The 281,709-nt window shown below is 48.0% G+C and overlaps 7 protein-coding genes across 15 annotated transcripts; 5 read left to right on the plus strand and 2 right to left on the minus strand.

Annotated features, from left to right (window-relative positions):
• Window positions 1–13,962: 13,962 nt before the first annotated feature.
• ACTR5 (actin related protein 5) lies at window positions 13,963–26,069 on the minus strand. Its single transcript, XM_072879336.1, has 9 exons — window positions 25,336–26,069; window positions 24,199–24,428; window positions 22,606–22,775; window positions 21,537–21,754; window positions 21,013–21,195; window positions 18,272–18,394; window positions 17,588–17,727; window positions 16,552–16,684; window positions 13,963–15,079 (listed from the first exon to the last, which is right to left on the minus strand). Exons 1-9 carry the CDS (start codon window positions 25,717–25,719, stop codon window positions 14,822–14,824), a joined length of 1,839 nt encoding a protein of 612 aa, XP_072735437.1. The 5' UTR covers window positions 25,720–26,069; the 3' UTR covers window positions 13,963–14,821.
• A 7,233-nt stretch (window positions 26,070–33,302) lies between these two features.
• Window positions 33,303–76,748, plus strand: ARHGAP40 (Rho GTPase activating protein 40). 3 transcript variants are annotated; one of them, XM_072879269.1, is made up of 15 exons: window positions 33,303–33,443; window positions 56,477–56,679; window positions 61,493–61,713; window positions 64,906–64,981; window positions 65,553–65,704; window positions 66,340–66,505; window positions 66,855–66,946; window positions 67,067–67,144; window positions 67,405–67,564; window positions 68,311–68,393; window positions 69,500–69,706; window positions 69,960–70,100; window positions 71,800–71,960; window positions 72,959–73,014; window positions 74,253–76,748. In XM_072879269.1, the coding sequence occupies exons 1-15, from the start codon at window positions 33,379–33,381 to the stop codon at window positions 74,357–74,359; spliced, it is 1,968 nt and encodes a 655-aa protein (XP_072735370.1). In that variant the 5' UTR covers window positions 33,303–33,378; the 3' UTR covers window positions 74,360–76,748. The 3 variants fall into 3 exon arrangements, with proteins under 3 accessions (XP_072735370.1, XP_072735368.1, XP_072735367.1); XM_072879267.1 differs by lacking the exon at window positions 33,303–33,443 and adding an exon at window positions 46,604–47,217 and having other exon boundaries at window positions 65,556–65,704; XM_072879266.1 differs by lacking the exon at window positions 33,303–33,443 and adding an exon at window positions 46,608–47,217.
• Window positions 76,749–85,466: 8,718 nt separating this feature from the next.
• Window positions 85,467–123,391, plus strand: SLC32A1 (solute carrier family 32 member 1). Of its 2 annotated transcripts, none has more exons than XM_072879093.1 (3): window positions 85,467–85,503; window positions 119,615–120,410; window positions 121,256–123,391. In XM_072879093.1, the coding sequence occupies exons 2-3, from the start codon at window positions 120,033–120,035 to the stop codon at window positions 122,441–122,443; spliced, it is 1,566 nt and encodes a 521-aa protein (XP_072735194.1). In that variant the 5' UTR covers window positions 85,467–85,503; window positions 119,615–120,032; the 3' UTR covers window positions 122,444–123,391. The 2 variants fall into 2 exon arrangements, with proteins under 2 accessions (XP_072735194.1, XP_072735193.1); XM_072879092.1 differs by lacking the exon at window positions 85,467–85,503 and adding an exon at window positions 116,601–116,627.
• A 10,382-nt stretch (window positions 123,392–133,773) lies between these two features.
• On the plus strand, window positions 133,774–146,551 carry SGK2 (serum/glucocorticoid regulated kinase 2). Its single transcript, XM_072879113.1, has 14 exons — window positions 133,774–133,957; window positions 137,463–137,532; window positions 138,781–138,838; window positions 139,629–139,678; window positions 140,308–140,365; window positions 140,955–141,038; window positions 141,357–141,488; window positions 142,317–142,429; window positions 142,980–143,016; window positions 143,597–143,683; window positions 145,134–145,229; window positions 145,520–145,675; window positions 146,082–146,171; window positions 146,396–146,551. The coding sequence occupies exons 1-14, from the start codon at window positions 133,774–133,776 to the stop codon at window positions 146,549–146,551; spliced, it is 1,371 nt and encodes a 456-aa protein (XP_072735214.1).
• Window positions 146,552–148,261: 1,710 nt separating this feature from the next.
• Window positions 148,262–159,735, plus strand: IFT52 (intraflagellar transport 52). 2 transcript variants are annotated; one of them, XM_072879051.1, is made up of 13 exons: window positions 148,262–148,597; window positions 149,503–149,590; window positions 149,855–149,984; window positions 150,838–150,913; window positions 151,001–151,072; window positions 151,940–152,066; window positions 154,276–154,362; window positions 155,071–155,139; window positions 155,902–156,056; window positions 157,094–157,181; window positions 158,268–158,376; window positions 158,893–159,038; window positions 159,624–159,735. In XM_072879051.1, exons 1-13 carry the CDS (start codon window positions 148,479–148,481, stop codon window positions 159,669–159,671), a joined length of 1,314 nt encoding a protein of 437 aa, XP_072735152.1. In that variant the 5' UTR covers window positions 148,262–148,478; the 3' UTR covers window positions 159,672–159,735. The 2 variants fall into 2 exon arrangements, with proteins under 2 accessions (XP_072735152.1, XP_072735153.1); XM_072879052.1 differs by lacking the exons at window positions 148,262–148,597; window positions 149,503–149,590; window positions 149,855–149,984; window positions 151,940–152,066 and having other exon boundaries at window positions 150,875–150,913.
• A 2,335-nt stretch (window positions 159,736–162,070) lies between these two features.
• MYBL2 (MYB proto-oncogene like 2) lies at window positions 162,071–182,086 on the plus strand. Of its 4 annotated transcripts, none has more exons than XM_072879048.1 (15): window positions 162,071–162,139; window positions 166,166–166,248; window positions 167,504–167,597; window positions 168,746–168,817; window positions 169,195–169,287; window positions 171,071–171,291; window positions 171,452–171,608; window positions 172,389–172,658; window positions 173,940–174,326; window positions 176,102–176,241; window positions 177,256–177,355; window positions 177,988–178,101; window positions 178,661–178,777; window positions 179,008–179,154; window positions 181,335–182,085. In XM_072879048.1, the coding sequence occupies exons 4-15, from the start codon at window positions 168,761–168,763 to the stop codon at window positions 181,461–181,463; spliced, it is 1,932 nt and encodes a 643-aa protein (XP_072735149.1). In that variant the 5' UTR covers window positions 162,071–162,139; window positions 166,166–166,248; window positions 167,504–167,597; window positions 168,746–168,760; the 3' UTR covers window positions 181,464–182,085. The 4 variants fall into 4 exon arrangements, with proteins under 4 accessions (XP_072735149.1, XP_072735150.1, XP_072735151.1 ...); XM_072879049.1 differs by lacking the exon at window positions 162,071–162,139 and adding an exon at window positions 162,502–162,649; XM_072879050.1 differs by lacking the exon at window positions 162,071–162,139 and having other exon boundaries at window positions 166,094–166,248.
• LOC140659408 (uncharacterized) lies at window positions 162,980–166,647 on the minus strand. Of its 2 annotated transcripts, none has more exons than XM_072879054.1 (2): window positions 166,034–166,647; window positions 162,980–164,156 (listed from the first exon to the last, which is right to left on the minus strand). In XM_072879054.1, exon 2 carries the CDS (start codon window positions 164,108–164,110, stop codon window positions 163,358–163,360), a length of 753 nt encoding a protein of 250 aa, XP_072735155.1. In that variant the 5' UTR covers window positions 164,111–164,156; window positions 166,034–166,647; the 3' UTR covers window positions 162,980–163,357. The 2 variants fall into 2 exon arrangements, with proteins under 2 accessions (XP_072735155.1, XP_072735154.1); XM_072879053.1 differs by having other exon boundaries at window positions 165,485–166,647.
• Window positions 182,087–281,709: the final 99,623 nt, after the last annotated feature.

Raw genomic sequence — 281,709 nt, forward strand, 5'->3', positions numbered from 1 at the left:
AATTTGTGGTGCTTAATCTGAGTAGTCTTAATTTCTTAAGGAGTTACAGTATTTTCATACTCACAAGAGAAATACAACTCTGCAGATTCTCTGCTTCGAGTTCAGGAAGAATTTGGGACTGCTGTCTCCCTGGCTGGCTTACAGCAGGCTGGAGTGTGGACAAGGTGTTCCTTGGTTTGATAAGATGCTTTGGCATCCGTGTTAAGTTATTCCCAAGAGGCACTCGCAGTGGTTAAAGTGGGAGACTTCTGGTCTGCCTTGTGCCAACAGACCTCTACCTCCGGGGTGCCAGCTTGGGATGAAGGCTCTCAAAGAACAGCCAGTGAAGCCTTCAGGTGTGGTGGATTCAGCTAGCCAGCTCTTCCTCAGGAGCCCCTACTCAGCATTGCAGGATGCTAAATAACATAACACAAAATGCTATAGCTAAGCTTCTTTGGTAAGGTCTTAAATTTTCTTGTGATGGTGTTTTAGAGGCATACAAAGGGTGAGGCATCAGTGAAGTCACCAGAAATACAGATTTATATCCAGTAAGGCTCACAGCTGTACTGAGTATTCTCAGTAAAAATCATTTTCTTGGCTGTGCCTTAAATCACACGCCAAGAAATAATTGTGATACGTGGACTACAGCAGTCTGACGTTAAAATATTGGCATCTTGTATCAAGGAGATATTCCTATCGCTGACCATGAAGCAGTGAAAAAAATCTAAATCTGAAATAAAGTAGGAAGAAGTATGGCTTCCAAAAGCAATGAATATTGGTTTAAGTCTGCTCCCATGGATATCAACAGAAGCCTTGTCCCATTATCAGACTGAGCACTTACAAATCCCCTAGTAATGCCCAGTCCTAAAATATCAACTCTGCTGAGGCAAGGGGCAAAATCTTGGTAAGTTTTAAGTGGTAAGTTTTAAGTCCTCAGTCAGGTGTGTGTGTGTATATATATATATATAAACATACATATACCCACAGAGCGTAACAGAAGTTTCAGGTTTGACTTTCTTTAAAAAAAAAATAAAAGTCAGTTTGCAGCTCTCATGAATGCACAGTTATTGAGACTCACTTTGGAAGCCAGGCATTGGCACACCTCCCGGCTTGGTGACATCGTGCCCCGGTACGTGGAGAGACCCCTGGAAGCCGCCTCCCAGAGCCCAGCCCGAAGCTGGGGAGATGTTGCCATGCTCCCCTGGGAATGCGAGAACTGCAGCGTTGAGGTGCACTATTGTCAGCTAAAAGCTGTAGGGAGGGATGTAGAAAAATCCTCTCCTGCTTCTTTTTACTAATTCAAGCAGGCAGCTCTTGTTTCACTTCTTAAGACAAGAACTGAGTTAATGGGTTGCTATAAATTCCTTATTACTGGAAAGCCGGTGCTTTCGCTGTCTCTGCTTGACATAGGCACGTAGTAGTATTGGAAGAGAAAAGCTAGTGTTGTTTCCTTTGGCTCTCGTGTATCTATGGCAAGTGGCACTGTGGCCTGGGGGAGACCCAATTTAGAGATCACCAAGGGCTCTTGGAATACCCTTGGACAGGCATGAGACCCCTGCCCCTGCCTGGAGGGGCTGCAGGAACAGCAGGGCGTCAGCAGAAAGCCCAGAGGAAGACACACCAGCAGCGTGTACCTGCTTGGCCCCAGGCTTGCCCCAGGTCACAGCCCTGTTTGTCCCCTGACCATCTCAGCTGGGTGCTACAGGAAACCTCTGTTTGCTGGGAATCTAAAAATAACCAAAAAGACTCCTGTTCAAGGCTCTAAGTGCTCTAGCATTGCACACAACATAATGAAGTCTCAGCAGCATTAATCCCCCACGAACCCAGCCAACATCCTTCCACCTCTTCTCCACTGAGGGAATCATTCACTTCCCCTCCTTAAAGTCCAGCCAACTGATGCCTTCCACCATGTGCCAAGAAGGCCACCAAATGATATGTGAGTGTCATGAAAAACGCCCATGATCAGACACATCAGTGTAGATCAGCCCAGCGTCCAGAACACAGGGCATCAGTAGCAGAAAAATAACTTGAATAGTTCATTTGTGTCCTCTACAGTGTCCCCCCTCCACATGCATTCATGCAAGATGACAGTCCCTTCCCTCCAGCAGCGGTGGCCAGCATGGGCACTGCCAGGCTGTGGCTCAGTGAGGCCCCAGCAAAGCCGGCAGGACCATAAAGGAAAGTGCTCAGGTCGCTGGCACATCCAACTAAACTCGTTCAACCTGAACGCGCCGTTTCGGCCCAAGCCGTAACATACCCACACCACCGCTAACAGACAGGTCCCTGGCCTCTAGCTCCGCTTGGCACCAAGCCCGTGAGAAACAGGCACTGGTTTCATCAGTACATTCAGCAGCACTGCTGAAGCTGTTGCAATAGAGATATTAATTCTCTACGTGGCCACCAGGCTGTTGTCCACACTGTGACAGACATGTCAAAGCACAAGAGGAGAAAGCAAAGCTACAGAAACTCCATGGCTTTTTTCCTTCCGTTTTATTACCCTTAGCCACCTCCAGCGTTCAGCTCGGTCACACACACCTATGGCAACTGTGTGGGAGGGTTTCTGGGGGTGAAGGTCAACAGCCGCAGGAGCAAGGGAAGCAAGGCATCACACAGGAGATTCCACGTTACATGGTATTTTCAGCTGGCTGGGAGCTAGGGAAACAGTCCACTGTTCTGACGCTGGTGACCCCTGGTGAGATGCTTCCCCTTCCTTCTCCTCTCAGGAGGTCCAGTAAGGAACACTGTCTGAGAATCACCATTAAGCCTTCTCTTAATTCAAGAGCTACAAGAACATTGGCTTAGATCTGTCTGCAGCTTTCTTTCCCGTTGTTTGCTGTCCAGAAACATGTCTTTTCTACCTAGAGTGAGCCTGCATCAAGCAGAGCAGAGGGAGTCCACAGCCACTGCAGGGTTGCTGCAAGCAGCTCTGCTCAGCAGGAGACAGAGGCCACAGACACCTGCCCACCAACAGCACCCAGATCCCACCCGCAGCAGCCACCCGTACCATGAAGTTTAAGCCAAGCAGGGATTTGAGCCAAGGGTTCAGCAGGAGTCAGAGCACTCCTCGTGAGCACCTGGGGTGGGATGGCACTGAGGTTACCCCAGTACAGAAGGAAAAGCCAAAAGTGACAAAGAGGACCAGTACCTGTTTTGGATGAGGCAGCCTGTTTCCTACCTCTCCAACAGCAGCCATCAACAAATGCAAATCAACAGACCCAGAATTTCTGCAATTAAATAAAACCCCTGAAAATAAAATAAAACCCCTGTTGAAAATAAAACCCCTGTGAGATAAAGCTGCGGCTCTCAGCTGGACACCCCCCACACTCGTTTTCCCCATGCTAAACCCCATCCCCCTGAGCTCACCTCCTGCCTACCCACACCTCGCCCGCTAACTGACCCCGCCACCAAGAACTCAACCCCACCAGACCAGCAAACACCCAGCACAGCTGGGCAGAATCACTCTTATTCTGCAAGGATTAGAAATGCTCCCATCAAATGTGCCACGTCATTACTGCAGCAATGTTATAAAGCAAAGTGGAGGTGGTGAATAGTTCATACTGCCTTGTTTAGTGGCAGGTGATTAGTTAAGTTGCAGGTTTTTTTTTTTCTTCTTCTTCTTCATCTTTCCCTCTTCTGTGAAAAATTCAATTTGCCTTAAGGCAGCATTGAGAGCTGATACTGACCTAATCCCTCAGCAGCCCAGACCTGACCTGCTGCAAATTTCCACCTCTATCAAGAGCACAAAACCACATTCCTCTCCCTGACAATACAATGGCCCCTGGATCTGCTTACCTTCAGGTCCTGCTTAAAACCTGAGCTGCAAAACACATTATATAATCGTGAATCAAAAGTCAAACCCATGTGAGCCAGCAGGTGCAAATGCTATAATGCATTTTGCTTGTTTGGCAAGCCCTAAAAAGCATCATTAAACATTTTCTGTAGTTCTTTCTTTAAAGGCTTACAGTTTTTCCTTCTCCTCCCTTCCCTGCTAGGGTCTTAAATCCTTTCTGCTCAGCAAACATTAATTTTCTTTTGTCCTGCCAGTGCTAAAATTGACATCTCTGTTCATTGCTCTTCCTCCCTTCCTGGTACACCTAATTGACCATTATTGCTAATAATGTCAGCAGAGATCTGGGAGGGATACTTAATACCAAAGTACTCCTGGGGAATCAGCTCAGGGAGCAACTACAGGCAGAAATATGCACTTATTTCTTCTTTCAGCCCTGCAGAAACAGATAGCTTGAAGTACACTCTCCTCCCCCTCTATTCAGAAGTTTAAGCAAATAATTTGGAGGTCGTATGCTAGAGCACAAGTTGTTTCAACACCCTCTTGATAACGCCCTGCTCAGCTGTATTCTCCTGAGGGTCAAACACGAGCGTGATAGTGGCCTTTTCCTCCGGAGAGGTGGACAAGTGGGTGTCAGCGTGCAGCTAGGTAGAATAAAAAAGCACAAATGTATTTACATTGCACCAAGAATTGGGGATGGTGGCTAAGAGCTCGGAAGCAAACCAGCGATGTGTGGACAAGGCTACGGCACATCGTATCAGGGGTACAGATGAAGCACGTTCCAGCTGCGTAGCTCTGCTCCTGCCGAAGTCATTAGCGCTGAATTTCCACCAGGAGAAGATAAACGCTCCCAGTCTCGCCGGTGTGACAGCAGAGGATGTGTTGTACAGAAGATAAAGGGATGGGGGATCGTCGCTGGGATTGTGGACCTCGTGGGATTTACCAGGGCGTTGCAGGGACAGGCAACGGTGCCGGCTGCATGGGTTGCTTCACCTGCGGGCAGGGCGGCCGGCACGGAGGATCTCCCTGGTTCGTACAAGTGCAACTTGTAAAGGTGCACTGACGCACCTTTCCAGAGCATCCCCGATGTAGACGGCCACACCGGTGTGCTTGATGCTGACGTGCAGGTACTTGGAGGTGGGCGAAAACGTCTCCGCGCACTCAGCCCCCACGTTTCACAAGCCTTCGCTGAGATGGCACGCACGCACCAGCTACGAGCCACTCCAAAAAGAATACGCCGAGCGGCTGGGCATGACACCAGGGTCATTTCTACTTCTCTACAAATTTTCTGCTTCCCAAAGTGGCTAGTAAACGTAGCTTAGGCAAAAAGGGGAGAGAGTAGTGAAAAACGGAGTGTGTCTTCTGGAGAGCTCTGACAATCAAAGGCTTTTCATTGTGTTTTCCATGGAATGGTGCTGGGAGGAGGAGAAGGGACGCCTTGGGAAAATCCCGCTGCTCGCCCTGCACCTCCTCTGCAGCTGGGGAAGGGGGATGCTGCAGGCATGAAACGAGCTCCCTGGGATTCTCTCTCCACATCTCAGCAAAACATTTTGCATTTTATATCCTGCTTCAATCCTATCTAACAGCTTAAACTTCTTTTTCCAAAAGCTAAATTATTTAAAAAATCTTTCCATTTAGTAATTTGAGGAAACTCTCTTTTCTTTGGGGAAATTATTCTATCTTTACGTTCAGTAAGGAAGAAATTAAACATGATCACATTCATTATGGTTCTTCATTTAATATAAAACTATAATCAAATGGCTTATATGTCTAAACAGTTGTGGCAGCGGTATTAAGAAATTAAGACATTAAAGGCTTGCACTTAAGTTCAAAATGTTTAAATTATATCTCAGAAGAAACTGATGCCACAACCTTTTTTATTTTCAAGTAGAAATATGAAGGAGCAAACCACTTTCAAAATATACATACTTTTGCTTTAATTTCAAGAAAGTCCTTAGGATGCCTATAAAACAAAACTACTTTTTTTTTTCTTTTGCGCCTAGATTTAAGCCACAGTGCCTTCTTTAAAAAGGAAGGGGCAGCCTGGTTGAGCATCTTCTGACAAAGCCCGTGAAGCAAAAATATGCTGAGGACATGAAGTCTGCAAAGCTGGAGCAATGGAAATTGTCACTTCTGGCAGGACTCGACTCACTGGGTTTCTACCAGCTTGGTGGGGACTTCTGGTGTCTGTGGCTCCAAAGAAGTCGGCCTCAGATTTGAGGGCTCATTTCCTGAGCCAGAAAACCCTGGAGCATTTCTGTCTGCATTTCAGGAAAAGACTTCCTTCAATTCAGGAGCTGGAGCTGCTCAAACACCCTTCTAGAAGGAAGAAAAATAGGAAATTGTCGGTATAGCTGCTCAGAACAAGTCGGGGGGCGGGGGGGGGGAGTGTCCTTCTGTGGGAAATACCAAATTGCTATTTTGGGTTCAAAATCAGAATAGCGGGGTTTTAGGGTTTTGTTTTGTTTTCTTAATATCCACTTCTTGCAGAATAGGGACGTTCACATGTGAACCACCTCCCTTCCCGCGTGGCTCTGTGTAGCTCAGTCCTTCTGCTGCCGGCCCATGCAGCGGGGTATTAGAGAGTACTTGGAAGTTAAAGTTCTCTTTGAAATGGTGACCATCTACTTAAACCTTCCCTATAAAGCCTGGAGCTTGAGATAAAACCCCTCTCGATGAGCCCTGCTTCCCAGATTGTAAGGGTGTACTTTGATACCTGATAAAATCCATTGTTCATGACTGCTGGCTCCTGGGATCGAAATGACGACTGCTTATAAAAACTGCCATCCATAGCTCGCTAAATTTGCACTTAAAGACTCATTTCCAATCTCTCTGTAAGGCATACAGCACAACCAGTGCTTATACATATTTCAGATCCCAGCATGTAAAATAGCAAGAGTAGGCTGAAGGTGATATAATATTATAAAGTGCATTTTGAGTTGGGTAAACAAGCTCAAGGGGTTTCTGGCTCCTGGGAATTGTTGTCTTTGCTGCCTTGTGAAAAACAGTATTCACTGGGATTTTTAAAATGCATTCAAGAGAATGGGCTCAGGGGTAGCATAAATATGAATTATCCCTTCCTTTTTTGCATCATTATAAAAGTTGTTTTCATTCAATACCCAGACAAATGGATCTGGGCAGTGAGGGGCAGAAACAAAACCTCCTGTGAACAGGAACTATCACAGTAGGTATGGATGTGTAAGTTTTACAGCACATTGGGAAGTCAAGCCCTGGGGAGCTGGGAAATCATCCTTTCCAGCCCCCGTTCAGCCCCGACGAGAGGGGTCGGTGGAGCGGCCAGCGCACGCCCAGGATGCCGCAGACGGGCCTGAGCAAAGCTCCCCCAGATGACACATGTTGGGCATCTCCCAGCTCTTCCAGGCATGGATCTGCAACCTCCTAGTTCTTCTCTTCCTAGAAAACCACAACAAATTCCCATAAACACCAGATTCTTCTTTGCATCTTCTCCACCTGCTATCAGTGGAGAGCTATCGGCCATGCCTGCTGCTGACATGGGACGCTGCTGTGGCAGAGGAGGGCAGATGCTGGGCTCAAGTCATCAACCTGGGGACAGTCCATCATAGCACATGACTAGTTTGTCTTCCCCATGTGACAGAAAGGTCCATCGCTGCGTGGTGCCACCATGGCAGGGCACCAGCCCTTCTTTCCGGGCTGGAGTGCGCCTGCGGGCAGCTGGGCTCAACTCTTCCTGTTCCCAGGCCAGAGGACACTCCCGGGGCTGAATATCAAAGGCCTGCTGCGAACAATGTCAGCCAAAGTGCATAAACAAAACCTAAAGAGAGGTCACAGCAGTTCCCACAACAAGAAGTTACCAGTGGTTAACAAAGGATAAAAGCAAAAACCCGAGCCCCTGGCCCCCAGTTCCTTCCACCTGCGCCACCCTTGAGCAGGAGGGTGTCCATCACTGGTGAAATCAAAGCTTTCCTCTCCATTGTTTCCTCAGCAGTGAGAACAGCCCATGGCCCTCTGCCACCACAGAGCTGGATGAAAGCAACCCGGGGCCCCCACACGACAGGACCTAGGGCTCTTGGTGCCTTTGTATCCGCCCCGTGGAGTTGCGGTAAAGCCCCTCTCCCAAAGCAGGAGGCAGAGCCAGGCTCGCTGGCCAGACGCGGTGTCCTGCCCCAACGCTTCACCGCTGGAGCATGGCTTGAAGCTGTCACAGCAGCTTCACTGCGGGCTCAGGAGCATCCACAGTGCAGCTCTGGGCATAGCACAGTGCCTCTGAAGCAGATGTTCACAGTCCAGCATGGCATTGCTACTCCAAAATCCACATCCTTGCGGAGCTCTGTAATTTGGATACCTTAACCTGTCCGTTCCAGCCCGTGCAAGAGGGCAGAGTCCTGCAATGGTGATGGATCCCGTGTCAAGACAGACTCCAGGAGCACTGCATTTGCATGCCTCCCTGGCTACGTAGTATTAACCAGCTGTAATTATTTACAGTCTTCTTCCTGCTTTACACACATATCGCTACTGCTCCTATTCTTACACTCCTCCCTCGACATCTCCTGGAGGTCACTACCAGGACCAGGCTGGAGGAACCTTTGATCCAATACAGCTTTATATTTATTAGAGTAAATTAATGACTAAGCCTGGAACAAAACTATTTTGACTTGACAACCTTTATGTTGCTTTTGCTATATGGAGAGTTTGGCCAGATTGCAGCGACTAGTAAAACTTCGAGTGCCAATAGCCCAGGAGCTGCCCTGGTGTCCCTACCTACCTTTGCAAGGACATGAGTCTCCTCTGCTTCATCCACGAGACCAGGAGCTTGCTCCAACGTGACCTCCATCAACAGCAATACTTAGAACAAGGCCCAAGCAGAAAGTAGATATTGAACAAGGAACTAAAAACTGTCTTCACCATTACCAGCAAAAGCAAGGTTTGCCATGCAGGGACTATCTTTCTGGGAGATTTGTATCCTAAATGACACTTTTCATGAGAAATCCACTTAGTATTCCTCTAAAATTCCAGGAGGGTGAAATCCCCCACTCCTTCATCTCATTAAGGATGAAGGAATGCCAGGTATGTGGCAGGAATCTGGGGTGAGAGGAGGAGTGGGGTATATTTTAACCAAGCTGTAGTGTGGAAAAAAAAAAAATATAGTGCTCTAAGGATCAGGGTTTGAAATATATTTCCCAGTGCCAGCCAGGAGCATCATGCTAATGCACATGCTTAACCCAAGGGACATAAAACTAAGTTTAAGGATGACAAAAAAACCCCAACCCTGCCACATTAAAAAATGGGAGGTGCTTTTCCTAATGCTAGACAAGCTATGCAAGGTGTTATGCAAGAAGCTTACTAATAGCTCAAACCCAGTGCTAGCAGATGGCATCTACCTTGTGACAACCCTCCTGATGCGCGGTAAGAATCCGTGGTGGAATCCCAGGGGCACATCATTGTGGATACATCTAAGAAAACAGTTTTGGACCTTTTTAAGGCATTTTGCCTCTGGAGCGCTGACAGGGTATTAGTTTACGCCTTCTAAATCAGGTGGATTTATCCAAGATGAAACACTGGAAGGCAGCTCAAGGTGAGAAGGGTGACAGGGGAGGCCACCCCCAAGGAACAGGGGTCCGTGTGCCCCAGGGGACTTCTGGTCATTCTAGCAGCAACATAAATTATTTCTAAAATTGTGTGGACGAGCCCTGTGAAAGTCCCTGCTAGCCCTCAAAGCAGAGCAGGAAGACCACACCAACAGGACTGTTTCTTATTTGGACGCGGTTGGGCTGCCATTCAGATGCAGAAACAAGTGTCAGCGAGGCAGGCTAGTTTTTCTTATTTATTACCATTCTCCTTTAAAGAGAGTGAGACCATGAAGAACAAAATCTCCACATCAAAGTCTTTAGTGGAAAGATATGACTACCCAAAAACTGTTTGCACAGACTCAAACTTGCCTCCAAGCAAGCCTCAGACAAGGCAGCGAGTCCCCAGCCTCCCATGCTCGTACAGGACAGTTTTCCCACTGGGCATATGGAGCCGTTCAGGAGCATGGAGGATACCCCAGGAAGAGGTGCAGAAACAGGGTGATAGCTCAGAGAGAAGAGGAGGAACATCAGCCTCAGCTGCAGCCAACAGCCCCCCACCCTCCTGAGCATCAGGGCACTTGGAAAAGTGCCTACACAGCAGCCCTGTGTGCCACCTCCATGTGCCACCACGGCAGCTATGAGGCTTTTGGGGCTGCAGGTTGCCATCACCCCTCAAAACTCCTCCCACCCGGAGGTCCACCACGCTCCCTTGCCCTTCATCTAAGGAAGGCACCCAATGCACCGTGGTCTTCCTGCTATCCAATACTTTACCCAATACGTGTTCCCAGGTAGGTCAAACGTGAGGAGCTTAGATGCTTTCCAACGGTTTCTCTCCTCTGGAATCTGGTTGACATAGGTTGGAATAAAGCCACACTTTTTCCTTGCATGTTGTAAAGCTCATTTGTCCAGACAGACCTGCCAAGAGCAGTACACTAAGCTTCCCTTGGGATGAGCATCCTCTTGATGTTAACTGCCTGACTATGGCTACTGGAAGCGCAGGAACCTGGATGCCTTCACAGAATCTCACTGGCAACATACAAGATGCTTTCCCCATCAGCACAGCACATTTATTTCCCGATAGATGAAGAGAGAAGCTGCTTCATACTTCACCTTGGTCTTAAAATAAAGAAAAAGCTAAAAAAAAAAAATACTGTCCTGCCTAAACCCAGGAATTTTAAGAGCATAAAAACTTCTGAGTCAGACCATAAATCCAGCCTGCTTCATATTCTAACTGACAGTGGTCAATAGCAATCACTTAAGAATAAACACATACCTGCATGGAGTGATTCTTACCATACTGTATGCTTCTTCCAGCTTCAGGCAGCGAGTGGCTTGAAGACCTTCCATTTGGCCCATTGTGCATTAAGTATAGATGGACCTATTCTCCACGATTTCATTTGACCTCCCCTCCTTCCCCACAAACCCCTTCCAGCCTTCCCGCCACTCTTACTGTCTTCTACAGTAATTACACACTCTGTGAAACTCCCTGCTAGCACCATTCTCAGGTTAGTTTTGCTGTTATAGATGCCGAGGCACAGAACTGAGGTCAGAGCAAACAGCCATGGCTTGTCGTGAGTAAATAGACATGAAAATGGATCCAGGTTTCCTGAGTCTTGGTGCAGTACTCTCATCACAGTCTCTGCTGCATTAGGAAATGGAAACCAAGCCCACTGCTCAAAAAGAGGAAGAAAAGATCCCTAAGGATGTAAAAAACCCAATAAAATTTAAAATAAAAAACAAACCACCCTTGCAACTGTGGCACTTTGCCACCCTAAGAGGTAGGGCTGGGCTCGTGTGATGAACAAGGTGAGGAAAAGGTGTTTGTCAGCTAAATACAGGAAACCAAGCACCTGAAAAGATGGAGCGAAAGGAGCCTGAAGAACTCTTGGGAAACCATGCCGGGGGTTTGAGACATTTAGTACTGAGAAGTTTTGTTGAAGCTGATGCTCAGGGACCGGCTCGCTATCTGCACAAAGCAGTGGGAGTGAGCAATGGGAATCAGCACAGCTGCTCTGTGCCTGACATATCGAACCGGGGTGGAAATCCCACCATATGACTTTGGGGATAATGTTAAATCCATTACAGCACTCTCCCCTCCCCTGCCCATCCCACACAAGCTTCAAAACTTCTGGTTTATGACTGGCTGCTAGAGGATAATTGCAGGCTGTCTCTGGAGGGATAATCCTAAATTTTAAGTGACAGTTCATGGGCATCTTCTCTTTCTTCTGAAATGCTGTCTTACACAGCACATTAAGTATTTTGGAGATTAGTAACTGGAGCAAAGAGTTCTAATCTTGGTGTCCTAGCAGAGATTTAGCAAAGAACAGTTAGTGTTTGAAGTTGCTATGGCACAGGAAACATAAGAAGCCTTGAAGACCAAAAGCAAGGCTCGTATGCAGCTCAAACGGAAATCTGGGACATTAAACACGTGATCTATGTTTAGTCTCCAGGGCTTCTCACTGACGTGGTGTTTCCACTCGGAGCAGGTCTTAGGGACCCTGCGAAAGGGGGAACCCAGTTTGAGCTCTCTTTTAGATTAAATAGACCAAGCTCACCACGCCTGTTAAATTGCAACTTGTACTTTTGTATTCTTTGACCTGAATTAGGCGATAACTGAATTGTATAATAAGGTTACAGGTTGCTTTTAAGTAATATACTGAGGATCAAATGGGAACCACTTGACCACCTCTGAACTGGCCATTGCACTTTGTCAGCTTGCAGGACACCCGCCAGGGTAAACACACTACAGATTCTGAGGCTGCTTGCACAGCGGCTCACTCAACAGCAGCCCTACGATCGCTTGGCAAAGGCCCTCACAGCACCAGTTCAAGCTTCCTGTCCACAGAATGATTTTGTTTTCAGTAAACGGTTTTCTTGTCATAACAATTCCTCCTGCTGCTCCTCACACGACCAGAAGTCCCATTAAAAAGGAGCCAAGCAGGTGCCTTATTGGCCTGCTCCCCTCTCGGGTGGCATAAGCCAATGCACAGAAGAAACAGTCCAAGCCCCTTCTGGGTTTGGTGAGCCCTGTGCCAATTATATGGAAAACAACAAAATTCTGCACATGGGTATGAGAAAACCTTGCCACAAGTCTCACAATGGTGGAGCTCCACAAGGACTCTGACCAACCCTACTGTCAAAAATAACGCTCTTGCGTCCTCCTGCCCTCAGCACCACGCACTCCTTCCATTTTTCTCCTGCCAGCACCAACCACCACAGCAAATCGTATCAGGGAACTGAACTTAAATGGGTAAAATTAATCCCATTTTGCAACATTCACGCTTTTCATGGTGCTACTCCAAGCAACTGAATGCCCACCAGCACATTCAGAACAGCCTGTGATCAAATGTGATCATTAGTTACTCCAGCTATTGTGGGGATAAAGTAACAAATTAACAGATAATATTTAGGAGATTATAAAATTATGCTTCCATGAAGCTGTTTAAGCAGCTGATCTGGCATCTCTGTACAGAATTAGACAGCTCTGCTTTGAATTAATGCAAGTGAAGTGGTTGGCACCATTTGGCCAAACATTTAAAAGTAATATAACCACCCACTACAGATACCCTTTTAGGCCGTCGTTCTGGAACAGTTTTATGCACACCGTCCTCTTATCTATTTAGCAACCAACTTCAAGTATTGGAACAAATTTCCATATCTTGAGTAGCCACTCTGCCATTAGAGCTAAAGATGCGTCAGAAAGGGGTCAAATAGCAATGGCACTTCACGCTACTCCAGGTCACTGATAGGAACGGAGATCAGAAAAGACACTTGTTGAGGTGTAACTTTGCCATGTTTCAGCACAGCACGTTTTTCCACATTCTTTACCACCCATAGAATTGCCTTAATGGTCCTGAAAATCAGTACACCCCCAGGCAGCTAGGGATAGGATCAATAGTCCAAACTTGAGGTTACCTGAAGGCAGCAAGTTCCCTTCTCCTCCTCCTCCCCCCCGCCCAACAGCCTGTTAGGACCACACCAAAGGTCCACCAAGACCTGTATCCCACCTCAGAGCGACCAGTGCTGGGTGCCGCAGGAACCACATACGAGAGGAGGTCTGTAACAAAACTTCCCTCATACACTTGCCGAGGAATACACGACTGCAGGACCTCTTACACACAGGTGAGACCTCCGTGTTTGATGGCAGATTTTTCTTTTTTAAAATCATAGGTCTGGGTAATACTTTTTGAATCCAGAAGTGTATCACATCCTGTGGCAACAAACTCCTCACTTCAACACCAACAAGCACCTCATGTCCTTTGTTTTGAATCTGCCACATGACAACTTATCTTGATGCTCTTGGGTGGCCCTTGCGGACAGTAAGCCACCACCTCTTCACCTTCTTTATACCAGTTATGGTCTGGATATGTTCCCCAGTCTTACCTTTTCCAGCCTAATGCTTTACAGCTCTTGCCAAACTGATGGAGTCTGCTCAGGTTTCAGTTCAGCATTTAGTATTGATTACTCTTTTGGGAAAGCAATAGCAAGTTGTTCCGTGCGAGAACTGAATCCTCAGTCAAATTTAAGCTGGGGCCTGGCCTGCAAACCTGCATTTTTCAGCAAGGTACAACCAATCAAATACATCCTTATTGCTGTACTCTTTGAAGAGGTCGAATCACTGAAACACGTAAGTCAGTGGTAAAGCAAAAAGTTTGCTTTATTGCTAAACCAACTTTTCATTAAAAAGTCCCATCAGTCAAGAGCTGCCTTGCTCAGCTACCACCCTTGTAAAACCACTTAAGGACTGCACAAGATTTAGCAGTCCTTCTGGACTGCGCTTTATGGAGGGTTCTGTCTTTATAGCTGGACAGTGCTTTATGTGACGAGGTCTCCAGTTTCAACCAAGACATCAATATTACTGACATAAATGAAGTCAAAAAGTACCTGAAATCCCACGGCTTATTCGGCAGTGCTTTAGCAGAAAGTGTGTAGCAGGAAGGAAATCAAAGATGACGCGAGTGCAGGAGGCCGCAGGAGGAAAGGCACAGACCAGCCCCTCTGGCCTCCAGCAGCACCACGCGTCCTGACCAACATGTCCTGACAAACGCTTGCTGCGACGAGCGAGGGGGACACCTGCTGGACTGACTCGCTTGATACAAGCCCAGCTTCTGGATCATGCAATAAAAGCAGTATAAAACCAGCACATTTTAATTAAATTTAAAAAAAAAAAAGCTGTAAAACATATACTCTCAAAAAACCCTGAGTCTTACTATGAAAGTTTGTAAGATGGTATTTTTCTCTGCAACGCACTTCTGTTGTGTCCTCCTTGCTGATGCATACTCCTGTGCCACGCACAAGCAGCACTGAGTGTTGCACGCACTACGACCATTCCAGCTGACGCCCCAGCGTGCCTCGTCCTCCTCGTTCAAGTGACTGGACGAGATGCTTAGTGCTCTCTGAGCAGCCAGCAAGGCTGGCTCCACACACTGCTCATACTGCAACCCAGTAACTCTTCTCTTCTCTGCACTGTTATCTCCATCCGAGGGTCTGTGCCAAAGGCACGGTGCTATGCCTGCTCACCAGGATTGCCTGTGCTGGATGCCAGCACTCTGCTAGGTGCTAATGCCTCTGTTGTCCGTGGGGCCTGCTTTGGAAGGCGAATGGGAACATAGACATTTGAAGCACAGTGTTCCTTGAGGTATTCTCCCCCTTTTTCTTCATAGTCTTTTCTGGTTATCCAGCCTTCCTCACGGGTCATGTGTTCCACCGCCCAATCCCTAGCCCCATACCAGGCATCTAAAACAGGACTGGAAGCAAGGTGAACCTGGATGGAAAGAAAATAGAACAACAACGTCAATTCACCACAGGAGAGAAAAGCCCTTTTTTACCCCAATTACAGTAGTATATGACACAAACCACTGAATTTCAGAAGTTTGTGAGCCGATTATTCAGTGCCTCTGGGGAAGAGTAATGTTAGGAATGGGTTTGAAGTGTGTTTTCACCTTGAGATCAATTTTCCATGAGCCTGCTGTGTTTCTACAGGTTGAGAAAGCACATGGGTGTATCACATTCACAACCAACAGCCCTCACAGCTGGAAGCCAATGCTGGAAGAATTGGTGGTACTGCAAAACAAGTATCAAGGGCTCCAGCAAAAATTCCTCCCTGCTTGAAGTAGCAGGGAGGAACACTGCAGGCTAAGAAATCACTGTAAGTGGGAAAGGACCACACACATGTACTCTTCCCACTGGTGTAGATTCATACTTCCATTTAAACTGTTCCTATTACCGTAGCACGAACTGCTTTCCTGGTTCAGCTATGGACTTGCTAGACTAGACACCGTGTAAATCCCACGTGCGATATCTGTGAAGTGACAGATTTCTGATAGGACCACGCTACAGACCGCATTTTAATGGAAAGAAGGAAGCTCTTATTCAGTTACAAGCAGCGACATTAAAAGCAGAAGAAAACATACTCATTTTCTTCCTATAGACACAAGTTACACACTCAAAACTTAGCAAGCAATATCCTTCCTAAAACTACCAACTATATCCCTGTAACTAAGTTTCTGTCAGTCATACCTGGCTCACAGCTATGTACAATAACTGTACAAAACAAGGGTTGTGGAATCACAAGATTATATTTGCACTGATTTTTTTTCCCTCCCCAGTTCATAACCTGATTTTTCTATTCAAGAAGTTAGTATATTTGAGAAGACAAGGTGGTTTCAGAACAGCAAGGGAGACTCTTGCAAGTCTCCTTACAAAGTGCAAGGCAAACTCTGGGACTTACCCAGCTTGTACTGTGCTTGCTACTAAAAACGTAACAAGGGATCACAGGTTTGTAAGATATTCACTGAATCTCTATTGCTGCTGTCCCAGACAGTCATTACATGTAACAAATTGAACATGTAACTAGTTTTGAAGTTAGCACAGTTTTTCCCAGCAACTACTCCTAACAAAGATGGCTTGTTCCAGATAGTAACTGTCCCAATCCTAAGAAATCAATCTGCAATTTTCCAGCCAAAACTGCTTGTGTGTGCATGGTCCTTTAGCTGAAGCAGGTTTTCCTTTTCCAAGGCATCTACCCTACTCTCTCGAACGTCTTCAGAAAGAGCAACGGTACCTTTGCTTAACCTTCATTTTCTCAGGTCAAAACAGCTGTTTTGAGTGTCTTGTCATAAACCACTCTCCATTCCCATGCGCTAAGTACACCCACTCTGTACCTCTCCCAGCCTGAATTACTTCTGAACATTGATGAATGGACTGTTCACACAACCATCATGTCAATGCACATACCTGAAAAGATGACTGGAACGGCCTCATTTCAAGGAGTTCCTTCTGGACTCTGGCTTTCAGTCCAGGGTACATTGTATTTCCACCAGTGAGAAAAACATTCTGGACAAGAATAGCTTGTTGTTCCTTTGGATACCTACAAGGAACAAAAACCAACTTTAGTCCTTCTCAAGGACATCTCTCCCTATGAATTGAACAGCTAAGGGGTGATATCTTGTCTTCAGGATTCACTTTGAGAAACTTCCTTCACTTCTCTAGCATGAAAACCCGCGTTCATTTCTTTTCTGGAAATTCAGGGGGTGGCAGAAGAAAATCCTTAAAGCACTCTGTGCACCATACCCCACAAATCAACAACTCAGTAGAGCTGAAATTCTTACATTTCAGAAAATGCAATCTTGTATGTTCATACAGTTCAGGGGTGACATTTTGCTAATGCTAAGTTGTCTGGAAATAATTGTCCAGCAAGCATGCCTATATCATAACTTAAAAATGTCACCCCTGATTTTGGTCTCCCAAAAACAGAGCTCATTGTTTCAAGGGATGGATATTTACAAGGGTTTGTTGTTTCCCTCTGTAACAAGTTGGACCAGGGGTCTCCAAAGTGGGGTGCAGGAAAAGGATATTTTTTGTGCCATTAATAAGTAAATAAATAAAATAGTGCTTATTTCACCTTTATCTCATCCTTTTTTAATTTATATTTTTGTGTACATTTTAAAATGTACATAATATACTAGTTCAGTAGTACCTGTATGTAATTTACAAATATACATATACTGGAGGTGTGTGCTCAAAAATGTTTTACTGATGGGGTAATCAATCAAAAAAGTTTGGAGACTGCTGACTTAAGACAAGCAAAGTTACACGTGGTTTTCAGAAGAGGAAGACATGTCTAACCTCAGGAAGACAGCTCAACCCCACCAAAAAGAACTATTCAAACATATTTTCTCCTATTATTGTTAAGTAACCAGTATCACAAAAGCTGATATCAAAACAAGACTAGCTTATTCAAAGTAAGTGCCGAGTAGCTTTGTAAACTCACCTCTCAAGGACATATTGCATGGTTTCTGCTATACCAGCCTGGTCTTCTCCTATCAAGGAGGGCTGGAAGACAATCTCTGGAGCCCTGATTCTTTCAGTGCCAAGGAAAAGCTGGTGGTACTCTGCCAGGTTAAACACGGGCTTTAAAAAGATGAGATTGAAAAGTAGTGAGAAATTATGTTAAAGAATAGTAATATTCTAGAATAAGCAAAGTTTCCAAACAATCCTATATAAAAACCAGACCGTAATGCTCTCACAGAGAAAGGGCCATGCTGTAAAAGGTTCCAAAAAGCCAAGGAAGCCGGACCTTTCCTATACTTTATTCTGTTTGGTGCCGCTCAATCCTAAGGCTCAACCTCACAAGTTGAAAGCTGTGTCCACTGGGATGCAATATTGTGCTATGGATCACACACAAAAAAATTGAGCAGGACTTTCTTTTTTCCCCTAATAACATGGGACTGCTACCACAGGCACTGCCTGCAGAGTGAGCCAAGTGGGTATATTCATGCTTTAAACCACCAGCTAAGATTGCAAGGACTTCTCTCTTAATGTCCTATTCAGATAGTTTAAGCACCTCTTCCAAGAGCAGGCAAAAAATATTTGCATTTGGAGAAATGTTAGCAGACTAGCTGGACAACCAGGAGGCAGCAACCTCTGGCACAAGGTGTACCTATAGAAATCAAACCTGCACTGCAGCAACAGGCTTCTCAACTTCAGGCTGCTCCTCAGCAAATAAAGGTTCAAACTCATTAATACTTTCCACATCCTCCAGTGATTGTTCACTGCCTAATGGATCCAAATCGGGAGTCTGGAAACAGAAAAGGTATATTAAGGTAGGTTAGCTCAGTTGTGCTAAGCACATACATGGCTTCAATTCTGGTGATAGATTTGGAAAATTCAACCAATTCCCTCAAATCTCAACTCTTTAATATGCCTGAAACCAAATATGCTATTCTCCAGCACTGAATACAAAAATAAAAATGGTGAACAACCTAGAAAACAGGAGTTAAGACAGACATTCACTCAAAGTATAAAAATCAAACACTTTTCAATAAATTTATCATGATGCCACCTCAGAAATTAAAGGCCTTAGTCAAGAGGCTGACTGCCAGGATCCTAGCCAGCCATGTCCTAAATATAACAACATAGTAAAACTTATTAAAATAGCTTTTAAAATTGGTTAAAACTTGGTGCACTCCCAGCACCTCCAACTGCTCTATAATTACCATTAAATTCCCTGCCTCGCTTGTGTGGGACTGGAAAACAAATATTTGCTAGCTACAAAGCCACCACACAATTTTTGACAGTTTCAACCGCCTAGCATTTGCACATGGGATACACCAAAAGCCCTTGTATTTTACACAGATGTGAAGGTGCTCCCAAAGCCCCTTCCCAATGAAAAGCATCACTCAAAATCCTAGAGTACGTTACTGTTGTGAAGTAGGAGCAGACTTTTAATTAACTCCTCTACTTTTGTGTTACCTTTGGGATTTTGTTGCTACAGATTCGTTTTTGTTATCTTAAACTTGAAACATTTGTTGCAATGTCTAGCAAGCAATACCAGGATGAGATAAAGCTAGGTCATTTAAACATGCTGAAGTATCTAGCTTAGGTCCACTTAAAAAGCAAGCAATTACTCAAACTGAAGTTTAAGCACTGTTCATTGTTAGAGCAAACAAACGGTAGTCACCTGAAGTTACCTCCAACACTTATGCTTTTTAAAATCCATTTCTTTTTATGTCTTAAACCTAGTAACAGAATGAAACATAGAACTCTGCTGAAGAGTTGGCACAGACCCTAGGACAACATAATTAGCTTTTAGTCTCCTTTATATGGCCACAGAGGGATGGCCTATCTTCACAAACGGTTTCGGTGACAATTGTAGGCGCTCTCACAAAGCAGACCAAACAAAAAGGCTTGCCAATTCATTCCGTGGTCTGAGATTACACCCAGTAAAGAGGAGGAGCATGGGATCCAAAACAGACATGTTGGAACTTAGGCACAACCACTGGGCAAAATTACAAGGAGCTGACAGTCTTTCAATTATCTCTTTCTAGAACATGTTCTTTGGACAGAAGGCAGGAAGTTTCTTTACCACAATGGTAAGCCCATGATCTACCTCAGTTTTTCTCAAAACACAGTCATTGATTCTTACACAAACTTTGCTGTTAAGGATAGGCAAAATATAACCAAGAAGATACCAGCTCACCTGTTAGTTTTGGCTAAGTCTCAAGTTCCATATAAGACACAAGAACTCCTATATCTGGCACCACTCTCCCCCCTACGCTTCAATTTTCTGTTTTTCTCTACCTTTTCCTGAGCAAAGACTGATATAACTAAAAAAGCTCTATCTTATGTGACTTGAAAGGCATTTTCAAGTAAATGCTCGAACAGCCTTAGACCAGCCCTTAGAAGCAGCTGCTATGTGCTGGGCCTGTATTAGTCTGGCAAAGCAGACAAATAAGCTTCCCATCTTCAAGACAACTCCAACAACCACGTGTAGCAATTAATCTTTCATTGTTAAGTAAACAGAATAGAACATGCTGCTTAATTGCACCAAAGAAAGATAGCCAAAATGAAGGCAAAGGGTTAGTTGTTTACCATGAAGTTCTCTACACCTGAAAGGGAAGAACAGAAAGAAAAACAAATACTGTTTTTAACAAAAAGCTTGACAGGTTCTTCTATATCTTTAATACAAGACTAGAGACATTTAAGGATGGTTGTGTTAGGATTATAACCACTTGAGATTCAAGTACTTAAAACTCCATGTCATTTAATTGTCAGACACTGAAAAAAAAAAAATAATAATCAAATCTTTAACATACCAGGCCCACTTATTTCACCAAAATTAATGCAAAAGCAGAGTTAGAGGTTGGTTTAAAGTATGAACATAATGATTATGTTAGCTGCTGCATTTACAATCCTCTAAGCAAGTCAACCTTAAGTAAGGACAGCGGCTGGCACACACTGCCAGGAGTAAGTAAAAAGGGAAGTAGCAGTATCTTCAGTGGTACCTTCTCTGACCCACTAGGGATATTTTCTTTTTCTCCAACTTCTTACAGATGTGCAAGAAACTTTTAAGGAAACTTACTGATTTCATATAACTGTATACTTCAACTACTGTCAGGAAGCCTAGAGATTATGCTTAGAACTATACGGAATCAAACTATAAGGTATGTCCCAGAGCACAGTGCAGAACAGCACAAGAAGGGTTACTGATTTCAGGCATACTCTATAAAATCAAAACTGTCACTTTCTGTAGCTACGCAGGAAAGCTGGAAAAGAGAGAAGCAGTTACCAAATTAACAATGAGTTGCAGTATGTTAAAGGAAAAGCTTAGTTCATTAATAAAAGGGGCACATTTCCAAGCATAGAAACAATTCTCTCTGAGATAAGAAGAGGATTAACTTGGTGAAAACATTATACCTCTGGCTTGCTGTCCACAACATCTACTTCAATATTGACTTCTGCCTGTAGGATTTTCTGCTTTGTCTGTTCAACAGACAGACTCAATTTGTTGATGTAAGACTGAAGTTCCTCTGCAGAGTCCATGTTCAGCTCCACCAAAGCTTTGTGGAATTGATCCATTTGACCATCTTCTAAAAGTTCCTACAGACAGATCAGAGTCAGCTGTGATGAACAATACAGGGTAATCAACTATCAGTCAGCTGTGCATGTACAGACACTTTGCCTTCGTTACTAGATATTACGATATGCATGCTTCAGCAGCATTCAAAATATTTCACAAAAGAAGTATTGTTCAGAACCTGGAAGCATCCTCTGCATCAATAACCTCTCCCTTTTATCTTGCAAGTAACCTTAAAAAGCTCCTATCAGAAAGCACACAGGACAGTAGCTTCTTTACAGTGATGTATGACCTTCTGATAAAGTTCCAAGGGCAGCATGCCCCCCCTCCCAAAAGATGACACAGAAAACTTTGCCTTGATTACCTGTACGTATAGTAATCTGTCCAGCCTCTCTTGGTCAAGTTGCAGCTTCTCTTCTCGACGACGTGCATTGAGTTCTTGAAGTCGACGCAATTGCTGCTGCCGCCTCTCCTGCTTTTCCTCTGATGTCAGAGTGCTTCCCAGCAGTTTGTTAGAGAAAGGCAGCTGCATCTTGTGCATATTGTTCTCGTAGTACTCTGGGGACCGCCACTTCTGTAGCTCTGAATGTTTTGAAAGCAAAATAACTGTTTTGCCAGGCTGAAAACGTTGATTTGTATGTTGTATGCACTCCGTGCTAAGTTCAGACTTAGAAGAAAGAAGGCAACGACAGTCCAGCCTAGGGTTTTGTCACCTCTTGGCAGCTGCCCCCATATTTAGCTACCCCCTCAGAGCACTACCTTCCAGTCACGTTCTTCGTGCACGTGGTTCTTAGCGCTCTGATCTCCAGCATGCAGGAAACACAAAGTACTAAGAAGTGGGAAGTGCATGCTAATGTCTCTTCTCTCTTCCCAATGTAAGGGAGAGTTCTCACACATTTCTAAGGACTCCTGCAGGCTCTTTCATAAGTGACAAATTTAAGAAAAGACTCTTCTTCGGCCACTACTTAAGATGACATTTACCATGGAAATTTTAAAAATTCTTTAACTCACAAAAAGTCATGAGAAGTGTCCTCTGCAATTTTGGAAACCTTAAAGCAGATAAGAAACACAGCCAGATGCAGAAATCATCCTAACCAATATAATGTTTTGTTGGAAGTATAAAGTAACTAATAAAATAAACTCATTTTACATTCTTTTCCTCTGAAATAATCCAAATTTTTATTCACAGATAAATTTGAACTAATACAGATTTTATTTTTGTAATTTAATTTTGTTTCTATCATAATGTTAAATTCAAAACTGTTGTCAAGCATTTCACATGAGGTAGATTACCAGAAAGACAGCTATAAAGAAAGAAAAATAGTAGTAGAGTATTTCTGCCAGAATCCCAGCCAACTTGAGAACAAGGGATACAGAGGACAAAACTAAGTTTGGATGAACACTATCTAGTAGTAAATTACAGCTGTTTTTACCTTCTATATAGTCCTCTGCAATGTAGCTATGCTCATGCAGTATTTCCTCCATGCGACTGAGAGTGATGGCAGCAAAGTGTCCCGGGTATTTCAGCTGAAGAAGGCGTTGGAGATATACGGCTGCTTGACACCCTCCAAGATTAATACGTTTGCAGTTTTTAGCATCCAACCTGAAAACTCAAAGAGACACAACTGAGACTGGAGAGGTCCACAAGTTTAGCATAAACCAGACCTCCTACTTTCCCCACTGTCCTGGTTTCAGGTGGGATAGAGTTAATTTTCTTCCCAGTAGCTAATACAGTGCTGTGTTTTGGATTTAGTATGAGAATAATGTTGATAACACACTGGTGTTTTAGTTGTTGCTAAGTACTGTTCAAACCAGTCAAGGAATTCTCAGCTCCCCATGCTCTGCCAGGTGCACAAGAAGCTGGGAGGGGGCACAGCCAGGACAGTTGACCCAAACTGCCCAAAGGGCTATTCCAGACCATATGGTGTCATGCTCAGTATAGAAACTGGGGGGAGTTGGCCGGGGGGCAGCGATCGCTGCTCAGGGATGGGCTGGGCATTGGGCAGTGGGCGGTGAGCAATTGCACTGTACCTCACTTGTTTTGTACATTCTTTTATCATTATTATTAGTTTCTCTTCCTCTGCTGTCCTATTAAACTGTCTTTAACTCAGCCCACAGGTTTTATTTTTTTTTCCCGATTCTCTCCCCCATCCCACCGAGGGTGGGGGGGAGGGTGAGTGAGCAGCTGTGTGGTGCTTAGTTGACAACTGGGGTTAAACCACAACACCCAGTATTACTTAATTTCTGATATGGTCAAGTATACAGGTGAGTATTCACAGATAAATATTTCAAGAGTCAGTTATCGGAGAATCTAACACATCTGCTTTTCTCAGACCACAAGCACAATCAATGCTTTGTTTTTTGCAGATACTTTCTGAAGGGCTCTGTTCGGCTCTAAAAAAACCCAAACATTAAATAATTTTGGCTACAGCAAGGAAATGTTCTATTTTAAGAAGGGAAGTGATGGTTAGTGGAGCTAAAAGTAGTCCCTTTAACCTTTGTAACATTTCACAGTTGGCCAGGTGTAACCCTCAAAAATTTGAAGCATCTGCCAGATATCATAAAGCTACTTCCTGCACTAAGGATTCAGAAAAAAAGAAAAAAAAAAAAAGAAAAGAAAAGAAAAAAAGAGTAGAGCAATAAAAGCCTCAAGAACTGCAGAAATCTCACAGAGCACTTTCTTTTGTCCCAAAGCTGCTTTTAAAACCTAGCATATGGTTTTTAATGTCTGATCTTACTTGGGGCAGATACCCACTTCTACTTTTGAAAGTATGGATCTATGCATGAATAGTAACTAAAAACACAATACATACAAGGACAGCACTGCTTCTTCCATTCAAAATTCAACAGAACTTAGCAAAATCTGCAGACCTAGTTTTTCTCTTCAGCATAAATTAAGACCTGATCAGACCTCATACTACAGGAGTTGGAACACCGAATGCTAGAGGAACAGGTATTTACAACACTGAAAAATCCGTGACTGACAAAGAGAAGCCGCACCATAGTTAAGACACCAAAGAACTCACCTGCCTTCTAAGACTGGCAAAATGTGCGTACACTGATAACCTGAAGATATTACCAAACCACTGCAGGGCCAATTCTGTCTTCTGTTGTGATAAAAACTGTATAAGCTATCTACGCCATAGGACACTTTCGGCACTTGATAACATTCGAAGAGGAGCTCTGACATCATTTGTCTCGAATACAGAGGATTGCACACTGCTTCTGTCAAAACAATCGGATGATCAACACAACCCTGTAAGAGACAAGAGAAAAGAAAAATAATAAAGGTATGAAGGGAAAATCCAGGGATACTTATCCTTGCTTCTTCTTTTGAACATCAGCAATAACTCCTCCCAAACAGCGATGAGAAAGCACTTTATGTGAAGGCTATTAATCATGTAAGTTAAATTATATCTAGTGTTTAAGGGGGTAAAAGAGAAGTCTTGTCTACAGCAGGGCTTCCAATGTCAATTCAACCAAAGAATAAAGTCCTAAGGATGGAGGAGAATGGCTTTTTAAAAGCATATACGAACTATTAAAAATCTAAGTAACCAAAATCTATGCGATGAGGAGGTGAAGTGTGAGTGGAAACTGGTGGAAGTTCAGTTCAGCACTAGGTAAAGCTTTCAAACTGGTGTTGTCACGCAGGCAAAAGGCTTCATGGTCTGAGGAGCAGCTCTCAACTCAGCTGGGTATAGAAAACAAGCAGTCAACGAGCACTACACAAAACTAATAATGTTTAATGTCCTTCTCAAAAACTGAGCCTGGACGCTGGTTCTCGGCCACAGCCTGACAAGATGCCGCAGTCCAAACCTCTCACCCTGCAGCTGTATCCTCCCGCTTTCGTTTTACCACAAAACTATGAAGAAATTAAGAGAATAGCGCGGTTCAAAAGACTCCCCCGGGGAGCTCCTGGCCCGGCCAGGGTTGCCACAGCAGGCTGCTCAGGGCCCGCCACCCGGGCCGTGAGTGTCTGCGAGGAGGGGGACAACACAACGTCCCCGGACAACCCGGGCGGTGCTGGACCCCCCATTCCCACTGCGCACCCACGTACAGCCGCTCCCTTCACCCGAGCCCCCCACAGGGCCGGGCCTGGTTTCACCGGCGGCTCCAGGGCCTCGCCGCGGCCCGGCCTCCCCCGCCTCCCCGCCCGGCCGCACCTGCGAGGCGACGCCCAGGCGCTGGAAGACGTGGTCGAGGAGCAGCTCCTGCAGCTCCAGCTGGACGGGCACGTTGCGGTCGAAGGGCGAGCGGAGCAGCCAGCGCAGCGGCTCGGGGCTCCCCAGGTCGTTGCCCACCTGCGTCTCGGCACCGGCCCCGCCGCGGGCCCCGCGGCTGCGCGCCGCCAGCGAGCGGAACCGCAGCAGGGGCTCGGCGGGGACGGCGGGGTCGGCGGAGGCCCAGCCTGCCCGCGTCTGGAAGGAGCCGTTGTCGATCACCAGCGGCACCGGCTGCGGCGTCCGCACGGCCGCGCTCGGCTCCAGCACCGGGTCGGGGGCCCAGCGCGCGTCGCGGAAGGCGAACACCCGCGAGGCCGCCGCCATTTTGCGCCCTCCCCGGCTCCCTCCGGCCGGGAACGCGGGCACCCGCACTCGTTCCGGGCCGCAGCGGGGCGAGGGGCAGCGCCGGCTGGTGGCTGCGGCCCTCAGCCGCGACCAGGCCGCGGGCTGGGCGGCCCGTACCCTCCAACTCCGCTTCCACGCAGGGACACCCGCGCCCTCTGCCACTCCGAGTTAAACTTGGACCTAAAACCACCGCCCCAATGTCTGTGGTCTGCCTGGAAGCGAAAACCCGCGGCCCTGGCCTGTGCCGGACCGCCCCGGGAGGTCACGGACAGAGCGTGTGCTCCCTCAAGGCCTCCTCAGCACTCGGCGTGCACCGCTCCCTGCCGAAAAGGGGTGCCGGCCGTGGCTGAGACGTCCTCGCCTTTTCCACGGGCGTCTGCCGGATCCGCGCCCTGCGCCGGAGAGACGGGCACGCAGGGCGGGAGCCGTCCTGGCACGGCGGGCGGGAAGGACAGGCCTGCTCGGCAAGCCGCGCCGCTACCTCAGCTCGGTGAAGGGCCAGTGCGGGCCCCGGGAGGTCCCGGTGACAAGAGTAAGAGGAACGCTTTACCCTTAAAACTGAAGGGATCGCAGCCTCTGGGTTCTGCTCCCTCCGTCACTCCTGTCACCGCATTTGTAGGCAAACCACTAACAGCTTGATTTTCAGAAATGCCACCAACCTGCAACCCCCGCTGTGTGAAACTGCGAATAGTTAGCATCCTTGAAGCTCAGGTCATTAATGGCTCTTCTCACTTGTTTACCCAATGCACAAAGTAGGGATAATAGCTTTCTTTTATCACACGGGGGTGTTATTAACGTGAATTAATAAGAATTTGCAAAGTTCGTTTAGATCTTGGGATTAAAAGGCTCATTTCAAGGGGCTGTTACTGCATAAAAGCAAACACATGCACACAAGCAGGAACGTTAAATGCATGCAATCATTCATAATGTGCACTTACATACCTGCTCTCTTCTAAGGTTTACTGAGAGCACACAAACAATTACTTTAGCCAAACAACCCCCTGTGAGGTAAGCAATAGATAATGTTTTTATTTTCTTGAAGGAGAAACGCACAGTGTGATGAATATCGAGGTAACCAAAGTCACATATCTGTTCCTGCTTTGATCACTACTGAACCCCTTTACTATTAAGCAATACATGTACAGACACATATCCTACGAAACATGCTAGCTTGCCTTTCTTGGAGGGAAGGGAGATAGAAACGCAATTAAACTACAAAGGTTTATTTTCCTAATGGATTAACTAGTAGATGGAAACGGAGAGTAGGCTAAAAATAGAGTCCATGTTAATATGGGACATATTTATGCTTCATGTCAAATAAGAGAGTCTGGGAGAATAAATTTTTAGCTAGTTATTCTCTACACATCTCTGCAGGGTTGATTCTGTTTTATTGATTTCTCAGAAGCAACCTTGGCTGCCCAGTTTCAAAGTGGCTGAAGTGCTCAGTTACCTCTCCTATATCTGAAGGCATAAACATACCTTTAACTATTCTTTTAACATAAGCCTTGAAAGCTGCCTAAGGAAGGAGAATCACATCAGATGTTTTCTCAGATGTTATCCTGTATTTAATCCTTATTACTCCCTGCATACCACAGGGCTGCCCCTTTTGCTACCCATGCTGAGTATATCAGCCATCTTCCTGTGATTAACACAGTGATGCAATGAGGGTTATTAAGAGGTAGTTAGTAAAGCGGAGCAGGCAAGCTGTTCTAAACTTAGCATAACCTAAAGCAAGCAATGAAGTATCCTCTGGTTCCTTTGGTGAATGATCTGACCTTTCCTCTTCTTTTCTTCTGGTTTTGTTTGCCATTTGTAATGCTGTTGATCATAATCATTATCTGGCTACAGCTTCTTCTTAACGAAGGTAAGTTCTGCAGCTGATCAGATAAAATGCTCCTGCATAAAGGCTTTATCTGTTAGCTTCATCTTTAAAGCACTCTGCTAGCTATTTTTGGGCTAATGTCACTTGTCACAGAAAGGAACTAAAGGGTTTTTTAATAATATTGGTAGCATACGGAAAACCAAACTCAAATTATTACGCTTTTCTGTTAAAAATGCTTATAAGAAGACAAGCTGCTGCTGGCTGTTCTTCCTTACCCTGTCCCTTTTTCTCAGAGGCAATTTAATTTAAGAAAGGCAAAGGACAAGTAATTTTTTAAAATTTCTGTTAAAAAATCCCCCAGAAAGCAAACCTAACCTTTTAATTTTATTAGTTCATTAGTTAGCTCATTAGTTAGTTAGGGCATTATAGTTCTCTTACACTTCTTTTTTTTTTGGGGGGGGGGGGGGGGGGGGCGGGATGTTACCGGGGGAGCTGTTAAGGTATTATTTTATCAATGCTGAGGCTGATGATAGAAAATTTTTGAAGGGAGCAGAACATGCATTTTCATTTATTTGTGTAGTTTGCATCTCTTTCTGATCCACCAGTGATTCTTATTTCTAGCATGTCAGTAACTAATAACAGGCTTTGGTTTAGGCTAATAATAGGCTTGTTGATGTACTCAGGAAGATAAAGCCTTGCTAGTTTGCTCTAATCCCAGAGCATAAGCAATCCCAGCTGAGGAATCAATTGTAAGTTCAAAAGCAGCAATTCTGCCTTTGCAGAACAGCTGTAGGAAGGAAAATAAGAACAAAATTTTACTTCAGCAAGCTTTTGCTTCTATTTGGTGCCCTCTGTTCTTACTTAATAACATGGTATCCAGTCCTATAATAGATCCCAGAGGAATAGTGACAATGAGACAATACCCACAGACAGCAGAGGAACAGGAGGTATTCACCACAGCAGAGGCTTGTACTCCTCCCTCCTTTCCTGTCCCACATGTGTGTGCATGCTGAATTTTTTATTTTCAGCTCCTATTTTGCAGGCTTAGCACACAGCTGATGCTCCTAACAGCCTCTGCTTGTTGCAGTAGTAAAGTATGTTCCCTCCACACGCTCAAGTGCACTCTTGCAGGTAACCGTGCATAGCGATTAAAAAGCGCAGGTTTTAAGAGGTTGTGACAATTTTACAAGCTGCCCTGAGCAGCCCAGGCATGGCTTACTGCTGATGCCTGAAGAGCAGAATAAACTATCTACTTCGCTTAGGTAAAGGGGTAGCTGTGCCACACGCTTACGCTTAGGTTGAGTGTCAGCTTTTTGCCTGGACAGAGTAACTCCAGAATATCCTTATGCCTTGAATGAGATTTTCAGGTTCTATCCACTGCATTTACCTTCACAATTTCTGGCCCTATAGTGACTGTTATTAGCACCAGCCCTCCAAGGATTTCCACAAATGCTCTAAGTTCCATTTTAATCAATAAGACTAGACACTTTACTAAATATTTTATATATCAGTGTGTTTACAGGATTAGAACATTAAAGTGTTTCTCAATCACTCTTAAAAGAGAAAAATAAAACAATGCTCTTTTTAATAACTTCCTAACTAATTCAGTCATTTCCACTTATTTTATGTTAGTTTACAGCAGACACAAGTAAAAAAAGTGATGTGTATTTCAGCTCCTCCTTTAGTATAGTTGCTGATTAAGAGCTAATGGGTTAAAATCAAACACTTGAACAGGCCTCTTATTGCCTAGTTAGGTTTGGAAATCCTTTATTTTAGCTGAAAATGATTCAGAAGAACCTTGCCCAGCTCCTTAGATAGAACATGTAAGGCTTGCAGCTAGGGAGAAGAAGTAATGTACAGGTATTTTGTGTTCTTTTTAAATCTCTTTCTAGCAGAGATGCCCAGTACAGCAGAAATAAAGCAAAAATCTTCTGATGAGCCTGATTCGGACTCTAAATTTGAGGAAGAAGCAACAGAGGAAGAAAACCAGAATGACACATCCAGTATAGAAACACAAGAGGAGACACAATCCAGTGGATCTCTGGGAAAACTGAGGCCCAAGCCTGCTTATCTGAGTTCAAAACCAACAAGCCAAAAGCAAAGTCTTCTTGCTGCAATCTCAGCCAGCTGGTGTCAGAGCCAGAAGATAAGACCTTCCCATGTTGAGAAGAGTGATGTCTGTAACATCTTGATGGTGAGTAGCATGACCAGACTACCTCTTTGCGTATCTACTGCTTTTGTGCCTCAGCTCTGATTTTTTTTCACCTTTGCCTGACTCCCCAGCCTCTTGGGTAAGAGAAAGCTGCAAGATTGGTTTCTGCTTGGTTAATGACTAACAAGGTATTTTTTTCTGTCTTCTCTATTGTAGACAAGGTAAAGGTAACACAAAATTGTACAGAATAACTATCGTATACATGTGTATTGTATAAGTATGTGTGTATGTATTTTAAAAGATACATATACTTATATAAAAAGTCCTTGAGAATTGAATTTGAAACAGTGAAAACTGCTACCTATTCCTCTAAGATAAGAAGTGTAGCTCAACTTTATACAGAAAGTCTCCTGGTACATATAGCTGATTTTATGTATTTTTAAAAGCTGCTTTAGATTTCTTACAGTGCAGTATGTGACTAAAAATTAGATGTATTTCACTTGCTCGATAAGAGCTGAAGCCAGAAGTCTCTTTGCAAACACAGCAGTCCCAGTCCTCTTAGGCTTTATAGAAATCCCCAAAGCTATATTTGAAGCAGTGGAAGAGCTTAGTGTCTTGTGTGTCTTCTCTTTCCCTGTGCCTCGACTGTATGTTCCTTTCCAGAAGGGGCTGAGAAGGGAAAGCTGGTCTGTGCCTCCACTATCACTATTCACAGTCCTGTCTACTCATTTACGTTGCTTGGATTTTTGAATTGCAGCAACTGAGGTACTCACCCATGCTTCCTTCCACCAGCTTTGCTGGAGCAGTAACCTTTATTAGGCTGGAATAGCTAAGGACTGGTATCATCTTAAATTGCTGCAGTTGTTTGACTAGCACACCCTGAAGCTGAGCTTTAGCATGGAATCCGTAATATCTCAGGTCAAAGTACTTTTTACCTCATTAACACCACCAAAGCAGTACCAAGTCAGTGTAGTAAGATTTTTTCATTGTTGTTGTTCAAGTGAACATATGTTCACATACACAAGTGAACAGAGCAGTTTGAAGAACTGGGGTTTAAACTTCACCCTTGTAGGACATAATACTCATACTGAAAGGCATGTTAGTTGTGTTGGGTGGGTGAGGGAAGGGAACAAGCACTCATGGTCTCACATCATTTATATCCTACTGAAAATTGAACCTCTTCTTGAAGACATAATTGCCATGACAATTCTCCTCCTCCTTTTCTTCACCAGCTGTTGTGCACCATGCTTTCTTCTCTCACCTGGAACTTTGTCTGCCAGTTGCTCCAGATCTCTAATGTCCTGAGGATTCAACTGCTGCCATCCTCTCTGATTGTCTACATGGCTCAGCTGCTTGTTTTGCTGGGTGAAAAAGTTGTGAAAATCCTGGGCTCCCTGAGACTGGAGAGCAGAGGGCTGTTAGCTTCAGTCTTGGGGAGGAGATATAAGTGTGATGAAGCTCGGAGAGCCACCGCAGGGTGGAAATAAAGCAGGTAGTCCTACAACCATTAGCAGCAATCCTGTTCACCATCAGTGAGAGCTACTACAGCATGGCAGAGAGAGGTTAAGTGTCTGAAAAGGAAACCTAGTCAAGACTAAGTCACCATGCACTTGGGTCACAACAGCTACTTTCAGAGTCAATTGTATTGACTGGATAAATATTAAATGGACAACAGCAGCCAGCCTCTTGTCCAGCGCTTGGGTGCGTTCTCTGCTCCCCTCCCACTTTACAGAGGGATGAATTCCTCTTTTATAAGGACCGAATGCTACACCGGCAGCAGTGATACTCTCTGTTCACCACTACTAATCTTTGATTTCAGACAAATAAGATCAAGGCAATGGCTCTCAGTAGTGGTTTGTACCGGAGCTTAAATGCAGTACAGCCCAGTGATTATTTTATTCATACTGCAATTAGCACTTTTCTGATCTCCAACTTGTGAGTTCTCAAAGTAGGAAACAATTTTTTAATGCTCAGGTCTAAGAGATGAAACAAGCCTACCTCCAATTAACAAGAAATAATTAAGCCCTTAGCAGATACTGAGCATGCATTTCTTTCATTTCTGTCCAGGCTCTGCCTTTTCAGCACAGCTGACAGGCTGATACAAGGGTAGCTGTATTACAAGTGCCCAGAGGCACTCAGCGACAGATTGGTTTATGCAGTTGGTGGGACCACAAGGAGGTTGGCGGGGCTGGGATGAGCCATAATTTTGTGGTCTAAGGGTTTCTCCAGTTGTCAGGCTATGAACAGAACAGCTGTTTGCTCCTGCTGCTGATGCATGCATTCAACAAAGTTTTTTTTAAAGGGGACCTAAATTAGGAAGTTGCATCCCCAGAAGTACATTGCCGCTTGTGAAAACGTTTGTCTCTGCTCCTCGTGCGAAGTAACTGTGTCTCTCCAGAGCCTTGCATGGGCAGACTGTGTACAGTTACACTAACCTGTGCTAATTACGAAGCATGCCTTGTTTATGTTTACTTGTCTTTCCCTCCCCATCCCCTGAAGTCTGCACGTCCAAATATTTGTCCAAAGCAGCATGCTCTTAAATAAATCTCGTTTGTCCACATTTATTTTCGTGGGTCCTTTATTTAGGACCCCCCCGCCCCCCCAGGTATTTGCCGTTCCTCAGCTGTTTGCCGAGGAAATCGCCGTCTCTCCCTCTGCCCCGAGGCTGACCCCGGGCTAGGCTGCTGCTCCTTCGGGGACGCCGCGCTTCTTCCCCCCTCTGCCGGCGCGGAGCGGCCCGGGCCGGGTGCCTCAGGTAGGCGCCGCGGGACCGGTTCCAGCTGCTGCTGTCCGCGGGGGCGGTCCCGGGAGCGGCCCGGGGCAGCGGGTCCGCCCCGGCCCCGCCTCCCCCGCAGCCGGCGCAGGGGCCGGGCCGCGCCTCGGGGCTCCCCGCGCAGGCGGGCGGTGGCCGTGCCCCCCGCGGGCGGGCTCTCGCCTCCCGCCGAGCGGGACGCGACGCCTCGCCTCGCCTCGCCTCGCCGCCGAGCTCCGCGCCTGTCCCGGGTGGCTCCCGGCCGGCCAGCCCGAGTAACGATTTGGGCTCTGGGGCCGCTGCGAGCCCGGAGGCGGCTGCAGTGGAGCTCGGGGCGGGTGCGGGCGGTCCCGCGGGCGCGGAGCGAGGCGCTGCGGCTGGCGTGCCGCGGGCGGATGTCGAGAGAGCTCCCGTCTCTCTTCTTCTTTTTCTCTTCTCCGGCTCGGCCGCTATTGTCTGCAGCGCTGAGCTGCCCAGGTAGGCTGGTGCTCGGTGGTGGCAGGGAGGCTCTGGCCGTGCCCCGGAGGTGCGGGGCTTCTGTTGCTTGAGGTGCTGGAACGTGCAGCGCTAAATTGCTCTTTTCCTGCAGAATGGGGCTTCTTCGCCTGCCCCGTTGGGGAGTGGGGTTATTGTTTCAGCCACAGCCCCCCCACTGACATCTCAAAGCTGTCTTCCCTGAGCCAGCGAGAGGAACATTTTCTGGTAGTCTTTAGGTCTTTCTCTTTCCCTTTTCCACCTAGTCTATGTGCACTTAAAATCACGTTGGCAAGAAGGACTGAATCTTGCAGCTGAATTGCTGGGGATGCCTCCTGTCTCTATGGGATTTCACTTGTTTAGGCTACTTGAATACGTTGGACTCTCTGTTAATCTCAGTTCAATAAGAAACCTTATTATCTTGAGGCAGTTGCCAAAATGCCACCATTCAAGTTGAAAACGTTTTACTGCTATCATCACTGCACAGAAGTAGATGAACTGAGGTGAGTAGGTAAACTATCTAAAGGTCTAGAGGAATATTGCTGTTTCTTGTATTGCATGGTGATGTTTTAAAGCCTGGGGATGCCAAAGTATATGCTTTGGGTAGGTTTGCAGTCTGTGTAAATACACTCAGAATAGCTTTAGCTTGGCTGGGCTGGCTGTCGCTTGCAGTGACACTGTAATAGCAGGGAGGTTGGTGCCAGCGTGCAAAACCTGCTTGAGAAGCCTACTTTGAGGATTACTAGTTCCTGCAGAGTTCCCCAGTACCACAGCTATGCTGATGGCAGTAGTGGTTTATACCTGGTTTTCCTGCCTCTGAGCTATGAGAAATACTGTATGACTAAATATTTGGTTATTAAGAATAAAACTTTTATGTGGGGATTTGGCTTAAAGTAGAATGGAAAGGCCATTTTGGCTCTGCTGTGGGTCCATGCTCCTTGCAAGAGATTGATGGTGGGTGAACCTGATCTGGAGAATGGGCCCAGACCTACAGACTCAGTTTGAACCCTGTAGGCTTCGCGTTGCGGTCCACCTGTGTTAAAACCTTTCTTACTATTAATCTAGCTGTAACGCCTGCCCTGGTGCCTATCTTTGCTGGGCGTTTGGAGTTCACAGTGTGACTGTAGCATGACCTCTCAGCTGCCTTATAGTCTGCAAGCACTTGAATAGCATCATTAGTGAATACGTGCTTTAATTTCCCCTTTGCTGTTGTGTGCAAAAGCTGTTTTCTGGGCACCAGCAGGAGCATTAGAGCTTGCAGACTTGGATATTGTAGTAGAGCTCCTTCCCATGTGATTGTTTGCAGTGATTGCAAATAGATGATTTTTTTTTTCTTTTTAAATTAAGGCTTTTCTGTAGTTTTGGATTTAATTCACCTGTAAAGTCCCTTGTTCACCTGGGGCAAAGCATAATTTCTCATGTGCAGACAGCAGCCTCCATCCCAGGGTGCTTCTATATTGTAGCAAGTATGTAGTTTTCTTAGCTGAAAAAGTTTGATACCAAACCCTGGATTGAACGCTTTGGAGCACAGCATTAGTGGTAGTTTCTTTTGACTGAGGTTAAGCCTCCTGGGAGACAGAAGCCTGCATTTCTATATACCAAACTGTACTGTAGATGTTTTGTGACCTTTTGCACATCACTTAATCTCTCTTCCCCCCCCCCCTTCTTCTTTATAAAGCATTTACTTTGCAGGCGTGTTGTACGGGGTGGGGTTTGTTAAACCTTAAGAGTCACTGGGAAGCATTGTACATTGCAAAACACAGATAGCAGTTTCTTTCTCCTCTGAACTCAAAACTCTGGAAGAAGTTGATAAAAGACCCAAACTCTAATCTAGTGTAAACTCAAGTAACCTAATGTGTTTTGATGGATTTCTGTGATAAACATGTCTGAAAGCATGAAAGTATGTCAAAGCATTTTGGGATAAGGTCTTGCAGGATGTTGGGATCCCTAACTTGTAAGTGGGGCCTCTCTTGGTAACAGCTGGGTGAGCTGTGGCTGTTTACATCATTCTCCTGGAGGAGTCATGGGATGATTTAACTTCGCTGACATCTGTTTTTAGTAAAGAGGAATCGGGGTTCTTGGGTCCAGCTGCATGTAGAAAAATAATGCTCAAGATTTGGCTCATGGTCCCTTGTGCCCCAAGAGGGCGCAACGGCAGCAGCATAGCTCTTGGTTTAATCAAGACATGTTTTTTGAGATGGTGTGTTTGCTGCTGAAAGGAAAAACCCCTAAGTGCTGTTTTCCAGTTCATAGCATCTTTGATTAGTTGGATGGAGAAACGTGCCACTTGTCAAAGCTTTATTAATTGAAACGGGTGAGGGTCCAGCTTGCCTTTAGGAAAGATGTCGCTCCCTGTGAGTATGGGGAGCGTTTAAGCGCGGGCCCACAGAGGCTGTGGCACCTCAGCCCTTTACAAGACCCAACTGGCCAAAGCCCTCGGCATCCTGGTCTGGCTTCTGTTTTGACCCAGCTTTAAGCAGGAGGTTGGATGAGATGGTGACCTGAGGAGCCCTTTACGTGTGCTTGTGATAGCGCATGGAAACTGCTCTGGGAAACTGCTCTTCTCTGTCTGCACGGAGCAAAGGACACCCTGCTCCTTTAGTGCCTCGTTAAAAGTCACTGGGTGACTTGCACTGGGGTCTTCTGCTTTGGGTGGGTGAGGAGGGCACTAAAGGTTGCAAGTGTACATGCTATACGCTCTTGGGTTTTTTTATCCTTTAAAAGTTAGAGGCTACAATGCATGACCAAGAATACAGTATATTCTAGCTTCCTATGTCTTTTAGGCTCTCAGTTCAGCAAAATGTTTGCTTAATTGGGGATGTTATGGCCCATATGCTTCTATTCCAAGCAGTTGAAGTGCTTTCAGTTGGAGACATAAAAATGTCTTAGTTGTGACATGGTGTTTGAGCCTTCCTGCTGCAAATGTAAAATCCGTATGGTGGTGAGTCTTAATTGAAACCTGCTGGAGTTATTTTTCTCCTGCAACATATTATATGAAATATTCTTTATGCAGCTGGCTTGAAAGGATTACCCTTAATTAGATATTTCTGATCAATTAGTGCTATTCCTTTCTGTAATGGTCTTCCTTTCTAAGAAACATGATTTTGAGTTATATAAGGCACTTCAATTTGATATTCTACATATCAGATATGGCCTGTTTGATTTATTTATTATTTTATGCCATGGACTTGTGGTAGAAGTCAATCACTGCAGCATTGTTAGTTGTGTGGGTAAGCCCCTCCAGGTGTGTTGTGTACTGAAAAGCTCGTCTGAAATCAGAACCTATTGCTTGAAAAGTTAGGTCTCTAACTAGGTTTTAGATTCAGATGTTTATAGTACTTTCTGGTATTTGTTGCTGTTTGCTAAGACCGTTAGGTCAGTTTGCAGGGGAGTGTGTTTTGTGATTGCGAAGAAGTTTGGAGAAAGAAATACAAAAGCTGATGTAGCTTAAAGTCTATTCCCCGAAGTAGATTACTCCAAGAGTCTGGAATGTGTCAGTGGGAGGCTTCAGTTTTAGTGAGATGTTGCTCCATGCATGCAGGAGTCCTTCCCCTCCTAAATAATTGTTTCCATCTGCATAGCTTATTCCATTGGCCCCAGGGCTGCTAGTGCCTGGACTGTTGAGCTGTCTGCAAAATTTGGGTCTCTTGTAAAAATGAGGATCTTTCTCACTAAATCCTCTGTGCTAGCTATGTATGAAGGGAACTTTGCTGTTGTCATGCAGAAAAATAATAGGGCAACCCCCACTGCAGGACCTTTTAAAAAAAGCAACATTCTGGTCTGTCTTTCATATCCTTTTAAATTTTTAGAGGGAGAAGTTTTGGGACCCTTGAATCTTATTGCATAATGTCTGCCAAGCCTCTTATTAACTCTCTAGTTGTCTGAGAGTTGTTTAGTTTTTATATAATAGGATTTTTTTTTCATCTATGATAACTTGCAATGTCCCTGGCTACTTGAATTGAATACTGTGGCTTATGGTCTATGAGATGTCCATGTGAACATACACGATTCCATCATATGGTGGAGCCTGAGCGTAGGAAATGACACTGAATGCAACATATAGTTGAGACCTCAGCGTTTTGGTAAACAGCTTGGCTGAGACTCAAGCACGCTTCTAGTGCAATTCCTGTTTGTTGATTTTGCAGCACTAAGGTACTTACCCCTTTGTCCTCTTTTGCCCTTTTATAGAAGATTCCTACTAGGATGATGGGCTTTGATAGCAGCGGAGTTTGATACCAACACGTTACTGTTACGTGTATATTGGGAAGGGACTGCCAAGAAGGTGGTGAGGGCAGTGGCAAGAGCCTGCTTGACCATTATACGCTTATGGTTCAGCGGTAGCGTAGCAGGCAGCCTGTGCATTGATGAAACAGTGACAGCAGGCTCCTGAGCAAGAGTTATAATTTTATTCCTCCCAGTTATCCCTGCCTGGGTCACCTAATGAAGCATGGGAGAGACATCATTGTAACTAAGAAACAGCGTAATGGCACAAATGCAGAGTACTCCTCACGCCCTTCCCTCTGCACTCTTCTCTCTAAGGGTCTTGTTTCTGAATTAGTTGAGGTCGCTTAAGTGCCCGTTTCCTGGAGGAGGTGGCATGACAGATGTCTCTTTCCTTAATTTTCAGTTCTTGGGGAACCTTCACTGGGCTTAGGCTGGGGTGGATGAGGAGAGCATGCACACGAGGAAGGGAAATCTGCCTGGTGGGGCCTGTTTTGTAGCACTGCTAGTTTGGGGTAGGAAGAGGACTTTTGCGTGATGGCTCTGAAGCTTGTGTGTGAGACTGTCTTGATCATGGTGGTTACCATTCAAGTGCTGTCAGCTTAAAACTTGTTCACTGCTGCTGCCGCCACATCAACAGTTATGCTGGAGCCCTGGGAGCTCAGATTTCTCTGTGTCTCTGTATGTACACAGTCGAGCATGCTGCCAGTCCTTGAACCTCCTTTTCTCCTGCTTGATCGTACTTCTGACAATTCTAATCAAGTGACCAAGGCTAGAAATGAAAGTGATGATTCTTGTCTTGAGGAATCGCTGTTTGAATTCTAGAGGAAAAACAGGACTGTGTATAAGCTCTTGAGTGAACAGGAGCCTGTAACTCTTGCAAGGTCTATAGCACGTTGCCAATATATAATGGAACTGGAAGGATATCCTCTTTAGGCAACAAATAAATACAGCTTTGCTGATGAAAGTTGTTTTTCTCTGTCAAGGTAAAGCTCAGACAATGTTAATGTTTGAAAACAGCAGGGCTAACACAGTGGAAGGAAATCCTTGCATGCCTCATAGCGGAAGGTAGACATGAGGCTGCAATATATACATCCCTGCAGCTGATCTGAGATACAGTTGTTTTGGTCAAATATTCCAGAATCCTGGACTCACTCCAGCTTGCGCATAAGAAGGGTGAAGGTAGATAAAGGTAACCGCTGTATTTAGATGCAGTATTTCCTTTGACTAATGGGAGAGGAAGGATACCTCCTGGGAGCAGTCCTTCTAACGATATCCCTAATCCAAGAGTTTCAGAGTTCATTCACTTCGCGCTTCCTACGCTGTCTTGGCCAGCGTAAAGCAGGCGTGAAGCTGCCGGATGTTTGCAGGCCAGGAAGAGTTTGGAGCAAGCACAGACCTGCCAGGTCAGCTGGGAGAATTCAAGGCTTTATGAAATACCAGCATGCGTTGTGGAAAAAGCTTTTTGGAGAATGACTTTTTGCAAAGCTTATTCTAGTTGCAGTGATGTGTTAGCTGGAAGAAAACCTAACCAGGGGACAAATCTATAAGTAGGACCAAGGAATTGCTGCTTTAAGGCTTTTCTGTCAACTCTGCTAGTGAGGTCTGTGCAATTTTTTAGTGGGTTAGCATTACCTCATTGTCGGTGTCAACAAAGCAGATGGCAAAGAAAAACTAGTCTTTGTAAAGGTCAAGAAGCTGCTGCTTGGTTGCTCGCTGGACATCTATGAATATCACTTAACCCTATACGAGTACGTTTTCTGACAGTAGTACTGAGTCGAGTGTCATGGTTCGTTTGGACTGCTCAAAGTTACAGGAGGGTGTACCCTGTGAATCCAACTTTATTACATGAGCTCATTAGGTAGAAATCAAACAAGGGCATGGTCCCCTTTCAATGGGCTGGTGTAACTTGTTAATTCTCTAATTCATTACTTAATTAATTCACAAATTCAATAACTCTTGTGCTTATGAGGAAGCCAGTTTCCCAGCTGATGGTGAGGATGCTCATCCTTCCTCCTCCGTCATGGTGCAGGTGTCCCAGTATCACAGTGGGAAGCCTGGGAGCCTCAGCAGTGCAGATACTGATGGGTCAGCTTGAAAGCTTTTTGGGTCAGGTGATATACTTACACCTTCCATCACGGAAGTGTATTGGTTTCTACCAATCTTGTGGGCTGTTCCAGATAATTCTGAATAGTTTCATTCTTATCAGAAACTGCCCAACAGTTGCTTTTGCACAGCTGCAAGGACAGCAGGTCTTATCTCCTCCTCTCCTTTGTATCTGGTGTACGTGCAGCTCTTGCTTTAGCGCAGTGGTGCTGCTCCCAGCATAGATCAGGCTGAGCTGTGTCAGTGTGAGCTGTGTGTTGGGCCAAAACCTGAGCTGGAGTTGAGTCAGCAGCCACAGTCAAGTGATGCCTGTGTCAGAGAATGTCCATTGTACAGAAGTTTGGTTGCTTAGACCAGCCTGGTTAAAACATATAGTCCTGAACATCAGTTTGGTTATAAGAGTTCATCAGACTTACTAGAGCTGGAGGTAAAACATAGTTGCTATAGTTCACCTGCTGGTGTATATGTCTTTAGATTTACTTTTATGAAATCTTTGTAGTTTTCAACTCACCTGTGAGTCTGAATTGAATTTCTGCTTCTTCAGCTTGTTGGATTCACTATGCTTATTCAGTGGATGATATATGTGCTGCCTTCTTTTTGCCTTTGCAATAGCACTGTGTTACTCTGAACTTGCACACTGGGTGTAAACTGAAGAATAAAAATCTATCTTGCAACATCACTTGACAATGATACCTGAGACTTCATATGTCCCATCTTCTCTTTGTCCCTGCAGTTAGCGCAGTGGGTTGTTACACGAGAGTAAACAGCATGTGGGGATTTATAGGCACTACTCTAGTCTCTGACTGACCTTTGAGATGATCTTGCACCACTAACCTCACCTGCCCTGTGTTCTTCCTTTAAATCCTGCACTACAAAGCTGTTTAGAAATGTCTGTAGTAAGCTCTTCCATCCCCTTGTTGGCCCCTAAGTCCTAGATCATGCCTGCAATCTTCCGATCCTGGTTTTCATGAAGACTGGTGTAATTAAACTTTGTCATGAATATTTTGGAAAAACAAACCCTCTCCTAATGAGTTAACAAACTCCTGACTACTAATAGCTCTGTAAGAGCCGTGAGCTGTGTTGTACAATCAGGTTCAGCATCTCAACCAGTTTTGTTCCAGCTGTTGCGTCGTTTATAGATGAAACTAGTACAAACAAGCTCTGTGTGGTGACTTCAGAGCAGGGTGCCAGCATAGCAAAAATAGTGACAGCTGACTTTTTTTTTTTAAACTTCTGAGCCTTTAAAGCAGCAGCCCAGTTCTGTTTCTGTCCCAGCTCTCTTCTAGAGAACAAATGAGGAGAATGCCCATAAATATAAATTATGGGCCACTTGCAATCTCTCCACACACAGCAAAATTTGGATTCCTGCTGATGGACCTGTTATTGCTAAAGAGATGACAAACTAGAACAGAAGCTTGTTAGAATAAATAATGGTGCTTTTGAGTACAAGCACAACTGTTGCTTATGAGTGGAATAATTGGCACTTACTATTGCCTGGCTGCTAAACAAGAACTTCTGCTACCAGGCTATATTAAATTTTCTTTTTATTTTGGAAGTAATTGATTGAGCAATCAGGATCCGTAAAAAATGGTACTCCCTTTGAGAGGGGGGTATCATTCTGTTCCCTGGCTCAGAGGCTGATGGATGTCCTACCCACAAATGAGCACAGTGGCATTTCATTCCCAAGTAAATGCCCTTATCCATGTGTGTAGAGACAATGTGTGGGGACTTATTTGGTAAGTATTTTTCTCTGGATCTTGAATTTGGAGTATTTAGGTAAGTGGATTTAGTTTTTATAGTAATCATTCAACAAGACAAGCTTCAATAACACAGAGGGGGTTTCAGCCTAATCTCTGAAGTAGTTTCAGCTAGTCTGACCCAATATAAAAACTTCTGGGGAGATTTTTAAAACTATAAGGTACTAAAATCTATCAAAACCCCCCTAAACAAGACATTGCTTTGAAAACTGCATTTGTACTTAGTCCACACTCTGGTCTTTAGGCATTCCAATTTAACCTTAATAAATAGCTTGGCTGTGTAGCTATCATCAGGTCACTCCTACTTTTCTCCTCCTCTTGTCTTAGCATCCTTGCTAAAACTCTAGCTTATCTGAGTCAAGCTATCAGTAGCTATTGTGTAGCTGTCTCATAACCTTGGTAGCTCTGAACCATTTGCTTCTACCCTGATTGTGGGGCCATGCCATGTGCGTGACTTCTCTTCTTTCAAAAGTGGATGTTTGGCATTCTTTGGGCAGTAACTCCTATGGGATGCCCGAGAACACACTGACTCATGGTGAGTTCAGCCCATGGAGCCCATCCCGCTGCTTGTGATTATGGTGCAGGATATAAATAAGATGACAACCTAATCTATCATGTCTTTGGGCTGAGAACTGGGACAGCAGAGTAAGATAGTCCATTTCTGGCACTCTTTCTGTTTGTAGCTCTGTTGCCCCATCCATTTCCCAGAAGGGAACAGAAAATTCAACTTGCAATAATCAAAATGAGGTTTGTGGAATGGGCTGGGACGTGAGCTAGGGAATTTGAGCTCTTGCATATTCTTTTTCTATGAAAATTAAGGAGGCGCAAAGTGCTCCGTGCAGGTGGTGGTGGAGGCACGCTCTGCAGCATGGACTCTGGTCCCGTGTGAGCTCAACTGACACAGCTGGGCTGGCATGAGATGGTGGTTACTCATTACAGCCGGAGAGGGAAATGACTGCTGATCCTTTGTCCCATCTGCCTCTCTTCTATCACACCTTAGAAATGATGTGTAGCACTTTGTCAGCTGGTTGCAGTGATAATAGGTCCCTGTGTTTAAAGGAAGTGAACAAGCAGCTTGGTAGTTATTAATCTGGTGCCTGTCACTTCTTTCTGCCTTGAGTGTCCAGCGAGAAAGATACGGTTTTTGCAAGGCACAGCACCCGGTACATGTCAGGCACATGTTTGAATAGGGAGGTAAACAAGGTCATCCTCAGAAACCCGCTAAGACTTCTAATTTTATACAGTCTGAAAATGCCCAGGAGGCAGAAACATATTTAATTTAAATTAGTAAGTAAGTCTTGGTTCTTCATCAGAATAAGTGTTTTTGTGTATTAAGAATAGCTGCTGTGTCTTAGCGCTTCCTCCTATTGTTACAGCTCTTCCTTGAGCAGTGGAAATGTTTTGGGTGGCTTAAATTACATTTACAGTAGTAATTAGGTTTAAGCAACTTTACAGTTCACTTATCTAAATATACATCTGTGTCTAAAGAGCGTAAGATTTTTTTTTTCTTCCTTCACTCCCCCAAGCCATGACATTATCAAACAGGGTGGGCAGCTGGAGGCAGTCATGTACCCAACCACTGGCCCATGTCTAGTGGAGATCTCTGCTCAGAGCTGGCCTTTCTGATGGTAACGTGATGAAGTGGCTTTGGCTTTCCCTGCCAGCCTGCTGGTCCTGCTCTACTACAGCATCGCATCCCGCCAGATACCAGGGGTTCCTCCTTTGCCCAGTGTTTTTTTCTTTTTTTCTTACATGTGAGATTAATAGCCATCTGCGTACAAACAATCTCAGCTTAGGAAGCATCTGTCGTTGCTGTTTGTCCACTGCCTAAAGTCCTAATCCTCTGTTTGTTACAACTCCTGGGTGCAGTAAAGCAGATAATGTGCTCTGACATACAGCTTGTGGCTGCAGGAAGGTTGGGTTTTACAGTAAGCAGGGTCTGACCGCTCATCGTTGGGTCTGAGCCACCCTAAGTGTGGGTAGAGCAGGGAAGGTTGAGGGGATGATGCTGGGCAGTTGGGGAAGGTGATGCTTTACCTCTCCGCTTGCACTGGGTTGATACGCCAGCTCCCATGGGCATGCCTGTATCTCTCCCAGCAGCATGACAAATTAGGTCCTGCCTCATGAAGTAAAGTCACGAGCAGAAGCACTTTGTAGGGTCTGAGTGTTGCTGTGGCTGTTTCTTGACAGCTGTTGGGTTGAGATGCTTGTTTGATCTCAGTTCAGGGCAGAGCAGAGCCAGCCGGTGTTGCGGGGCTGGCTGCTGGGAGCCGGTGCCTGTTACCCAGACGGGACTGCAATTTAGTGCTTCGCCCCAGGCCACAGCCTGGGTGCTGCCTCCCTGGCAGACTGGGAACAAGCTGGGACTTGGATAATCTCACCGCCTCGGTGACTCCAGAAACTGTAATAATCTCTTAATCTTAATGGGTCCACGTGATGGATAGGTAACACTACTTGAGAATTTTCTTGATATGTGATGGGGTGGAAGGGGGATAAATTATTTTCAGGCTTTCCTAATATTATGTACTCTGTAAAAATAAACCTGCTGGAGAAAAAAGAATTCCGTGTTAGGGATTTCAGCTACGTTCGGGTTTTTCTGCTCTACTTCACATTGCAGTGTCTTTCACTTGCATTTGATTTTCATGGTAACAAATTACTTGGGGATTCTTGAAAAATGTAATGCTGCCATGAGATCTTGCGATGCAGCTCATGAACACTGTGTGCAAGCCGACCTGAAGGCGCTGATGCTGAGCTCTGTCAGGCAGTGTTCAGAGGCAGGTCTCCCAGGCTGGTGGGGTCCCTGCGGTCTGGCAGAGGATTCCTGTAGTCGTTAGGTCTCCAAGCCTGCATGTGCTTCGCCCAGCTGAAATTCCCACTTATCCAAAAGCATGTTGGATGTTTTTCCCCCTCCTCTTTGGTCCTGAAAAAATCAGGTTTACTGAGCAAGCCAAGTTGTGTCAGTTTGGCAGGACATGTAGATACCTTCAGAAATAACTCATGCACTAAAGCTGTGACGATAACAGCGCTGGGTCTGTACCATGATTCATTTGAACTAATTGGCTGCTGAGAGCATTGGTATGTCTCTTTGTCTCCATATTTGAGTAAAATTCAGCTCCTGTGATCCAGATGATCTCGTCCTAGTGAGCTTGGCTCATCTCTAATGACGCCAGGAAGACTGTCCTGGTGCATGAAGCATGCTGGGGAGCTCGAAACTGGAGTTGGAATGTTTATCCTGATTCACTCTGTCCGAAAATGCAGACTCAGCTGGCCTCATGTCCTATTCCTCCACCTCTTTTCTCACAAGCTGGGAAATAAACTTGCTGATTATTCCTCTCAAATGCCATGAATAACCGAAGTCCAGACAGGAGTGAATATGTGAAAGGCTGTACTGCAGCTGTTGTTATCCACAGAGATCTTAAACTTTCAGTAATGCTTGTGTACTGCTTTGTATGAGTAATCAAAGCTGAATGTACTATTAAAGAATTCTGTTTTCATTCTGGATACTTTAAATTCACCTCAGTTGTGCAACAAGCCTGGCTGAATTATTACTGCTGTGTTAGAAACCTGCGACGATGAAGCTCGCTTGTATGAGTGACTGGCAGCCCATCTTGTCTGAAAATCTGCTGGTCAAAAAGCACAAGCAGCTGGCTGAAGTTATTAGAAGAAATGTAATGAGAAGGAACATAGCTGAGGGATAAAGGAAATGTAGTTGTGGGCTGTTTTGCCCATCTACTTGCAGTACTGGCAGCTTAGATGTGCTTTTGCATACAGAAGGAATGGCCTGAAACCCAACCACTTGTGTCAGGGCATGGTGTGCTTGGTGGGAAGCCTTTTGGAAAGGCTGGGGACTCCCTGGGGAGAAATAACGCTTTCCTGAGCTTGTAAAACCAGCAAAGCTTAGAGCAGCCACATCTCCTCTCATGGATGTTTTTGTGGTCGTCCCTCCTTGCTCTCCCCTCCCATGTCTCAAACCCTGGGCAGTTTGTGTGGTCACATATGATGGTGTAGGCTTCTGTCCAATGTAGCTTTGCTGTTGCCTGTGTACCTGAATAAAAGCATCAGAACTGTTTTGATTTACTTTTTGCATGTTGGTAAGCTCTTTCGTATTGCATGCATTTTTTTAATAATATGCTGCCTATGTGTAATTCAGTGCTGTTGTAAAAGCTGTGGCTCGTGGATGAGTTTTTGTTATAACTGAATTTCACAAGCTGAGATTCTTCCAGTCTGTTGTGTTCTGTGATTTATCTTGGTTCGGAGCTGATGGAGGAGAAGCTATATGGATAACCCGAGTTTTGAATTCGATCCCTTATGATTCTGATTAGGACCACTTGTAGTGAATAAGCTAAATAAGAAATATAACACACAATGTATATGCAAGGCCTGTGGGTCTATTTGGAACAGGAGTGAGCCAAGGGAAGCCAGCTGTAACTCCAGCTGTATGCAAGAGCTTTCCCACAGGTGCTTTCAGTTACCTGGAGAAAGACCCACCTTCAGCATGGTGGTACCTTCTCGCTGGAAGGCTGTCCTCTTGGTTTGCTTCACAGTGTCTAAAATTTGGGGACAGGAATAAAATTTTGCAAGAATTTGGAGTAAGTAGAAAGAGTGTGGGGGAAAGAAAAATCCGATTAATATTTTTGCGTACTTAGTGTGGGGACTTGTAAAAGTCCCAGACCAAATTACCCTCCCTCCGCCTCCCCAGGGGACAGAAGCTGTGCTGGGGTATAGCCGAAGGCTGTGGGCTGGGGTTGTGCCTAAACCATGGAAAATTGATGTCATTTAATGTAGCACAGAGGGTGTTAATCGGGGATCCCTCTTGGACGCAGCCAGGGCTCTGTCTACAGGTAGGCTTGGGACAGAGTCTGGGCTAATCCTGCTCTGCGAAGGGGGATTGTGGCAGGAGTTTGGGCAGTCGGGCAGCCTTCCTTCTGCAACAAATTGTCTGTGTGTTCACAAGGTGGGGTGAAAGCAGCTGGGCTAAAGCAGTGGCTGGAAATATAGCTGTATTCATGGGTAAGGAACAAAACTGAGATGGCCTCTGCATGCTTTTATGAGGGATTGTCTCCAAAATAGCTGCTGCTGCCCTTTAAGCTGTTGCAGGCAAAGCAGGCTGAGCCATAGATCCAGTCTTACTGGGAATATTGGAAACAAGGAGTGGGGTTATTACCTGTGCTGGAGAAGCTTTGCGTGTCTTTGTTAAGGAAACTTGAAGTAAATGACTTGTTTGTCCCTTTAACTTCAGGATTATGAATAGTAAATGTTAGAGGAAAGGGAAGTTACAGAAACACTGTGAAAGGAGGTTTGACAGAGAGAATAACAAGGAAAGAACAAAACCTCTTAGGATGGAAGGGAGACAGAAATTTGATTGCTTTAACCCTTTGCTCGCTCGCATGTTGCTTGCTGATGAGATTTTAAAGAAGGATCTGGATCTTGCAAAATATTCTCTGTGGGTGTTACGGGTTTACGCTGCTCTTTCGACACCAGTGTCTTACTTACAGCTGGGATTTACTCACTGCTCAACTATGGGAGGAAATGCTGAATTTGCTTTTTTAATGATTTGCTGCACCCCCTGAGTCCCCAGGCAGATACTTTGTGCTGTTCTTGATGTTCTCTTACTTCAGAGAAGTACAATTTTGAGGAGCAAATATGCTGTTTGACGACTCCTTCCCGGTGCTGCTTGTGGGAGTTACTTTTTCACGCAGCTGAGGCTTGAGTTAACGTCTGGCAAGCCTTAGCTTCAGCCCAGGCTTGGAAATAACTCCCTGCTATTTTCTGGTTACTCTGAGGGCTGGGTGCTGGCTGTGGGCTGTGTCCTTCAGCTCGCGTCCCAGGCGTGGGTGGCTCAGCCTCGGGCACCGCTGCCTTGAAGGCGCAGGTGGATTTACTGTGCCTTCTGCTTGGTCCGCCCGGGCGGGTGGATGCGGGGAGGGAGGAGAGGATGCTCTCGGACACCCAATCGGCACCTCGTGGGTGATGAGGAGGGGCTCTTCCTTACCGGTGGCGAGGCTCGGTAGCCGCTCCTCGACTCGACAACGGAGGGGCACGGAGGGACTGACCGCTGCTCTCCTCCCCACCTGGACATGGACAAGCACGGGACACGCAGCTCTGGGGTCACCAGGAGTGGGATCCCCAGGCCCTCGGTGGTGTCGGCGCCCGCCCAGCCAGCCAGCTGCGCCCGGCTCGGCAGCCTCGGCAGGTACGGAGCGTGGTTGCGGGGTATGGCTGTACGGGGTGATCGCTGCTGCCCTTCCTCCCGAAGGCAGGGCGTAGAGGTAGGGCAATACCTGGGGCAGGATAAGTGGAAACAAGGTAAATTTCCAGAGGTGAGCAGGCTATAATATGCTCTTTAAAACTGTGCTTTGACTGCCTTGATCATGAAATGAAACCTATTAAAACTTCCCCCCCCCCCCCTTTTGTTTTTTTATTAACTTTATAACTGAGATCAGTGCAGCAAGCTGTGGAAGTGGGGCCTGGGGGGTGCGTGCGTGGCTGGGGGGGGCTGAAATGCAGACTGCACGTTTCCTTGTGATTCAGTGGTAATGCTGTCCTGGCAGCTTGTGGGGTTCGAGGGCTGTTCAGTGATTTGTAGAACCATACGAAGGTAAGAACCTCAATAAATATTGCACAAAGCACACATACTGAAGGATACAACTGAAAATTGAACTACTTTCCTTGGCGCACTGTACTGTTTGTGTGCTTAAATGACATTAAATTACTTAAGACTTCATCTAACCTGTATCTGCATCAGCTTAGAAGTTGCACCGAGTTTCAGAACGTCTCCCTGCTGCAGTAATCGAAACCTGTTGGTTTTGTGTGAATGTCCTCACAGTGATTTTATTTCTAACCATAGCTCACATTTTCATGTTTCTGCCTGACTTCTAATTTTTCCTAGTCTGCTTTGACCTTGTGTGTAGAAGCAATAAGGGAAATACTTAAAAGATCCCAGGCAAAATTTAAGATGTGGGGAAAAAAAAAAAAATTAATAATAATCTTAGGGGGAACGACACAGGAATAATATGGTAAATTATTTTAAAATTACCCATGTGCAAGAGAACTAGACTAGCACCTTGAGTATTGCAGGGTTTCTTTGATAAAAATCAAAATATTCAGGAGCAACTTATGGTCTTTGCCAAACAAGTTAGTTGAGTTCCAGTGTCTGTACTGGTGCCAGAACACCTCTGTGGTCAGGTCTGAAGAGGTGCTACAGCAGAAATCCCAAATTTGCTCACTAACTTTGACCAAAACACTTAACTCCTAGCAAGTGGCAATTTGCATCTGTTCATTTGGGACTCACCAGCAGGTGAAACGCATCCCGTATGTATATGTGTAACTAAGCCTCTCTGCTAGGATTGACCTAAACCACGCCTATACAATAAGGCAATGATACGCCAGCCATCCTGGTTTTCTAATTAATTGACATTAATGACTGTTTATTTTTGCAGCAGTAACCGTGGCATGCTTGTTGGTTCCCATTAAGACACCTACCGGCTTACCCAGCGGTGGTGGTGTTGTGCCTCCAAAGCACCGCTGAGAAGAAGCCATTGCTGAGCCAGCTCTCCCTGCTTCGCGCTGCTCCTCTCGGTGTTGTAAAGCTTGTGGTACATGGGGTGGCTGGGGTCGGTGGCCCTGGGCTCGCAGGCGGCACTCCAGTTATTATAGAAATAGTTATAAATCTCAGCCGAGGGGAGGCTTTTCATGGCAATGTAACAGCCAAGCACGTTGTCTTATGTGTAATAACTCTTACCTGAGAAATCCAAGCAAGGAGCTTATGACTGTTTTTCCCGTCTTCCTGCATCCCTAAACCTCTCGTGTGAAGCATAGCTGGATTCCAGCACATCTCTCAACCCCTCCTTACTTTGTGCTGGTCAGCAGGTTACTCTTGTGACCTCTTCAAAGTCTCTTGCCTGTTCCCATACATCTGAGCCACAACTTATAATGACTCATTCTCTGCTGTGAGGTAGGTACAGCTGGTAGAATGGGCTACAAGAAGAAATAAGAATGAGTTCCGTCATCCTGATTTACTCTAAGTTTAGCATCAAAGAAGTTGTAGGACAAATATTTAGTATGTGTGAATCTGCTTTTGTAAAAAGCCTTTGTGTTAATGAACAATCACGCAAAAAATAAGTGGCTTTTTTTATAAAGGATTCAAACACACTAGCAGTCTTTCCTCTGAAAGCCATGTGGTCCCTCACCCCCTTTGTCCCTAAGCTGAGCAGCTGAGGTGCGTAGAGGTTGAGCATCTTGCCTAAAGTCGCAGTGGTGATGGAAATAAAGTAAGGGTGTCTCGTCTGACGTAACAGTAGCGCGTTTTGAGGATGTGTTCAGTAACTGGGAGGTATTGACTCATTCTGGCCTCGGTAAGATCCCTGGCAGCATGTGCTACAGGGCTGTGACAGCCAGGTCACTAAAGGGCCATGAGTCTGTGCCAGCCACTTCGTGGGAATCCCGTGCACGGGCTCTGCCTCGTGGCAGCCGGAGGGAACCCAGGGCAGCTTCTGTACGGAGGACGGGGTAATGGGTAAGAACAAGTATGTGGGAGCTCCTGTCTGGAGCCAGTGCCACTGGTCTGGGGGTTTTGCAGCCCCATGCTAACTGGTCGGTGGGTTTTGGCATCCTGGTGTTGTGCCGATAGGTGGAACTTGAATGGCGGAGTGGATCTTTGTGGCTGCTGGACGGACAAAGCTGCTTGTATGTTTAGATGAACGTGGATTCAGTGGAGTGTGTGAAGATGGAAATAGGGATGAGAATGCCATCTTTTAATTAATGATTCTCAAATAATCATCCGGTAGATCAGGCTTATCAATTCACAATTGCATTAAAGATCACAGTACTCCTAAAGCTTTGTTTTGGCCAGGTACCCCGTTCTTGCAGCCGGATTTCCGTGTCAATGGAAGGCCTTTCCTGTTTGGCTTACCGTGCTAAGGCAGGGAAAGTGAACACCAGGCTCGTCTGCAGTGACCTTACAGTGAAACAAAAAAACACGTACAGAGAGCATGGCTTATGTCTTCTGAGGCCAAAACAAACTCTGGTGTGATGGGACAGACACCCAGCTAATAGACTAAACTAAACATGGCTTTGAATATTTTTAATTTGGCTGTATCTGCATGGGCTTATCAGTCTGGTGTTTGTTCTGCTCCGAGTTTTGGTCTGAGACACCTCCAGGCAGATCTGTAATTACAGGCAAATTTCGCTGTTCCTTAGCTGGCTTGTTTAGACCCTTACAGAGTTGAGACGAGTCTAATCCAAATAAAGGCCTGAGACACAGATGTTGAGATGGAGTTTCTTTGCTCTGAAATACTTTGATAGAAACACTTAGTGTCAGGTAAGTTATAACCTATGCTTTATTGAAAACTCCCAGTGCTGGGGTGGAGGTAACCTCTGGAGTTCAGGTCCATCGCAGAAAGCGATGGAGGTGCTAAGCTAAAGCAGTGTGTCACACACAAGCATCAGGATTCAAGTTTTTCACTCCACGTAGCACTGGGCAAAGGATCGCTGTTTTGTCTTTCTGGTGTCTCCAGGGATGGCAGGACAGGAGTTGGGGAGTGCCTTGTTGTTGCTGGGGTGAGGGAAAGCTGGATCTGGTATGAAATACTCCACACATGCAGACCGATCTGGCACGTTCTCTTTATCACTTGCAGAACAGGCTTCTTCAAAACAACCTTAAATGACGCTGCTCCCCGAGCTGCTTGCATAATGGAAGATCTTGATGAACTGATTGCTGTGTTACTGAAAACAAGCTGTAATCTTATTAGCAAATTGTAGTAGTGACATCTGAGCTATTCTTGCTGGTGCTATAGAGACAGACCTTCAAGTGTGCCATCCCATGGGTGTGAAGTCCTTGATAAAATGCCTTAATGCGAACATAAGTGGTGGTTGGCAGCAGTGCTATGTGAAATAGCCTGGGCTGGAGGCACTGTGACTTCTTGTAGGGGATGCTCTCAGTGAAACTACTAGGCATATGAGCAAATCCCTATGGTTAGAAGTATGCAAAGACGTATGTCAGCGGTGGCAGCCTGCTTCTAAGATTGCTTTAATTCTGCCTCTTTAGCTGCTTTGGCTTAGTTAAGCCAGGGAAAGTAAAGCATGGTAAGAGTGTATCAGGTAAGTTACTGTTCATCGCTGCCACAGTAATTTGATAATTACTCTGTCTTTACTTCTACGGTGTGGTCCAAGGAACTTGAACCAGCCGTGTGCTTTTTGCTTTCTCCTAAGAGTAAACTTCAGTAAACTACAGTATTGGTAGTCTGTGGTATTTGTACTTCATGTACAAAATTTGGAGGATTGTAGGAGTAACAAAGCCAGGGTTTAAAGATTTGCAATAAAGCTTGCTTTTGATTTAGAACTTTGGTAGAAAAGTTGCGGCGCTTGTGTCCGCAAGGCATCTCCTGGATAAATTTGCTATCTGTGTTGGGAATGGAGTTTTGTGTAATTCTGTGTGTCTGAATAAAATAGCTGATTATGAATATTTCATCTAAAATCCTGATAACAAGTAGATTGACTTATTTCATACAAGGAGTTGTTCTTATATTAACACTGATATCTTTGAAAACCTGAGGTTTAAACTTCCAATAGTTTCAGTAAGTAAAATTATATATATTTTATATAGATATAGTTACAGATACGTGACTTACTGCTTCAGGATCTTTGCCAGCTTTTCAAATACCCTTATCTGTTGTTTCTGGATGCCTTTACCCTATTACATGATCTTAAACAAGAAAACCGATCATGTTATGAACTGTGGTGGACTGATCTTGAGGTCATTCTTTCTCTTCAGAATTACCTACACAGTTCTTCACTTGGGTTTAAGCTGCTTGCTCAAGGTAGGAACTTGGAAGCAAAGTGAAGAGGCGCTTTTTCCTGCATGGACTTTTTTGTTTGTTTCTTTTAATCTTGTGCTTTTGGACCCATTGATTGTTTTTGACCTTGAAGTAAACTGAAAGCTGGTAAGATGTGCGTGTGTTGTGACACTAACGTATTTTTGTTCTCTGACTTAGTGTCTTTATCTGTCAAAATACTGCAACCAGTTGATAGAATAATTTTTCACTTTTTTTTTTTCTTTCAAAAGAGCATGTGTTTCATGCTAGTGGTCTGAATTGCTGTGATGCTGTGACTTGGTGTGCTGCTCCTAATTTGCTCTCAAGGTTAATTCAAACTCCTTCCATCTGTTTCTTTGTTTCATGTGTGCCTCTGTGCTTGCTCCAGATATTTGGAAAAGTCTTTAAAAACTAGGTGCTTGTGTGTGAAAAGACTGCCTTGTATAGCTTAATTCTTCTGTTCTTGTTGCCTTTTTCTCATCTTAGTTTTTCTGGAAACAGTATTAAAGGCATTCCATTTTCTTGGCTTACACTTCTCACCTCCTGTTCCGTTTGAAATGCTTGAGAAGAAACCTCTTTATTCGTCTGCTAGAGAGGTATTTCAATGAAGGAAGGATGTTGAGCAAGCAGTGAAGTAGGCTACGCAGCTACAGATCCTTTGAGAAGCTCTCTGACAGGAATGATTCAAGCCTGGAATGAACAAATGCATAGCAACAGTGTTTATTTTATTTTGATATTCAAAAGGGCCAAGAGTCGCATGAGTGTTTGCAATATATTTGCTGTGTGTTGACAGTATCTAGGAACAGATTAAAAACTACTCTGAGACTTCGTATTCTAGCCCAGGACCGGTGAGCCACGAGCACTCAGCGCTATGCAGGCATGCAAATCTTGCTCAGGGCTACCAGTGCTCTATGTGGAGAAGATTGATAGAAAAAATAATAAGAAAATAGGTTATATAAGGTTCATGCTAGTCTAATTTCTCATAATTCTGCTGTTAGTATTGTTAAGTCAGGGTTAGACTGAAGGTGTCAGGGGAGTCAGCTGAATGAATCTTGAGCCCTGTTAAAACTGGCTTTGCTCTTAAACAAGAGGAGAAGGTTGCATTAGGATGGTCAGTCTTTCCACAGAGTCATTCCTTTATGGTTGTCCTTAGCTAGATCTTTCTGCCAGTCTGCTTTTTGTTGGGTTAATTTTTAAAACTTTATAATCTTAAGCTTTATGTTACGTTGACAGCGCAACTGAGTGAACTTGATTATTCCACCTACTCTTTGCCCAGTTGCAACTGAGCAATTAACATTTTAAGCCAACAATCTACACTTTCAATCTAAACTGTTGCTATGTTTATATGTCACAGATTGCCCTCCGTTGGCTTGGGAATGCAATGAGGAAGAACAATCTCTTAGGTGCACTGAATCTAAAATTAACCTTCCACCTGAGTACTTGGATTTGTAAAGCATTGCGCAGTGTGTTCAGGAAAAAAAAGTATTTAGACCAGGAAATAAAACACTTTCTAAATTTAAAGGCCTGACTTTACTTTGGCGTTGTCCTGTGAGACAGGAACAACAGCGCTAGCTTTAGCTTAGGGCTTGTAGGGCTGGGCTTTGGATCCTGCTACTGCTGCGTAGAGCTGCTATGTGACATTAGCATCCTGCACTTTGGTGAATAGGGTTTAGTGCATCAGTCCATGAGGTTCTTGAGGAAAAAAGTTAGGATGACATTGGGATGTTTGATGCACAAGTAGTTCAAATATGGCTCTCCTATAGTAGGCATATAGTGTGACTGGTGGTGGAGCTTTTTGGTGCAAGCACTACTAGATCATCTGTATTTCCAGCTGTGGAAGGAAGCAAAATAACTGTGGGTGGTACAGAAGCACAAGTTGGTGTGGGACAGGGGTACAGCAGTTCGCTGTTGTCTGGCAAAACTGTATTCTTGCACCAGTACTCTGTTGTCTTGATATGGACTGAAGGTGCTGGTAGATCAAAAATAGCTGCTGGCAAGGCTACAGCCTGAAACCTGGACTGTCAGGATGTTGTGACCCTTCTCAGATGTGCACCAGGAATCTGCCCTAATGCCTTAGAGAAGTAGTCCACTTGGTTGTAGTATCTACTGGCCTAAAACTTGCATTCAGGATCTGGTGTCTGGGTAAGTCATGCAAAACATCTAAGTCAAGAGTCACCCTTTTGAAAGAGCTGAAGACTGTATCTACATTGGCTGAAAGTTTTGGGTTTTTTCCAGGCAGGCCTGTGGGAGGTGCGAGGAAGGGATTGTCATAGCTCTGCGTGACACAGGCTTGCTGCAGAGCGCGGGTGCTGGGTGCAAGCTGCTGCTCGGGTCTGGGGTAGGTTCTGCTGGATCTGCAAACCTGGGTATAAGTGCTGTTTTGGTGTGAATCCGTGGAGATTTCTGGGATGCTAGATGAGTCTGCTCTACACCAGGCTGACCACGAAGGAAGGGTACATTTTAGAGCTGCTTTGATTGGTATGACCTAGATCCCACAGTAGTATAGTGCAATAACGTAGGGCAAGAAGAGTAGTTGTGTGCCTGCTGAGGGCCTTTAGCAGAGCAGTTAGGAGAGCTTGTAAGATGTTTTCCTTAGACTGTGGAGTGTTGTGCATTTGGAGACTGCTCTTTAGTGCAAGTTTGGCTGCCAGAGTTTCTGGCACTGATATGGCCAAAACCAAGTCCCTCAAGATAATCTAAAATCCTTCTTCTAGTTTCATGTTGCAAGTGATGATTTCTATTGACTGGCATGTAATAGAATTCTAGTGAGATATCATGGCAAGGTATTAAACAGTCTTTTTGATGCTAGCAAGGTGGCTTTGCTTAAATCTAATCCTCTTACAAGAAGGCTGTCAGCAAACGTGAGAAAATGGAGAGGAGTACTAAAGATGAAGAGTTAATGTGAGGGATGTGATCTAAACTTTTAACTCCTAATGGGTAAAGACATAGGTAAAAAGTTGAAAGGGGAAATTATGATTTGGAATGGTAGCTATAGTATTGCTGAGACAGACGGACATGAACTGTGAAGGTTAAATAAATAATTAAAAAAAAAAATCTTAAAGTGACAATTTAAGTGCTGTACCAGTCTATGAAGTGGCATCTCAACTGGAGGCCTGTTATTTGGATATCTGGGAGCAGGAAAGGGGGCAGAAGGTGGGGATGAGTACTAAACAAGCAGATCACTTCTGCCCTTGTCAGAGGTGGCCTGGGTGGCATAACAGCTCTTCTCAATCTTTAACTTTTGTGTTCCTGTAAAACAAACAAACAAAAACCTTCTTATTCTTGTTCTCAGTGCCGTTGCTGGCTCCAGATATTCCTGGAATGATGGTTATTGCTTTAGTTCTGACCTTTAGAAGAGAAGGGCTGCCTAAGTGCATGTTAGAAAAAGAATAATATGCATGCACATGTGTAAATATAAGTGCAGAGTATCCTACAACATATGCCTCTTAGTTGTTAGATCTTCAAATTTAGTCCTTTATGACTTGAAATGCTTCTTATAACTGAAGCAAGTTAGTGCCAGAACTGCTAATAATGGCTTTCTGGAACGAAAGGAACTAAAACTTTCCAGATATTTTGCCATCTATAACTTTCTAAGTACTTCGAGTTAGGAGGCTAAATTGCCTTTGGTGGTTGTTTTGTTGTCATGGTTTTCAAGGCATAAGACTCGTTCTGCTTCTTTTGTTGTAAAACTAGAAAGCAATTCCGATCTGTGTTTGGTGGTAGTGGCTGTTCACAGATGTTTTTCAAACTGTCCAGTGTTAGCGTAGTGTGTGGTCTCTTTAGTTTTGTATTCATAAGTTGAACCATTGAGGTGTTTTCACAAGTAGGTTCCACTTATCCCTTTTTTTAAAGTCTTTGAAAAAGATATACAGCAGGGTTTAAATGGCTTGTAACCCTTTGAAGTGAATTAAAATTCATTTTAGGAGAGTCATTATTTAATGAACTGATGAGAACCTCACAACTTTCTGCAGAGAGGTTGAAAGCTGAACGAGGCCAGCCTGGGACTTGGGCTGCCCATGAATTAATCAACAGGGTGGTAAGAAAATGCTGTATGTTTGGGTTTCCCAGGACACTTGTGCTGTTTTACAGCTGAAAAATCTGGTCTGGGCAGGAAAAGAGGGCCTCAAACGTCTGAGTTGTTTATTGCATGAGCTGAAGTGCAGGAGATGGAGCTGTGCCGATTTTTGCATATGGAGGACAAGCCTACTGGCTTCAGTCTGCTGTGGCTGGGAGTTGTCGGACTTGCTGTGCATGCCAGATAATCAGAGCACGTGTGCACCAAGCTTGAAACATCTTGGGTGTCTGTGAATGTAGAGAGTATCTGTGCAAGTTTGCAGGGGAGTCTTGGAAGCAAGTGTGGGAGTGGTAGGTGGTGTCTCGGAGGTCACTGGAAGGACAGGATCGGAAAACCCGTGTTGATACTGCGTCCTCGTGCATGTTTGGACAGCAGTTTTTCCCCTTGTCTAGGGGATTTGATCCCAACCCTGCCTGTTATTGCTAAACACTAACGAAAGGAAGTCTAGCACTTACTTCTGTTTGGATTTTAATGCAGTCATTAATCAATGAAGACTGCTGTATTGTGAATGCCGTATGTAAATACATGTAGCTTAATCTCTCTCTCCTTATCTCTTCCTCTCTCAGTACCAGAAATTGCCCTTGCAAAATGAGCCAGCTTCCTCCGAAGAGTCCTTTGGCATCCCCGGTGTCAGAGGGCATGAATTCCAGGGTAGAGTCTTTGGACAACTTGTCAATGGACAGTTTTTGGCTGGAAGTAGAGAACATTAAACAGAGCGCTGAAGCCGAGCAAGAGGAATGCAGCCTTGCAGATGTCAAAACACGAGAGGGTAGGTTGCCAAAAATGTTGGGAGTGAGGGGAGGAAGATGAATGTCTTAGAAAATTTGCTTATGCACCTGAATGATTTAGAAACATGTTGGAATATGGTTAGAATATTACCAGTCAAATCAGAGAGATATATATTTTTCATTGGGTGGTGGATAATGCCCTGCAGAAGAGGAGTGCTGGCCTGGCCTGGTTTCAGCTTCTGAAGCAAAGCTGACTCTGAGGTCAGTCAGGAGTACGTTCAAGGCTCCAGATTATTTCACATAGCCCCCCACTAAGTGGGGGGGCTCTTACTCCCCGTGCAGGTGGCTGTATGGTAAACACGCAGCGATAGCTGACGGTGGTTTGGAAGGCTTGCTTGTGTACATGGTTCTGAGACTTCATCATGGTGGCTTTTATGAGAGCTGCTTTTGTGGAAGGCAGACTTTCCCCTCTGATTCACTATTCAAGAAACCGTAATAAAGATCCAGAATGACTTCAGTCCGTCCACACAAGGCTTTCCTTATATACATCCTTTTTATTTTTTTCCCCTCTTTCTTTCTTTTGAAGACTGCTTCATGTGCATGGGGTGTTTCTAGTGGGATTTCTGTAGCCCTGATGTTGTCCAGTATTTTGGAATAACTGGAACTTGGACCAAATGCCTTTTGGCATGGTCCTGCAACACCCTGGGCTGTTGGGGGGATGATAAATGGTGATAAGTGCCCAGCGATCCTGCAGATTGAGATCACGCATTTCCCGGGTCCATTTTGAAGAATGTGATTTAGTTGGCTCTACATCCTCTTGAATGGTTGGGTTTGCCCCTGTACAGCCTACAGCTGTTGTGCTGCCCTGATGTTGAGAAGGATCCATGTACATAATGGGAAGTGTTTGAGTGAAAGTCCCAGTGTGCTGCCGTGCTTGGGAAGGGTAAGTAGCTATCCTGGGTGCATAGAGGGGGCTCTGGAGAGCGGGGTGGGAAGATCATCATCTGTCTGCCATAGTAGGCAAGACACGGTAAACATTGAGGTCTGCTGTTAGTGTCCCTGCATAAAGCATGTAAGTTTGGTTTTTAGAACTGGAAGAGATGCAAAAGTGACTCGGAAAATGAGTGCACCAGGAAGGAGACTTTGGAAAAGAGGCCATGCCATGAGATGAAAGGCTGTCTGGGATATCCAAAACACTGATATGCTAGAGGCAATTTGATTACTGTGTGTAAGCAGGGACACAAGGAAAAGTGTCTTTTAATGCTGTGTATTAATCTAGCAGGCAAGAGCTGACTGCTTAATTGGTAACTGAAACCAGACAGACTTGAAATAATGCTCCAAGTAGTGAAGCCTTCCTGGCAGGCTGGGGAAGGAGTTGCGGCACGCTTGGCCTCCTGCGAAGGAGTTTAGTCAAATAAGTGGTGTGCTGGAAGCATAGGTAGCAAGGGGAAGCTTCAGATGGTGTGGCTGCAGGAAGCTGGACTTGGCGGGTGCCTTTTGGCTTTCATGTCTCTGCAATTTATGGTCAGAGCACCGCGAGGTGGCAAGGCAGCACAGAGGCTTCAGGGCTCCTCGGAGCCAAAGGCACCATCGCTCTTTGCATAAAGCCCAAGAAGCTGTGCTTGGGCAGTGGCTAACAGCTCCGTCTGGAGACGGGGTGGCTCAAATTGACAAATAGCTGATCGTAATCGCGGTACAGGGCCAGCGTGGAGGCTACGTGTAGATAAGGCGTTGCAAAAATGCTGACCCAGTTGGAGAACGTGGGTCTCCTGTGCAAGCCCTGTGTAAGGGGTGGCGGGACGGGAAGCTGCTTGTGACCTGGTGTTAGTGGGAGGCCAGCGTGTACCTTTGCAGAAGAACTGGGTCAGCAGAAAGGCACTGATGGTACTTGTGGCCTCACTAACAGTTGAAGGGGGTAGAAAGTAGCTTTTTCCTGAAATATGAGCAGCGATGTCCTTTCCTTGCTGTCTGCTGTTTATCCAGCTCTCTCCAAGGTCTGACTGTAGAGCAGGCTGATAACGTATGCACTCTGTGCAGTAGTGCCACTAAAATATCTGCTAGCATCCTTATAGCATGTAATCATGTCTGAGAAGTGTCTGCGAAGAGTGATTCTTCGCTACCTTTGAAAACTATATAGGAAGTTGTGCTTAATGTTTAGTCTGAAATTGTAGGATGCTTAGCTGTCCTGTAGCTTTTTTTGAAACTAAATGCTTTATTATGAATGCTGGTTTTGGCTAGCTTATGTTTCAAGTAAGTTTTTGGAACTGGTGTTCTTCAGTTTTACAAATTTATTCCTAATTATTCCCCCCTGAAATGCTGCTTGTCTGGAACTCACAAAGCAAATCTTAGCAGCTCTCCAGGCTTAAACCTGCAGCTCAGCTTCTGTGGACCTCTCAGTTCTGACCTGTTTCTCTCTGATTTCCTCCTTCTCCCCATAAATAACCTATCTTGCTGGTTTCCTTTTGTGTTACTGGCAAACGCAACTGGGCCAAAAATATTAAATAGAGGAATTAAAATATGGTGCTTTGGCATCAGATGGGGCAGTAGGCTCACACGGATGTCCGATTTAGGGCCTGCTGTTTAGTATTGTGTATTAGATTAGTTTCCTGTTATGACTGGAATTAGGTATTTTCAAAATTTGCAAGCAATACACTTAACTTCCTTTAGCTCCCAAAGACAAAATAAACCAGAAGTCTTTTGCGCGCCGTGCTGCCGTGGAACCACGGCTGTAGGACACACAGCTGTACAGTGAGGAGTTGGGAAGGGGACTGCGAGTGCGTGAGCAGCTGTGACCGGGCAAGCGGTACCGGGGGGATGCTCTTACCTGTTAGCTTCTGTAGAACCGTCATGGGAAATGACCAAAACTTAAGACCATGTAGGAAAGCTAGCCAGTTTGCTAGAAGATTTGTTAAAGGAAATACTTGACTTCAAGTCCAGCTCTATTTATTGTGGTGTGATGGTGACAAAAGTTCTGTTTCATTACAGCGCCTAAGAAGACAAAGAGCATGCTCTGGAGGCTGAAAAGAGTTTTAATGGAGTCACAATATGTTTTTGCAAGTTGCATGAACACAGAAGTTCCCCAGAAAAATTAAATTATTTAATCTCTCCAGAGCAGCTGCATGGCTTTTTTATTATTGATGCAGCACTAATAAAACTTAGCCTGAGCAGCTGTGATAGCTGAGCAGATATCAGTTTGCATAGGAAAGGAAGAGTGGGAATGAACTGTTCTGTGTCAGTCGATTCAGTTGTGACTTTTCTCTTTCCTGGTATAACCTTTGGTAGAGCTATGCTGGAGCTGCCTGCAGTGAATGAATGTGGTACGTAGAATTGCAAAGATAAAGGCTTTGTGGTGTTCACTGTATTAAAGTTGAAGCCACCTGCTAAATTGCTTCTTTTATCCTTGGATTTCAAGTAGCTGCCTTGCTTGGGGCGCTTTCTCACTTGCACAAAGGGTGCATCCCGTAAGGAAAAAATTGTCTTCTGTGTTTGAAGTGCAACTTTATATATATTGAAGAATGAAGTGGAATTGAGGTTGTTTGGGTAATGCTGCTGTACTGTCTCCAGGCTTCTCACACTTCATTCTGGAACTGGAATGATCTTTAATTTTAGTGATGTTTTGAATAGGCACAGACATAAAGCGAATGCACAGGGTAAGAATAATGTTTTTGCTTTTGTTGTACGACTGTATGGATACCAGTCCACTTAAGGTAAAGAATAGGGATGGTGCATACAAATAGTTCTGCAAGTATATTAAATAAAATACATTTGAATCTACTAGATCAGTGTCTGAATATTTAAAAAAAAAAAAAGGTGTTGATACATAGGCATGCATATGGATAAATAAAAATTAAAAGAAATAACCAAATAATTGGGAAGAGTGCAAAAGCCAAATGTTCAGTGTTGTATGTTATGGCTTCCCACAGACCTTTTATCCATTCTCAAAGATGTCAGAGGATCGGGTGTGCTGCAGAGGGAGGCAGTGCCATTCATTCTGAGTTTGCTGTGTGCTATTGCCCGCTGCCAGAGCTCCCCTTTGCACAGGCAGTCCGTGTAAAGGCAGATTTAAGCAAGTCCATCTGACTTTCCTCCCATGTCCTGTGAAAGCCCCCATGGGGTTCAGTTCCTGTTGCAATCCTTGTGCTAAATACCATGCAGAGTCACACTCGTGCCCACCTTCTGCCCAGCTTCTGAGGGAGCCTAGGTTCATAGAATCATTAAGGTTGGAAAAGACCTCTAAGATCATCTAGTCCAACCGTCAACCCAACACCTCCATGCCTACTAAACCATGTCCTGAAGTGCCACATCTACACATTTTTTTAACTCCTCCAGGGATGGTGACTCCACCACTTCCCTGGGCAGCCTGTTCCAATGCTTGGCCACCCTTTCAGTAAAGAAATTTTTCCTAAAATCCAATCTAAACCTCTCCTGACACAACTTGAGGCCATTTCCTCTCATCTTATCGCTAGTTATGTGGGAGAAGAGACCGACACCCACCTCACGAATAGAATCACAGAAGGTTCCTGGCAATATCCATGCCTCCGTAGGTTTTTCTTCTCTTTTTCCTCACCTAGGGTGAGGAGAAAGGAGTATGTGGGCAGTTGTAGCTGCCTAAAGTGCTGTCTGTCCTCCAATTTCACCCTGATACCCAGCTGGGTACCTGGGAATAGGGCTAAGATTTTGAGAATAGCCGTGGGTTCCTAACAAAGATGTGACTCCCTTCCAGTGATGTCCCACTGTCGCCCCAGAAAGGGGATGGTTCAGGCTTCTGTTTTTCTGCCTCTGAAGTGTTTCAAGCACTCAAATTGCTGTTACTCTTTCTCTTCTCACTCGCCCTTCTCATCCCTTGCCTTGCAGAGGGAGAAGCTGAAGCCGAGTGGCTCCAGGACGCAGGTCTGTCCGACCTCCTTGGGGACCATGCCTCGGAAAATGACAACATCGTGCTGCTCTCCACCCTAACCAAGACCCAGGCTGCTGCTGTGCAGCGGCGGTTGGATACCTACTCCCGCTCTCGGAGGAGGAAGAACAAACATCCTGTGCGTGATGTCCGAGACATTTTTGGAGTGGTCAGCTCTGAGGTATGTTGATTTAGTGGGATCCCCTGAAAGACTTTGTTGTGTTGTGGTAGCTGACTTGGCTTTCTGCGTCTAGGGCTGCTTTCATTTCCAAATAGATGACTTTATCTTTTGAGCTGAAATGAAGCTGAGATTGTAGAAATTCTGCATCCAGGTTGCAACGTTGAGAAGTTGCTACAAAACCTGCAGATCCATAAGCTTCCTAGAGACTACTGGAAGACTTCTGTATAGTGCCTACAGTACTGCAGCCTCCTGGAGCACTGGTATCGTTTGGAGCCCTCTTGTGTTTTCTTTAGTCCAGTGTCATGTTAAATCATTATTAACCAAAAAAAGAGAGAACTTCATAAGTTTGGTTCTGATAAGCTGATCTTGTACAGCTGGTAATTCTAGAGAAAGAATAGCCACTGCCTTTTTTTTTCCTAGAGAATACATGACCACTAACTTCTCAGCTGCTTTCCGGCTGTGCTGCTCCTCTTTTGGTTGTGGCCACAAGGTAGATTATCCTTATTTTTTCCAGGGGCTGCTGGAAAGTATCCCAATCAGGGCTCCTTGTGACTTTCTCTACTCAGTCAAGTGTCTAGTCAGAAGGTATTGAGCTTAACCAAGATCTACCTTTTTCAGTAGCTTGGGACCTTTGCTGTCTACCAGAACGGAATACTCCTTTTCCTCAGCCTGAGCATCTTTGAAACATCTTTTACTGTAATGAGATGAATTATACCCAAATAATCCCTTGAATGCCTTAAGAGAATGACACTACCAGTCTGCAACATCACTGGAAACTGCTGCGGTTGTGTTCTTTGTAGCTGCCCAGTGTTGAGGTGCAGATTGCTTCCTTACTGTGAATTGCACTGAGACAGATTCATGGTTAATTTCCTTTTGTAGAGCATTGTTTGCATTCCTGCACAAATGGGTGACAAAAAGATGACATTTCTGAAACCAATAACGCTGCAAGCTTGTCTTAAGTGCCTCAGTTGAAATTCATCAAGTTTTTAAACTTGCAGATTAAATAGAAACCTGTTATATCTCTTAAAATAATTTTACTTTCTACTGTATAGGAATGGAGATTTTTAAGCTCTTAATCTTATGTGTCCACTCACTAGGTCACTAATATTTGTATGTAATAATTTGCATTTGATAAGCAACTGAGATCAGATCTGTTGTTTTAAAGTGACCTTTTGGTATAATGAAGGCATGTACGAGATGCTAAAGCTGCCTGTTTAAATTGCCTTAATTTAATTGGAAGTGAAACATTTTCCTCACTTCTTTCTTTGGGCAAGATCACTGGACTCTTTTCCAATAAGTCTGCTGGAATTACTCATATTTTCTTTGGCTTAATTTTTTTTTTTAAAGCTTTGCAGTTGCCTCAGAGATCTACAGTTTCAGTGGAGGTCACTGAAAGAAAAAACAGTGGTTTTTTTTCCCCTCTCTTTATAATGAAAGTAAGAATATGTATTTTAAATTAGTCCATTTGACTGTTTGTTCCTTCTTTGCTGAGTGGCCATGAGCTTAACTTCTGTATTCCTTGCTTGTCTCTTACAGTGTACGCAAAGGGTGGTGCTTGCCCTCTTTATTTCGTAGGAAGTGACTGATGCTCAGCTTAGGCAGATTGAGAGTGATTTCTATGTAAAATGGTAAACTTCTGAGACGTTTGGATATGATGCTGGATGTGGGCACTGAGCAGAAGTAGTCCTTTACCTTTGAGTAATTCCTGGAGCAATCCCAGAGGGAAGCAGCTTTTTGGTTAATTTTCCATACTGGTTTGCTGTGTTGTCCCAGTTCCAAGCACAATTTTGGGGCTCTGAAGGACACATTCAGGAACCATATGCCAAAACAGGCCTGGTGTTGCTATAACGCTTACTCGAGGCATGTAGGAAAACACGATAGATCCCTTATCACACAAAAGGATATTTGACATCTCTGCTTTGTAAGTGAGGAAACAGAAATGAAAAAAGGTAAAGTTTTTTTTCCCCCACAGTCCCAGGACTGGAACCCGGATCCAGTGTCTGTCCCCTTACTGCTCAATCAGGTTTTGGATGCTTCCCACTATGGACTGCTCTCTCGGTACGCTGGGAGCAGAATGTTTGAGTGGGCTCTACCTACGGAAAAACTGTGTTCAGCAAATCGAGCTTAAAGCTAATTCAGTTCAGCTGTGACTTGAGTGGAAGCAGTTCAGCCTGGAAGAGTGCAGGCAATGATGCATCAGAGTAATTTGGATTTTTATTTCCATCAGTGTTTCAAGATGGATTTGCAGTTCATCTCCTGTCCACCTCTGTAATGAGCTACTCTCGGGCATCAAAGCTGTTGGCATTTCTATCAGAACCTTTCTACATCCTTGCTCTATATTACTGTTCAGTATGGCCTGTTTACACAGCAGCTGGATCTGAAGGCGCTCTGGCATTATTCCATGTGTGATGTGTGATTAAGCCAGATGCTAAATGAATTGGTTCTGCTTTCACGGCAAGCTCATCAGTTGTGCACCTACTCTCAAGCTATAGTACATCTTCTGTGCAGATGAACTGTTTTGTCCATTTGCAATGATTTTGCACAGGTTCCTTTTAACTTTCAGTCCTTGGTCCACAACTCCATGTCATAAGCATGTTCTCAGAAAATTGCTAACTTGTGGTAATAGAATAAGCTTTCCTATATTCTAACTAGTTCTAGCAAAAGTAAGGTTCTTATTAACAGGATTGCCTGCCAAGTGCCGCCTTATACTTTTAAAGATTCGCTGCTCTCTCTAGACATGAAGAGGGAGGTTGCTATGAAGCCTGTGAAGGGAAGCTTTTAGGTGCTAATGTCTGCTTAGTGTGTTCTTTCTCGCGAAAGGTCTTGTGATCGCAGGCAATGTGTAGATCCCATGTGGCTTGCTTGGTCCACTGTTTGTTAGACCCTCAGTGCATGAACTAAAAGGGGGAAATTGCCTGCTGATTGTGTGAGAGGAAGAATTGGCTTAATGATGTGCAAATTTATCACAAATACTGCCTGTGAGATAGTCATCTGTTTTCCACTTGCTTGCCAAATCCTCTAATTATGATTCTTAATTTCAGAGTAGTCTTGCAGCCCTGAGCTTGAGCAGCATTTTCTTAGATTAGCAGACAATGCCAGGTGTGTGTTGGTGTGTTTTTTCCTGCCAAAATCGGTTTGTCTTATAATAACTTCTGTTTTGTGTAGGTAAACGCATTCTGGTTTATTTTTCAGGAGACAGCAGCAGAGAAAGAGGAGTCCAGCCCAGACCAGTTGTGGCACAATCTACGGACTTCAAATGTACAGAGAAGTAAGAAGGAAGTTTTTAAATGTAGAGTAGGATCTGAAGTAGGGCTGGAACTGGAAGGGAAATTATACTAATCTGGGCTCTGAAACATTGGCCTTGTTTGTGTTTGTTTTTTTTTAAATCCATGGTTATCCACAGTTGTGGATTTAGTAAACTTTTCCAGGCTCTAGTGTTGTTAGGAATTGCTGCTCAAACAGATAACTGTAACTCTTCAAGAAAGCAATTAGAAGATGCAAATAAAATCACTCTAGCAAAGATCATATGGTGAAATCCTATAAATGCCATATGCAATTGTGTAAAGAGAAGTTAGCCATAGGTATGTCATTTAATTTAAGGCCATGCTCATGTCTTACCAGTGATCTGGTGATTGTAGCTGTAATGTTGTGGCTTTAAGCTAATCTTACCCTACTGATCAATCTCAGGACTCTGCTATGCTGACACTCTTTTCAAATGTTAATATAGGTTTTTTTAGTGGTGGTCCCCAAATCTGTCTCAAACTGCTCTTTTAGCACACTTGTTTCCTAAGCTTCATCCTTTTGGCTTTCTGAAATTCAAGACATTTTCTCCTTTGTAGCAGAAACCCAGGATTACTCCTGCACAGTTCGAAACCCTGGAAAAGAAGAGGTGTTCAACATGGATGTTGCCTACTCGGAGCAAGCGGCTGTCCTGCTCAAGGGATCATTCCTATCTGAATCTAGGAGGTTAAAGGATGGAAATGCCCTAATTGTAAGCACTGAAGGAATTTTTCCTATTAGAATTTATTACCTCCCTTCTTGTGTAGAGGGGTACAAGACATTTGATTCAACTGTAAGATCAGCTCTTGGAAATGTCCTCTATGGATAGTGTTGGAATAGGTCTATACTAGGTAGGTGTTTTTGGACAGGTAATGCAGTTATCCTTGCGGTGTTGGGCAAGAGTAACTGTTGTGTAGTGAAGGGTCAAAAAAAGTAGTATTTGTGTGTGAAAGTAGCTATTTTGACTTGAATCTGGGTCATTTCCACTGAAAAGAGGAGAATAACTGGGCTTTTTTACTTGTAATGCTAACAGTTTTCTTCCTTGCAAATGTACTGGGCTGCTTCCAAAATTCAAGTACATGAGTGTGGGTATCAGGCTGTCTTTAATTTAGATAAATTGGGATCTCCAATAGAGTTAAAGAGCAATGTTGAAAAGGGAAAATATTTATTCAGCTGTGGGTTGAGTAGAAGTAGTAGTAGTTTGGGGCATTTGTCTGGTGTTGAGAACAAGAGAATGAATAGATGTCTGGTTATGGTAAGGAATGATGAGAATGCAGCAAAACTTGATACCAGTGGGATTAGTAATGATACTTGCACTGAACCTTGTGTGTGTGTGTGTTCCCTTAGAAATTTAAGATCCCCAAGGGCAGATTAGGAGTGACCAGGATTGGAGATCTATCTGCTCAGGACATGAAGAAGATCCCCACACTGGCCCTTATTGAACTAACAGCTCTCTGTGATGTTCTGGGCTTTGAGCTGAAGAGAAACAAGGCAGCAAAACTGAAAACAACAGGTTAGTTGTATTTCATCTTGGTTTTTTTTTTGGGGGTGTGTGTTTTTTACATTGATCTTCTCATAGGTTTGTGTTTTAAATGTTAGAACAGAGAGGGTCTTTGACAAGAAACCTTGTGACAGGTGTTTTTTTCCTTGGTCCGAATTTCTCCTGGAAGTCACTGGATCATAACATCAAGACCTAGCTCCACATTTATCTCTGACTGTCAAATGCACTTGTCCTGTTAACTGTTCCTCTCTCTTTCTCCAGTACCTACACTTATAAAATGTGCCCTGTTAGTCTGCAGCGGTGGATATATCCCTGACATTTGTATTAGTAGAGATACAGACTTATGCTGTTTCTGTTGTAGAGAAAAGACTCTTTGGAGTTCCACTCAACACCCTGTTGGAAAATGACCAAAAACTGCTCCCCAACACCAAGGTCCCTCTGTTACTCCAGGCAGTAAGTTTGTTTCTGGTTTAATTCGCACCTCTGGTCCTCAGAGTCAGGAAGCCTGTGATAAGAAAGGGCTGACTTCTCATACCCTGTGCCTAAGAGCTTTCTTTTTTCCCCTTTTAATAGCTGCTGTCCTGCTTGGAAAAGAGAGGACTTGAAACAGAAGGCATTTTGAGAGTTTCTGGGTCCCAGACCAGAATCAAGGTATGAGCTCTTTAGTCGTGTTCGAAAGTATCGGAGGTGACCAGGGAGCATGTTGCTGAAGCAAGTGTCTAAATAACCTGAATTGTCTCATCTCCCTTCCCAGTACAACTAGAACCATCCATTGTTGGGAAATCTGGGAGTGTCTGCTGTGATAGTCTCTGCGCTCTTTTGACTTGATGGGTTGCCCTCCTAGTGCTCAGCTACAGAATTTCCCTTGTATTTGCTTATTAAAGCATGTAATAATTTCCGTCTTTTTTTAGAGTCTGGAACAGAAGCTAGAAAGGGATTTCTATACTGGCCTTTTCCGCTGGGATGAAGTCCACCAGAATGATGTATCTGGACTACTGAAAAGATTCATAAGAGAGCTGCCGGCCCCACTGCTGACCGCAGAGTACCTCCCTGCTTTTGCTGCTGTACAAAGTGAGCCCCTGCTTTGGCTGTCTAGCATCAGTTTGCTGGTTTGTGCTTTTCTTGCAAAGCTCTGCTGGTCAGGGCTCTCCTGTTGGGAGCCTGTGGATTTGATGGGAATACAGAGCACGATATGAGCTATAGCCAAACTCACTGTGCTGGGTGCTCTCTGTGCTATTACGTGTCAGCCTCAGAGTCATAGTCACTGGTGCTTGGTTGCATACATCTTTGTGTAGCGACGCTGTCCTGGAATCTTAAATTATGTTGTGTCATTTGAGGCTGCAAAGTTGCTACCATGGATTAGGACAACTTGATAAATAATGACACACAGGCTGAGCTGTGGCAGCTGGTCAGGGTGCCCAGTCTTGCCTTGTCTGCAGGTAATGCAATGTTCTGTAAGCGCCTTATTTTGAGGTTTGTGCCTCAATAGATGGCTTGAACGTGTTAAGCTAACTGTTTAAATGCACAACTCTTTTTTACAAGCAATGGGGAGTAATGGGATCTTTTGATGCCCTTCAAGGGCATCAGACTTGCTGGTAGACTGTGTACTCTGAAACAATCAGCCAATCTTCTACAACGTAGGTAGTTCACTTCATAAGGACTGTATGAGCTTGATTTACTTTTGTAAAACAAGGTCTCAAACCCTAGATGACAAACACTACAATAAGTAATGGCCTTATTCCTTGGGGGATTCCCATGCTCAAAGAACAGTGTCAGGAGCCTGAATCCTTTGCCCTGTTGTCGCTCTCCCTCTCTAGATATTCCAGACCTGAAGCAAAGATTGCAAGCTCTAAACCTTCTGATCCTGATTCTGCCAGAGCCCAACAGAAACACTCTAAAGGTAACTACCTGTTCTGGATTTAACTGGAAAAACATGATCTCTTTCCAGGTTTTTATTCAAGGAACTCTATCAGCTTTTGTAAATAATGTGCATCGTGCTATTTGGTTTTATTTCACTGACTTGAGAATGGAAACCCATGATGGGAGGAGCAGGCAAACCTCAACACTGTGCAGTGAACAGTCTGCCTTTTGGGTACAAACTTAAGAGCAGTAGGAATCCATGTGGTCTTAGAGCATCCTGTTTAGAAACGTGCTCTTCCTCTTTGGTGTGTTAAAGCACTTCGCTATGGAGTGAAAGATGTTTAGGTCTTACATTGTCTGTGGGCATGCTAAGGTATAAGGAAAGAAATTCAGTCTTTTGATTCATGGTTTGTGGTATTGTCATCATCTATGAAGGGTAGTTTCAATTAAAAAAAAAAAACAAACAAACATAAAAAAAGCTATTAAGCTTATAACTTCCTACCCTTTTCTGATCAGAAGGCATTTCAAATCCTTTCACCTGCTACTTTTTGAAAGAATAAATGCTGATGGGATCAGCTTTGCAGGCAGTGCACAACCTCTGCCTTTCTGTGCTTTATAGGAACTGTAGTGGTTGTTGCTGCTGCTGCTTTTTTTTTTTTCCCCCCCTCCTGAGTAGTTCAGCTTCCAGGTAATAAAGGCAAGGCCGATTTAGATGATCTGTCATGCGTCATGGCTTCGGAGGCGTGAGGCAGAAGAGATGATCCAAAAGGATTTATTTTTGCACATCTGGGGAATAGCTTTGAAGGGGATACAGGGGGAAGGGGGGATCATCTTTGGATTCTGTAACTTTTACAAATGGACGTTGTAAATTGCCACCTGCCAAGGAGTAAGAGCTCATCTACTTCCCACACAGGCTGTCTCTCCTGATTCATAAATGTTGGACAAACTATCTCTCTGCTTGGTACGGTTATTTGTGGCTATCCTAGTATTAGAAATTGGTCACTGAACTTCCTGACTGGAGAAATAGGATTTGCTCATGGATATCAAGAAAAAAAAGCTAATTCAATGATCTCTCCAGCAATTGCCACAGTAGTTTCTTGAGGACTATGAGTAATGGATGTCTGAAATCTCCTCCCCTCTCTTTAGGCTCTACTTGAATTTCTCAGCAAAGTGGTTGCCAGGGAAAACAACAACAAAATGAACCTCTGGAACGTTTCCACGGTCATGGCCCCAAACCTCTTCATGCACAAGGGACTGCCAAACAAGATCCCCGAAGGGAAGGAGAAACAGCTGGCAGAGGGGGCGGCTGACGTTGTGCGGATGATGATCCATTACCAGGATTTGCTCTGGACAGTAAGTTGTGCAGGTGTCTCGCGGTATGGTTTAGCAGTGTCTTGGACTACCTAGAATTGGAATAGGGGAAGGGATAGTCCTGGAAATTTCAGAGGAGTTAAATGTCTGTAGGCAAAACCTCTGACTGAGTTCAAGTTTTCAAGGTATATGGATATTTTGTCTAAGGAGCTTCATAAAGTGATGTTTAGGTTCTTAAATGGCGTCCTCATCTCTGCTTGATTTAATTCCTATCTTCTTCCTCTTCCCTTCCCAGGTCTCCTCTTTTCTGGTAGCTCAAGTGAGAAAGCTGAATGAGAGCAATAGCAAAAGGTACCAGTTTTGTGACAAGAGAATTAAAAATTTGTTGCGGAAGATTCATGCTGATAAAGACAAGGTGGAAAAGAACAAGGCAGAGGTGAGTTAGGACTTGGAAAAACTGGGCCCTTTCATAACAGTGTCAAATACTTTCTCATTGTAAGTGCTCTCATGAGAACTTGGAAAACTGTGAGGCATGATGCTCTTTACAGAGCAAGAGTGAGAAAAATCTGCAGAACCATAAGAAACGGCTTCCCAGACCCTTTCGGCCAGGTTGTGGTGAACACTGATCCCAACAGCAAGTGTATTAAATAAATTTCAGGCTACAAAAGACTTGGTTAAGATGCTGCATTGTTGTAGGAGAAGGGGGAAGAGACCAGAAGCAGAAATGCTGGTCTGTACCTCACGTGAAGAGCAGAATTCACATGGCTCTAGATGCCCCATGTGTTTGGACAGATATGTCTGCCATGATAAAGGCAGACTTATTTTCATGAACTTAAAGCAAAAAATTAAGGCTATTACAGTAGCGTAAAAGTACATTTTTGTATCTCGTTTTCTTTTTGCTCCGTAGTGCTGCAGATCTGTATGGGAGGGTCTGAGGATGAGGTTCTTGCCACTTCAAAGGAGCGATATTTCCCTGATAAATGAAATGGCTCTACTCCTTCTTGTGTTGGTGCAGGGATTTTTTTAAACAGGTGTTACTATCAGATCTATCTGTGTATTCAAGTTGGGAAAAGATCCTTGGAGTCATTCTGCTTTTTTTTGGTTGCCGCTGTTAGTTGAATAAGCGTAGGTCTGTGGCAGCTACGTTACATCATGCAGTGCTGGATTTTAAGTATTGCATAGCAGTGGTGGTGCAGCTGGGATGCTCTAAGGACATGAGCTAGATGGAGCCTGCAGGTAGAAAGAATACGTTGAAAGCTTAAATCTGCAGAACTGAAGAAGAGTTTGTGTTCTCACAAGCCAGTACATCCCCCCCCCTTTCTATACGAGTTGGGATGCTGAGATGATGTCTGCCTAAAATTTGGCTTGTTAAGGCTGCATGTCACTGTTGAAGGTGCTCTCATTTCAGAGGGCAACTACTATTTAGGCAATCAAACAGATGACCCAGTGCTTAGAACAGTGCTAATGCTACTTCCTGGTGGTCTCGGTGTTCAGCGCTGTTTTTGCAAAAGATTTGGGATAGCAAAATTAACTTGCTGCAGATCAGACCCCATTAGAACAGTTCAACGTTCTCCACAAAAGTTCTGAGAAGTTACTTGATGAAGGAGTTGATGAAAACAACCTTGAGAAAATAGCACTCGAACTCTGCTCTGTGATGTCTCAGCATTTCCTTTTTTGAAACTACCTTTCTGAAATTCAGTAGTCTGCAATTCAACTGTCTAAGCTCCTTTTCCAGTAGTTTAGATTAATTCCAGAGAAGTCTATCAGACTTGGGCAAAACAGTTTGTCAAAATTTATTCTGACAAATCCTATTTTCATCAAAGCTTGTGTCGCTTCTAGTGCCGGTGCTGTATTTGAACAGCAGAGAGCACCAGCGCTCGCTGATGGAGGGCGGTGCTTTTCTCCCCAGCCACAACACCGAAGCACAGATGATTTGTTTATAATGCTCACCTTGATCCTTCTGCAAGCTTCCCGTCTGTAGTATGCGTGGGATACGAAACAAACCTAAATTCTCTGAACAGCTGGCTGGATAGGTTTATTTCTTCACACTCTCCAATCTATTTTGAAACTTGGTGTTTTAGCTGAAAACAAATTCTTTCTTTAAGCACTTTCTTCTTTTTGCCTGCCTTGTTCAGCCTTCCAAGACTGTGAAAGTCCATGCTTCGCTTCTCCTGAAGGATTCGCTAGAGGTGCATTTGAACAACGCAACCAGAGTTGCTGATGTCTTGAGGCAGTTTCAAAAGAACTTGTGCCAGAATGGCTGGAATATTGTTAACACTGTCAACCTCCTCAAGTGGTAAATGGCTTTTTCTCTGCTTTAAAAAAAACCACAAACTATCAGGTGGTCTAGTTGCTGTTTTCTGTCTTCCACCAGAGCTGGTGTGGTGGCACAGTGAGCTGTTAGGAGACTGTTCTCTGTCCTCTATTCTAAGTTTTGAAAATAGTGTGTTGGATCAGGCAAGCAAATGTTAGTTCAAGTGAGTGATTCCATCACTGTGCTCAGGAGTCGGGTAGTCCCCTCTGGTTTGCTGGATGGTATGTGAACTTCAGCAGCCTCGCTGGAGGGAAGGGAAAGAACATTGACCCTGCAAAACAAATCTTCTCTAGCTCTCCTAGAGAAAAACATCACCTGTGCAAATTACTTGCCTGGCGTAGTATTTCCAACATGCATATGTTAATGTAAGGGCTTCCTGAAGTAAGCTTTGCAATTCCTTCCCATGGTGAATTGCTGAAATAACCTGAAAAATCAACAAAAGAATTCCCTCCCCCCTCTGTCACCATGCCTGCAGGCCATCTTTGGTAGGTAAAGTGTTAGTGCATCTCCTGACTGTGTCCCTGGGCAGGAGATGTCTAGGCAAGGAGGGTGGATGGGGAGTTGGATGAATATGTGTCAGCTGGGAACTAGTATCTCACTCACAAGCTACTACAGCTGCTGAAGTCTTCCTGCAGATGAGCTTCTCTTGAACAGGCCATCAGTTCTAGAGGAATGTGGCCAATGAACTTTCGTATTTATGCCTGTTGTCTTCCTATTAAAAAGTTAGTGTTTGCATATAGTGTGCTTCTCGCTACCAGCAAGGAATATCTGCCTTGTTTTCTTTTTTCCAATTTTGGGTATCCTTTTCAACAGCTGCACTGTTCAGGAGGATCAGCAAAGTCTCTGTACCATGGCCTGTAGCTTTCTTTGCCATTGCTGGCTTCTGAACCATAAGCAGTTTTTGGGAAGAAACGTTACTAAACTACATAACTTGCCTTTCGCAGAGCTTTGTTAACTTCAGTGTGTTTTTCTTTCTGCAGTAACAACTCAATGGAGTGCACAAACTTCCTCCTGTATGAAGTGGGAGGCAATATTGGTAAGTCTGGATAGTAACTGCAAATAAGGATTCTGAGATCCAGTTTTATATGCTTAGCTTATCTTAGGAGGGATTTTAAAAAAGGATGAGATTTGGAGGGGGCTCCAAAAGTTAAAAGACAAATGAACAAGTGTGGGTTAACCTCACCCACAGCAAAGAGCACCTGTTAAAGCTCATGTGTCTTCCAACCATCACTGCAAAGCCTTTATAGTTCAAGTATGTGGGAAGGTTGAAGCCTGGACTTCCAAAAATACTTAACACTAATGGATCTTATTCAGAAGCTGCCTGTCAAGAAAGGTGGAAACTCAAGAGTCCAAAAGTCTTGAGGACAGAGCCATGCACAACTTTGTCCATCTTAAAAACAAACAAACATCCCATTCTGTTAAACGTACCATGTTAAACTCCCTCTTCCCTCAATGATAAAGGTTCGTGTTTGGAATTAAGTGTAGAACTTAAAACCATAAACTACATTCATCTAAGTAAAGGGCAACTTCATCCTATGCCATTATAGGCTTTTAATTGTGTGCTTCTTATCTGGGCTTTAATTAAGTGTGGTATGCTGGCACATGGCATCTGTACTAATGATGGCCAGCTCTAGGTGTGAATCCTGTCTGCCTTCATCAACCTTCTGACTAAAGAACCCGTACTAACTTGGGGGGAAGTTTCTCAAACCATATAGTTAAACAAGTTGCTGATGTTCATTAGTCACTGATTTCCACTTGTCAATAGGGTAATGTCATCAGATGGAGAGGAGACTTAAATAATGTGATTGCAGCAGCAGATTGGGGGTGTCTGAAAATGGAAAGGAATTTTTATGCCCTGTTACAGCTGCTTCTGGAGACTGGTGGTTACTGGAGTGCTTTGGCTGCCTCTTAGTATTTCTTTTAGTAGCATCTATAGAAGAAAAGCTCTGTCATTGGAAACAATTCAGTCTCTGGATTTGATCACAAACATATTTGATGATGGTTTTCAAGTGCTAAAGTGATTGGGTATTAAAGTTAGAGTACCTTTCCACAAAGGTCAAAGCTTGGGCTTAGTATAGTTTTAAGAAAGATACGTTCATTTTAACATAAATAACTAGAACTTTTCCAGATTTGTGGAAACACTTCTGAATGGTTATGATACTGAAATTAATGTAAACAAATACCAGTTTTCAGGGGGGGAAAAAAACCCAAACTAGCAACTATAGGACTAAGGATATAAGAAATGCTTTTTTTCTGAATCTCTTGTTTCGGTAGGTGAACACTGCCTGGACCCAGACACTTACCTCTTAGACTTGTACCACATCAATCCCCATGCTGAGTGGATAATTAAGCAAAACCCATCTTATCCTCGGGTGTTCTAAGGAAAGCATGAGCAAAACGAAGCATTTGGTGGAAGTTTTTGGAAGGCATGGAAAAGCTATAGACATGTTCCTGGTATAGTCACAGACTGGACAATGCTTGTCTCTTTGAAGGAAAACAGCTTTATTTACTAGTTCCATGGCAGCTGGCTGTGAGAGTACACAAGCCTACATGCTAACGGGGTGTTGATAACAAGTAGCAATTATGATTATGTAGCAGAATTTGCAGGGGGTATGATTATTCTTAAACAAAATAGCCCTCCCAAAACAAACCCTGCAAACAAAGCTACAGTGATTGTGCAGCAAAGATGGAACGTAAGAGGAGAAACATCTTCTTGAAGATGGTAGAAGACATCTGTTTCTTCTGGATTTGCTCTTTCTTTCGATCACATCCGCATTTTGGAAGAGAGACAGTCAAATGCTGCAGCAGTACTGACATCCCTTTGGTAAGATCCACTGCTGACTGTTGCACATCACCAGAAGAAGTTGTGAATCCTGGGTTTCTCTAATAAGATGCTGTTATTTTCTTTGAAGAATGAAAAAGCATGCTTCCAAAAAGGCCAGATGGGATGTGAAGCCAACATCCTGTATTTAATGACTACAGTTAAATACATATATGTAACACAAGAAAATAACTTTCCGTAGAAAAAAGTATAGGATGGGCAGCAGCCTTTCAAATGTACAGTTTGATAGGAGGAATGCCTGTCCCATATGGCTCCGCTGGTAATGCAAAAACAGATGTACAGGTCGTCATTGATGATAGTAAAACATGCATTTATTTTGCTGGACAACCTATATATCAATGGATAACCAAGGAAATATTCTGAAGTTAATTTGAGGTTAGTAATCTGACCTGGCTACATGAACTAAACTTCTTTTTGGAAGACTTTGTGTGAACATGTCTGTTTAAAAAAAAAAAAGGGCAAAAACAACAAAAAAATCCAAACCAAAAAGCCCCCAGGATGTGCAGTGGCTGAAATACGAGGTCCGTGCCTGTATCTGGTCGCACAGTGGGTACTCAATTGAGCCTTTACTGCTCTGGCTGCACGTTTGCATCCTGCAGAGCACAGTGTGATCGCTGGGGTCTGGAGGGATGCGGGTGGAGCAGAACGCTTGCACCTCGCATCACTGCATCATCATCGTACGACCTCAGCTCAAATTAGACGATGCTTGTGGAAGAGGAGTGCAGAAGTATTGTTTTCCGTTGTGGTGATGCTGAAATACCTCGCACGAGGGAACTTACTATGCAGTTACAGGGGATGGAACGCACCGTTTCTGAAAATCCTGACGTCTTTTTTATATACTGTTTTTAAACGCTGTTGGATATTTATTCATGTGGCAGAAGCAGGGCTGCCATGCAAGTGTATACTCAAAATATTTCATTTGCCAAGTCTTAGCTGCACTATAGTGACAATCTCCAGTATTATTTCTTTTGTTTAACTGGATTTGTTTCCATTGCCATCTGAACTTTCTCTCCTCTGTTTTGTATTCCCCCCCCTCCGGCTGATGTGTAGCTATCCCTATTATTCATTATCTCAAAGTCCTAGTTTCTATTGTAAGGGCACTTCATTCTGTGGTTTGTCTGTCTGTGTGGCTAAATTCTCTTGGTGGTTAAGATCCGTGCGGAACAGGTGAGCCATAGTCCATATTCTTTCTGACCTGTTGTGAATACTGGATGAGTGGTGCTGATGTCTTGAAATGATGCATATATTAGAGAGTCTGTCTACTTTTTTTTTTTGGTTGAGATTATGCAGATGCACTGACTGGTGGGATCATCTTCATAGCTGTCTTTTTAAGAACCCGTAATAGAAACTTGCAGAAAAACCACCTCCCAACCCTAACCTAGAACCCCAATGTCAAGACTTCCTGAGGTACCGCTGTTTTTATAGGGCTTAAACTGTGCCTAAAAGGACCTGATTCTTATCCTTGAGGATGGGTGCTCTGTGTCTCTTGAAAGATCAAGCTGCTTTAAAATTGGGCATTAAAAATCAAAGGTACCTATTCACTCCTCACTTCTGGAAATCTTTGTTGCAGTGATGGAGCTTAGCAAAGAGCAAATGCCAGAGATGTGATACTGTAAGAAAAACCTAACTCACAAAGGTATCGGTGGGAGAGACAGAAGAACCTGTTCCTGCTCAGAGGTGCTTTGTAATCTAAATTGCATTCCTGCAAATCACATAAAGCTGCATTTTTCCACCACTCATATACTGGATGTTTTATTAAACATACTGGCTTCCATACGTATGAGGGGGAAATGCTACATCACTGCTTCTGTAAACAACAAATGAATGAGTTTTTTTGAACACAAAATAATGTGAATCAGTGCTGTGAAAAATAAGGTTGGTGGGAGATTCTCATGAGACAAATATCAGTTCTCAAATATGAAAGGAAATGTTAAAAAAAAATCATCTCTTTCCAGATGATGGATATGCTTTTTTTACTTTTCTTTCCTATTTTTGTACCAAAAAGTAAGTATGAATTTTTCATTCACTGATGTGCAACCTACTTCTGAATGCTGGCTTTTAATAACTTTTTTTACAAATTTTTAATTCTGTATTTAAAATTCATTTATTCAATGAAACAATAAAAATATAGTAAAATCTCTTGGCTCCAGTTTCATTAGTGGCTGAGAATAAGTTAGCACAGTAAATGGCACTGCGGCTGCGAATGCCAGCAGGATTTGCGTCATGCCTGAAGAGGGACGTACCTGGGGTCTAAGTGAGCTTGACAAGAGTTCCATGTTACAGCTTCAGGAGAAGTTCCTCTTCGGACGATCCTGTGGGGCAGCTGCAAAGGAATGATCCAGGAGGAGGAAGAGGAGGTCAGTGTTGGCTATAGAAAGCCCAGAGAAAGGTTGACGGGGGGCTGAAGGTCTGTTTGTGAGCACCAAGGATTCATGACTTCTGAAGGAAGAAGAGCTGTTGTTAAAGATTTAAGCTTGAGGAAGGGTGGCCATGTCCCATAAGAAGTCCCCTTCCCACCTTCTCAGTTGAGCTGTGCTCAGTGACGTGCATGCTGGCAGGACTAGCCAAGTTGGCCAAGAGTAATAGGAATCCAGTCTGAATCTCTGGTTAAATTATGACTAATATTTAGCGTTCAATAGTCAGTGATGAAATGTGGCATAAATCCACTGCTATTTGTTTAAAAACAGTAACAGCAGCAGCCTGTCCAGTATTACTGATGGAAAAGCAGGACTTGCTATCCTGTCCAGAAACAAAAGGAAAGGGAGGAGGATCCAAGCGGCTTTAGAAAGCTTTCAGAGCAATTATCTGAGGAAAACACCAGCTTATCAAACTCATTTCACCCATTCATCTTCAGTAGTATCAAAGTGCTAATCTCTCCCATCCCCAAGGGCATTATTTGATTGATCATTACACAGCTCTCTCCCCTGCTCGGAACAAAAGCCCGGTATTTATTCTGTATGCAACTTAAAGTCAGGTGTGCCGAGATAACAGGACGTAGCATAAAAGAATCTTGCAAATGCTGGTTAAACATATTTGTGGATGAAATGGAACTGAAATACCACATATTAAAAAAAATAATTTGCGCCAGGGAAAATAATATTTGCAGAAATACAGGGTCTTCACAGGAACAAATGAAGCTTCAAGCCTTGGAGGGAAACGCTGCAGGAAAACAACTAAATACCCTTCCTGGAGCAAAGTAAGTAAATGATGGCAAATACGGATGTAAACAAAACACGGTTGCATTTGATTAAATCTATTTCTTTCCCTTAGTGCACTCCCCAGTGTTGAAAACAAGACAAATGATGTCTGTGTTTTTGCATTCTAAAGAATGAAATTTTAAAGTTCTCTCCAAATCCTGTCTGGTCTTGATTGCACACGAGGGCTGCATATGTCTTCCCCTTGGCGGGGGGAAAATAAGAGGCCATAGTTCAATATTTTAAGTTATTAGAAAAGAAAATGCACAGCTGCCCTGACTTACCAACTAGGAAACGGCTGTGGCAGGATCAGTTCCTATGGTCTTCCCCAGCTGTCTCTACTCCCTACAAACTCGGGCTTGTATGATTTGTGTGTGTGTGGTGACAAACACTTTCTCGAAGCAGCTTTGCGCTGGCTGTCCCTTCCCCGTTCCTCATGGCCCAGGGGAAGGCAGGTGACCTCGCCCACCATGGTGCTTCTGCCCAGCACCTGGACCCGGCAGGATCTACTGGGCTCAAGGGGTTGCAACATTTTTCCCCACACTATGTTCTGTTTTCTAGCTCTATCCAAGGGCTGGTCTAAAGAATGGAGGTGGGGGGAGGAAATCCCTTTTGTCCTTAGTCCTTGGAAGGGGACTTGAAGAGGTGATGTTTTCACCTATCTGACCCTCTTAGCTGTCCCTCCTTGCCTGTCTGGTGAAGTTGAAGGCGTAATTAACTAGGGGATAAAGGAGGAAAAGAGGAAGAAAGCCAACAGAAAGGGAAGGTGTAGGTGTACCTGTGTGGATTGTTTGGTTTTTTGTTTGTTTTGCAGGGTTTGGAAGAGATGCAGATGCTCCCGAGCTCTGCTGTCCTCGCTCATCCCGAACCTCGCTCTGGGCAGGCTGCGGTAGAAACCTCCTTCAGTGGTTCCCCATCCTTGGCTGGCTGAAAACCAAAGGCTGGTTTCCCTTGCCTTCAACTCTTGCTAGCCTGCCCTTTCTGTGCCAAGAGGGTGATGTGAGCCCTCAGTACTGAATGTACTTCATGTTGGTCCACACGTGTGGATGGATGCTCCAAGCTGTGCATGGATGGCTTGTGACTTGTGTTGAAACTGAATCTTTTGAGCCTTACCCAGAGTTTTAGAAGTCCTGAGAAGCATGGTTATACGTAACCCACCTGTGTTAGCTCCTATCGCAGCTCTTTGTATGCGCCTAGTCAGCACAGGCAGAGAAAGTTGCTCTTATCTGTGCTGATGACTCTGTAGTAAGCCTTCTCTGGACATAAGAGGCAGTCAGAAAGTGGAATAATTGCCTTTTACTTATAACAAACCAGCAGAGCTGTCTCAGGGTTTAAAGAGAGACAATTAAAGATATTGCATTGTTTTCTTCAAAAGGAGAAATAGACCTGGGGGTTCCCTAATAACCCTCCTGATTCTGTGCTGCGCTCTCAGAGCGTGTTGTTGTGGGTTGCATTTATTATGAGCCACTTATTATCCCTAATTATTTAGCAGGGGGGAGGTCTCTCAGTAACAGGCGAATTTGTGTCTTGATGAACACTCAGCTGTCTGTATTTAAGATAAAATTACTGTAATTAACAAATCGATCAACCCTACTTTCACTTTGCCTGGCTGGGACAGAACAAATGGGCTAAATGAGACCGATTTAGTACAAAGGTAGAGGAAGGGGTTTCCAGACCTCAGGATACACAGGCTTAAAGCTTTTTTCCCCACACACTGCTTTTAATGGTAATGTCACATAATTGTCTCTTGTTAGATAATTTTGTCTCCAACAAAAGGCACTCACGCTGTGCTTTCTTCAGCTCAGCCCAGCGAGGCAGAGTCAGGGCGGGTGAATAGCCAGGTGGGTTGTTTTGTTGTAACCCAGAGCTCGAGCAGGGGTGGGTTGGATTCCCTGGGTGCTGTGCTCTCTTGTGACTCTTCTCTGGTTGTTTGCAGAACTTGTGTCTTTGAGAGCAAGATTAATCCCTCAAGTTGTCTTATGGTTGGCAGATGTTGCCTGCTCCATCTCCCCCAGCTGCTGCTCTTCATGCTGCTTTGCTGTCCAAGGGTATATGTGCTTCTGGCTCTGGACAATCCTCCCGGCTCTCTGGCGTGGGAAGAACTTGTCCCCAGCTCTTCTTCCACGTGATTGGTACCTGCTAGCAGTTGTCACGTAGGAAAGGAATTTAAATAACTGTTCTGCAGCTGCAGTTTTGCCTTGGATTTCTGGACAGTCACCCTCCTTTCGCTGGCATCTCTCAGGCTGCATCTAGCTCGTCCTGAGTGTGTTGAAGTAGCACGGGGTGCGGAATGGTCACTGGGCTTTGAATTCGTGCCTTGACTTAGATCACGGTAGTTTCCTAATGAAAACCAACACTTGGAGCCATGTGCTGTCTAGAAAGCATTTGGCTACAGGAATTTGTCCCTGTTCAAGCTTTTGAGGTACATCTGTGCACTCTGGCAAGCTCACGTTGCATGTGTTGTCAGCCCATCCTCGCTGCTCTGTCATTCCAGGATCGTGTGGCGTCTGCATGTGTATTTAAAGTGATCCCATTACAGTAGACAGACTGGAGGGCCAGGGAGATGCTCTCCATTTCACTGTATTCTGCTATCCTGTGAAATGAACTGGTAAAGGGTAAAGGGTAGATCTGTATAGAAGAAGAAACCAGCTCTGGCCGTCAGTACAAAAATGGGGAGGGTAACAAAGTGCCTTCTCTGAGAAACGGGTCTGTCCCTGTGATCAGCTCCATGAAGGGCAGATCTGGCGGTGACGGAGGGAGAGACTGCCCCAGTTACAAAATGGGACTGCTTCAGCGTCAGCTGGTTGCTCGTGCAGGAGGGTGAAGATGTCTACGGGGGAAGCTGGTGCTCCTTGCCAGCGATGGTGGCTCTTGCTACGCCTATTTGTCTAGCAGAAGAGGGGTTTGCTTACACAGGATGCGTAAGAAAATAATGGTCAAATTTATTTCAACAGATTGTTAATAAATCTGTAAGTGCTTCAAGGGACTGGAACCGCTTAACCTGGAGAGTCATCTTCGTCCTGTCCCTTTTTGCATATGCTGGTGGGGAGGTTTATCCTTGCTGTACCCATACCCGCAGCAGGCAGCAGCTGGGGTGTGATAAAGGTATTACATCTGATGGATAAATGGGCACTGGAGGATGTCTGGCTTGGTCTGTAGTGCCGATGGCTCGATGTTTCAGAGGGCCTCGTCATCGCCACCTTGTTCTGTGGCGTGTGAGGCTGCCTTCCATTTTGGAGGCTGGTTGCCTCTTTTGGGCGTTTTGCCGCTCTTCTCCGGTCCTGCCCGTCGCTCTCCATCGGGCACTGCCTCCGTCCGGCTCCAGAGACATCCCTGGCTGGAGGGGACGTCGAGTCGCTGCTGTAACTGTCACATACATGCAAGGAAAACCCGTGTTGAACTGTCAAAGGCAGAGCCAAGAGCATTTGAAAGCTTCATTAGCCGGGCTTTGTTCTGACGGCGCAGTCAGGCGGGGAAATAATGCCGTGAGTGTTATCAGCCATGTGCAGGAGGTGGTTGCGTAGCAACCCCGATTGGGGTACCGCGCGGCTTTTCCGAGAGGAAAAAGAAATACTCATTTTCTTCAATTTAGAGGCATTGCAAACAGGAATTCATTATTGACGAAGGATTCACTTAGGTTTTACATCTCGTAAAGAGATGGCAGGCGGTGTTGGCCTCATTTTAGCATCACGTAGGTGCAGACTCACCAGTTCAATGAAGCTGGGACGATCTAGGCTTTGGTTGTGTTTTCAGGTGCTGTTTTTCATCCCTTCATCCTGCTGGGGCTCAAAATGTGATGAGGACTGGAAATTTCATTGCTCCTTTCAGAGCTGATGTAAAGGCATCTCCAGGGAGCCCTCCTTGGTATCACGTTGATTATTACAGGGGAGAAGGGTGACTGTGTTCCCCCTTCCCTCCGAGCCCTGTTTAGAGAGCAAAGTGCAGAAGGGGGGTGGTTCTGCTACGGCGTCTCCGTGTCAGGCTGGAGAAGTGGTCAGGCTTCAGAGCCCCTTCAAACCTGCAATACCTGTGAGGCTGTTAAGGAGCATTGGATGTGAGGTGGATGTATGGATAGGAAATAGATTCACCAACCCACTTCTTGCCTGGAATCCTAGATGGTGAGATCTAGGTAAGTGGAGACTGTCCAGGGTTGTTTTGAAGTGTAGCATGATTACACGGCACAAATAAGAAATGAGTCCCAGCACTGAAGAGCACTGCACATTGCCAAATGTGCAGGTAGGACAGGGTAGCCCCCTGTCTCCCTGTCCTTCTGCAGCTCTAGCTCTTTCATAAGGGGGGGCACAAAGAGCTTTTTCAAACTTCAGCTTTGTTACATATTGTGTAGTAACAGTGGTGGGGTCGAGGCAGCTCCATCCTGAACGAGGAACCGGGCTGCTTAAGACATCATGTGGGTATCCCTAATGAATCTGTCTGGATCCGGTGTCCTCCATCTGCCTGGGTACAGAAGCACGCTGTCCACGTACCGTTCATCTGGACAATGTGTCTGGCTTTCCAAACAAACTTGCATGGACTGGAGCACCTACCCTTGTACACCCTTCGCTGGGTGCCTAGGAGAGTGCTAGCACAGAAAGGGCATGCCGGAGCGCTACCAGGTGAAGATACTAAATAGGGAATGAACAACTACAGAATACTTATTGTGCTTCTGCAGCTCTGTACGGTAATGTGGAAATCACTGTCTTATTTTTTGTTCAGCTGTAACGTCTGTATTGCCAGGGTGCAGATAACAGCAGAAGGGTGCTGGCGTTGGCAGTGAGATTTGGGATCCATGATGGAGGGGACCTGAAAGGAACATCCTCTATGTGGTCTCACCTACGGAGAAAATGGAGGCATTTTCTTTCACTGATTAGCTAGTGCATCAAGTGACAGCAAGTAGAAACAATATTATTTGTATGTTGTGAAACTCCTTCCTTTGCTCCGTCCCCTAACTTCAGTCTTTCAATATTGAACAATAATACATCTTCCCTTCTCATTAGCAATTCAGTTTGCAGACTGATTCAGATTAACTCGGACTCTCACTGTATTAAACACTTTAAGAAAAAACCATAGGAGCTCAGGGTGTTTATGAAAAGCAATTTCCTCAATGCCAGGCAATTTAATAACTCTACAGCCATGGCAGTCAGGCTCATTTATTTTAAACTCTGTTTCCAAACTGTGACGGGTCAATAATAAATAAGGCAGTGTGGCAGATTTTGCATGGAAGAGAGCTCATTTCAAAGAAAAGAACACAGGCAAGTTCAGTCAGGAGTGCAGACAATAATGTGGCTTTTAGGTCTGCCAAATTAAAGGCTCATTTTAGAAACCGAATCTTCTTATAATCAATATTTTCTTGCTGAACTGTTGGCAGCAAGTGAACATTTGGAAATGTATATGGCAAAAGGCAGAAAATTCTGCTCCTCTCTCATCCAGTTTTCTTTCTTGTAACAGTAAAATTGCTCTTCTGCGTGTCGGTCTGCTTTTCCCCTTTAATCAAGTTTGTGGTGGAGAGAGGCGTGTAGCCCCAGGCAGTCTTTTGCACCTGAGACCTCAGACCTATTCAAGCAATAAATACACACATCACAGTGTGTTTCAAAGGACTTGTTAAAAATATCGGAAATCAGTATCTTGTAGGAAACAAAGTGAGTTAATACTATTTGTTGAAAACACCTTTTACAAACCATGTGGGACACTAAGCAGGTCAACTGGAATGTGTAACAACATTCACCCATCTCCTGCTTCCCTCTATGGATATTCAAGCAGGGATGGTGGTGCTGTTAAGTTTTATTATCCCCCTTTGAAGCATGGAGCATGCTGAAGAACCAAGCTGAATTGATTTGCTTTGTGTCCTGCTCCACTAATGGAAACGTTGGGCTCTCCAGCTCAGGAAGGTCTCTTCTTCTGCATCTACCATGTTCAGGGTAGCAGGTTGAAAATGTAAATAAGCTTCAAAAAGTTGGAATAGCCAGGTTGTCATTAATATACAGGGACTGGGAAACTGGCTTCTGTTGGTGAAGCTTCCTTTCAGATTACTCCTTGGTAGGAGGATACTCCCTTCTCTGTGGAGTGTGAAGTGCTGTGGATTGTTCCTTGCTAATCAAACTACTAAGCTTGACTAAAGTGTTATCTATCTCACTAATATTTAAGACATATCTGTCTTAAATCTGGATAACTTCTGTGAATAATTGAGCAGGTAGGGTGTTCCTGCCATTCATTATGAACCCAGCTGGGAGGTTTCGCTGTGGCTGGCCAGGGAGGTGAGCTGGCTCTGCTTTTATTTTGGTTGAACAGTAAACTTGTAAATCAGGTGCCCAGCATGACTGTTTATTTAAGAGTCCTAACTTTTTCATAATGTTCCTGAGTGCTCACTTATTAGAAGCTCACACTGTGAATCCCCGGGAATTCATGATGTGTTTTATGTATCTGTGTACTTTAAATAAAGCTCACAAGTGCCGGCTGCAGGTCCTGGGTAGACGTACTGTTTCTGAACAGGCTTCCTGCACTAACTTTCCCCTTCTTCAGCTTGGCAGAAAGAGCTGCACCAGAATCTTGGGGTCTTTTGCCTGCTGAGGAACTGACATGCAGGGGTTCTTACTTGAAACAGGGGCTTCAGTGGTGGTCGGGGTGACACTGGAGCCACGGGTGGCACGGTCTCCAGCGGTTGTGTGGATAGTGGCACGAGCAAATCCAAAAATACATCCGTAAGAGCTAATGAGAAATTCTAGTTAGGTCCATCACTGATAATCTATGTTATCACAAATGATGATTTTTATACTGGACAGTGATCTGTCTGTGACACTTGGTGTGTCATTACTCTGAGCATGAGTACCTAAAAATGTTCTCTCTTGGTGCTGTAGAGTTTCAGTAAGGCTGTTCCTGAGATTGAGACCTGGATCTTTAAAGAAACAACCCCCTAACAACCCTTCTGAGAAAGGTCAGGCATAAAAATATCTTCATGCCTGCCTTCTTCCTCCCCCCTGTCCTAAAGCCCATGATCTCTATAAACCGATGAATCAGGACTCTTGGCAAGTATCTCTACCATCAGAGTGCTACAGCTGGCAGGCTAATGAGACAGAAACAAAATTCATCTTGAACTCACATCCCCTCCACCGCTTCTGCTCAGTGCACACGATTCCTCCTGTTCTGCCCGCACCATCTTGGGTATGGGCATATGCACGTGTGAATACCTACAGCAGGATGCAGATGCAACACACAGGACAAATATTGCTTATCTGGTGGCTAAAGGATTTTATCTGTTTAAAGCTACCATAATAAATTGAGTCCTGTAGCCTGCTTGCACTGGCAAGGATTGCATGGAAAGAATGCGTTATGCCTCGTCCTCCTGCAGTCCTATCTGCGAGGATGTCTCTGCTCTCAAAGCCATCTCTGAGTCATTGCTTGATGAATTTGGCTGCAGGGGCATTGACTGAGTCCCCAGCATAGTCCAAGGGTTGCATCGCAGTGTGCCACGAAGGGATGCCCGCTGTTACATCAGGTGACCGGGAGCATGCATTGCTGACTGCTTCTTGGCTTCTTTTTTTATTCCTTTTATTTAAAGGCATTCTGCCAGCGAGCAGGGATTCATTTTGCTTAGATATGCTACTTACAGAGTTGTTGAGAGCAAGAATTGTCATCTAAATTGTTTGTAATATTTTCAGGCGTAGCTTCTGGTTATGGGTGCCGATGTTTTTCTTTTCTGTTCATGTCTTGGCTCACACATGCTTTGTTTTCTAACCAGATTTGGAGGGATGAGATTTCTTTGTCTGCCTTTCCTTCCCAAATATCCCGTCTACTGCATTCTGAGGCCTGAGGAAAACTTCTGTCTGAAAAATTGTACCTGATTTAAGGCTTCCCTGCCTTAATCTCTGGTCAGGTAGCTGGCAGCGTCTGTAAAAATAATAGAGAAAGCAGATAGTCTGCCAGTTTTACAGTGTTCGGCTCTGGTGGTGGCGTCCCAGCTGTTTCCAATCTTCACCTCGCTAGAGAACCCATTTCCGTGATGCTAATCATTTCACAGCTTTTAATCTTCCAGTGCAGATGTGACAAAATAGTTTCATAATCCGCTTCTGTGCATTAGGCTGCTCACTTCTATTCCTGGAGATCTGCGGCTGACTAATGTATGGCTTTGTCCGATGGTATGTGACACAACCGCGCCGGCTTGCACTGCTTAAGTCAAAGGGCTGTCATGTTACAGCAAATGCCTCCAGACACTGGGTGTTTTGTAAATGCATCGTTGCGACTTTAGTATGAGTTGGAAGCTTGAAGCAAAAAGACACCAAAAAACCCATGGATAACACCTGAAAAACTTTATATGAATCATGGTAAAGAGAAATCACCGAGTTTGTGTAGTGACCAGGGAAAGAGCAGAGGAGTGACGTTCCCCATCTGCAACGTGACCATTCTCAGTAGTGTTAGAGGGATCTGTGGATTTCAAGCCAAAAATAGGAAACGGTGATTCACCCCTGCTCCGAAGGGGTGCGGAGCAGCAGGCAATAGTGTGCTCCCCTCCGTCGCAAAGGATGCCGGTTACTCAAGAAAACCCCAGAGACGTTTCCATGAGTCATTTGTGGGAGGCGAAAGTACAGGGATGATGGGGAACGCACAATTGGAGCATCGTGTCATCTGTGGTGTGCTTTGCTACAAAACTTGTGGGAAGGGGATAAAGCATTAAAATCTAACAAGCTGCATCAAGAGGAGTGTGTGGGAACATCTGATTATTCATCTGAATATTTCATTATAACTTGCACATGTGGTCGTTTGACTCTGCATATCAGTTTACCCTAACAGTAACCTAATTTGTTCTCATTATCCAGAGTAAGTGTCTACATGTTCACTTGTTTCTATAGACGACCAAGTGTGTTAATGAAAAAAAAAAAAAATTAAAATTTCAGTAAGTCTCAAAGTATAGACAGCTTAAAATGAAGATGAAACATGGTTGAAATATAATCGATACCTTGATCAATCCTTGAATTTATTTTTGGGAAGTGGCAGTGAGCCCTACAGGAGAAAAAATGGCAGAAGACCTTTTTCTCTTGAGACCATATCCGATTAAACAAGAAAGTTGGTAGAAAGAAAAAGCAATTTCCAATTGTGCCTAATGGATCTGCTAAAAAGCCTGTGAAAATATGTGCATGGAAGCTTTTGACAAAGAATCTAGCAGTTGTTTTACTAATAGTAATAATAGTTAGATATAGGTAAAGATGGAAACTAGTCCAAAGCTGAGTCTAGGTGTAAATCCTATCATTTATCATCTGTGTTCTCTTAGAAACAAGAAATGACTGACATACATGCCTAATTCAAACTAAATAGCCTATAAAACAAGTTCCCCAAGGCTAATAATAATAATATCAGGAGAAATGAATATAAGGATGATTGAATACAGGATACACTGAAGAGTGAATATGGAATATAGATACATATCATGCTGGCAAGAATGGGCTGGTGTTTATGGTATGCTCGAAAGTCCAATCCATCATCTGACCAGAGAATGTAATGCAGTTGGAATCAAAAAAGATGCCTCTGTTTGAAGCAATACATGCACATCATAAACCAGCAAATGCAAATAATCAATCAAAAGCAGCAAGCGGGCAAAAGTGGAATATCATCAAGCAATAATTCAGATCACAGCTGTGATTATGAGCAATAACCTTAAATCTGCTATTTAATTAATATTAAGCTTCTGACACCCTCTAGGACGGGGTGCACAAACCTTCTCAGGCTAATATAATAGTAAGAGAAAATGTTATGTTCCTTAGATATTTCAGAAAGTGAATTAACCATTCATCTAAGGCTTTCAGGTCTGTGTGTACAAACAACGTTCTCTTCGCCTAAATGCTGCTCAGGCAATGGCTGGCTTACTGGGATCGAGCATCCCTTGCCAGAGACCCCCAGTTCACACGGGGGCAATAGAGCAGGCTCAGTACCCCGGTCACCTTTGGGGTCCCTCTTTCGGTTCTGATCCGTGGCTGCTGTGTAGCCTGGTCTTTTCCACTCCCCAGGGAAGAAGAGAGATCATCGGTGTGAGCCTCCTGAGCGAGGCTGGCTGCAGCTGCTCCTTGTCCAAGGCTGGTGACTGAAGGTTGGTTGCCTTAGCGTAGGATGAAGGTGCCCAGCTCAAGCACCCAGCTTCAGAAAAGATAATCTAATATCTTCAGTAGCCAAATGTACATGTGGAGAAGTGGCTCACACCTGCTCCCATAGCCTGGATGTTCACATGCATGCAGAGCTAAAGAACAGAGCACTGTCTAGGAGAGTGCACTGGCCGTAGATAGATACATCTTTGTAGTAAGACTGTAGATTTGCATCATTAATGGAGTGACTGTGATTCCCAAGTCTGGGAATCGAGCAGCTTCCATCACCTTCCCCTGTTTTGTGAGTGTGTATGTGTTGTAAATGACCTTTGGAATGAAAATATTAACAGAAAAGGAAAACATGATTGTAATTTATGAAATGTTAGCCCAGATGCCTCGAGGGGGGAATAGACCTTTCAGTCTTGCAAGCTGATACATCGCTGGGGTGCCTGCATTGACACAGGTGCATTTAAAGAGTCAATTAAGGGGAAACTGTGTATTTACACAGCCTGGATTAATTTAATGTTTTGGCAACTTTCCTTTTAAACAGTTGAGACTACTGATATTGCTTAAAGAGTTTTCTTGTTCAGAAAGTACTGGAGAAGGTGCCAGAGGAAAGAGGTGAAGCACAGACCTCTGGCAATAATGTATTTGTGTGGACACTCTGCTGGGAGTGGGATAGACTGGGCATCAGGCTGACCAGCCAGGGCACACACTGGAGCAACGCTTGGTGGTGAGGTCTGGGCTCTTGGATGACAATGGTGTTGGAAAATGGCTGCAAATAACTGTCAAATTTCCAGGGGTGTTATCTGAAGGAGAACAAAGAAAGCGGGTGCTCTCCTGGCAGTTGCTTTGTGCAATTCAGTTTTCTGGGTAAAAGCCCTGAGTTTCTGTCTTCATTACTGGCCAGGAGCTTCCACGCAGAGCTATAAAAACCTTAAAAGACTCTCTTTGAACTTTGAGGCAGATCAATGCAAAATGGAATGGGGGAAAATTGTTTATTGCTGAGGAAAATACAGCACTGTGAATAATAAGGAAGAAAATGCAGCTGAGGGCTCAAATTGAATCTCTATTATCCCTATGATTAAAGATAATGTGCTAGGAAAAGGGGATTACAGAAGGGTTTCTGTGCTAGGTTGGATGGCTAAAAACGCGGTGATTGTGGCTGCTGAGCCCTCATTGGCCTGGGCTTGATATCTAAATTATAGGGCTATTAGGCAGAAGTGAGCCTGATGCTCTGTCTGAAATGCAGAGCCCCTCTGCTGCCCAGCTGGCTGGGGGAGATGGTCCTGCTTGAGGCTTGCAAACTCTCTGTCTCTTTATTTTCCTTGATAACGAAGGGTTTGTAGCACTTTGCATGACCAAGGAGCTGGTACGGCTCCTTCTTTGTCCTTTTGTCGGTGGTGAACAGGAGATGAGCTTGTTTGATGGAGGAGAGCAGATACATCCCTGGTGCTGATCAGCCCCCTTCCCGAGTTACCTGTGTCTCCCTAGTCTGTGGCATTGAGCTGGTGCCTCCGCTCCAAAGCACTCTGTGGGGCTAGGACTTGAATTATCTGAATCGTTGCTTTCCTTGAAAAGCTCAGAAATACCGAGTGAAAGGTATTTCTGAGGGGAAGAAAGGAAGGCATAGCTCAGACCCATGAGATCCTGCTCCAGCAGCACTGGTGAGCAGAGCAAGGGGAGGAGAGCCATGTGTTGGATGAATGGGATGAGGCTGATGAGTTGCAAGGGTTGGACTTAATTTTGTTTTATTATAAACATCATTACAACTTTGAACACATCCCTGGCCCTCTCAGCATCTCTGATACCAGGTATTGAATAAGATAATAATATTCCTATGGTGTATTTTGGTCTGTGCATATTATAAGATCTTTTGTAGCAGTAGGTGTGTATATAAAGGGACATCAGATTTGATTAAACCTTCTGGCCTGTAATAAAATACAATAACGTGTACAACACCCTTGGAAAGAAACTCAAAAAGTGATAGAGGCCTCTTCACAGTCATCTGGAAACCACCAGCATATACTCTGCACCCCTGTACAAGGGTGTGGGTATACAAATAAACTGCTTAATTTTACTTTAAAACTTCACACTAAAGCTTTTTTTCTAAAGAGGCTAAAAAAATCAAATATGTATAGGTCCTTGCAGTCACCTACACTCCCATGTAAACCTCCAGACAGTTCATGAGTGACTGCTTTGTTTTAAAACTGATTTTTTTGTTCTTGTTTTAATGAAGTCTGTGTCCCTTTACTGATAACAGTAATGTATGGGGACGTGGTGCAAGATTTATGATGTTTTCAAGAATAAATTTGCGTGGTTTTAAGTAGTTCGGGTTGTAAGTGATGGCTGAGGAGTTGTTATTTGGCAAACTTAATTACATTTGAAATGTATCTGAGCTTGAATTTGGGAGATACTGCTTTCTGTTTAAAACAAAATTTTTTTCCGTAGGGATGAGAAGAAGATTTCAGTGACATGTTTTTATTTAGTAGGCTCAAGGCACTCTTCACAAATTTCAGAACCATTCAGCATCACAAGTCATTTTCTCCGGGAAATCTTTCCTGCTCCACATCCTCATGATCTGGGAATTGCTGCTATCAGCTGCCTGCAGTGTTCTGCTCCCGGCTTATCTCCTCCTGACACAGAAAGGACACTGTCAACCGCTAATCAACCTCGAGCCCACAGATCTCCCAGAAACATCAACAGTATCTGCACTGTCCCCTCTTCTTTCTTTCTCTCTCATCTTACTGGGGAGGGGCGGGGGAGCATCCTTTACTGTCTGCAATTTCCCTAAGCTTAAAAATTGAAGCACAATTTAATATGCTTATTGAGTTGCTATGTTGACATTTAGCTGAGCCTTATTTTTAAGCACAGAGCTACTCAAATTTGAGTTAAGGGGCACACAGTTATCCACTCAGTCTTCAAACATCAAGGTCAGCTCGCTCTCTGGCACCAGTAACACCAGCAGCATTTGTACCCTGGCGCTGGGAGGCGTAGCACTGCTTCCACCCTGGCTTTGTCACCGCTTTAGGGAACGGGCTGCACATCCTGTTCCTTTGGAGCTCCAGGCTGGTTGTTGGCTGCTTGGTGTCACCTCTGGGTCACCCTCCCCATTAGTGCCGAGTACTTATTTGGTGACCTGGTTCTGGGGTGCGGGTGCCCCGCAGAGCTCCGTCAGTACCTCTGCAGGGACCGAGGGTCTGGTAGGACAAATTGTAATTCCTCAGCAAAGGACAAGAGTAAAGGTGCTGTAGCGAGAACTACATCTTCTGCAGGAGGACAGGCCAAATTGTAATTTGGTCCATCACCCAGACAGGTGTTTTGAACTGGAGTATCCAACCTGTGCTAAGTGCACCCTTTCAAGCCTCTATTGACCTTGATGTTCCTTGGATTATTTAGTTAAAAAAACGCACAATCAAAACCCAGCTTTTCTTTCAGTATTCCTGTCGCCACTCCTATTTCTTCTGCTGCTCTGGGTGCCTTTGCCTGGGACATTAATATCACAGTTGTCATCACTGTGCCAAAACGTGGCAGGAATAGCGAGGGTTTCTGCAGGAGTGTGGGGACAGAAGAGGACTTGGGGTCCTGGGGACTGGAGGTGTCTAGGGAAAGTTTGGCTGATGAACCTAAGCATGTGTTTGGTGTTTCTGTGATTTTACTCAAAAATCAGGTAATAGGTACAGGGTAAACCTCCAGTCTAAGTTCTGTGCAATTTTTACTGTCTTTAAAGGAGGAAAATGATTTGAAGTCAGAAGGTACAGCCTGTGGTGTTGGGCTGTAAAGGCTCCGGGCACTGGTGGGCGATGCAGCGCTGGTCCAGCGTGGTCAGAGACCTGCGGTCGGGTGATGTCCACCTCCATAGTGAGGACGAGGCAATGACATCTGCTTTGTTCTATGGGTCTTGTATGACTGGTTCCTACGAATTTCCCAACATGCCTTTGTGGCTGATGAAAACCAGCGTGTGCCCATGGTGAGGTTTAGCCTGGCTCTGCCAGACCCCAGCCTCCACCCTTCTGTGTCTTGTTATTTAACGTGAGCAAACAAGGTCAAAGGTACAATAACTCTCCCTTCCTTTTTTCACAACTTTTCTGCTGTAATTTTTTAAGAGCCAGTCGCGTGTGAGATCAGGCAAAGGTTAAATGGCAAGGCTCTCTTAGCCAAGAAAAGATTTGACTCCTAGCCTGAGGCAGGGGGATCTAACCTGAGCTGTTACATTGCTTGTTAGATTCTAGTTTTTCATAGGCAAAACCTATTGACAGCATAACCTCACCGTCCTTGTTTGCTGTGAGGAGTGATAGATTTTAGTCCATCTGTGTAAACGTGATCTGACACATCCTGGTAACAAGTTATCCATAACCCGACCAACTTCAGGCTGCCAAAAAATGGGTGGCATTGTACACTTTTACTGACTTATCCCAGGAAGAAGTGGTTTGTCTCTCTGCATCTAGTACCTGGTGAGTGGGAACCGGGAATTATTAGATGTCTTTTCAGATTTATGTCACTGCAGATGAACAAGACTTGTGTTTCTCGTGTGTGTACAGAGCACAGAGTTGACTCGTGACATGGCTGTGAGTACTGGCTGATTGCCTCTGCTTCGTAAGGGAACTGAGAAAATTTAACTTCCATTTCATAAGTTCACCTGCTTTGAAATTTATACACATGCAACCTGAAGGAATATTGCTGCGAGCACCTTAGGTGGCAGGTCTGCTTGGGTGTGCTGACGGACTGAGGGGGAACCCGTAACTGAATAACATCACAGACTTTGCTGGTCCTGAGAAGCCTTACTTTACATGGCTTTTCATATGAAAAGAAAATGAAGTTGCAGCACGGTAAGCTGCATTAAAACTGCAGTGTAGGACCATCCATATGGACCATCTGGCAGACCCAACTGAGCTGCTGAGCCTGCAGGGCTCTGTGTCCAGTGACACAGGGAGGGAAACCGGGCGTAAGCAAAAGCATTGCTCATTTTATCAGCAGGAACAGTGCTTAAATATGACAAAGGTTTTTATAGGGACAGTCATCTTCTATGAATTCTATTGTAGTTAATTTTTCTTCATGGTGACACAGGCAGACCTCGCCTCTACAGCACACTGTGTTTTTCTTGTCCCTGCATAGATGCTGTGTACCCCATTTTCTGGTCTCACGTCTGATGGTGAAGGTAGTGGTTTCTCTACCTGATCCTTCCAGATCTCCTGAATGTAGATGAGATTTGTAACCAAGGAGGAAAATGGCAAGAAGTCCAACAATATTGCTTAAGTCTCAAATAGTCTTTGAGATGTGGCTCAACAGAGCTGTATCTCAACAGACACGGCTGTTTTCTTTCTGCCTACTCCTTCTAGGCATCCCTGTCTAACTAATATATTAATGAAAGAAATATTTTGGTAATCGGTCCCCACATACTGTTACAGAATAGCTCCAAGCTTCTTTAAAAAGCCATAACACCCATTTTTGTGATGGAAGTGGCATTTTTTGGAAGTGGAAGTGCGGGCCGTGGTACAGCCGCAGCGGGTGGGGGTGAAAGCCCAGCCCAGTTTCAGCCAAGGCTGAAACATCGGTAGCCACCTTCCAGGTGACTTATTGCCTTCTGGTTGCCAAATTAAAATATTTGGGAGCCCAAAGGAGCCAGAACTTAAGGCATATTGAAGCTGTCAGCATCTAAGGTGAATTTTGGGAGAAAGTATAGTTGACCTTACGTGGACTGCTTATTTCTCTGGTGTCTGTACAACGTATGCCCCTGCAGACAGAAAACAATCTTTGCTTTCACATTGGGATTCAGATAAACAAAGGCATCATCAGCTACCCCCAGAGAGGCTGGGCTGTAATTGAGGTTATTAGCTTTGCTATTTTTCAGAGCGCGGAGCAGGCTGGCAAGAGGCCAACCCCTCCCTGCGCCAACAGCATCTCCGCTGCTCCTACAATGGCCGCGTTAAACGCATCCCGACTGGCCCCCATCTCCTCGGCTGTCTCTTCCCCAGACTGCCAATCCCCTTCTCACCGGGGAGCTTTTGAAATGGCAGCGTGTCTGGTTAAAAATAAAATGCAATTTTAATGACTGCAAAATACCCCCCTTTCCACCCAATTGCTCTCTGGAGGAAGGGGAGTGTTGGGAAGTTGGGGAATGTCGGAGAGCTGACGCAGGGGCGAATGCCTCTCACCTGCTTTATTGGGGTGTGTGGTGGTAATGAGGAGAAAAGAAATAGAATGGATACTTTAATTAATCAAATTAATTTTGAATTGCCTTTTAGTGTTGAGGATGGAGAAAAGTGGCCAGGGAATAATTTGTTTTTCTTGGTAGTGCATAGACAGGCAACCAACTCTGTTCATATGGTTGTGGTGCAACTGGTGCCTGAACACTGAATGTGTTTTGGGGCTCTGACCAGCACTTCCAAATCTGGCCAAGCTTGGGCACTGTGGGAGAGCCAGAGTGGCAGAAACCCCTGAGCACCAAGCACTGACCATCACAGCTTCGTGGTGGCCTGCTGTCGGGGCACGCGAGCAGAGCTGCCGCACTGGCATCCCTGGACCTTGCGACTGGTTTTCAGAGGGAGCTCGGTGCTGCGGTAGCCAGCAGAGTCTGGTCAACCAGTCTGCTCGGCGTGCTTAGTCTAGATTGAATTTGTCACTTTTCCCTGATTTTGCCCTTGGGAAAACACCGTGTTATAACACTTGGTGTTTGTGTTCACTTAACCATGGTGCTGAACCACTGCGTTGCTTCCTGCGCCGCTCCGGAGACTGCTGTGCTCTGACACCTCCCAGCCTTTCTCCTGGTAGTATTTTGTGACCTATTTAACCATTGCTAAAATAAATGATTTGGAGACATTGGATTAAACTGTAAATCGATAGTAAGGCAACATGTCTTACCAAGATGGGGACCGGGAGGCAAAATAACCAGAGGTGTTACCATCCTTGTAGGGTTTACTGCTGGAAGAAGTTATCTCTGCAGCCGAGCTCCGCCGTGACCTTCCACATGTGAAATCCTCCTGGAGATTTGCAAACTCCAGCACTTTTGGCTCAGGGCTGATAAAAGACCTTTCCCTGCCTGTGTATCCTTGCTCCAAAGGCTGTAGAAAGACTCCAACATGGAGCATCATCTGCCCCCAGGGAAGGATCACTCCCCCGCAGCCGGCTCTGGCTCTGGCCCCGGCCCCGCTGGCTCACGCAGCAGAGCTGCTGCGGTCCCGTGGCCAGGATGGGGCGGCGAGAGATGAATTGTGATGAGTCCCCCCAAGAACTGAATCTGTCGCACAACGTCTCATTGTGAGGGTTGCTGGGGGAGTCGTAGGGAATCCCAGAGGTTCCCCAGCCTCCGCGGTCGCTCCTCTGCCAGGTCCGTGCTGGCACGTTTCAAAGGGTGCAGGTCAGCACAAGCCTCGGCCCCGCGGGGGACAGCAATCCCATCGCCCTGGTGGGATTCCCCTCCTTTCTCTACAAAAACCCCATGATCAGCAATCTCTTTTTCATCCTGTATTCACTCACAATCAGAAAAGATAAAGCCACGGTCGTTATTTTTTTCTGCTCTGTGACTTTATAGATTAATGTGACACTTCTGACTGCTGTAATTTGATAAAGAAAACAAGGTATTGGCATCTAGAAATTAGTGATGGGTGCTTAACAAATGTCTGGATACCTAAAAATAGCTGCGGAAGACAGCGCTGCTAGTTCATTTTAAGCACAAGAACACGCAATGAAAGCTTTCCCAGAAATGCTCAAGGGAATAGCAGACTTTTCGTTTAAGGCTGTATTATTTAATTGGATAATCTGATTAAATATGCAGGTTATGTGAGGAACTGATGTAATCCCCTTTAGAAACTGCCACATATACGTGAAAATGGCATAACAATCAATTGTATGAGAGGGAGAGTTACAATAAATTCTATTCTTGACGCAATTCGTCTGGAGGAATTGGTGGCAGATGCATTATGCCGCTATTTGGAGAAAAGGGCTGTTTTCTCCCAGATGAATCAGTTTATAAACTGCAGTGAATTGTCCTTTGCCAAAATAATTGATTAAGTCTGAGTCATTGATACCAGGTATTTTGCTTGAATTTCCTTGTTTTATTTATCCGGTGCTTGGTTTACATGTATATATGCCAAATGTACATACTCTTGTAATGGCTCTGCTGGGTGAATAGATCTAAGCGAAAGCCACTGAAGCTGCTGTTAGATCCCTATGGTTTTGGTAGCAGTCAGAGGGTTCCTGTGAGTTGGGTAAGCTGAATATATTTAACTCAGTGTTTTTTCTGTGCCTGAGCAAGGGATTTGCCATACCCTGTGGTCGGCTGTTTATTAGCATAACTTAATGGCTGGCTATAAATAGAAATAAAGGGAGGTGCAGACTGAGACCTGCCTTCCTAAGCTATCTCTTGGGTCGTTGCTTGTGATCTTTTTTTCATTCTTCTTTTTTTTTTTCCCCCCTTTTCCACAGTGATAAATAGTTAAAAGGCAATTACAATGTTAATTTGTTGTGTTAATGTGCTACAGCAGGAAGCCAAAGGGAACCGCGCTGGCAAGCGTGGAGAGCCAGTCAGTTCCCATTAACCATCCAGGCTGCCGGGGGAGTCCTCCGCCACGGAAAACGCAGAAGCACAATCAGCGTCTTATCAAGTCTGACACCGAAAATGATGCAATCACGTTCAAGTGTCCCAGAAGGACCACGGCACTGAATAAAGATAAAGCCACTCAGCCCTTCCTTTCTTCACTGGGGTCATTGGGAAGGGAAGGATGTTATTAACCAAGCAATAAATCTCACTCCTAAGGCTTCTAGTTTTGGTTTTCTCCCCTGCAGCTCCTCAGTTATGCAAGGAAGGGGATGGCACCCAGCAGCCCCCCTTGTACCTGCACGGAGGGTCCTCGCCAGGCAGCACCACGGCCGTGAGACGCTGCGCGCAGCAGTCGTGGTGAGCGCTGGTGGGAGAGCTGTGTCACGTCGTCCCTCCGCGGCCGGTCTCTTCCAGCTTTGCCGTTGCCTCTACCTGTGCTCAGCTATTGCTGGAGCGTTGCCCTCTGGGGACACGGAGACCAGAAAGCAAAACTTCTTGTCTCATCCCGTGCTTGCTGTCAGTGAGCCGTAGTGTGCCTGGCAAGGGACGCCAAAGCTTTGATGCCTTGCGTGCACCACATTTGGACCACATATTTCAAGAGGGAGTTCTAGTGGGGGACAGTCCCGGGGTTCGTGGCCTCCAGCACAGGTTACCATCCTCCCCTCAGGTCTATCCTTTTTTTCTGCTTCTGCTGATGTGTTATGAAGGGCCTCAGTCCCCGCTCACAGTACCCTTCACGGCTCTCCTGTGCTCCATCAGCAGCTGAAAGCTCTCCAGACCACCAAGCCATATACCAGTGTACACTGTTCCTTAAGGGGGACAGCAGGCTTTTCCTCTCTTCTCCTCCCCATTTACTTGATGTTCCAGGTTCCCTCCCAAGGAAGGTGGCAAGAGGCAGAAGTGTCATCTTTTCTGTTCTTGAAACTGGGAAAATTTCTCTCATCTTGGGGGTCCTTTTCTATAAAGGATGGGGCTGGGGCTAGGGGAGAACGATCCTCTCCAGCCTGGGGCGAGGAAACCAGTGAAATAACTTATTCTCCCCTGGCTGGAGTATGGCTGAACAGAGCTGCATAACTCCTCCAAGAAATAGTACCACCTTTTTATTTTGGGGCAGAACAGCAAGTAATTTGCAATGGCTGCAAGATCTCCATGGAAAAAGCAGCAGTTAACGGGCCCTCCTCTTGTGTGCATCAGGAATCCCTTTGCCTAGCTAAATGTTGGTGAGGGCATTAATTTTTCTGGCTTCACATTTTTAAGCAATAAAGAATGGGACTGTCTAACTTCTAAATGTTCAGGGAGAATTAGAAAAGGGCTGTGTGCTCCATCCCCCTGAGATTGCCTTCTCCTCTCGTGGTCCCTTACCTAGTGATGTTTCATAGAATCATAGAACAGAATCACAGAATGGTTTGGGTGGGAAGGGACCTTTACGGGTCATCCAGTCCAACCCCCCTGCAAGAGCAGGGACATCTTCCACTAGAGCAGGTTGCTCAGAGCCCCGTCCAACCTGACCTTGGATATTTCCAGGGATGGGGCATCTACCACCTCTCTGGGCAACCTGTGCCAGTGCTTCACCACCCTCAGTGTAAAAAATTTCTTTCTTAAATGTTTATTGGAGTAATTTCCAGCAGAATCTTGACTGAGCTGGATATTAATGTGAGATTTGCAAACCCAGACCATGGGCAGACACGGTAACGCTCAGGTAAAGAGCCCAAGTTGTGTACTGAAATCTGAAATGTTATTCTTGGCTTTAGTGTGGGAGCAAGCCCTAGCTGCTGTTCTCCTTGTAGCTCCTAAGCCGCTCTGTGGGGTTTTTAGTGCTCTGAGCATCTGAAAATTGCTTATATACCAGGGTGCTGGTAGGAATGCTCAAATGTTGGCCTTCAGCTAATATATTTATTCCATTCCACCTATCCTTCCTTTTGAATGTTTACAAAGTAAAACCTGCTCCATCAGTACTCCTTGTAATTTCTTGAATGACAAAACACTGCCTTAATCAAATGCTTTTTGGTGAGGACATACATAAATAAGTAAACCAGTCTCCAAAACAGATGACTTGCTAGTAATAGAAAAATCCCTTTTTACTGAAGTAGCTGACCTTCCAAGGAATTAAAACTCATTAGCCTCTCCTATTTAGAAAAAAGAAGGCTTTTAAACATCAATTTAGAATCCATTTGCAAGCTCTCTCGAGGCCCTGTATTGCCACTTGGATCCAGTGAGATGTCTCCCTAATAAATGGCTGGAAAGTGCAGAAAAGCAGTACGGGAACTGGAATTTCCGAAATATTTTCAATTTTTTTTGTACTGAAATAAAGAATCGATTATTAAATGAGCAGTTTAAAAAAAAACAACAAAAAACCAAACAAAAAAACCCCAACAAACTTCTATGGCTCTTGTAAAGAGGAGAGAATTAGAAATTCACTGCCAAAATGTGCAAGTGATGTAAAGTTCGAAGAGGACAAATGGCCCATTCCTGCTCCTCACAGCCCTGGCCTGGCACGGTGCTGAGGGCTCGCGCTGTGTGTTCCCCAGGGAGGATAAACAAAAGATAATAGCATTAAAATAAATGTTATCAAGCTAAAGAATATTTATTTTTCAAAAACTGCTCATTAAAGAACACACGCAGAGCTATGTTAGTATTTTATAACTTGATACACTGAGACCTGATTTTTCAGTAGTCCAGCTCCTCCAGTCTGCAATTAAAGCCAACAGGGTTTGGATTTTGAAGATATCCGTTGCTGAAGATTATTAAATTCCACTGGAAAAAATGAGATCCTGTGTGTCTCAAGCTGGCTATACAATTAAGCAGTGCACTGCATAGGTAAGATGGGAATAATGCTGCCGTGTCCCACTGAACCCTTGCGCAGATATATTTATCAGTGGTTGAAAAATCTGGTTGCTCTATTGGCCATGAAAAATGGCCTGCGGGGAAACAAACACTCATACATTCAGAATAGTGTCTACCTCTATGCAGTGAATGAAGCTTGTGGCCGCACAGTGAACAGTGAAAATAAATGAAAACGTTGCTATTTAGTCTCTCATGGAGTGTTGCCCTTTCCATGTGCGATGTGAAGCAGGACCCATAAAGAAGTGTGTTGGTCGGAAGGCCAAATTTTGGATCTGCTTAAAGATGCTAAATTAAGGTTGTAGGGAACAGTTCAACTCTGTTGCTTTTGGTCTTCTGCGTGCTTCATTTTGCAATGGTCACCAAGTTCTGCGGATGTGGTCTGTGTGTACTTCCCCGCCTTTAGAGGCAAAATTGTACCGGACTTTGTTTGCCATCCCTTGTGAAAGTCAACGGGCAGTGTATTGGTCTGCTTATTCAGGAGGCAGCGCACCTACTATTTAATAATCCTAATGCTGTGTGAGATCTTGGCTCTATGTAACTTAGACGTGGTGCAGTTTTTTTAAAAGCATTTCTATTTTAAAAAGTAACATGAATGCTGTAGATCTGGTGAACACATTGTTGCCCCTTGGGATAACTGATGAAGATGTTGCAGAGAGGTTTTCAGCTTCCTCACCTAGATCCTGCTCTTAGCTGGAGCCAACAGGAGTAGGGATTAGACGCTATTGCAACCCGCAGTATCCCGTGCTAGCTGTGTCACCTCTAAACGTCGTGTGCTGTGTAAGGTGTCACAGGTGGTGGGCGAGGACAACGGAGCATGGGAACAGCCCTGCTAAGGAAACCCTCGCCATGGGAGAACACAGGGCATGTGGCAACTTTCCAGGGTGGAGAGATAAATTGAAGTAAAAATCTAGATTCAATATTTAAATGTGGCAGCTAGTGTTTAAAAAAGATTAGTAAGGACTATCTGTGTCCCACTGACATCTGCGGAAGTAGGATTTGCTCCTCATAAAGTAGCCTGAAAAGAAGGGCTGTGTAAGTACATCAGTACTCTCCTGATTTACAAAGATGATGTCCTGAGGTAGCTCCGTATGTCTGCTCTTTCCCCTTGTTACACTTCCTTTTGACACCTTGAGTCCTGTTCACTCGATTATCATCACATTAACAAGCTTATGCTGCTCATTCTGGTTCTTTCATAGGTCCGAAGGCACCTTGTACACAAGAGCTAAAGACCAGGCGGTTAAAAAGACCTATCCCATTAGTGAACTTAATGAAATTAGTGATTGCTAACACAGTGTTAGTGTTTTCCTTCAAGCTGAGGTGTTTACAGTCCGAGGGGTAGCTGAAGCGGTGGTGATGGGAGGTAGCTGTTGCCTACGTCGCTTCTTGTATCTGGCCAAGGGTTGGCTGCACGTGTGAAACTCAGCAGAACAAATGCAGTGCCAGGTTTGCCGTTTTTCTGGGGTATATAATGATAAACAGTTGGCTGACGCCAATACAGCCCAACGAACACAGTGTTTAGGAGAAAAGTAGATGTGACTTTGTAATTCCGGTTTAGTTTGGAAGGGCAAAAAAAAAGTAAAGGGTCAAACTATGATGTATTTCATATATACGTTTGCCATAAAATCCTGTTTAATGGTAGTATATCAGCATAGTAGAGGAGCAGGTTCTATCCCTTGACAATTATTTTTAAAGAGTATCTTTCTCTTCATGTAGATTTAAACACTTTGCCATATTTGCCAAGAGAGACAGATTGTTAAAGGCCAGAGAAACCCTCTCCCTCTCTTGGCACTCTGCAGGGCCACACAGCTGGTGTGAATTTTAATATTATCATCTTCAATTTTTTAAAAAAATTAAGCTAATTTTAGGAAAAAAAAAATAGTCAGGATTTTCCACTAAGCCTAGCTCATCCCCCCTGCCCTTTAAAATGTTATAAATAGAAAAACATCATCAACAAACTCCTTCACTGTGCAAGAGCCTAATTTCTTCCTCTCCGCTGGGATCTGGTGTGTTTTTCAGACTCTGTCATTAATTGTGCTGTATTGTGCGCATTTTCTGCTTCACTAGTTAGTCAGATAGGCAGCAAATGGAGTCAGCTCTAGGTCAGAGAACACAAAAAGCCAACTCCTGCTGCCTCCCAATCAGGTAGAGATATTGAATTGGGCTTCCCATAATTGAAAACATTAGCAGGCGAGACAATAAGCCAATTCTTAAACACACAGGCTTGGAATACAGAAAAGAGACAAGGTCTGAAATTCCCTGTGGGCCTGATCCGTCTCCCCCTGAAAGCAATAGAAATTCTCCCACCTCTTGCAATGGGATCAGAGTAGGGTGCATGGAAAGAAATACTGAGGGCACAGTGATTTAAAGGCAGTGATCAAAATATTTAACATCCCCAAAACCTGTAAATAAAATAAGGTTTAGCATTGCCATTTCTTGAATAGGCAGGCTGAGACATAGAAAAAGATGTAGGGTGTTGTGCCGTGGTTTCTTAAAGTGAATGAATATAGACTTTTTCTTATCTATGAATAGAGTAAATATGCACATCTATTTTGTCCTTTCCTAATTTGATGTCTAGAAGTTGCTTTTAGTCTATTTCCAACAAAGAAGAGAGTTTTGAAAGGCAGAAACTATCCCGCTGTTACATGGTGTGCATTTCCCCAGCCATCAGCTCTCATTTAAATGAGACCTGGACCTCTAACTTTCCACAATATTGTCATTTTTTCACCCTGAGCTCATTTTTTTAAGGAAGCACAAAAGCTGAGGGCTATGGCCGGCACTGTAGATGTTGACTTCGATACGTACAATGTTTGCTAACCAGGGGCTTCAGCCCAAGAAGAGCCACGCTTGTAAATCAGACGTCGGCCATTAAATGAGCTGATGGAAACTTCTTTGCCAGTCTCTCTCTTTTCCAGCTGAGGAGATATCACAGGCTGACCCTTTTTTCCCTGGATATTTTGTAGCTAAGTGCAAACCAGGGGCTTTTAGAAATACAGATCCCGACCAATACAAGATGGACATCTCCACTGGGTACAGTCACAATTTGCTCCAGCTGAGAGCGTCCCCCGCGGGGCACAGCAGACCCCCTGTAGCAGGGGGTATTTTGACGGCCTTAGGTAAGTCAATATCCCTGGGAAAGTTGGTAAATATTCCCATGCACCTATGTGCATAGGATAAGGTTTCTGTATGTCCATAGCTATAAATATTTGGCCTTCCGTTTCGTAGCTTGCTTTTTTGGTTTCGATGTCTGAGTCAGTGGTGATGGAGATCACCTTGGCCGTAGGAATGTGCAGGGGAAGAGGTTACAGGACCTTAAAATGCTCTGCTTTTTATTTACAGCATAATATGACGGCAGGAGGAAACCAGAGGCTCCAGCTCGGACTGGGGGTGTGCTGCAGGTGGGGCAGGGAAAACGGTGCCCTTGGGGATGGGCTGCTCTGTATGGAGCGTCCCAAAATGCCTGTGCTAAATCTCACCTCTGCTGTTAAAACGTGGGGAAGGGGGAGACAGGGAAGGAAACGTTCACCACACGTTTTTGTGCAGACAGATTTTTTTCTGGGGTAATTATCATATTGCTTCCCACCAAATATCATGGCATTCAGCATAAATTTGCATGTTACACTGTGACATGCAAATATCAGGCCTCTAGGTTTGGTCTCCACTGTGAACGCCGTGACACCAGCAGCCAATATACGCATTTTAATTAGAATTAGTTGCACGTGCTTTCTTCCAAATCTCCTTAGATCTAAGAAACGCAGAATAACAGTTGTGGCTATGCAAAGTATGCAAGGAAAGAAACTACAAATGGACGTGATGGAGCTTCCCTTATCAGGAGAGCAGCACTGGCAGATGCGTCCTTCTGCGACCTGCCAGATCGGGGAATGGCAGAAATGATGACGTATGCTGAACGAAGGAGATAAGGCAAGGAATAATTCCCCATTGCCTCCTGCTGCTTCGGGCCTCCTATCTACATCATCGCAGCCCCTTGGTCTGTGTACGCTGAGCATTTGGCGGCCCGTCACAACAATACCGGCACAGCGTATCAGCAGCACAACAAAATGTTCTGGGTTCATCGCTCTGAAGCTACTCAGCTCAACCTTTTCGAAAGGAGTGAGTCGGAGCTGCCTGCTCTCCTCTATTATTGGCCCCCAAAGAGCAACGTAATTCCCTGAGCGAAAGGGTAACTGGACTCAGTACGGATGGATGTTGATGAGTGGCTGTACCTCCAGGATCTGCGCAGTAACCTACAGAAAAGTGCCCTAGAGAGAATCTGAGGGCATAAGGCAAATGAACCAAATCACACCCTACTGTAACTCCATGGGAAAAAAGGTGACCTACTGTAGGCACTGTATTCCTATATGTAGCAGTTAACGCCTACATACAGGGCATACCCCTACATTTCGCCACCTCCGCATTTTGAAAGACAATTAATTTTATTATGGCTCAGGCAATAAATTTGCGTCTTTCATAACGCAGTACTCTGCCGAAGGGTGTGTGCCCGTTCAGAAACGCCTGTTCACAGCCTCAGGTATTTTTTTTTGGCTGATGCAAATCACACATTAGAGGCATAGTACAGCAGCTCCGCGGTCTCATCGTGGGCACAGGGAAGTGCTCTGGCTGTGCAGCTGGGTGCAAACCACAACCCACGGCATGCCTGTTCAAGCATAGGAAACGTGCGGTGGGTTGTAAATCCAAAGCTGATGAAATCTGTGTGAGGTGTTAAACGGTCAAACAGTAAAACACATTTTAGCTTTGAATTGTCTTCAACATCACTTTACAGAGCACCTCTGAGCCGTATTCCGGTTTCTGAGAGCAGACTGCTGGGGAGGAGAAGGAGGAAGCACAGCCATTATGCAGGTAAGTATATTAATGCTATTGATGACGCAAGCAGAAATCCCTTGGACACGGTGATGGAACGGGGGGTTGGGAACAGCTGAAAGTAGCTTCCTGGGATGCTGTTACTGTCTGCGCACTTTCCTGCTGCTCAGATCAGCAGGAAGTATATCAGCGGTAGCACTGATTATGCAGCCACACGGTTTGTGAGGATCGCAGAAAAACAGCTGTTTGCAAGTAGCATGGACATACAGGTCACCTTCATTAAGTTTCAGGGTAAACACCACACAGGGATGGAGAAGGCAGCTCACAATGCTCAAAGAGTAGTGGAAGAGATTACTTTTAGGCTTTGCAACGATTTCAGAAAGGTGAAAATGACTCTCTACCTTGACCCAGCTGTATGCTGTAAACTGACACCTTTAACAATGTGCTTTCACTCCTGGTGGTGTTGCAGCTGAGACCCCTCCACAGCTCCCCGCGTGTGATGCCTGCGCTCAGGTCCGTGTGGGAGAGCAGTTCCCCCCGCAGCACAATGAGATGGCTCTCCTGGGCACGCTGGCAGGGGAGTGAGCCTTGTGCTTTTACAGGCGTCGTAAATTTGGTGATGGCCCTGACCAGAAGCAAGAAGAGGATCTCTGCCTTGTTTCCAGTGACGGATCTCGCCTCATGGCTGGTAAACCCTCCCTCCATCCTTCCTCAGCTCATTTCATAGCAAGCCCTTGCGCGCTCCTTATGCAGGGGTTGACCAGAAATTAGCCCTCATCCACCGACAAGTCTGTCTCAGGACACTGGTGAGTGGACAAGGCTGAGGAAAAGGCTGTCCTCCTTGAGGACAAGGCACCCGGGTAGAAAAAGCCCCTCCGCAGTTATTGATGGGGAGGGGGGCAGCTCCATGTTGGGACCACCCTGCAGAGAGCTGTACGGAGTGGCCTGAAGGCACCTGCAGGTGCTTTGGAACCATCAGGTCTCCAGCAGTGATGTTTGAAGCCAACAAGTTTTGTTGCACAACAGGAAGAGGCTAGGGATATCTACACGGCTGACTGCTGAGATCTGGGTGATGCGTGGTAACTTATTCTGCTGTAGTAACCCGCTTACTGTAACTGTCTGTCCACAGCGTGACTTCTTCTTCGGTCTGACCTGACACCCCTCGCTCCTTGTTTGTAAGGTTGGCCTTGTCTTGGTTTGTACTCACGCGCCATGGGGCATCTACGTAAATGCTGCTGCTTGAGCAGGTTTGCTTCTATTTCAGGCCATAAAAAGCTGTGTATAGGGCTCAAATCTTAGGCTGATGCTGACATCCAGAAATATTAGGTTAAAACAATGCTTTTCTCTGCGATCACTAAGACTTACATTGAGAGCCTGGCAAGGTTTTATGTACGTGTGTGCTGGCAAAATGGCATTGGTACTAACTGAAAATCACAGGAAACGGTCCCAGAGTAACAAGGAACCAGAAGAAAAAGAGAGAGAGAGATACAGATTTTGATCATAAAATAAAACTTTAATTCTTATAAAGCCCTGAATGAGACACAGTAAGGGCAAATATTTGTTCTGCTGCTGACCTTCTCAGGCAAACAGCGCGCCGGGCCCTGTGGGGCTGGAGGCATCGCGCTGCGGGGAGGTGAGAAATCACCGAAAGCGAGAGAGGGCTGTAGAGAAGCAGCTGATTACTCGGGGGGAGCCATGGTGAATTCCCCAAATTCCAGCGCAGTGAGAAGCCCTTATCCGGATGAACGTGCCCAAATAACCCCCTTGGATTTTGAGACTAAGGTCTGTCCAAAGAAGCCCACCCCTTCCCCGCCTGGTGCTGGCTGCGGGAGGGGAGGCACTGGCGTGGGTTCACAGAATCACAGAATCAAATAGGTTGGAAAAGACCTTTAAGATCATCGAGTCCAACCTTGTCTGTTCGAGGCCCCATCGGGAGCCGTTTGGGGCAGCCATGTGGTAGCCGAGTGCCCCCGAGTCCCCTGCCCCCGGGGGTAGCTCTTCCTCACCAAATTGCTTTAAATCTGGAACGCAGTTACTGAGGAAGTGCTTAAACAGCAGCTTAGCAGATAGGGAAGAGCAGCTTAGTTGAAAATCATCAGACAAATACATAACTCGTGAAGAATAAGAAGCTCTTTCGCACAATTAACAAAACAATTGCTCTTACTCAGATTTACTATAAACTTTATAAAGCTTAGAATGGAAGCATCCTGGGTTGATAGTTTTTCTTCCAGTAGCAAAATGGGTTTATTTTTGCAGTTACTCGTTGCTGCTGAAGAGAGAGGAATTAATTTCCAGTGTGAGTCTAGAGTTGAAATTCAAACAAATTTTCAGCATATGTGTAATTTTCTGCATGTGAGTGGCCTTGCTGTCTCGGCTACAGAATAGTTTTTAGTATTTTGAGCTGAAAAATGATCTTCTAACAAATTTTGGTAGAATTCGTTGTCCCATCTCACTAAGAAGCTGATCTTGGCGATGTCTGTGCCTCCAAGGGCACGGCACTGCTGTCGCGCTGGGGAAAGGCGCTCACCTGAGCTGGGCTCGGTGCAGAGCCAGCTGCTTATTTTACCTACAGCTCCAAAAAGTGATTTTTTTTTGCTCCTACCTGGAGCGCGTGGCTGGGGGGTGAGACACCAGCCACCAAAGCAGTGGTGGCTCTGATCTCTGCCCAACCAGGTTAGGACAGGTTTAAGATGAAAAGGAGAAAGACTACCCAGGAGAGGAGCTACAAATCCTAATACCTGGCTGATGGGTTAATGGGGTGTGCGTTACTCACGGCTCCTGGACTCTTCATCACAGCCCTTCTCGTCCTGAGAGCACCCCTTAGTTGAGCCAGGGTCTTTATTGTGGGCAGCTGATCATCTCCGTAATGATGCCATTTGTGACTAATCTTCCAGGATTAAAAATGAACTGTAGCTGCTGCGGCTTCCACCTTTGCCGCATAGCAACGAGAGCAGAAAGTCAATTAATTACCTTCTCGCTGGAATCCAGGGGCCCTTTCGTCCTCAGCTCAGCCGAGTGTGTAATGGAAAAGGGAGCGAGGCAGGCTGCAGCTGGCCAGCTGGGAATTGCATGACAAAGTGAAAGATGAGCTCTGGGAAAAGAGGAGAGGGAGGGTGCTGGGGGGAAATCCTCGTCCTACAGGTTCATTAAAAAAAAGTAAGATGCTGCTGATTACACAATTATTGACTTATTTCCCTGCTTTCAGCCCTAGCGATGGTTCTGCGGACACCCTTGTCTCCTTGCGGGGCAATGCCTGAGCTCCTGGGGTTATCTGGGATAGCAGATAACGTGGGGTTATCTGCTCTGAACTCCTCCCTGCTTTGGAACTGTGCTTTCAGAAAGTTTATTTCAGTAATGGTCACTTTGGCTGCCATAGCCTCTCACGTTGCCCCAGAAAGATGCCACATAGCAGCTGTTTGGTTGCTCTGAGAGCTGGTTTCAAAGGTGACTGTTCTACTGCTCTTTCAGGTGGCTTTCTATGGTGAAGGTTAATGGGAAAATAATTTTAAAGATTGAATTTCTTCAGAACAATTTGACTGATGGGTACAAACACAACTGAGAAACCATGGGTGATGGTCTGAACAGATATTAGGTCTGGCTCAGAGCAAGAGGAGGTGCTACTTCTAGCATCTTGTCCATGGTACAGGGACTGATAAGGTCACCCTCAGCCCTCCCAGACAGGGACTCAGTGAGCAGAGCCCTGTTCTGAGGGAAACTGGAAAAATGAAAGAAGATAAGGAATATTTTAATGTCCATTTATCAGATCTGGCAGCTGCAGACCCCTCAGTAATTACCTGTTAATGAGAGCAAGTCGATGTTACCTTTGGCCCCTCTATTTTAGCAGTATCGCTCAGGTCACCTCGTATGGGTTAGGAGCAGGGACGTCATGAATGATAGCTCCTGGGGCAGAAAAGATGTGACAGTGGAAGGGGGAGGATGAACCGGGATGTGCACAAGCCCCCAGCACGGCTAGTGGTTGAGCCAGGTGGGGAGAGCCATGGGGTGAGGAGGGGATCCCTGCGGAGGGCTCTGTTGGGATGGCAGCCAGCGAGGTGTTAGAGGGAATACCAGAGGGAAATTTGGTGTCAGATGACCAGAAAGGCATCCTGGCTTGTAGAAAGAGTTAAACCTAGACAGACCATGGAAAGTGAGACCCTCTAGTTTAAGTTTACCTCCAGGCACTTCTGTCCTGTTACCAGCTGGGATGTGAGCTGAACTGGGCTCAAATTATTTATCCGGAGTAGCAAAGCTTCAGTGACTGAAATAGGAACAAGAAAGTTTAATCTCTGCTTTCCTGCATAAGCTGGTAGAGTCTGGGATCCCAGGTGGCCCCTTCCCCATCGGGGGTTCGTAGCACGTAAAGGAGTTTTTGGCAAACCAAAGCCTCCAGCTCTATCAGCCACAGACCTGACATGGCAAGAAGGATGTCAGCTCCTCCTGAAGAGGCTGAACGGGTGCCATGCTCAGCTCTAAGTCTAACGACACCTGCAAGTCTTGAGGAACAAGTCCTGAGGATCTTCTACCCCATGCAATCACCAAAACATGTTTAATTAATAAGTTAATCCTAAGATTAGGTGGTTTAGTATTGGAAGAGAGTTCCTGAATCACAGTCCTGCACCCAGACCGCACAGCCCTCTTCTTTCCCAGGCTTGCATTCGCCTTTCACTCTGTTTTCTGACGTGCTCCGTGGAAAAGTAGTAACTTTAAATCTCATTATTAATTTATCTCAGCCACAGTTTACATGTGTGCAGGGGGAGGTAATCACAGAGCTCCCTTCCCTGCTGTTCTTTTCCTGAGGATTTACACTCTCCAAATTTCGTTTTTCATAAATCAAATTAACTAAATTGCTTAAGAAGTACTTTTCTATTAAAAGAAGATAGTGTTATGATGCCAAAAGGTTTACTATGAGAACTGTCTGTTTAATACTAATACTTTGAGTTTATGGGCTGCTATCTTCTCTTCAAAGTTTAAAGGCTTTGACCATGCTTAAGAGTCCCCTGTGAAATGAATATTCTGGTACACATTTACAGGGGTCTAAACTGAGGTACCAATGGATGAAAAGTTATAAGCGTGGCTACAAGATTGGTTACTGTATTTGCTGAAGACCCTTGGATCCCCATGCAGAGCAGGAGCAGTACCTGGAGTCTTGGTGGATATTCATTGCCAGGACAATAAGAGTTTGGATCAAATCAAATGCAGCTTTAATTTAGGTGTCTACACAGCAGGGTTTCAGTGTTAGCCCAGCACAACACCCAAGCCAGTGAGGCCTGGTTCTCGGGTGGGTTGGCATGGTTAGACCACAGCAGCACACACTGGTAAGTCAAAGCTCCGGTCTTCAGACTTGTGGCTTTGGGGCTTTAGTACTTTGGGATCTCTGCCCTTCATTCTGTTTTATGATGGAGACATCATTACAGATGCTGGAGAGGTGGAGCAGTCAAGAAATTCCTGCCCTTCCTTCCCTTTGGGTTTCCAGCAGAACTGGAGACTCGAAGGGGCTGGGAAATTGTTTCCTCCTCCAGGGACCATGCCAAGGAAACCGCGCAAGCCAGTCTGGTCACCTGAGCACTAGCAGCATTCAAATAAATTCAGGGTGATGGACCCTATGGGCCTCTAAAATATGCTCTGAGAGTGAATCTGGGCCCCGTTTAGCCTTCAAGCTCCGTGGTCATTGAGAAGCTAAGAGCCTGCTGCTCAGAGCAGTTATAAGTGTTAAGAAGCCAGGCAGCCATAGCCAGTCCCGAATTGGTTTGCCAGCCACGTGGACACGTACAAGGCCGTGGTCCTGACCGGTTTTGGAAAGCTCCTGAGCCACAAACACAGTGACCCCGGCTGGCGCATTCATGGACCCTTTCATGGGACGCATTGACGCGCTTCACAAAGCAGCGTGTCCCCCTTTTTCTGTCAGGAGCTACCCCAGGAAGAAAGCGGTGTGGGGGAACAGCAAATCACGCAGCAAGATTCCCCAGCGCTCGAGCCTGCAGTGCGGGGCGAGATGGAAGAGCAGCAGCACAGGAGGGTAAAGCCCCCTCCAAAACCTACGGTGTGTCCCGGCCAGATGCACCGCGCTGGCCCGGGCTCCTGGTGTGCTCAGCAGAGGGGTGGCAGTGGCCTCGCTGGCACGCGAGCATCTCTGAGCCTCGGGCAGCCCCGTGCTGCCGCCCTCTGCTCGCCAGCCAGGACGGAGAGAGTGAGCAGAAATGCTGCTTTAGTGCACAGAGAGTACTCCAGGGGAGCGTGCCATCACTGCTTTGGGGGGCTGTTTGCTGTGATGGGTTTTTAAGGCTAAAATAGGGTCAACACAATAAAAAGAAAATGCAAAAAAAACCCAACCCAAACCAAACAATATTTTTTTAAAAAAGAAGGTTTTTCAGTCTGGAAGAGCAGGGCGTCTAAAAAGGAATCAGAGCCAATGGCTAAAGCATAAAGTGGATGCTCCTGTGACAAAGGCACAGGCTTGGGATTCAGACATTATTAGTGTGATGTCTGTTGTCAGGAGAAAAAGATTCTGTTTATACTAGTAATTTCGGCCAAAACTTATATACATAATGAAGTGCTTAACTGCAGTTTTCTGCAGGGGGTAGTGTGGGAGTTAGATGCGTGTGTACCTGCTGTACCTGTCTCTTCATGCCTCTATTTATCGTGTTTGAAAGGCAGAATAATAGTGCTTCCCACCCACACAGCAGAGCCGGGAGCACGACGCAGCCAGCCCTGAGCAAAGCCCGGGCACCGCTGGGGTGGCGGCCGTAAGAACACCTCTGGGCAGGGCGAGCAGGGGACGGGGACCAGGCAGCTGGGATCCAGCATCCCCCGGCTGTGCGTTCTTGGTTTCTCAGCTTTCTCGATGGTAACAGGAGCATTTTTGCCCAGTTTTGCAGGTGCAAGGAGGTACGTGTCATGATGAGTACATATACGCATGTGTATGCGTATATATATATATATATGCAAGGTGGTATTTTTGAATGGGGGGGAGGGTGCCAAGCACTGTTATTTGTAAGTATTTTTTTAATCCCATTTGCCTTCCCCTCTTAATTCAAAGGCTTAAGCTAAATTCATGGAAGGGCACAGAAGTTGTCCCTGTAACACGCATTAACCAGATCCCTCGGGCTCCTGGCAGCAGCCGAGCAGACCCCTGGGCGAGGGCCACCCTGGCTGCGCCGGGCTGGCTGCTCCTTGCACGCTCCTGGGCCCATTTCAGCCTCTCCCCGGTGCAGAGCAGCTCGCCGGGAAGCCTGACAGCAAACCTCCAGTGGGGTTTTTGGCAGCGGTAACAGGTGAAATTTCTATTTTGCTGAGATATTTGCTGTGTGTCAATGCGAGCTGCGCAGCTGAAGTGTATGCTGCTGTGTCACAAAAAATACATCCCCTGCTACAGCTGTGATTTCCAGCTCATGGTCTGTTCCCTTCTTATTGTCTCCTGGCAAGGGATAATTTCAGTCATGTCCCAATATCTGTTCTCTTTCTGTACGTTACACTAGATGAAACAAGAAAAGCCTCTCTGCAGTGGTCTGGTCTTCTGCATGTGGGGTTGATGCTGAGACCCACTGGTGCTGGCTGGACTCCTTCGGTGCCTCTGGAAGGGACTGCTCCTGCAGTGCGGCTCGCTGCTCGCCTGCTCGTAAGGACAATAAATATTACCCCGTCCCAGTTTTCCTAATCTGAAGTGCTGACAGGAAAGCTTTCCAGGTCAGGGTATTTGATAAACTATATAGAAATGCTACATTTAGACCATAATGAATACGTGCTGTCCCCATGACCCGATCTGGAGTCAGCACGGAGGAGCTGTCTGCAGCGTGAGACGATCTGCTGCTCCGTTGTATCGAGGATTAGACGCTTGGCAGAGGCAGGATGCAACAGCGAATTAAGACACCATGATTAGCTGATCTCTTTGAGCCATGCCAGAAATAAGTAGGTTCTCTATTGCTTGCGTTAGACACGGGTAAACCATATTTCCTTGCATTTACCCTCACTTAACACTGTTAGTCCCAGGAAGGCTGGTTCTGCCCTTTTGGCTGCAGAAAGCCCGGCGCTTTCACCCTCCTTGGGCAGTAGCGTGTTTTCCCAGCACTGTGCATTGCAGTGCTCACACTGCTACGTGTGGGATGAAAGAGAACACTGCGTGTGGAGCCTTTCTCCAAAAAAGAAGCTGGGTTTTTTTTTGCTTTGCTTTATTTATTTTTTTTAAAGAGCAGGACTGTGCCCGCACTGCAGAGCAAAGGAAGCTGAATCAAGTGCAGCGTCCAGTCCTCGCCCACAAGCACCGGTATCTCAGTAGCTAGCAGTGGGCATTCAGAGGACTCGCAAACACCAGCACGAGGTGAGGTTTTCTGTCTCATCCTCTCCAGCAGCAGACACAGCGGCACTGGAAGTGTTGCTGTGGGCTGAGCTGTCTTTCCCTTTGGATCGAGCAATGACATACCGCACTTTGCCCTTTGGTTTTCCTTATGGCATGGTAATAGCCTCATATGGCGTTTTTCTCCTCTCAGATTTTGACTGTATCCTTTACGCGGCTTTTAGTTTTGGCCTCTGGCAAAAAAAAACCCAAACTAATTGATGATATCAGCACGCAGAGGCTGCGCATCCAAATCCTGCCTCTGGAAATAGCAGCCTCCGTGCGTGAGGCTCCACAGAGAGATGCAGGGGTCGGGTTCAGAGACCCGACTGCAATTTTGCCGGTAGCACCAGACCCTGGCTTAGGTGTACCCTGTTTGTGTCACTCCAAAATACTGAGCAAGGTCCTGTTCAAGGAAGATACACAAGCCTGTGCCTGCTGCCTCCCCTTGTTAGCCTTGGCTGAATTGCCAGGGCTATCACAAAGTGGGGGCCAGGTTTTCCCACTGTGCTGGTCTTGGCTTTTGGATGGGGCTGGGAGATGTTTGCAAGAGATGTGAGCAACTGTCCGTGACATCGACTTGCTTTTATCAGAAATGGACACAAAATGGAGAAGGAAAATGGACAGATGGGGGATGGAGCTGGCTGAGATTGAGCCCTCCTGACAAGAAACACCCCAAAGGCGAGCTGGCTGCCAGCACCGTCCCTCTGTCCTTCTGCTCTGAGAGGCCCTTCCTCACAGCCTGCTCTGATTAAAAAAAAAATCAGAAAAAATAATTTTAAAAAAAGAGAAAAAACATAAGAAAAAGCCACAGATGATATAAAAACTCTCCAGTACTGGAGCATCATCTGACAGTAGGCTGCTTAGGGAGACATTTCCTGTACAGACCGTCACTGTTCATTACAGCAGCTTTTATTCCATGCTTTGAAACATCATTTCCCAGCCGGGATATGACCAGGTACGGGACCAGGAGGAGACGGGTCGGATCCAGGCAGCAGTTGCTGGGTCCGGAGGCCGCTGCACGAGGAGCTGAGCGCTCTGCGGGGAGCAGGGCCGGGGTCAGCAGAGCAAGCAAGGGACATCATAAGTGTTTGCCCCTTGACAGAGCCAAGCGGCCGAACACGCGCCCTCCCGGGCAGGCTCCTCGTTCCTCCTCTGCCCGGGAATACGCCGGGCTGGGCTGGGTGAGACGGGCACAGATGCTGCCTGTGCAGTCACCGCCAGCTAGCCTATAGCTATAGGTAACGCTCGGGTCTCTGCAACTTGTGCTTTCATTGCAAGTTGACCCCAATTTTGTTTAAAATCACAAAGAAAAGGAAAAAGAAAAAAACACAACCCATAAATAACTTTATGCTGGAAGAAAACAGCCAATCTAGGACTGGGGAGCATGATAATCTAATTTTGAAAAACAGCACTTAGACTCTACAACTGTAGCAGGAGAGAAGGGCTTTTTATTTGCAAGGTGATCTTAAAAAGCTTGGCATGTATGAACTATGCACTTTCCTTTCCCAGTCCATAGTAATTTCCTATGAAATACAAGAACATGTACATATATGAATATTTAACTTGACAGTGATGAAGCTTTATGTATTAAGTCAATGAAAATGCTGTTAAGCTCATGGGAACAATACTACTTGCGTAGTGAGCTGGGAATTTGGCATTGCAAGTAACCAATAGCTATCACTTAATTCTCATGTCAATAGTAAAGACAAACTATGAGTTACATTTAATTCCAACTTATTGGAAGTATCTTTGAGAACAAGTCGTGGTCAAATTGCAAATGAATTTTTAGTTTATAGATGATAATGGTGGGAAGTGAAAATCATAGAAATTCATGTACATACTGTCTCCCAAGCTACAGATCAGAAGTCGTCTATTTTAGGAACAGTGAGGTTAAATCAAGAAGCCTTTCTTTGGCTTTCATGTGTTCTTCAGGCGAATTTTTTTATTGCAACCCATGTTAATCTAAAATTATGGTATTCCCAGCCCTGTATATGCTCTGTCTTGTTTTATGTCTCTGTAATTTAGGCAGCCATTTTGTGTTCAGGAAAAAAATTCAATAAAGCGGGGACATCCATTGCGGGCTTTCTCCTGGAGACTTTGCTTTTGGATTTTACTCTGCAATGGTTATCTTACTGCAAAGTATCTGTCATTCTGGCTACAACTGTCTTTGTCTTGAACACCACATTGTGCATGAATTCAGCCTCAAGATCCAGAGCACAAACCGAACAGCAGCTTCTGTGAGAACTGGTTCTATATCCAGCGTTTTCACTTTGTACCCTAAATGCTGACGGCAAGCTCTAAACATGGGCGAGTAAGGAGAAGGTGTAACCCAGGGCAGGGATGTTTGCTACGCTATGATGGGGCTGCTTTCTCAGGGCTTTTCCAGGGTGCGTGCTGCAGACCGCAGCCCTTCCTCCCCTCCAAAACCCCCTCGCCCTGCACCGCGTACTGACACCGATGCTGTTTCCTTCCCTACCCTCCCGAAATTCCCAGAGCTATTAACTAGGTCACGGGAGCTGGTCCCAATCCAGCAGTTTATCTAATTGCCTTTTTATAGTATATTGTGCAACTCTTTATTATCCTGTCAGAGTTCCCCTGCGCGGTGCCGGAGGGGCGACGGGGAGGCAGAGCTGTGATAAAGCTCGCTGCTGCACAGCCACTCGTGGTCCAGAGTGGAGGATGAGCTTGTGCATCTCTGATGCTGCGGGGATGGTAACGGCCTGGGCAATAAACCCAGGAGGTGCTTTTAGCAACGGCTGGGGGCAAGGTGGACCGCTTCTGACTCCTGCGATCACATCTCTAGGTACACACGTACATGTCTGGGAGGGGTGGCTGCTTCTCCAGGAGCGAGTGTCCGGGCTGACCTGCATTAGGTCTGCTCTGGGCAGGCTGGTCCTTGGGCAGATGTGGTCGGGGAAGCTTCTCGGCTGGTTAGGAAAAAGGTTTCCCCCCGGCCTTCTTGTCTCTGCAGCTAGCAGCTCTGCTGACGATGCCCAGCAGCGGGTTTTATGGGTATGGGGAAATGTTGTGGTGTAAGCAAGGAGGCTGAGCAGGAATCAGAATGCAGGAATACACGCCTGCATTCAGACACCCACGCTTTTCGTGAGTATTACAGAGGAGGATGAAGCTGAGCATGCAGGAAGCGCAAGTCCCCTTTTTCATACGGACACGATTTGCAGCACAGTGTCTTTGAGGCAGTTCACTGTCCACCGAAGCCCATGAGAATCAAATCCTTTAGGGTTTGGGAGCCTGACTGAGCAGTGAACTAGGACCAATGCTCGTCCTGCCCCCAAATAATTGCACCTTCATGCAACTGCCACCACACTGTGCCGCCCAGCAGTCTGGAGAGGGGCTGTCGGTGAAGGCTGTAGAAGGGCAGCCCACCCGGGGTTGGCCTTTCCTGCTTTCCTTAAAAGATTTTTGAGCATTAATAGCTCTTTTCCCTCAGTTTATTAATGAGAAGACCCAGCCACAACCCCCGCCCCGCCCCGAGCCTGCTCTGCGGAGATAAGGCAGAGTCGCTTCTCTGCTGGATCTGCCGGTGCCTGGGGAGGACGGGGGGTGTCTGGGCGAGCTGTTCCCCCAGGAGCAGGGCTGCACACCCCCAGCCCTGCCAGGGCTGCCCGGGGGGGGACGAGACCCTCAGCCCGCCCCGGGGAGCGGCTGCAGAGAGCGCGGTCAGTGCCAGGCCCCCCCAGCGCCAGCCCCGGGCAGAGGGGAGGGCTGCGCTCGTTTGCCGGCTCGCTCTCTCCTTTGAGCTTCGGCTGAAACGATTTGCAGCTCAAACGCCCCCCTGAGAGCCGCTAACCTTTGGATAAGGTTTGGCACCGTTATCCTTCTTGGGTTAATTAGGAGTTAGGGGGAGCCCAGGAGTGACGCGGCTGCCTCCGTCCGTCCGTCCATCCATCCGTCCATCCGTCCGTCCGTCCATCCGCCCCTCCAGCCTCCCCCCTGCTCGCTCCACCCCGGCTCCCCGGCGGAGCGGCGCGCTGCGGGCGGCGATGGGGAGAGCAGCGGAGGTAAATGCCCCGACCCTCCTCTCATCTCTCCGGGCTTCGCTTTCCTCTCTTCCTCTGCCTCTTTCCTCTGTTCCCCCCCCGCCCCCCCTCCTTTCTGTGTGCTTTGTCCCCGGTTTTAGCCGCCGGTAGAAGTTCAGGGTTGTTTTTTTTTTCCAGCCGCTGCTGCAGAAAGTCTTTTCCTCCCTCCTCTGGACTCGGGGCAGGAGCGAGCCGCCGTCCTGGGGGCAGGGGGGTCCCGGGGAGGTGCTTCCAGCCGGGCACCGAGGCCGGGTGCTGCCGGCGGCGGCTCCGAGGTGCGCCCCAGCAGCGGCGGGGGGAGGCGGGGGGTGCAGGCTCCGCTTCCCCGCGTTAGAACCGGGGGTGGGATCACCGAGCGGGCACAGAGGCACCCCCGGCACCCCCCACCCCCAGCTCCTGTCTCCCTCGGGCCCCTGGTGTCCCTGAACTCCTCAGCATCCCCCGCAGCCCCCCGGCATCCCCGCGCACCCCCTGCATCTCCTGCACCCCCCAGCTCGCCTCGCCGTCCGCCAAGGCTCGGCGGGCAGCGGTGCTTTGCCGGGGGTGGGGGGCGAGGGGTCCCTCGGGCGAGGAGGGGCACTGCCGCAGCCGGCAGCGGGAAGGAGACCCGCCGCCCCCCGGCATCCCCGCCCGGAGACACGGCCCGGGTCCGCAGGCGGGGACGGGGGGGTCCCACGGCCCCCGCAGGGCAGCCCTGCTCGGGGCACGCCTCTGCGCACCGGCCCGGCGAAGCTGGACTTGGTTTCGGTCTCCCTGGAGTTTGGGGGTTTTTTGGTGATGGTGGTTTGGTTTGGTTTTGTGGGGCTTTTTAATTTGGCTTGGGGTTTTTTTTGTTTTATTGTTTTTTTCCTAAGAGGTGTCTCCCGAGCCCGGCCCATCCCCAGCACGCTGGATGCGCAACGGGCAGCCGGCAGCCCGTCTCCTCCACCCGTGGCAGGATGCCGGTGGCCGGGGCCCCCTTCCCCTCCCCGGCATCGAGGGGTGCTGGGGGGCTGCGGCTGTGCCCCGCCGGCTCCCAGCCGGGGCAGGGCCGAGGTTTGGGGGTGCCGGGGCAGGGGAGGGGATGTGCCGGGGCGTTTTCAGGACATATTCACGCACCAGACAGCGGTTTGGGTGAATTTTCGTTCCTTCCTCCCTGATGCCCCCTGCAGCCTTCAGAAACAGGTCTCCTTCACCTCTGCTTTCACAATGAACTAGTCTTAGGCTAAATTAAAAAAAAAAAAAGAAGAAAAAAAGAAATCGTTGAATTAACACACCCCCCCCCCCGAGGTGTTCACCGTAGCGGTTGTTTTCCAGGACTGTAAAGGACTGTAAAGGACTGTTTTCCAGGACTGTAAAGAGGCGAAGCGGCGGCAGCGGTGACGGCCCGAGCCCCCCGCCTCCTCCTCCGGTGGATTTCCACTGCCCCCGGTTGAATCCCAGCCCGTCAGGCCCCCGCCGCGGCCCCGGGTGCGGGCAGGACGCTGCTGAACCCGGGGCGAAAGCTGCCCCGCTTGGCTTTCTCGACCTATTTGTGCGCTGACATGTAATAATTCCTCCGCCAAGCCAAGGCTGCGCCTCGCCCAGCCGCCTTCCTCCTCCCAGAGGAGCGTTCCCATAATATTTTATGCGCACCCCTTTTACCTCCCCTTTTTGGGGGGCCGTCTGCCCCAGCAGCACCCGCCGCGCCGGGAGCCGGGAGCGGCGGCCGAGAGACCCCCTTAGGGGTAAAGCCCTCACCGGCGATATTCTTTTCTTTTCTTTTTTTTTTTTTTTTTTGACGCATTTCAGCCTCTTTGCACCCAATTTTCTTTTGGATTCTGGCAGAAAAAAAGAAGGGGCGTTAAAGGGTTTTTCCCGAGGAGCCGGGGGGTTTTCGCTCCCCACCTCTGCTCGGTGCCGCATCCCACCTGCAGCCGCAACAACGATATTAGGAAATAATTTAGCGCTGGCTTTTCCGCCCATCTGGAGTAAAAACATGTTCTTTTTTTGCCTTCCAAAGCAGCAAACGAAACCCAGATTCCCACCCCCCCTTCCGAGGAACATCTATTTTTTCGTAGAACAACGATTCTCCCCGCAGCAGAGGGGACGCGCTCCCGCACACACCGCCCCAAAATGCCAGCGCTCCCCCTGCCACCCTGGACTTGTCTTTGCCACAGCACAGGACAGGGATTTCGCGTTGCCGTTGTTTGCTGTGTTGGCTGCTCACCTCGGAAATATTTTCAATAAAGAAAAAAATCGTCAGGCTTTTAAATTACAAATAAGCATAAGCGTTTGGAAGCCAAACGAAAACATCGGTATTTTTGGTAAAGAAAGGCGAATCTCTACATTAGATGGTGGGGACCAAGAGGAGAAATCTGCGGCCGAGCACCCCCGGGTGCCGGCACCCCGCCGCCGCCGGGCGATGCCGGTGCGGTTCCGCGGGGCGGAGGCGCTGCCGCCCGGCTGCGAGCCCCGGGCGGGGGCGGGAACCCGTTCCCCTCCGGTTTCGGAGCACCCAGACGGCACCAGCGGTCGCAGGCAGCCAAGTCCTTGCTCCCCGTGCGCGGGCTCCCGCACCCAGCCGTGCTCCGCAGCGAGGGCAGGATGCGCTGCCCAAGCTGCCGCCGCTGCTGTCCCCAGCCTCCGGACACGTCTTTGGGGGGAGGCAAATGAGAAGGGAGGGGGTGCGAGGAGGAAAATTCCGTTAAGAACCTGTCGAGAGCCGTTTGTCCGCCCCTTCAACGGGGCTCTTTTGTTTCGCCGTGGGGAAGGGGCTGGCGGCCGGGGGCCCGCGGCGCGGGTGTGGGGCAGGGTGTGGGGCAGGGTGTGGGGCAGGGCGGGCAGCGCAGGGGCTGCGGAGACGGGGGGGGGTCCGCGCTGCGGCGCTGCCGGCGGGGCCCGGCGGGCGTGGGTGGGGCGGGGGGGGGAAGGCTGGGCTTGGCCGGGGAGGCTGGTACCTCCCCCAGAAATGCAGCAATTCTCTCCCCTCTCCCTCTTCTCTCCGCGAGGTGGGCGCACTGCGATGGAGACGCGGCGCGCTCTGCCAGGGGCTTGCGCTGCCCGTCTGGTGACAGCCGCCGGCTGCTGACAGCCCCCCATCCCCGCCCGACTCGCCCCCCGATCCCGCCGCGGGGGCCGGCGGAGCTGCGCGGAGCGGCGCGGAGCGGCGCGGAGCAGCGCGGAGCGGGCGGCGGGGCGTGCGGGCCCGCACCTCCCCGCAGCGGTGTCATGCCCCTGGGCACCCCGGCGCGGAGCCGCTCGCACTGCGCCGGGACGCGGAGGTAGCGGCTCGGAGCAGCCCCCGCAGCGGCCGCCCCTCGCCGGGCGCTGAGGTCCCGTCCGCCGCCCCGCCGCTCCCCCGCCCCGTCGGGTCTCCCCGTCCCCGAGGGTCTCCGCGCCGCGGAGCCGGCCGGCCGGCCAGCCACCATGGCCACCCTCCTCCGCAGCAAGCTTTCCAACGTGGCCACCTCGGTGTCCAACAAGTCCCAGGCGAAGATGAGCGGCATGTTCGCGAGGATGGGCTTCCAGGCGGCCACCGACGAGGAGGCGGTGGGGTTCGCCCACTGCGACGACCTGGACATGGAGCACCGGCAAGGGCTGCAGATGGACATCCTCAAGTCCGACGGCGGCGAGGAGGGCGCCGAGCCGCCCCTGGAAGGGGACATCCACTACCAGCGGGACGGCACCGGGCCCCTGCCGCCCTCCGCCTCCAAGGAGGCGGGCGTCTGCTCGGAGCTCTCCGGGCAGGGCAAGCCCAAGATCACGGCCTGGGAGGCGGGCTGGAACGTCACCAACGCCATCCAGGTACGGCCGCCGCCGCCGCCGGGCACCGGGGAGCGCTCCCCGCTCCGCTCCCGGCCCCGCTCCGCGCTCCCCGCTCCGCGCTCCCCGCTCCGCTCCCGGCCCCGAGCCTGGCTCGCCGGCAGCCTCGCGGTGGTCTCAAATCCGCTTCGGGGAAAGGGGAAAAAACGGAAAAAAAAAAGGGGGGGGGGAGAGATAGAGAAAAAATAAGGAGAAAAAAAGAGGAAAAAAAGAAAGGAAAAACAGGCAAAAAAAAGACTAACAAAGGACAGGAAAAAGCCCCAAACCCAGACCTCTGCTTTGCCCCCCGCCCCGGAACACGGCGCAGAGGCGGGGAGGGGCGCCGGGCCCCCAGCCCCGTCCCCCTGAGCCTCCCCGCGGGACCGGGCTGGCGGGTGTCCCCGTCGGGCTGCCCAGCACGTGGGCCGGGGGGCGAGGGGGACCCCGGGAGGTGCCCGGTCTGGCCCCTCCGGGGGTCTCGGTGCACTGAGAGGGGCTGGGGACAGAGAGTGCAGAGACTGGGGCAAAGCCCAGGCGCCGAAACTGTGCTCGCTCGTTCTGGGTGCTCTGGGGTGAGATTATGCGGGTGTGCATGAGTGTGCGGGTGTGATTGCGCGGGAGTGATTGGGGGGGTGGTAGGTCAGAGAGAAAGGGGAGGTGTGTAATCGTGCGTGGCCGCGACTGCATGGCGTGACTGTGTGACCGATTGCGTGGGTGTGATGGTGTGCAAGCGAGACAGCGAGCGTGCATGTGACTGCGACTGTGCGACTGCGTGTGCCCGGGTACGGGCGCCTGCCTGGTCCCCTCCGCGAGACGAGCAACACGGTTTCCATTTTGTCTCTTTCTAGGGGATGTTTGTTCTGGGCCTGCCCTATGCCATCCTTCACGGTGGATACCTAGGACTCTTTTTAATAATTTTCGCTGCAGTGGTTTGCTGCTACACTGGGAAAATCCTTATTGCCTGTCTTTATGAAGAGAATGAGGATGGGGAGATAGTCAGGGTGAGAGACTCCTACGTGGACATAGCGAACGCCTGCTGCGCGCCCCGCTTCCCCACCCTCGGGGGCAGAATTGTGAACGTGGCTCAGATCATTGAACTGGTCATGACCTGCATCCTCTATGTGGTGGTCAGTGGGAACCTGATGTACAACAGCTTCCCCAACCTGCCTGTCTCCCAGAAGTCGTGGTCCATCATTGCCACGGCAGTGCTCCTGCCTTGTGCGTTCTTGAAGAACCTCAAGGCAGTCTCCAAGTTCAGCTTGCTCTGCACATTAGCCCACTTTGTGATCAACATCTTGGTGATCGCCTACTGCCTCTCCAGGGCACGCGACTGGGCCTGGGACAAAGTCAAGTTTTACATTGACGTAAAGAAGTTTCCCATCTCCATTGGCATCATTGTATTCAGCTACACCTCTCAGATCTTTCTGCCTTCCTTGGAGGGGAACATGCAGAACCCCAAGGAGTTTCATTGCATGATGAACTGGACTCACATAGCAGCTTGCATCCTTAAGGGACTCTTTGCCTTGGTCGCCTATCTGACCTGGGCTGATGAGACCAAGGAAGTCATTACAGACAACTTGCCGTCCACCATTAGGGCAGTAGTCAACATTTTCTTGGTGGCCAAAGCCTTGCTGTCGTACCCCTTGCCGTTCTTTGCGGCTGTGGAAGTCCTGGAGCGGTCCCTTTTCCAAGATGGAAACAGGGCGTTCTTCCCCAATTGCTATGGGGGTGACGGGCGGCTCAAATCCTGGGGACTCACCCTCAGATGTGCCCTGGTAGTCTTCACCCTGCTCATGGCTATCTATGTGCCGCATTTTGCCCTCTTGATGGGTCTTACTGGGAGCCTCACAGGCGCAGGGCTCTGTTTCCTGCTCCCCAGTCTTTTCCACCTCAAACTCTTGTGGAGGAAGCTCTTGTGGCACCATGTCTTCTTTGATGTCGCCATTTTCGTTATAGGTGGTATCTGCAGCGTCTCTGGGTTCATCCACTCTTTAGAAGGCCTCATAGAGGCCTTCAGAACCAATGCTGAAGACTAAGGAGGGGCCAGAGTCGGTTGCAGTAAGAGAATCGCATCGAACATCTGCATAGCCAAATAATTCTGCATCCCTTTAATGGAAAGAGTCATTATTTTCGTTACGTGCATCCAACAAATTCTATGTCATAGAATCTGCAAATTAAAGGAAATAATAAGAGATGAAAGTGTTCGCCCTGCTGTCTTTTTAAATAAGCTAAGATTTAAATATATTTTTTTGTTATTTAGAATTTTTTGAAGGAAATTATCTGTGCCCCATCCCTATCTCCTCACTCGTTGCCTGAAGCTTGGCCCCCCACGAATGAGCTGTTGGGAAACAGTCGCAGTTTTCAGTACTCCTTACAGATATGCAATTCAGTGTTTCAGGACCTGAAACACAGGTGCCGATGCGATGGGATTGGGTTCCTGCGCTCACAGACGGAAGCGAACCAGCCGTGGGTGCTGGGAGCAGGGACCTTTGTTCTGTGCTGTGTGAGATGGATGTAGATGAGACCTAGATTGTACGACCAGCCCAACAAGTCCAAGCAGCGGCTGATGACCAGCGATGCCAGTTGCCTGCAATGTTTACACCGTAGTCACATAGATGTCAGGACTGCTTAATTCTTCCATCCGAATTCACACTGAGGAACAGCACTTCCCATCGATTACAATATTTTGCCTCTGGTTGAAATTGCAGACATGGAGTCCACTTCTCGGTGACTTTTGTTTTGTTTTGTTTTAACAATTGTTATTTCTAAATTATGAAAAGTTAAAAAAAATATATATTGTTGGATTTGACGTCGTTCAGGATACAGGAACAAAACTACGACACAATTCATTCTGTGCAATCTACCAGATCCGTGGAGCTGTTTCCAATGTACGTGTGGTGTCATTGTGGTAAATAAGATGAAAAATGTATATCAGGAAAAAAAAAAATCTATCTTTAACCTATAATGTGGTACATAAATATATCGAACAATAAAGAGAAAACATAGTCGATGCGGCTGGCCTGCTTCATGGGGGGCTCGGAGGAGCTGGGCAGGGGCAGAGCGAGGTTCATCCTTGCATCGGGGGTACCGCACATCCTCGGTGGTAACGGAGGGGCAGCGCTGGGTGGTCATTAAGCTATTTGAAAGAGGTAGGACAATTATATTTTGGGAAGGGGTCGTTCTACAGTTGGGGGGGGGGCTGCTTTCACCCCCCCCCTACTTTGCGTTACCCCGTGGTCCTCAGCCCCCGGGGATGGATGGAGTTTGCAGATGTACCCTGAGATTTTTGTTCTTGTGAAGGAGGGGAAGAAAGCCCTTACAAAGAAACAAATGCAGCGGAGTGTGTGGGGGGGAAATAAACGAAATAATGGGCTGGAGGTACCCCCTGGCTTGCACTAAACTCACTCTGCCCTGCCCACGGGTGCGGAGTGTGGGGCTGATCCCCGCGGCGGGGATCAGCCCCACGCTCCGCACCCGTGACCGAAAACACCTCGATTGACACCGATTTAAAAGCCACAACAACTAATTCGTTGTCTGCCCGTTGCCGCTGCACAGCAGGGATGGGGATTGGGGCGGTGGGGGGGGGGGGACACCCACCGGCAGTGCTCCCGCAGCCCGGGCACAGCAGAGGTCCCCGTGGGGCTCCTCTTATTGCCCCCAAATCGTGCCGAGCCCTGGTAGGGGCTGGGGGTCCCCCCCCGCCCGGCCCGAGCTGGCGGAGCTGGCCCCGACGGCAGCGGGCAGCTCCGCAATGCGGTACCGGGGGGGGTTAGCACAAGCGGGGAAAGGGGCTGCGGGCAGGAGGCGGGGGATGCTCCTTCCCGGAGAAAACAGTATTTCGGGTGGTTTCCCGGGCAGGCTCTGAACGGAAAGCGCAGGGGAGCTGTGGGGTTTATTCCGCGTGGGGACAGGGACGTGTGGCGCCGTGGGTGGGTGTGGGAGGCATCGTGGTGGCGTGCCTGTCCTCCGGATTAGCCGCGTTTTCCTCCTGGCCGGCCCCCTTTCCTGGGGGTATCCAGCTGTGTCCCATGCCCATTTTCAACCTCATCCTCATCATCTTCACCCTCTTCCTCATCCCCACCCTCGTCCCCATCCTCATAATCTTCATCCTCATCTTCACCTTCATCCTCATTCCCATCTTCATCCCTATTCTCATCTTCATCCTCATCCTCATCCCCATCCCCATCCCCATCCTCACTCCATTCTCACCCCATCCCCATCCCCATCCCCATCCTCATAATCTTCATCTTCATCCCCATCTTCATCCCTATTCTCATCATCTTCATCCTCCTCTTCATCCCCATCCCCATCCTCATAATCTTCGTCTTCATCCCCATCCCCATCCTCATAATCTTCATCTTCATCCCCATCTTCATCCCTATTCTCATCATCTTCATCCTCCTCTTCATCCCCATCCCCATCCTCATAATCTTCATCTTCATCCCCATCTTCATCCCTATTCTCATCATCTCCATCCTCATCCCCATCTTCATCCCTATTCTCATCATCTTCATCCTCATCTTCATCCCCATCCCCATTCTCATCATCATCCTCATCTTCATCCCCATCTTCATCCCTATTCTCATCATCCCCATCCCCATCCCCGTCCTCACCCATCCCCATCCCCATCCCCTCCCGGTGCCGGTGGCCCGTGACTACCCGCCCCTGGCCCTGCCCGCGGGCTGTCCCTGCTCGCAGCCCGGGGCCTCGGCGGCGGCGCAGCGCCCTCGCCCGACGGCGCGGCCCGGAGCCACCGCGGCTCCCCGCCCGGGATGCGGGGAGACGGCCCGGCCGGCGGGGCTGGGCCGGGAGCTCCTCCTTCGGGGGAGCCTGCCGCGAGCGCCCTGTCCCAGCTCTGTTTTCTCCCTAGGGTGCTGAGAAGGGGCCAGCACGGGAGGAGACCCGGCCCATCCTCTCCCTGCCCTGCGCGGGGCTGAGATCACCCCGCGGATCCCGGGAGTAAGTGGGCAGCTGAGGAGCCCTGGAAGGTTAACGCGCTCTTCTGCACAGCTGTGGCTTGCTTCTGCTTTGCCCGCGGTGGTTTTAGGGTCCTTTTCTCCCCGTGTTCCCTCTTCGGATTGCAGGCAGCAAACGGATGCAGCCCGGACGGCTGCCATGCCGCAGCGGCAGCGCAGCTGGCTCGCCCCTCCTCGCGGGCGCTGCCTGTGCGTGGATGCGGGATGCTCACAGGCTAACCTGTCCCGTGTCTTCGTGTTTTTCAGGGGCCAAAGGTTCTCTGGTTCAGGGCACGTGGTGATGGAAACGGTTTTATGAAGCTTTGATGTTGCAGAGGTTTTAAACCTAATCCAGCTTTTTTTTTTCCCCCTTGTGAACAGAAATGACTCTTGCTTTGAGTGTATTTGGGGCTGTAAGATGATTTGTGCCTTTTTTGCGACAGCAGGAGGAAGTCAGGGCAGCCGAGGGCTTCTTGCTCCCATCCCTCAGGGTGCAGAGCAGGGGAGCACGAGCAGAGCGTGCCCTCAGCCCTGTAAGGGCACCTCAAATCCCTGCATCCTGCCTAGGCACGGCCCCCCCAGCCCCTGCTTCCCGGGGAGCGGAGATACCACCAGGCTGGAGGGACTCTGCGAGGCATCTCTGCCTCCCCTGTGACGCCTGGGATGCCAGGGCATCTCAGCGTCTGGCTCACTGTAGTTTTCAGCTGTGGTAAAGCCAGCGATTATCCAGAAAGCCCCAACGGGCTTTGTCTCGCTGTCAGTTCTGCTCAAGCGCTTTCCTCCGTGTTTCTGCTGGGTGCCGACGCACGCTCGCGGCTGACGTGCGACGAGCTTGCGAAACGAGCCCGCTCAGCAAGCTGGAGCGATAAGCCAAGGCTTTGTCCTCTAAACTTGTTGGTGGCTGGAACGAGTGCGGCTGTCGGTGCAAGCCTTGTGACTTGGGCTTGAAATACAGGCAGCCCCCTCCAGCCTGCTGCAGCAGACATTTTGATGCTGTGCTGATGCTAGTGAGAGCGTATGTGAAGCTGGTGTTGTGGGAGATGTGCAGCCCACATCAGCAGGGGATGCAGCGGAGTGAGCAAAATAAAACCCAAAATAGCAGCAGGTTTAACTTGGACAAAGCAGAAATCTTCTGAAAAGCCAGCACGATGGCAAAGTCTGATCTCTGTTCCAAATGGCTTTTGTCTGCAGCTTCGTAGCTTCTGGTCATGTGCTGCAATCCTCTAAACCTTCTCATTCTGAAAATGAGACAAACAAAGGCCCTCTCTGCACTAGCAGGGAACAGGTTTATTTCTCTCTCTGTGTCTTTACAGTTCCTCAAGTACAATTGGGACCTCTGTTCGGGTTCATTCCCCGAGACATGGGCGTAATATCAAATCTCTGTTACCCTCATGCACCTGCACGGCCATGCCACCCAACGGGACCATTGGTGGGAGCTGGGGCGAGGCGAGGGCTGAGCCCGCTCCTCTGTGCGCTGCTGGTGCTGGAGCTCACAGAGGGGCAGGCATGGCACTGCCTTCTCCCCACGCACACGGAGCTGGAGACCTTGGCTGCAGTGGCTGTTGGCTGTCTTGGCCTCATGAACCTTGGATGCTCCAAATCACGTATTCCAGACTGTTTCAGAAAATGCTTATTTTGATGGCAGCATCAATGTTCTCTATCATTTGTTTTTATACATCTTTGTACCCGTCTGTGTATTCAAATCCCACCTCAGCTCACCCTTTTGCTTTTGTAATGGCCTCCCCATCCAGTGACCCTTTTTCTTTCTCCTCCGCTTTGGGATTCACAGGCCCAGCTGAGATGGGCACGTGCCGATGGCGAGAGGTCCGCAGTTTGACAAACGCTCGAGGAATTGTGCTGCCATTCATGTTTTCTCAGAGCTGTGGGACCTATCGACCAACTACATCGTGGTCCACTCCCACGAGAGGGGCAGGTGCAAAGGGGCTTTGGAGGGTGAAAGAAACCTTCCTGGGTAATCAGAAAATGCCTCCTGCATATGAAGTTTGTATTTTGGGTGAGGAGCTGGAGGTTCCACCAGTGACCAGCAGTGACTCCACCAGCACGCTCAAACATCAAACCATTATTTGGGCACCCATCCACGCAGGGATGCGGTGACCACTGGTGCTGGGCACCTGCAGAGGGGAGGGGAGAGGAACAGGGAGCAAATGAGGGAGGGCATGAATGGAGGGCAGGAGATGTTGGCTCCAAGAGGAGTTGCTGGGCTCAGCTCTGATGCGCCCATGGGGCTCGGTCCTCGTCGGCTGCTCAGGTGCTCGTTCCTGTGTACGTGTGGCCCAGGATGGGGAGCGTGGAGCCAGAGGAGGGTCACGCAGGAGGCAGAAGTGGGGCTGCAGGACTGCCGCACCCGCAAAGTTCAAGCATGTAAAGGTCCCTGGATGTCCCACCCCGGACGCAGTGCTGCCAGGGGACGAGGCTCCACCTCACCCAGCTCCTTCCTTGCTGGCAAGCTCCGTGGATTGCTGGTGGGTCAGCGATGGGTTGTGGCCACACGCAGGAGGTCTTGCTGGTGTTTGGGAGGTGACCCATGCCTCATTACCTCTGCTAGGACTTGGCATGTGACCCGGCACGGCCTCGGGTGAACAGAGCACTTTGTTCTGACCCTTTGCACTTCCCTGCGGGCGAGCTGCCCTCTAATCCCCCCCAAGGAGGGATTTTCCTCTCCCAACCCAGCTCCCGGTGCCTCGGTCCCCTCAGAGGGCAGTGGCAGGGTAATCATTTACTTCCTGCCACAGGCCACTCCTTCAGACTTTTCCTTCGACCTTCGGACCGGATCGCCAAAATAAAAACAACGGGAGGGAGAGCTGTATATGCTGCTTTCTGCAGCTGGAGCGTGGCAGTGCCCGCCGGCCCCGCTGCCGGAGCCCAGGAGCCCAGCTCCCCACGCCTCACTCTCTGCAGGTAACGCCGATTTACTTTCTCTGGGATGATCGCGACTTTCCCTTTTCTTAATGAGGTCCTGAACCCATCTGGGAGAGGCAGAGGTTTTTGTGAAGGTCCCTTGCTGCCGGGGACCCGGCTGGCCTGTGCGAGAGCTGCTCCGTGGGGGTCTGGCTCAGGGACAGCAGCTGGAAGCAGAGCGGGTTTGAGTTCCAGCAGTGGGCTGTTTCCCAGCTGTGGAGGAATCCAGAGAGGAGACAAGCAGCCTCCTTGCTCCCCCGGAAATATTGTACTAGGTGGAAAGGTTTCTTGCATTAACCGTGCCTCCCCCAGGAAACCTCCATCACAAGGAGCTTCCATCACCCTGCTTGTGTCCGCAGCCCCACATCAGCTCACCTCCCTGGGTGAGCTCCCGTGTGGAGCAGCCACAAGTGTTTCTGACCCTGGGTAATTTCAGGAGCTGGCAGATCAGCAGAGGTAGCTGGTGACTGACCATGTGTGTCCTCATGTCCCTGGGCCACCTGCGCAAGGAAAGGAGGCTTGGCCTGCACCGGGCTTTTGCAGCCAGCCCCAGAAGGGTGAGGTTTGCACCAGAAATTTCAGGTCGTTTTGGCTGCGGTCTGCCGGGCTGCGTCTCTGCGGCCAGGCTGGGCCCGGCGAACCTCAGGGGTGCTGTGCCCGGCGAACCTCAGGGGTGCTGTGCCCGGCATCCCTCTAGTGGGGCATCCTCAACCCCCTCGCCGGCAGGACAGGGAGGGCTGTTCCTGCTCGGTGCCAGAGCTGGGCTCAGCAGATTTCAGCGCAGAGCCGCTGCTCTTGCACAGGGGCTCACGGGTCCTGACAGTGCCTTGAGCAGTGCTTGGCCCAGTTTGGACTGGGCTGCCCACTGGATCCAGTATAAATAGCTCTGCTGGAGACAATCTCCAGTTGTGCCAGCACCAGTTGCTTCCCAGGTTTTGCAGGTGGATAAAAAGGGGTGAAAATGTGCATCCCATGCAGTGGAGCTGGAGTCGGGCAGCTCTCAGGGACAGGGACGGGCTGGGGATGGAGCAGGGCAGAGGGGAGGCATTCCCAGGATGCTTCGCCCACAAGGTTTCCTAATGAACCCAGCGCCGTGCCAGCAGCGAGGGGCCTGTTTTCGGGCAGTGCAGCTCCTCGAGCCGTCTCGGAGCTGCTAAGCCCTGCTCAATCCGGCCGGGGAACTGCCTCTCTGCCCTTGTCCCCGCCAGGCTGGTCACACTCAGGGCTTGAGCTGTGGGTGGTGGCCCTGAGTGTGCACCCTGCGGCAGACGGACTGCGCTGCAGGCGAAAAGAGGCGCTTATCCCCCCCAAAGTTGTTTTTTTTTAAATAAAGGCTCTAAAACATAGGTTGTAATGTGTCCTGAAGTCCTGCTGGGGAGGAGAGGAGAGGAGAGGACAGCAAGCAGGAGAATTGCACCTTCCCCAAGGACAAGGCTGGCCAGCCAGGAGAGGAAGGGTCGCTTAGTCAGGCTGCTTCCAACTTTGTGTTATTTATTCACTGAGACTGTGCCTACACTTAAAAAACACTTGGGAGCAAGAAAGTCCCAGCCAACTAATTTAATGGCAATAAGAAGATCAGGCATTTATTCCTCTGAAGATGTAAAAGACTTTAAAAGAGATCTGTAATACTCTGCCATGCTCATATTTGTAGAAATGGAGGTACAGAAAGTTGCAAGAGTTGCTCAAACCCACTTCAGCTGTCCTTTGGCATAAAAACCTGATCCTGAGTGGCCTCCTCTTGGCTCCTTTCACCAAAACATGGGAAACTTCCCAGTACCCATGTGGGACTCCTTGGCAAAATCAAGGGCAATGCCTGGGGCAGAGCCCTGGCTTTTTGAAGCTAAAAAATATATTTATATATACAGAGAAAAAAAAAAAGATTTTAAAGAACCCCACTGGTCACCAATAGTCTAATATTTCTTGAATCCTCTTAAGATGAAGAAATAGGCTCTGACCTTTTAATGAGTATCCTATCCCTATCCCTATCCCTATCCCTGTCCTATTCTTTACCCAACAGAGATAACTGAGTAGCCAAACATTTTAGGTCACCTTTCACTGCAGGTCAATGGAAGCTTGCTTTGTGCTCTCTAGAGAAATATTTGTTTTAATCTTATCTGGACCCCTCCCTGCAATTCCAATTGCTCAGGACTTTGTGGCTCCACTTCAGTGACACTTTTATTATTATGGTTATGGATATTGCTAGATAGGGAGATTAAGATAGTACACCTTTCCCTATAAAGTAGCATATATGCATAGCATATCAAATATTAAAATAGAGAGAGGGGTACTTCTCTGCGTGTAGAGACAACGGGCTGGACCTGTTGTCCACTGGACGTGTCCTGCCCTAGAGAAGCTGCAAATGTGGCTTCCCTGGGCTGAACGGCACCGGCCAGGGCTGGCCCCACCGGGAGGGACCAGGCCCAGCCGTGGAGGGGCCACGCAGCCCTCGACCCCCTATAGGGCTCGAGGAGGTGAAGGCAGCTTTCCGCCCTTGGGGGGAAAAGGAAAATGTTTCCAAGCACAGGCAATGTCCGGAGGCTCTGAGCTGTGCCAGCGCAGCTGAAAAAAACGCCTTTCTGTGGCCAGGGCTTGCTCCCACCACGGTCTGACCACGTCCAGCCCAGGCAGGAGATGTGCACAGAAGGGGTTAAATTGCCCGAGAGCTGCTCATCGCCTCTGCACCCAGGTCCAGCCAGAGGTTTTCCTGGCTTAGATGTGCTCTCTGGAGGGCAGGGAAACACCCCCTGCAGGAAGACCAGCAATGCTGGCAAAACCCAACACTGACACCAGCAGCTCTCCAGCTTTACTAGAACTGTTTAATTTTGTTTAGGAGCCTGCGGGTGCTGGGCGGGGGAACGGGCCAAGGCCAGTCCCGGTGTAAGGGGTGCATGGCCACGCCTGCAGCACCCGTAGGGATGCGTGCCTGCGTGCCTATATAATATATGTGTCCTGCCAGCGCTCCCACATCCAGCAGCCCCTTCGGCGTGGCGCTAACGTGTCCGTTACGTGTCGTGGGCAAGGGGCAGCACCGGGCAAGGGGCGAGAGCTGCTGCGGGCTGCTGCTGGACGTGGCTGTGGGCGCACAGGGGCAGGGCAAGGGGGAAAGTCTCACCTCTGGGTGCCTGGGTGGGCAGCACGCTGGAGGCTAAGCCTGCTCACATCTACCTGTTCCACTCATGTCCTCCATCACAGGGACAACCGCTTGCCCAGGACACCTCTCCAGGGAGAGTTATGGGCGTCTCTAGGGCAAAGCCCTCTGTAGCTGCCCCAGGCATCTGGTGGCATCCGATGTTGAATCCCCAGGTGAGGACCTGCCCTGTGCTGGGGAGTCACTGGTGGTCCGTGTGGCCCCGTGCTTCCAGGGAATGTCTTCTCCTGTGCCAGGGAGCCATCGGTCCCAGGGCAGTCACCCGAGGCACGGGGAGGACAAATCGAATTTCAGAGCCTCGAAAGCATCAAACAACAAAATCCTTTCCTGAGAGCAGAAATCTGTGGATTTAACAGTTGTAGGGTAAATTTCTTCTGTTGCACAGAAGTCAAACAGCCAACCAGTACCACCCAGCTCTCTTCCAGTGCCCTCCATCTGCCAGTCCCAGAGCGCTTTCCAGAGGGACACCAGAGCGGTGGCAGAGCCTGGAGGGACCGAGTGCCGGTGGGTGCTGGCCAGACGAGCTGGCCCTGCGTCCCCGGCTGGTGGGCAGCCAGCGCTGCACCCGAGGGCTTGTTTCTCCTCTTATTCCTGTGCCCTTTGACTTTGCAGCCAGAGGAACATCTGCATGCTCTGCTTCCTGAGAATGCCCGGTGCCGGTTGCTGAGTTCCTGCCCAAGCCGTAAAGACAGGGGACTATTTCGGCTGACTTTATGTATGTGGGCTGGATGGAGGACTCCTCCACTGCCCTGGGGAAGACAAAAGGTAACGGTCCTGGCTGGTATGGTGTCACTAACCCCCTGGGCATGGTGAGGGCATGGAGGAGGCTTCCCCACGGAGGTCTCCACTGATGCTGGGTTGCGGCGCAGCTGGCAGAGGGCAGAGCCCCATTGCACGCCTTCCAGGTGGGCTCCAGCCGGGCTCGGGCCACAGCCCAGCCTCGCAGGCATGGACGGCTGGGGCTCACCCTCCCCAGCAAGGGCTGCACGGGGCCCGGCTCCTGTGGGACCCGCGGGGGCCCAGGAGGTGGCTGCGTGCAAGGGGAGCGGCAGCTTCGCATCGCATGCCCGGCCCTGCGGTACAGCCAGCGCGTGCACAGCCCTTGAGCGTCAGCGACCCTTACCAGCGGAGCGGGCGGGATGGACAAAACCAACCCAGCTGTTGCCTTGTCCATCCGTACCTGTTATCATTACTGGCCGCATTCCAGATTGGATATTTTGTGTATTCTAGCTGGTAAAAATGTTTCCTTCCAGGATCCTTCTGCTTTCTCTTCTTTGGATAGAAAATGGGTTTTTAATTAAAGGTGCCTTTCTGTGGAAAATACAATTGAGTAGGTTTTGTTGATAATACTGAGGTTTTTATTGAAAGAAACAAAAGCAGAAACTATTGATTTGAAAATGTAAGTTAGCTGCTGAAAGTATTCTGAAACTTGACCATTTCAATGCAAGTAGAGGCAAAACCAGAGAAAATAAAAACATAATAGAGGATATTTTTAAAAGCTGACAATGCTAATAGCTTGAGGATGTTGGCTCAGTAAAAAATTCAGGCTTTGACCTGAGAGGGAACGAAATTTCAAGCCACACGCTGCGTCCCCTCTCGTTACACATGGCAAGGAGCACATTCATCTTTCAGATGTTTTCTTCCTGGTAGCTGTAGTCTGGGGTTAGGGACCTGTCCCACAGTGACCAGCCCCTCCGCGCCCCTGGGAAGCTGGGCTGTCTCCTGCTGCAGCCGCACATGGGAGATTTTATAGAAAATGACAGGGGAAGCAAAAAGAGAACGCTTTATTTTTAATGAAGAGAAAGAGAAGACACCAGCCCTCCTCTAATGCCTCCTTTTGCTCAGAGCTTAGTCTCTGTTCTCTCAAATCATGGCACGCCTCCGACACCAAGTCCTCCCCTCCACACGTGTTTACGGTTGCATTTAATACTGCTGCAAAGCGCCGGGCCGGCTGCTCTGGGCTGCAGTCTTCCCGGGTCGGTGGAGGATTCTGGAAGGAGCAGCTTCTTCTGGGCTTGACCTGAACCAAACAGCAGTTTTGACCTTCCTCCAAACCACAGGACAGTGGACAAAGTTTCCAGCTGACTACCATGTGTAAAAAATTGTTCTGAACTCCTGAGATGCCGGCCAGGATGGAATTGGCTCCTACCCACCACCTGCACCCCTCCCTCATCCAAAACTACCACCCCCACCAAAATTCTCACTCCTTGGGTGTATCTAGCAGGTGTGTCTTCATTTTTTGCAGCTGATCAGCTTTTCCTGCTCTCTTTAAAGGGCTGCAGAGAGCCAGCAGCAGTGGTGTGATCACCCTGGGAAGGTGGGGGTGTCTGTGTTCATGGGCTAAATGAACTGCTGCAAGAAACAAAGCTCTTCCCTGAGTTTTAGGGAAGAGCCTTGGGCTTCAGGTCTGGCAGGGTGGGCTGGTGTGAGGATGGGAAGTGCAGGGAATGAGGGGTCTCTGTGCTTGCCAGCTGTGAACTGCTTCCCATGCTTCAGGACACAGCCTCTGCTGGTAGATGTGCTCCCAGGTGTGTTTGATGCTTTGTTCTCTGTTTTTGTGGGATTATTTTTTGTGAAATGCTGCAAGCTTTAGCCACCTGCTGGTTTTTTTCCAGCTTTGCATGTAGTTTTTCTCTAAAATCTGGAGGGTTGTTTGTCTGTGGGCTCCAGCTTGCTCAGAGGCAGGGCTGTTTGGCTGGGGTTCCTGCTCTGGTTTGCAGTGTCCCTGGGGTGTAGGGGAAAGGATCCTCCAGAGAAAATTGGACAAACCAGGAGCTCTGCAGAGGGCAGCTAAGAAAGCTTCCCCAAGTGAAGAAGTCCTTTAAAGTCTTTCCTAACCTCTTCCCAGACTTGCTGTGTGCTGTAGTGTCTCAATGGGAATGAAAGTGGAGCTCAGTGCTGGCCTGGAGCTATCTTTTTAGATCTATAGCTGGGGAAAGCTTGAGGGGGTTTTTTGCCAGTAAAAGCATGTTTGCAGGAGTTGTCCTTCCCACCTCCCCCTGTGCTCCTTCTCTGAGCTGAAACTGGGGCATCTTCCCCTTATGCTGCGTGCAGCCCCTGTGCTGGGTTAAAGTTGTGGGCTGCCTTAGGTGCCCCTCTCTCAACCTTGCCCCTCCAAACCCTGTGCTGCTTCCAAAACATTGCCTGCTGTCCCAGTGACAGCCTGCCAGGCCTCCTTGCCTCTCCATGCTGGCAACTAGCCCTTCCCAGAGCGGGAGAGGACGGGGCACTTGCTCGGAGGGGTTTGCAATCTAGGTTAGGTAGGAAATGATGCTGAGAGTGGTGACATCAGGGAAGAGGGTGGGAGGCAGCTTGCAGATGACGAGACTATGAGGTTGCATCTCCGTGCAAGGTACGCGTTGCATTAGTAATGTGTTTGTAGCAAATAACGCTGGGCTAGCATGGGAATGTGGGTCACTGCTGGCAGAACTGTTGAAGGAAGAGGGAGCTGCTTGTGCTGTGCTGGGAAGAAAACGTATGTTACTGAGGGATGTTTTGGGGGGGAGATCTAGCTGCAGTAACTGCTCCAACTTGTAAGTAGCAGCTTTATGTTGTGCGAGTGGGTGCCTGCTGCCTGGGAGATGCCTCTGGCCTGGGTGTTGGGGCAAAATGTTCTTTGAGGGGGTGTGGGGTGCAGTGGCTTGTTCCTGGTGTGTAATAGTCACATCATATCAGGGAACTCCTGGATTTGCTTGCTGATGCTCTCTGTGGCCCTGGCCATGCCTGGAGCATCCCTGCTGCCCCAGCAGGCACGAGGAGGGATGCAGCCGGGCATGTATAACCAAGGATCCCAGCGTATTTCTGTGACCTATTTCTGATTCTGTTGTTCAGTGTGTGTGCGCTCAGGAAATCTTTGTGCTTTAGGGGGAGTAGGGTTTGTTAGTGATAAGGAAAAGCCTGTTTGACTGCTCAGGAGATTTAAACTAGAAACTAACCTGGCTTTGGAGGTGGACTCAGGCTGGGGAAGGTGGCTCTGAGCCTGAATAGAAAGTAATATGGGATGGGGATATACATATCCTAAAAATGCATGTGGTACTTCACTGCAGAAAGACTCTTGCCTCAGAGCAAGTACATTTAATGAAATAGCTTTGTTGGCAAACGCTGCCCTTGGTCAGCAAGGACTTGTTGACTCTTGACTTCACTTCCAGCAAAGAAGCAGTGGAGCAGAATGGGGCTGGTGGAGGGAAGCAGGAACAGGCTGCCGGGCTGTGGCCCTGGAAGAGCTGCGCAGCCTGTGCTCAGCAGCGATGCCCCTGCTTAGCTGCAGGTTGTGGAGACCTTGCTAAAGCAGCCTTGTCCAAGCCCCTTAGAGCAAGTCAGGAACTTGTCCTGCATCCTACGATGGCAGCGAATACCTCGAAGCCAGATGGATATGTTTCTGAGGCTTGCCCATGTTCTCCCCAAGATGCCCAAGTTGTGACATGCCCATCTATGCCTGAAGGGAGTCTTTTATTTTCCCCTGAGTCTGGGATCAGAACAGCGTGTATGGCAGCAAGCTGACCCTGGGGCCAAAACCAAGCTTGTGAGGGTTCAGATTTGGAGGGCAGGGCTGATATCCTTCTGCTGTGACCATGATATCTGGCTGGTCTCTTGAGCAGGCTGTGGGACAGACACAGCACCGAGGCAGGCATTGGATGACCTTCAGTAGACCTCGCTGAGCCAGGGAGAGCCAGACTGTCAGGGAAATAAGGACTATGCCCAGTGGGAGGAGATGGGGATTGATCCGTCTGGGTGCTGCCTGTGTGCTGTCCCTAACTGGTGGGTGCCGGCTGGGACAAGTCTACCTGCTGCAGGGGAAAGTACCGGACAAGGTCAGGGTCTCGGACCAGCCTGATGCTGTAAGCTCACTCACTGAATGGTTTGTGGGTTTTTCTTTAAATTCCTGCTTTCTCCTCCCTGGCCATTCAGAGACTCTAAAACCACAGCCTGGTTTTGGCTCTTTATCAGACCTGCCCTGGGTCCCAGAACTGCTGGTGGTGCCTGGTTTGGTGGCTCTCTGGAGTGTGCAGGTCCTTGCATCTGGCAGATCCCCAGACCTGTGCAGGAAGGGCTCTGTAAATGGGCTTGTGTTTACCTCAAAACTTGTTGTTGTCCTACACACTCCTTGCCTGGGGGAATGGGCTTTGGCAGCTGGTGCTGCCAAGTCCGTGGTCTGTAGAAGAGCTATTCTAGGATGAAAACTTGCTTGTATCTACAAAGGCACCTTTTTGGCATGTATGTGTGTGCGTAAGTTTCTGTGACTGTTTTGATACTTTCTCTTTCCTTCCAATAGCAAAATTAGAGCTGAGCCAGGGAGTTAAACTGAGTCTTGGAATATTTTTGTCATCTGCTCCTAAGCAAAACAAGGAACTCCTCCATACAGGTTGCACTTCTCGGGCTTTTCTCTTGCTCAGCCTGTGCTGGGAGGAGCAGGCTCAGGACTTTGCCTCTCCACGAAGGGAGAGGTGATGATGATGGGTGGTGGCAACTGACTTTGTGGCTGAGCAGCAGGGATGATCCGTGGTGGGAATCCCAGCTTCTGGCACTGGCTGCGTGTCCTTGGGCAAGTCACTTACTTGCTGCGATGTGTGTGTGTGTGCTGGCTTACCTCCTGCAGGGCCCTGAAAGGTTTCATTCATGTCCCTAATTACTCACAGTGCCCTGAATGGAAGGGGCAGTGGATGTGCCAAGTGCATGACGTATCCCAGCACAACATCGTCCTTGTGAGCACTCTCCTTGTCCCTCCTGGGGACCCAGGGGTGGCCCAGGGAGGCTTGACAGTGGTGCTTTAGCCCGAGTCCTCTCTGCCATGGGAGAGAGTGTCTGTTTTGTGGCACTTCTCCCCGTCCTGTGAGCTATTGAGGGCTCCTGGCTGGGGTGGGAGGGGAGCTGTCCTGGTTCCTATAATTTCCTGGTTATTTTGGTATGTGGGTGGAAGAGGGAGGAGGGCGGCTGTGGAGAGAAGAGCAAGGTCAGTGAAGAACAAACATGCCTCTGTGCACTTGTGATTGCGCCGCCAGCTAATCGGCTTCGGTGCTCCAACTTCCCTCGCAGAACTCATCAAGCACGGCCGCGAGAGGATAGGACAAACCATCAAGGCCTCCGGCTCCAGGCTCTGCTCGTAGTGAGTATGAAGGCCTCCCAGTGGGATGAGAGCCCTTTAAAAGCTCAGCCGGATAACCCCCACGCCAGCTCGGCGGTGGATGGAGCTGGCTGGCACCGGCCAGATGTGGGCAGTCCCCGGGGACAGCTGCCAGCACCCGCTGCTGCCCAGCATCTCCTGCCATGGTCAGCCCGGCCATGGAGGAGGGGGGCTCTGGGATGGCCGAGGGTCTGTGCCTGGCAGTGCGTGGGGGCAGAGAGGGGGAGCGCCCACAGGTGAGATGTGGGGGAGGCTGGTGGGACCTTTGGGCCCCCTTTTTGGAAGGGGCAGGGTGAAGGGTGGCTGGGGGGATGGGAGCCTTCAGCCCCTCCCTGTGGTGTATGAGAGCTTGGTGGGGCTGAGGGGGAATGGACAAAGCTCTCCGGGCAGGGGAGAAGGGCGCAGAGCTCTTTTCTTCTTCATCTCTTTAATCCTGGCTTTTGCAAGGGGTGTGGGGGAACCCTTAAAACTAAGGGGAGGAATCCCTGGGGTGGCAGGACCTGTCCCTCCCCGGTGATGCTCGAGCAGGGTGGGTCTGAACCAACAAGTGTTGCTCAAGTCCAACTTCTCCAGCAGCAGCTGCACTGGGTAGACGAGAGCCCTGTGCTTTAATGTCTCTGCTCACCGAGCCCCCCCTGGCTGCCGCGGCCAGCCCCTCTTCCCTGCAATGTCAACAGCCCCAAACTGCGTTGGTCTGCACTGGTCTGGGGGAATGGCCTCTAAGTGCGGCCAGCGCAGCTGGGTTGCCTGGCTGCCCTACGGGGATGCTCGCTGGGTTGCAGGGCTGGGTGCCGCAGCATCCCTGCGTGGTGGGGCGGGAGCCGAGTCTGTCTCGAGGGGCCTGGCCACGGCCAGGAGGACTGCAACCTCATCTGGCCCTGATGCTGTGTTGCTGCTTGGGCTGTGCTGGTCTCCATGTGTTGGTGCCCTGACCGGTTTCTGCTATTGCAAATCAAGGGCTAACTGCAGCATTTAATATGTTTGTGCTTGTTCAAATCACTCACGCACCCAGGAACCTTTTCCCCCCATCTCCTGCTGGTGTGTGCCCACTGTCCCCTGCCTCCCCCAGTGTGTGTGCACCCCTGCCCCCTACCAAGGGGGCAGCTGGGGAACTCAGCTGAGGTCTCCTATGAGGATGCACTGGGGTCTGTGCTGGCCCCTGGCAAGTTAATGGTGTGAAGCTTGCTTTCTTGGATTTTGTTTTCAATACTGGGTTCTTCTTTTCCCAAGTGCTGAACGAGTTGCTTTTTTAATGGAGCGTTCTCGGAGCCCGGACAAAAGCACCCAGGTGAGATCATGGCTCTGAGACAGCAAGTCCTCACCATTGGGATGAAGAGAGGGGCTGGTGGCTGGGAGGCTTCCTGCTGCCTTGTCCCTGTGGGTGATGTTGGGTAGAGAAAAAGGAGACCGGAGAGCCCCTATATAGCCTTTTGGACAAGGCATAATGCTCCCAGAGTCTGGGGAGGGGAAGATTCCTGGGGAGCAGGAACAGGAGGAAGACTATGTGTATGTGTGTACCTCCTTGTCATTGGGAAGAGGGCTGAGCACCTCTGTGGTGCTAGGTGTGCACAAGGCCACTCCCAAGGCTGTAGACTTGGCAGTTTTGGGGGTTAATGGGAGTGGGCAGAGGGCTGCAGGGCTGGGGGGAGGTGCTGATGTCCTGCTGCAGAAGTGCTCCTCTGTCTGAGCTGTGCGCAGGGCTGCTTGCCTAGCACAGGCAGCGGGGAGCGCCTTGTCTCGGTGCTGCGGTGAGCAACTGAGCCACGCAGTGCCTTTCTTCTGTGGCGGCACAGCAGCTCTTGAAAGCCTCAAGTCGGGAGCCAAGCAGTCTCTTAGTACTCTCTCTTTCTTTGTAAGTATGGGATGAGACTCTAGCTTAGTACAGCCTCCAGCTGTACTATTGCTTTAGTGCATAGCTCTGCTCTCCCTTTCCCCATCGCTTAGTTTACCAAGGCATCCACTGTGTTTCTTGCTGATGGGTTTCTCAAAGGCTCTCTGCAAGGGATGCTGTATTAAGGAAGAGAAAGCACAACCTGCAGTGTGGTCCTTGCGACTAATATTATTATTATCCTCTCTAGCCTCCGACACCAAATGACAACATCAACCTTGGACCTTCTGCTAACCCAAAGTAAGCTCCCTGCAAAAGCCGGGTAGGGTGTGGAGTGTGCAGGGAAGAGATCTGGCAGGGGAATGCCCTTGGTCCCTGTGTCTCACATGGGTGGTGTCTGTGAAAGTCCTGACAACTACCTTACTTGGCCTTTAACTCCATGTGTGTCAACAATGCACTAGCTTTCAAGACATTCAGCTATAGCTGGTCCCTGTTACCATAATCACCCTCTCCTGTCCATGTCTGCAGCCTCTTGTCCCATCTCTCTTGAGAGGTAGTAAGAGAAGATCTTCCCCCTCACTGCTGGCTCCCTGACTATCTTTCTCTAGAAATGGGGACAAACTGTGTCCCCTGTAAAGGTGCCACTTGGTCCTGACAGCTGCTTTCACCTGCTGCTGTGTTCAGCAGGTGGGTTGCTGAGGGATTGCTCATCCTCTGCGGGGTGCACTGACACACACGGTGTGAATCCCCCGCTTGCTGACAGCTGGCTGGGAGCGAGGGTCACCCATCCCGTGCCCTTTAATCCCTTTCACAAATAATCCCTTTCACAAACACTCCTGTTTCCAAGATGGAACTCTGCTTTGATGGTAGTGTTGCTGTTGCATGTTTCTCTCCCAGAAACATTAACTTGCTTCATTCTTGCCCAACAGTGCCAAGCCAACAGACTTTGACTTCCTGAAGGTTATTGGCAAAGGAAGCTTTGGAAAAGTAAGTGGGTTGGTACAGGTGGGCTGTAGCTCTTTAGAGGCAGCTTGGAAAGAGAATTCCTTGCTGAAGGAGTTTCTAGCTGTGTCCTTTGCTTGCACCTTTCCGGAGGAGTTTGGCCTGAGACCAGATGAGAACTGAGATAGGGTTTTCATGGTCCATTCTTACTTTGAGCTGTCTTGCAGCCTCTCTAAGGACAGAAGTGTGAGGTGTTTCATGCTCAGGGTGGTGATGGTGAGGAGCAGTACTTGATTCAAAATAAGCCTCAGACTTCTTCAGCTAGCAAAAGATCTCTAGACAAATCTGTACCTTGTGAGATAGCAAGGATACAGTTTAAATGGGACTATGCCCAAATACTCCAAAACTACTTTCTATTGGGTGTGTAAGAGATGTATGTGGAGACACTGTGTGCCTTTTTCTGGCAATGAAAGTGCTGGGAAGTCAGTGGGCTGGAGCTTGGGCTGTAAAACTTTGTACGTGCCCCTCTGAAGCTGTACTCTGTGTAAATCACTCACAAGAGTGGTGAGCTAATGAGGAAACACTAAGTGGCAGAAGGTGAGACTGAAACCTGTGACTAGACCTTCTGTTGCAGGTTCTCCTGGCCAAGCGCAAGTGTGATGGGACTTTTTATGCTGTGAAAGTCTTGCATAAGAAAACCATCCTAAAGAAAAAAGAGGTATGTCTGCTCTCCTTGGCTACTTCTGCAAATAGTGGTCAGCGTATGAGCAATCCTGGTAATGGAATCGGGGTATCTCATGGCTGAGTGAGCATTCACACAGACAAGTCACATGTTAAACATGGACTTCTTGGTGCCATGGGAAAGTGGAGAACTGAGATGAATCAGGTTAGAGAGAAGAGAGTGGTTCCCTTTCTGGGGCTGGAGATGACCCCCTAGAACTCCCAGCTTCCACTTTTTTCAAAACAGCAGTGAGCCCCTATGTCAGACTGGACTGGACCCTTGCCTGAAACGAATGTCTTGCCTGCTTTTTGATAGCAAAACCACATCATGGCAGAGCGCAACGTGCTCCTGAAGAATGTCAAGCACCCCTTCCTTGTGGGACTCCATTACTCCTTCCAGACCTCGGAGAAGCTTTACTTTGTGCTTGACTATGTAAACGGGGGAGAGGTGAGTGCACATACAGGCTTTATTTTAATCCTCTATTTGGTCCTTCCCAAACATGGTGCTTTATTGCCTAAAACTCTTTCTTGTCAGAAAATAATGATGTTGAAATATAATGTTGCCTTGACTGCTGGCAAGGACTGGATAGGAGTGGCTGGCATGCCAGCTCACCTGTAAGTTGAGTGAAGATCTTGCTGGATATGACCTGTGTCAGATGATTCCCGAGGCACAGATGCTGAGAAAAACATGTGCTAGGGGCATTTTAAAATCCTACAGAGAATATGGGAAATGCTGATGTTGGCAAGCTTTAGGCAAAACCCACTTGTGGGCCAGCTCTGGATTCCAGTCTAGTGCTTGGGTGATTCCATTGCAGTATGTTAGACTTCTTTTTCTGTCCTGTAGAAGCTCCTCTTTCTTCAGTTGTCTTTTTCTGTGCTATCTGAAACTGGCTGGGTGATATCGTTAACATGGATGTCTTGTCCAAGTCTAATTCATATTGGGGATCTTAGTGGGTTCAGCTTTGTGCCTGTACCACTCTTCATGGCCATACTACAGCCTGTGGGTTGTAGCAAGCTAGAAAGCTTAACTAGATTAGCAGATGACCAGTTTTGGGGCAATGAATTAAGTGAGATGGTGACATAAGAGGAGGACAAATGAAGCAATTTCTGGACAGGTGTTTAGATTGCTTAGTCATTTGGTTTGCTTAGTTTATTTGGTGCTGTTCATGTGCCACTTGCTGCAAATTGGTTTTCACTGAAGTAGCTGGCTTTCAGGCTTACTCCAGACATCCTTCAGTTTTTTAGAGAAGAAATGATCAATCTTATCTGTTTGTAGCTCTTCTTCCACTTGCAAAGGGAGCGCTGCTTCCGTGAGCCCCGGGCCCGATTCTATGCTGCAGAAGTTGCTAGTGCAATTGGGTACCTGCATTCTTTAAACATCATTTACAGGTAAGGCATGTGTCCTGCTGGGGAGAGCAGGGGCACCGAGTCTGCCCAGCCAGGCTGTGTGCAGTGCTGGGGCAGGAAAAGACTTCTAGGGCCATGCAAAATGCAGGACTGGAGTAGCTGAAGACTCTCCTACCCCAGACAAGACAGTGCACTGCTGACATTTTACCCTGCAAGTGGGGTGCTGTCTGCATGGGCCTGATGAGCAAAAAAAAAAAAATGCTCCCAGCCTGATAGTGGGAAGAAGAATGGTTGGGTGAAAAGGTCTAAAATAAACTTGGCACGAGAAGGAAGAAATTGTTTCAGTGCCAATTTATGCATAGATATGCAGGGAAATGCAGGCTACCACTGGATCCTGTATGACAGCAGTCTTTCTATGTTTGCATATGTTGTATGTTGATAACCAACAGTGATGGGAATCTGCACTTTGTGAAGGTCTTGGTGAACTGGACTGTGGAGTCTGTTAGCTCCTGTATTTAGCTGATGCTGTTTCAGATCAGGCTTTTCTGAATATCTGGCCAAATCTGCTCAAACAGCTCTTCTTGTCTTGCAGGGACTTAAAACCTGAGAACATCCTCCTGGATTGCCAGGTATATTCACAGCTCATGCTCCTTTCCTTCTGCTTTAAAAGCATCAGGACCATAAACAGAGGGCTATGGTTCTGCAAGTGGGGCTACGGCTCACTTAATTGCATGGATTTTGTATGTATGCACCACTGCACTTCTGTGCAGACCTGCAAGAGGGAGTGAGCCTGCCTTCTGCAGAACTGCACACCTGGGGCTCCCTCACCTCGTTCCCAAAAACTGGGACCTGAACTTGTGGGCAGGGATCAGGGGTGTGAAGACCAAGTCACTGCTGCTACTCTGGTGGTGACTGCTATATAAAGTGGGTCTGGGATAAAGCACTGTCAAAGCACAGCAGTGCTGGATCTCTTCATAGCTATGCAGTTTTAGACAAATTTAAAAAAAATTGAAAAACCAGTCTGGACTCTACTTTCTCTATAGGCTCCTGTACTTGTACTACAGGATGTCCAGAAGGTGAGGGAGGGGAAGTGGATGAACAGTGGGGAACTAAAACATAGATGAGGTGCAATGTGAAGGCCAATGCTTGGAAATCCTGTCTCCTCCCTAGAAAGAGTCAGCCAAGCTGAAATTTCCCTCTCTTCTTTAGGGACACATAGTATTGACAGACTTTGGACTCTGCAAAGAAGGAATGGAGCAAGAGGAGACAACTTCTACTTTTTGTGGCACTCCTGAGGTAGAAGCATGTGCTGGGGTTTCACTGTGACGTGGGAGCAGAAAGCCTTCAGAGGCTTGCTGCTCTGGGTCTCAGACTTGTGTGGGTGCTCAGCATCTCAAAACATGGGCTCTATGAATTAGACCGTCTTAGGCTCTTTGAGGTTGTCAGTCTGAAGTTGGAGTTCAGATAAGGTCTTCCCTACTCAGCAGAGACAGTTTTACCTGTAGCAGCTGATTAGTACTCTAAATTTGCTGTGCTGTTGGGGGCAGGGATCCCTGCACTCAGAAATGGCCAGTCTTGTGAAACTGGGGCTGTTCCAGGTGGCTGTGGAGACTACCTTGACCCTGGGAGCCCACGAGCAAGCCTGTGAGCAGGCTGTTTACCTGCTCTGATACTGTGGAGCTGCAGAACAGGGAGCCTGCTGGTACTGACATACACAGGACCTTGCTGTGCCCTTCTCCGTGTCCTTGGTACACAGGAGCTGCAAAACACCCTGTGCAGAGGAGAGGACCAGGCTCTCCTCTGGAATGTGAACACTGCTCAGAGGGGAGGAAATGCCTGTTCTCCAATGCACCTCAGAAGTTTTGCTTAAAAAATCTCCAATTTGTTGTCTTGGAGGCTTTTTTCCTGCTCCTTAGAGCTGGGGATTTTGGTAGCACTTTGGCCTAGGTAATACACTTGCTGCCCTTCCTCAGGTAGCTTGAAGAAGGATCTGTAAACAAGATGCCTTTCAATATTCAAGCTCAGCAGAACTGGGCAGCAATTTCCTGGTGGTAGCCCTTGGCTTTCAGTGGGGACCCACTTCTGTGATAGTACAGCATGAACCAAGCAGGAATGTTTGAGCTTTGTTTTGTGGTTTTTGGTGTGTGATGTTTATCTGCCCTAGATAGGGAGCCTGATAGTACATAGATAACCCTGTGTGAGACCAGGCTTGACGTGCTCCTTGCTCTGCAGGTGGCTTGAACTCTTCCCTGTTGCTCCTTGGTGGTGGTTATTGGTAGTTTTGCTGCTTTGAACAGACTTAATGGGACTGAAAACTGCAGCAGCCGTTTCTCAACCACAGGAGCCTCTTAGAGGTGTAATGTGTCGGTGCAGGACAGGTTTGCTGGCTGAGTTGTGCCAGGTGGCAAATCCTTGTACAAGTCCTATAGAGGAGGACTATACCTATAGAGGAGGACTATACCTATAGAGGAGGACTATACCTATAGAGGAGGACTAACTATACCTATACCTCTATAGGAGGGCTATACCTTGTGTAGCCCAGAAAAACACTTTGAGGGTTTTGGTGGGTGTCTTTCAAACCTGTTGCTCTGAAGCAAGCAGAAAGTCTATCAAAGCATAGTAGGAAATGCATCTGTGTTTCCTAATGCATTTGCTCAGCTTGAAGTGCAGCCAGGTTTGTGCACTTATGAGGACAAAGCCCTTCCCTTATAATTTGACTCAAATACTTACTTCTGATTCTTCCCAGTACTTGGCTCCTGAGGTGCTAAAGAAGCAGCCGTATGACAGGACAGTAGACTGGTGGTGCCTAGGAGCCGTCCTCTATGAGATGCTGTTTGGACTGGTAAGTTTGGAAGCTGTCTGTTTTACTCTATATGGTGGAGAGTTTATTTTTGAAAGTTGTGATGTGAGGCTGGTCTGGTGTTCACATGGTACCTGACACAGACAACTGAATCCTGAATTAGAGTTGTTTCAATCATACAGTTACCCTTTGAATGGAGAGATCTGTTTGATACCTGAGATGTGGCAGGTCTCCCTCATCTACTCGCTGCAGGACTCATTGTGACCTGTGATGTGTGGTTCCTTATGGTAGCTCATGTTTTACCTGGCTGCTTCTCCTCTCTTTCAAATTAGCCTCCTTTTTACAGCCGCGATGTGTCTCAGATGTATGACAACATTCTGCACAAGCCACTCCAGATCCAAGGAAGCAAGACTGTGGCAGCTTGTGACATCCTCCAGGGACTTCTCCACAAGGACCAGAAGAGGAGGCTGGGTGCCAAGACAGACTTTGTAGGTGCCTGCATTAGGATCAGGAGGGAGGATGGATAGGAAACCTTTCTATTCTGAGCCTTTCTTTCATAACAGCATTGCCTTGGAAAAGCTTTCCATGCACGCTGATGTCTCTCAAGCCTCCTAAAAAGGGGTATATGGGGTTGACTTGGATTTCCAAAGGGAAACACTATGATTCAAGGTATGGTGGCAAGCTAGGACACCAATGTGTGATAGTGTCATCTCCCTTCAAGGGATTACCGGACCACGACCCTCATGTATTAAGGACTTGCTACATGGCCCCTGCATGGATATGTGGTAGTTCCAAGTCTTTCTTCAACCACTTAATGCTATGAAACCAGCTGGCAGGTGCAGGAAAAGGAGGGTTAGCAGAAGACTGACTTTTTCCCCCCTGCTTTCTATGCAGGTTGAGATAAAGAACCATGTATTCTTCAGCCCAATAAACTGGGATGACTTGTACCACAAGAGGATTACTCCTCCATTTAACCCCAATGTGGTAAGTGGGTATTTCTGTTGCTATCTGTTACACAGTGGTACAAAAGGAATCCTCTCCAGATGTCTTATGCTGACACTGAGGGATGCTGAAGTGCAGGTTAGGAACTGCAAATGCAGTGGTGACCACGCTTTTGGAAGAGCCGCTGTGTTAGACTGTCTGAACACAAGTGGGTGGTTGAGGTCTGCTCACTTGAAATGACTATGTGCCTCTGCTCCTTGGCTTAGGCTGGTCCAGCTGATCTGCGACACTTTGATCCGGAGTTCACCCAAGAAGCAATCTCTGCCTCCATCACCCACACGCCTGACCTAGCAGCCAGCAGCTCCAGTGCCTCAGATGCATTTTTAGGATTTTCTTATGCACCAACTGAAGAGGGCATCTAGGTTTTTATAAAGGCTTTGAGAAGCCAGATTTTAACTGAATGTGTTTTTATGGTGTTTTTTTTTTTGAAAGGATTAGTACTGTCCTTTGCTCATGGTTTAAGGCAATTGGGACTAATACACTAACTGGCTGGGATGGAACAGAGCTCTTTAACTTCTGCTGTTTGGTGGATTTCCCTCTAAATGACTGTTCCCCTGGCAGGGAAAGTTGGACACTGATTATTATTATTATTATCATTATTTTCCCCCAAGTGTCTTGTGCTACTTGGCAGAATTGTATTCACTCTGTGGTTGTATTTATGGTTGAGGTATGTACCATCATTCACATGAACAGCCCTGTCCCTCTAACTGGCCACTCTTTTTTGTGGAGCTAACTCTGCCCAGCTATGTCCAACTGCTTTGCCCCCCCAATAGAGAGGGAAACTCTTCATGCTACCAAGAGCAGTGGCTTCCTTCCTTTAAGTAGACTGTGCCCCTTAAGCCACTCATCCTGGACTGAGCTGGGCTCAAAGCTGGTCACCAGTTATTGTTCCAAAGGTGGCTGCAGGTCCATAAATCCTGAACTGTGCCGTGGCCTTTCATGCTAGCCAGTCCCTCCCCAACGTGAGTGGATCATCTCTCTCTGGTCCAGGATTGGGATGCTGCTGAAGCAACAAGGAGGCTGTTATGGAGCAGCCACATAAAATGGGTGGGGAAGAGGCTGAGTTGCTTGGTAAAATAAAAATCCTATGGCCAAACCCTGCTTGGGGTGGGGGATCCCATCACTGCCTGCGCTTGGCTTGCCTGCGGCACACTGGCACTACCGCACTGCGGAGCACAGGGCAGCACGCACCGAGGGGAGCCCGGCTCCGCGCCCCGCGCTGGGCCGCACGCAGGAGCGGGAGAGCGGCAGCGGTGCTCCGGGCTCCAGCACCCCTCTGAAAATGCCTGTCACCCATGTAGAACACTTATTTATTCTGCCTTAATTTAAATGCTGGTATACTCATTGAATGTCACTTCCCAGTTTTTTTTTTTAAGTTGTTTTGCTCTGTTGCTGTGGGGAGGAGAAAGGGTGCTAAGAGCTTCTCCCTGCAACACAGGTGTAAACAAGGGGCTTTCTAGAAGTTGAGTGATGCTCACGCTGTTGGGAAGGTTGTGCTGGAATAACTTCTTTTTACCGGACTTTACCTTGTACTTGCCAAAGTTATCAGAATGATGACATGGTTTATATTAAAGTGCGTACACTGATCTGCTTCCATCTCTGTGCTGTGTTTGAGGGGGTGCTGGCGGGTGGAAGGCAGGCAGGAGCTGGCTTCATGCTGTACCCCAACACTGGGCTGCATGCAGAAAGTCACTGGAACTCTTTTTGTTTAAAATAAACAAAGTCCCTACTTCAGGCCCAGAGAAGCACTGGTATCTTTGCTTTTACCTGGGCCTAACGCCCGGAACCCTGCTCCTGGGGGGGGGGGGGGCAGCTGCCTGAGGGGACGTGGGCCGAGAGCCGGCCTCGCCCGGAGCCGGGGCTACCTGACCGCAGCTGGACGCCGAGGAGGCGGCGAGGCCGGCCCGGGCAGGGTGAGGGCGGCCGGCCCGGCTGCGGCGCCCGGGGCGGGGCGCGGAGCCCCGTTCCCCCCGGCCCGCCGCAGTGGTACCGCCCCGCCCCGCCCCCCTTCCCTCCCGCGGGACGGAGCACGCCACCGCAGCGACCTCTACGCTCGGGGCCTCGACCTCCGCGCATGCGCCTCGGCGGCCGGCGCGTTGCTAGGCGGAGCGCGCCGTGGTGACGGCCCTCGGCCCCGCTGCCCCCGGCCGCCGCGGCGGGCGGGCCGCCCCCCCCGCCCCCCCGGGCCCGCTGCGGGGTCCCGCCGGGGAGCAGGAGCGTTGGAGGTTCGCTTCACGTCCCGAGAGCTGGCGTCCTTCGGCGTCCGCTGCGGCAGCCGCGGGTAACCCTATGGAGAGGGGCCTGCGGAATGCCATAGTCTTCAACGCGTCCAAAGGGGAGACTTTCACTCTCGCCAGCAGCTACAAATCGTTGCGCAAAAGGCTTCGCGGTAACTGGAAGATACAGAGGTGAGGGGCAGCTTTCCGAGTAACTCGTGGCAGCTTTTTGGGGGGCGCTGGCGTGGGAGAGGAGCCGTGTCTCTGTGGTCGGAGGGTCCTTCGCAGGCAGGACGGATGGCACGCCTGCAGCTAGTGCAGACGAGCCTTCTCTCAGCCTGGCCGGGCTCTGTGGATCCACCTCCTCTCCGAGGCATCCCTGTGGATCTCTGTGGATCCCTCTTCGTCTCCTGGCCGCTCCTGAGTGAAGAGGCTAGGCTGCCTCAGCCTCCCCGCTCTGCAGCCCGGGGCGTAGGGGTTGGGAGTCCCTAGAGAGATCCTGACATTTGTCTGTGGTCTGCATTGAATACCCGAATAGTCTTTGGGAAGGTGTATCATAAGCTAAAATGTCTTTTTCGCGTTGATTTCACTCTGGCATTAGCTGTCATTTCACAGTTGGATGCTTGTCTTTGGAACTTTCAGCTATCTTATCTGTGGAAGAGATAGAGCGTAAGTGATAAGGATGAAACTCCTGGTACAGGTTTTTGAGTCTATCTTGATTTAGAGTTTGGGATAAAAATAAATCGGCCCTTGTACATATGAGATTGCCTATCTGTCTGCTACAAAATATGTCCAGAGCAAAAAGAAACGAATAAGAGGAAGCTCATCAGGTGCGAAGTTTAATAGCAGCTATGATGGTTTATACCTGTTCTGGATCTGCCACAGTACCTTGTTAGAGGGGCTTTACTATTTAATGGGTTGAAATTTGTAAGGATTATTTTCACTTGAATTGTCAACTTTAAACCCAGATAAAAGGATGTGAAGTGACGGAAGTGATTTGCTTTGTGTTTATTTGCTAGTTCTTTTAAAATAAAAAGAAAGTGATGGTTCGGGACTGTATCCAAGAATATCATGTCTCTTTATTAATCTATTCATAGCTTGAAAGATGAGATCACATCTGAGAAACTGTTTGGGGTAAAATTGTGGATTACAGCAGGGCCAAGAGAAAAGTTCAGTGCTGCTGAGGTAAGAAGTCAATGACTGTTTGCAAATTAGTTATGTTTCAAAATTTGTTTAATGTGAAATAGAAAAGAAAAACACAGAAGAATTTGCAATAGTACTCTTTTATATGAATTTACACAAATTGAAACTTGAATGCTTTTCTGATAGGATCGAGTTCATTGCAAGCAGTCAGAATCATTTACTTTCCCTCATCTCAGTATAACTTCTTGTAGTCTTGTGTGTAGCTTCTTTCACGTGTATTTTTTCTGGATCTTTGCTGTCTTCTAGTTTTCAGTTCTGAAGAAATTCCTGGAGGATGGTGGAGCCATCCTGGTGATGCTAAGAGAAGGTGGAGAGTCCCGATGTGGCACGAATATTAACTTTTTGTTAGAAGAATATGGGATCGTTTTCAATAATGGTAATGGAGCTCACTGATACCTTTTATTCTTCCATTTTCCACAAAATCTAAAGAGCAGGTTCAGCCTTTGTTCGTATAAGCCAAGCAGATCCGTCTCACAAGGTACCTTTTGGTCTAAGAGATGTTTTTTCTTGAAATCTACGTGTACATGGCAGTGTAATACTGGAGCACACCAAGGGCTTCCATGGACACAGTACCTTGATAACAAGTTTGCTATCTCCGTTCCTTTGCTGCAGTTGTCAATTTTAATGGTATTTACTAACAACAATTAATTCTAGTTTCATTTCAAACACTTTTTCCACGTGTTTTAATGGATTGAATCACTTCATACTCACCCTGAATAAACAGTGGCACTTTTCTTTAGCACACCAATAAAATGCCATTCCTTAGGTTTTGTACTGCCAATGTGAAAAAAAACAAACCTGTGTCTCAATGTACATAAAAATATTTTTAGGGTTTTTGGTGGCATTTTCTAGACTGTGCCTTCTTTTGCATCACCAGTATTAGATTCATCATGCTTTTGGAAGATGTATAAAAAAAGAATTTGAACTTGTAAAACTTGATATGTATTCTTTTAACTGGATCGTCCTTTTGCCTCTTCTGCTTTGCAGAAGACGTGGAGATGTGCTTATTTTTACTTGAACTTGCAACTATATTCCTGTTCTAAATCTGTATGTCCAAAAGGAAATGGTAGAGAAGGCTGATCTGAATTCTTTTGGGAGCCACATGCCAGTTTTGTGGTGTTAGAAGCAAACACCCAGGGAATCCAGGAGCTAAACTCATTTTACATTGCTATATCTAGCGTACTGATCAGCTAAGATGCAAATTTCTTTATTTTTTTTCTTTCTTCAAGATGCTGTAGTACGAAATGTATATTACAAGTACCACCATCCAAAAGAAGCACTAATCTCTGATGGAGTTTTGAATAGGTAAATATTTGGGGTATATAAATCTTTACTGTAAACTCTTACAATCTGTATTGTTTTCAGTAAGTTTTGCTTTTCAACATCTTGTAGGGGAATCAGTGAAGCTGCAAGAAAAACAGTTCTTGAGACAGCAGATGAAGATGGAAGTGGACATGACTTACAGTAAGTGTTTTCCTTTGAGGAAGCTGATGTGAAAAGATTTAGAATAACTCGGAATTAGCAGGTTTGTAATCTAGCAGGAGTATGTTGTGCTTGTGTTGAGGTTTTCTAACGTATTTCTTATGTCAGCTTCTTGCTCCTCACGGTTATATCTGGAAAGGAGAATCTGTTTAGTAGTGCTTGATAACCAATGAAGGAGCAGGAGTGATAAGTTTTGAAGGGAATTATTACTCTACTGACCAGATCTTATTTGTCCCTTGTCTGTGGATTTGAATTTGATTAAACAATGTAAATATGAATAACCTCTAGATAGTGAGTGGTCTGGCTGCAGGCATGAGCAACCCTACTTCTTTTTAAAGAGTCTTAATCCAGGGTAAGATAGACATTTATTGCAGTTTTTAGCTTTCCATCCCTCTGTGCTGCAGAGGAGCGAAAAGGCATTGAGAAGAACACAGCTGTTCCGTAAATAACTCTAAACATTTGTATTCTTCCTTGCAGCTAGTTTTTAGACTAATAAATGACCATATGTTTGATCACAAGGAAAAATGTAAGTGTAAAAACATTTCCTGTAGTTTTGTTCCAGAATATATATTTGTCTGACTTAAATACCCCTCTGCGATACAGGAGTGTGCAAACAGAAATCAAGAGTGTTCTTTGTTATTTAAAGGCAAATTGTCAACCTGGAAAAACCTGTAGAAAGAGACTAAAATGTCATTATAATGATCTGAATGTTCGAAAGCATGCCTCTTGGCATTCCACCACCAGTGCACAATTACAGTTTGCGGTTTATGCAGACAGACTGAGTTTTATAAATATGTCCAGCCTACCTGATACATGCGGATACTTACAGGGTTTCTGTATTTCCTGCAGAGCGCTTACTTTTGTGTATCCATTTGGTGCCACGCTGAATGTGATGAAACCAGCAGTGGCTATTCTATCAACAGGATCTGTCTGCTTCCCGCTCAACAGGCCTATTCTTGCTTTCTATCAGCGTGAGGTATGATTCTGCATGTAACAAACCATGCATTCTCCCCCTACCCCACACAGAAATTGTGAGTGTATTTTCTGGGAGTACTTACAAACCCACTTCTATTTTTGATGCACCTGCAAACTCCAGATGAGCCTAGTGACTCCTGCCTCCTTTTATGGAAAACTTCTTTGCATGGGGTTCAGAGGAGAATTAATTTGATGGTCGGCAAAGATTATATATTTGTTTGGTTGATGGACGGATATTTTTAGTTCTTCTTTAAATTTTCATTGTTTGGGGGTTTTTCCACTGTTTTAGTGATCATGTAGTAAGTAAGAGTATCGTTAGCTTCATAAATATGCCATATTGAGTTAAGGAAGAGGACTGTCACCTTGGAACCTGTAGATTTGTATGTTATCTTACCCATCCAGCCCTGTTAATTTATATTTTAAACAAATCAGAAATCTAGTAGTAGATGATGGGTACAAACAAAGAATTAATATTGTTAGTGACCATAAACACGTTAACACATTTTTTACTATGTAGGTGAGTTTCTAACACTACTGTGGTTTTTTGATATCTTTGGTAGGCAGGTGTTTTTTTTCCTGAGGATGCCCAACTTCATCCCCCCATGTTGTGGCTGAAATAGACCCCATAAATCAAAGACAATACAGCAGCATGAAGTGAACTTACAAGTACACTTACTGCTCGCATTTTATCTGCAACTGTCAGAGTAAGATATAATAAAATCCCTCCGCCCACACGATATTTGCACATAGATCAAATGAACCCATAGACTCATGCCTAATTTTGCACCCATGATAATACTGAAATTATTTGCATTAATGATAGAGTTGTCTTTTTGCGACATAAGTCATGTAAGTTACGTAAAGGCTTAACTCGACTGGGATTATAGCTTTGCTGGCTGGTATTCTTGTTTCAAGACTGTGCCTGTTTATGTGGGGTCTCGTGCCGCTCACTTAATCGGTGTGGAGAGGAGTGTTTTCTTCTGAGAATTATAACAACTAAATTATTCTGTAAGTGAAATCCGTATAACTTGCTTGCACCTCCATGAACTGTTTTGCGTGGGTTGATCACTGAAATGTAATAGGTTTGTGCAGTGGCAACCATTCCACACCATATAATACCTTGATATAATACCATGACATGAGTGTCAAATAGATGGCATCGCTTTTCCTATCTAGCTCAAGGAAGTTGTAGACACAAGGGTAGAAGATGAAGCCAGAGACAGAGGTTGTCTCTCAAGCAGAGCAGAGAAACTTGGTAGGAGGAAAACAAGATCTCTTGGAATGAAAAAGAGATACAGTAAAGAATAGCGACAGAAAGGGAAGGAATGGAAAGTAAGAGCAGAGGATGCTACCTAGTTATGCTATTGCAGATAAAGCATGTAGAATTCAGGTTAAAATCTTGCAAAACATGGAGTATGAAACATCAGAAATCTGTTAAACAAACTGGAGCTTTGTTTGATGTATCTTCAAATTCATTACAGCAGTCTTCATGGTTATATTATGCTGTGAGTTTCACAGGTGGTGCAGGGAGCATTACAGTGGTTTTTTGTTCTGTTGAAAACTTATGATTTCTTAAGTATGTCCTTGTGGAAGGATTAGGGGGCAATCTGGATAGAGAAGAATTCCAAAGATGTTTCATGAATGCATATTTATGCATGTTTAATTTAGCTAAATTAAAATATAATGACCTGCATATTTTGCATTTTATCTTACAAATAATAAAATTACCGAACTCTTCTCTCATTACCTGATGTGAATATGTGCTATGTTGACATGCATGCATGTCACCAGCCTCTAGGTTTACATTCTGAACACTGAAGAATGGGTTGCCAGAAGTTAATAATGCATTAATTTAACTTAATTCTTTTTTATTTGATTGAAAATAAGAGTATTATTTTTCTGCAAAAATAGCCTAAGTGCAGTTATTGTTGGTGATATTCTCTGTATTCTTTTTATTGCCAGCCAATTGTCTGTCTACTCTTACGAAATGCAGATCATTTTTTTAAATAAAATTATGAGCCTTAAGAGCATATACTCTTATAATAATGCTGTGCTCTTGTGAGCTTGCCAAGTCTGAAACTGCTTTTGCCACTCCTTATTCCAAAATTTCCTATTTCTTTAAATCACTTTGTAATTAGACAGCATTAATGATTGCCTCTCAAACTGCAATTTGGAAGGATGTTTTGCTATATTGTATTCTTCGCTGTTAGAATCAAGGTGGAAAGATGGCAGCGTTGGGATCTTCCCACATGTTCAGTGATCAATATTTAGATAAAGAAGAAAATGGCAAGATCATGGTAAGTTTGTTGGGTTTTTTTTTTGTTGTGTGTTTTTTTTTTAAAAAAAAAAAACACCTTAGTGGATCTTCACAGCACTTACAAAGCAATCCAAGCTCACTAGCTTCATCATAGCAAGACAGCTATGAAAGGGATTCAGTATGGAGGGTCTAACCCAATACTAACATCTGAGGAATTTGTTAGAGCACAAGGGTCAGGAAGGAGTTTTTAAAGATATAGTTTATTATTTATGTCATAGGACTCTGAAAAGCTTTTCCTACTTCTGTTCACCACTTTATTGTTATTAATATTTAAATATTCAGTGGAGGGGTTTTTCGTTTACTACTTTTTCTTAGCTTCTTTAGCGCTTGATTATGGCTACTGATTAATAATAAACCATTGCATATATAGCTCCTGATACCTGGAGATTGTAATGCACTTTCCGAAGTGTGGTATGTAGCGTTGTTATGTGTAAGAAGGTGAGTTTCCTGCTGAGGTGTTCCTGAAGGTATGTGCCTCCTACAAAGTAAGCTCATTGCCGTGACTCATCGCTTCCATACGTAAACACAAGTAAAGTTTGTATTTGCTCCCTAGATATTCTTTGATTTATTACCCATATTTTTCTTCTTTTTCAGGGTATGTTATTTAATAGATTTAATATGAAAGTTTAAGCATAATGTAAGATTACTTGGACCTTCCAGAAATTAATTAAGTTTTGCCCCTCTCCAGGATGTGCTTTTCCAGTGGCTCACAACATCAGATGTCCATTTAAACCAGATGGATATGGAGGACCCTGAGGTAAGAGAGATCCGTCACAAGGAAGTAAATAATAGTGTGATCCAGCAGCACCAGTTTTGGCAAACCATGTATTTAGCACAAAATGGTTAACAGCTAGACGGCTGCTGTTGTTGTTGTTGCAGACCCTTTATTCAGGGTCTGAGATTGAGTAGACAGATGGACTAGGCATAAAAAATAATGTAATTGTATCTCTGTCAAACTTAGATTGCTGTTCATTATCAGATTTCATTTGTGAAAGTCTCTTTCCAATTTGCCTGTGTTTATGAGATCATTTGCTGCTCCAGCGTAATAAATTTGCACTTCACTCGGAGCCCTCAGACACGAGGAACATGCATGAAGTGAAGGCAGATTTTCTGTACATGAGTAGGGGTTGACCTGTGTATCAATTTTAGTTGCTTTTTTCACTGATGTATGCAAGCGCTATTTTTATTTGGAAATATCATACGTGATAAAATTGTATACTCTGTGTGCATAAAAAGAACAGTCTTCCCCAGTTGACTAGTAAGCTGTCTCTTTTAATTTCAAAGAATTAACAGAAGCTCAGATACAACGTCCATGTGGCAAGTAGTTTCACAGCTAAGAGAACAGAGTTTGCACAGTCTACCAGTCTAGTAAGTGGCACTGTAAATGGTCACAGCTGGTAAAGAGTGAAATAATTATTTCTAGATGAGATTTTAGGTGAGATAAACTAGAAAGAGACTATGTCAATAGGTCGGTCTTTTTAAATCATAGGTGTGTGTATCTGTGTGTGTGTGTGTTCAGATTTCAGACTATACCATGCTCCCAGATACAGCTGCGCTGTCTGACCAACTGCGAGTGTGTCTGCAAGAAGGAGATGAGAACCCAAGAGACTTCACAAAGCTGTTTGATACATCCCTTTATCAGCTGGATACAACTGCCCTCCCTTCAGTTATCAAGTCAGCAGCTGTGATTTTTTAAAATTTTATTTTATTTTTCCACTGTATATTCTGCATTTTCTGTTTGTACTTAACTGTGTCTGCTTAAGAGCAGAAGGAACTGAGCTGTAGGCAGCATTCTGAATATGGATGTACCAGAATATTGATTTGTACAGTGTGACAGTGATACTTTCTCTTGCTTCTTGTCTTAGCTGTAGTTTCTGGCATTATTTTTTCCTTTTTTCTGACTACTGCTGATTCAGTGAACTGATATTTTTAACAGAACTATGTACAGTGATGTTGGGTACTTTCTGGAGTGAAAACTGGTTGTTTTTCCACTTTTGAATTACTTGGCATTTACTGAAGCTGCATTTCATTCACCTTCGCATTTCCCAATAATTGTGTCTTGAGATGTATCTGCTGCTCAGTTTTACCAGTTTTTTAGTGCTGGCAGCTTTGTCACTCATAACTCCTCTGTTATCCAGATCATGTGTGAACATGTTGAATAGTAGCAGGCTTAACCAGATTCCATGAAACTCCACCCTGCTGTGGACACTGTTTCTTCTTACTCTGTATTTCTTGTATTTTCGCTAGATATGAATTCATAGTAGGATCTCCCTCCTCATCCCATAACAAATAACTTTTTAAAATAGCTTTTGGTTATGGACTTCTTGAAAAACCTTGTTGAAATCCCAAGTCTGCACTTTTTGAACTGGATCGCTTTTTCCTCATGCACATTCATCCCTTTAAAAGCTGCTTGAAGAATTGAGTTGTGACTTCCTTCTTTTTTTATCATCTTATATATCCACCTATCATTATCTTTTTCTCTGTCATAATTTTAACTAATTTGTTTGCTGTACAAGTAAATTATTACTGATATGTAGTTCTCTGGGGTTGTCCTAAAATTAGACATCCTGTTTTTTTAATGCTATGACTGCGGATATTGGTTGACTCTGGTGTCTTCATAAAAATTCATCCCTCTAGCCTTTATTGCATGCCGGTGGAAATGGCTGTTGCATCATTTCTTCTCTCATACTTTGTCTTTTTCTGTGCTGCAGAGCTTACGAACAGCTGAATGTGAAGCATGAACCCCTCCAACTCATTCAGCCTCAATTTGAGACTCCACTACCTGTCCTCCAGCCAGCTGTGAGTAATCTCCTTGCTGATATAGCACGTGGAGAATCCTTCTGTTTCATGTAAAACCTCTGTGTGTCATTTCCACAGTTCTTTCAAAAAAAAAAAAAGAGAGAAAAATGCTGTTGTAATAATTAATCACTTGGGAGTTGAATACATTGCAGGGACTATCTTTTAGGAAAGAGCACTTATTTATGCTTCTAATTTTTATCAACAGAGCTTGAAAATGTAGCATCTGGTACCATAGCAGAATGCCTTGTGTATATAAGCCTTCAGCCGAGTAGCTGCTCGCAGTCCTGTGAGCTGCTGTGGTTCAGCCTTCACTGTGAAAACAGAATGTGGTATTTCAGAAAGCAGTGGTGGTGTAAGTAATACACTGACTGCTGCCAGGGGAGGAGCCAGCCTGCCCCACTCTTCTTCCACCTCCCGTATCCTTTAGGGAAGTAGAAAGCAGAGCATTGGTCTTTTACAGCAAGGGCTGGCCAGACTTTTATCAGCAGAGATTTGGGCTGGCAGCAACAACACGAGCTGTGGCGCTGTCAAACTTATTTTGAAAAGCAGGTACCTTTGAGTATCTTTGAGTTTTGCCATCATGGCTCCATCCTTCTTTACCTTGGCCACGCTGAGTGGCCACTGGGGCCCTTATAGCTGCAGGGATGCAACTGAAAGTAGTGTCTCATGTGCTGCTCTTTAAAAACACAAGTCCAACTTGTGGCGTAAGTGGTGACTGCATGAAAGAGAAAATACTCTTACCAGAATTAGTGTGAATATGTTTCCAAGGTGGGCTGTTATGGCGAGCTTAGTACCTCAGCTATGACCTGGATCGCATGGAGCAAAACTGAAAACAAACTGCAAATGCAGTATGTCTAGTTGTGATGCGAGGTGATAATTCTGGCATACTTGTTACTAAACTCTTTTGGAATATTCAGTTATTTTTTCAAAATATAAATGGAATTTTTGTACTGTGGCTTTTGGAGTTGCTTCTGACTTTATAAAAATTTCTTCAAGTCCAATCTAAGTCCAAAACTATTGTCTTAGAGAGTTGTAAAGTATAAGAAAAATATTTGGCAATAATCCATGCTAATTCTTCTCTTCAAGGTTTTTCCACCTGCTTTCAGAGAATTGCCTCCTCCCCCTCTGGAGCTATTTGACTTGGATGAAACTTTTTCCTCTGAGAAAGCTCGTCTTGCAGAGATTACAAACAAATGTAAGCAGAGCAGACTGATTGTTTACACATTTATATATAAAGTCCAAGTTTTTGGAGGAAAATTGTTGTTATATTTAATTTTAAAACATGGGCCTTGTTTATGAAAATCCACTGCTGTCATCCTGGGCCAAGAAATTGAAGGGCCTTGGAAATTGATAACTGACTTCATGTACCATGACGTTTTATTTTGTTTGTTACATGACATTTTATTATGTTTCTGCCTGCTGTTTCCTATATCATGCATAAATTGCTTTGCACACTCTTGCTGATTTATTTCACATCTTTCATTATGCTTTGAAGTTAAAATGTTAAGGTTATTCTAAACACACCTTAAATCTAAGAATGATGACAAAGTACTAGCTGCAAGAATACATCGTGGCTAGTCCACTGAACTTAGTTATAGGACTTAACCTCCCAGCATGCCAACAACAAGTGGAGATTGGTAGTGCATTTTTGCCCAGCTGATAGGGATATGTGTGATATTCAACGGCCTTCTTCCTTGGGATGCTTGTTTAGGTACTGACGATGACCTGGAGTTTTACGTACGAAAATGTGGCGATATCCTAGGAGTAACAAGTAAACTCCCAAAGGAGAAGCAAGATGCCAAACATATCCTGGAGCACATCTTCTTCCAAGTGGTTGAGTTTAAGAAACTGAATCAGGTATTTGTAATGACAGAATGACAAGTGAATAGTTGGTAGTATCAGCACTGAGGCTGATACATCTTTGTAGCAGCTACGCTTGTCACAGGCAAGAGGTACAGTGATGTGTTTAAGACATTTGTTGTATAATAAATTAGACCAGTGAAGTGTGATCCAGAATACTTATGACTGTTAATCTGTGTAGAATGTGTAGTGTTCAATTTATTAAGTCTCTCATTTATTTTAATTGGGGGATTAATACATGCAAGCATAGTTTCGGTAATTTCAGTGAAATACAGTTCATTACTGGTGCATTGTGTAACAGCAGTGCGCCCTCACGAATGTTCACAGTGCTTGCTAATGCTACAATGGAGGTGTGAGCCTAGCATTGTTACCTCACAAGAAGGACTGTGTTGAAATAATTCTTTATAGTAAATTTGATGCTTCAAAGTCTGTTTGGAACATATCGGCAGATCAGCTGTTTCTGCTAACAAGTATTCCCTGTGTCTCATGTAGTCTAGTTAAGACAAAAATCTGACATTTCTACCCTATTACTAAAATTCCTTTTTTTTTTTTTCTTTCTTTTCTCCTTTTCCCTTGCCTAAGGAACATGATACTGACACAAGTGAAGCTGGATTCCAGAATGGGAACTGAGACCTGGCTTTCCCCAGTTTGAGATAAACCTTTTAGTAAAAACATACTTTTCCATTTTTTTCAACCTCTGTGTTCAGTATATTGATTGGACCATCTCAGCAGTTCACTGAATGTTTGGATCATTTATGTGTAGTAGTTTGGATAATTAATGCCTTTTGAGGAAGTGCTTGTATTTTGCAAGCACTTCCCAAATAATTTCCTATTTTTCTACTTCTTTATTGAAACTGTAATTTTGTAATATATGAAAAAAATCTTATACTGAGAAAACGTGGGTTTCGTCTGTCTTTCTGGCGCCAGTATTTATTTTCTTGTTGTAAGGCTTACTGTGGGTTCTCCTGGTGTATGTGTAGCCCTTAATTGCACTGTGGGAAAGATTATTATTTTGGTTTGTGAACTGTGGAAAAGAAAATACAGCCATAAATACAAGAGCTGCTGAAAATATGCTAGACTGTCACCCCGAGGCAGTCTCCTTTTGTCTCTCTGCCAAAGTGAACCGAGGAGAGGTGGGTTTGTTACTGTAGAAGGAAAACCTTTCTTCCAAGGGAGGGGAAGAGTCGAAATTAAGTAATAATGACGTTGCTGCAGGTATCTGCCTCATATAAGACTGGAAATACATCATTTTGAAAAGAAGGGACAGCATTTGGATGAAAAAGACTTTAGGATTTAATGGATCATTCTTAAGAAAATGTGGTACTGTGCAGAAACTTGGGAATGTTTGTACTTACAGTTATTTGATATCTAGCCTATTCCCAGAGATAGTGAGCTAGGTAATGCAGAAGAATGGAAATTCAAGTGAAGTTCATTGACCACGAAATGTTGAAGCTCACTGCACAGCAAAAATAGAGCCAAGGATATGGGTGGTGAGAAGAAAACATTTGTCAACATCATTAATACTGCGTGTCTGTGGACTTTTCTTTTATATCAACACTGAGATTGCACTTTGACATCCAACAAATTTTGTATTTAATCTCTGAAACTGTGAAACTTGAATTCTTCACCCACTCAAGCCTTCTGTGCAGCTTTTGTGCTTTATCTTGCTCTGCCACGTTTTTGTAACATCGAAGGTGCTTTTTCCACAAGACCTGTTCATCTTTTATCCCACAAAAAGTCATTTCATTTTACACTGCATCGTGCTTTGGATGCCAACTTGGCGCAGGTTTTTCTAATGGAGGTGCCCCAAAGCACCTGCTGAGTTACTGACCAGTTGCGATGTGCTAATATAATGGTGGCAGAAGTGGCTGTGTCTCTGCTTACTCTGCAGACTTGCCTTTTTCGTAGCAGCATGTTTGAAATTTTTCATTTCTTCCTCTTTTCTTTGTTTTTCTTTAAGGGCACGGTTGTGTTTGTCACACAGAGTACTTCATGCATTCCAGCTACAGATTTACACAATAAGCTTAATCTTTCCTCTGCAGTATCAATACCGATCAGTCAGCCGGCACAGACCGCAGTTGAACCAAACAACTGTGTGATCCTCTTCCTCATTATAGGTCTGGTTTGTACTGTTCTGTGGTGTTTATACTTCAAACTGCAAATACTTTCTCTCTCCGGGCCCTTTTTCTGAGTTGTTTTGTCACCTGTTCCTGATGTGGTAACATGGTTTAGAAAAAAGTCATCTGAGCAGCCAGAGAATACAAGCAGCTCCCTGTGTACTCTTTGGCTGTAGTGCCACTCTGACAGCTGAGGTAAAAGAATGGATTTTTTTCACTGAATGGATGTTTTTTTGGCCAGAAGCTCTAATGTGAAATACATGCAGAAGCAATAGCTTGCATCTCTCTTTCAAAGCTCTCCCTTTGGCCCTCTGCAAGTATTTAAACTGTTATTTTGTAAACAGAAGTGCTTACTTGGGTCATGGGAATATGATACGCATAAAGTTTATGGCTGACTGACAGAATTTTGAAGGCGTGCAAGTGGGTGAGGGCTTTTGAGAAGTGAGGTGAGGCCACTGGAAGGTTAGGCACGCAGCTAGCTGCAGAGTTTATATATTAATGAAATTATTGCATAGTAACAGCAATTATTGCATAGTAATGAAATCATTGCATATTAATGAAATTATTGCATATTAACTAACATGCAATTAATATGCAATTAATGATAAATTATTGCATATTAATGAAAATATTGCATAGTAATGAAATCATTGCATATTAATGAAATTATTGCATATTAACTAACATGCAATTAATATGCAATTAATGATAAATTATTGCATATTAATGAAAATATTGCATATTAATGAAATTATTGCATAGTAACAGCAATAACTTTCCCTTTTTTGTCTCTGTCCTCGCATGCAACTTAACTTCTCATCCCTTAATCTACCCCTAAAAGAAGAGGGGGGAGCGTGTATTGGTTCTTCAGCAAACTGTGAATGCCCAGGGAAGTGGTTTTAACAAGTAATTCTCCACGTCTCTGTGGCCGCTGTCAGCAGTGACGGGAGAGGAAAAAGAGGAAGGAGAGCAAGCGGCTGTGTAAGGGGGGAAGCTCTAACAGGAGAGCAAGAAAACCTGGGGCAGGGTGGGGTGCGTTTGGGGTGGGCTCGTTTCTTTCCCTCGGGCCGGGCGGGGAAGTTACAGAGCCAGCGAGCGCTGGCGGTGCCGATTCCCTCCGGCGGGGACGGCGATTACAATCCTGCAGGCGGCCAATGGCGGGAGGCTGCCACCGCCGCAGCGCGGGGCTGGCTCGGCAGCCCCGCCGCGCTCCCGGGAAGCCGCTTGCTTCCCCGCCGCCGCCGCCGCCCGGGCCGGGCCGGTCCCGCCGCTCTGGGCTGTTTTTCTCCCCGTGTGCCAGAAGAGGGATCCCCAGCCCCGGCGGCGCCTCCCGCCCGGCCGCCGCCTCCCTGCCCGCGCTCCCCGTGGGCAGCGGCGGGCCCCGGCAGCCGACCGGCCCCGGCAGCCCCGGCGCCATGGCCCGGCGGCGGGGGCCAGAGCCGCGCTCCCGCGCCCCTCCGCCGCCGAGACCTCCCCGGGCCCCTCTGCCAGGTAACGAGGGCGGGCGGGGCGGCCCCGGGCCGCGCACCTGGGAGCGGGGCCGGGCCGGTGGCTGCCGCGGGGCTCCGCGGCCGGGGCTCGGCAGGGCCCGGCCATCTTGTCGCGGCGTCTCGCCCCCCCAGAGCTCGGTGGCGGCCCCGCTCCGGGCCGGGGGCGCGGACGGGCCGTGGGGGGCTCCGCTCGCGGGTGGGGAAGTGCTGGAGGTGGCTGCTCGCCGTGGGGGTCTTACCGGCCGCCGGGCCGCAGTCCGGCTGGAGCCGGGCCCGTCCTCGGGCCCCGGCCGGCCCTGCACCCGTGCTCGGCGGAGCTCAGCCGCAGGCCAGGCAGGGAGCATCAGAGACCACACCCAGCGTGAAATTTAGATCTTTATTGCATTAATACAAAAGACAGCGGTCGGGGAGGAGGGGGGAGCCAGTAGGGCTGCTGCTTAGCCGGTGCTAGCTTTCAGGGGCTGCATCAAGAGCCTCGGATTCCTCCACCCAGCAGCGTGCCGTTGCAGTAGCCCAGGCTGGAAGATTTAACCTCTCACCGGGTGGTGCCATCAGCAAGCCAGCCCCTGGCTCCGGGCAGGGCAGGAGGGCTTCACCTGCTGTGCTGCAGCGTGGATGGCGGCTCTGTGCACCGTGCTCCTCTGCAGCACAGAAGGTCCCCGGGCAGGCACCCCGCAGCCCACCGTGCTCCGGAGCCAGGGCAGCAGCATCACAGGGCCTGATGCAGAAACACAGGGATGGGCTCAAGGTCACTCAGCTGGGTCTCAGGGGTGGCAGACCTGGGGATCAGCATGGGGTGTCTCTTGAAGGCACCAGGCCAAGCCAGAGGAATTGCTACAGAGGTCTCCAGGGATGACGTGTCTGGTTTGGAGCATCCCAGTAACTTTAACTCCTCAGTGCTCACATCAAGGGACAGGCTGGTATCCAGGGGGGCTTTTATTGCAGAGATCTCCCATCTAGGTGCTGGAGTCTTCCCAAGGGTTGAGAGGTCGCTGATGAGCTCGATGCTCTTGGAGAGCAGGCTCTCCAGTGGTTTGGGGTGCTTTTCTTTCTTGCATGGCGTTGAGGTGTTCTGCAATGCCACATCCATCAGGCAGCCGGCTCTGCTGGGGTGCTCACAAGGCAAACCAGACAGGTCAAAGGCAGCCTGGCTACGGTGGGTCTTGCAGAAGCAGACAAGACTGAGGTCAGAGACGCCCTGGGTCAGGCTGTGCAGGTCAGCCTTCACGCAGCTGCTCAGGGACTCTGACTGCTTGACAACACACAGGGAACTGCCTTTTGTTGCATTGTCCAAGTCCATGAGAAACTCCCAGGTGTCTGGTTTGGAGGCGCTGCTGTTGTCCATGTAATAACTGCGGACAGGAGAAGAATGGGTATGGCTGGAGGCCCCAGCCACAAACCCATTTTCCAGGATTTCCTTTATGGTCAGGATGCTGGTGCCATGCCTCTTGGTGGACAGCATGGTGCAGAATCCCACCACTGTCAGGCTTAGGGAGACCAGGATGTCCCTGTTAGAATAAACATATTATTGTTCATTACTGTTCACTGATGAGTTGCAAACTTAGAGTAGCTGAACTGATCTGCTGCAAAACCCTGTCTCAGTCTTGCTTGGGAAAGCAAGGAGCTGAGTGGGATCCAGGACCCGTAGGTGGGCATCCCGCCTGTCGTTGTCTTCTAGAGCAACACAATGGCACCAAGGCCTGTTTACTGCTCGGAGGTCATCATGGAGCCTCTCTGGAGTAGCATTTGTTCAGCCTCAGCCTGCATAACACTACTCTTAGCTTTGTACCCCTGGGTGTAGAGTCTCAGTAAACCTCTCCATCTGCTAGCAGTAGTAAGATGGAGCTGGTTTTCCCCAGAGATAAAAGACACTTTATCCTTGTTCCTTGAGTCAGAGGACCATTAGCCCCAGTTAGAGTTGAGTCCCTTTGAGAGGAGCAGCTGAGGGAACTGGGGTTGTTTAGTCTGGAGAAAATGAGACTCAGGGGAGACCTTATCGCTCTCTACAACTACCTGAAAGGAGGTTATAGCGAGGTGGGTGTTGGTCTCTTCTCCCAAGTAAGAAGTGATAGAGTGTTCCTGTAGTCCTCAGTCAGAGGTTCCTCTCCAAGTAAGAGGAAATGGCCTCAAGTTGCTCCAGGGAAGGTTTAGACTGGATATTAGGAAAAATCTCTTCACCAAAAGGGTGATCAAGCACTGGAGCAGGCTGCCCAGGGAAGTGGTTGAGTGACCATCCCTGGAGGTATTTAAAAGAGGTGTAGATGTGGTGCTTAGGGACCTGGTGTAGTGGTGGACTTGGCAGTGCTGGGTTAATGGTTGGACTTGATGGCCTTAAAGGTCTTTTCCAACCTCAGTGATTCTATGAAGGCACTAAAACTGGGCTCTGGTTAGGATGGGAGAGGTTGAGGAACAGCTCATCTTACCTTTAGCCCCATGCATGGTATCCCCCACCTGCAGACCCTGTGGACAGGCCCTCCTGGCCACTCTCATACCATACACCCCTGCCTTCTGCTCCACGGGCAGGAGCTTCCTTCACGCCCCCCCTCCACCGAGGGGGAGATTCCCACCACTGGCTCAGTCAGGGGCTGCCTTCCAGCCCCCTGAGGGAACGGGGCAGGTCAGGGGAGGCAACTGCTGTGGTCAGAAACCATTTCTTACACTAAATGCATTAAAAGCAGAGGTAAAAGCTCCTGAATTTACTGCAAAGGGGGGGCTTTATGCAGGAAAGTTTTCTTTAAGAAATTAAAATACTTTTTCCTTGAAGGTAATTTAAATAAATTGGTATGTGAGAAATAAAGAGTACCTGTTAAGAGGACAGACTAAAAGCACTACCTACCTTCAGTTTCTATGGAGGACCCCCCTTCAAGGTCTTGATCATTTTTTGTCAGTGTTGCTTATAGCGGTTTTATAGTTCTGGTAATTAACTAACAGGCTAATTTCTAATTAAGCTAATTTGGGAGAGGGAGGGGTTTTTGTTTGCTTCTTTTTAAGCACAGGGGCAGTGATTGCGGGCCGTGGCTAACTGCTGAAGGCAAAGCGAGTCCTGCAGGGCTCGGCTGTGTTTGTGGCCTGTCAGGGGCAGCCCCGCAGAGCAGAGGGTGTTTGCGGGAGCCGCGGTCCTCTGCTGTGGGAGGAGGAGACACGGAGCCTGTCCTGCCCGGGCACAACACTCGGGGGGGTCCCCAACAAGGTGACATCTCTCTTCAGTTTTGTGTTGTTTGCTCTGAAACGCCGGCCGGGAGCATCCAGGCTGAATGCGGACATTATAGATAACGCATGGGCGCTGGCAGGTGTGCGTGCTGTGTGCAGGCAGCGTGAAAACAGCAGGAATCCCAGCCGCCCGTGGGCAAAGCGCTGGCGAGCGGGGACCAGCCCTCGGGCGTACCTGCTCCGGCGGCTTTTCCTCCCGGCGCGGCGCGGCGGTGCCGCCACGGGACGCGGGGCTGGGCAGCGCGGGGCTGGGCAGCGCGGGGCTGCGCTGGGCTTTTCCGCGCTGACCGCTTCTTTTCTCTTTTAGGAAGCGCCGGACCTGTGCTCTCCTCCGGGGACCCCGTAGCGCACCCCTGGAGCGAAAGGCGCTGCAAAAGCAACGTGGGGAAGGTGGTGGATTTTAATGTGGGGTTTTTATGCCCGTTTTGATGGGAGGCGGCTGCCGGGGGTCCTGCGTGCCACGGCTGGCTGGCTGCGGCCTGAGGTCACCGCAGCAGCGCGGTGGCAGAAGCAAGCCCCTTCCCGGGGCCGATCGAAGCCGTGTCCCGAGGGCTTCTCGGTACGCCCCAGCCCTGCCCGCGCCGCCTCCCCAGAGGGGGCTGGGGCGGCCGGTGCAGGGGTAGAGGAGACGCGGGGGATCCTCCTGCCCCGCGGCCAGGGCTGCGGCTGCTTTGGGGGGGGGCTCGGGTCGGGTCCCAGGGGGTCCCGGGCGCTCCCCGGGCCGCGGCCGCCCCTCAGGGGCGGGGCAGGCGGGCGCCCTCCCGCGCGCGCCTCTTTGTGCGGGCGGGAGGTGGCAGCGCGCATGCGCGGCCCGGCCCCGCGCGGGGGGGGCGCCGTTGGCGCGAGATAGGAAAGTGCCGCCGCCGCCGCCGCCCGGCCCCGCCATGGCGCGCCGCAGCCGCGGGTGAGTGCGGGCCCCGCCGCGACCGGGGCTTCGTGGGCCGGCCCCGCGCCTGCCCGCCGGGGCGGTGCGAGGGCAAGGGGGGGTGTGGGGCGGCCCCGGGGACGCCGCTGGAGGCCCCTCTCCGCCGCGCAGGGCCCCCCCCCCCTCCCCCGCACCGCCCGTTCCTGCTCGCCGGCGGGACGGCGGGCCGCGGGCAGGGCCGCAGCCCCGCATCCCCGGTTCCGCGGGGCCCGCTCTAAAAGCTCCTCTTGGCTCCAGCCGGGAGCTGGGCGCGGGCCTGGGCTTTGCCTGCTCGGAGCAGGGGGGTGACAGGGCAGGCCTGGGGGTGTCCGGTGGGTGGTGTGCAGGGCCCTTCGGGGCCGCTCCCCCGGCACTAGCTGGCTGGCTTCTGGCTGGTTCTCGCATCCCTTCTCTTTACCCCCGCAATCCGGGAGGCTGGTGAGCTGTAACAAGGGAAATGGTGCCCGTCCCTGACACAAAGTCCTCCCAGAGGGACAGAAGGGAGCAGAAATCAAGAGAAACGCTCCTTCCCCTGCTCTCGGCAGCATAAGCATTGCTAGCGTGCACCAAAGCTGAGGGACCCCTTTAAACCTGGGGTGTCTGAGCGAATGCCTGTGAGGTGTCAGGGTTCAGTGCTGGAAGAGAGTAGATCTGGAGCTCTGCTTTGCATGGTGCAGGTTGCTCCCTCTGCTGTGTTTTCATCGGAGGTGGAAATTATAATCTTCATTTATTCATCTCTAGTGAGGACCAGGATGAGCTGCATTACCAGGATACCGACTCGGATGTGCCGGAGCAGCGGGACGGCAGGTGCAAAGTCAAGTGGACACAAGAAGAGGTGAGTGAGAGCCTGGCACTTGCTGAGAGCAGGTGCTTTGGGGTAGACTTCTGACATGGCACCCAGGGCTTTGGGTGCCTCCACCTCAGTCCTCACCTGCTGGCCACGACACCACCTCCTGCTGTCGTGCTACTGCAGAAGACCATGTGTCTGTTTTGCTCATGTCAGCTGAGGTCTTAGTGAGGCTAGGAGGTTCAGGGGAGTTTGAAGTGTAGCCTGGAGAGCAAGAGCTCCAACCACTTTAGCTCAAGCGTGTGAGCCCTGAGCAAGGCATCTGCTGCCTGCAGTGCTCTTGTGAGCAAAGAGGGGTTCCAGAGGTTGGCTGAGGCCTCCAGCAAGCTGAATTGCGCAGTGGAAATGTCCTCCCTTTTCTCTGGCAACAGCAGGGAGCATTGAGACTGTTGGGATCATGACTTAGTCATCCTGGCTGAGAGCCTGAAATTATTTGGGATATTCTCTTACCTCCTCCCAGTTCCTCCATCATCTTTGTTCTGTTTGAAAACTACAAGGTGCTCTGTGTCCCCTGGCATCTGAACACCAAGTAAGGTGGTCTTTGTGCAGGGATCAAAGCCTCGGGTTCATGTTGGGTTGGGAATAATTTCTGCCTCTGTTTGCCCAGCCAAGAGCACACACACAAGGACAAGTATAGCAGGTTACTTGTGAGCTGTAAGAGTAGGCACACTTGGGCTGTAGCAGGGTTTGTGAAAGAAATGCTGTAGAGCCCAGTAGCACTGAAAGACGGACCACCGGGCTAGTGGTGATACACTTAAACCAGTCAGCTTTCTTGGCCCGGCAAAAGCAGTGGCCGAGCTGGGAGATGGGCTGTCTGGTCAGGGGGGTACTGGGGCTGGATAAGCAGGTAGCCTTGGCCACAGGGTTTGAACCAGCCTGTACTGGAACAGAGCTGAGCTCTTGTTTTGTACTCGCTGTACGAGCTCGCTCTAGTACAGAGCCCAGAACCAAAGTCTGTTCCAGTTGGGCTCCACGTACTGGAGTGCTGCTAAAGGATGGTGTGAGCTACTTTCCTTCCCCAAATGCAGAATGCCAGACCTTCACAGTTCAAAATATCTAGCTTGATCTCTTGATGCTGTCAGCCCAGGGGTGCCTGTGGCGTGTGTTGTGAAAGTGGATCTCTTTGTTCTTTGCAGGATGAGAAGCTGAAGATGTTAGTAAGACATTACGGGCAGAATGACTGGAAGTTCCTGGCCAGTCACTTTCCTGTAAGTGACCCCTTGCCCATTTGGGCATTGTAGTGTTTGCATGTTGCTTCTTGTGCTCATTGTGCTGGTTCTCTGTGTCTGTGCAGTACGTTGCACAGTGGGACTCCATTCTGTGACTGCAGCTCCAGGCTGTGAAACTGTGCTCCTTCTGGGCAGGGAGACATCCTTCTTGTCTAGAGGACTTCCAAGGGCAAGCCTGTTGGAGCCGGGGTGAGAAATTGAGGTTCCCAGTGCCCGTGTCCTAGTCATAGTATGTATTGTCCATGTGCTTCTGCAGGTTTTCCGTGGGACAGCCTGTGTGTGTGGGGACTGCTGTTGCTATAAGGGCTTTTGGAGCCTCCGGTCTAATGCATGGCTGCTCTCATTCCTCTTCCCAGAACCGCAGCGATCAGCAGTGTCAGTACCGGTGGCTGAGAGTGTTGAATCCAGACTTGGTTAAGGGCCCTTGGACCAAAGAGGAGGACCAAAAGGTAAGTCAGGGCTGAGAGGAGCTGAGTGTTGGACTGTGACTGTCTGCAGAGAGGATGGAGGTGTCAGACCCTTGGGTCTTTTTGTAAACTGTGGGTAATTCATTCTAATGGTGGATGTCCGTGGGAGCAGCACTGACCTGCTCTGAGCAGAGTAATGCAGCTGTGGTCATGATGAGCAGAAGCAGGTCTAGGCCTCTTTAGCTAAACACCTTCTCCCTTTCACAGAGTACTGCTACAGTAGGGTGCCAAGGGAGAGAGCAGAAAAGGGAATTAATCCATCTGCCTGTTGGCAGATCTCCACCTGACCTGGCCATGTGGGACCCAAGAGAAAATAAAACTGGTATTTCCTGTGCCACAGTAGACAGCCTAAAGTGGATGTCTGAGATCGGCTAGGTGAATCATGACTTCTGCAAACCTGTTTCTCCACTGATTCTAGAGCGAGCTGAGAGGGGCTGGCTCAGACTCATCATCTTGATGTACTTCAAAGTTGGAATGAATTCCAACTTTTACCAAGGTTTTCTGCTGAAAAATTTCCTAGTTTGTCAGATTCCCTGTAACACTTCTGCTCCCCCATTTCTTTCCCTTTCGGTCCCATTACAGGCTGTTGTAGTCCCTTCTGTCTCCCATCTGTGTGTTATGTCAAGGATGTCCTAAGGAAGCTTCTCATGATGTCCTTCCACCTCCCTACAGCAGAGCAGTTGCTGCCTGCTTTCTCCTTCCCTTTGCACGTCCTGACTCTGCCAGCCTGCCCAGTCATGATGCCCACTGCCATCCTGGCCACGCTGGGCTCCAGCTTTCTCCTCCTGACGCTGCACATTGCATTTTGCCCTGCAAGCACTCCAGCTCCTTGGCCTGTGCCACAGTTTGGTGTCTTTGGTCTGTTTGTCTGCACTTGATAGCCAGGAGCCTGCGGCAGGGACACTTGTTATGGGCCAAGAGCACTGTGAGCATCACCTGGCTACCTGCACCTTTCAGCTGAGTGCAGCTGGCCAGGGTGGAAATGCTCTTTGAGAACCCTTCGGCCTCCTCTAAGATTTTGGTGGGCTGAGCATTGCAGGCAGTAGATTGTTTTATCCTGACTGTGCTGTGGACATGTCACAGGGGCTCAGAACAGATTCCCTGCCCAGAAGCATTTGCATTGAGCCTCAGGCAGAAGTGAGAAAGCCCTGGGTGAAGGGAGAGTGGCAAAGTGGATGGCTCTTAAGTGACTGTTGTTCAGTTTTGCTTTGGAGTTTTCCCTGTGTGTCCTGGTGCTAGTGGGGCATGAAGCTGCAGGCCCTGGCATGTCCTGGGTGTAGCACCCTCTGTTAAAGGGAGGCTGTGCCTCTGTCCCAGTGGGCAGAGCACTGCAGAGCTTATGGGCACTGTTGTCATGCAGCCAGGTCCTCCGTAGGAGGGGAGGGCAGAGGAGCCTTGGAGCATGTGGGACTTGGCCCTTGCTCAGAAATGGGCATGTGTTTCTAAATCTGTGCCCCTCTGCCCTTGGAGCACCTGCCAGTCTCCACCCCATCTTCTGTGAGCAGTTGTCTGCATTCACAGGTGCCATGTGGCAAAATGTCTGCATGGAAACAGCCTCTTTCAGAAATTCAGCTGAATTGTTGCTCTCACAAGTGTTGGTACACCTGATTGTCAGTGCTGGATCCCTCCAGCTTTTTCCCCTAAGGGGCCTTTCTCTGTCTGCCCTTACCTGGTCCCGAGAGGTGAAGAACAAAGCCTGAAGATGACTGTTTGACCTTCCCCTCCTTTATTCCCTTTCCTTATTTCCCTCCTGCTCTCTTCAAAGGTAATTGAACTGGTTAAAAAATATGGCACCAAACAATGGACCCTGATAGCCAAGCACCTGAAAGGGCGGTTAGGGAAGCAGTGTCGGGAACGCTGGCATAACCACCTGAACCCTGAGGTGAAGAAGTCCTCGTGGACAGAGGAGGAGGATCGCATCATTTTTGAGGCCCACAAGGTCCTGGGGAATCGTTGGGCGGAGATTGCCAAGCTGCTGCCTGGGAGGTAGGACCTCTTTGGTCACTGTTGCCTTCACAGCTGTATGGCCCGTGGAGATCCATGTGTTGGGCTCACAGGATGGGGCTGGAAAGCATGTAGGAGCTGTTAGCAGTGCTTTAAAGCTGCTGTAAATGGTGATTTCTGTTTCCTTCTGTTTTCTCTGCAGGACCGACAATGCTGTGAAGAATCACTGGAACTCCACCATCAAGCGGAAGGTGGACACAGGAGGCTTCCTCAATGAAACCAAGGAGTCCAAGTCACTGTACTTGCTCGTGGAGGTGGATGGCAAGGAGAGCCAAAGTCGAACGAGAGCTAGGAGCCAGGTACTGCACCAGCACATTTGCAGCAGGCAGCGGGGTCAGTCCCTTGCTCTGCTAATGCATACCAGAGCTGTTCTTCCACCCTTCTGCTGCCTCTCGTGCTGCCTTTGCCACAGCCTGGTGTCTACAGAGACAGCCTATGCCTTCCCCCAGCCTTCTCCAAGAGACTGACTCTTGGGAGATCTCTCCCTCCAGGAGCTAGAGGTGTAATGTGAGCCTGAGTGTGTTATCCAGGCAGAGGACAGCAGTCTGCTAGTGCTATTATCTTGCCAATCCCAGCATCAGGTCTGTCTTGGAGACCGAAGGTTTTTTTTGGCTCTGTTGTGCTGTTGCTGGTGGGAGAAGGAGGCTGCTCCAGACAGCGTGGGGGTCATGGTGAAGAGGTATTGTGTTCCTTTCCTCTAAAAAAGGAAGCAGGGGAAGTACACCCAATTATTTTTTCATGAAGAAAGCATGTAGTTTTCAAAGGCAGGCTCTTGGAAAGTAGGAAATGCAGAATTAGTGCTACCTGCTCAGCCTTTGTTCAACTTTCTCCTGGGATACTGTTAAGTGAAATCTTCAATTAAACGGTCCTGTGCTGGTTATGTTGCATGGACTCCTGCTCAGATGGTGTATGGTGCAGAGCAGTGAGGGAGAATGGGGATGTGAAACAAACTGAATGGCAGGTTAGGAGAGCAGGCAGAGCTGAATGTGCCCAGGGACCCCTGCTCTTTGTCCCCAGGACTTGACATTGCTCCCTTGGTTTCTACTAATGGCTGGACTTTATTTCTTGTTTGTGCAAAGACCGTCCTGCCGAACTGGCCAGTCGATATCTCTGAAATAAAGGAAGAGGATGTCAGTGACGAGGAAGTGACGGGTGTGCAGGAGTTACCCTCGGAGCTGCCAGCTGCCGAACTGGCAGAGCATAAAGCTGAGGGGACCCCAGATGATGCGGTGCCTGAGGATGCTGCTTCATTTGTCACATCACCGTACAAATGGGTTGTTGAAGCTGCCAACTATTTGTACCCAACATCTGTGCCAGCCTTCAATGAAGCTCTGGACATGATTGAATCTGTAAGTAACAGACCCTTGCTTCTCCAGCTAATGTAGGGAGACTGATCCCCACCCTTTTCCCTTGAGTGAACTTACTGGGTCCCCTTGCTCATCACCATGGGCATCCTGAGGAGGGCTGGGTCTGTCATTGGCTTGTGGCTTCCCACCGTCTCTTTTCCAGGGCTGGATTAGGCCTTTCCAGCTCTGCCAGTATTGCTCTGGGCTTGCAAATTCCCCTAGGTAGGTGTCCTTGTGCATGGGCTCTGCTGGTGTGGGAGGCTGTAGATGCTGGCAAACCTGATCTCCAGCCCTCCTTTATCAGCCAGAGTGTCTGCAGCTCTCCCTTTCGTAAAAGTTCAGGTCCATGCTTATGGGCTTTCCTTTCTTTCCTGTTATGGGATGGGACCCGGCAGGACAGACTAGGAAGAGGCCAGGCCCACTTGTAGTATGCAGGACAGACCCCTTCACACTGGGATGATGCTACCATTTGCTTTCAGTGGAGGTAGCTTCACTGAAACTAGTAATTCTGGGCCAGCCAAGTGATGCTGAGGTCCCCGGGGTGATGGAGGCACGCCAGGGTGGGAGGCTGGCTAGAGTCAACAGAGCACTTTGCTGCCATCAGAGGGAAATGTCTCTGCAGCCCCCAGCCTGCCTGAGGAGCTTATGACGAAGGTTATGGTGGATGAAGAATCCACTTTGCATATGTATAGGAGGACAGAGAGTCTGTGCCCAGGGCTTAACGGCCCATCTGTGGGTCCTTAGGGGCCTGCTTGTATGGTACTTTGGGTATTGGTGGGGTTGAGCTGTGAAGCAGCTGATCTCTGAACTGGTCTGGTTATTTTTAATCTGCTTCCAGGAGTGTGTGTTACAGCAGAGCCCTGTGTCCAGCTGTATTGGTGTGCTTAAGACTAGTTTGGTGTTGGGTGACAGTCGCTTCATTCAGCCCCTGTCCCCAGACTTATCCCCAGCTGCTTTTTTTGTCTCCTCTGCGAGGGGGGGGTGCAGCTGTTTGTGCAGCTGTGTTGTGAACTGAACTGAGAAACCAACCTTGCATAAATAGAAAAAATCTGCCCTGTGCACAAGCAGCAGCTTTCAGCTGGGTCAGTTCCCTGGTCTGGTTCTCAGCTGTGCTGGCAGTAGAGGGAGGAGGGCTTGAGCTCTCCTCTAGCCAGGCTCCTTGCAAAAGCTTGTGCAATCTCACACACCCACTTATTTCACCTCCCAGTTCATCTCTGCATCCGCACCAGCTGGCTGCTCAGCTTTCCCTCCTGGGCTGCTTCTGATGGTCTCCCTTGTGTGCAGGACCCAGATGGGTGGTGTGATCTGACCCAGTTTGACCTCCCTGAGGAGCCCTCCGCTGGCAGCAGCAGTAGCAGCAACAGCCCGGTGAGGCAAACCCCTAGCAAGCCAACACCGTCCCTGCCCAACGTTACGGAGTACCGCCTGGATGGCCACACCATCTCCGACCTGAGCAAGAGCAGCAAGGGGGAGCTCATCCCCATCTCTCCGCATGCGGAGGTGAGCTTTGGCACGCCTCCCTCTGTGCTGAAGAGGCAGAAGAAGAGGAAGATCTCCCTCTCCCCCGTCACAGAGAATGCCACCAGCACCAGCCTTTCCTTCCTTGACTCATGCAACAGCATGACGCCCAAGAGCACCCCTGTCAAGACACTGCCCTTCTCTCCATCTCAGGTACGGAGCAATGGCAGAGCCCAGTCTGTGCTCCTCTCCTTGGGCTTGGTCATCAGCTAATAAGCATGTTAGTGCTCTACCTACTTGTCTTAATGCCATGTATTCCCATCAGCTCTGCCAGCTTTGTGTTTCTCCTTCCTTGAATGAGGCAGTGCCAGTGCACGAGGTGTGTCTCTTTGCTAAAACAAGGTGCAGAGCTGGGTTCTGGTACTGCTTGTCTTCAGTGCTGCCCTTCCCGTGAGAGGAGCAGCCTGTGTCTGCCTCTGGGAGCGCTTGTAGTGTTGGTGGAGCCCAGCTGCCCTGTGTGATGGGCAGGGCACGTGCCCGCTATGAGGAAGGAGCACCACTGTGCAGATCTACGTGCCTGCCCGCTCCAGGATTGCTGGAGAGCATGGTGCTTCTGCCACTAGGGCGTTGCTGCCCCAGCTGTGGGTAGCAGTGTGGCAACAGTGAAAAGTGGCTTACCCCTTTCGTTTCCAGTTAAGGCAGACTCAGCAGCACATGCCTTGTGCAGATCTCTGAGTTGGTGTGCTTAGGAAAATGCTCCTGGGCTTGTCGTCTTTGCAAAAGGGACTCGGGATCTTTCAGCCTTTGTCATGACTCCTACAGTGTCCACACACGTGTGCACACATGGTTTCCAACACACCTCGTCTTGGAACACTGTGGTGTTCAAACCCACTGGTGTCTCGTGTATTGATGTGGTGGAGTTCTGTCTATAAAACAGAACAAAGACTGCTGCGTTGCTGCGTTCTCCAGCACAGTTCCCACAGCTGCTCTGTTGTTCAGACCCTGTCTACCCATGCCTTCCAGGCCTTTATTTCTGCTGTTTCTGCAGCCCTGGGTGGCACATGGGAGAGTGCCACAGGACAGCCTGACACCCAGATTCAGGTGGTCCTCGAATGCAAGGCCAGGAAGAACTGTGAAGTCAGAGCAGGACCTGAAATGTGCTCTGCAGAGCGTGAAAGGCCAGAAGGCCTGGAGTGAATCTGAGAAGGCAAACAGCATGTCCTGCCTCTTGGGCTGAGCTTCAGCTATCAGCAAATGTAACACACACAGCTCTTCTCTCCCGATAGGTTCTTGGGTACAAACCTCATTCCTTATGGGAGTAAAGTTGTAACTTATTAGTTGTCGTGAATTAAAATCCTAGCAGAGATCATAGAATCATAGAATGTTTTGGATTGGAAGGGACCTTTACAGGTCATCTAGTCCAACTCCCCTGCAAAAGCAGGGACATCTTTATATCAGGTTGCTCAGAGCCCCATCCAACTGATGAGATTGTTTGTGGTTTTCTCGCAGTTTAGGCTGAAGACAGCTCAGTGCAAAATCTGCTAACTTGCATGCTGTTGTGTTACATGGACTTCCCTCACGTTTGCCAACCTGAGGTCAGAATAGACCTTTGGTGGGCTGGCATTACCCCTCCTTCACCACCTTGCTTGGCCTTATCTGGACCAGTGCAAGGCGAGCAAGACTTCTCTCCCACCCTGTAGCTGCTTGTAGTCATATTGACTCATCCCTTATGGGAAGTGAATCATCTTTATGGGTGTGAGGCACCTTCTGGCAACTTTCATGTGTGTGCCCATGTACAGCACTGTATGACTCTGTAAGAGTTGTTGTGGTTTATACTGGGACAGATCCCTCTTGTGCCACTCACTATGGGAGCATTGTCCCTCCTTCAGGTTTTCCCCCATATTTAGGAAAAAGTAATGACTTGTGATACTATGCTGGGATGCTTGAGACTGAGTGTTTTCTCTTTCTTTCTTATCTGTGCTGTGCAGTTCTTAAACTTTTGGACCAAACAGGATACACTAGAACTGGAGAACCCCTCTCTGACCTCCACGCCTGTGTGCAGTCAGAAGGTGATTGTCACCACCCCTCTGCACAGGGATAAGACCCCTCTGCTCCAGAAGAACTCAGCGTAAGTCCTTTCCTCCTCCTCCTCCCCCATCCCCACCTGAGCAGTGTCCTTTTCCACACAGGAGTCTGGTCCAATTCAAACATACCTTCCCCAGTACTTGTACTGGCACTACTGAGAGAGGGGCAGGGCAGGCTGGGGATTTCCTTAAATCAGTGTTTTCCCCCCAAAGACAGCTCCTCTCTGAGCTGCAGGGAAAAAGCGTCCCATCTGACTGGGGCTGCAGCCAAGTGACCACTGTTGTGCTCAGCTGCTGGGTGGGCTGTTGCCTTCTGTGCATGTCTTTGTCTGGGAAACGCTGCTGTGCTGTGAGCCCTGTGCCAGCAGGGAAGGGATTTGATTTTTCTCGGCAAGAGCTGTTCGGATCCATCCCTTTAGCTTTGCACCCTCTGCTTTGCCTGTCCTGAGGGGCAGTCCAGGGCGATGATTACCCAAGGCACTGTACCAGGCAGGTGAGAAGGGGTGGTCTGCGCAGGGAGTGTTTTGCTGACGGACCTGTCGCTGCCCTGAAGCAGCACTGTGTTTGGGGGTGCTGCCTGTGCTAGCAAAACCACTCTGTGGTTGGCATGGTCCAGAACAGCTCCCCCGTCCAGGCGGTGCGAGCTGGCCTGGCTGCCTTAAGTGCATTTGCACCCCGGACTTCTGCTGGTCCAGCTGTGACCGTTGCCAAGCCCAGGCTGGGCCTGAGCAGATCCGCCAGCAGAAGCACTGCAGAGTAGGGCTGGCCCGCAGAGCTGCGTGTCGCCTGTGTCAGAGGTGTTGTACCGCTTTCTGACAAGGGTGCTTGGCAGCTGGCAGGGTGGAGCAGCATAGCTGTCACGTCTGAAAGACGTTTTCCCTGCTAAAGGCTCCTCTATGCCTGCTTGCCCTGCTCACACCCCAGGAGCAGTCCAGCCAGCCAGGTGGCTTCTGCTGCCACCATGTGAGACTCTGCCGGTGGCTCGTGTAATGAGAGGGCTCAGAAGGACGGGGGTTACTTTGTGTGAATTCTTCATCTTTCCCACTCTCTGTTGCCAGGTTTGTCACACCAGATCAGAAGTATGTGGTGGACAACACTCCTCACACCCCCACACCTTTCAAAAATGCCCTGGAGAAATACGGACCAATTAGGCCACTGGTAAGTATTGGGCAGGTCTGCTGCTTGCCGATGGCAGAAATATAATGAATACAAACGGGATGTGGGGTAGGATGCAGTGGAGCTGTAAGTGAGCTGTTATCTGTGCCATAACAAGGTACAGTTTGGTAGTGCCAGGCTGAGATGGGAGGGATGAAGGGGACCTTGTCATGGTGAACATGTCATGGTAAGTAGCCACAGGACTTCTAGCTCCTCTGTAAACCAGCTAAAAATGCCCCAAACTGCCCTTGAATCAGGCTGCAGTGCTTGGCCACTGATGACTTTGAGGAAAAGCAAGGGAATGATCTACCTAGGCATCCTCAAGGAACTGGGTCTCTTAATGCGGGTGCTGTGGGGATGGCAGTTTCCAGCATCCCAGGCCTTCTCTGCATACTGGTCTCTCGATGGCACATTTGGGGTTCAGCTGATAATAGTCTCTCATGCCTGGAGATCCTGTGAATCTGTCAGGCTAGCAGGAATCTTGTCATATCTTTTCCAACTGGGAAGTAAATAAGTCGTCTCTGTGTTTGTCCTCCCACTGTGGACCCCGTTATCCCTTGAGGGAAATACTCATGAGTCTGCCCAGCATACAGATTTTGACTGTCTTGTGTTCTCTCTCTGCCTTTTCACACCAGCCCCAGACTCCTCACCTGGAAGAAGACTTGAAAGAGGTGCTCCGAAGTGAAGCTGGCATCGAACTTATCATAGAGGATGATGTGAAGCCTGAGAAACAGAAGAGGAAACAAGGGGTGAGCTGATTTTGCATCCAGTACTTGCTGCTGAGCTGCCCTGTGCTGTGGAGGGGTGTTTTGGCTGGTTTTGATCATCCTACTGGTGATGCCAGAAAGTTTTTGGCCTGTGGCTGCTGCCTTTTAATCAGCAAGAGGTTAAGGCCTGCTTAAAATATGGCCAGCTGTGTCCTGGTTTATGCTAAACTCAGGGCATGCTAGGAGATGCCGTGTCCCTAACCTACGGGAGAGACCCATGGCACACTTGGAGCATCTGTGGCAAGCTGGGCTCCCAGAAGGCTGTGGGCTGGTATGCAAAGTCTCTTGGCTCAGTTGCCCTGGTGGCTTTCCTTTCCTACTGAAAGGAGCTTCCTCTTCTAAATCAGTGGCTCTTGGTGCCAGGAGGAGAGTACTGGAAGCTGCTGTGCCCTGTGGTGGAGAAGGCTGCTGCACGCCTTCTTCCTGAGCTGCTGGTGCAACGCAGACGTGGGGTGACGTGGGCTTAGTGTGCTCCTGGGCCCTTATGATGGGAGTTCACCGGGTTGATTCACGCCAATACTTGTTTTTCTATGTCCCCCAGTTGCGCAGGAGTCCCATCAAGAAGGTCCGGAAGTCTCTGGCCCTGGATATTGTGGATGAAGATATGACACAAAATATGCCTGCCCTCCCCAAGACTGTCTGTTTAAAAAGAGCCCAGGTGAGGGGTACTGTGCTCAGAGCAGGGGTAGAGCTGGCTTCTGCTCCAAAGAAACCCTGTGCAAAGCAGTGGTGGGAGCTTTGCCGCCTGCAGCTGCCTTTGAACAGTATGTGTGAATGTGGATGAAGAGCTGGATTTGCTAGCTGGCCTTTTGGCCAGGCCAAGTATCAGCACTGTTAGGACAAGTTAACTTGTTTCTTTATACTTCTCTTTTTTTTCCCCTTTTGCAGCCTGTGAATTTCTTGTCGAGGTCCTTGAACCTTTCCTCCTCGAGCAGGAAGGATGACAGCGGCTTGCTCAACAGAGCCTTCGTGCAAGTGCAGCCAGAGAAAATGTCCTACAGGAAAATGCCGACCCATTTCAGACCACCAGCACCGGTAAGCCTGCAGCCACTGCCCTCCCAGTCAGGAAGGCAGCTGGTGGTAGTGCAGCCCTTGTCCCTCCTCGGGAGGAGGAGCGAGGGGATGAAGCTCTGTGCACTCCTGCATAGGCATCCATATGCTGTCAGGGCTGTCTTTGCACCCAGGTTTGGAGATGCTGAGCCAGCACTGTTACGCTCCAGCTTCCTCCTGTCTCTTTGCAAACCTGCCCTTCTGCTGGGCTCAAAGCCCCGTGGCTGATCAGAGCTGTGGCCTGCTTGTTTGGCCCTGGATTTCCTCATGAGAATCCACATCCTGTCCCAGTCCATCAGGGAATTTAGAGGATTTTCCCGGCAGTGAAGTAAACTTTCCTTTTTCCAGTGAGCACTCCTTGAGTGGGCAACAGTAGGCTCATCTTTTTTGCTTCTCTGCGCATAGCAAGTCTGTGAAGTGCTGTATAAACGCCAAAGATATTTCCCATCTCTGTGACTTTTAGGGTGTTTCTAGGTTGTGGTGAAGCCTGTGTGCCATAGACAGCATAGGCTGGCTTTATCCTGCTGTTTACCTGAACCCATGGCAGTACAGAGCTCCAGCTGGCAGCGTACCACCTCGGTAGCTTGTGCTGAGGTTGGCGGTGTTAGAGCTACCCTGTTCCTCAGCTCCACACTGTGGAGCATAGCTGGGCTGTGCTGGAGTCACAGTAGACTACAAATGCACTCTGGGGCATAAATGGTTTCTTGTGCTCTCCTTAAAATCTTCACCCCTTGGTATGTTTGCAGGCAGAGTGCACTAGGAGAGGGGTATCCCTGCTTTGTTAGGCAGTGTGGCTTAGGGAAGGGGATTTGTACCATGATTTTGTAGATATTTGCTTGGGTCAAGTCCTGGGAGTGCTCTGGTACCTTGAATGAGGATGGAACTATGTGCTCTCCTTGGCGGGAGGGTGAAACTGCAACTGGGGGCTAGTGTGGGGGTGTTTTCAGATCCCAGGAAGAGTCCAGGTACAGTGTTGTCTTCACTGAGCAGCCTTGGCTCAGTCTTCCCTAAACGCTGCAGCGAGGAGGGTTGCAGCTGTCCCTGGATTAGAGCTGTCTGTTGTGAAAGCTCTTTCTCCTGACAAATAAGTACTTCTCAGCCAGAGTAATTCCTTCCCCTTCTCAAAATAAACCCTACTTAAACACTTCCATTCCTCCTCCTGTCCTAGGCAGGGTCGTATTGCTCTGAGAGCTAATAGATCCATATAAATAAAGCTTTGGGAGTGACTTGAAGGTGACAGTAAGGCAGCTTGTGTGGTGACAGAGTACAGGTGTGCAGTGAAATCGCATTGCCCAAAGACAGCAGAGCCGTCCGTGGTGTTGCTGGGCTCTCAGGATTTATTGTGCCAGGCTGGTATTGCTAGCAGTGGCAGTTATTTATTAAGGAAGCTCACCTAGCTGTGGGCTGAACCTAAATCAGCCCCAAAGCCATGCTGTGGCTGCATGAGGCATTGTTACTGTAAGCAAAGGCTGAAGCTCAAGCCCTGGTTCTTTGCAGTGCACGTAAACGGGTATTTCCAGTTCAGGGCATTGTGTATCTCTTGGCTGCATTTATCAGAGGATTTTCAGGGGTTTTCCTGGAGTGCCAAAACACCTCATGGGTGCCCTTTCTGCATGCAGTGCCTGAAACACACCTGATTTTCAGCTCTTCCTGTGTGCTGCAGGGCCCTGCTGAAACTACAGCCACCAAATTGCTGTTAAGGATAGTCTTTGACCAATCTAGACCTGGGGCTATGCAGCTCATGTAGGAATTGAACTGGTTGGGAATAAACCTCAAAGCTGCTGTTGAATTCCTTCCATCCTTCTGGACTTCAGCACAAGAAGCCTTAGTGGGTTTGTGCTTTGGAGTTTTTGCCTCAAGCCAAGTAAGGGAAAGCCCTGAAAGGGCACGTGGGTCATCCTGAAATGGAGCACTCACCTGGGAAACTGCTGGATGTAACCCCTCTTTGCTAGAAACGACCGTCTTGGCTGTGATGAGTAACTGGTGATGCACAAGTTCCTCCTGGTTGCAGGATGGGTGCTCCTAAGTTCAAAGTTTTACTTCCCTTGGGTAGCAGATAGTTGTTAGTTTTATTTATTGTTGCAGTCTTTCAAAACAGGATGTTGACGTTTTGTTTGTCCCCTCCCTTAACTGTGTTGTACGCATGCTTTCTTTTCCCTCTGTAGATGACCAGGGCTTGGAAAGCGGTAGCCTGTGGTGGAACCCGAGACCAACTCTTCATGCAGGAGAAAGCTCGACAGTTTTTGGGCATGTTGAAACAGAGTCACACATCAAGGACCTTAATCTTATCATGAAGGATTGTTCTGCTTTTTTTATTTTATTTTTTTAAATTTTTTTATAAGGGGAGGGGGAACCACAGGAAAAAATATCCTCTGCCAGGTCTTAGTGTGTGGGGGTGGATTTTTTCCTTCTGTTCCCAGGTAGACCTAAATTGTAATAAATTGGGCTAACTGCTGGCTAATGCGTGGAATGCAAGTTTTGGGATCATTATGGAAAGGCGAATGAGGGAGGGTTGGAGAGCTAACGGCAAGACCTCTCTCTGCAAGACCTGGGTTCTGCAAAAGTAGAAGCACGAAGCCATGTTCCACCTTGCAGCAGCGTGTGCAGCGGGCGGTGGAGACCAGCCTCACAGCCTGCCTGGATTTCGTGCTGGCTGCTCTCGTACCTCAGGAATGGCTTTTGCGAAGGTTCCTGCATGTCTTGTGTCTCCCCTTCTGGCTTTCCCCGGGGGATGGAGTGGTCCCCCTTCGCTCTAGGAGGAGCGAGGCTGTGGTGCACTGGTGGGACACGTGCTTTGGGGTGACCGGTGTTCGGAGCCGGCCCCCTGCTCCCTGTGGGGCTGTTCTGTACTGCCATCCTGGGGAAGGGGAGCGGCGGGCGCCTCTCCCCAGGGCTGTGCTCCCTCTTCAAATAAACCATGGTGCTAACATCACCCTGTCACTCGGACTCTGCCTCTGCCCGGGGCCTCGCAATGCTTGGAGGGAGGCAGCGCTCTGCCGGGGTGGCGAGATGCAGCAAAGCACTGGTTTTCATGTGGGATCTTTTCTTTCCTGACAAGTTGCTGAATTCCTGTTAGCCTCTCAGCGTGGGGGAGAAGGGCTGGTTTGCCCCTCACCCTTAGTAGTTTCATCAGCTGTTTGGAAATGATTTTGGCTACTTTATGGGAAGGTGCCACAGTGTGTTTGAGCTTAGCGTGGCTGGGATCTCTGCAAAGCTGCAGGAGTGGATGGAGCCTGCAGCAAACGGCAGGTTGGAGAAGAGCGCCGGGAACGTGTGATGTAGCAGAGCCTCTTCTGTCCTTTCGTCGGAGGCCAAAGCTGTATCCATGTAGCTGTTCCAGTGCCGTACCAGTAGTAGGGTGTCCTGTTTTGACATAGCCAAGGATGAAATGTGGCGATTGTAGCAATATATTAAGTCTTTGCAATTGGAAAGGTGCTGGAAAAACTGAAGAGCAACTCGCTGGTTAGACCAGCACATGAACAGCTCTTTGGGTGAGCTGTGTTCGGGGCTGTGCTGTGATGTGCTGTCCTTTGCAAGCCACCAAAGCCATCATGGCGGATCTGCCTCTGGCTGGGGGTGGCAGCAGAGCAAAGATGCGGGGAGGGGGACTGTTCCCCCCTGTGCCTCTTAACGGGGCCACTGTCCCCAGTCCCTTTGCAGGGTGGAAAAACAGAGCAGGGCTGTATAATCTCATTTCAGGTTGTGGCTTACGCTGGAAATAGTCAAAAAATCCTTACTGACCAACTTGTTAATAAAACCTTGGATCCTGGGAAACAAGGGAGTTTTAGAAACCCAGCTCATTTTTCATTTCTACAAGCTCAGGGCCAAAGTAAATCCATGAAGTCATTTTTATTTCTGTTTCTCAGTGCTGCAATGTTTGCTTTGGAAAGATGGCTGGGACCACTTGTCTGAAAGCCTGGCTTTAGCTGCTTCCATTCTGTTGTTGTTTTAAGAGAAATCATCATTAAACCATCCCTCTCCTCTTGGGCTTTAGCGGTCTTGGCCGTTCCTGCGCTGGGTGACTTTACAAAACCAAGCCCAGAACTGCATTTCCTTCCCAGAGCCGACATGAGCTGGGAGTCCTGAGCAGGCAGGGTCTGCTGCAGAATAAATTGGTGCGTGAGCCTGGCACGTATGTTTGGGAGCTGCCCCTAAATTAAAGGATTATGAGGCCGAGAAGTATTAACTGCTGCTCTGATGCTGTAAATCCAGAGAGCGCCGGGTGTCCTGCATTGTAGAGTGCTTATTGAGAAAGATTGAGGGGCAGAAAAATACTGAGGAAAATGAGCAAGGCCTGGCATGGTTAATGAGTAAAAAGACAATTAGATTTTAATTGGAAAATGGAGCTTCTGGTGTGGACGTTACCAGCCTGGCTTGGCTGTCCTGGGGCTCAGGAATAGGCACCGCTCTGCAGGTGGGGAAAAAAGGCCCCACTTGCTTTGTTTTTCTGTTAATTCAGATGCTCTGCTTTATTTCCATTAAAACCTCGTGGAGGTTGAACTTCTCACTGGCTGTGGAGTCCCTGTGCCCAGCCGGGCAGCGCTGAGCTGGAGCTGGAGAGCCCAGGAGAGGGTTTTGCTGGAGACTCCTCTCAGTCCGGGGCTCCGTGTCCCCGGCTGTGCCCTGGCCGTCGTCCCTTTGAACCCTCTGCAGTAACCCAGCCCTCTCGGGCTGCACAACCCTCGCTCACAAAAAGAAACCTGGAAATGTAATTTAGCTTTGAACGAAACACCGGGACGAAAGAGTCCCGGGAGCCGTGGTGCCTCCGCCGTGCGGGAGAGGAATCCTCTCCTGCAGCACGGCTCACTGGAAAGCTGCAGAAACCCTGGGTTGCTGCTTTATTTAAAACTTTGTATTTGGTTTTGGTATTTTGCATTCCTTAACAGAGCAGGTGACCCCTTCTTTGAATCCAGACATGGAAAAAGGATTGATTTTTTTTTTTTTAGCTTGGACGAGAGGGGAATAGCAGAGCTGGAGCTCCCAGGGACACAGCAGTGCCCAGACTGCAAGTGGGACATTGCTTTCCAACTGGGAAAAGCCCTGAAAAAGCTGGGGAGAGGAAAAATATTGGGGTAAGGAAAAAGAGGGGGGACACCCAGGGATTTTTATTGGCAGGCTTCCTTCCAGATGGAGCTGGGTGGTGCCCGGGTGGGCAGCAATCGAGCAGAGTGGTGCTGAGCCCATGAAGCTACGCAGCCGGCAGCGCAGGAGCTGCTGTGTGTCCCTCAAAGGGCTCTCGACTGCTGGGCTTGTTCCTGCTGGTTGGAAGGATTTCACAGCCTTTTTATCTTGTTTTCACAGCTAATTCTGCTAAAGCGTTGTGCAAACAGCAGGTTGCTCACAGGGGGCTTTTTGGCAAGGCATCCGTGGGGAGAGTTGTCCCTGCATGCAGCCGTGGAGGGATGCAAAGATTATTTTTTCCCTATTTCATGCATTTCCTGTAACTAAAGGAAATAAAAGCAAAAGGCAACTGAAGTGATGCACCCTGTTCCCACCTCACCCACGAAAACAGCCCTGGTAAAGCAAGTGCTTTGCCTGCTCCCATGCAGAGGCTTTCCGCTGGCACAGCTGTGCTGCCCGGGGTGGCACGGCCGAGCCCCGCAGCTGCGGCAGGAGAAGCTGCTAACCTGGCCGCAATTACCGGCGCAAGCCAAACTTGCCCCGTTGACCTCGCTCTAACGCGTGGTACTTAGTAACTAATGCGATGGCACAGAGCAAAGTAAATTGCAGGGTACGAAGAGGTGAATAATTGCTTAGTGGTGATAGGGAGGTTTGAGTCTGAGCATAACCTGTCGCTGCCTGATGTTTCCATGAAAGCACGGCGAGGCTGAGGCGTGCGCAGAGAGCGTCCGGTGGGTTTGTCCTCCCGGAGCAGTGGTGCGATCCTGTGTTACAGCAGGGCTGTTGGCTGCACCGGGAGCATCTCAGCTCCGTTCAGGAGCCGTCCCCGCTCCCTGGTGTGCAGGCGTGCTGCTCCATCCCTGCCCTCCTCCTGCCTTCCTGCACGGGGCAGCGGGGTTTACCCGGGCTGCGCATCGTCTGGGGCGGCAGGCGTGCTGCACTGGCGGGGAAAAAAAAGATTAATTTCCCATTGGTGGCTAAATTTGAGTTGGTTACACCTTGATGATGTTTCATGAGCTTTATTGCAGCTTGGTGCAGGAAGGGAGCCTGCGTTAGACCCCGCATTGGACCCTGCGATGGGGACAAGGGGATGCCGAGGTTGGGGTGGGTGGCCGGGCTTCTGCTTTGCCAAAAAATGCTTAGACACTGGGGATTACTCAAAGCAGCCACGTGCCTCCTCTCCTGCTTTTGCTTATGGTATTTATTGAGCAGTTGCTAAGCAATAACCTTGCAAAGTTTCCCATGTGCTTTTTTTGACACTCTAACCTGTGGGTTTAGAGATTTAGGAAATTAAAAGGACGATTTTAGCCTGGTAGATGTATGCTGAGGATTAGCTGAGCAACTCCTGGATTTTGTGAGAGATGGGGACTGCTCGTGTTAAGAGCTGGCTGCAGCTGGACAGGAAACTAATTGTGCTTTGGAAACTTCAGGCTTTTTCACCCCATTTCTGGAGTGAGGAAACTGCAATTCTTCATCTCTGCTAGTACAGAATAATAAAAGATTAAAATATGGTATGAGGTCAGGGAAAACAGTTTGCTGTGGAAACTGAACGATTCAGAGTGATGAAATGAATGTTTCCATTTGGAAAATGTTAGAAAAGAGAAATTTCAGGGAGTTAAAACCCCTGCTGTGCAAAGACTCGGCAGAACTGCCCGGGGGAGCAAGCGCAGGCTCACCTCCCCTTGCCACAGGCAGCGTCCAGCTTGTACGTGCGTAGCTGGCAGCGATCAAAACCATCACCTGGATCATCCGTGACCTAGTGACCTAGTAGCTCTTGAAAGGCAAATTTAATACTATATAGGGGGTTTTATTGGTAAATGCATTCGTTCTTTTTTTTTTTTTTCAAAATACTAGACGAATGTTGTAGGAAAATAAATAGAAATTGCATTCCTAATTTCCCTAGGGTTTTTTTTTTGGTTGGTTGGTTTTGGAAATCTCACCCAAAGCTTTGGCTTCGAGTGAGGCAGCCAGCCCAGCAGAACACCTTGCAACCACTGTTGTACAGAGATGCCTTTTAAGGTGTGATTTACTTTTTCTCTTTTTTTTGTGTGTGTGTGCAAACGCACCGTGTCCTGGCCTGAGTTCAGCCAGGGGCACTGAGCTGCCGAAAGCGCCCGAGGCTGACCATTGGGGAAGGGAGAGCCCAGCGCCCGCCTGCGCTTCGGGCAAAGACCCAGGGCAACATCTCGCTGTGGACGGGGAGATGCTCCAGCGCATTGCGCTGGTGTTCACCACCGCTCTGTGGGTGAGCAAAGCTGCTCCCTGCCCGCTGCTCCCCTCCTCGCCATAGCAGCCGGAGCTCGAACACAAAGTCTGGGGCATAAAGCTGTGTTTTCACCATCCTGTGTTTGCAAAGCTGTCACAGCATCGGTGCTGCTGTGAGCGGCTGGGGACGGTGCTGCCAAGCGCCTCTGACCAGGGAGACTGCTGGTCTAAAAACTCCACTATCAAATTAGAATCTGCAGCCCTGTAAAAATAAAGCTTGTTATCTGTAATTGTGCAGCAGGTAACGGGTGCCAAAATTGGTGTCAGATCTGCCCAAAAGGACTAGATAAGGGGGAAAAAAAAAGGTAATCATTTTAGATTCAATTCTGCTGATGTACTTGTCTATTCCCAGGGTTAGTGTAAATCGAGGTTTGAATTAAGCCAAAACAGCCCCAGTTAATGTCTAAATCTGCCATTTCTCAGGCCCTGCAGAAGCAGACAAACACAAAATCGATATTTGCTCTAACTGTTGCTAAGTTTTCTTTACAGATTAATTTCTGCCTAATAATCCCCGCAGCCGTGGCTCTCCGGAGCCCTCCCTGCCATGGGGCCGTATCCCCGCGGCTCCCTCCCGGCTGGTGCTCCTGGGCTGCCCTGGCAGAGGGAGGGTGCGAAAAGCCTGCCGTACCCCCGGACCGGGGCTGCAGCTTGAACCCCTCCTGCAAAACCAACCCTGCTTTGCCTTCAGGGGAGCGCACAGCATCCTTCCCTTGCAAGGAAGAAAACCTTTTTTCCCCTCTCTTGATGTCAGGCATCTTTTTTTAGAAGGCGGTGATAAGTACCATGCTGTGGAAATGCAGCCGGATTAATACCCAGATTTACACGCTGGACCCATGTTGAGCCAGGAGATCATTTTGTCCCTTATTAGAGTTATTTCTGGACTGAAGGCTTATTCTCGGCTCCTGCCACTAAGGGGGAGTGTTGCCACGCCGCAGAGCTGGCCGTGGGCCGGGATGTGGCCGCAGCAGCGGGTCCCCTGCCCTCCTCGCAGCCGCTTCTTCCTCCGGAGCGGTGGGAGAGGCAGAAGCGAAGGACTCGCCACGGCATCGCCCAGGGGAGGGCAAATACCCTCTTGTTTAATATCAAAGAGGGAGCGACCCAAATTGCGGCCCCATCTTGGGCAATAAGGGCAAGCATCATCCTTCCCTTGCAACCAGATGGGTTTGACAGCGTGGACCAAGAGAGACTGGGGGACCCACGAAGCCCATGGAGGCCAAAGGAGGACAGATGCTGATGAAGAGCTGGGGGAGCATGACGAGGGTGCGGGCAGGTGGATGAACACTGGCAGCGTGGTGAAACGGGCTTTCCTGCTACAGGAACGAGTGGATCGAGAAGAGAAGAAACGCTCCAAAGCCTGGTGTGGAAGTGGTCCCTCCCCGCCTGGAGAAGAGAGGGGAAGACTGGGGCTTAGTGCCTTGTTAGGGCAGGGCAGTTCAGGATCTCTGCTTTTGGCACTTGCATATGGTCTGATGCTCACGTCATAACTTACGTGCTCAAGTGGACCTCAAGGTTATTCCCCTGCCCTGTGAGATACAATAGACATGTATATGTAATTCAACTCTTTCCCTTGTTAGGACCCCGGTCCCTTTGCCTATGAAATGCAGATAAACCCATTCATCTGATTTTTTTTACCTCTCCCTGCAAAGGGTATTGGGATCTACAGATGCCAAATGCGCTTGTTTATGGCCTGCTGGGGTTAGAGTTGTGAGTTTTCTTTAAAAATATGTTCTGTTTTCAGTTTCTTATTTCATTTCAGATGTCATCCTTTTTCTCTTCTTCTTCCAGGGCCACCCAGGGATTTTATTCACAGAATTGGAATGAGCTGCAAAAGGGATAAAGATCATTCACGGGAACCTTGAAAGAATTGTCTGAGCTCTATGAAATGAAGATTAAAAATAAAACAGGTAGGTGAAGCACAGGCTCCAGCATGAACATCTTACAAATACTTGTCCGTGAAACGGAGAGCTCTTCCCACTGCGCTGGGCAGCCTGCGCAGGAAGGAGCTGCCGTATCCATCTCGCAAGCAGGTAAATGGGAGCAGAGCTTGAGGGCAGGAAAACACAGCAGGTTAGAAAATCTGCCAGCTCTTTGTGAAACACGTTTCTGCTGCTTCCTCCCCGTGTAAACTGGGCAGGTGAGCTCTGCCACGGGCTATTTCAAAGCTGGTATGTGCGAGCAGTGGTACCGGCAGAAACCTCCGGCTCCTGGGAAGGTGAGGCGAGGAGGAAGAGGGAGAAAGAGCCGTAATCCCGTGCTGCCTTCACGCACAACCTTCTGGTGCTTTCGATGCTGCTGTGAAACGAAGGGCTATGATGATCGCTGCTGCCCTGCGTGAATGAGAGACCTCAGCAGCGGTTGGGTTTCTGTGTTGGGTTTCGCCCCGGGGCTGCTGGTGTTTATGGGTAGGCTGGTTGCATCTGGCTTGCTTTTGGGTCTGAGCACCCAGAGGCTTTTTAACAGTTGTGAGGTGGTGAGCAGACCTGGCAGGGCTCCGGCTCGCCTTCCCCTTCACGCCGCCTGGGAACCCGCTGGGTTATTGCCAAAGACCTGGGTCTGATTGCTTCCAACCCTTGTCCTGTGTCTGGGCTGGCGTTTATAGTTCTTGCTTCTTCCCATCACATCAACAATATTCTTATTAAACACATTCCTCCAGACTGGTATTACCAGTGTTTTCCAGGGCAAACCCAACCAGACCCCACCCCTCCCACACTTCTGCATCCAAACCCACTCTCCCACGGCAGAGCAGCCGTGACTGCCCAGGAGGAGTCCTCAGCACTCGGTCCTGTCCCCGTAGGCCGATTTAGTAAAATACTCCTGCTCCAGCACCGTTTGCCTTGATCTTAAGCCAAAGCAAGGGGTTTGTGGAAGGTGTGAGGTTACTTGGCGAGGGCACGCACCCGTTTATATGCATGGATTTTGCCTTGCAAGTTGATGAGAGTCCTGTAGCCCAGCACTTCCCATCCCGCAGCAGGGAGCTCCTCCAGCCCCAGAGTTCTCGTTTGTCGGGGCTCAGTGGCAGCCCCAGCCGGTCTGCCGAGGGCCTGGGGCTCTCCCTGCGCGCTCTGCTTCTCCCAGGCTGTAAAACAGTGGCTGAATCATGTTTGTTCTGCTTTGGAAACTGAGTCTCCCTCCGCCACGCGCATACATCCACGCATCCTCACAAAAAATGGCAGGACCTGCAATTCGGTATAGACGTGATGCATCTGAGTGGGAGGACAGCAGCAGCTCCTGTGTGTTTGCACTGGATAGGCAGGAGAGGCAGCCAGAGATCAGCGCATAGCCCCAGCACAGGTCTGGGAGCTGGGATAACGCCGGTGCAGATGTTCAGGGCACAGTTCCTGGCCATAGGTGGGAGAGATGGCCAGTCCCTGTGGCACCAGTCACGGAGCAGCATCGTGCAGATGGCAAGGGACTGATTTGACCCAAAAAGGCTTTGGTTGGCTTCAGCAGACCTCTGGCCGGTGTGCCAGGGAGTGGGGCTCGGGGCAGCCCCTGCGATGGAGCTGCACGATGTGGCAGGCAGCAGGTTGGGCTGGCACGAGCCGGGGTGGTGACTGCCTCGCTGCGGGAGGTGGAAGACCAGGGATGGTGCTGTGGCTGAGGGTGCTACGCTCTGCTGGGACCTGCTGGGTTTTGCAGGGCCCCACTTTGGCTGGCGGCAGCGGGGTGAGCTCCCTGGAGAGGCTTTGTACCTGTGGAGGACTCTCGAGCCCCTCTGTGTCTTGGCTACCCGGCTTGGTCACGTCTGGCTCTTGGCCATGCAGTCATTTGGGAACGTGGCTGGCATTTCGGGAAAGGAGTTGCTAAGGAAATCTCTCTAAGGACTACCTTTGTCTTTCCCAAACCCTTGCGAGTGCATCACACAGCCTTTCTGGTGGCCCAGAGAACCCAAGAGCAGCTTTGTGTTGGTGCCTTCCCGTGCGTTACCCAGACAGTGTGAGCTATGTTACACGTTCATACCCTACATCCTCTACCAAAAGCTCTTTTGTGTTGATGGACCTTATTTAAAAGTCAGGCAATTAAGCACAAGCACAGCAGTCCCAACGCTAACACCTCAGGTCAGCTGAGCTTCCCCGTGAACTGGTTCTGTGCCTGCGTGGCAGAGAGATACCTCCATCTAGCCCACCTCCCCCTTCTCCGGGCTCCCGTCGGTTGAGCCCGGACCTGCTGAGCATCTCCAGCTTTGCGTGTCTCTGGCATGTACCTCTCATCGGTCCGTTCCTCGGGGCTTTCTGAGACCAGGTCCGTGCTCCGGCAGTGCTGTGCTGTGGGAAAGCTTCCTTTGCCCAGGTAGATTTATCTGTTACACGTGACTGGTGTGTCTGAAAGGCAATCGGTTGCGCTACATATTATTTACTGCCTCTCAGATGAAGTAGGTCACCAATCCATCATGGATTTATTTTGTGTGATGCACAGGAGAAGGCAGTGAGATCCTATTTCTTCCCTGTCCTCCTCCTCCCCACCCACAGGCAATAGGAGGGAGGACTGTGAAATCCTGAGGAGAAGGGCCTGATCCAGCACCACGCTGGCTCTTGGTCTGCCCGAGCAGAGGCTGTGAGCCCAGGGAGGGTGGCTTGTGCCAGGGCAGCTGGCTAATCCACTGCCCATGTGCTGATTTTGGCTTGCCTTGACATGTTGGGCTGCAAAAGTCAGTGGCCCGGGAGATGCTCTCTGGGTGCTCTCTGCCGGTCCTTCCCAAGCAATCTGCCCTGGTTTTGCATCAGAGGCAGGGGATTCACGCGTGGTATTTGTGTTAGAAAAGACACGCTTAAACATGAAATGTTTGTGGTATTCCTTCTGTTGTTTTTTCTTGGTAAGTGACCTTGAGAGGTGCCTTTCAAGATAAAGTGAAGGGAGATGAACTCTCTTTCTGCTTGATAAAAAGCCATGCTGTGTCTGTTGTGGGGGTTTTGGAGTATTCTGTGGCTGGCTGGAGACCTGCTAAGTTTCCTCTGTTATCAGGAACAACCCACAATGAAATACGAAACTTTCCCCATCTCTCTCCCTTATCTTGTTTAAGATTCTAGTTGGGGGTTTTACCGGTGCCTATCTGGCTCTGGGCTGCCTGCTTTCCCCTCCTGCCCCTGGGGCCACGTCCCTGGGACAAGGATGGTGCCAGGACATCAGAATGACTTTGAGAGGTGGAAATGACCAGGAGCCAGGTCGGGGTGGGAAGCTGGTGAGAACATAGCAGAATAACTCAGTAAGGACAAAGAGCTCCAACTCTGCATCAGCCAGCAAAGGGGAGGAAGGCAAAGCCGCTGTTTTTGAGGATAAGTGGAATCCTGGTTCTCTTCTTGAAAAAGAAAAAAAAAAAAAGCCATTTTGGGTGTTACTGATAAGGAATCAACTAAACTCCTCCTTTCTGTGTCCCCATCTCTGCAAGAGATCGTTCAGCTATTCCACTGAGGCTTAGCATGCAGCGCTTTTGAAAGCATCTTGGTGCAAGTGCTTGGAAAATGCTATCATTTAAATCCCTAATAGCTCTGTTAGGAAACATGCCCCAGGCATTGCACATCAGCTCTTGGTGTCACAGAGTATATGTCTGGTAACGCTTCCTATCACCCAAGCCGTAAATAATGTGAATCAAACGCAACATCAGCCTGCCGGGGCTCATAGGCAGCCTCAGACCACAGGCCAAAAAGTGGTCCAGGGTGCCCAGATGGGCTCCCAGCGAAGGCTGGGGCTGCGTGACAGAGCCTGGTGTCCTCGCAGGCAGGAGGCCCTCCCAGACGAGCTTTACTAGGGCAGCTGCCTGCTGCCAGTGGGTCTGCTTGCCCAGCTCCCCGTTGGAGCGTCTCCGTTGGGTGGTGGGAGAGGCAAAGTGAAGTGGAAAGGGATCAGTGCCTCTTTTTCTCGGAAAGAAGTAATATAGTTTCTGGAAGCAAACCTGGGAGTAAACAGCTGAGTTTACTCCGACGGCCGTCTGTAGTAGCCGGTGAGTAAACCCTGCTTAGCCTGGACTTCTGGTGGCTGTATCGAGGTTAAAGAGGAAGGGCTGTTAGATCCTCCACCGATGTCTCCCCCTGTTCTTCTGATAAAATATGGAATTGGGAGATTTTGAAAGCACTGCTGCAGTTACCAAAATGCTTTTACATCACTTAATGCTTGCTTCTGCCCACACATGCTTCTGAATAATCATAAGTTTCTTCTATAATTATGTTTATTACGCACTTGCTATGGTGACACACTATCCTGCACTGTGGATGAGACTGCAGCCAAGCTGGAATTCTGCTCCGGTCGAGCAGCTGATTCCCGGGGTGCTGCCGGGGTGTGGGAGGGAAATCCTTCAGGAGTCCTTCTGTCAAGCTCCCCCTGCCCAAGACAGCCTCACAGCAGGTTGCACAGGAATTAATAACGTGATCATCTTTCTTGTGTATTTTGGTACCAGCAGGCTAATTAATAATGATGGGCCAACAGTTTTTAGGCTTTTAGGATTAACACCAGGTTTAGAAGAGGATCACATGCATGTCTGAGCTGCAGTGTGCAGGTGTAGGCAGATAGGTTGCAGTAAATGATATATGACCCACATTTTGAAGTTTTTTTAAAAAAATGTTTATTTATTGGATATGAAGGTTACAGGCTTAATCCTCTTCTTTCCCACCTGCCCCAATTTATTTAATCCCTCTTATTTAGGGCAAAACAAAGACTTTTGCTTTATCAGGTAAATGATGTTTTTTGGGTGAGATGACCCAGTCCCCTATTCACATTATTTTAAGAATTGCCTCCTTGATGCGTTGCAGGGGCAAATTGGCAGCTGAGGTGTTGGTGGCATCTCATGTCCCAGCAGAGGGTTGCTGAGGCTCAGAGATCAGTGGAGCTCCACGTGTGAGCTGTAGTTCAGGAAACCCAGGATGTCCTGGTGGCTTCGTTGTGGGGCAGATCCTGGGTTGGACAAGCTGTGGACTCTGCTGTGGTGCAAGTCTTCACACTTCAGCTTCAAAACTCTGCTGTTTGGTGTTAGATGCTTTCTAAAGGCTTTAATTTCTACAGATGTGACTTATTGCTAGGGGAAAAGAAAGTCTGCACTGAACTCCCTCCTTTCTGGAGGTGCCTATCTGCCTTTTCGGGTCTGCTCCTCTCAGAAGGGAAAGTGAGCAGAGGGTCGGGAAGGGCTGACGTGCCAGTTTGCAAAGGCAGCTGTGATGCTCTTGTGGGTACTGGCCCACCTTGAGCTCTGGCTCCTGTCATGGTTGTACCTAAGGGCTATTTTGCAGTGGCCTCACTTGGGCGTCAAAGGAAAGGAAGGCCCTTGAAGTCTTTCATTCTCTGTGAACTTAGGGTAAGACCGTACAGCTCCAAATAATGGAGAACTCACCAAGGATGGCACCCCTCAGTTTGCTTTTCAACGCGGGGTCCCAGCCCTGTAGCAAGCGCAGAAGAGACGACTGGAATATCTGCCATGTCGCAGGCTGAGAGAAGGGCCAGCTCTGCCTGCGGAGTCGTGCCTGGAGAGCCCCTGGGTCTCGGGTGGCCTCCTCGCAGGAAAGTGATGGAGCAGGATTGGTTTTAAATGTATTGTCTTTTCTGAAAGTAGTTCCACGTGGGGATGAATCGTCTGGATGACCTGGCCAGGACTCTGCATCTAATTGCTGAACCGGGGCGTACGTCTTGTAGGACGCAGCAAGATGCTCCCTGTGGGTGCTGGGCTCTGCAGACGGTGTTTGTGTCGGGGCAGAGCACCGCGTGGCTGGCGCAGCGCCTTCCTCACACGTCTGACGCTTATACCAGCCTGGCCTGGTCTGAAGCCAGTGCTAATGCTGTGTGGAGCAGGAGGTTGGATGAGAGACCTCCAGCCTGACTTACCAATCATTTCCCAACACTGCAAAGGATTTTCCAACCTATCCTGGACACGGATAACTGCTCTCACCCTGCCGCCCGGGCTGATGTGGCTAATGCAAGCCACTGCTCCCTTGGTGGGCTCTGGGTGGAGGGCAAGGAGTCCCCTCGCCTTGCTGCACTTCGAGCTGCTTGGCGTAACAGAGAGATGGCGAGACCCTGCCTCCCTCTCTGCGTAGCTGTATCATGAAGCCTTCGCCATTGTGACCTTTCCTACCCCGTCATCTCCCGGTCATCTTCATCACCTCTTCCTTTCCCCTATCCTTACCAACTGCTCTCTTTTTCTCTGCATGCCGTTAACCTCAGCACCATAAGGATAATCCTTCAGACAGGAGCTCGGCCAGCTCAGCCCCTCTGAGAAAGCTCCTTCCTGCATCCCCAGCGGAGACTGTCTGTCTGTCTGCCTGTCTCGTACCGCAGCTTTCCTTCGCCCTCAAGGAGGAAGACCCCAGAGCAATGAGCGATGGACGGCAAGGGGTGCCGTTAGCACCCTGCAACGATTGCCAGGCAGAGAGCACGGGCAGCCAGCCTGCCTGCTGGCCTGCCTACCTGCCTGCTGGGAGCGAGCCAGCCACATCGCATAGCGTGCTGGATACCAATAGGGTAATCAGCGCGTAAGCTGCTAATTAAAATATAAGTATACTGCAGTGAGAAGGTGCTTGTGCAATGGACCTTGAAATGTGCTGTTTGCATAGTCGATGAGAGAGAGTTCATGCTTCTACAGTAACTCTGCGCTGCACGGATGGAAACCCGTGGGCCTGCCCCACTGCCGCTGGCTCCCCGACCTGCAGCGCTGGTGGTCCTTGTGCCCCCGTGAAGGAAGTCCCGCTCCTACCTGGGTTCATCTCGGCGGCTACAGCCCTTGCAGCAGAGCCGGGGATAAGTTCTCAGTTCAGTTTATGCTGAAATTGTGCCTAAAGGTGCTGGTCGTGATGTCTGGGGAGGGAGGAGCGGGCTGACCCAGCCGCTCCAGGGAACAGAGGCTGGGGTGCGAGCTAGCGGTGGCAGGGAGGTGGCTGGGGAGCTGCAGCCTCTCGTGCTCCTCGGTGGCTCCTCTCCTGCAGTACCTGCTGTAAGATGCCTGTTTGCTTGCCCCCACCTGCATGCCAGAGGTGTGGAGGGCTTTGGTTTAATCACTGTTTGCCAAAGTACTTTGAGATCATTGGAGGAAAAATATAGTTGTAGAAGGTTTGTATAACGAGCCAGACCCCAATTCGCTCTTCTCTTGTTCTTGCCTGTCCGTGAGGTCTGAGCAGGTTCAACATTTACTCAGGTGGCAAAGTCAAACATGGTCAGTACACCTGTTAAACAGACTGGCACACAGATTAAGGGTGAATTACAATAGATAATTCCTCTTACAATGAGCATGGAAAATTAAACAGAGAGGGAAGGAATTAGGTGGCTCTCTATTTTCCAGAGATTATTCCCAAGGAAGTTTCTTACCACCTTTGCTGGGCAGGGGCTGCCCTGCAGACCATGGCTGTTGCTTTGCCTCCAGGTGGATAAATGTCCAACCATCTGCTGTTTTCCTTTTTTCCCCTCCAAGCAGTTGTGCTTGCTCAAAGTGCCCCCTTCCCTCAAGCTTTGATCCTGCAGCAAAGCCTGGGTTGTGGAAGATGTTGGCATGGAGGACTGTGGCAACGGGAGCCCAAGGTCTGGATGCTGCTGAAGCTTGGTGTGAGTTTTGGGTCAGGACTGGCCTGGGGTTAAGCTAAGTCCCCACTGTTGGTGCAGGGTTTTCTTGTGTGCCACTTAATGGAGTTGTTCTCACAACGACCCCACGAGGCAGAGAAATACTATAATATGAGGGGAGACGAGGAGTATGGGGGGTCTGCGCTGGTCTTCAGCTCTAACCATGGAGCAACATGTCTGCCACTCTGTAACGGGGCAGAAAATCGAGTGTAGGGAAAACCGTGGAGGAAAACTTGAATTTCTGCAAAACGCCATCTTTACATCCAGGTGCTGATGCAGGGTCTGTCCTGGGGCGGGCAGGGATGTCTTCTGCAGGGGAAGTGGTATCGCTGGTGGCACGGGCAGGGAGTGAGGGGTGCACAGGGGTCCTGGGCTCAGAGAGGGTCCCTTCACAGAAATCACCTTTCGTAGCCCGGCTTTCTGAGAAAAGCAGCACTGGCATGTGGGAAGAGCCACTTCAGCTTTGTTTTCATTTGCTGAAGGAGGGATCTTCCAGCCGTTGCATACTTAATGGCTTCCTAGGGCCATTCATTAACCTGACAAGTGGACCAGCGAACCCAGAGCAATGATTCTAGCTGCTTGCCAGGACACCTCTTTTTACCCCAATAAACTTTCCCACTCCTTCTAGCTCAGCTGATGAATCTGCCCTGAGATGCAAAAAACGATGAATCCATGTCAAAAGATTTGTGAGCAGCCAGCCAAACAATTCCAGCCACAGAAAGACACAAGAAAGAACATCATTCCTGAAAGCGCTGCATTATTGATTAAGCATTTGCGATCCATAAAACATAGTAACAACGTGGGGCTGGCTGCAGAATTCTACCAAAAAGGTTGTCTTTTACTCTCTCTGATCCTCAAGGACGAGGGTAAAGTAAGTTTAGTACTAAGCAGGAATTCATTTGTATAATAATGGTTTTTGATAACTCGCAAAGGTTATTTTATGATTAGCCATCTAATTATAAAATGGCCAACAATTTCATCTTATCCAAATCTGCATCAGCTAAATTATGAAATGCCCTTGTTTTATGCAAATTCTGGAAATATTGCTTCTCTAACCTCCCAACCCTGCTGTCTGTCAATAAGGCTTGCATGGAGCATAAATCTTAGGGCAGTGCCAGAGCTCGATTCGACTGCAAATAAAATGTGGTAAATTAATTCTGCAGGAGTACCCAGCGGGCGGTGAACGACAGCAGAGGTGCGAGCACGGGGCAGACGTGGGTGCCTAACCCCGTGGCGTGCCTCGAGCTGGGCTGCCCCGTCCAGGGAGGTGCTGGGGTCGGCAACGGGAGGTAGGAGGGATGCGTGTTTCTAGGGAAGGGTTCGTTGATCACCCGAGGGACTGGAGATGTGAGATGTCCTCACGCTCAGGCTGTGCAGGTGCTGGAGGAGAGCTGCCCCGTGTTGGCTCTGCTGCACACACCGTTGTTCCTTGCCCTTCGAACCACCCCCTGGTTTCTTTCTGCTTTAATTTCTCTTGGTCAGCTGGGGTCAAGAATATTTTTTCTCTTTGCTTCCTCTGTGTTGCAGGTAGATGGCTCTGAGGAGCATTGCTAAAAGGGCCTATGGCAATGGGCCATGAAGTACAAGTTTCTTCTGTGGCTTGTCCCCTCCCAGTGCTGCAGGGAGGGTGGCTAGGGGAAACTGAGGCACAGGCCTCTGCCCTAGGGTCCCACCCCCCGCAGGGCTCGCGCACGGCCGCATCCCTGCCTCTGCTCACGGGCAATACTTCACGTGGCAAGTTTGTGGTCTCTGGGCAAAAGTGCAAGTTCCAGGGACCATCAGATAAAGAGATCCGAGACGGTGCTGGACATAGGCTCATTTAACTCTGTGATCGCTAACGAGCTGCCAGATAACGGCTGAGGCGCAGGGTGGGCGGCTGTGAGCCCCGGGCAGCCTCGGGGTGAGCTCGAGAGCACATCTCCCCCTGCGCGGCGGGACCTGAAGCGGCACTTCAGGAAATAAATAAGTCTTTACAGAGAGCGGCTGTGTTAGTGGCAGAGATCAGGCTGGGCAGGCAACAAAACCCATCAAATTTTGTTCCTTGTGCTCCGTGATCCACAGCCGGCTGAAAGCTCTGGGGACGGTAAACTTTATGGCTTGGTTACCGTGTTCTTCCTTAGATGTGAGATGTGCTAAAAAAATACTTGACCTGTGGACAGTACAATTTAAAGCACAGTCAACACAGGTATTAAAATTGACTATTGAAGCTTTTGTAACCTTTTGTAACCTATTTTGGAAATGGATGCCAGCAGCAGAAAGGCGATGTGAGGGTAGGACACAGCAGCTGCTGGCGCAGTCCCCGTGACCCTTCCTTCGGTTTGTACCGACCAAGAGCACAGCCTGTCATATTTGTCAATGTGAAAAAATCGCAGTATGGCCCCATGGTTTGTGTTATTTTGGAGGCTTGGACTCTGAGCACATAGAAAAAAAGTGTCCTGAAATATCTGTGTGTGAGAGAAACTACATGCGCGGGTGTGGGGTGACTTGCATGCCTTGAAATCCTGGCAGGAGCAGCGTTTCTGGCAGTGTGAGCTGGGGGCTTTGCCGTCCTTACAGGTGGGCACATCCAAGACTTGGATGTGGATGGGCATGGGACTATTCAGAGCTGCTGCACAAACACTGTGTGCATATTTATAGCTTCTTTGCTTGGAAGAGATGCTGGTTCCTCGTGCCTGAACTTTGTGAAATAGAGTTGATTTAAAAAAAATTAAAATAATATTTTCCCGTTTGACAAATGAGGAGACAAAAGAAATGGTTGCTTCAGCCTTTTAGTTACAATTCTCTGAAACTGAACATCTTGGCTACTCCTGGGAGAGGAATTTCCTTCCAAAATGTGCAACTTCTCTCCTAGCACGGGGGATGGCAATATGGAAATAAAATAGTCTGACGCTAGTGATTCTGGCAAAGCAGGATGGAAAAACCCCACTTTTTCCGTTCACCAAATCAGGTGTTTGTCTTGTTTTGCTACCGCTCACGTTCCTGTTAAAACAAGCTTTTAATGATGGCCTCGTGCCCGTATCCCCGGGATCAGCTGGGTTTGGGCGAGCTCCCGAGGAGGAGAGGTGAGAGCAGAGGGAGTGCAGTGGGAATCAGGAGCCGGTCTGGGAAACCCTGGAGGGTTTTCAAATGCTTCGGGATGGTCCCTGCGAGAGCAGCTCGTGGCCCCTGGGGGCTCCGGGCACAGGCAGGGACCTGCCATGGCAGGGATGGGGTCTCGGTGCTGGAGGGAGGGAGAGCAGCAAAGGAGGAGAAGAAACGCCTGAAAAAGGGGAGGAAAGGAGGTTTATAAAGATTAGGTCCAATTAGATACGTGCACTTTAAACATCAGATCCTATTAAACACTCCTGGTTTAAAACCAGGCCCTATTATATGGTTGCAGCTTCCAGACAAAGTCCTGTTAAGTGGAGCTGCTTTGAAATCCAGAGCCTCAGACACAGCCATTATGAAGATCAGGCCCTATTAAATATATTCAGTTTGAAGATTAGGCCTTGTTAAACACAGGCAGTTCAAAGCTGGCCTCCAATTAAGCAGAGGCGGTTGGAGAACCAGAGCTTGTGGGGAGAGGGGGACCTGTGGAGCAGCTCCGGGCATCTGCAGTTCCTCCCTGGTGGGAATGAGCCTCTGGCCAGCCGTGGGCAGGATGCTCGTGGTCCTGCCTGCACGCGATGAATTACCCCAAATCGATTCTTCAGCATGAAGGAAGCTAGGGTGGTCTCCATGGTGGTGGAGACCGGAGGCTTGAGGCTTCAGGAGAGGTTTGGAGGTGATGCTCACTGGAACAGCTGGGGACTGGGGGAATATTGCTGACTGGATCAGGGGCTTGAGACATTGAGGGAATAAAAGGGTACCCTGTGTTCCCCCCAGTTTTCCCTGACTTTGAGATGTGTCAGTGGGCTGTAACGTCTGAACTCTTTGGACCTGGATAGGACCAAGGGCTGTGCCATAGGTGGGGTGGTTGTGTACATGGGGAGGTAAGTCCTGGGTAGCCCCAGGGTGTCTGGGTGTCCAACAAGCTGGGGAAATGTGGGCACTCACCTGTCTTCTAAGACCCAAAGAGCCGTGCATGGCTTGGCTTGGAGTCTGTGGTTTGGGTGTTTGAGAGCTCCACTCAGCACCAGCCTCCCTTTTCTGCTGGCCACGACGGTGCACAGGGCAGACTGGCCGGCTTTGGACCCGGTAGCGTTTTTACTGTAGGATTGCACAGTTCCTCTTGATTTCTTGTGTGGGCTCCTTGGCTGCTCGCCTTACTAATGGGCACGGTTAAGAAACAGATCTCAGATGGCCTGGGGGAGACGATGGGGACAGCGGTGGTGTCTGGTCCAAACCCACTGCCCCAAGGCAGCACTCCCTTCTCTGGGGCCCCGACCCTCTGCAATGGACAGCCCAGAGCTGCTAAGCCTTGCCTGGAGGGGACTGGCTTACACAGCTAATGTTTTTCCTGCAAAATACCATCGACCATCGCTCCTCGTCCCACTTCTCCGCATGTTTGTCGCAGTGCCGCTCCTGCTCTGCTTTCACGGTCTGTGATGCACAAAGGTGTGAAGAGCAAGAAGGGGCATTTTCTACCTTGTCCGCTCATCAGTACCGGTCAGCGAAGAGCCCTTGAGATGCTCTTGCAAACATTACTGGCATCATTGCAATTTGTTTCCAGGGGATTTATTTGGTGCTGCTTTTGGTCCCGAGCCTCAGTAGCATCAGATAACTTTAAGTAGCGTTGGGTGCTTTTATCTTTGATGGAGCAAAGGGATTTTGCCATTTGGATTTTAGCATATGAAATATTAACTTAAATATATATATTTAATTTTTGTATTAAATATTATATAGCAGCACAGTATTAATATTAAAACTTTAATACAATGTAAATGTCAGAATGAGTTGTAGTGATAAAACCTGAATGAAATGTATTTACCTCTCTGTTTCACTTATGATAGCAAAAGATTTTCAATTCAAACCAGATTTTTTTCACTTTTCAACAGAAGTGCAGTTTCTTTGTTCTACAAGAAACCATTCCATTAGAGGTTGGTTTTTTTTTTTTTTTATCACTTCTAATTCGCATGACTTGAAGACCCAGGGCTTTAATGAGCGCTGAGGCTAAGACCTGTGGTGATAGATGAGAGTGCTGTCAGCTCTCATATCTCCTCATCCTGATCTTTCCTCTCCTATTTGTTCCTCTCCCTCCCCTGTTCTGTTCCTAGGAAGGAGACACGTTACCTGCCCTGGCTGATGGTCTCGGCAGCAGGTGGGTGCCGACGAGGGTTAGCGGGACGGGTGGCAGCTCTCTGATGCTGGGTAACGCTCGGACAGGCAGCCCCTGTCCTGCGACCTTTGCTGGGCTCAGATAGCACGTACACAGCCCAGGGTGTTGCTCGAAAGCTACGGCCGGGATGAATTTGCTGTGTGCACGCTTGAGATCCTGCCTGGTGCACGCGGCGTGTGTGGTGGCAAGGTGGGGAAGCTGCCGCCGGGCACTCAGGGAGGCACAAGAGGATTCCTTGAGCCCTCACGGCCACCGCAGCGTGAGACGAGACTTTGGGGCGGGGATGGTGCCCTGCTCTGGCCCGACCCGTCTCCTCATGCTGTTTGGTCCTGCTCGCTTGGCTCCTTAGAGGGAGGGGGGTGAAAGAGCCTCCTTTCAACCCCCAGCTGCCCTCTCCTGCCTGCGAGGCTGACCTGTTAATTTTAGACCTCGAGGAAAGAACTGGGGAAAAATTACTGCAAATGAGTCCCTGAGAGGCTGGCGGGGAAGGTCGAGGGGGCTGGGGACTGGGGGTCCCCGCCCTGCTGGCGAGGCGTGCTCTCTGGGAGAGCAGGGCTACGCTGGCACGGTCCGGGTGAGCTGAGATGCTGTGGAAATGTCCGAGCTGGCTCGGGGTGGGACCGCGGTGGCCAAGAGTCCCCGCGTAGCTCTGCTGTATTAATGAGGCAGGCTGCAGCAGAGAGGTGCTGGGGGATCTGTCCCAGCAGGACAAGTTGGCTGGCCTTGTCCCCAGCCTGGCTGTACTTTTGATGTTCCAGGTGGCTGTGATGGAAGAGCCCTGTCCCATGGGCAAAGGCCACCAGGACGGGCAGGGTGCTGCCTCCCCCTGCTCAGAGCAGCGAGGTGAAATCACGACGCGTGAGCACGTGGGCCGTGCTAAAGGAGCAAGTGCAGAGCAAGCAAGTCTCTCGGTGCAATGCTTATGTACATGAGGTTTCCTTTTTCTTTCATCTTCTTATCTACATCCTTTTTTGAAGAAGCAGCAGATGAAAGAGCCCACCACTCACATCAAAACCCTATCAAGTGCATTAAGGGAAATGTTTTTGGCTTCATGGTTTGCTTTGAAGGAACCAGTGGCAAAATGAGGTAGGAAGTCACGAAAGACACCCCAGTTAGTTTAGCTGCATTTCCAGGGTCAGTAACTAAGAGGCAGGTGTTTGAAAAGGATGCGTGAGGCCACATCGTTAAGGTGCACTTCAGCTCAGCTTCTTGGCTTCTGCTGCACCCCAGGGATAGCTGCAAACTGCCCCAAATTACCTCTTCCACTCAAAACAAGTCACAGGCTTTTGGGATGGTGGGGACAAAGGTAGAGATGCAGAAACATTTCAAAAGCTTGCCTCCGGATAGACCTTCTGGTTTAAATTCCTTCTCGTTTTTCAATGCAATAAATCAGATGCAATGGCTTTCTATATCAGGAATAAGATCGTGGCCCGGACTGGTGAGATAGCTAAGCAGGGTGATGCGCGGAGGTGTTGCAAACAGGCCGAGGGTGGTGTGTTGGATGCAAGGGTGGAGGGTTAGCTGGGCTCTCCCACCTTCTAGGAAATTGCTTCCCCTGTATCGGTGGATTTGGGACCAGCGTTTAATAATGGGGCAGATCGCACATCGTGATTGCAAGGATCTTAAACAGGGACATGTGGTGATTTCATATTTTACTGTGTGTGAGCTATAAATTGTAGTCCTTGTGTCTAGACATGTGAAGGTTAATAAAACCGAATAAAAAATGAATTCCGTTCAGCAGAGACAGTCGCTGACGGCATGCCGGCAAGCTCCTCGGGGCGGGACTGTGATGCTCAGTGCTCTGTGCATGGGGTCCCTGATCTCCTGGCCCCGAGGTGCATTTGCGGATGTAGCAAATATCAGCATCTGTTCCCCTCCTGTCCATCCCCTCCCCTCCTGGAGCTCCCCAGTTCTTCTTGTCGGTCCCTTCCAGTGGGCACACGTGCAGTCCCTTGACTGAGCGAGTGACTGAGGGGGCTGTTTTAGGACAAATCAATTGAAGGACCTTTTGCTGCAGGATGTCATTAACCCCAGTTTTCCCATCCTGCTGAGGGAAGTCAAAGCTGTGTATATGTATAGCTTCTTTAGACAGGTGTGGAGTAATTTTACAGCCACTAAACAATCTTTCTAGATGTTACAGGCTCAACTGTTTGGGTGGCCATAGCTCATCTCTAGGGTGGAAGCTTGTCCACCGAGGAAGGGACTCTGCGGTCTGTCGGCCATGCACAGCCTCCGGAGCGCACCGGGGTCTGCAGCTCTTTGAAGCACCCGTTGTTGGTTATTTCCAATTTTCCAAATTGTTTTTCCCTACTATTCAACATCCCATCCCATATATCTTTTTGGGAGGATCTTTGCTCCGGTGCAAACGGAGCTAGTGGAAAGGAGACTGTAGGTATGTCCTGTGGGACATGGGCTAAGACCGGGGGGATGGGATCTCGGGCACAGAGGCAGGGCCCTGCAGCATGCAGCACTGTTTCTCTAGCATCTTTTTGCCATGAAAGTATAATGGTAATAAGTGTAAGGCTGAAATGTGTTGCTGTGTGCGAGGAGCTTTTGTCACGGCCGTGGCTCCCTGTGCAGTGGAAGCAAACGCTCCTCACGGGCAGAGGGATGCTGTCGCGGCCAGCGCGGCACCTGCGGCCACTGGGGATCAGCCCGCAGTGGCTGTATTTCATCGCTTCTGGAGTGCAGAGCAATATAAACATCTAAGTGATAGCTGGAGTTTGATTTTTACAGGTGCAAGGGGAGTGTTGTACTTTTTACCACTAACCACACAGGGGCTGAAACTAAATTGAACCCAGAAGCTTAATCTGTTTTAACAAGCTGGGAAGAGCTGGCAAGGAGGAGCGGGGAGGGGAGGGAAGGGGAGGGACGGGATGCTATCTGCCCGGGGAGGCGAGCACCAGCCTCCGGTTTCAGCCTGGTGTCCGGGAGCAGGGGCTGGCCCCGACTCCCCTTTCCGCACACGTGAGGGGCCTGAGTGCCAGACCCAGAGTCGATTCCCCCTCCTTGGGACGCGCTGTCCTGCTCGGTGCGATGCTGGGCAGTACCTTATCCAGCCTCTAACCGAGTCTGGGGATTGGATGCTGTGCAGCCCAACGGGTCTGGGCTAACATAACCTGCTGAGCAGCAGCCTGACTGAAACAACTTGCTAGCAAACTGATATTTCCTCTATGGGTCCTTTTTTTTTTTTTTTTTTCCTCCTTTTTCCCCCAGCACTAATGTAGGTAGTCCCTAGATGGCCCTGTGCAATGTGGGCAGAAGTAGGTCCATGCAGTTTTTGGCTAAGAGGCACCAGGGAGGGTCAGGCACCAACATAGAGATGGGCAGCAACATTAGGGTTGCCTCCAGCTTTGTACTTGGGTAGGTCTGAGGACCGCTGGGCCTTCATCTCTGCAGCTACCGCTGCTATTTCTCTCCCAGCCCAGGCAGGCACAGGCCATTCAGTACAAGCCTGTACCTTGAGGAGTGGTGGTTGCTGAGCTGATGAGAAATCTGCCTTTAAATTGGAGGCATTTGTAAGCGTGGCTCGCTGGATTTGTAGGGAAATGTTATTGAGCTGCTGTGCTATTGATTTAGACATTTACCTGGGGTTTGCAGTCTCACTCCCTTTCCGTTTGCTTTGGGGCGCTGCAGGCGTTTATTGACAGGAGCTATCCCCTCATTGCCCCGGGAAGCGGAGCCGGGTAGCGCTGGCACAGCTGCAGCGTGGTCCCCCCAGGCTGGGCTCCCACCTTCAGGACGAAGCTCGTTCACAGACCCTGGTGCAGCATAGCACGGTCCCAACAATGAAATGTATTTTCCTCCTTCCAGGCTCAATTTTCCACTGTGGTGATCTGTAGGAGACAGAGAACACCCACTGCAACCTCTCCGTAGCATCACCTTGCAATCAGACACAGAGAAAACAAGGATTTGAAGGGGACAGCAATTTTTTAAGGAAACTTCCAAGCTCCCCCTCTTTGCTGGCTGATGGCATGGCTCAGGACATCATTAAGAGGAGGTGTTGTGAATGCTGATGACCCAAAAGAGGCCACCAAGAAGAAACTGCTTCTTCCAGATGCTGCTTCAGCATCTCTTGCCAGGCAGTAATCCCGCCGGTCCTCACCCCTTGCCCTGCAGAAGGAGCTGGTGAAGCCGCTGAGCAGGTCAGGGCACTAAGGCGAATGGACAGACTGAATTCTGCTGGCTGGGAAGCCCACAGCAGCTGGGCAGAGTGTGACCACTGCCCGCGGTGAGCCCCTGTCCCCAGCACTGACCTCCCGGCAGGGCTGGCTTGTCACCGCCCTGACCCCGAGCCTCACGGGACGGGGTGCTTCACCCAACACGACAGCTCCTGGGGTCACCCCAGCCCCGCAAACCCATCTAGGGCTGCCCCTACACCTCCATCAACATGGCCAGACTCTGTCGGGCAGCAATTTAACACGTGGACGGTGTCTACAAAACTCCCTCCTGTTTTTCCGGCTGCGTTTCCCATCCCGTTGGGAGTGGGACAGGTGGGTGCGATGCAGGAAGGCTGGGGTCTCTGATCTCTTCCCGTTTCAGCTTTGGGGTTCCCGGGTCCATCTTGGCACCTTAAGAGCAGTGGGGCTTGTTCAGGAGGAAAAGGAGCATTTGGGACACAGGGTGGAGAAACTGATTTTTCCCTTTTGTGAGAAAAAAGAAAATCCTGAGTGCTGGTGTGAAATGGCATAGAAAAGGAGTTGTCTGGATTACAGGGAGAGAAATACCAATTGTATTAAAATGGTAAAATCAGGAAGGCTTTATCAGGGCCATTCACTGACAAAACTCGCAGCTACAGGGTATATATGAAAAGGCTCAGATTTGAATCCACAGAAACATTTTGGTTATAATAATCCTGCAGTATTCGGGCAAAACTGCTGTGGGGTCCAGTGGGAGCCTTGCTTGGGGCCTGGAGGATTTACCTTACCGGTCTTTTGAAAACGTTAAAGAGTTTAAAACCACTGGCTGACTTACCCGGAGGAAAATGATGCGCGGTGGCAATGCCAATGCCTGCGTGTCACGGCGAGAGCCAGCACACAGTGTCCCTGCGGAGGCGACGGGCTCTTGTCCTTTGTCCTTTCCCATTCACCGTACAGCAAGAGGAAAGGGATGAAAGAGAGAACCTATAAAGTTTCTCTCTCCACACTTTGTCAGCTCTTTTTTTTTTTCTCCTTTATTTGCTTTGTGCTTGGCTGGGCTGTAGAGTCCTCTTTGTTCCTGGCTGCCCTCTGCCCTCGGTGCTCAGCGAGGATGCGAAACGGCCAGCGCAGGGTCGCCGGAGGAGCCTTCCTGGGACGCGCCGTGCTTTGTTAGCGGTGGCTCTGCCACGTGTCCCTCCCCGAGGCTGCGGTGCTTGCTGTGAGCTTTACAGGCACAGATGTGAGCTGGGAGGTGAAGCTTGTCTCCAGCACTGGGTACCAAAATGTCCCCATGTGACCGTATTCTGCGAAGGAGACAACGAGCTGTACCGGCACCTTGAGGATCTGCTTTCTGGCGCATTGCAATGGGATTCAGGCACATGAGGGCTTTTAAATACCACTTAGTGCCGCAAAACATGGTCACTGGGGACAGTTGTCACTGCCCTCGTCCCAGGTTGCTGGGAGATGGCAAGTTTTGCTTTCATGCTGCTCCCGTCCCCGGGCCGTTTTCCCCGGGGGCTGCCGCAGCGCAGAGCTGCCCCGTGCCCCCGGCCGCGGTGTGGGATGCAGCCCAGGCACCATGCTGGCAGGAAGAAAGAGACTTTAAAAAAATGTTCATTAGCCTATTTCTGTTTTGTGGCTGCTGCAGTTATTTTTGGGCCCTGTCTCTTTCCTACATGACCTGAGTTTTACCACTTGAGGCAACTGGATTGATAAAAACCCTTCTGCAAGGTTGTTTAAACCCAAAATTAAGTGGAATGAGGAGAACTGTTGAAAAGTAGAAATCTCTGATTTTCAGGATCTCCACTTTCCAATACGTGATGGGGAGAAGAGCCGGCCCCGGGGTGCTGTGACCGGGGTGTGTGGGCTGTGCTGGCGTAGGTGCAGCTCCTCACCAAAGCACGTCCCTGCTTAGAAAATGACACCTCTGGAAAGCTGGAGACAAAAGGGCATCCTCATGTAGAAGAAGGAGCTCAGGTGAGGAGCTTCTGGGGACTTGCTGGAAAATCAGAGATGAGAAGCACACGCCAGGCAGCTCGAAACACTGGGGCAGGACCAGCCGCTGCGGAGGATATTCTCACTGCCACACGTGCCGGCAGCTTCACGGGAAGGATGGGAAAAAATGGTGACTGTTGATAAAAGGGAAATTCTTCATGTGCTCAGACAACACTCGGACTATGTCCTGAAGGATATACCTCTGTAACCCATACGGCGTTTTTTCTCTTGTGCTTCAGGTGGCCGTGGCTCTTCTCGCCATCCATCTGAACGTCCGATCAGCTCGAGCCCTGCACCACTGAAACCTCAGAGACAATTTGCGGCAGCGTCTTCCAGAGGTTAATGATACATTATGAGAAAGTGGCCAGTTTTAAATTCACTGCTGTCTGATTTCCTCTGTAGCCTCTTGTCTTTGTGCTGCTGCAGAAAAACAGCCACTGGCTGCGCAATGCAACAGCATCTGGCTTTCACCTGATTATTAACTTTTTTTTTTTTTCCTGTTTTGGGGTTCTTTCAACTTCCAGGTAATTGGTGCTGGGTTGCTGGGGGGAAACCATCTGCGTGACTGGGGAGATTTAGAGACCCAGTGACAGAAGGGATGTTATCAGAGTCTGGTTCTTTAGAAGACGATGGTAATCCAAAGCTGATTACAGCTGGGCTGGTGCAGCGGGAAATTCGGGACATATTGGACACCAACGCTTTCCAGCAGCATCAAGCAGCGTGGGGCCGTCTGTGCGTGTCGGGGGCCAGGAGGCCTCTCCTCCATGTTTGCACAGTCCTGGGACAAATAGTGACCCTTTCCCTTTGGGATCACGGCTGCTGGTCTCCTTTCCCAAAGGAGGTAGGAAAAAAAAGGAGATAGAAAATAAAAAAGGAGGTGGAAAGCACCGGCAGTGGGTACGTGGCTGTAAAGGTGAACGTGCCCGCAGCCCGTGCGCGTGTTCCCCTGCTGTGACCAAGTCCCTGTCTGGGGCTGCTCCCCGCAGGTCAGCCCCGCACAGCCCTTCTGAGAGCGCAGATTTATTTTCTTGGGCTTGGCCACACTTTTGTGTTGCCCGTGATGAGTAATGCAGCCTGTGCAAATCAAGCACATAAATTCCAGGCGTCAGAGCGAGCGATGATGTATCCCCGCCGGGGCAGAGAGGCATCTCTCATTTCTGTCAGGCTTTATTAACAAATATTGGGGATTTGATCGCCTTCAGTCCCATAAATAAATGTCAAGGGGAGTTGCATTAGTGATCTCCTCTGTGGAGGGTTTTGGGTCAGCCCTGAGGCCACTGGGCAGGAGCGGGCTGTGACTGTGGGATGCTTTTTGCTCGTGGGATGCTTTTTGCTTGCAGGGCAGCTGTTAGCACAGGGAAGCAAAGCCCCGTGCCTGACCCCGCGCTGCGGTCTGTATGTGCGCTGTCAGGGGTATTTGCAAGGATGCTGCAGTCCAGTTTGACCGTGGCTCAGCGCAGAGATGGGAAATTTCCCTTGGGTGCCCGTGGGGTGTTTTCCTCGGCAGCGGGAGGCTTTCTCAGTGCTCTGTGCTGGCCGCTGCGCCTGCATGGGGGAGAAAGTGCAACCCGTGAGCCTTTGTGGGAGATTACAAGCTCTGCAAATCGCAGTGTGGCTCCTTCCCTTTGTGCTGGGCGGGAATGGCCCTGTGCCAAGGGACGCTGCAGCGGAGGACAGCTAATCGCTGCTGCTGGTGCTTTTGTGAGCAGCAGAAGGGCTTGCAGCGTGCACGTGCTGCCCCGTGTTACTGCTGCGACAAGGGGGCTGTATCGCGGGAAAGGCGGCCATGGGGCCAGCGTATAACATGGGATGTAAAAGAGAGCAAAGACCCCTGAGCCACTCCTATCCCAGCCTGTGCTCGTCTAGCTGTTTTTCGGGGTGTTTATTGCTTTAATCTCCACTCGGCTCCTACTCAAGCACCCGTGCGATGGGGGTGTTCCCCCCTCGGCGCTGGCTGCGGCACCCGGCTTTGGTGGGATCATGCGCGAGGCCGTGCTCAGGCTGCCCCGGGTCGAACTGTGCTATCGATTGCCGCTTTGATTCCCACTGCTTTATTTACTTGCTCAGTAATAATTTGCTTAATAAAACTCTGCTATGGTGATTACTGAGTCCCCAAACCTTTTGATTTCTGATTGCATTCCCAGCCCCAAAGACGCTGCAGTTTCTGCATTTCCCTTGAGGGATGGTCTAGGGTTTATATCACGTAATTTGGGGTGGTATGGGCTGACCCATTGCTGCATCATCAATAAGTACCAGTAGATAGGTACCATCTTGGGACGTTTGGATGGTTTGAAGAGCCCATTGGCATCGGTGGAAGGCCCTGTCCTGGGAAACCTTTGAGTGCAAATCCCAGGGGGAGAAAAGTAGCAGCAATTCCCAGAGGCTCTAATACTCCATCTGGGAGCGCAGGCATAAAAACTCAGAAAAAACCATGATGCCCTCATGTGCCTGTGCGGGCATGGGTCTTACCAGCCCGCTGCTCCTGCAAACACCATTTGATTTATGCAGAAATGTTCCACAGTGAGGAAGGCATCATCCTTCTCATTAGTCCAGCACCCAGCACGGCGGGGCCCTGGCGGTGAGCAAGCCGGCAACGGAAACATGAACCGATATTAATAAAAGGAAGCAAAAGTGGAGCTTGCCAGATGCAGCCACGCTGGGGGTTGTCAGGAAATGACAACACTGTGTGCCGGCTTTGTGCAAGATTAGAAAGTGTTTGGAAATGGTCCCCCTGAGTCTTTAACCAGGAATGGACAGTATGCAAATACAGTTAGTTAATCATTGCAGAATAGGACAGAGTTTCTAGGGATAGAAGGCAATTTTATTCTTTCATTATGCAGGCTCCTCGCTCTTAAATATGTTGGAGAGATTGGTATTTTTCGAAAAAAGAGGTGAACAAAAGTGAATGGAAAGGTTTGTACCGTGGAGATGCTTTCGGAGACCCCTCGCTGCTCCTGGGGAGACGGAGGCAGGGGCTGCGGGGCCGTGCTGGAGGCTCCTTTGGGCTTGATGACGGCACAGGGTTTCGTCCCAGTTTTGGAGCTGGTGTCACCCTTCCCGGCTGCAGCTGGGTTTGGTGTGAGCTTTCTCCCGACATTATCTACAGACCAGCTATAAACCCGGGGGTGGCTGCAGTCATCTTGCGGGGGATTGCCAGGCTGGGGGAGCCAGTTTGGTCCCACGGGTAGATTTGTCGCACTGAAATAAGGGCACCAGCCATAAGGGTGTGCGAGCACGAGGCAGGAGCCGATGGTGCCCATGGGGCAGGGCGGCACAGGAGATACACCGCCAGCCTGGACCCCACTGACGGGAAAGATGAGATATTTGCTCATCTCTCATTTTCTCATTTGATGTTTTTTGTGGACTTTCCATCAGTGGGAAAAAAAAAAGTTCCTGTTTAGCTGTTTCAGTCTAATTTGGGATGAAAACGAAACACTGAAATATTCCTCTGGCCCGAGGCAGTGTTTAGCTAGCTCTATTAATACAGCTGCATGCATATTAATAGCCGGGCTGCTTGCGAGCGGGGAGCACATTTGGCTACGCCTCGATCCCGCTCTCGGCGGCGCGGGGCCGTGGCTGCCCTGGCTGCCACGCCGTGCGGGGCAGGGATGCGGGATGGGTGCTGCCTGCTCTCCAGGGCTGCCAGCCTGCAGCGCGGCTCCCTGCCCCTGCGTCCCATGGGCAGTGGCCAGCGGGGCCGGTGGCTCTGCATCGCCGGGGCGAGACCCGCAGCCCCTCTCGGGTGTCCCTCCCTGACATGCTGGGGCCACGCGGCCTCTGGGTGCTGTGTGAACCCCAGGCTGTGGGTGCTTTTGGGTGCTTTTAGCTGGTTTGCTGCCTCTAGATGGCACTGACCCAACGCGCATGGTTCGGGAGCAGGACAGCTTCTGAATTATATCTTTTTCCCTGCCTTGGGTTATTTTTGTTTTGGAATCCTGTAATAATGGATGTTCAGTTTCGGCAACGAGGTGCTGATTACAGAAATAAGCGATGCCATTGAGAGAAAAGAGCCTGTTCACGCCAGGCTCTTCCCTGCTCTCCTCCTGCGGGAGCTGGGACTTGGTGGGTGCCTGTCCCCTGGGCGTGAGCTGAGCAGGGACACCGGGGCAGGAGGGTGCTGGCCCGTGGGCTGGGGGAAATGCTCTCCTGGATGCCCTCTTCCTTCCCCATGTCCTTGTTGCACCGATGTGAAATACCCTGCACGGGAAGGCGGCAGCTCAGTGAGCACCCGGGCAGGGTCCTTGGCTTTGAGAGACATCCCCTGTTCTGCTCTCCGTTATCCCTAGTAACAGCTTTGCTCTCTAAATCCCATTTTATGCTTATTTCCACATCCCTTGAGTCAGGCAGCAAGAATCTGCCTTAAACCCTGGAGCAGCGGGAGATCTGTGGAGCTTGGGGATGCACCATGGACCAAAGGCATGAGGAGAGGGAAAATTCCCATTCCTGCTTGGCCTGCTGTGGAGGGTAAAATGCTCCGGCTTGGGTGGGAAGGGGGATTGCAAATGGTGCCTGGTCCCTGTGCATGCCCGTCCCATCCCCTCCCTGCAGCGTCCGTGCCCCCAGCACCCTCCTCCTCCCCGTCAGGGACTGGGATGAGCTTTTCCCACCATGGGGTTAGATGCTGCAAAAGGCTTCATAAAGAGACCCAGACGTGTGGGGTGCCGCAGGGACTTTAACAATCAACGGCTATCAGAAAGGAGGGTCGTGGCTGCAAAGCTGGAGCCTGGTGGGGTAGGCCAGGGCCCCTCGATGGAGTGGGAGGGTCTCTGCCTCTCTCTGCCTCTCTCCAGCCAGGGGGGATTACTTATCTGGTGGAAAATAAAGCCCCCAAGGTCACCCAGGCTGAAAAGCTGCTTATGCTCCCTCCTAGGAAACAATCAGAACATTTTCGATAGCGTTTTGCCTGACCTCGTGGATAATAAGGTGTGGAGAGGGAGAGCAGGGATGGGGCTGCTCAGGGCCAGCGCGTTGCAGTGGAGCCCATAGGGTCTGTCTGGGATCCTGCGGGGGGAAAGAAGGGTTAATGGCCTGTCCCACAGTATTCATTTCTAGTTCTTTGAAGACGGGTGTGATTGCCTATTATACTTGCTGGGCAGCTTGAAGGAGGGTATTGTATATATGTCTGTATACGAGTATATATTCATTCATATTTCTCAATATTCTGCCATAAGCTGCCTAAAGGACAGTGTGGCATTATTTAAAGGACAAGTCAGAGGAGATTTCTGGGAAATTGGGGCTATTCCCCACACAGCAAGGGAGGGGAATACTTAATTCCCTCCTTTCCAGCACAAATTAGCAAGTGCGTGTTGCCTGAGCAGGAGGGAATACAATTTGGTTGGGAAACTTGTATAATGCAGGAGGCAGCTCTTCTCCCAAGGACTGTCATCTTTGCTGTCCCGATTTCTCGGAGACGGATGTATCACTGTGTCTGGGTCCCTCGTTGGGATGTGCCCCTGAAGCAGCTTCCCCAACACGCCCATGAAAAAGCAAATTTAAACCTGTGGCCACGCTCATGGTCGGTGCTGTGTCAGGAGGACTCTCCAGCGTGAGAAGCAGCGGTGGGTGCTTAAAAATCAGTAGAGGAGGGTTAAAAACTACACGTGGCTTGCAAGATGCCTTTGCCCTTTCCTGTAAGAGGGAAGGATGAGGACTGGCACGTTCCCGCGGCCAACACTGCCCTTGCACCGGCCCCGCTGCCTCCTGCCAGCACTGCAGTAAGGACAGGGCAGGGCTCGGGGCAGGAGGGACCCCGGCTGCTCCTGTTGAAGGGGAGCCTGGCGTTGGGGTGGCAACGGGAGAGCATTTATTTAAGTTAAATCCTCACTTGGGAATGGCTTGCTACCAAATCCATGGTGTCCTGAAGAGGAAGACTCGTGAAAATTATGTGAAAGCCTCCTGGTTTTGAATCCCATTCCATGCACTTTGGGAGGGTCTCATTGATAGGTTCTTAGCTCCTGGAACTGGCATTATTGCTTCCAGCAAGAAAGAATCCCTGCAATGCACATTTTCAAGGAGCTTTTGGGATGGGTCATAATGTCATTGAAAGAAAGATGGGTGTTTGGTTTGGATGAGGGCTCATAAATTGTCTGGGGGACGGGTGCATCTCCTGGGAAGTATGAATGTGGGTAAAACATTCACACTATCTTCTATTTGCAGAGTTATCAAAGCTTCCAGAAATGTTGCTTTTAGGTCTTGCAGTACGTATTTAACTCTTCCTTCAGCAAATGTTTTTGGGTTTTAGTCTTATTTGCTAAATAGCTGGGGGGCTTGCTGCATGTCCTGTTGCAGGAATATGGAGCTCAGGTCCCCGTTCTGGTCCTGGTAGGACCCTGTTTGCTCTCCTGACTTCCAGCTCTAAACTCTTTTGCAAGGCTTTTCTCCTCCCTGGAGAAAAATACGTGGACATGAGGTTCCGGGAGCAAAAAAAGAGATTTTTTTTTCATGTCATCCCAAATGGTGAGTGTCCTCTGGGTGGTCCCACCACTCCCATGACAAGGTGGCAGCTGCTTAGTTACTTGCAGGGCAAGGTGTGAGAAGTGCCCTTAAATATTGGTTAGAAGCAACCAGTGATCTATGGTTTGCTCATAATTCTGCACAGCCAAGGGATCAGTAAAACAGCAGAAGCAGTGGGTTCACCAACCTGCCCAAATATCGGGCAGTTTTTGGGGCAGGATGGCAATGGTAGAGCTTAGCATTCGTACCCGTCCCCTGGGAAGGAGGGAGCAAGGTCTAGTGCCCTGGACTCGCACAGAGAAAACAAATCCTCCAGCCACAGAGAAATAAAGATGAGGAAAATCAATCTAGAGCATTTATAATGAATAGTAAATAAGCAAACACGGGCTAGCTGTCTACACAGGTACATAGCTTCATCAAGAGACACCAGTGACATCCTGATAATGGCTTGCATTTAATAACAGGATTTAACATCCCCATAAAGGGAGCAGGCAGTCATCTGTTGTCAGAACTGCGAGATAGAGTTTTCTTGTATTACACTTTCACAAATTGCTTGTGAAATAAGGTCAGGCAGTGGTGGAGCGAGACGCTGTCCCTTCCCGCTTCCCGGCTGGAGCAGGACCCGCTGCCGCAGATATGCGGAGAGCAAGCAGCGTCTTTGCCTGGATGTGGTGGGCGGCGGGGGGCCCAAATTCCTGTCTGGCCCTGTTGTGGAGAGTCGCCGTGACCCAAAAGCAGCGTGGTGGCTGGTGTGGCTGGGGCTGCGGCTCCGTGGTGGGGTCCAGCTTTGAAGCAGAGGCTTGCCAAGGCTAGGCTGTGCATCCTCAAGGTCGTGGGGCTGCTCTCGGCCCCGTTCCGAGGCTGTACAACCAAAAACCCCCAGCACAGCCGAAGCTGGCGCTGGCTGGGCGCTTAGCCCGGCAGCGCAGACCATCCGCCGTAATTCCAGACTTTCCCGCCCCATTACAGCCCTGTCGCACCCTGGGATGCTATCACAGGCGGCTCTGCTTCCCTGGAAACTCTGCATGCTCTGGATGTGCAGACATCCTCTGGGAGCCCGGCGGCGGACGGGCTGTGCGTGAGGGGGCATCAGCTCTCACCCCCTCCCCGAATCCCTGCTCAGCAGCCGGCGGGCTCCCGGGGCGGAGGGGAGGGGAGCTGCACGCCGGGCGAGCGCGCGCTGCAAGGCCGTTCGCAGGCTGTATCAAAGGGGTCTGTTGATATCATGGTAACCACGGGGGTGAAACTTGATTAGCTGGGGTTGTGATCAATAATTAATGATGGTTATTTATTATTTGTTAAGTGCCGACACTGTGTTCGCTTCCAAATCCCCCAATGGATATATAGCCTTGTTCAGCGTCCCTGAGTTGCATTTTTATACTGCTCGTAGGTCACAAAAGATTTCACAGAAAGAATATTTTTAAGAAGTGTAATCCTTTGTACGGAGAGAACAGAAACATCCCACTGCTGTAAAATTTGCTGTAACCGGGGAGAAAAATTCTCTTCTTTTTCCTAGCGGTTTGATTTCAGAACAGCTCTCAGCCAGCTCAGGATGGCATAATCTGCGGGTCAGAAGTCAGTACAGGAGTAGTGCGAGTTCATTTCTGCAGCTCCTCTGGTTCACATGAAGCCGGAGCTGCGCTGAGTGCATCAGAGCAAAGAGAAGTGAGATGTAATGCAGCCGGATTTTAAAAGATTTGAATAATTTAGTTGGCTGGGTCATGGGCAGAACGTGCCACTTGTGGTACCTCTGAAGCTGTGTTAATGCCTGAGGGCTGCGATTCATCCCAGGGCAGAAGGTGGGGGAAGGTCCTTGGCTTTTCTTTAGCTGCGCAGAGGGATGCTGGCACACACGGTCCCTGTTGCCAGCTTGCAGTGTGGGCAGGGGGAGAGGTGCCACCGAGGTGGTTTTAGCTTTCAGGAGAGAGGGGTCTGTGCCTTGAGTTCGACTCGGTGCGATGGCAAGGGATTACACAAGGAGAGAGGGCAACATGATGGGATGGAGAGACCAGGTGGTGGTGACAGCAGGACAAAATACTTAAAGGTTCAGGAATTGAAGGGGATGCAAGAATTTGGACCCCCATCTGAAAACCAGCTTCCTCTGGGCACCCTGCACTGCTGGGAACAGCTCATGGTGGGCAGGGAGGGAGCTGCGGTCTGTCTGCCCACCTCTGCCCTTGCCAAGCAAGGTGCAGCTCCCTGTGCCCCTCACAGGGACGACCTCCACCGTGCTGAGCACCATCACCTCCCTCCTCAAGCATCGGGTGAAAACAATGCTGGTTTCTTTTAAGGGGAAAAAGAGAAACAGCTGGGATTTGAGAAAACACCACGAGTGGTTATTTAGGACTTTAAGGACTTTATAGACCCCTTCCTAGAGGTCCCTTTAGGGATCTAGGGGGTCTAGGACTATAGACCCCCTTTATAGACCCCTTCCCAGAGATCCCCTGGCTGCCCTGCGGGACGACAGCTCGCTGTTAGCGAGAGAGACAGGGAAGCGCCCGTGGGGACTGAGGACCTGGGGCCGGGGGACCTTGCCAACGGAGCTGCCGTCTCTCCTACTTGAATGTACTGGCTTGCATTTTATTATAATGAACTTAGAAGCCTTTTAAAGCTAATTATATGTCTCACTCTATTGCTCCAAGAGATTAGAGAACCTCTTCTAATTTCCGACCTAGACGTAACTCCAGCCGAATCCCCCTGGCGAGGCAAGGCTGGTGCCCCCCTGACACCCACGGGAGCTCCCTGCATGATCTGCAGGGCAGGGTTCCCCCCGCAGAGCCCGTCAGCACTCACTGCAGTGCACATACATGGGTTATCCGGGTGAAAGCCTGCCGCTGAGGCCGCGCTGCCCCGAGCACCGTCCAGGCTCGCTGCCGCCGTCCCCTTGCAGCAGCCTGTCTGCTCCGTGGCTGCCTCGTAAATCCCTCCCGTTCCTAATGCCCCCATTAATTCTGCCGTACTTTAGCTCTCATCCTTTCACTCCAGGCTTCGCAGCGCTGGCTTAAACTGGCGAGTGCACAAGTACGGACGCGCGGCTTCAGAACAAATGTGCATTGGGTGTCAGTGTTATTTGTTGCTGTCTGATGGCAACAAATCATATTTTTAAGCAAACTCTCGATACTATATGGCCCCATTGTTATCTCGCTGGTCCCAGTGACTTGGGCAAATCACTTAAGCTTTGTGCTTGTGGTTTATTTATTTTTTTTTTGCCAGAAACCTTTGTTACCGTCCTATCCCAGCCTTGTGTCAGACGGAGCGGCGGAGTTAATCTCCTCTTGCTATAGAGAGAATTTCGGATGTACAGAGCTTTATTTCGTATGGGAACGCTCTCTAGTTAATCCCTGTTTTGATGCAATGAGAAAGGGAATGAAGGGTTAATGAACCCTCCCCGGAGAGATTAGTCTGGAATTTTTAAGGCTTCTTTAGTCCTGCAACATTTATTAAAGGCTCTTTTTTTGTTTTATTATTGTAATGCTCCATTCAAAGAAATCCCTCCTGGAGAATTCTTTCAATTTGGTCTCCAGCACAGAAATAAACTGGCTTATCTGAGATCTTTTAATATCATATTCAGGGCTTTTAATAAATGTGAGTTTCATCAGTGCCTTTTTTCTTCTTCTTTTTTTTTTTTAACTGGCGAGATAATTTAATATTAACACATCACACCTTATCACCCAATAACACTTAGTCCCTGTAATCTTATGACAGGCTAATTTCTGTAGCAACATCCCCTGTGTCAAATCTGCTCCATTCCATTACTACCCTGGCTGCTCGTGGAGCCTGGGACGGTAATGAATATTCTGGCTTCTAAGCTTTTATCTAAGGATTATGAAATGAAGTTTAGCTTGAGGGAGTTACAGCTTCATTTTGCCTAGTGGAGTTCGTTCATATCATTGTAATAAATCGTAGGGGTTTTTTATGCTAAAAATGTAAGATGGAGAACCAAAAATATAGATGTGCAAAATCCTCCGGATGGGCTGGGGTATTAAGTGCAGGATTTGAGAAAAAGGGTTAATTGAAAAGAGGGATGGGGAGATGAGAAAAAGGGTTAATTGAAAAGAGAGGTGGGGAGATGGGGAGAAGCCGATCCAGCGCTGCCGGGCTCCTAGGGAAGGGGAAGAGCGGCAGTGCGGTGCCTCTCGCAGCGTGCAGGGTCTCTCTGGGCAGCGCTGGCAGATACGAGGTGGCAGTTTGAGCTGGGGGAAGGAGAGGGTTGGTCCTCACTCTTTGAGGTGGGTCATCTGCCAAGGCAGTGGTGGTGGAGACCCTGTGAGCCCCGTCCCGTCCCCGCTGCCTGCTGGGTCGGTGCCACTCCCCTCCTGCCTTCCTTGACTGCGACGCTAACAGCTTTCACTTAATTTAATATGTGCAGCTCAGAAGGCTGAAGATGAGGTGAGCTCATTTGGCATAATTATCGGATGTGTCAGGAATGTGAAATCCGAGGCAGCGTAACTGTCCTGGAGCCATCACACCTCCGACAGCCTGTCGGCTGTTGATGCTGCAAGGATGGGAAATGCACCTGCTTCCTCAAGCAGAAAATAGACTGTTAAAAAAAATTGGTGACGGCTAAACTGCTATCATGTTTTTTATGTTTAGCATATGCTCCCCATCCCTGCTCCGCTGCCCCCTCCGCGCGTTCCCTCGCCCGGCTCGCGCGAGCCCCTTGGCGTGGTGCCGGGGCGGGTGATGCCACCCGGGGCAGGTCACGGCGATGGCAGGCTGCGGGACGGGGGCAAGCTGTAAAGCGAACTCTCTCCAGTGTGTCTGCTTGAAGGCAGCTCCGATCACGTGCTCGTAGCGGCGGTGTGGGTGCTCTTGCTGATATGCAAAACTCTTCCTGGGGTGGGAGAGAGGGTAAAGCAACGTGCTGCAGGTGGGCTGCGCGCTCAGGCCGGGGACTGGGGCATCCTTGGCTGTCCCCGTCCCCTCCTGCCTGTCACGGGCTGCTGAGAGCCAGTTGTTCAGGGGAAACTGCAGCCACTACTCCATGGGTATTGTACAAAGCAGCACGGGGCAAATATGCGACTGTTGTGAGCAGAGGTGGGTGCTTGTTGCATTTTTGTCCGATTTCTGCCTGGATCGCTCCGTTACTCCTCACTTCATCTTTTGGAAATCCCATCCTCTCAGTAAACCTCCCATCCCTGCTTCCCTGGCACGTGCTCTGGAGCAGTTAGACAAGTCCCTAGCCCAAGCCCTGGGGCACGGCTCTGGTGGGCGGACGGGTGCCGTTTCAAGGCTTTGGAGCAGACTTTTCCAGGCTCTCTGCCAGAGATGCCACCAGAAAGGAAATAAATAGATGGCACTGGGATGCCTGCATCAGGGAGGAGTGGGTTTCAGCAGGAGGCAGTGGTGGTGTGCCCGCTCCGGTTTACACTCGGGAAGCAGGAGGACGTTACCTGGCTCAGTCCTGCCCATCCACGCTGCAGAGTGCCAAAATTCACCCACTGCCCGCCTCTCCCTTCCTCAATGAATGCCGAATAATAAATTTGACAAAAAATAATTACCTTGCCATAAATTGTGTATTAGCATATGAATTAGAGTTTAACATATGAAAGGGCTTTTGATGCCGCATAAAATTAATATAGAAAATGACCGTAACAGAATAACAAATTACACTTTAACAGTCAGCTCCATCGAGCCCGGCTGACATCGCAATGGGGGCACAAGGAGGCCTGAGCTGGGTGGAGGGGAGAGGCTGGGAGCGGGGGACATCGCCTCTGCCCCCCGGAGCAGGCTGGCCCCCGTATTCAGTGCTGCGCCGTGCTGGCCCCAAGCCCCGGGGCTGTCTCTGCCCTGTTATGCTGGGGCTGAGGCAATTCGTGCAGGTAATCCTCCCCATTTGTATTCTGGCACTTGCTTCTCATTTATTTGGGCAAGTGATGGTTTATTTTTGGTCCATGGCTTTTGTCCAGGGTGATCATTTTGTTACTGATGATTAACCTGGGTCTTTTTTCCACTTGAGTTTTAAATATCCTGGCCAGGCTGGCTTTCAGCTGCATCGTTAATATATCCAGAACAGAGAGGATTTAAGACAGCTGTTGAGGCCTGTTGTGATATTGTTAAAAACAATCTGTGGATATAAATTATTATTCACAGGCAAAAAGTTTTCTAGGACAGAGTTAAGCTGGTAAAGACAGGCCATTTATTTTCTGAGAGGGGGGAAAAGAAAACTGAGCTCTTATTAAAATATGAAAGGTATGAAGACAATTAAATGTGGTTTGGATATCAGCAGCTCAATGAGCTGCCACTCATGGTGCTGAGCTGCCAGGTGGGCTCTGTGCGCCCTCTTAGACTGACCCAACTGCAAAAAACAAGGTATTGGCTTAAGTTGCCTTCCCTGAAGTTTAAAGTCAACGTGCTTTACCTTGTATTTGGAGCAAGAGTGCTCAACTGATGAATAGCAGCCCACTGAAATGCCATAACGTGTTTGCATGTCGTCAGGCATCCACCCAACACAGAAGGTCTGGAAAAATATGACTTGGAAAGCTTGAAGATTTTTTTCCAGTCAAATAACTGGAAAAATCCTGATGGGTGCACAGCCCACCTCTTCAGTGAGCAGTGCGAGGTGGTGGTACACAGCAGTGTCTGCCAGCCGCTGTTGTGTTCCCTACAGGCAGTTTTTCTTTGCCACAAGAACAGTGTCTACATGGTGGGGGGGACCATGGCTTGTGTGGTTTGTGTTGGAGAGCGGGAGGGTCTCTAGCCAGCAGCCACAATACAGAGGTAGAAATTGGAGATACCGGTATTTTCCTGCAGCTCTGGCAGCGGAACAGGGCTGGTTTTGTGCCCTGTGCATGGAAGGGGTAGGCATGAGGCTGGACCTTGTGCTGGTCCTTTCATCCCGACTTTTGAGCTGCCTGTGCAGCTCCTGTAATTGCAGGCAAGCAGCACCAGTCTGGGCTTTGTGTCTGTGCTTAAATATTGCAGGGAGCCTGCGGGCAGTGTGGGCAGAAAGACTTATGGCTACGTGTGCAGGAGAGACAAAGCTGGGGAGGGCTGCAGGGGTCTTGGAGAACAGGAGTAGGGTTCAAAATGATGATGAGGGAGTTAGCTGCATCTGGGGATGCACGGCTAGAGGATTTTCTCCCTTGACCACCGCTCTTTCCCAGAGCCGGCTGGTGTGTGAGTAGATGCCGTGTTCCTGGTCTCAGTGAGTGACAAATCTTTTAGGGCAGCATCGTGCGGGCAGGGGTGCATGGCAGAGGAGGGAGTGCAGAGTCCCCCAAACCCAACCCTTTGCCTGCAAAACTTTGCTTCCTTGCTGTAATCCTGCAACATGTGACTGAGCTCTCCACAACTTTTGTTTCTGTTCCAAATTCCCTGAGAGGCCCCCCAGACAATTACTATTTCCAGGGAAATCCCTGTGTTTCTTAATCCCTGCAAGGTTCTCTGCCACGTTTTCACCTTCCTTGCAGAGTTTTGTGGATGGTACTGCCCCGTTAGCAGTACTGCCCTTGGAGTTTCGGCAGAGGTCAATCTCTTTCCAGCACTGGGTGCACTGTCTTTGCAATGTGCAAAGCCCTCCGTGCTGGCCTGGGTCCAGTCCAGCTCACAAGAAGTCCATGGCTTTCATGGCTGTCCCTTGTCTTTCTCTTTGTTTTTTTTTTCTTTTTTGTCTGTGAGCAGAAAACCCTTAGGTTGTATGTATGCCTCAGATAGTAACATAATTATACCTTCCCAGCTGCTGTCTGTAAATGCTCTTGCCATGAGTGCCAATTAAAATAAATGCAGATTATTGGGAACTTAAAGGACAAACAAATCACTTTTTGTCTAAATATCAGCCTGGCTGCTGGGGCCATTAAGGTGTTTTGCATTAGTGCCTGCATTTATGACCTGCATCAGTTCCTTTTAGCAGGGAAAGGACCTCAGCCTCGTTACTGGAGCAGGCAGGCAGTCGTGGCCCAGGGTTTTTGCTGGGCTGGCTTCTGCAGCCAAGGGGGATTGAGGGAGCATTTTGCTGCCCTGACCAGTGAGCTTTGTTCGGACGGAGGAGCAGAGAGGGCTGCCTGCTCTGATGGCTCAGCAAGCAAACACTAATCTAATGAGCTTGCTCTAAATTCACAGCCAGGCAGAGCAAGCCAAATAGAGACAACTGCGCTCTGCCCTGAGGGTTAACTACCTGCTGCTGAAATACTAATTGCAGTGAATTGTGTCCATCAATTATAGCAAAGAGGGTTTGCTTCCTGCGAGGATGCAGGGCGAGGGCGAGGGCGGGAGAAGCCCCCATCCTCTCAAATGAGCTTTCTGCTAATCAGCTGGGAGATGGGAGGGTTCTGGAGACCGGTAACGAGTGGGACGCGAGCATCCCTCACCAGCCTGTAGCTAGCACGTCCTCGGTCATCCAAAGCACACCTTTGCCGTGGGTGTTCGTGCTCTGGTTCATACTCGCGAGTCCCTAGTTGGCCCCTGGCTGCCTGCTGTTGGGAAGGGCTGAGGTGTCCATGGCCATCACAGGCTGCTTCTCCTGGGGTCTTCTGTAACCGCCTTGGCCAGGTTGCCTGTGATCACCATGAAAATCACCATCACTTGGGTTCCTCGGTGCCTTTTTGAGGGTCTGGATTTCCAGTGAGACCCTGTGTCCTGCCAGAGCTGTGGTGGGCTCATCCAACAGGCTGGGGTAAAACTGCCCTTTCCTTCCTTCAGGCAACTATTTTAATTGCAATACTATGATACTACTAATAAAAAGAGGGATTTCACACTCTTGCCAGCTTTGGAAATCTATTGTTCAGCCTGTTTACCTCCTTTTTTGTTCTGAGGAATGATTAATTGTCTCCTTGGACAAGGTTGTCCTCTAAATTATACTAAATTGGTGGTAATTTATGTAATATTTCTCACTTCGTACAGTAGCGATTTGCTGTTTACAGATCCTCCTGCTGGAGACTGCTTTTGGGGTTGCTCAGCTCTGCGGCTGAGCAGTTCTGGAGGGAGCAGAGCAATCCCAGAGCCACAGCTCTGCACCCCGAGCTGACCAAGCTCCCGGGACCTGACCCCCGCTATCCCCTTGTTGCTCCCCAGTGTGTTTGGCTCCCTGGCGGGTCTCGGGGAGCTTCTACTTCTGGCATCTCCAGTTTATTTGCAAGGAAGAAGGAGCAGGTATCTCTTACAAGTTATCTTCTTTTTGCTACATGCCTGCCCTATTTTCCTGAACTCAGAAGTTACCCATAGTGGAGTTACCAAAGCACTGCGTAAGCACTGCTTGAAGCGCTGCATCTCTGAGGTACCTCTTGGTACCACTTGGTTTAAATACTGCAGCAATGAATTTTTTCAGACTTTTTAACCAACCTCCTGGTTGACTTATTGCATGGATGTGTTGGGTGAAAGATTAAAATAAAATAAAGAAAAAAGATAAAGAAAAAGATAACTAAAATTTTGTCCAAAGAAGAGCAACGAAGCTGGTGAAGGGTCTAGAGCACAAGTCTGATGAGGAGCAGCTGAGGGAACTGGGGTTGTTTAGTCTGGAGAAAAGGAGGCTGAGGGGAGACCTTATCACTGTCTACAACTACCTGAAAGGAGGTTGTAGAGAGGTGGGGGTTGGTCTCTTCTCCCAAGTAACAAGTGATAGGACAAGAGGAAATGGCCTCAAGTTGCACCAGGGGAGGTTTAGATTGGATATTAGGAAAAATTGCTTCACTGAAAGGGTTGTCAAGCACCGGAAGAGGCTGCCCAGGGAAGTGGTGGAGTCACCATCCTGGAGGTATTTAAAAGAGGTGTAGGTGTGGTGCTTAGGGACCTGGTGTAGTGGTGGACTTGGCAGTGCTGGGTTAATGGTTGGACTTGATGGCCTTAAAGGTCTTTTCCAACCTAAATGATTCTATGATTCTATTCTATGGTTCTATAAAGCATCACCTAGAAATCTCTAGTGATCCAATCTCCTGCTCAAAGAAGGATTGTCACCACCACTAGAGTTGGTCAGATGTGGCTCTATGTGGCCATGTCCTGGAAACCTCCAAGGACGGAGACTTCACCACCTCCGGCGACCTGTCCCAGAGCTACACCGGTCTCCCAGGGGACCTTTTTTCCCTAGTATCTAGCCTGACATTATATTTTATATATCGATATTTACAGTATGCCACTATGGTGAAGAATCATCTTTGAAACTGCCCTTTGGATAGCTGTAGGCAGCTATCAGGAGCACGAAGTCCCATGCATGGCACATCTGTGCACGAAGGAGAACCCAGGAACTGGGCAAAACTCCCCCGGCACCCTTGGGTGAGAGTGCAGCCAGTGCTGTGCCGGGGGACAGGGACGAGGTCTCGCCCTCCTACCACCCTGGCAGGTTTCCCTCACTTGGAAATGAGAGGCAGAGCCGTGAAGTAGTGTGTGCCTTCAGCACTGACACGTGCCTTTTCCCTGCTTGCCTTTTTTCTTTTCAGCTCTCAGTTGAAGTTTCAGGTTATTATTGTAAATTTATCCCAGTTGTATGTCTTCCCTCTGAAAACAAAAGAAACCATTCTTTTGTTTTTCACCTCTTCAGGCTTTTTTGTTTTGGCATAAGTTTTAGTTCCATCTTCTTGTTAAAAGATAACTAAAATTTTGAACGTCCTTGTTGAGTCTGTTCAGTTTGGGGGTGACTGTCTTTTTGATATTATAATGCCAGCGGTTTTTTAGTTGGAGTTTTAATTTTTCTTGCCAATAAGTACTGAAGCTGGATATTCTGGTATGGAAGAATTCAGAATATAGTTTTTCTTGATTAGGCACAGGGGCATATCTCTAAGCAAAAATCTTTCCACTTGGGAAGAAGGGAATGGTGCAGGTGACCTGGAGAAAATGCTAGGGTGACAACCAAATTTTTCCATAGATAAATATGCCCCAGTCCTGCTCACTCGTATAGTTCTGATCTTAAACCTGGGATTCACAAAGCGTCACACTCATCTGCTATAAACCTTCGCAGTGTGAGGAAGGAGCGTTGGCTGTGTTGCAGATAGCCTCCCTAGCTGTCTGCAACATTTTGGCATGTGTTTTTACAGAAACACCTACATAGAGCCCCCAAGGGCTTAAGTTAGGCTTAGAGCAGAGGGAAAAGGATATTTGCTGCCTTTTCTCAGTTTTGTTGTTTGGCCAAATGTTCCCTGTGGAAGATATAGGATATTCTCTCTCCTTTGCTGCTTTGCCATTAAGGCTTTTTCTTCAGTTCAGACTTATTCATCTAAATGAACAGGGTATGTGTTTTTGACCAAATGCAGGCATTAGATTAAACCAATGTTGCAATTAAAAAACCCCAACCTTATTCTCTGCAAAAATTCTCAATACTCTGCAGGTATGTATCTCCTGAATGCATTGCAGCACCTTGTGTTCAAGGGACACACATAAGCACATGAACTGTCTGACTTTGTCCGTGCAGGAGTTTCCCAGCAACCCCTTCCTCCGATGGCAGAGGGGTGGTTTTCTCTTCTTTGGCAGAGGGTTTGTTTGTGTTTCACGGTCCTCCCTGGGATGGGCAGGGACTCCTGGATGAGTGGTGGAGTCGTGCTGACCACGTCAGGCATGCAGCTGTGGTTGGGTGGCAAAGAGGAAGAATTGGCTGGAGTTTTAGGGTAATTCCAAAACTTTGGCTTTTCCTATCACTCTCTCTTGCCTCCTTTTTAAGTTATAGTTCATCTGCAAGACCTAAGCTGAGACAAGCACCAATGCCCCACCAATGCCCCAGGGTCCTGGAGCCACTGGGTAACAACACAGCCTTTTCCTAATACACCCTTGCCCTGTCCCATGCCATCAAACCTAAACAACTTCCCTCCTCTCCAGTCCGCCAGCTAATTATTGGCCCTTTTTAAGCACATGGAAACAGTGCAGAAAAGGAGCTTTGCCATGAGCCTTTGGATGGTGAGAGGATAGGTGTCAGGGCTCCATGTGCTGTAGGCACCAGCTCGTCTTCGATGAGGAGATGCTGGTGAAGCGGAGGGGCCCCGCTCCTGCAGATGCATCCAACCCCCCCGAAGGCGATCTCCAGCTTAGACTCCAGGATGAAGCTGCTCTGCTATTTTTTTTTCCCTTTTATTTCTTTTTTCCTTGTCCTTGGAGGCATTTCTACATTTGGGGGTGTCACGGGCCTTCCAGCTCTTGTCACTTCAAAGCCTGTCGCCCTTAATGGCATTTCTCCCCAGCCCGTTCCCGCCCTCCTCTCCCACCGCGGTGCGGCCCCCCCCCCTCCCGCACCCGCCGCCTTAATTCTTTATGGACAAAAGCTGACTTTAGCACAAGTCTCCTTTGATCAAAGGGAGCCTTATCCGGTCCCAGAGACAAGCGCGTCCCAGGGAGACGGCAGAAATTAGGTCAGCTCTGCGGCACTCGACATCGGGCAGATGGGGCTGACTCCCACCTCCCCTGCCGGCACGGGGCTCCTGGCCGCCCTCCTCCTGCCTTCAGGGAGTTCTGGGGGCCAGGCTTTGCTTGGAGGAGCCCGGGGTCCCCCCAGCCCTCCCGCCTGGGTGAGCATCCTGTACTCGACCTGTCAGCCTCCCTTGCTGCCTCCTGCGCTGGAGCCTGGCCGGCAGCCCTTTCCCTTTTGTCTCAGGGTGCCCCGAGATGTCTTGGGGCAAACCCCTTCGTTCAGGGTGATGCCGACCTCTGCGACGCTGTCAGGATAGGGTTCGTCCGGCTGGAAGCAATGAGCATGCTGGGCTGGAGGAGGCTTGTTAGAAACTGAATTAATCCCCTTGCCACTCATGCCAGCAGAGCCCAAGCCCCTTTACCAGCTATGCCACTATAACACACAGTCGTCTACATGATGGGACCAAATCTCACTGGGAATGGGATGTAAAATGCACCGCTACTGGGACAGGACTTGTCTTGCATCTTTGAGGTGACTGTTTGCGGTTTTGGGTGCCTGGGAGCCTGGGTGCCTGGCAAGCCAGCGGGTAGCGCGGGAGGGAAAGGAGGGACCCGCAGCTCAGCTCAGCTCAGTGGACAGGATCACGCCACAGCCCCGCAGCAGCATTCAGCTCAGCCCCATGACCTTTTGTACAGCTCATTAACAACAAATGCTGAAGAGAAGGAGGGCAGAGCCATTATAGAGCAATTTATATGTAAATGCCTGAAGTACCAAATAAAAGCAAGCCCACCGGCGTTCATTAGAAAAAAAAAAAAATTGAATTATCTTGTATGTGTCTGTGTTTGTGGGTTTTTTTTCATCTCGGGAAGACAAAGCACACTGTCAAACCACCTGTTTGGCTTCTTGATTCTCCAGTTGCATCCTTGCTGCATCCAGGCACAGGTTAGGGCCAGGTTTTCCCCTGCCCGGGTGAGGTGGGGAGCAAGACAGGGAGACTCTGGCCTCGGGTCCTCAGTAACCCCTGGAGAGGGACATCCCACCTCTGCTGCCCACCCGGGACACTAAGGCAAGTCCTCAGTGAGACGCTTTCCTGTCCCCACACCAATGTGGAGCCCAAGGTGTTCCCCATAGCCTACAACAGGGCGCAGACCTTGCTTCCCCTTGGAAAGACAATCCAGAAACTTCGTCCTGGAAGGATTTCCAACCAAAGTGAGTTTACCTTTAGCTAAAACCTGAATTTTTTCTGCAGTGAGGTTTTAGCTCTCAGCTGAGGGCTGCTTCTGCCAGCAGCAATAGAAACAAGGTAAAACAGATGTATAAATTCTTAATCAAACCGTTATCTATAATGGCCCCAAGTAGTACAGCTGGTGGCACTGCTGCTGGAGAGGGCGTGTTGGTGTCTTTGCATATTTGAAGAACAAGCTGCTTTTCCCTTCCTAGTGCTGTATTGTCTCTTGTCAAGCTGAGCCTGCACACAGGTGAGTTTGGGGGTCCCAGGGTCCAGCTGAAGGCCTGGGGAGCGCCTTGTTTGTGTTGCAAGCCTGGTAGTTTGATTTGAGGCAGGAAAGCTCAGCAAAGACTATTTCTGGACTTGAATGCAAAGTGGAAGAGCTGCGTACAGTGCAAGTTACACCCTTAAGCAGGTCTTTTTGCACCAGCGATTGTGTCAAAATCCCAGATCCTTCTCCCACCCCAGCATCCTTCCATCCTGGCTCCTTTGCAAAGCTGTCCGAGTCTGTGAAGACCCTCCTTGCATCAGCTCCGCACCCATCGGCAGCAACCATAGCTGTTTTCATGGGTGTATGACCCAGCAGTGGAGGCACAGGGAGGCTTTTTGGCCTCTCACTCGCTGATCTGGAGCAGGCTGTTTGTGCAGCCATGCTCATGCACCTCCCAGGCCATCCGCAGTGTGGCACCTGGGTTCGGCTGGCTTCCAGCTGGCTGCTTGTGTGTTTGTGGGGTAACAGCAACGCTACCCTGTGCTCGGCATTCTGGGTAACCTTATGCAAATACATGTAAATACAACAAGACCTACCCCATTGACATAATGATGGGACTGGTTGCTTTGTCAGGTGTTAGCTCAGACACATTTCTGTCATGCTTCTCGACACACAGTGTCTGGAGATTTCCAAGACAGACTTTCAGCAGCTGTGCAAGGGAAAGCTATTCAAATGGGAGAGAGGGAAAAATGGGAAATAATCAATGTTACAACATCACTATCAAATATGTAGGAACCCATGTCCTGGAAGAGATGTGTTCATCATCTCTCAAACCATTATGGTTGTATCAAACACAAGAGCTCACTCTGGGATGCTTGTGCCCATGGCCAGGCATCGCACACCCCAAGCAGATGCAATGAGCAAATGTGCCCTTGGTCTTACCCCTTCCTCTCCTCCAAACAGCCAATTTACTTTTTTTTTTGTAGCTTATATCAGAGTTAGAATTAATCCTCAGCCTTGCAATGGGGCAAAGAAATAATAGCCCTTTCTTCTCTGCATTAGTGAGGAACTGAACTGTCGGCAGCTCCTGCAGAGGATGGCTTTGCAATGAGCACATCTCACCACGCTGGGGTTTTGTCTGCTGCAGCTGCACGGCCAGCCTCAGCAAAGCTTTTGGCTTTGCCGACACAGTAGCAGCATGGTGGCATCCGGCATCACTGTCGCAGCAAACCACCACTGTGGCTCTGGGGCTCCGGTTTTGAGCCCGTGCTCTGGCCTGGAGGCAGCTGAGCATGCTGAGAGCTACAGCAAAACAGAACTACTGTCAGGAGCTTCCGTTTGCTTACAGGGGACTCCATCTGCTGGGAAAAATAGTGAGGGGTAAGTTAAAAAAGGTTAAAAATTGCTGTTTGGGTGTGCGGAGCCAGGAGGTCTTGCTGGAGCAGGAACGGGGGCTGCTACAGCCCCAGCATGAGCAGGAGTCCGAGCAGCACGCAGACCTGGCACGTTAATGAGCAATTTAACGAGGAGTCACATTGAATGGCAGCTGTTGGCTGCCTGAAGGGACAGAAACCCTCACCCTGGTGCTTGTATCATGCATTTTGCTGGTTGCCCTTGTGCTTTGGTACCTCCACCTGGGAGCAGAGGAATGCCTGCCAGCTCTAGCAGGAATTGCTCTAGATACTTGGCCGTCTATTTGTTTATCCAAAACGACTAGCTGGGTGGGCTGGGGCCTTAATCAGTAAGTTCATGATGGGACTAATGGAGAAAAAGACCCAGCTGCCAGATTTCCCAGTGTCTTGGGCAGCCTATTCCTTGTGCGCCTGTGTTGACCCTTAGAAATTAACTGAAAAAAATCACAAAAGCTCAAAGAATCCATCCCAGAGAGGGTGTTCAGGATAAAAGATTAAAATAATGTTACTTAATCATGTCATACAAGAAGTCAATAAGGAATAACACAACACAGATCTGATGTGGTGAATTAATATCTGAACACCAGACTCCACTTTTATTATTTCCATAATATATCTCCATTGATGCAAGATAAATACAATAATAGCATTTCATCTTAATCTTGAGGAGATAAAAAAATGCCTGTTGGCAAGATGGCGCTCCACTGTTTTTCCTGGCCGTTAGTCCACGGGAAGCGTTGCCTCATCCCTGCCGGGCACATGCTTTCTGGTCCTGTAACTTCCACTGAGCTCGGCTAAAGCCAAGTTCACCCTAGCTGCATGGAGTCCGGGGGTGACTGCTTGCATCCTACTCTCTGCTCCTGCTCCCCTCAGCTCGGGCGGCGTGCGGTGACCTCCCGCAGCGCTGTCCCCTCTCCACCCACCCTCCGGTGCGGGAGGGCTGAGCCTTGGCAGGACCCCAGGGGCCACCCGGGGCCCAGGACGGAAGAGACGAAGAGAAGTTCCCAGGACGTACTTTTCCCAGCTCACTTCCAGCCCATGGCAGAAGATCTGAAGCAGGTCTTGTCGCCCACGTGATACCTGCTGGGGCATAACAATTCATCAGTCCCCAGCTGCTGTCTACCTGGGAATCAGCTAATTTCCTGAGGATTAGCCTAATTATCTAATTATTTGTTATATCACCTGTCCTACCGCTCTTCATTCATTGTTTGATTGTTTTATTTGTAAAATATCTTTAGTCTCTTTTATTTGATGACATTCAAGAGACTTATTTTGGGGTTCTTTTTGCATACATCTCTTTTCTGAAGAGTCCTTGCTGACACAAACCTCTCCTCAGCCTCCCTGAGAGCAAGGACCGGGAGGTTTGGCCCTTACGGTGTGTCATCTCCCCCCTGCCTACATGAAAGGCCCCTAATCCATTTTTGTTCTTGTGCTCGCCTTGCCTGACTGGCTGCTGAGACAATTTTACGCTGCAAAAGGGATGTGTCTCTAGAGAAGCTGACGAGAACTCCTTGACAGGAGTTTTAGGGTTAGGGCATAAATGTGATTTTTCCCCTTCAGTGGGTGTTTAACTAATTGAGTTTGTCTTTGCCTCTAAAAAATCCACCTGCATTTGCAGAATCTGCTCCTGCCTCTGAGAGGTGGTTGTGTGTCCACACCTTGGTCTTTGTTCACAGGGCACAAACGGTCACCCCCCAAAAAAAAGCAAACAAAAAAATGAAATCACCCGCAGAGCAGCCTTTTGTGACCGTGAATGGGTATATTTGGAAGTGCAGGGATGGATTCTCATTCCCCTCTTCCAGCTGCCTTTGCAGAGGGACTTAGAGGCTCTTTTAAAGAAGTAGCCAAATTGCTGAGTCCTCTGCAGGACCCTCGTGCCCTGGGCTTACTAGCTGGTGTAAGCTCCAACCAGTGAGCTCCAGCTAGCTCTTACCAGCTGGTGTAAGCTCCAGCTGGCTTTTACATCCTTCACCTGCAGTGATGTGCAGGGAGCTCATCTAAATTTTGATTTGGGGCTGAAATACCCCTGGTTGTGGCGAGAGTTAAAAGTGAGTTAAAATATGCCTGCCTTGGTGAAAAAAGAGTGTTTGCTCTTTCCTCTCTACTTTGGTACTAGAGCTAGGAGCCAACATGGGGGGGACAGTCCGGCAAAGCTGCCACTGTCACTCAGGCAGAGAGTGGCTGAATCACTGCAGATAATAATCCTCTATTGATTTTGCCTTGTTTTTACAATCATTTGAGAATTGTCACTAAGCAGAACGAGAAAATCTTCTGATCCCCCAGAGGGTTCTCTTGTTCCTCTCATTCTCTCAAGGAAATAACAACAGCAAATAAACAAAAAACAAAGCAGAAAAATTAAACCCCTGAGTAAACCATAAATAATGGGGTAGAGCTGGCAGAGAGTGCTTTGATGTTCAAATGCATCAGTTACTTGTTTTGGTCCTTTTCCTTATAACTTTCCCGGACTCACTTTCCTAACTTTTCACAGGCAGGATTTTAGTACCAGGCACGGCTCCTCAACAGTCCGTGAGCATTTCCAGCCCTGCACGGAGGAGCATGAGCTGGGCTGGACATGGGTGGTTTTGTTTCTTGGCTGGGCACTTGTGTCAGAGGCTTTTGGGGATCTGCTTTGGGGGTCATTCCTCTGGGACAAGTCTGTGGGATAAGGTCTTAGCTATGTTTTGATGAGTTCCCAAAATACGTGTGTGTGTGTTTGTGCATTGGCTCACTGTCTATGTCTAGGCTGGACTTGGGTGTCAGGATTGATGTGGGCTGGAGTTTGTGCCCATGTGGTGGTTGTCTCTGGGGCTTCTTGTGGGTTGGAGGTGACTCTGAAGAGTTTCCCATGGCATGGAGAAGGGGCGTGTGTGTGCGTGCACGCATGTGTGCTTGGGGATGGGGGCCTGCGCATCTCGTCCGAGTGCAGCATTTCCAATAGAAGCCAATTCCAAGTGCTAGCAGTGCTGTTCTGCTGCTCAGAGGTACTTGTTGGCTCACACAACTGAAAAGTTTATGACATTCAAAAGAAATAATTTATAAACAGCAGATGTTTCATAAACTATGATAAAAAAACCCAACCAACAACCAGAACACCAGCCCACCCAGTATGTGCATGTGCCTTGACTTGGAAAAAGGTATCTAGACAGAGCAGCTGCTGAGAACGCCAAGGGAGGTCGGCTCTGGAGCAGCACTGAGATACACATGATGCCGAATGCCTAATAAGAAATTTTGAAGTGATACAAAAAGGGCATCTGAGGGAAATTAAACTCATGCATTTTTAATAAGAAATAGGGGGAAGAATGATATGAAGTGGGGAGATGTAAAGTGGGGAATGGGGAAGGAAGAGGGAAAAACAATAATGAAGATGCAGCAGAGCCGAGCCACAACATGAAACACTTTGACAGCGAGCTCTAAGCAAAGCTGGAGTGCTTTGCAGCCAGCAGGCAGCAATGACCCTGTCCCCTGCCTTCCCGAGCCTGGCAGGGGTGAGAGCAGGACTCTGCTGGGGGGACGGGTCCTGACAAGGGGAAGGGGCAGCAGAGGCTGACACTGCCGTGTACCCCATCCCAGAGTGCCTTTTTGATACAACTGTAAAAAATTCATTTCAACCTCAAAGCATGTTTTAATTTGAGCTTTCAGTTTGATTGATTTCATTTCTTCTGCATCTGCTAAATAATGACACGAGCATTTTCAGAAAATGCCCTTCTAGTGCTCTCTAATTACTTGTTTTTTGGACTGTAATCAGCCCTCCTCCTCCTCCTCTTGGTCCTTGCAGCCCCTGCCCAGGCGGTGGCAGCAGCCAGGAGGAGAAGGTGGACATCTCCCTCCTCCTTGTGCTCCAGCAGGGCTGGGCAGCTGGGGCAGAGCACCGGTCCGGGGTGCAGAGCTGCTGGGTGAAAGCCTCCGTCCAGCTGTGGCTCCTGGGGACACATCTGCCATGTACCCCATGGACCCACTGCAGCTCGTTGCATCTCTCCCCGCTCCCGCCACTCCACCAGTGGCCACCACTCTGCACCTGTAAACTGGTGGGAGCAGCTCCTTCCTTACAGCCTTTCCTCCGTGAACCCACAGATCTTCTGTACTTCTCCAATTTTAGTCCCTTTCATGTACAATCAGAAGACATCTCCTGCAGCCCCAGCCTTGGTGGCCATCAGCCTCCCTGGTACGATTACACAGGGCTCCCTAAGGCATTACAGGGATGTAACTCATCTGAAGGACCTGGTCAGTTCTTTCCCAGCTGGCTGTTCATCATTGTGTTTGCCCCAGAAACCCTGTGGCAGAGATCCACATCTCTTGACCAGCTTTTAGCACCCCCCAAAATAGCCTCCAGGGGTAGTCAGTGATGTAGTTTCCCACTCACGTTCATAAGTGCCTGCTAATCTGTTCACCATCTGGTGACGGTGGATGAAAGATCTGGATGAAAGAGATGAATGTCTGGTGTTGCCACCCGAAAACTACTGAGCAGTGCGAATGAAATAGGGAGTATAGACATGTGGAGTGAAGGAGGTCTCAGGAAGGATCCAGCCAGCCCCTCCTCAGGGAGGCTGGATCAGGTAGCCCTGGCTGGCAGGAATCTGTGCCCACTGTGCAAGAGAGTTGACAAATTTGGTAGGTGCCAGCCCAGAAACCTTAGCTGGGATCTCCATCTCTCACTGGCTAGAGATGGAGCTTTCATGGCTCCCATCTTTGTGATTGCCACGTTCATGCCCTCCGCGTTGCAGACTGCCAGAGGAGACAGTTCACAGCACAGTGCCCGGGTACCTGGGACATTAAATCAGGAAAGCACAGCTCGCTGCAGTGAGAGGTTATTTTATTTGTTAAAGAATTCTGATAGCTGTTCCTCCTTCTAGCTTGTGTTTCCTTTTACTTGTTCTTCCAGTTTGTCCCTGTCTGGGAGCCAGTGGGGTTTCTCCACTTAGGGAACTTTTTTTCTGCGAGATGTGTAATGGTATCCAGAGCCTGGGTGTATGCAGAGTTGCAAAACCAGCTGAAACCAGTGTGGGCATCCTGGAAGAAGGCGGCCATGTTCTGGTTTAATAATAACTTGGTCACCCTGGAGACCATCACATGTAGACAAGCTTCAGAAAATGCTCATAAAAGACCTTAGAAATCTCCCTAATTTTCACTCTCCCTCCTCTTTGTGCACCCCAGGTCCATCATGGTTGAGTTACTTAGGCAGAGCAGGCTGTGCATTTGCAGGTGGTTTATTTTTTCCTAGACAGACAGAGAATTCATACAAACCTGGTGCTGTCTCATCCCCTGGTCAGGGCTGAGGGCTCATGTTCATGTTCAGCATTGCTCATTTGTTCCCATTTCCATGAATGAATGGCTTTTTAGAGGGTGTCCTTGGAGAGGTGCTGTGCATTAGAGAGAGCTCATTCAGGTAGGATTAGTGCTGTCACCATTACCTGCATCCCCCTAGAGGTTCAAGCTCGCCCCACTCGTGGTGCTGCGTCCTTATGGACATGAATTTCTTCAGTATTGAGGAAGACAGAGGCTCACCCTGAAGATGTCTGTCATAGTTATGTCTGAATGAGCACAAAAGGCAACCCTGCCCACATGCAAAGCCCACGTGCAGGCTGTGCTTTGCAGAGCTGCTGCAGAAGCTGGACCAGCCATCCCAAAAGTGACCTTCTCTGGCAGGTCTCCCTCTCAGTGGGAGCTGTCTTGTGGCCATATGAAAATTTTAATATTTTCTTTATGGAGTGAGGGCTCTGAAAGGTCAGCCGTCCCTGGCCTTTTCCATCAATAAGAGATTAATTTGGGGATGGTGGTTACCTGTCGGAGCACAGGTCCTTCTACCCCAGCAACCTCACCTCCAAAAGCGGCCAAGGGAATGGGTTGAATTCAGGGAAAACAGCGGCTGCACGTCCCCAGCCCCCAGCTGCTCTCCCTGGCTGCAGCTCAGGCACTTTCTTGAGGGGCTGTGTTTAATAATGTTGATGGACTTCTTTCCCCACAAATTTGTCTAATTGCTTTTTGTATTTCTGGATATCCATTTGCTGGTCTCAGCCAAGGAAAGGTTAATGAATTAGAGCCCTTAAAAGCACCCAAAGGGTTTTAAAAGAAATAATTCTCTAAACACAAAGCCTCATGTTCTCATACTGTCATTAAGAGCTGCAGGATCGTTTTGAGGGTGGTTGGTGCCGGTGTGGGGACCCCAGCCCTATCCCCTTCCTGACCCGTTTCCCGACCCAGAGAAATTGGGGTGGTTTCTCTGGGTCTGCCTGAAACCTGTTGTTCCCATTAAAGCTATTTTATTCTGTGCTTGGAGGGTTTTGTTTCCTTTTATTTATTTATTTTCTGTTAGAGGAGGAGAGAGAGTCTGGACTCTTTTTATTTCAAATGTGCAGCCTGAAAAACAACAGCTGCTTATTATGGATGAGTTTCACGGGGCCCAGAAAGCGAAGGAGAGAAGAAATGTAAAGGAGCGAAGTTTGGCACAAGTGGAAATGATCAGCATGAATACAAACCTGCTGGAGGAGAGGTGTCCAGAGGAGAGAGGTTTCAGCAATGTGGCACTGCTGGCAGAGCCCTGCGGAGCGGGACATACGGCCATGGTGAAGGGGGGACGGGGATCCTCACTCTGCTCCCCCCATGCTGGGCCAGTTGTGCTGGTGGGGCACTTAAACATCTGCTGGGGGCTGAGGCCAGCCCAGGGATGCTCTGCTGGTCCCCTCATTCCCCTCACACCACCCATGGGTCTGTGCTCTCTCCCGTCTAGGCTGGGAGAGGACATCTGGATTTGGGAGAAGTGGGGCTTTGCATCTGCCCGTGCATGGGCAGGGAGAGCAATTGCTCCAGCAATGCACAAGGGCAGCAGAGGAACTATAAAGGTGCCTGGGGACCATCCCCTCTGTTCGTGGGGTGTTGCATTTAAAAGCAGCGCTGGTCCGTGGCTCCGGGGTGACAGCAGTGGCTGCGGAGCAGCAGAGCAATGTGCTCCTCTCCAGGCAGGACTCTGGGGACAGCTTATGCAGGGAACGCACTGGTAATTACTCAGCTCCCAAACCTGGAATGTGGGGGTGTAATTAGGGCCCATAGCTTGTAATTAACCACAGGGACCGGGCACACAAACTGTCAAGGTATAAGAGGAGCTTAATGGTCTCCTGGAGCCTCCCATGGCGGTGGCTGTGGTACCCTGGCTCCTGGGAGAAGGTTCAGGTGTAAAACCCCATCTTGTCTATATAACTGTGGGGGACCTCTGTAATACCACTTCTAAATGCGTTTTATGGAGAGGGTGAAAGACGGGACAGGTGAGGTTACACACGGCACGGTGGGTGCCTCGTGCTGGTCCGGGGGGACAGCAGTGAAGCCCCAGCATCACTGCTAATGGGGTAGGGCCAAGCCCCCGGGGACCACGAAGGAAAGCTCTCCTGGAGGTCTGTGTGCATCTCCAGGCTCTAATCACCCTGACCAGCCTCACCTGGGGCCTGTTCTCACCCACCCACCCACCTCTAGCCCTTAGCCAGGGGCTGCATCTAAGCTCAGGTCCTTAGCCCCTCTTCTTCTCCTGGATGGGCTGTGTGGGTGCTGTATGTTGCCTTGCTCCTTGGCCCTGGCTTCAGAGTTGCCCTTGGACTTTCTTCATTACTATGGACCTGTGTGGTGACAACCACTTGTCACAAAACTGGCTTTCCTTGCTCTGGTACTGAGCCCCTTATTGGTGGGGCTGCTGTCCCCCCCAGCTCCTGGCTCATCTCCCTTTGCCAAGCAGCCCCCTCTTGCTGCTTCTTAACACTTTATCCCCATGTAGGTCAGCTTTTGTTTTATTTTATTTTTGTGTAATTATTTCTATTAATGGAAGAGCTGATATCAAGATGCAGTGTGGTTTCTCCCTAAAGTTGTGTTATTGCTGCTTGGACAGATGAGCAACCACCCCCCAGCAGTGAAAACATCGGTGCAGACCCTGGGGAGGGGGAAGGCGTGGGGGTTTGTGTAGGGGGAAGGGGTCGTTGCAAGGTCCGTGTGTTGCTGCCACAACGCTGGCAGCTGCTGGTGCCCTCAGCACCGCTTCCGTGCGAGCAAAGCTTGCTGCGCTGCCCAGACCCCGCGCCGCGGGAGGTGGAAGTTGCTCAGAGGGAAGGAATACTTTTACTCAGCTTTCCTCCCATATTTTCTTCCTGCTATTCCCAATCTCTGAAGGCTGAGGAATTGGCTGTGCCAGGCTGCTGCAGGATTTAGGACCTAATTTTAAGGGCTCAGAGTGAGATCCCACTCTCTGCTTCCAGCTGCTGGCAAAGTTTTAGAGCACCAGAGGCTGCCTGCGATACATTCTGCAGCACAGCTACTGATGGGGGCATGGAGGAACGAGTACAACAAGGGAAAAGAGCTGAGGAAGCACACAGTGCAAAAATAAAGATGAACTGAGGGGAGGGAAGGAGAACTGGAAGCAGCTGGTGGAGGATTGTAATAAGGTGACAAGAAGCTAACACTTCAGCAGCTGCTTGGTGCACCCGGTAACCCAACACATTTAATGAGACGCTGCCTGCTGCTAACTGGAAGGGCTGGTTTCTTTAAATAAATATTATAATAATATGTGGGCGACTGCTCTGACAGTCCCCCCAGCTCTCCCTGTTTCACCTGACAGCGCTTCACTGAACCTGCTGTTTTCCCACGTGCTGTGGCTACTTTCTGTGACCAGCTGCGCTCCCAGGCGAGCGCGGGAGGCTCAGGCTGTGGGGGCCGCCTGCTTCTCTGGTGCTGCGGGGAGCGCTGGTCCTGCCTGCTCTCATGGAGACGGGCTAGGGCCTAAAGGAGGAAGGTTCAGGCAGGCTGCTTGGACGCATCCTGCCCAGGCTGAGTGGATGCAAAGCAAGGGCTGGGCACGGACCCCGGGCAGGTATTTGGGCTGCTGCACCTCCATGAGCTCCTCTCCTGGTCAGATGTGTGGTTGTCCCTCCAGGGTCCGGCCTCAGATGCATGTTGCCTTGAATGATACCCACAGCTGCTTTTATCAGCTTAAAGCTGACTCTGAAGTCCTCTTTAAATCCCTCTCTCCCATGCCAGCCTAATGATTAGTTACCAAATCTGGCTGGTGCTGTGCCTGCTTTCTGCACTGTCTGGGTACCTATGAGAGCCTGGGACGCTGCTCTCCTTGGTCTGGGGAGGGTCTGGGCTTGGAGATGAGGAGGGAAATGAAGGTTTGATGGGCAGGGCTGGGCTGCGGGTGTTTGTGATCAAACCCAGTGGGGATGAGTGTGCAACAAGGCTAATACCACTCTGTAACACGTTTAGACCTTTAGGTGAGATGCTGGTGTTCTTAACTGGGATGCTGAGTTGCTTTTTGGTGAAACCTGCTGCGGTTTTGATGGATGCATCAAGGTGCTGACCAGTGCTTGTAACCAGCCTTGAGACCAGCTGAAGCAGCAGTGCTTAATGGCAGGGCAAATCCCTTCCAGCAGAAGCTGCAGGTTGGCAGATTCCCTCTGCTCCTCTGGAACAGCCCAGAGCTCCCAAGGAAGATGAAGAGCAGGCAATAGTGGCCAGGTGACTGAAACCGGAGGAAGAGGTTAAAAGTCCCAGCCGCACAGCTGTAATAACAGGAGCGCCGAGCACTTTGCTGCAGTACAAGTGTAAGATCATTCCAGATTTTACTGCTCCTCCAGGCCCTGTTGCAGCCGAGATCCTCCTGTGCTCTGCCACCAGCTGCAAAACAAACTGCAAAAGGAAGGGGTGAGAGGAGCTGGGAGACCAGTCATGGACTAACTGAAGCTCCTCTTTTGCTCAAAAGTGCAATTGTCTGTAATTCTTTCCATGAAAAGTACTTGTTTTTAACCTACTTTTTGATAGTTTCTCTCTAGCCTTTGTGGCCAAGTACTCACTGGTTTTGCTTCCCTGGGCAAGATCAGGTGGCAATCCTCCTGTTCCTGCTTTTCCTACGGTGCTAATTTTCTGTGTGGAAATAATATGGCTTCTGCTGTCAGAAATGGTTGGCAAGCTGAGCTGTTCAGGGGTTGCAAATGCACTGTGGGTTGGCCTCCAAGAGCTGGGCAGGCACCATAAAAACCTCCTCCTTCATCTAAATCCCTGTCTAATCCTGACAAATGCTCCGAAGGGCTTCATGCATAAGGTCACTAAGTGTGGGGAAAAGCTTGTGTTATGCTTGTTTCTACACTGGGAAAGGTCTTCAATCACAAAGAGCTCAAGAGATGCCCAGGGCATGGGTGGAGATGTTATAAAGTCATCGGGGCTGAGGGCTGCTTTGCCTTGTGACTTGAGAGATTCCTGCCTCTCATCACTTGCTGCTAGCTGTGGAAGCCCCATGCCAGTGAAGAGACAGCAAGAGAGAAATGCTGTTTGCCTAAGGTTGCCATGAGTGAGCACCAAGGTGACGACAGACTTCTGCCCTTGGTGTAGGCAGGGGGTGGAGGACTGTTTCTGCCCAAGCTGAGCCTGGAGAGAAGCAGCATCACCATCTAAACCAAACCTGAGCACTTCCAAACTCCAGGCATTCACCTCAAGCCTGTCTCTGGGATATGAGCAGAAGTCATGTTGATTCAGTTCTTGCTGGGGCCCAGGCTCTGACCTAGAGGAGCAGCTGTGGTCTGGGCCACCAGTGGCCTCACCAGTGCGAGGGCAATGTTCTCCTCCATCCCCTCCATAGCCCTCATCTGTTTCACCCATAGCTTTGAAAAGTGCTAGAGCAGCCTTAAAATAGATGGTAAAAGAGAGAAAGTGCAAAAACAGTTTAAACAATTTCTGCATAGTTTGCTCTATTTTTAGTTGCAATTTCATAAATGAATGTAGGTCAAAAAATGGGGGAGAGTTTGCACTTTTTCTTTTGTACAAAATCCAAGAGAATTTTGGAAAACTGGAGCAGCTCAGGAAAGGACTAAGTAGCTACCGAGCACAAAGCTTGTTTCTGCCTGAAGAGCAGGCTCCTTGTGTGGTGGGCAGGGAGGAGTTAATTTTTATTTTGTTGGAACATTTACATAAAATCTTGCCTAAACCACAGGTTTCCACCTCGCTTATGGAGATTGTGGAGCGGTGCAAAGGCCACTTTCTCAGGTGCCTGTGCTCATTTTTGAGGAGGAGAGGAGGGCTGGTGCAGGCCTGCACAGTGCCCATGGTGAGCAGCCCTGCTCAGCCACCATCAGTCCCCCCAAACATGGTCCCAGCTAACGCATGGACCAGAACGGCAACCCTGAAAAGGGAGCTGAGGCTGGGACCGGTGTCTGATCTGACAGCTATGCCTTAATACAGCGCTGGGTTACCTGTTGCACAGCAGATTTCAGTATAACAAAGCTCTGGGGGTTGGCTTTGTTAACAGCTCTATCACCTCACTAAACTGCCTGATGGGACAGCTGGGTTTTTGGGCATTTCACTGAAAAAGAACAGGACTAAAGCTCCAGGGTTGTTGGCTCTTTGGAAGAGGTGAGAGCAGGGACTTCAATTTTTTCAAACTTTTTTTATATGACCAGTTTGTTCCTGATAAAAATGAGCTGTCCTCAGTTTTCATATCCTGATTTCCATTTTCTGCCACAGAAGCTCTCTGAACATGGGTGCTGGGTGTCCCAGGAGGTTGTGCTCCATAGCCTGGGCCAGAAGGGAGCACTGCCAGCGTTTCAGGAGCAAACCCCTCTGCCACAGGGAACTGGGGAAACTTCTCCTTGAGCCATCTCTTCCAGGTGGTCAAGACATTAGTTTGCAGCATTAGTGTAGCAGCAATAGCTTAATTTGCAGAGTTGAAAAAATAAACCTAAATGTTGACCTCCTGTAAGCAGCCAGCTTGCTCCTCTCCAGCCTGGGAACAAACCTTTCACTGAAGTAGTTCAGCCAAAGATACCAATTGCTCTTGCAAAATACGTGCCAGGCTTGCTCACCAAGTTACTGCGGGAGTGTGTACAAATTGGGCAGGACACTTGGTCCTCTCTCACAGGGGTGAGATATGCTGCTAGACGGATCTCAGCTAGTCCAACTTGCTTCTGCTAAACTATTAATAAACTGTTTGATGCCTGTGATGAGACATTATGGGTTGTGTATCTACCATGACAGAGATGTCTTTTAAAGGGTAAGAGGTTGATTTGTGTATTCCTGGCTCCTCTGCAGAGATCAGGGGCTTAAATTGTTCCTGGACAGATTGACCCCTTGTACTGCAGGGTTGGGCTCTTGGGTGCAGAGCCAGGCTGGGAGGGTTACTCAATCCGAGCAGCTATTCAGTGGTTAAGGAAGAACAGCAGACTTCCCAGTATGCAGAAGCATTATGTTCCTTATTTTAGCTGCTATAGAAGTTATAATTTAACCTGCACTTAAAAAAAAAACAAAAACAAACTTCCCAGAATGGAACTAGACTTGATATCTTTTTTCGACATATTATTACTTGGAGTATATGGCAGGTGTTGGTTGTTTGCTACGGAGTGTTTGAAATACCCAGTGGAGTTAAATGAGATGTACTAAGGGGCAGAGAGGTAATGAAGTCTCATCTTAGTGCTTAGCGGGAGGGCTGTTGGGAGAAGGGCTGAACTCCATAGCAGAGTTGAGAGGTTGGTATGGCCTCCCCCTCTGCAGAGCAGTGAGAGGGGTCCTCTGGGTGCATCAGGCCTATGAGATGACTGCTGAAGATGTGCAAAAAAAAACCCCAACCAACCCAACACCTGGTGGATACAGATGCAAAATCTAGTTTATTCTTCTGTCATGTTTCTGCTCCATGGGAAGTCTTGGAGGGCTGAGTTTATGTTGGGGGGGGAGAGAACAGGTAGAGGTGGGTGAGAAGGTGAACTGCTTTGAAATGGGACATAGACTTGGCCTAGTCCCAGCTATAGCCTCAGCTGGGTTTAGAGAACACTTTTCACTAGGTTTTCTTGATCTCAGGATCCTTTGAAGGAAAAGGGGAAGCAGCAGTAATGTGATAAGGAGATCAGTTGTATGAAGGACATGTGTGTTTTGATAGAGGACACCTGAGGATGAATGTCCTTCTCGGTACCATTGCAGGTGTTCCCCTGTCAGCCCCTCAGAAGGCAAATTATTGCTGTGGGTTGGATGAGTCCCTTTGCTGCAGAGGCTGCATGCCATAGGGACAAGCCCAGAGCACTCCTGGAGCCCCAGTGTCCAGGAGGGATGCTCTGAGCTGTGCCCCTGAACAGCCCTCTTCCCGTCTTCTACCTTACCACACCCTGCAAAGAAAAATCTGCCAAAATAACTTTCCTGTTGTAGTACTCAATTACCTTCAGGACACTTGCTCACTCTGCCAGCTTTCAGGCATATGCAAATGTAATTAATATGTTCTAAATTAATCTTCAGCACACAGGGGAGTGAAAAGACACAACCTTCCCCACTTTTCTTCCAGTCCCTATTTGTCCTAATGATGGTGTGGAAGAATAGGACTGCAAGAAAGAGCATTTAACACCCACCTGTGCCCTTATGAAGGTGTGCTCGCAGCTCTCTGCATGGCAGGATAATCATTGTACCTGCTGCTGTTGGACTTATCAGTGTGAGCAGGGATGGCTGGCACCTGCAGGCAGCCTCCCTGGCTTGCTCAGGCTTCAGCAAATGTCACTGCCGCATCATTGGGGAAGACCAAGTGCCCCCTCAGCCCTCTCCCTGCTGGGCTTTCTCAGGTGGTACTTGGTGAGGGACCATCAAAGCGCTCAATGCCCTGGTCCACCATACTCCAGCTGGGGAAGCACATTGCACACCAGGAAACCAAAGGACAGAATAATCATAATTTAAAAAAAATAAGTATTTGCTGGGGGTTAAGGCAATTCTTTTCCAGCCTGACTCGCTGTCTGTCTTTGCTGGCACATGCAGCTCTTGCGTGGTCACTGAGAGTGTGTTCAGGCTGGCCCAAGCCTCTGCTCCCCGGTCAGTCTTGCTGCATTGTGCCCCTGAGTTGTGGCACAGTTGTGTCCCAAGCTGCATGGTGGCTCTGAGAATGCAGCAGCATTAACTTTGGTGTGAAGTTTCGAGAGCATTAGGTTTTTGCATTACTTCTGTCTCCTTTGTCTCTGGCCATTTGAAAATATTTATGTAGTAGCGGGAGATACGCCAAGTTGCTTGTGTGTGCAAATCACATGTTTAATTATGCATTAACCTACATTAACAGCTTTTTATCTAGAAACCTCAAAGCGGTTGGTGAGGGGAGGAGATGCATTGCTGTGCTGGTGCAGGAGGTGCAAAGAGTCACTGTGGGGATGCGGGTGCCTGTTCCCACACCATGTGAGAGGCTGTTGGGGATGACTGTGAACTTCTCCCACGTGGCTTGGTGAACCCATCTTCCTCTGTGTGTGTGCATGCAATGACCTGGCTCTGGATTGCAAGGAGACCTGTTTGCACAGCATAAGAGAAAGCTGGCCCTTCCTTGCTAATCCCTGGTTTTGAATACTTACTCTTGCCTCCCACCCAAAGTGTTGTTTTCCCTTGAAAGGCAATATACAGATGACAGTGCTTATGTGTCTGCATTTGAAAATCTGGTCTCTAATGTATCTTTCCAGTGTTTTCTGTAGATACACTCACATAATATCAAAAGCCTCTTTTGCTTATAAGTTTTTGTTAGCCATCGGTGGCCAGCAAGGGGTCTACAAAGAGCTCGATTATGCTGGTAATGATTGCACATGCTTGACTTGTGGCAGAAAAAAGTGGCTTCACTCTTTTTTTTTTTTTTTTTAAACTCAGCTAAAGCAAGATTAATGGAAAAATCAATGTGTGTGCTGTAAATTCTGTGTAGTTAATACATACAATATTTTAAAAGTACAAAATAATACAAAAGCAGGTAGGGTAAAAAGACAGTAATTGATGGATTGCCTTTGATTTTTGTAGAGAGAATAATTGTGTGTGTAACTCTGAGATGAGGCATTTAGCAAGCTGACATCATGTTCTGCAACTCTTCCATCCATTTAGTCATGAAAATCACTGTTTTCAGTGTACCTGGAAAGCTGCACCACAGAACAGTGCAGCACATTTATTATCAAGTCTCAGAGGTATGTTGTACATGAGGAGCAGCTGGGAAGGCTGCAAATGTGAATTGTCAAATGCTAACCTTGTGTTTTGTCGGATGTGCTTTCTCGTATGCCTTGTGCGCTGGCTCCTTCCCATCACCACCAGTGTCTTCTAGGTGGCAGGTCTTGCTTCTCTTAATGGGTGAGAAATTGTGCTACCCTTGGCATTGTTTTTTGCAATGAATGCCTGGTAAGAAATGGTTTGCTAGCTGCTAACTGTGTTCCCGACTCATGAAATCTCATGGGAGTGAACGCTCCCTATGCTTAATACATTGTCAAATGTAGCCTACTGGGGAGTGACTGCCTGTCACAGCAAAGCTTAGCAACAGCCTGCCGTGGAGTGGCAAACCAGATGGGTCCCTTGTGTCCAGCTGTCTACAGATAGAGGGAGCACCTCTGATCTTAATAGCTCCCAATTGGAGTAAGTGACTGGACAAAGTGCAGAAAATAGAGATGACGTGGGGGTTTTGCCTCTGGTCTCAGGACCAGAGAGGCAGGGACAAAAGCAAAGGCTCCCCAGTTGCAGCCCTCCCTGCTCAGTAGGCAGATCAGGCAGAGGGCACATCCTCACCGGCTGTGAGGTGGCCATAAAAATCATCGACAAGACGCAGCTGAACCCCACCAGCCTCCAGAAGCTCTTCTGGGAAGTTCGCATCATGAAGGGGCTGAACCACCCCAATATTGTGAAACTGTGAAACTCCCATCACGTCGGGAGCCACCCTGAGACGGACAGCAAAGCTCCCTCCAGGGATGGTGTGTTATCATCCTTAACTGCTGCATACTTTGACACCCCGCAGGGACAAGTGGCTGTCTGAGGGACTCCTACTCTGGCTTTTTTACAGCCGTCCTAGTGACAAGGTAGTATTTTCCAGAGCAGGAAACCTTTGAGTCTGCTATGACACAACTGCATCACCAGCCTAGCCCTGGGAAACATGGACATAGGTGCAGGTTTGCTATGTAATGAATATTTAAATTTGAGGATGAAGTTTCCCCTGGAGGTCCAATTTAGTCTCCAAGAGTTAGTGTACAAAATATCCTATTCCATGATGGGTGGGGAATAGAGTTATGACAGCCTGCAGAGCAAGGAGGTCTATCAAGGAAAGATGTGGTACTTAATTTTCACAATTTAAATGGGTTGCCGCACCTTTTGGGCAATAGTCTCATGAGCTCAAGATACACAAGCATCTCTCAAAAGGCAGTGTTGTGTCCTGCTGATCATTCCTGAGATAGTTTATTGGATGAGGTCTTGACCAAAACCTTCTTCATAGGAAGAGGAGGGTTGGCTGATGGCAGCATGAAAGTGGGATTCCTCTGTGCTGCTCTTTAACCTGGGACTGGCTCTGTGAGAGCTGCTTGGACCTATTAGAATATCCAGCATATTGAACACTTGTAAACAACTGATGGCAGTTGTGGATGCTAGGAATACTTCTCAAAAGCACAGATGGCAGGTCAGGGCCTGATTCCGACTGCTGTACAGGAGCCAGGGTCCTAGGAGACTCCATGGGGATGGGAGGACCTTTTTCTGCACATCTGAGTAGCCCATCCTAATTGTCTGACTCTGTTGTACTCTCAAATCCAGGTGCTGGTTCTCATATCTATTCCCCTGCAGGCACCAGGTTGTGGATAGATGCTGTAGTGCTAGCTTGCACCCATGTAGCAGGAGTGTGGGATGAAGCCTAGCTGGAAATTGTACCCCAAGGAGCCACTTCTAGAAAAAATTCAGGATACTCTGAAATTTTCAAGCATGAGAGCAAGTACTATGCAGACAGCTACTCCTGGAAAGGCTGGTCTTTTCACTTAAGATTGATTACTCTGCCTCAGCATGTGTTATTAAACATAAAAAATACAAGGATGCAAGGGAATAAACTCTAGTATAAAAACCCAAAGATTTATGCTTGAGCTTTTCCACCCAGCTTCTGTATTTTACTGCTTACTTAAGGGGCTCAATTATGTCTTGGAAGAGGCGGGAGGCAGAGGGTGGGGAAGAAACCTGTCACCTAAATGACAAGGCACAGTGCTTCAGTGAGGTGTAATGCCTCCTGGCTGCTGGTGGAAAGGGAGAGGGACTGTTTTGGATGGCAGTAATTGGGCAGTGCTATTTCAGCGGTAGCCCTCTTAGTGCATGTGTGGCAGATGAAAGTCTAGGTTTGAGGACGGGTGCGACACAAATGTTCTTGCTGCTTGGATGCTTTGCTGTTCCAAAAAGACCTCAACCTCCTGCCTGCCTCCCCCCGCCAAACCTCAAAGAACAAACATTAGCAGTTCCTAGTGGAAAAGAAAGAATAATAAGAGTCTCTTGCGGAGTTTGTTTCTTTTAAAGTAGAAAAGTTGAACTTTAATGCCATTCAGTAGGCAATAGGATCTGAGTAATGATGTCTCTTAGATTCAGTATGCTCCTTGCTGCCTTAAAACTCTTCTTGGTTCTCCCAGCAGCTTGCAGGGGAAGGCAGTGTGCTCTTTTTCCATCACAAAATAATCCCACACAGGGGGCAGAAATGCCCCTGCAGTGCCTCAGCCTCGGGGGTGTCTGTGTGGGGTGCCAGCAGGACGGGGGATCGCTTGGGTAGCACTTGCTGCTCGTGACAGGAGGGTTTAGGATGAAGCAGGCAAGTGGGGGGCTTGGGGAGGCATCTGCTGCTGCAGTGATCCGGGCTGCTCTCCTGGCACCTCAAAGCAGCGTTTTGCCAGAAGAGTGGCGTTTTCTAGAGGTGGAATTGCGGTGACTTGGGGGTGTCCTGGGTGGTCTGTGAGCCCCGGTGCACAGCAGGGATCCTGGACTTCCGATGCTGATGGGTGCTTTGTTTTGGGGAAGGCACCCGGGGGGTTTTCTGGCATGCGCTGCTGCTGTCCCCCATCACCCAGAGCTGGAGGATTCCTCTGTTTTCTCACTTGCCCTTCCTCTGCCCCAAGAGGCACTAGTGATGCTCTGGCCAAGCTGTGCCTGGGGTCCCCAAATACAAAATGGGGTTGAGAACTGTTCCCCCACTCAGGGCACAGCCAATTGCCAAGGACTTCAGATTTGAAGTCTCTTTGGTGGCACAGTTTTGCTAGGCTAAGAATCATAAACAAAGCAAGTAATCTAGTCAGCCTAGCTGATAAAATTTAGAAAAAACAAACAAGTGGTCAAGCTAAGAAACTTTTTCTTACTGTTAGTCTTAACAGCAGCTGGGTTTTGTTCCATATCCTCCAGATTTCCACTTTTCATCCAGCAGTAATTTTCCTGGGGTTATAAAGGCGGTTGTTCTTACTCTATACAAATACACTTCTGTCTTTCAAACTTTCACTTTTAAAAATATATTTAATGGAAAAAGCACACTGAGTAATTTATTGCAGCTGTTTCTGTCCTGTCACCAGGGAGATTCTGAAAGAAGAACAAGTCTGGCATTGCAAGAAGGTGGGAAGGCTGGGGGAGAATTGAAATGGGAGATGGAAAAGAACAGGCAGAGGGAGGACAAGAAGCCCCCTCTGTGTGTGTTTATAGACATGTATAGGTGTCCATAACATGTGTCTGTGCATACATTTACATACACACATGTACATATAAATACAGATCTATATGTATGACAAACCAGCTCAGAGAGAGTTTATTTATTATTACTGTTATTGTCAGGAACTTTTTCTTCCTTTGCCTGAATAGCAAAAAAAAAAAATCTATATTATTGTTTCATGCCATGTTGTACAAGATGCCAGTACACAGGTTAATGAAAAAAATGCATGAATTTGGATAGATATATAAAGGTCCCTTGGGTGTTCAGTCATAAATCTTTGTAGCTGGAAGGCAGAACAGACATAAATAGGCCTGATATAACCAACTGTTTTACATACAAATGAATGTTTGCCTTTTATTTAGTTGACAATATTATTATTTTGAATCCAAGGAGAATATTAAATGAATTCTGTTATGTTGTCTCCATTAGGAGTGATCCTTGATCTCTGAATTGACTGTAGTGCTGGCTTTGGGCTCCATGCAGGGTTGTATAAAGCGAGGGGGTGTGCGCACGTATGTGCATTATTTCATGTAATGAGGCAAGTGTCACTGAAATGCACTCAGTTCTTTACAGAAATGTGCCTTCCCCATAAAGCTCCACTGGGAGGTAGGAAAAAAGGAAATAAATTGGCTTATGATGGCCCCATACTCGTAATTAAGGGTTCTGTACAATGGACTTCTACTGAACCAACAGCAGCAGAGAGCTTATTTCTTTTTAAAAATAAATTATTTCTTCTTTTTCAATCCAGGCAATGTGGTGCTGGTGTATGCTGCCAAGTCGACAGCGCTGGGATCCATGTTTGCTTTTACCTGTGGGACGCGCACAGGTAATAAGCGCCTTCCCCTTGCTCTGCCGGGCAGCAGGAGGGGGTGCACAACGGTGCGCTAACCCCAAAACACCACTCTGGTCCTCTTCCCACTGCAAATGGAGACAGAGGCCACTGGCTTACTGAACCCACCGGGGGGGTGGTTTCATGCTGCAGCCTGCTTGGTGTCAGGCTGCAGAGGGGCTTTGGAAGGAAAAGACGCTGTGTGCCATCAGTCCAGCCTCATTTGGTCCCTGGAATAAAAGAAAGCTGTAATGCAGGATTTCCCTGCAAATACCACCCAGTTCCTTGTAATTACTGGACAGTACTAAAAACATAAATAAAATAGGTGTTTGTTTTCTCTGGTTGTCCATTGACTGCAAACCTAGCAAAAAAGGACTTACTACACTTTACTGTGCAGTAAAATGTATCTGGAGTGAACGTGCAAAGGGCAAGCAAAGAGACGAGGCTTTTTGAGCGTAACTAATTTTATGAAGAATAGCACTTACCAAGAAACGGGGAAAAGTGTTGGCTTATTGGCTTATACAGCTTGCTCTTTAAGCCATTTTTGTGTCTTTGCATAAGCAATATTAAAATGACTCTAAACTCTGAGGTTTTTTTGGTAGCTCACTGACCACTGCTATCAGTATTTTTAATTGCAGGGCACAGCATCTCTGTGTGTTTTTCTGGGAGTTGGGGTTGATCATTGCTGAACGTGTTTTTTTTGCTGATGAGAGGTCACAGCAGGCCTTAGCTTTTTTGAAGCTATTTAGTAGGGTCTGTGGCTCTAAGATCACCTCTGAGTGCTTGAATATGTGATTTCCTCACTGGTTTTGTGTCTTCATGCTCACAAAATACAAATAGTAGGTAAGAAAGTGTAATTACTTACAGTTTACAGACAGTGTATGGGGGCAAAGAAAAATTAAATTATTTGGTGAAGGTTGCACAGACAATCTGTAGCAAACCAAACAGCTGGGCCCAGTTCCGCCACAGCCAGGACTCAGTTCTCACCCATGGGCCACCCTCCATCTATAGCACTTTGTGCAATGTTAGTTTTCCACCATCTTTCTTTGGGTAGAGCAGATGGTACCATGGTACCAAAAGGTGCTTCTGCAAGGGTTTAAGCAGCCTGAGGGAAAACTTAAACCAAAGGATATAGCTGGATGTGTGAATTGGTGCTGGAGGTACTACCATGTAGAAAGGACCTTGGTCACCCTTCCAAGTTCACAGAATTGTATAGGTTGGAAAAGACCTTTAAGATCATAGAGTCCAACCGTAAGTTATTCCTTTGTTGGGTAAAACAGAAAAATAAGCTGGGATGCCTGAGACACCTTAAATCCTTCCTTTTTGCCCCAGCTCGCTTGCTTTTGGCTGCTGCGGCAAGCTGACTTCACTGCTGGCCCCAGCTACGTGCAGCTCTTCTTGCCGAGCTGATGCTCGAAGGCAGATGAGTTATGCAGGAAATGCCCTCCCCAGTGCATTTGCATTTTTTAGCACTGCCAGACACCGTTCTGTCTTCTATTCCCTGAGCTTAGTTCCAGGCTGTTTCTTGCCTCTTCAGGTGCACAAAGCAAAACCCAGCTGAGTTTGCTACAGGTCTTTGGGGTCATCTTTGCTCTTGGCTCAACTAAGCCATGGAAATATTGTAGCTATTCAAATCTATATGAAGGGAAGGTTAATTTTAAAACAAAGCCTTCAAAGAGTCAGAGCCAGCCAGCTCAGAGGATTGTACTTTCAAAAAAAAAAGAAAATTAGCATTTGAAAGCAAACCTCCCTGATTCTATATTAATCTGGAAAATTAAGATAAAAAAATAATTACGGAACACTGCAGTATTCTTATTCTGTCAGAGTTGAGAAGCTGAAGTCCCAAAGTGGAGAGTGCTCCTGAATCTAAAAACCCTGATACTTTTACATTTTTATCAGAGTTCTTGCTCTGTTCTTGGACAGAGCCGACGCAGCAGTGGGGGGCAAGCGGGGGCCTCGGCCACCCTGCCCCTGCGTGAGCAGCTGCGCAGGTCCATTCCTGGGCTGGGTGCCCTGCTAGTAAATGTGGGAGATTTTCTTTTCCTGTTTCATTGGGGTGTGGGAGGAGAGGGGTGGTGGTGAAGCGTGGGGTCTGCCTTGGCATGTGGGGAGGTGCCATCTGCCAGTGTGGCTTTGAACAAGCCGTGAGGCTCCAAGACTGCTGGCCTTGTGGATGGTTTCCCTGCTCGGATCGGCTTTGCATCAGCGCGAGGGGTTATAGGCTGGTGATAAAAGAGCTGGCAGGAGAAGAGGGCAGGGGGAAAAGGCTTCTGACAAATATGCATATCCTTGAACTACAAATGAAATAACAAGGAATAATGTGCGCCCTTAGCTTCTGTTGCTGGATCCTCTTACTGCCTCTATGCTACAGTGAGATTTGCTGCAAAGCCAAAGTTTCCTTTGAATAATTGTATCTAAAAGGAGTCCGATCAGCATGGGGGTGGTGGGTCTCTGGCCCCACAGAGAGAGCCAGGCAGAGCAGTGCTGATCTGCTCCGGGGCCAGCTGCCGCTGCTCTGCAACAGAGCACAGGCTGGGTAATGATGGCAGTGTGCAGCAGATAAATGTCTTGGAAATTATTTTTGGAGTGAATTATAATTAAAAATAACTGCAGGACAGAGAGCAAGCACAAAACACAGAGAACAGATGCAGATGCATTTGCAAGTCTTTTTTCTGTTCTGTTTTCAAATACTGCTGAACTGGAAATGTTGGGGCAGCTGAGGGTGTTATCTGTTAGCTGGTGAGGGCAGAGAGATGAGAGCTGCCACCACCCGATGGGCCTTGTGGATGGGAGGATGACCTCCTGCAAGGGTAGTGAAGTTCTCTATAGCAGTCATGTTAAGAACATCTTTGGTGTCCAGCTTCCACCTCCATCATTACCAACCCAAAAGTATTTCCCAGCCTTGATGAGACCTGGTATGGATAGCAGCAGAGGCCAGAGGTGCCTCAGACTGCCCAACTTTTTGCCTTGCTGATGAAACTAGCTGAGGACCACTGGGTTGCAGTCACTTGCTATGGGTGCCCTGACGCCAGTTTATAAGCTTTTTGTGCTGTTGTGGCAGAGATCCATCTGTATCTCAGACCTTCTTCCTCCAGGTCTGCTGCACCACGGACCTTCACACTTCTGGGCATTACTCTGCTAGCTTCTCAGGATGCTGTACCTTAAACTCATGTTTCTCTGCTGCTGGAAATGTTGCAAAACAGCTTTGTTCAGCATGTTGTAAAGGGGTAGTGCTAATAGCTAATATTGTGTGTTCCTTGTTTAATTTGACAGCTATAAATAAGAAAAAAAACCAAACAGTGGACAACACTGGCTCTGTGGCATATTTGCTAATGTGGGAAGTAATTATTCATGTGACTTCTGTTCACAGCTCCAAAAACAAAGGAAAAGAAGGAAAAGCCCTGCGAGCTTTGCAGAAGCAGTTAGCAATTTGCACCGAGGGCTGTTAGGGAGCTTTGGCTCCTTTCCTGGGAAATGCTTCTGTGAGCCCCTAATCAGCACAAGCTTCCCTACAATGTGCTGTGTGGCTAACTGCAACTTAACTTATTCCTCCTTTATTAGCATTTAATGTGCTATGGCTGAATAGAGATGCAAGTCTGTAATGAACACAACTGCAAACTGTTTATACAGCAAATAAGAGTAATATTTTTCTTGTATAATGCCCTGTAGCCTGGTGAAAGCTTCACTGAGCGGGGTGCTCAGGGGCTTGGTATTCTGGCTCTGTATCTTCTACGGGTGCTATTTCTGTGTCTGTCGTGACCCTGGCGTGGTTTCAAGTCCTGTGTTTCTTGCAGATTTCTCAGAGCAAATTTCCTTTGGTGCCTAAATACCAGCTCCTGGGCATGCTGAGAAAAGTCTGAATGCTGCTGGTGCAGAGCAGCTGGCAATTAAGACATCAGGATCTGTGAAAGGCTGTTGTCACTCAGCATGTTGGCTGATATGAAGTATTTGTTGGCGTTACCGATTTAAGCTTTTCTGTATCACCTACTCCCTGCCACTTGCTTGGTTTTTGCGGTTTTAAAAAAAACAACGCCCACAAAACAAGAAAAATCCCACCCCACTGATACATTTTGCTGGTGTCCAGCCCCGAGGGAGGGGTGAGCTATGGCTGGTGTGGGAAGCAGGAGGGGATGGGGACGAGTTGTGCCTGGATTGCCCCCAACCACTGGGTGTTATGAAGCCAGAGCTCAGTTTTAGCCCAGGACTCTCATGCAGAGGGAGCTTCAGCATCAAAACTGGGGCTTTAGCCCCCAGCTGGCAGCAAGGCATGGAAATGTTATGCTTTTGATCTTAAGCTGAAGTGATTGAAATTCCTTCCTTTATGTGCTGCAGAGGTTCCAGGTCTGTTCCTTACCCCACACTACAGAAGAGCTGCCTTACTTCCCATTGCTGCGTGAATAGGGCCAGGAGCAGAGACCAAAATGCTGCTGCAGCTGTCTCGGGCATGTGTGTGGGTTATTTGCACGTGACCCATATGGAGGAGGCAAACATACCTATCTGTTTCTGCCAAAGGAGTTAAATGCTGCTCATGCACATCATCACGTGTATGTGGGGGAGTTGGGAAATAGGTCTAGGAGTTGGAGCTCTGGGGAGGATTGCTGAAATGACAGCATGCAGAACCCTTGTGTTTAGATGTATGGGGGCTGCTGTACTGATATTATGAAAATGTAGCTGTGATTCAGATGTACAGTTGGTTAATCAGAGGTATCCCTTTAGGGAGCAGCAATCAAAGCCTTTATTTGACACTCAGATGCAAGGCAGATCTTGCGATCCTGCCTGGAAATGGGTACAACTTATCCTGCAAGCTTCAGGAAGAGCAGCGCTTCCTTTAATGAATTTTCTCTAGAAAATGGCCTCAGTTGCAGGGGGACTCTTAACTCTATGTTCCCAGGATGGATCCTTCACAGCCTGGAAGAGCCCATAAATCATGGTTTGGTAGCACTTGTATGAGACAGGCTTGACATCTGCATGAAACTTGTTGTAGTGAGGCTTGTGCTGTGAGATTGCTGGGTGTTTCCATGGTAGAGAGCAGGGTGGGACCTCAAGTGCAGCTCATCCTTGACCGAAGAATCAGAACTTGTTCAGCTGTGAACAAGTCAGCAGCCTTGCTGCTGATGCGGGATAGTTGGGGATGCTGTCCTTGCTCCAAAGGTGGTGGATATGGGTAAGTTCAGAAAATAGAAAATGCTCCACAATCCATTTAGTCTTTGGAGGGGAGGAAAAAACCCCATATACTTATATGCTTTTCTCTGACAGCTGGTCTTCTGCATTGGAGATGGGAACCTGAGCAAATTCCCTTGTGAAAACCCACCGGGGAGTATCCCTTCCTCAGCCAACCCTGACGCTCACCTTGTTTTGGGGAGGCCGATGGAGACGCAGAGCTCTGCTCTGTGCTGGGCTGCCCTGCCACAGGCATAGGCAGCATAAGCCAGTGGTGGCAATAGGCAACGCTGGCTCCTGGCTTCCAGCTGCGTAAAGGGATTGCAGCATTTTCAGCCGATGGTCTCTAAAATTGAGCAAGTGATGTGAGTGTTAAACAGCACGGCTAGAGCATACGAGGTGTCGGCAGCTGTGAAACGTAGACTGAGCAGAGATAATAACGTGTATTAAGTGAAATGTATATTCTTCCTGTATCTAACAGGCTGGTATAAATGTTATTAGCTTGCTGCCCTCTTCCTTTGGTGTAATCCTCATAAAAAAATGAACTCTGCTGTTCTTCCAATAGAACTGGAGGTTTCCTTGTTTTCATTTCTTTGTCCTGAGGCTTCCTACCTCTCATCTGCACAGAAGGGGGTGGTAAATACTTGAGATGAAAAAACAACCAGTTGGTAACACTCATTATTGATGTTTTCTTCATTGTCTGCCCAAGATATGTGGTCTCCAAGGCTGGGGGCAGAAGGTGAGTTCCCTGTTTGATGGATTAAAATGAGATCATCTTTTAAGATAAATTCCTCCTCTTGTTGCTCACTTGTTCATTTCCAAACAGCACTTTGTTGCTTCATGGGGTGTATTACTTCTGTTTTTTCCATCTCAAGGAGGAGTCAGATTCTTCCTACTTTCTTTCTAGGGTCAAGCTTGGCCGCTAAGGGAGCGAGGGACTCCTCAGTGACTCCTCTCCTCTGCTCACCCTGAGCTGCTCCTGCATTCAGCAGGGCCAAACTTCAGCTGGTGGGAGAAGGGGAGGGGAAAACCCCTCTACCTACGTTTGAAGGTTAGAAATATCAAGGATGGGGAAGCTCATGAAAAATGTATGGACTGGCCTACATTTCCCACCAAATGACTCTATGCCTCCTGGTCAATGCTTTGAAGATGTACCCTGTGTTTTGAGTTGATTTTCTGTTGTTTCTCTTCCACCTGTGTGAATTGATTTGGGTGATCTCTCCTTCTCCCTGTGCCGTATAGCATCCCTTTGAGGTGCTGCTGGGGATGGATGCACTGGCTTTATACCATCGGTGCAGTGACGTGTCTGGAGCATGGCCGCCGGGGTACAGAGCCCCAGTGTCCCCTCATGTACAATGGAGCATGCTTTTCACGAGGGAGCTCAGTGCTACTGAGCTCTGGTGAGAAGAGCGTGACGTGTGAATCTGTGGTGGTGGTACTGGAGCTTTCTCCCCATGTGGGCACCAAGCCCAAAGGGTTCCTCTTGCTGGTGTGGGCACAGGGCCTGAATAACTGTAGGGGAGGGAACACTAAAATTATCATAAATGAATTTTTATCTCTAGGCAAAACTGATCCCTAAGCTAGGTGACATCAATGGTGGTTCATCACCACAGGGGGCTGTCCAAACGGCAGGATGGTGTGGTTTGTATGTGTGGGTACATGGGCTTTCTATAAATATAATCACATGAAAAAGAAAGAGTGCTGGCTAGGAGACTGCTCCTACACCTCTCTGTATTCTGTATCTACTGCGTGCATCTACCTGCTCATATTACACATCTCAAATACCGTCCCCTCCATCATGCGTCTCATATTTTTCACGCTTTTCCGAACATACCTTATTTTGCCCTTTGGAAGAAACTGCCTCTCTACACATCTGAGGTACTGGATTGCACTTGCAAGGACGGATGTGCACAGACAGGATCACCAACAAATTTAAGTCAGAAGGGCCCTTTGGGGGTCCAAGTGGTCCCAGGCTGCTCAGGACTCAGGCCATGCATGTTGTGGCTGTTCTGCTTGTAGGCTCCTCCTGAGCTCCCTGCCATCTCTGCTTTAGTTGGTGTTACACAGAAGGGCACCACTAAGTTAAGTAATTACTCACGTCCAAATCAATTTGCCGTCCTGTCTGTTTCATTTTCTCTTTGGAGACAATACCAGCATTGATTCCTGAAGTCACCCTTCACATCTCCAGTACTGTGCACAGGCATACACTTTCAGTGACTTCTGGAACAAGGTCTGAAGGAAGACTTCTTCCTTCAATGAAACTTGTTTGGTATATCTTGTAGCAATTGAAATACCTTGATGTGGGTGCAAATTATTTTTCTGGTAGATCTCAATGATCTGGCAAAAAGGCAATCAGAATTTAACACTGTTGCTTAAAGGCAGCAACACTGGTGTAATAACAAAAGCAGGATGCAGAATGGGGCTTGCTGTCTGAATGGGCTGTCTGTTGGTTTCCACCGCTCTGGAAAATTGGATTCTAGTGAGTTGTCCAGCTGACTGGAGGTGTCTGGACAAAAATAACCTGGGATTTTTCATAAAACATTAGTGATTTGTCATTCTTCCTGGTCCAAGGCTGCAATAATGCACCAACAAGTTTGGTTTTTTTTTTGGAGGAAAGCAAAGCTCTTGCTCCTTGTTGTGCCCAAGAGGTGCTATGACTTCTTTTTTTTTTAGCTTTCAAAGCACAGGACTGTGACCCTGGGAGCACCTGTAGCTGTACAGGCACATGTTGTCTTCCCCTGCTCATGGCCTCCAGGCTATGTGCTCCAGAAATGGGGATCCAGCAATGGGCAAGCACAGGGTGGTCCTGCTGCAATGGAAATGAAGCCTCTCCAACCTCCACCCAGAACTTGGAAAGACACAAGACTTGTTGTCACCTTTAAAGTGCAAAATGTGAGATTGCCATCCACGCTCGCTGCTGGCCGGGGGTAAGGGGCTACCTGGTCCTCAGCATCCATCCACCTTCATCTTCTCACCCCTGTGGGATGCAGGAGAAGCACGGTGTGCAGAGATCAAGGCAGTGTCTCCAAAGTGTTGTACTGCGCAGGGTGAGGAACTGGATCTTTCATTTTCATATGTTAAAGTTTCAGGAGCTTTTGCACCTATGCGCTCTCTCTTGGTCTAGGGGTGGCTGCCCTGTCTGATGTGGTGGATGAACACTCAATATGTCCAGCTGTGGGTCTTAATTTTCTTTTCCTGAGAGCCCCGATATATGTTCTGCCTGTAAAGGGATCTTTACAGGAGATGTGGCAGATAAAAATAGATGACTTTAATCAGATTTTTTAAAACTAGAAATTTAAATGTGAAAATCTGACCATCTACATTAAGATCTTAATTTAATATATTTAAATAACTTAACTTATATTAAATGAAAATGCTAAAGCAACATGTTTACTGCTGAAGTTTTCTGATGCATCAAGCTGCTTAAAGGATAGATGTAACCTGGCTAAACACCTGCAGTGAGCCTTGCTGAAGGGCTGTCTTGACTTTAAAACAGGTGTCTTCAGGAGTATCAGAAAGAATAATTTTTTTTATAGCAGTTTTATCCAGTAGCAGAGCTCAAAAATTAATTAATTCAAAGTTTGTAACAAAACACAACCCAGGAAAGTGGTTTTCTTTCTGCAACCTTTGCCTAAAAATCAGGTGCAAGACGACAATATGTATTAGCTCAAACATCTTGGAGGTTTTGGCCCCAGTTATGGGTAACAATCAGTTCAATTTTATTGACTCCATATAATTCTTTTTGTATAGTAGATCAAATTTAAATGCAAAGCATGTTTTAATAAAAATATTTTTATTACCTAGCACACATGAGGAACTTGTAATTGGTAGAAAGCTATTTGAAATGCTGATTTGTGCATTTTCATTCAGTTCCAGTGTTTGTCCAAATATAGTTTGACACAAGTGAAAAATAAACTGTCATTTAGTAAATAGTAAAGGCATCACTTGGCATTGTTTAACATGGCAAAAAATTGGAAAAATTCAGAATCTGAATGAATGCAGGTATCTGTATTTGCTTAAATGCATACAGATGAAGCAGTGAATTGAATGTAAAAGCTAGATTTAATTGCAGTACATCTTTTAATGATTTCCCACCAATGAGAATGAACCTTTCTGCTCAAGAGTCACTCAAAAGTGCAAACAGAAATAGGATTGAGACTGGTGATGCTTGCTGATTCGAAACACTTACGTAAGTCAACCCATCCCTGCTAAGGAGGGAATTAAAGACCTCTCCATTATTGGTGCAAACCAACAGCTCCAGCCAGTCCTGGTGCCTCTCCACGGGTCGGCAGGGGATGGACCTTGCAAAGTCTGCTGTGGTTCCTGGTATCGAGAGCTGAAACTGCCATGCTTTCTCCAGTTCCAGGACAGAAAAGAAGTGTTTCCAGCCCTTCTGAGGGCAAACGGTGAGAAATAGCAACTAATCAAATGGACCATGATAGATTGCTGCTAAAGGAGTAAAAAACTGCCTGCAGTGATAATAAACATTGCAGCTGCTTCCAAAAATTACTCCCTAGGACAACTTGTTCAAACTTTAGTTGTGGAGGAAAAATAACTGTGCCCAGCAGAGCCAGTCCATTCAGTAACACAAAAAACCCCACCAACAGGGAAAAGCCAGTGTGGAAGAGTGGCTTTTGTCAGGTATGTTGTGCTGAAGTGACCCTGAGTCACTGAGATGGGACCGTCCGGCTGGGTTTGAGCCTCAGCTACTCTACCCAGCTTCAGTCTTGCTCCTTCCTCATGCCCTTGTCCTCCCTGTTGTGATCTTCAGGTTATGTTTGGCCAGAAGTTTCTAGGTAGGTACATAACTGGAAGGAGGAAAGGAGCTAAGAGCTGTTCTAGCATTTTTTGTGTGGTTCTTGTATCCCTGTGTTTGGGGATACCCTCACTGATTCCTCTTCCACTTCTGGCTCCCGGCATCATCTGAGGCTTCTCAGCTGGTGTCCGTGTGCCTTGGTTTCCCATGTCTAAATTTGGTATAGCACTGATCAGTCTTGCTGGGTGGCTGGGAGGCCAAAGGTGCTTAGGGTGAGAGGGGATGTGTTAGGCTTTGTAACGCTCTGTGGATGTGGAGCTCTACCTGCTCTCCAGGTATAGCTGTTGTTGGGAACAGTTGCTCTTAAAGGAGGAAAATCCCTTCCTCAATTAGAGGAAATACCTACAGCCCTTTTGGAGACCTCTCTTCAGCATCAAGGTTAAAAACCAGGATTGTCTGACCTGCTCCTACAGAAAAGGAGCTGGGGTCTTTTGGTCCTCACCCTCCAAAACAGCAAGAGAAGTGCAGAACTGGTCTTGCTTTTGCCTGCCTCCCTTCCTCTTCAGGAACTGCTTCTGGAGGTTCCTCCTTCTGCCTTAACAGCTTAATTCTGGTAAAATTATATCCCCAAAACATGGTTCCCATGAAATGCTATGCTTAATAAAATGTGTTGCATGTCAATAATTTAAGTACTTGTGACAACATGTAAAACTCTGTTAAAAATATTGCAGACTTGGCCTGGTGTTCTTGATAATTAAAAATGGATGCAATGGCAAAGTATGGTAGATGTTAACACTATTTCAAATTTTCCTTGTATTTTAACGAGGGACCATCAATTTTAAAATACCATAAAAAGCGTGGCAAGATTGTACTTTTTAAATATATCTGATATATTGTCCCATATATTTAAATTATTAATATGCAATGCAGCCAACAGGAGTCTAAATTCTACCCAGCACAAGCTCTAGGTGATCATTATAAGAGGAGCTTGGTAAACTATAGGGGAATGGAGATAAGCCTCAGCAGTTGAGTAATCTTCTCTGGGCTTGAGTATCCTCTGCCTTGCTCCATATGGAGCTATTTACACCTGTGCTAAGTGGGGATAAAATGCTGCCAATCTGAATTCTTCACTGCTTTGCCCTTGAGGTTGCCTTTTACACCTGTTTGGCATTTGCAGAGCCAGACTGCAGCCTCATTTCTGCTGCTGTAGCCTGGGCATTACTGCAGGGAAGTCGGGTCAGTTGTTTGAGACGTGTGACAGGGTGGCTGAGAGCAGAAGCCGGAGTGTTCTTAGCACAGCAAGAGAAAATCAACCACACATGCCTGGAATCAGTGACTTGCTGAATGCAAAGCTAAGAGTAGCTCTGATGGGAGGGAAAGGTTGGGAAGAGAAGTATAAATTAAACAGAAGAAAGTAGAGATATAGGCCAAAAACGTAGACTTGCTATCAGACTTTGGGTCACATACAGCACGCTGATGGTGGAAATCTGGAGAAACCCCAAGTACTTACTCTATATTAGCAGTTACTCAGCTAAAATTTTGTTTTCAGGGCAATACTTGTCCAAGGTCACGAATGAAGGGGGTTCTGCTGATGCAGATAAGAAATCCAGGGACCTTGGGCAATGCAATATAAAGGGATGGCCCATGTTTCCCAGGGCATGCAGCTCCCTGGGGGGTATCAGCAGAAGGCAAAGGGTTGACAAAGCCCCAATATTTTTCACACTCATACACAGGGCCAAAATAAATTGGTCCATTTTTTGTGCTTGCTCTGGGCAGTGCCCTACTGCTGTGGCTCTGTTTTTGTTTTGGGACAAAAGATGAAATGAATAGGTAGTTAAAATTTCTTGGGGTTTTATTTAAGGATTGCCTACAAGCTCAGGAGAGCATCATCTCTGCTTTACCAGCATCTCTGGGAGTTCTGGCTTAGGGAAAATCTTATTTTAAGGAAATAGAGTTGGTGTGGGGTCTGGGGTGAGAAGGGGATGTGTCATAAAGTCCCTGAATACAGGCAAAGTGCTCCGTCCTGGGAGTTGTACTTTGTTCGTAAAAACTTACAGACTGGGAGGTCCAAAAAAAAAAAAGGAGCATTAATTCAGTTTAGTTTTGCATGCTGTTCCTGGGGGTGCTGTTTTTGGAGTCTGTGTCTGAGTGCAGCACTTAGTGCACCTGGCCAGCTGATTAATATTTTCTCATGGGGGGAATTTATTCCTGGCCTGACACAAGTGGGTGATTGGTTTATGGCTTTGATCCTGAGGATTTACAGCACTGTGCCATTAGGGAAACTGTGCATCTGTGTTTGTTCAGGGCTGGCTGGATCCTGCTGTTGTCCGGAGGAGCAGAGGATCCCTGTTTCCTCCCCTCCCCTTTCTCTACTCCTTTTAATTTTCCACTGAGGGGCGATTCATGCACTCTCCCCTGCGCTAACCCAGCCGTGTAAGTGCTCCTGGCTCCTGTGTTGCATCAACATCATCTTTATTCCTCTGAGGGCACAATCTGTAGGTGATATTTTAGAGAAATCAATGTGAAGAGAAAATTGGCAGCTTAGGCTCTGCAAGAAAATGACACGTGCCTCATTATGGGCCCAAAGATTTTTTTTTTGGGGGGGGAGAGGGTGGTCATGGTGGAAAATGTCAGTGTTCTGTTTTTCTTTTTAAATGGACTCAGGTTATGGTGACTGTTATGGAAGTGTATTTTATTTTCCATTTAGTACCATCTTCATTAGACGCCAGAATGAATCTCTCCATACGGCAGAGTACATCACAGAGAATCAATCGTCCTGTTCACAGAGGTAGTATTTTCATGAGTCACTAATAGTGATGAGTGTAGTGCTTCCTTACAAGATTTTTTTTCCTTGAAGAGAAATAAAAACTGATAAAGAATAATAAAAAAAAGACAAAGAGCATCCTCCTGACATGCAGTGTATGGTGTGCATCTCGCTGGGCAGCCAGGCAGGCAGTTGGGTGCAGGGAAGAGGAGCTCAGGATGGCTCCACCTGCCCACCGACCCCTCTGAGTGGGGCATTTTAAGTGATATCATCCTCCATGTTTCTTTGCCTGAGCTTTCCTCAAAATGTCAGTGATGGGTGTTTGTTATGCTTTCTGGACAGTCGGTTCTAGTGCTTCACTAACCCTCAAATTCAACAGTTTCTTTTGATGCTGACCCTAAATGTGCATTGCTGCAATTCGACCATGTTCGTTATCACTTTATCTGTAGTGGATACGGAGGATGACCTGTCCATCTCTTCTTCTGAGACTGCATGGCTCTAACTAGATGACTTCTGCTCTTTTCCCTCTATAATCTCATCTAATCTTACTCTACCATCTCATCTAATCTTACTTCTGTGGCTTGCTTAAGACAAAGTTGTGTAAGATGGTGTCAAAAGCCTTGCTGAGGTCATCGTACACAACAGCAACCACCTCTCCCTCTCCATGAGTCCTGCTGCCCTGTCACAGAAAAGTATTAGATTGCCTTGACGTGGTTTGTTCTTGACAAATCTGTGTTGGCTGTTCCTCACTGCCTTGTTATCTTTTAGGCTCTTAGAAAGTGTTTGTTTGATTTGTTGCAATATTTTTTCTGGGAATTGAAGTTAAGCTGACTGGCCTGTAATTGCCTGCTATGTTTGCCATTCTATGCTCTTCTGGGACTTGCCACAGTCCCCGAGTTTTCAAAGCTAAGCGCTAACAGCCCTCAGATTGCTTCCACCACTTCTAAGTACCTAGCAGTGAATCTCGGCAGACCCAGCTGATTTGAAAACATGTAATTTATATAAATATCTTCTGGACTATTGCTTCCCCCTTGTAGTCTGAATTCTTACCTTTTTGTCACAAGTAACAACTGAAATATCTATACAAATGAATCCATCATTTTTAGTAGTGAAGCATTACCCTCTGCAATGACGGCTGGTAACTGAGCTGTGCTGAGTAACGGGGGAACTCTTTTCCTGGTCATTGACTTATTACTAATTTGACTTAAACTTCTTTTTTGTTATTATTCAGGTTCCTTGCAAGCACAACAGCAGTATATAACTTGAACTATGTTTTTTTTGATTCCTAAATGCATGTCCTACTCATTTACACAGTCTGTAGCCATTTGAATTGGTTTCTACAACCTACATTCTCCTGTCCTGTCTGTGGTCCAGGATGTGGTCCTCACCAGCTGCTTTTCCATAGTTTATTCAGTCTCTTTATTGCTTTTTTTTTTTAACATTCAAAGGCAGGTGGATCTGAGGGTAAGAAAATTTTTATGCTGGAAATGGTAGAAATTCCCTAATGTGCCACATCATCTCTGCTGTGCCCTGGCAGGCTCCAGCAGCCGAGGGCTGGGGTGGGCACCCTGTGTTATCCCACCAGTCGCAATGCCTTGTGGACAGGGCCACAGCAGCAAATGTGCTGTTGTTCTCAAAAACCTTAACTTTCCAGGTGAAAACATGTCTGAAATAGACCGGAAGAATTTTTACTTGGGAACTCTGACACTTTAAATTTACTTTTATCTTTGTCTTGTTTTACCATCATTTTGTGACACCATGTTAATAGTGAAGAACAGATTTCACTGATAATGGTATACTATGACAACCTGTTAAGCAAATCACACTGATGTTTTTCTTACTTGCATTAAAGGATGGCTGGGATTTGGCTTGCTGAATGAAACATCAGGTTTTTCCTGTGTTTCAAAGTGCTTCCCCTCTAGTTTGCAATGAAATGGTTGACAGTTTTCAAGTAGGCAACACTTTGATCTATGTGTCAACTTGCTTCAACTTGCTTCATTGGAACAAACAGGAGATGTTTTGTTCTAGAGAATTATTTGATATCTGTTGTCACTGATATTTTTAAAATAAAAAGCCAAGAGTGTTTCAACTTATACATTCCACCATGGTAGAACTTGTCAGTCATAGTAACATGTGTTATAAGTTATACTGGACTTGTCATAACAAGAAAAAGAACAAGCCCACCAAAGCTGTATGACAGAATCGTAACTAAAATTTCACAATTCTGAAATGAAATTCTTAATGGAAAATTTGAGACAAGACGATGTTATGTCATTCCATAATATCTTAATGGCAATTGACAGAAAGGAGCATTTTTCAAATAACTTCAGTTTCAATAAAATGGAATCTTTTTTAACTGATGGACTTTGGATGAAAAATAAAAACAAACAAAAGGTTCTTGCCCCCACTGCGGGATGGGCAAGGGTGACCCCTGAGAGGCTACATGGGTGCTAAAGATTGGATCGTGTTGGGAAATGCCTCTTCCCATGAATCATTCGGTCTTCTGCTTTAGATGCTTGCAGGAAGAGCCCTTTTCTCTATGTAGGAGCCTTGCTGGTGAACCCAAGGCATGGCAGAGCCAGGTAGCTCCTCACCTGTAGGAGCACTTTCCCTTGGGGCAAAACCAAGAGAAAGCTCAGAGCACTGACCTTGCTGCCCTGCACGTGATGGCATTGTCATTTCTACCTCTATGGCTGGCAAGATGGGTCCATTTCTCTTGCCTAAGTATAAATATTGACTGCAACCTCCTCTCTGTGAGGAAACCCAGCCTCTGAAATGCTGCTGGTTGTTGCCTCCTGGGATCTCCCAACGGTTTTCTCTTCTTGGGGGAAGCTTTGAGGTAGAGAGGAGCAAGCTGAGGACTTGCCCCCTCTGCTTGGCTGAAATTTGGTGGTACTGAGACTGTGGGAAAGAGCAGCAGAGAAAGGTGGCCAGGTTGGGGTGTGTTGCCCACCTGGGTCCCTCCTGACTGTACCATAATCGATGGTGGTCTGGCTTGCCCAAGGAGATAGCCCTGGAAGGGAAACTGGGTGAACATAACACCCCAAAATGAAGGGAAACTGCCCCACGCTCAAGTTTTATGCCATAATAATAATTAAAAAGTCCTCATGTTCTGTAAAGGATGATGATCCTGTAACTAATTAGTACTAATTAGTGTGTTCCTACAAGACTGACTAAAGAGTACCACCACAGACTGATTCTTTACCTCTACTTTTTGCAGTTCTTATGCTTTGCAGAAACCCACTGGATCCGTACCATCTCTGCCCCAGCCTGACCGCTTGTGCCATACAGCAGGTTTGGGCCTCGTCTGAATGTTTCTTTGCAAAAGATTTACGTTGGAAGATGGTGGTTTGATGAAATTGTATGTTTCTGCATCTGCAGCATGCAGAAATAGTATTGATTTGTCAGTTTAACTTTGCAGGGGAAAAAAGGCAGCATTTTGGAGACGGACTGGATTCGAATGACAGGTTTTGATATTTTTAGTTTGAAATAGTGTTTTAATTCAAAATACAGAAAAGGCAGAGGGAGGAGTAATCAAGACCCAAAACTGAAGAGAGACATATCAGTTGATGAGATTCTTTTTCTTCCCTTTGGAAAGGTATTTCATAATTTAACAAAGAGAAAAAAAAAAATTTTGCATTTCTACTCAGGACAAAAAAAAGCCCAAGTTTCTCCATGGCGAGCCCTATGCAGAATGTCTACTAAGAGCGAAAGAGCTGCAGCTGTGAAGAAAAGGGTTATTTCTGCAGTGTAAAGCCTTCCTTCCCTTCACTTTTCATCCAATCCAATGAATCCAGTCATGGAGAATGTTTATTTTGAAAAGTCATCAAGACAGAGTCAGAGCTGCGGTGACCTGGTGGCTGTTACTGAGATCTCAAACAGCCACCTTCAGTCTGAAGTCTGACAGCCCGCTGTTGTGCTGCCAGTAGGATTACAACCAGTGCAAAAGTCTTCAGCTTTTAAGGCTTGGCACGTAGTGAGATATTCTGGGGTTTGCATGGGAATAGAGATATAGTAATGAGTGTGTGCATGAGCGTTTGTCTCATGAGTAACTGCTAAAGCCAGCATCGAGCTGCTAGACATGCGCGGTGTTTAAGTTATGCAGGATTTGAAAGGTGGGTCTAAGCACTACTGCTGGTAGGTCTCCGCAGGGCCCAGTCAGCTTGCAGGTTGGCTGGCTCTGTAAGCAAAATAATAATGAATATAATTATGAGTAATTTCCAGCTTGTTCATAGTCAGAAGCCAAGCTGAATAACTAAACAATCCTAATTTCCTTGGTGCAATGATGCCCTATTCAGGATTGGGCATATAGCACAGAGTTTTCCATTCATCTTCCACTCAGCATCTTAAAACAATTCCTCTCCTTCTCTCTGCTCTCACCTTTGATGGATAGACCACTCCTATTAATACCGATGCTCTTGGTGCCACGAGGCTTTCTCCGAGCGGGGCTGCTTCGTGCTGAACAGGGCAGAAGGGAGCAAACAGCAGCGCCTCTCCCTCCTCTGCAGACAGGACACAACGGGGAGATGCCACCCTCAATTAAGAGATGCCTCTTGTGGTAACGCGGTCCTTCAGCCCAGGCTCTACCTGCAATTTGCCCACAAGAAAATGCACAAACCCCGAATGCACCGCTGCTTTGAGATGAGGCTGGGGGCTCTGGGAATAAAGGGTTGGCAATGGCCTGCTAGATGGGGCAAATCCCGGGCAGTTCCTGGGAGCAGAGGGGATGGGGGCTCATCTGGGTCCTGTGCAGCAGCACACGTTAGAGCACGCAGCTGCAAATCCGTTCTCAGCTGCAAATACAGCAAGAAAAGTGTCCCCGTCTGACAGGGGAGGTGAGAAGCCCTGAACACCTGCAGCAGCAGCAGCAGGTCAGGGCACATCAATACAGGGCCTGCAGCTGAGACTGCAGGGCAGAACTGCAATTTGCTGAACAAACGGTGCTTGGGCATGTCTGATATGTAACTGGGGGATACTGGCGTGCTGGGAGGCAGGTTTGCACTTGATACCCTTCTCCACTGCCGTGCCAGTGTGCAGTGAAGTGAGTCCTTTTGGTCTTGAGGAAAATGCTGTCACATCTTTGGTGATTGCTTGTCGTCAGGAGAGTATCCTGTCTCTAAAGGCTTTTGTTTGCAATAAATCTCCAAAGGTATTTAATATCCTTAATTCTTACCTTTGAAAGTCTATTGCTAAAGCCCTGAACTAGTGGGCTTTGCATGTGAAGAGCTTCACACACAGGACGACTCGCCTCCACCTCAAGAGCATTACTCATGCTTTCAACATTTGTCCCCAACATACTTGCTGCACTGAGACATAAAACTCAGGGAAGGGGAAGGCTTTGCTCGGGTTGCTTCTGTGGGGAGCTGCAGGCAAACTCGGGGGTGCACAGGCACAGGGGCTGCTTCGCAGGGCAGGGCAGGGCCGATGCTGACGTACAGCTGCCTTTCCCAGGGCAGATTCCCACCCCGATGCCTTTGACTTGGGGAAAGGAACTCGACCGACTTATGGTGGTGGGAGAGGGAGTACGTACCCACAAAGAAAGAAACACCTCTCTTTCTCGCCTATCTAAAAGTATGACCTCCTTTTGAGTTATAGTTTCACTGCTGCCATTACTTTTTTTATTATTTCCAAACTCAAAAGTATAACAAAGGGGAAAGATAAAGTCTGAAATCCATTAAAAGCTTTTTATTCTGTGGACTTTTAAAATATCGCCTCACCTTGATGTTGTTTGATTTCTCGGTGGCTAAGCTGAAATCTAATTTTGCTCCAGTAGCTTTGCTAGCCAGCTATCCCTTTTAGGCTCCTATCACATGGAAGATTAAAAAAAAATCATCCAGATTTCATTTTTAATCTGTCTCACTTTAAACAATTTATCCTTTTTGAGATATCTAATTACCCAACCTCATTTAGATAACCACATGATGTGTGTGTGTGCATTACATCTGTGATCGCAAACGGAATGTCTGATCCCTATGGAATGATCCATCAGGGAATGAGGGTAATTAGTCTCTAACAAATACAAATTTGGAAACATCTGTGCAGATTTAAGCTTAGGGAGCAGGACTGGGGAGCAGGTTTCAGCAACAGGAAGAGAGCGAGAAAGCAGAACTCAAGGTACCAGGCAAATATTGCAATTAAATTAGTCACCTTGAGGAAATTAAATCAAGGGAAATTGGAGTGTGTCATATTTTTTGATCTGGATTTCTGGCTGTTATGAGATTTTGAAGAGAGCCAGTGAAGAAAATAGAAGCTAAGAAATTTTAATTTTTTTCCTAGTGACTCAGAGGAGAGCTGGATGAAGGCCTTTCTGATTTTGTGATAATTAATGCAACTCCCATGGCAAAGGCAAATGCAGTGATTAGTCATAAGTCAGTTGAACTCTCACAGCAGATTTTTGGACAGCTTCTCATTGTTTCAGCCTGCACAACCTTTTTTTTTCTTCCTTAAGCCAAGTTGCCCTTGCACGGGCCTGTCCTATCTGCAGGGCCAGTCTTTGCTGAAGAAATCTGGTTGCAAACTTTTGATGGGCAGCTGGTGATTTTTGCTGATTTTTTTCTCTTGGGGCAGGTGGAGGCTGGCAACAGCTAATGAGCAGATCTGGGAGCTGGAGAAGTAGCGGCACCTGGACCTTTTGCTGTGTGTTATGGAAGTGTTAACCTCTGGCAGGGCAGCAGGGTCCCGTGTTACTGGAGCTGTGTCTGGTGGTGCTTCTGGGGGACGGGTCAGAGAGAACCTCGCTGATGAAAGGGGAGAGCATGCTCTTTGCTCCCTGCCACCTCTTCCCACAACTCACCTTCCACCAGCTCTGGGACTCCTTGAATGCCTCCAGGAGCCAGCTCAGCTCATTAATGCAGGGGGAAAAACTAGTTTTTGGCAGGAGAGGTGAGCTGAATCGGTTTGAGGAGGGTTGAGGGCTCCAGGGGCACCCTGAGATGGAGGATGGGGCAGAGCAGAGGTGCGAGTCCTCCCTGGCAGCCGTGAACCGTCAGACTGGCAGCATGGGGACTGCAGCATGGAATTTAAAGCTTTTATTTCTGATTTAGTGGAGAACAGCTTCAGAAATCTCCTGCCTTCGTATGTATTCAAAAGATAGCTCCATTTTTCACACTTAAAGGAACGGTAGAACTTCCCTGACTTTTAAGGGATTTGGATCAGCTTCCTTTACTTGTGTCTCAACATTAGTAATTTGATTGTCCTCCAAGGTCTGCATTGGGAAAAGTAGTTAAACATACATTCATTTAAAGTGCACAGTTGGTATCAATAGTTGCGAATAGATGCTGAAGTGCATTAGTGAAGGAGGACACTTCTGAGGTGTGAATGTGCGGGTTTAGCTTAGCTATTCCTTTAAAAAAAAAATGTGTAAGATGCTATGAGTGCCTTTATAGCAGTGCTTATGTAGTGATAAATAGGGCATGCCATCAAAGATGATTGCAAAACAGACCAAGGAAACTTTCTTAAAGATTTCTGCTTTCTAATTTGACTGAAAGTTACGCCAGTTTGTAACAGTGTACAGTTTTGGTATCCTCTTGCAAGCCAGAGGCTATTGTAACCCAGAGCTCCTGGGCTCTTAAACTCTGGAGAGTGGAGCAACGCTTCATTAGCAGTGCAATTAATTTCCCTAGTGCCGTGCTGGTCCCCACGTCCCCAGCAGATTTGGATTCAGCAGTGAGAGCAAAGGAGGCCAAAGGCCTTTACACACAAGCAGATGACTTACTGCTTCATTTTTCATGATTACTCAGGTAGGCAGCACCACGCTGACAGTTAATATAGAAAATGGGACATGTCCTCCTCCACGGAGATTGAGCAGGGGAGTGAGGAAGGATGAGTTGATGGAGAGACCAGCAAACTCAGGAAAGCAGCAGACCTTCCTGTCGCTGTGCGCTGCACTATAAACGAAGGCACGCGAGAGAATTTGCAATTAGTATCCAAGGAGGTGCAAATTAGCCGTCCCTTTCTGAAAAGTGCGACTACCAGCTCCTTCCTGAACCCGATTTCTTCCCCTCGCTCAGGGTGGCGTGTGAGAGGAAACCCAGGGATGTAGGTCTAAATACATTGTGCTTCCAAAGGCCCATGAGGAACATGCTGCAGAAATAGCATGTGCCTATCCTAAAATTGGAAAAGCTGTTAAAAGTCAGAAGGTTTGCAGAGCTCCGAATGAGCTTCCTGACAGAGCAGGTAGAGGAGCGGAAGGTGGAGCGAAAGCAGAGGTTTAGTGTCTCCCTCTCCCGAGGACCCTAAAAGCTCCTTCCAAGAGCTACAGGAGAAACGCACTGGGGTCTTACTAATTATGCATTTCTTTTGCAAGAGGGAGAGAGCAATGCATGAAGATACTGAGTGATCTTCTGGTGGTCAGTGTCCTTTTTTTTTTTTTCCCTTTCAATCTGTTGATACTGTGAGCAGAAAGGCTTTCAAGACTGCATATCCACAAAAGGAGTCTTGCTTTCCTTTAGATGAAGTACGTACTGATGTTGAATGTGTATGACTGGTTTTTGTTCACTTGTTGCCCTAGCCTGTGAGTGCAAGGGCAGCTGTTGAGTATTTTTTGCAGTACATAGGAACTTTTCTTTTGGAAAGCGTAGGCCAGAAGAAACTTGAATTATTATTTTTCAAAACTGTCAACTCAGTCTCTTAGACTGTTTCATAGGAAAGGCTGATGTTCCAAAGATTTGTGCAAAATCTTTCCAAAACAAGCCTTTATTTCTGCTTGCAGAAGAAAATAAATGTTTGTGGGCTCACTATGGAGCAAAGTAAGTGGCTTAGTTTATTTCCATGCTGCCCCAATGATTTTATGTTAATATATGCCATGACATTGCTTTTTTTTTTTCTTTCTGTTTGCACTTTATTGCATCTCAAGTATTTGTTTCAGGTTCCTGACATGCTCTGAGAGATATCTCTAGTTATTTTAAACAAATAAATCATGTCTTGTCTGTAGGATCCCCCCCAGGGTATGGAGCCAGTGAGGAACCATTTTCAAGTGGCGTGAGTCTCCGGGCGGAGTGTGGCAGCCCGGTGATTGATTTGTGCAGTCCGGGGGGCAAGCACCGTCCCATGCCGCAGGTCAGGGCAAATGACCTGTCAAACTCGGTGCATTTACCTGGTGGTTGTGCAAAGAGAAGGCTGGGATGGTGGAGTCGTCTGGGAAGGACAAATTCGTGTTTGGACATGTTTTCTTTGGTTTCTCCCTCTAGGTTGCATGTGGAAAGTTTTTGCTATAGTTTCTGAAGTTCTGCAAGTGACTCTGTTAATCTGGGTCTTGTTTCTGTTGTTTCTTGGTCTGTGATAACTAAATGTGGAGTTAAATATGGGAGCACAGCAGGAAGAACACAGCCTGCCTCCCATCTCCTCCTACAATGTCATTTCTTTGTGAATGTTTGCAAGTAAAAATAGAAGAATAAATAGGTGTTGAAGCAAATCCTAGATATAATCTCTAATTAGATTAAGACCTACAGTTATGGAATAATAAATTATCCAACTACCACGGTAGAGCTTCACAATGCTTTTAAGATTGATTTTTGCCTAAGGCCCTGGGAAAGTGACTTCAACAAAACTTAAAGAGATTAAGCCTGATTATTAAGTGAAAATACGTTTTCTGATGCCCCTTCCAGACTCATGAGCAACGCTTAATGACTCTGTTAAAAAAATGACACCCTGTGTAACTTTGGCAGCTGCATGGAACATGGCTTGGTTCGTTTACCTGTGCCCAAAGCAGAAGTTAATAAGTCAAATGCTGACCTGGAAATGTGACAGCAAGATGATTTTTTACTTTCAGCCCTTCTAAATTAAAACCCATGCCCTGGTGTTTCAAGTATGAGGACTCTATTCATTTCTGTCGTTGTGTTACGTCTGTAACTCGGAAGCGATTCGCAGCATCATCCATCTCCAGTCTGCTAATTTTATCAAGCTGAGCCATGCAGGGTCCATCACTAACAATGAAACTTTATTTAATCTCACCCATTTGCGGTGTTAATCAGCAGCGCTTTTGTCTCCAGCTGGTTGCTCACCCAGTGCTCCCAGCAGCGCAGGGGCAGCCACAGCCCTTTCCCCAGGCGCAGGAGCCAGCAGTGCTGAGGAGGGCTCCTGGTTTGGAAACGGGGGTTTCAAGCCCCCAGAAGTCACTCCATCTCTCCATACATCACTTGCCCGGCTGGGGAACACCGGCCATGCTTCTTGCCATCCAGGCATCTGCTGTGCTTGAAGGGGTTGGATGCTGCACATAAGACAGATAAGTGCCTGCCTGGATTTTAGGCTGAGAGTGTGGACCTAACTTCTAACGACCCCTGGGATACTAATTTTTTTTTTATTTTATGGCTTTGGGCAATAAAAGTATGTACCTGGCTCGCAGGAGTGTTAACAAACAGTAATTAGGCAATATTTGTAGATGGCTTTGAGAGCTTGGGGCTATTATTTCTCACCTGCAGTGTAGTTAACAATCCATATACTTTTTTTCTTTGCTTCACAGCACACTGAAAGTAGTATATAGAAAGGAGTCGCTATCTGCCACCCAGGAGCATTTGGAAACCATTATTATTAAATTAATCCAGATGGTTTGACAATGCCGTTGTGTAGGGCACTGGCCTGTTACCTCTGGACATGCAAGAACGCTCAGTCTCATAAAAGTACACATTACTCGCCATCCATCTTCACTGTGAAATGCTCGGGTTTTGCACTGTCCGAGGAAAGCCCGGCTTGCAAGAGCCAAGGGAGTCAGTATGTGTCAAGAAGCATGGAGAATCAGTTCCACCCGGGAACTTTTAGCAAAGCTCAAACTGGTGTGTCTGCAAGGCAGTGACTTCCAGGGTCCTGTCCCGAATACCAGGCTGCGTGCAGTGCCTGACAGCTGAATACTGCTCATCAATTGCTCGTTTGCCACTGTTGCTTAAAAGAGGTGAGCAATGAGAAATAGCTTCTTCATGGAAAATCAGACCTTATATAGGGCTTTAAACATGCAGCAGGTTTAAATCTACCAGGGGCTGCAGATCACTATAAAGGCTAAGGGTTTTTTCAGCTTTGCTGCCATGATGTTCCCTGGAGAATTTGGGTGGTGCTTATGGCTGGAGTCGTACACAGGCTGTGTAGCACCCACACAACAGAAGGTGCGGAAGGGGATGTGATTTTCCTGATGAACAGGAGGATGTTCTTCCAATCTGTAATACTTAAATCACAGCTTAGGAATGAGCATAACCAGTTGAAAATACACCCTTTTGTATGCATTATTTCATATTACGGTTGGACTCATTGATCTTAAAGGTCTTTTCCAACCTATACGATTCTGTGATTCTGTGATATTGGCAAAGTGAGTTTTACCATCTCACGAGCCCAGCTGAGCTTGAACGGGTACCTCTGAAACTCTTTGGCCTTTTCTAATCTCTCAGCAATTCTGTGTCACCTGCGGATTTGTTGACACAGAATGGTGGACAGTAGGATCCAGCCCAGAGGATTGCTCTCTTGGTGTGGGGCTGGTGTCATATCCCAGGAGATACGTTGGTGGTGGAGCACCCTGCTGTCACTCCCATGCCATGGTCACCACTGCCAGTCCTACCCACCCGCTGAACGCTCTCCCTTCCTAATGGGTAGCAGGGCTGTGCCTCTCACCTCATGTCTGCTTATTCCCCTTAATAGTTTCTTGTGAAGACTTTGACAAAGGTTTTTTAAAAGGCCAAGTGCTTTACTTGGCCTCCCGTTAGTCATTATTTTATTGACATTTTGCAGAAAACTAATTAGAGGCTCAGCTGCTCCTGACGGGAACTTTGCTGTTCTCTCCTGTCACATCGTGTTCACCGTGGTACTTCATCCCTAACTAGATCCCTATCTAAACCAGAGGTAATGTCTTTCAGTGCTTTATGCTCTACGTAAACAGCAGTTGTCTTCTCTGTTTGGTCAGGCTGCATGTCACGAGCATTTAATTTAGAGTAAGGGTTTGTGCTGAGTGAGCGGAGAGAGGGCAGAGGGGAGCAACCGAAGGAGGAGGGTGGATGCTGGCGGAGTGGAGTGGTGGGGCTGCCCCAAGGGAAGGAGGGTGCTGGGTGGGCCCTTTCTCCTTTGGGAGATCAGGTCCGTCCCTGGGCTCTGTGCACTGGGACCATTTATGAAACATGAGTGATTTCGTTTGCTTTCTGGTGGAAAAGAAAGGCAAGACTGTTCCCTGGCCCCATGGTGTGACCTGACCTGCTCCTGCTGGGATTTACAAGCTAAGCTTTTTCCTGCCTCTCAGGAGCTCCTATGAGAGGGTTATACTCTGTCAAGTAACACCCTGCAATGCCCTAAATGCTTGAAATGAAGAAAAATAAATGAACTTTGCTGCGCAAATAGTTCGCAAATAGTTCCCAAAGGCATTGGCGTAGACTGTAAGCTTGTGGCAAGAGAAAGCACATAATTCAGGGGTCTGTGGTGTGCAGTTTAGGTGAAGTGAGGTGTCTCACCGGGGGTGAGTACGTGCTGGGCTGGGGCACGGCGGGGCGCAGGGCGAGTCTGGTCTTACGCTGGGTGCAGCATCTGTCTGTGCAGAGCTGGAGTGGGCACCATGCCTCCGGGCTGTTAAATGTAATTTTTCGTTTCTTTTTAGGTGACATTGAGGTCAGGGAGGTGTTAGGAAGCCCTGTGTAAGCCCTCTTTAGAAGCGGCCTGCCTCTTTCAGTGCGCACATGGCCCATGTTACCATTTCTAAGGGATGCCATAGCGTGGCAAAGCCAACGTGGAAGAGCAGGGCCCCGCTGCTGGCAGCGCTTTCTTGCTCGCTTTATGGTCTCTGCGGAGCAGCCTCTGCAGTGAGCCGTCACTGGGACCCCCTGCCTCTTTGCTTCTGCTGCATGCAGGGGGGAGGATAAATTGCTCTTTCCATGAGTATTAAATATTTTATTTTGTGACCTTCCTCTAATCAGATGCTTTATCTTGACCATATATTAAAAGAAAAGTAATAAAAAAAGGATTTTAATAAACTTAACCTCCTTAAATTGTGTAATTGTCACTTTCCCAGGACATTAGGGAGGCAGTAAGGGGGGAAAAATATGTACAGAGCAGTTTTTGGTGCACCGATAATTTATTATCTAATAATCTCTTCTCTTACACGCTATTCCCAGTTTTCTCATTACTTGTATGCAGCATAACGCCCTGTCGCTAGCAGCAGGTTGCTGTGCTGCTGCAGAGCCAGATCTGCTCCATGTCGGTGTCAAACATGGTGGTGGCAGGAGGAGGAGGAACTGTGCTGGGTCCGGGCGCAGCCAAGACCTGAAGCTGTTAAAATTGCTAAGTGAGTTGATTTCTCTCCTAACGCTGGGCTGATTTTGAGAAGCGCCATTTTCAGCAGAGCGGTGGCCAGCTTTCCTGCACTGGCAAGCCATGGCAGGTGTTTCTCTGAGAAGGAGCAGGAGGTTCAGCCCCACACCAAGAGAGCAATCCTCTGGGCTGGATCCTACTGTCCCAGGGCCATGCCTATGCTGAAAGGTGGCCCTGCTTGAACCTCTTTCAGTGTAATTCAGGTGGTATAGCACACCCAGCGTGGATGTGATTGTGCTGGTATAGAGGGCAATGATGTAAGTCTGGTATGTGGCTCTTCATTTGTTCCGTTCCTTTCCCCAGCGCTCCTAGCTGGGCATAACTACGGTGGAAAAAAACGTATCAGAGCAGCTCCAAGCGTAGCTTTGTCTCTGTTCCTACTAGGGGGCAGATCCATCCTTGGCTGTGGTAGGCACACCTATCCTCAGGCACATGCTGGGTGAAGGTGGTTTCTATGAAGTTGCTCAGCTAGCAGCTTAGTGATGAATCAGACCCTGTGGATGCCCTGTTTCTCCACGGGAACCGTCCCATATGAGACTTCTTCTGCTTTGACTAATCTGAACGGTACTGATAGAGTTTGTCTTCACTGTCTTGAACGTTGCACAAACATTGAAAGCACCAAGTACCTCCTTGGAGACCTCACAGACAGGCTCTGTGTCTGCTGCAAAAAGCTTGTGTTTAGATCAAAGCAGAAGACCTGAGATAGCTGAGGCACTGCAGGATCCTGGAGGAGACAAAGCAGAGGTTATCCTGACCCCCAGTTGGCACCTGGAACTACCCGGAGAAGGCTGGGGTAAAAGCAACCTGCCTTGGTCTTCACAGGGATGTGGGTCTGCCAAGCTGCCTATGAAAATGTAAAACGCGTGTCGTTCTGGAGAGGAGAGGTAGCGCCAAGCCAGGTGTAAAAGGAGAAACAGAGGAGCAATTAGAGATAAGACTTCTCCTCTTGCCAGCTCCTCCTATTTAAAAGTGGAGAATTCTCTGCTTTTATAGTTTACCTTCGTATGAGAATTTATGTGACAGCTTTACCTACGCCAGAGAGCTTCTCCCACGATAAATTGATACAGCGAGTCATCTCTGGATCAGAAGGTTATCAATGAAGAGTGAGCATGGGTCAGATAACTGATGCCTCCTGCAATTTGCAATTACATACCACGTTTGGGAACACACATGAGAGTGTTACTGTCGCTTGGGCTGGGCAGGTTGATGGATGTGATTTGATTGAAATTGTGTAGAGGGTGATTACAATAAGGAGCTAGGAAATTAAATGAAAATGCTACTGGTTAGGAACCAAATGTAAATGATTTGTTTCTGTTCTTCAGAGCTGTATGTATGTTGATTTGTATCTGCATCGCCAAGAAAGGGCGCAGTGCACGGGCAAGAGACGATTGCAGGTACTGAAGGCAGATAAATGTGCTGTGGCTATGACTTATCAAGCAGGAACTCAGCTTTGACTGCTGGGCAGGCAGGTATTACTCTTCAGAGAGCAGAGCCAGATACTCTTGCTTATCAAGGAGAAAAAAAGGATGGTGCATGGGCTGGTGGGTAGGGTTAGTAGTCGTGAACAAGGAGACCTGAGCTCTCGTCTTGCCCCTGCATGTGTTTGCTGAGTGCCTGCACCCTCCGGCAGTGCTGGGGGCAGCTGGGGAAGGGGTCGATGACCTGCCGGTGCCAGTCTGGGAGTGCAAACCACCAGGGTTTTGGAGGTATTTATGTAGGTATTGTTATGACTTTAAATGCAGGGAAAGTCCTGCAGATGGGGAATCCAGAAATCGTGTGCAATAGCTAAGAGAAGGATTTTAACAGGGATTTGCCTTGTGGTCTGAAGGCACAACTGGGTAGTTGAGGCCATGGTGGGAGAAAACGAGAGTCGGTATCAGAGCCTGACTTCTGTGTATTAGTCGCAAAGTTCAGACCCAGACCTAAACTCAGCTGCGTGGGGAAAAGGGCTGGGACCTTATTGCTGCCCAATCTGGCCATGGAAATTACTGCCTCTGCCCCTGCCCTGCTCTCCCCTTGACTCTTGTGATTTTAAAGTATGATCAATTTTATTATTCATGAAAATCTGGGATGTCTCTCCCCACCAACAAATGGGATTCTGATAAAAGAGTCAATAAGGCTAATGTTGTTTTCAGTCACTAAATTTGACTTAAAGCTGGCCTAGGAGAAAGGGAATTCATCTCTGAATACATTAGTTGATGACTGACAGGAAAATATTGCAAATGATGTAGTTGATGTATATTATTCAGTCACCTGTTAAGCTGGCTGAATATTGGAAAAATGTTTTTGCAAATGTATTGTAATAATTGGCAGAAAAGAAAGAAATGAATATTATGCAACCATTTCTCCCACAAATTGCTCCATTATGTACCTACAGAAGCAAGAGCTTCCTAAATCAGGAGCGGATTCAAAATCACAGTCTCCGTCTCGGGCTCCCCAGGAGCTCTGCAAGGCATGGAGGCGTGCTGACGGGGCACGCGGGCTGGAAAAGGCTCCCCATAGCTCCTTCTGTAACTTATAAGTGACACGTGAGTGAGTCTCCCCAAGAGCACACACCTCTTTTTGGGTTGTGGGACTGCACAGCACTGTTTCAGATCTGCTTTGCACAAGGTGTAAGCTGGCGTAAGCTGGAAGGTATCTGCTGCAGCAAATAGGATGCTGCTTTCCAAGAGGAGGTTATATCTGCTAACACAAGTACCGGAGTCTGCATTTGCCAACTGACATAAAACTGTTGCAGATGATATCACCAGGGTGATGTCGCCTGTGTGCACAGCGTGTCGTGTGCCCCGGGGATGGGCACTGGCTGGTCCTTGCCATCCACCTCGCTGTGAGCAACAGCAGTGGCTCTGTGGCCACGTAAGGGAAATTTGCACCTGACAAACCCAATTCCTACACACTGACAGCAAGTCTGGAGCAGGGGAAGAAGTCTGGAAAAATCAATGGGAATGACAGTTAGAAAAGGTAATAGATAATATTGGCAGATGGGAGAGCAATGGAGTAGGAAGAGGAGGAATAATCGATGAGGCAGTTCATAATGGAGATGGCGGCTCCCAGGAGGATGTCCAGGGCGCGCCCAGCCTCTGTGTGCTGCATCGGCTCCTTGCCAGGGGGACCCTCTGTTGAGTTTAAGATTTACAAAAAAAGATTTCAAAGGCCAGCATACCAGTAAGATTCAGAACAGACTTAGAGACTTTAGGTCAGATTTCCATTGGCTCTAGACAGGATTTGATGTGCTGACTCAGTTTTCCGAATGAAGGACATGATGCTTCTCCCTGCCTTTAACCTGGCCGCTTTGTGCATCTCGTTGGGCTAGCAAAAGCCTTGAGATTTCTCCAAGGAGCCCAAAAGGAACTGAGGAGAAATAGGACAGACTTTGTGCCCTGCCTCATGGAGCAGGGCACACATGAGCTCCTCTTCCTGCTGGCTGGGTCCCTGCCACACATGTTTATTGTGGCTGTTGATTTCTCCTCTGAGCTGTGTCCCCTGGATCTGAAATGAAAACAGTGCAATTGGATGCACCACCATAGTGGCCAATGACAAAAAGCATTTTTCTGAAAGCATTTTCCCTCCCGTTGCTGAAAGATTACATCTGATGTTATAAACCGGCATCGCTCCCAGTTGGGACCACCACTAAGTAATTTACCCTTCTAGAAAAGCTTCTTGTTATTGCAGCATGTTCACTGCAGCCATCAAGGTGAAATTATTTCTTTCAAGCTAGAAAAAAAGAAGACAGAATTTTTGTCTTGTGTTGTCCAGTATTTCAAAACCCTTGGAGAAAAATGAGATATAGATCCAGACCAAGACAGGGAGAACACCCATTACCAAGTTTGATTTTTAATATAAGAGAGAAGCCAGGGGAGCAGGGTATTGGTGGGGAACAGAGGGGTGCAGGCAGCCCGGAGGGATGCTGACCCGATTTGGAAAGGGCTTACATCAGGAAACCTTGAATTATACAGTTCAAAGTGGGATTTGGGTAGGAATTTCCCCTGACCACAGGTGGATTTTCAGAGGAAAGAAACCAGTTTCATCAACAATGCCTCAGCAATTTTGTGAATCTATGTTGGGATATTTGTAGGAGAGGGGTGTGATTTGACTACATTTGATTGCCCTTAATGTCACCTTCCTTCATCCAAAGAGAAACTTTTCTCTCTCCTTACAGACTCACGCTTACTTTCTCTTGCTCTTTTTTCCCGCTGGGTACCTGGAAGCAATGTGAGAAGTTTGTATGAGGTGTCCAGCCATGGCTACCTAATGCTCAGAAATCTGTTGCTCCCCTGGCTTCTGCTTTCTGGGTAGCTACCCCAAAACAACACGATGCTCAGTGTCTGCTCTTTACAGACCAAAGCTGCGGGTCTCCTGTGGGTCTGGGTTGCTATCGAAGACCTTTAAATCTCGGAGCCCTTCTCCAGGACAGGGGTAGCAGCAGGACCCAGATTATCTGAAAATAAAGTGAACATAGCTCATAGTTGAGGCGTGCAGCGAAGTGTGCAAATTTGCTCAGAAGTTGCCAGTGACGTCCAGCTCCCCTGCGGTGTAAGCGGTACCGGCGCGATGTCCCTATCGGAGCAGGCAGACGGAGCCAGGATATTGGCATCACATTCAGAGAGTGCAAGACCCAGTTTAGATCCAGATCAGGATCCAAACTGGAAGGGCTTCTTTTCTGGTTTAGCACTGCTGAAATCTCAAAGCCCAGTCTGCCTCCTGTGCTTCCCTCTGATTTTGGGGTCCAGCCCTGTGAGGGGTGATTTCAGCTCTGAGCCTCCACCTGGACCTTTCCCCGTGGTCCGGGGCAGACCCTGCTGGCTCAGGGGCTGTTAATCCCAGCAGCAGCAGCCTCATCAGACTGGCGGGGAGGAGGGAGGTACATTCGTTGTTTTTTGTGTGTTTCTTTACTGGAGAGAACAAGGGCTGTGGGAATACCGAACGCATGTGAGTCCGCTGGTTAGGCTATTCTTGTTAACTTTTGAAGAATTGGCCAATTTCAATGCAATTTGACAGACAAGAGCTTAGAAAGGTAATAGATTTCTGAAAAGCTCTGTAAAAATAGCTGGACAGTTGAAGAAGAGGCTCTTCCATGGGCTCAGCTGAGAGAAAACCTGCAGCATGAACTCGCATCTTGGGAGAGGTAAAAAAATCTGCCCTGGTGCTTTCCATAAGAAAGTAGGACTTGGTAATTCTCCTGGCTACACAGGAACTTAAAGTGTGGCGGCCTTTGTTTTTCAGCTAAAAGAAAGGGGGGGAGCTGGGAGGTTGGATGTTCGTGGTGTCCCATGCTTGGGGGCCTTGGGGACCATTGGAATTAACCTAAATGAAAGGGGACATTGATAGGAAGAAGAATCAAGAAAGCACAAGACCGTGTTCAGTGGGACTTGAAGGAAATAATGGGAGTGGCCAGTTCTAAGGGAAAATTAATAACTTGCAGTTCTATAATACTTTCCATTCGAGGACGCTGTGGTACCTTTCTACAAAGTTGGTGGGTATCTCCATCACGTTTTTACAAGTACAAGTACCCAAGGGCATGGAAAGTCTGTGCCAGGACCAGACGTGGTCTCTGAGCCTCAGTCACAGGACACTTCATTTTCTCATAGTCAAGGAGAAGCCAGAGGAAAAGGAAATGAAGCAGCTCTTGGTAGCTGTCATTTCTCATGAAAAATTTGAGTGGTATTGTCTATTTTTATAAGAGGTTTTTTAGAAAGTCTGCCAAGATTGATTTCAAAACTGTAGAATTAGAGAATCTCTGACATCTCTAGGTCAGTAGTTCTAAAGGTTAATAATTTCTATTAAAAACAACCCTTTGGTTCTTACAGAGTGTTTTGAGATAGGGAATGAAGGCACAGCTCTGCTTTCCTTGATGCTCTTTGCTTTGCTGGCTGCTAAAGCCAGAATTTCTGCCAGAGCCTCTGCATATTGGCAGTGTGGATGCTAAATTTAATATTGCTCCCAAATGTCCAGACATGCAGGTGGCTGACCTTCACGCCCGGCTAAATAAATCTGCTCTGCACTCCCTGCCCTATTCGGAGGTCACCTGTGAAAGCCCCGTGGTGGGGCTGGCAGGAGGCTGCCCTCCTGGGGGAGTATTTTGCAAGGTAAAAAAGAAGGCTTAAAACCATCAGGATGTCTCTCTGCCTGAGAAAGAAAATCTATCAGAGATTATTCTGAGCCTTGTTCCCAATCAACCCGAGGCAATGGGAGAACTGTATGCTCCTGTGATTTAATCAAGACAGGCACAGCGTGGTCCAGCCGTTCCTCGGAGGCCAGGATGCTGCTCCGTGCGCAGGGTACAGCAGCGGCAGCGGGGCAAATGCATCCCCCAAAGGCAGCAAAAAGGGGCCTGAGTAGATAAACTATCTGAAAAATGGTTACACTCTATACCTTGCTTAGCCTCTCTGTACATGAAATGGCCAGCTAATAACAGACAGATCCTCAAATCACTATTGAAGGTGTTGTGAGAGAACTGCCTCACTCTGATAACTTTCAATAATCGGTGAAGCAATGGCAATAGAACTTGTGCACTGCGGTGGAAGAGATCTATTAAGAGTCCTTTCCAAGCCTGTGCTGCTGGGAAGAACAGTTAATTGAAACTATAGTGCTTATTTTAATTGTGTTTGTCCGTAAGCTTTTGCTCGAATTGCTCTGTCGAGGTTGCTTCCCCACTCTGCTAGCTCTGCTCCTGAGCTGGGTGATGCTACAGTGTCAGTGTTTTTTACAGCAGATTTGGTTTTACTTTTGTGAATTGCAGCAGGACTTCAGAGCTGCACAAAAATCAATCCCTCAACCTCTTTCCTGCAGAGAGACAAGGCTGTCTTCATACCTTCTGCATCTGGCGCTTATGGCCTGGGGGGTTTGTCTGCAGCCTGCAGAGCATCGTGTGTTCACACTGAGCCAGCTTGCTTCTCCCCGTGAAGGAGAACAGCACCTTGGCACTGGTTTTGGTGCTCAGTAATCCAGACTCGGGGCCTTGCTGAGGCCGTTCATCTTCTGAGTGCAGAGGCAGCATCTCTGAATGCCGCAGAGCTGAGATGCACAAGCTCAGAGCCAGTTTGGGGTCAGACAACGTGTGGCTTGTGTGGCAGGTTTGGACTCTGTAGTGGCAATGGTATGTCTACAGAACGGGACAGCTGCCGAGATGGAGAAGGGTAGTTGTGCAGCGGACAACTTCAATACAGTCTGTCCCACTGACTGCTGGCAATGCTGTCGCTGCTGACACTGCCCAGCCAGAGCAGAATAGATCAGGAAAAATGGGATACTAGTGATTAAAGTGATCCCTGCAGACCGGGGCGATAAGGAGTGGTGTTAGAAGAGGTGCCCAAGTCAGAAGCTGGGTTAGCGTGTAGCGAGCACTGGCGCAGCTGCAGCAGTGCTGGGGCCGGGGAAGGGGTAATCCCGCGCGGGCACAGGCTGGGGAGAGGGAGCCAGGGCTCATTGCCACGGGCTTTAGCCCCGGGTTGTGCCAGAGCT

Source organism: Ciconia boyciana, chromosome 14 (genome assembly GCF_034638445.1).
Source record: "Ciconia boyciana chromosome 14, ASM3463844v1, whole genome shotgun sequence".
Classification (NCBI taxonomy): Eukaryota; Metazoa; Chordata; class Aves; order Ciconiiformes; family Ciconiidae; genus Ciconia; species Ciconia boyciana.

Excerpts from the sequence above, each read along its gene's own strand:
- ARHGAP40 (XM_072879266.1), top strand. The coding sequence starts at position 47,102 with ATGGACAAGCACGGGACACGCAGCTCTGGGGTCACCAGGAGTGGGATC. Across the intron at positions 65,705-66,339 it reads AGGATGGAAATGCCCTAATT|AAATTTAAGATCCCCAAGGG; the intron begins GTAAGCACTGAA and ends GTGTTCCCTTAG. Across the intron at positions 66,506-66,854 it reads AGCAAAACTGAAAACAACAG|AGAAAAGACTCTTTGGAGTT; the intron begins GTTAGTTGTATT and ends TTTCTGTTGTAG.
- IFT52 (XM_072879051.1), top strand. The coding sequence starts at position 148,479 with ATGGAGAGGGGCCTGCGGAATGCCATAGTCTTCAACGCGTCCAAAGGG. Across the intron at positions 148,598-149,502 it reads GGTAACTGGAAGATACAGAG|CTTGAAAGATGAGATCACAT; the intron begins GTGAGGGGCAGC and ends ATCTATTCATAG. Across the intron at positions 158,377-158,892 it reads TGCAGAGATTACAAACAAAT|GTACTGACGATGACCTGGAG; the intron begins GTAAGCAGAGCA and ends ATGCTTGTTTAG.
- SLC32A1 (XM_072879093.1), top strand. The coding sequence starts at position 120,033 with ATGGCCACCCTCCTCCGCAGCAAGCTTTCCAACGTGGCCACCTCGGTG. Across the intron at positions 120,411-121,255 it reads ACGTCACCAACGCCATCCAG|GGGATGTTTGTTCTGGGCCT; the intron begins GTACGGCCGCCG and ends GTCTCTTTCTAG.
- ACTR5 (XM_072879336.1), bottom strand. The coding sequence starts at position 25,719 with ATGGCGGCGGCCTCGCGGGTGTTCGCCTTCCGCGACGCGCGCTGGGCC. Across the intron at positions 21,755-22,605 it reads TGCAGAGGACTATATAGAAG|AGCTACAGAAGTGGCGGTCC; the intron begins GTAAAAACAGCT and ends CAAAACATTCAG. Across the intron at positions 16,685-17,587 it reads ATGCAATATGTCCTTGAGAG|GTATCCAAAGGAACAACAAG; the intron begins GTGAGTTTACAA and ends TGTTCCTTGTAG.
- LOC140659408 (XM_072879054.1), bottom strand. The coding sequence starts at position 164,110 with ATGCTGTCCACCAAGAGGCATGGCACCAGCATCCTGACCATAAAGGAA.
- SGK2 (XM_072879113.1), top strand. The coding sequence starts at position 133,774 with ATGAACTGCTGCAAGAAACAAAGCTCTTCCCTGAGTTTTAGGGAAGAG. Across the intron at positions 133,958-137,462 it reads GCTGGTAGATGTGCTCCCAG|AACTCATCAAGCACGGCCGC; the intron begins GTGTGTTTGATG and ends CTTCCCTCGCAG. Across the intron at positions 138,839-139,628 it reads GCCCGGACAAAAGCACCCAG|CCTCCGACACCAAATGACAA; the intron begins GTGAGATCATGG and ends TATCCTCTCTAG.
- MYBL2 (XM_072879047.1), top strand. The coding sequence starts at position 166,743 with ATGGCGCGCCGCAGCCGCGG. Across the intron at positions 168,818-169,194 it reads TCCTGGCCAGTCACTTTCCT|AACCGCAGCGATCAGCAGTG; the intron begins GTAAGTGACCCC and ends TCCTCTTCCCAG. Across the intron at positions 179,155-181,334 it reads ATTTCAGACCACCAGCACCG|ATGACCAGGGCTTGGAAAGC; the intron begins GTAAGCCTGCAG and ends TTCCCTCTGTAG.